Raw genomic sequence first — 288,358 nt, 5'->3', positions numbered from 1 at the left:
TTTTGAACTAGGCTCCTAAATTAGGTTCCTTAAACTGTAAGGGATACAGACTCGGTTAACATTTTTAAATACCAGCTCAAAACCTATTTATTTAACCTTGCTTTTAACCAACATCTTTTTGTCTTTTATTTTCATATTTATTATTATTTTTATTTTCATATTTGTACTCTTATCCCATTGTAAAGCACTTTGAACTATACAACGGGCGCTATAAATAACGTTATTATTATTTTTTATTAGGTTTGGTACTTACACTTAGTTAAAAGTTAAAGTCTGTCCCAAGCCTTATAGGCTCATCAGGCCGGTGCTTATGCCGGTTTCCGTGGTGTGAAGCGACTGAGAATACGAGACTCCCCCCCCCCCCCCCCACCCTGGATAGGATGCCAGTCTATCGCAAGGTTAACCCCCAGCATTTGCCAGTACCCATTTTCAGCTGGGTGGACTGGAGCAGTGTGTGGTTAAGTGCCTTGCTCAAGGACACAACACGCTGCTTCGGCTGAGGCTCGAACTCACGACCTTCAGATCACTAGTCCAACGCCCCAACCACTTGACCAGGTGCCACACACACTTACACTCAGTGGCCACTTTATTAGGCACACCTGTACACCTACTCATTAATCCAAATATCTAATCAGCCAATCATGTGACAGTAAGTCAATATATAAAAGCATGCAGAAATAGTCAAGAGCTTCACTTGGTGTTCAGACCAAATATCAGAACTGGGAAGAAATGTGATGTAGGTAACTTTAACCATGAAATTGTTGTTGGTGCTATTTGAGGCTGTATGTAGTAGTAGGGAGCCATCGATCCCGGGGGATCATGGGTTTGTGCCTCTGTGTCCTCTCCAAGGTTCAAGCCTGGACGGGAAGGTTTGGAGAACCGGCTGTTCATTCGTAAGGCCAGTGATGTTGTGGAGATGGAACTGGACTCTCTCACGGTGGTGTCTGAAAAGAGGATGCTGTCTAAGTTGCGTGCCATCTTGGACAATGTCTCCCATCCACTACATAATGTACTGGGTGGGCACAGGAGTACATTCAGCCAGAGACTCATTCCACCGAGATACAACACAGAGCGTCATAGGAAGTCATTCCTGCCTGTGGCCATCAAACTTTACAACTCCTCCCTTGGAGGGTCAGACACCCTGAGCCAATAGGCTGGTCCCGGACTTATTTCATAATTTACTGGCATAATTTACATATTACTATTTAACTATTTATGGTTTTATTACTATTTATTATTTATGGTGCAACTGTAACGAAAACCAATTTCCCCCGGGATCAATAAAGTATGACTATGACTATGACTATGGTTACCATGCAGTGGGTTCTCCCTCTCCACGTCACTGATGGAGTCCAAGGGAAGGGCAAGCGCCCATACAGTTTGGCACCAGTCTCGTTGCAGATGTTGCCAGAGTGAAGTTGTAAACAACATCAAACTGCCTTAGGGAGCCTGCTTCCGGATTTCTTCCTTAGGGTTTACTCCCCAAGCCTTTCCCATGGGTGGGTATGGCTGTTAGGCAGCGGAGGTTTAAAATCAGAGTTTTCCTTCTCCTAGGCGGGCTGTACTCCAAAATGACGAGCCCCACCTGCCCGAAGCAGCTGGTTTTGAGTCACCAGTGGTCTGCCTTTGCCCCTTCTCTCGTCAGTAGAAACAGTTCCGCTGGGCCTCATAGCTAAGCCACACGGGAAGGCCAAGATTTGGACTTGGTTGTCAGAGGCTGTTAGAGATGCACGCCATTTGGAGCACTTTATAGGTAGTGAGAGCTTATCCCCACTACTACCCCCCGGCCTTGACAACTTTAGGAAACGGGGGTGGTATGAGTATCTCAGAAACTGCTGATCTCCCTGGAATTTTCCACACGCATGGAGAATGGAGCATAAAAAAAACAAAAAAGCATTCAGTGCTGCGGGTGAAAACACCTTGTTAATGAGAGAGGTCAGAGGAGAATGGCCAGACTGGTAGAAAATGACAGGAAGGTGGCAGTAACTCAACTAACCACGCATTACAACCGTGGTGTGCAGAAGAGCATCTCTGAATGCACAACACGTCGAACTTCAAAGTGGTTGTACTACAGCAGCAGAAGACCATGAACATACACTCAGTAGACACTTTATGATGTATAGCAGATACCTAATACAATGGCCACTCTATGTTTCTGCAAATAATGGAATTAGAAATTGTATTAGTGGACAATCCCGAGTTGTAATTTCTGAGCAGTTTGGTGACAAGGCTGTTAACCTTTGTGCACAAGTTTGATTGAAGAATGAAGTGTTGGAATGCAGTTAACAATCAAAAAACTTTCTCTGAAACCTGGATTCAAAAGACAGGCAGTTTGGTAGGTTATTGAGAATTGCAAATTACTCCTTGTATTGGTAGAAAACTGTCAGTCACGGAAGTCCTGCATAGAGACTCAGGAATACCAACATATTCAGATGTAGAAGGATTCTTCATTGCTGTTTCCATAACAGTTTTGTTCTACCAGTCAGGGTTGTTAGCCCTGAACCTGGGGGTCTGGCAGACCACTCTTGGTCTGGCCTCTACCCTTTGATCTGTTTGGCATGGGTGACCCTACCAAAAGCCAAAGCATAAAGCCCTGACTCCAGCTAACATAGATCTCCAGGTCGATCAGGCATGTAGGCCTCCAAATCCAGACAGCTACTGTTGGTCCTCCTGGAAGCTACTGACATGAGGAAGGAAGCCCTGAACACAGCCAGAGATGGAGGACCTACATTGCTGCCCTAAACGCTGGTAAAAATTGGTAGAAGAATGGGGAGGGAGAGTTGATGGGGTTTGTGAAAGAGAGCAGTTTATAGGGAATGGGATTAATCTGAGAGCCAACATGAACTGATGGGCAGAATGGGCTATTTCAATGGAAATCAAGGTTGGATTATTCATTTCCACACCTGACCATGAAGGCTCAAGTGACTGGAATGTACAGGTGAGAAATCAGATGGGCTCTGATAGGAGGCAGCATTTCCTGATCACATTTGATTTTTTCTTTCCATCCAGAGATCGATGATCTACGCCATGATAAAAACAATTAGCAAAACTCTGCTGCCATGGTCCTTGTGGCATTTGACTGATTAAACAACCTACAGGCATACCTCAGCCTGTGTAATATCTGCTGTCAAAGATTATCTGAAAGTTCCCCTGCCTGCTCATATCAGCACAATCTAAATTTCACAGGGTTCTTAATATTTATTAAATATGTATGTTCCACAGGAGAAAGCCAGAACATTTACTCCAGGAAAAATATTTTTCTGATAATCATTTGGAGACTCGACAAAGATTTCTATTAATGTGTTCAGGGTGAGGATACATGCAAGAGACTGTGTGAATTGTGAACTTGCAAGACAATGTGCTGTTTATAATTTGAGTCTTTAAGTGGCTGGTGCAGACTGAAATTCCCAGACTATCTCCAACAAAGATACATTATTCCAAAGCAGTACACGTGGTTCCTCTCCCACCAGACCACTCAGGGTCTGTCTCCCTTTGTTCACCTTTTCCATCCTTCCTCCTATCCCATGTTAACAACCCCACCTGATTCCATCTGCCCACTTAGCTATTAACCTGTTTTCATCCATCTGTCCTATCCCCCTTTCCTTCTAGTTCCATATATTCATCTGCCTCCACTCATCACCCACCAGCCTCTGTCTGGTCATTCCCGCTTCCCTTCTCTCACATTTCTGCCTCTACTAATCTCAGCATCCCCTTTCCATTGAGTTCCATTTATCGCTTATCTGCCCCAACACCCTCCCCAGCCTCAATTCTATGTACCAGCCCTTTCCCCTCTCCACTCTCAGTCCTGCTGAAGGGTTCTAACTTGCAAATCAACATTTCTTTTCCCCCAACATATGCTGCTCAACCTGCTGAGGGTGCAGCCCTGTGGGTGAAAGCACCTTGTTAATGAGAGAGGTCAGAGGAGAATGGCCAGACTGGTAGAAAATGACAGGAAGGTGACAGGAGATGGAGGACCTTCATTACTGCCCTAAGTGCCGGTAAAAATTGGTAGAAGAATGGGGAGCGAGAGTTGACGGGTTTGTGAAAGAGAGTAGTTTATAGGGAATGGGATTACTCTGAGGGCCAACATGGACTGATGGGCAGAATGGGCTATTTCAATGGAAATCATGGTTGGATTATTCATTCCCACACCTGGCTGTGAAGGCTTAAGTGACTGGAATGTACAGGTGAGAAATCAGATGGGCTCTGATAGGACTGATTCCCTTTTTCATTACATCGCCCTTAACCAGTACAACATTCTCTCTCACATCCCATCAACACCCCACCTGATTTTTTCATCACTTACCTCCACTAGCAACCGATTAACCTAGCAACACGTCTTTGCGATGCTGACGGAAACTGGAGCATGCCAGGAAACCCACACGGTCACAGTGAAAGGGTGTCTCCACGGAGATAACATCAGGGGTCAGGATCAAGTCTTGCTCTCTGAAGCAGTGAGTCAGCAGCACCTCCTTCTGAACCTCTGCTCCATTGGACAAACAGCACCTCCTTCTGAACCTCTGCTCCATTGGACAAACAGCACCTCCTTCTGAGCCTCTGCTCCATTGGACAAACAGACACCAGTGAGTGGTTATTGCCCAAGAACAGAGGAAGAGACACAGAGGTGGATGAACAGCTCACAGACTTTTAATAAGAACTGTGCAGAATTAAAGGAAAAACAATAAACACTAGGCCAACAGAGCTGTTAACTAAAACTCTCAAGCTAACACCAACACTTCGGTTATGAAGCAGTAATTAAATACGAAATGAATAACACTCCTGTGCAGAGTCAATGGAAACGGTCGTCCTCTTTCATGGAACAAGGACAATGGTAAGCAGAGAGCACAGACATTGTTGTGTTTTTGGAAAAGTCTCAACAAGACTGAACTGGGAAGAAGGGGGTTAAATACCACCACAATGGAACGTGGTTGCTGAAGTTATGAACATGATTGCTGAACCTGTTCTGCAGCCAGCTGCAAGGACGCATAGAATCCGCAGTGGAGTCCATGCTTGTGACAGTGTTCCCCACCCCCAGGTGAAGCTCCCAATGGAACAGAGACTTATGCCTGCTGGATGTCCTGGATGAAAGACTTGTCCAGGGTGTCAAGGACTGAAACCCAATACCACCCCTCCCAATCCAGAGGCACTGGACCCTGATCTATACCCGGCAAGATGCCAGGAGGCATCACACAGAATAGACCAGGGACTCATCCACCAACCAGGGATGGGGAGGGGTTGCCTGGAGCGAAGGGGGAGGTAGTCACTAGCTTCAGCTGGGAAACATGGAACATTGGGTGAAACTTCATTGACGATGGTAGGTGCAATCTATATGAGAACATTGTTGATAGCCTTCTCCACTATAAATAGTTCCAACTAGCGTGGGGCCAACTTGTGGCCACCAACTTTCAAGTGAAGATTCCTAAACATCAGCCAGACTTTCTGCCCTGGCTTGAGAGGTTTCCCCTATCAGCAGAGCTGATCAGCCTGCTGGGCATGCTGTTTCTGAGCATGCAGCAGAGAAGCCCTGGCCCCTCTCCACGTGCGCTTGTAGCACTGGGCCAACTTTTTAGCTGCAGGAGCTCCCATGTCAATCTCTTGGTCATGGAAGAGTGGTGGCTGGAATCTCTTCTGGCATTCAAAGGGGAACATGCCAGTGGAAGACGACTGGAGATTATTGGGGGTAATCTCCACTCAAACTTATTGAGAGCTCCAGGACACGGGGCGAGAAGAGACAAGGCAGCACAGGGTTGTCTCCAGCTCCTGATTCACTCACTTGACTTGCTGTTAGATTGGGGGTGGAAATCTGATGAAAGGCTGGCCGTAGCTTCCACAAGAGAACAGATACAGCACATAAACTGTGGTGCTCAATCAGATAGTATGTCCTGAGGGAAGCTCTGCGGCCCGAACATCCACGGAACCACGAGGGTGGCAGGCTCATGGGCTGATGGGAGCTTCGGGAGAGCAATGAAGTGGGCAGCCTTGGAGAATCGGCCCACAACCACCAGAATGGTAGTATTTCCATCAGACGCGGTAAACCAATGATGAAATCCACCAGGAGGTGGGATCGGGGGTGGTGAAGCACAGGCAGCAGATAGAGCAGGCCTGCAGGGCACTGATGTGACATCTTGCTCTGGACACGTGGGACAGACAGAGACAAGATTGAAGACATCCTGGGACATAGATTGCCACCAAAATTGTCTCTTGGTAAATTCTAGGGTCTGCTGAATTCCTGGATGTCTAAGCAGACAGGTGGAACGACTCTTGGACATACTGTGACAGGGACAAAAGGCCGGTTGGGAGGTCCTCCACCTGGACCTGGACCCAGACCCGATTGTTGGACTGCCCTCACCTCTGCCTCTGTTTCCCAAATCAGCAGAGCAGCCATGCACAAGCAAGGAAGAATGGCTCTGGACTAGTGTTGTCCTCAGACATGTCGAACTGCCAGTAGAGAGCATTGGCCTTGGATTTCCCGCTGCTGAGATGGTAGATGAGGGTGAAATCAAGCCAAGTGAAGAAGAGAGCCTAATGGGCTTGACAGGAGCTAAGTCTCTTGGTGTCCGGAATGTGGGAGAGGTTCCTGAGATCTGTTCATACCAAAAACGGGTGCTCTGTCCCCTCCAGCCAGTAACGCCATGCTTCCAGGGCCTCTTTGACAGCCAGAGGTTCTCGGATCTTGACATTGTAGGAATACTCAGCAGGAGTCAAGTGACAGGAAAGAATGACACAGGGGTGCAGCTGGTTATCTGCAGAAGAGAGCTGAGGAAGCACAGCTCCACTGCCGATGTCTTATGCACCCACCCTGATGACAAATGGAAATCAGAGTCTGGGTGTTGCAATACCAGGCGTTGGTGAAGCGTCGCCTTAGTTCTGAGAATGCTTGGTCTGCCTCACTTGACCAAAGGAATCCTGTAGAGGCCTTCTTGATGAGTGCATTTATGGGGGCTGTAAAGTTCCACGCACTTTCGGAGGAGACAGGGTTGAATGAGAGATCCCCCATCACTGCCTTCCAGTGGGGAAAGAGTGGCGTGAGATCTCTGTGCACAATAAGCGGGACAGTCTGGATGACCTGATTGATCTGGCCGTTTGAATGGACAACTGGGCGAGGGAGTGGCGCAGAGAAAGAGTGCCTAGCGTTACCTATTACTTAGATCACCATTTGTCTGTACCATCTCTCACAACACCCAGTACACAATTCGTGGTAGAGCCTTTGCAAGTGGGAGATTCACCACATAAGCTAGTTTAAATGCACCATCACTGAACCAACCAGGCTAGGCTTGGAAGGTCAGCTCACACTGCGTAATAAAATTCCTGAAGGCTTTGGGGCCACAGTTGTATCTGCCTGTTGTAGATATACTCATTGTTGGTGGTCCAGACTTGGTTCGGGGAGTTGGGGAATTGGGGAATTGATGGCTGCTGAACAGGAGGATCAGGGAGATGCTGAGAGTGGGGCTGGTATGCTAATTACTTCTGATTTGCAGCAGCAAGAGCAGTATTGGCTGTCACCTGAGTCTGGCTGTTGGCGGTGAGTTGCCAAGCTGTTGACGTGAGAGATGACCCTTTATTCTTCCAGCTGGGATAGGATTTGCCACTCTGAAGGTAGCTGTCACACTGTTTTAAAAACATCAGCCAATTCATTTTCTACTGATTTTAGCTTCTCCTCCACAAACCGTGGTCTGGACTGGGCTTGTCATTCTGAGCATATCCATTGCACTGCTACAGTCGCTTCTCCCAATGCAGCTTCAGTTGACTGCAACTGCTCTCCTATCTGGCCAATGAATGTCAGGACCAAGATCAGCTGTTCTCGCTCTGCTGCGTCCATTTTCTTTCATTGAGACTTGCTGGTGCAAGTATGTGGTTATGGCCTGAGTGCAGAGGGGGAGACACTGAAGCGGACGAACAGTTCACTGGCTTTTAATAAAAACTGTGCAGAGTTAAAGGAAAAACAATATAAATGCTAGTCCAACAGGGACATTAACTAAAACATTCAAAGTGAAAACTGATGCCAAAACTGCAGCTAGGAAGCAGTAATTAAATAATAAATGAATACTGCTCCTATACATCATCAATCGAAATGGCAGTCTTCTTTCCTAGAACAAGGACGAAGGTAAGCAGGGAGCGGCGACATTGTTGGGCAAGTCCCAACAAGGGAGAAGAAGGGAGTTAAATACCACCACATTGAAATGTTAATCGGCTGGAATGTGCACGGTCATGAGCAGAATTGGTGAACACGTTTTGCATACAAACTCCACAGCAGCATCCATGGTTGTGACAGAAACTGGCAGAGGCTCAACAGGCAGTCAGCAGATCTTGGCATTATTGCAAGAGCAAGTGACATACAGTATACACACACAAGTCAGAAGCAGGAATAGTCCGACTGGCCCTCTGAGTCTCCTCGGTCATTCAATAGGACTGCACAGTGGTGTCAAGGTAGCACAATGGTATAACAGTGCCAGAGAGCCGGGCTCAATTCCACTGCTGTCTGTAAGGAGTTTGTACATTCTTCCCATGACTGCATGGGTTCCTTCTGCGTTCTCCAGATTACCTCCCCCTACCCAACGTTCCAAATATGTACGGCTAGTGTTAGTAAGTTGTCGGCATGCAACATTGGTGACATTTGCAGGCTGCCCCCAGCACATGCGCAGTCTGTATTGGTTATTGGTCATTGATGCAAATGACGCATTTCTCTGTATGTTTTAATGTTTCAATTAAGTGTGACAAATAAAGTTAATCTCAAAAATAGGAAAACAGATTATTATCTGAATGGTGGCCGATTAGGAAAAGGGGAGGTGCAACAAGACCTGGGTGTCATTATACACCAGTCATTGAAAGTGGGCATGCAGGTACAGCAGGCGGTGAAAAAGGCGAATGGTATGCTGGCATTTATAGCGAGAGGATTCGAGTACAGGAGCAGGGAGGTACTACTGCAATTGTACAAGGCCTTGGTGAGACCACACCTGGAGTATTGTGTGCAGTTTTGGTCCCCTAATCTGAGGAAAGCCATCCTTGCCATAGAGGGAGTACAAAGAAGGTTCACCAGATTGATTCCTGGGATGGCAGGACTTTCATATGAAGAAAGACTGGATGAACTGGGCTTGTACTCGTTGGAATTTAGAAGATTGAGGGGGGATCTTATTGAAACGTATAAGATCCTAAAGGGATTGGACAGGCTAATGCAGGAAGATTGTTCCCGATGTTGGGGAAGTCCAGAACGAGGGGTCACAGTTTGAGGATAGAGGGGAAGCCTTTTAGGACCGAGATGAGGAAAAACTTCTTCACACAGAGAGTGGTGAATCTGTGGAATTCTCTGCCACAGGAAACAGTTGAGGCCAGTTCATTGGCTATATTTAAGAGGGAGTTAGATATGCCCCTTGTGGCTACGGGGATCGGGGGGTATGGAGGGAAGGCTGGGGCGGGGTTCTGAGTTGGATGATCAGCCATGATCATAATAAATGACGGTGCAGGCTCAAAGGGCCGAATGGCCTACTCCTGCACCTATTTTCTATGTTTCTATGTTTCTATGTTTATCATTAAGACTGGCTTATCTTAATTCCTATTTCCTGCCAATCTCTGGTATCTTTTCAAAATCAGGTTTTTATCACCATCTTATATGACATGAAATTTCAGGTTTTGCAGCAGGTGTACACCCTGACTTATCAAGAACATGCAGCATCTCCATCTGCGTTAAAAATATCTGAAGACTCTGCTTCCTATGCCCTCTGTGGAAGAAATCTCCAAAGACCAGTAATTCTTTTAGAGACATAACATGTATCTATGTCCAAAATCCAGACTGCCCTCTTTCTAGGTTTTCTACAAGAGAAATATTCCTTCTCTATCCAGCCTGTTGAAACCTCCTGGATCATGTATGTTTCAGTCAAGGGTCCTCTCTCTTTTGCCTCAAGGGCAACCAACCCACTCCAGGCAAAGTTACCAATAGTGGCCGGTCTCACACTCTGCTTCCTGAGGCCCTCAGTCTGGGTTTTCAGCCATTCTTCCACATGAAATCAGGCTGAATGGGTACAGAGAAAATTTACAAAGATGCTTCAGGGCCTGGAGGACCTGAGTTATGAGAAGATTGAATAGGTTAGGACTTTATTCCTTGAAATGTAGAAGACGGAGAGGAGATTTGATAGAGGTATACAAAACTATGAGAGATATAGATAGATAAATGCGAGCAGGCTTTTTCCACTGAGGTTGGGTGGGCCTACAATTAGAGATCATGGGTTAAGAGGTAAAAGGGGAAATGTTTAAGGGGAACATGAGGGGAAACTTCTTCACTCTGAGGATTGTGAGAATGTGGAATGAGCTGCCAGTGCAAATGGTGCACGTGAGCTCGATTTCAACACAAGAGAAGTTTGTACAGGTACGTGAATGGTAGGTGTATGGAGGGCTATGGTCCAGGTGCAGGTTGATGGGAGAGGACAGTTGAAATGGTTGGGCACAGACTAGATGGGTCGAAGGGCCTATTTCTGGCCTGTACTTTTCTATGACTGTATTAACGGTTGAGGAGCAGTTCTGCTGGGCAACCATGCTCCGGTTAGACAGTGAGTTGCTAAAGCCATAGAGCTATGCAGCAGAGACATAAGCCCTTTGGCCTATCAAATCTGTGCTGACCATGAAGAATCCATTTACCCTAATCCTGTACAAAACCCAATTTATTCCCCCTACATTCTAATTAATGCATCCACAAGATCCAGCTGCTACCATTTGAGGCAATTAACACTGATCGATAAACACTGTTGGGAGCATCCAGCTGAAGCCACATGGTCTCAATGCGAACATACCAACCCCACACAGACAGCACCAGAGATCAGAATCGAAACTGAGTTTCTAGAGCAACAAGGCAATAGCTCTACTATTTGCACCACTGTGCCTTACTACCGTGTGTGGGACCTGTACATATAAATCGCTAACTTCCCCTCACAAGTAGAGTTCATGTTATTGTGTAAAAACTGTATTCACAGAACTGATGAACACAAGTCCTAGTCCTATACCCTATCATATATCTATTCCCCAACACATACAAAATGCCGGAGGAACTCAGCAACATGGGCAGCATTTATAGAGGGGAGGGTAGGGAGGGAGGGAGGGGGGAGGGAACGTTGACTACAGACCATGAGAGGCCTACGTCGGGCATTTTAATGCCTTACAAGGCGCAGATTGGAAGTCTGTGTGGGGCGCCACTCCTCGCACAGACTAGGGCAATGTCTGGTTAAGTGCCTTGCTCAAGGGCATAAACATGCTGCCACAGCTGAGGGTCGAACTAGCGACCTTGAAGTAACTAGACAAACGTCTTAACCACTTGGCCATGTGCCCATAGAGGGGAATAAACAGTCAAAGTTTTGGGTTGAGACCCTCCATCAGGACTGGAAAGAAGGGGGAAAGAAAATCCCACAAAAGGTAGTGGATCCGGCCCTATCCTTCGCAGGTAAAGCCCTCCCAACCTTTGAGCACATCTGCATGAAATACTGTCATAGGAAAGCAACATCAATCATCAGAGATCTCCACTCCGAAAATCGTGCTCTCTCCTCACTGCTGCCATCAGGTAGAAGGTACAAGAGCCTTAGGACTCACACCAGCAGGTTTAAGGACTGTTGCTACCCCTCAACCAACAGGCTCTTCAGTAAAAGAGGATAGCAACACTCACTTGCCCCATCACTGAAATGTTCCCACAACCAATGATCTCACATGGAGGACTGTTTATCTCATTATCTCATGTTCTCATTATTTATTGCTATTTATTTATATTTGCATTTGCACAGTTTGTTGATTTTCAGCATTCTGGTTGATCTTTCTTTGATCCTATTATAGTTACTATTCTATAAATTTGCTGAATATACCCACAAGAAAATAAATTTCAATTTGTGCAGCTTCAGAGCTGTGTGTCAGACATGGCTGTAAGCAGCACTGGGGCCCCACAGGGGATTGTTTTGGCTCCATTACTGTTTACACTGTATACCTCATACTTTAGGTATAATACTGAGTCATGTCATCTGCAGAAATTCTCTGATGACTCAGCAATACTTGTATGCATAAAGGGAGGACAGGGGGATGAATACAGACCCTAGTGGAGGACTTTGTCAAATGGTGCAAGCTGAATCATCTGCAGCTCAGCATCAGTAAGACAAAGGAGATGGTGATGGACTTTAGGAAGACTAAGCCTTCCCTGCCCCTTTTACTATTGATGGGGAGGATGTGGATGTGGTGAGGATCTACAAATATCTGGGGGTGCACCTGGGCGACAGACTTGATTGGAGCACCAACACAGAGGCTGTGTACAAGAAGGGGCAGAGTCACCTCTACATCCTGAGGACACTGGGGTCCTTTGGAGTAAGCAGGCCTCTCCTTCACATGTTCTACCAAGTCTGTTGTCACCAGTGCCATCTTCTATGCGGTGGTGTGCCGGGGCAATGGCAACAACATGGGTGATGCCAACAGGCTCAATAGACTGATTAGAAAGGCTGGCTCTGTTATAGAAGTCAAACTGGACACACTGGAGGCTGTGGTAGAACAAAGAACCCTACGGAAAATCATAGTAATTCTGGACAATGTTTCTCTCCCTCTGCATGCCACCTTGGCTGAACAGCAGAACACTTTTAGTAATAAAAAGGGTGCTATATGAGGTCATTCTTACCCTCGGCCATTAGGCTCAATAAATAATCAACCTATCGCCAGGGAAGTGATGACCTCTTCCTGTTAGTCTGTTTGAGGTAACTTGTTTTTCTATACTTTCTTACTTCTCTTTTAATATTTTATATCTGTGCATTTGTAATGCCACTGTGACACTAATTTCCTTTGGGATCAGTATCTATCGATCTATATATGGTGGCATGTATGTACTTTGATAATCAAATTTACTTTGAAGTTTGAATCAGAATAAAAAGTTGGGGTTGTAGGGGAGGAGTACAAGGTGGCAGGTGACAGGTGAGATGAGGTGAAGGGGAAAGTGAGACCAGGTGAAGGGGAAGGTGGGGACGGGGCTGGTGTCAAAAGTTTGCTCTTGATAGGTAGAAGAGGTAAAGGGCTGAAGAAGAAGGAATTTAATAGAAAAGCACAAGGGACCATGGAATAAAGGGAAGAAGGAGGAAACCAAAGGAGGTAATGGGCAGCTGAAGAGAATAGAAGGGCTGAAACGTTAACCGGGAAAGGGATAGAAAAAGAGAGAAGGAGATGACAGGGAAGGAATTGATGCACATGCCATCAGGTTGGAGGCTACTCAGACAGAATATGAGATGTTGCCCCTCCAACGTAGTCTTGGCCTCATCATAGCGGCAGAGGAGGCCATGGAGAGACATGTCAAAACTGGAAGGGGAAAACAAATTGAAATGGGAAGCCATTGGGAGATGCTGCCTCTTCATAGTCATAGTCATACTTTATTGATCCCGGGGGAAATTGGTTTTCGTTTCAGTTGCACCATAAATAATAAATAGTAATAGAACCATAATAGTTACCCTCTTTTGCCCCCTCACCTGGCCTGCCCTGTCACTTGTCAGTTTGTACTCGTTCTTCTACTCTCACTTCTTTATTCTGGCTTCCTTTCCAGTCCCATTGAAGAGTCTCAGACCGAAACACTGTTTATTTCACTTCCCAGATGCTGCCTGACTTGCTGAGCTCCTCCGGCATTTTGTGTGCGTTGCTCAAGATTTCCAGCATCTGCAAAATCTCTGTGGTTATCATATCTTTATTGATCAGCCTAGATCGCCACCTTAAGGAAATATTCATATAAACAGCTGTGCAAAGAATTGAATGTTCACCTAGATGTCAGTTGGCCGACGTCTCCAGGCCAGGGATGACAAGGTAAGGGGATCCTATCATGATCCTGCAACGCTTTAATATCAAGGTGCTGTAGTTGGAATGCTCATTCATAGTGCGCATGCGCTGGTCGTGCATGCAGCCTGTTACCGCCGTTCCGATCGGATTCTTACTTTTTCTCTTCTTACTTTTTATACCCAATTTCCCTCGGGATCAATAAAGTATATCTACCTATCTATCTATCTATCTCAGAAAAAATAAACAAAATAAAAATTCGCTAGATGCACCAGCAGCTCCAATCATGGAATGTTCTCTGTACCCAGGAATCCCCAACTCCTTAAAAGGAGTTCCTGATGATGTCATCAGGGCTTCAGTGGAGGTCAAAGGGTTGACATGTTTTACTGATTGTCAACAGGTTATGAACACACACACACACACACACACAACGAAACAAAAATGTACTTGTAGAAATATTGCATTTTCAATGATTATAGTACTGGATGAGGCCACTAGGCCCATATAGAACAATCCCATGCATCCCACTCCCTCATATTTCCCTGAAGCCTGCAACTTATTGTCTTTCACATGTCCATCAACTCCCTTTCCATAGTTTTGCCCCTTGCTTACACGAAGGGTGTGAAGGCGCTCAGATATGGCCCAAGTGCAGAGAGAGAGAGAGAGAGAGAGACTGACATGAGTCAACAGTTCACAGACTTTAATGCAAACTTTGCCGGACTTTAAGAGAAACGAAAACATAGACGCTAGGCCAACAGGCCAGTAACTAAAAATCTCAAACTGAAGGTAGACACCAACACAACACCTGAAAGCAATGACTAAATACTAAATGCATCTCCAGCGTAAGTCGAAATGATAGCCCTCAGACAAGGACGAAGGTAAGCAGGGGGCTTATTAATGTTACTGTGCTTTGCTCAAGTCTTGACAAGACTACAAAACAAAGAAGGGAGTTAAGTACCACAATAATGAAACAGTGGTTAGCTGGAACATGCATATTCACAAGTTCAATTGCAGAACATGCTGCACAGCCCACCTACTGGGACATGTAGACCCTTCAGGAGAGTTCGTGGTTGTGACATAGGATTAATTTGCAGTAGAAATTAACATCTAATCAGTATATTGATGACTCTTACCAATTTTTATAGGTGCACTATAGGATGCATCCTATCTGCTCTGCTGAAGACCTCAAGAAACTGTGGAGAGTTGTGAACACAGCTCAGTCCGTCACACAAAACAGACTCCCCTCCGTTGAAACTGTCTATACTCCCTGCTGCCTCAGGTCGGTAACATGATCAAAGAGCACTCTCACCCTGATCTGAGTTTGCCAATGACACTAAATTGAGTGGAAGAGCAGATCATGCAGTGTACACGGAGGGTCTGCGGAGAGATATAGATGGGTGAAGTGATTGGGCAAAGGTCTGGGAGATGGAATACAGCGTTGGTAATTGCGAGGTCATCCACTTTGGAAGGTGAAATAGCTAAATGGTGAAGGATTGCAGCCTGCCATTGTGCAGAAGGTCTCAGGAGTACTTGTGCGTGAATTGTAAAAGGTTGGTTTGCAGATGCACAGGTTATCAAGAAAGCAAATGGAATGTAAACCGTCAGTGCTAGAGAAATTGATTTTAAAAGCAAGGAGGTTACGCTGCAACTGTAAGGGGTACTGGAGTGGTTGCACCTGTAGTTCTGGCATCCCTACTTGAGGGAAAATATTCTGGCTCTGGATGAGGCTCACCCAGTTGATTCCAGAGTTGAGGGGTTAGCCTATGAGGAGTGATTCAAGATTCAATAATGTTCATTGTCATTCTTCAGTACACGAATGTGAAGAAGAACAAAAGGATTGTTATTCCAGATCTGATGCAGCATAAAAAACACACACAATAAACATAAAAAGCACCATAAATATAGCTATAAAAGCAATCCTATAAAACACAATGTACAAGTAACTATTGAGTATAGCCATATATATGCTACATTAGATAGCTTAAACAGTATACATAGATTCAAAGTACATTTATTCTCAAAGAATGTATAAATTATACAGCTTGAGATTTGTTTGCTCAAAGTGTATAATTTATACATTCTTTGACAATAAATGATTGATTGTACGGACATAAAGTGATTCTAGGTGCTGGAGTATCTCGACATTAAGTGATTCTGGCAGGACATGACAAAGAGACGAAGTGGCTCTTGGCAAGAGGAACTCTTCTAGGTAATAGCAGGGCATATGAAAGTATCGTAGGATAGTGATTGTGTCAGTGTAGGTATGAGGTGTGGAGCGTAAGGGTAACATGCCAGCACATAGTGGGGAGGAAGGGTCCTGAGGGGTTGTGGAGAGGAGTGGCTTATGTGGATGTAGTGATGGTGGGGGTGGCGGGATGGGTTAATGGGTGGAGGTGTTGATCAGCTTGGGGGAAGTAGCTGTTTTTCAGTCTGGTCGTCCTGTGTGGATGCTGTGTAGCCTTTTCTCTGATGGGACAGTAACAAACAGTTTGTAAGCAGGGTGGGCAGGATCCTTCGTGATAATACAGGCCTCTCTCTGGCACCTTTCTGTATACCTGCCACTGATGGTGGGTAAGCTGGTGCCGGTGACGTTTTGGGCAGTTTTAACAACCATTGCAGAACCTTCCTGTGTGCTGCAGTGCTGTTCCAAATACATGTTACTCAGTGTCCAAAAGACCAGCGAGCTGGTTGTTGACTTCAGGAGGAGGAAACCAGAGGTCCATGAGCTAGTTCTTCTCATGGAGGATCAGAGAAGGAGAGGGTCAACAACTTCACATTCCTTGGTGATATCACTTCAGAGGTCCTGTCCCGGGCCCAGCACGTAACTACAATTACAAAGAAAGCATGACAGTGCCCTACTTCCTTTGAGGTTTGTGAAGATTCAACATAACATCTAAAACTCTGGAAAAACTTCTGAAGATGTGTGATGGAGAATATATCGACTGGCTGCATCACAGCCTGGTTTAACGGAAAATCCTCCAAGAAGTAATGGATATGGCCCAGCCCATCGCAGGTAAAGCCCTCCCCACCACTGAGCGTTGAAGTGTTATCATAGGAAACAGCATCCATCACCACAAACCCCCGTTACCAGATCATGCACCCTTCTTGCTGCTGCCATCAGGAAGGAGATACAGGAGCCTCAGGACTCACACCAGCAGGCTCAAGAACAGGTATTACCTCTCAACTATCAGCTCTTGCCCCATAACTGAAATGTTCCCACAACCTATGGACTCACTTTCAAGGACTCTTCATCTCATGTCCTCGCTATTTGTTGCTAATTTATTTATTTTATTATTATTATTATTATTATTATTTCTTCTTTCTTTTTGCATTTGCTTGTCTTTTTCACATTGGCTGTATACCCAGTTGGTGTGGTCTTTCACTGGTTTGATAATTTATTATCAAAGCACCTGTATATCACCATATATAACCCTGAGATTCACTTCCTTGTGGGCATACTCAATAAATGAGTGCTTAAATAGTGATTTAGTGAGTATGCCTGCAAGAAAATTGAATCTCAGGGTTGTATATGGTGTTATATATGTACTTTGATAATAAATTTACTTTGAACTTTGAGCACGTGAGGATGCTCTGAACTGCGCTTCTGTTAAAGGTCATGAGCATTGTTTTACAAAGTCCAGCTCTCTTCAGCCACCTCAGAAAGGTAGAAGCATTGGTGAACTTTCATGACTGTGCAGGATGTGTTCTGGGACCATGAGAGGTTGTGCGTGAAGTGCACTCCCAGGAGTTTGAAACCGTTTGCAGTTTCCTCTGTTGTGCCACTGATGTGAAGAGGGCTATGAATGGTGCAGGTTTTCCTGAAATTGGTAACCATTTCCTTTGACATTGAGGAAGATGTTACTTGCCTGGTGCCAGGCCTTGAACTCTTCCTCATCCTCTCTGTGGGCCGCCTCATTGCTGTTGAGGATGATGGGGAAGGAGGAGCAGTTGTGCAGCCTGACTCTAAGGTCTCTTGGTTCGGAAATCCAACATCTGGTTGCACAGCGGTGTATTTGGGCTTGAGTCACCTGGGACTATACTCACTGGGATTGAGAATGAGTGGGGATCTTATGGAAACATATAGCAACAAGACAGGGATAGATTAGAAGCAGGAAAACTGTTTCCACTGTTCAGTAAAACTAGACATAGGGGATATAGCCTCAAATTTGGGGGAATAGATTTTGGATGGAGGTGAGAAGAAACCGCTTTTCCCCACAGAGTAGTGAATCTGTGGAATTCTTTGCCCAAGGAAGCAGTAGATGGTACCTCATGAAATATATTTAAGACACAGTTAGATAGATTTTTGGATAAGAGAGGAAGTAAGGGTTATGGAGACGAGGCAGGAAGGTGCCAGATCAATAGTGATCTTATTGAATAGTGGAGCAGGTGGGGTGGGCCACCTGGCCGACTCCTGCTCCTATTTCTTATGTCCTTATGAGGACATTCTCTCTTCTCTCCTCTCTCATCAGCAGAAGATACAAGTTTGAGAGCACAAACCACCAGGCTCGGGGACATTGTCTATTCCATAACACCACAAGACTATGAGAAACAGGAGTGGAATTACGCCATTTGGCCCATCAAGACTGCTTCACCATTTCATCATGGCTGACTTATTATCCCTCTCAACTCCATGCTCCTGTCTTCTCTGTCTAACCTTTGACACACCTACTAATCAAGAGCCTATTGTTACGTACCCCGTAACTGGGTTGCCAAACCAGCAGAAATGGACCACTCAGTTGGAGTCTGGATTACTGGAACTAAGAAAGTTTTATTAAAGAAATAAGCAACACAGTACTCTAATAGTAAGGATAGAAATACAACAGGTTAGCAATGAATAAACACACATGTACACAGAACTAGGATAATAGGATCAATCAAGCTCTATCACAGTCTAGGGGTAAATGACCAGTTTCAAGTGACGCAAAGTTCAGTTCAATTGAGTTCAGTTCAGTTCACAGTAATCACTGTTGTGCTGTTGGGGGCAGGGGTGGGGGGGAGAGAGAGTACGAATGAATATTCAAATCGGATTCCAAACAGACCTTCGATATTCCTCGCAGTCAGCTTTCGGGCGAGCCCTTTGTAATGCCTTCTGAGGTCACTGACTGTGACCCCTCCGTTCCAGATACGATCGTTCTTCTGCGGTGAACCCAGCACCCAGGCAAGGGTGGACACACATACCAGGTTCCCGCCGATCCGTACCTTTCTACCCTGTGCGTCTATGGCTGGTCCCACGACCAGACCTCCAAAATACTCCCACCAACTAGTGGGGGGGGGGGGGGCACACCGCTTCCAGGGTCTCGTTACCTTGTGAAGTCATGTGTGTCATGTTTTAGTGAACCTGCCCCTTTTTATCCCCCTGCTGGGGTATCGCCTGTCCATCGCACTTCAAACAGTTCAGGGTTCAAAAGGAGCCGGTCTTGACAACACTCAGACCGGTGTCTCCTTCCGTTAAACTCTCTCGTCTCTTCATTAACATTTCCAAATGCTGCTCCATTGTCTTACTTATCTCTCTCTCCTGAAGACAGGTGGCAGATCAACTGTTGATCCCACTGGTGCTAGCACAGGATAGTTAACATCTTAATCTATGTGTACTTTTGTAACCCTCTTTCGTCACACTATCTACCTCTTCTTTAAATGTACCTAATGACTTGGCCTCCACAGCCAACTGTGGCAATGGATTCTGCAGACCTATTATCCTCTGGCTGAAGAAATTCTTCCTTATCTCTGTTCTAAGGAGACCCCTTCTATTCTGAGGCTGTGTCCTCTGGTCCTAGACTCCCTCGCTGTTGGAAATCCACTCTATCTAGGTATTATAATAGTCAATAAGTTTCAGTAAGATCCTCCCTCATTCTTCTAAATTCCAATGAGGATAAGCCCAGAGCCACCCAATGCTTCTCGTAGGACAACCATTTCATTCCCAGGATCATTCTTGTGAACCTCCTCTTGTGCCTCTGCAATGCCAGATGAATGTCCTGAGCCCTGCTTGCTGTAGAGCATTGGGTTTCTAGGCTTCTTGAGCACCTGTATTTACTAACCATTATCTCAACTACAGCCATTAAGCCCTAGTGCTTTCAGTTTAACCTTATCAAGTTAATTTTGACCGGCATGCGTTTCCCGCATTCTACGATTATTTAAAGAAGACTCTTATTCAGTGCCTTAGCGGAGTCATTGTGCTGGAGTGAATAAGTTGTCTTGTGGTGTCGTCCCGTCGCTTCCCCAGAGGCTCTATTGGTGTTCCGGTCTAACCTCCTGTTTCCATCTCGTCGGGGTGGGGTGGGGTGGGGTGGGGGGGTGGTGGAATCTATCATCCTCAGCTCCTGGGTCAAGTTGTAAGCCTGCCGTCCTCTGGTCCTGGGCTCAAGTCATTGTCAGCACTTCCTGTGACCGTTCCTTCACACTTGGGTCCAGCCTGGTCCTCTGAAAGCAACACCGTGACAATAAGGGGCACAAAACTGCTCACAATACTCCAAGTGCAGTCTGACTGATGCTCTATAAAGCCTCAGCATTGCATCCTTCCTTACCACCAGCTCAGTTTGCAAGTTAACCTCTGGGGAATTCTGCATGAGAACTCCCAAGTCCCTTTGCACGTCTGATTTCTGAATTTGTTCCCCATTTAGGGAAACAGCTTTATTCCTGCGATTAAAGTGCGTGATCATACACTTCCATTCACTGTATTGCATCTGCCACTTCCTTGCCTATTCTCCTAATGTGGCTATGCCCTTCCTTATCGCTACCTGTTCCTCCATATATCTTCGTATTGTCCGCAAACTGGGTCACAAGGCCATCAATTCCGTGATCCAAATCAATAGCGTAAGATGTGAAAAGAAGCAGCCAAAAACTGAAAGAAGCAGTGCCCTATAATTGCTGCCATCTTCTTCAGTTCCCTACCCTTCTGAGCCACAGTGCCAGACTCAATGCCAGAGACCCAGCTGCTGTTACTTGCCCTCAGGTAGCACCCCCCCCCCATCAACAGTACTCAAAATGGAATACTTATTGTTGAGAGGGACGGCCACAGGAGTGCTCTCCACTATCTGGCATTCTCCCTTCCCTTTCCTGACTGTCCCCTGTAGCCTTGGGGTGACTACCTCCCTGTAGCTCCTGTCTATCACTGCTTCACTTTCCCTAACGTGCCGAAGGTCATCCAGCTGCAGCTCCAGGTCCCTAACACGGTCTCTACAGAGCTGCATCTTGATGCACCTGGCACAGACGTGGCCTCCTGGAAATCCCACATTTCACACCCAGAACGGAACCCTGGCTCTGTAGACATAACCCCTCATCTCTCTGGAGTTGAATAAGAAATAAGGAATGAACTTACCTAGCCTCCGCCTGTTCTCGCCGAAGCCTTGTTATGCCAAAGCCTTACTACTCTGACTCAAGACTACTCCGACGATAATCGCTCCCATAAATGATGTCCAAGATTGCTGAGCAATCACATTTAATTGGATTACAGAGCAACAATGCAAAGTATTCAGGGATTTTTCAGTACAATGTCAATTGTTACTGGTGCAATACCTATGTATCATCAAAGAACCCCAATATCTTGGCCACACCATCTTCTCAGTTACCATTGAGCATGAGGTACAGAAGCCTGAAATCCCAAACCATGAGGTTCAAGAAGAGCTACGTCACTTCAACCAATCAGTTCTGGAAGTCCCTCGTCACTACCTCTGTATAATAACACCATGACCACTTTGATCACTTTGCACAACAATTAACTTTTTCGTTCTAATTGTGTTCCGTCTTGAAAAAAAAATCATATAATTTATGTTTAGTTTATGTTTTGCTTGTGAATGTTGTGTCTCAACTGCTATGTGCTTGTGATACTGCTGTGATTAGGTTTTCCCTTGCAAATATAAATATGACCAAAAAAGAACTTAACTGATTTTGCTCTGCACTCCCAGTGTGGTGCAGCTCGAAGCTTAGCACATTGCGTTCTTTATGGGAGTTAGGAGATACAATATCAAAATAGCAAAATAAGAAAGCAAAAAAACTGCAGGTGCTGCAAGTCTGAAATAAAATCAGACAGTGTTGGAAATTTTCGGTACGTCACGCAACTTCCAGGCTGAGAGACACAAAAATAACTTTTCAGATCAATAGCTGTGTTTGGGCCATTTCAAAGAAAGGTCAACAGTCCAAAATATTAACAGCTTTTCTCCCAAAACATTTCCTAAACTGCTGAGTATTTCAAACATTTTATGTTTACATCTTAGGTCAAATATGAGATTGAGAATCTGGGGTCCTTCCTAAACCCATTGAAGACTCTCCTTATTTCAAACCTTGGTCATGGATGTCCCACAGTTTATCTGTTTCTCACAAAACATAAGAAAATCTTCAGATGCTGGAGTCTCATAAAAGCTGCCTGGCCTGCTATGTTCCTCCAGCATTTTGTGTGTGTTGCTTTCATCGGTTCCTACTAGTTTTAAGGTAATTAGAAAGAAGGGTAGGACTGGTCCTTGGGTTGAGATTCTAAATTAGAGAAAGGCAAATTTTGATGGCATCAGAAAAGATCCAGCAGATGTGGATTGGGGTAGGCTGTTTACTGACAAAGGAATGCTTGGAAAGTGGGAGGACTTCAAAAGTGAAATTTTGAGAACATATTTTGTATGTTACTATCAGAATAAAAGGAAAGCTAACAGGTTTAGGGAACTTTAGTTTTTGAAGGATATTGAGTCCCTGGTTAAGAAAAAGGAGGAGCATTGCAGATATAGGCAGGTAGGAACAAATGTGATACTTGAGGAGTATAGGAAATGTAAGGGAACACTTAAGAAGGAAATCAGAAAAGGTAAAAGAAGGCATGAGGGTGCACTGACAGACAAGATCAAAGCAGAATCCCAAGAACAAAAGGATAACAAGGTACAAATTTAGTCCACTTGAAGGTCAGAGTGGTTATCAATACATGGAGCCAAACAAGATGGGAAACATCTTAAATGGACTTTTTTACTTGGAAGATGGATACAAAGAATTTAGGAAGAACAGTAGTGAGGTTGTGGACAATGCTCAGGTGCTTGCTGTATTGAGACAAATTAGAGTGGATGAATCCCCAAGGCCTGACAAGGTATCCCCTCAGATCTTGTGGGAGACTAGTATAAAAATTGAAGGGTCCCTGTAGAGGAACTTAAAACGCCCTTAGCTACAGATGAGGTGCTGGAAAACTGAAAGATAATTAAAGTAATTCTGTTGTTCAAAAAAAAAACGTTGTAAGAATAAGCAGAGAAATTATAGGCCAATGAGCCTGAAGTCAGTAGTAGGTAAATTATAGGAAGATATTCTAAGGGCCTGATTAGAGATAGTTAACATGGTTTTGTGCATGGTAGGTCGGATATAACCAATCCTATATTGTTTTTCAAAGTGGTTACCAGGAAAGTTGATCAAGGAAAGGCAATGGCATTGTCTACATGGACTTTTGACAATGCCCTACATGGGAGGCTGGTTCAGTCTATTCACATTCAAAATGAAGTAGTCAATTCAATCCAACATAGGTTTCAGAGGAGAAGCCAGATCATAATAGTAAATGGTTGCCTCTTTGACTGGAATCCTGTGACTAGTGGTATGCCACAAGGATTGGGGCTGGGTCAGTTGTTGCTTGTCATCCATAACATCGATCGTCATTTATTAATGATTTGGATGATAATGTGGTGAACTGGATCAGCAAATTGATACCAAGATTTCCAAGCTGGGAAAATGGGATGAAAAATGGCGGATGGAATTTAATGCAGACAAGTGTGAGGTGTTGCACTTTGGGAGGACAAACCAGGGTAGGACTTACACAATGAATGGTAAAGCTCTAAGGGGTGTGGTAGAGCAGAGAGATCTGGGAATACTGATCCATAGTTCCTTGCAAGTGGCATCACAGGTAGATGAGGTCTTAAAGAGAACTTTTAGCACTTTAGCCTCCATAAATCATAGTACTGAGTACACAAAATGGGATGTTCTGTTGAAGTTCTATATAACATTCGGGAGGCCATATCGCAAGTGTTGTATGCAGTTTTAGCCACCTACCTGCAGGAAAGACTGAAAGAGCACAGAGAAAGTTTTGAAGGATGTTGCTGAGATTGGCAGACCTGAGTTGTAGGGAAAGGTTGAACAGGCTAGTACTTTATTCCCTGGAGCGGAGGAGAATGAGGGGAGATTTTATAGAGGTACACAAAATTGGGAGGTATAGACAGAGTTAATGCAAGCAGGCTTTTTTCCACTGAGGTTGGGTGAGACTAGAACTAGAGGTCACTGGTTAAGGATGAAAGATGAAATATTTCAAGAGAACCTGAGGAGGAACATTTTCACTCAGAGGGTGGTGCGAGTGTAAAATGAGCTTCTAACAGAACTGGTGGATGCAGTTTGATTGCAACATTTAAGAGAAGTCTGGATAAATACATGGATGGAAGGGTTTCGGAGGGCTATTGTCCAGGTGCGGGTCAATGGGAGAGGGCAAAATAACAGAACAGCACAGACTAGATGGCTGAAGGGCCAGTTTCTGTGCTGTAGTTGTCTATGAGTCTATTGTAATGTAAGGAATTACAGGCAGGGCACATCAGTAGATGACAAATGTCTAAGCTCTAAATGTCCACAGTTCAATGGTCAGTTGTGGCTGAGTGTGAAGGACTCCCTTCTCTGAGTCTGTGGGTTAAAGACCTGTTTTGGACATCTGAGCACAAGAGTCTTAACCCACACAGCAACTCTGCCATCATTCAGATGAGATGTTAACCAAAGCCCATCTACTCTTTCATTTGGGCATAGAGATCCCATAATATTACGGGAAAAGAAATAACATTATCCCTGGTATCCTGGCCTGATCCTTCAGTCAGCCTTAATGATACAGGCATTTGCTTGTAATCACACAGCTGCTCATGGGAGCTATCTGTGTGCAAATGGGCTGCTGAGTTTTCCATGTTATATCAGCGGCACTGGTTCTTCAGTATTGCACTCACTTTAAGATATTTTCCGAAGTCCTGTCCATATAAATGTAACATTTATTTATGTTTATCGCTGGAATGGAGGGACGTTGATCATGTATAGGCGGAAGTGTTTAGTTTAATTCAGCATTGTGTCCACCACAAAAATAATGGGATGAAGTGCCTGTTGCTGTGCTCTTCAGTTCTATGTTCAATGAAACTTTTAGAATTAGTTTTCAGAGTTTCACCCATTGTGGACCTCCATTTAGAAACTGTCTGGCCCTGTGCAAAGTGATCAAACCCGAAGCTCAAAGTAATTGAATTGAATTGACTATTACTTACATCCTTCGTATGCATGAGGAGTAAAGATCTTTACATTATGTCTCCATCTAAATGTGCAATTTATAGTAATTCATAATAAATAGTATGTACAACAGGACAGTCAACATAACATAGAAACACAGTTGTATCAGTGAGAAATAATCAGTCTGATGGCCTGGTGGAAGAAGCTGTCCCGGAGCCTGTTGGTCCTAGCTTTTATGCTGTGGTACCATTTCCCAGATGGTAGCTGCTGGAATAGATTGTGGTTGGGGTAACTCGTGTTACAATGATCCTTCGGGCCTTTTGTACACACCTGTCTTTGTAAATGTCCTGAATAGTGTGAAGTTCACGTCTACAGATGTACTGGGTAAATTTCCTATCAATGTACATACAGTATATGTCACTCTACCCCGCGATTCATTTCCCAGTGGGCATTCACAATAAATGCAAAGAAACACCATAGAGTCAATGAAAAACAAGACAGAAAAATAACCAAGGTATAAAAGGTACCAAAATGTGCAAATAGTCATAGTCATACTTTATTGATCCCAGGGGAAATTGGTTTTCGTTACAGTTGCACCATAAATAATAAATAGTAATAGAACCATAAATAGTTAAATAGTAATATGAAAATTATGCCAGTAAATTATGAAATAAGTCCAGGACCAGCCTATTGGCTCAGGGTGTCTGACCCTCCAATGGAGGAGTTGTAAAGTTTGATGGCCACAGGCAGGAATGACTTCCTATGACGCTCAGTGCTGCATCTCGGTGGAATGAGTCTCTGGCTGAATGTACTCCTGTGCCCACCCAGTGCATTATGTAGTGGATGGGAGACATTGATCAAGATGGCATGCAACTTGGACAGCATCCTCTTTTCAGACACCACCATCAGAGAGGCCAGTTCCATCCCCACAACATCACTGGCCTTACGAATGAGTTTATTGATTCTATTGGTGTTTGCTACCCTCAGCCTGCTGCCCCAGCACATAACAGCAAACATAATAGCACTGGCCACCACAGACTCATAGAACATACTCAGCATTGTCCGGCAGATGTTAAAGGACCTCAGTCTCCTCAGGAAATAGAGACAGCTCTGACCCTTCTTGTAGACAAACTCAGTGTATTTAGCCTCAGCCTGAATACAAAAATAAATAAGAAGAAATAAATAAGCAATAAATATTGAGAACGTGAGATGAAGAGTCTTTGAAAGTGAGTCCATAGGTTGTGAGAACAGTTCAGTGTTGGGGCGAGTGAAGTCATCCCCACTGGTTCAAGAGCCTGATGGTTGAGGAATAATAACTGATCCTGAACCTGGCTGTGTGGGTCCTGAGGCTTCTGTACCTCCTTGCCAAAGACAGTAGCGAAAAGAGAGCATGACCTGTATGGTGGGTGTCGTTAATGACGGATACTACTTTCCTGTAACAGCACACCCTGTAGATGTGGTCAAACAAGGCAAACATAGTGGGAAAATGCATTTGATTTATAACAATGGGTTCCTGAGAAGACAGAGGAGGTGGGATTGTCTCCCAACTCGTCAAGACAAGCCAAGTTTATTGTCATTTAACTATATACATGTATATAACATATATAACCATATAATGTATATAGAAATGAGGCAACATTTCTCCAAACCAGGGAGTACTCCTCCCCTAGTCCCAATTTCACAGGAGATGCAGTTAATTCCCAGAGCCAAGCCTTAGCGATAGGAGCACAGTTAAACATAAGACATTATTCAGCCTCATCCGACCTCATCCAGTATTTGGTGCCTCAGTCAAGGCTGCAGTCTCTAATCTGGTCTTGGAAAGTGCCCAGACCAGTGTCTATCCTAATTCCTCAATAGCACACCCAATTATGAACCTGCTGTTATTATTTCCTTTAAGAGCTTATTTATGATCATAAGACCATAAAACATAGGAGCAGAATTAGGCTATTTGTCTATCAAGTCTGATTTATTTTCACCTCAACCCCATTCTTCTGCCTTCTCCCCTTAAGCTTTGAAGCCTTTACCAACCAAGAACCTAACAACCGCTGCTTTAGATATACCCAATGAATGGCTTTCACAGCTGTCTGTGGCAATGAATTCCACAGATTCATCACCCTCTGGCTAAAAAAAAATCCTCCTCATCTCTGTTCGAAAGGGAGGTCCTTCTATGTCACCATTCAGGGCCCCAGACAGTCCTTCCAGGTGAGGTGACACTTCACCTGTGAGTCAGCTGGGGTGATATACTGCATCCAGTGCTCCCAATGTGGCCTTCTATATATTGGCAAAACTCGACGCAGACTGGGAGATCTTTTTGCTGAACGCCTATGCTCTGACCGCCAGAGAAAGCAGGATCTCTCAGTGGCCACGCATTCTAATTCCACGACCCATTCCCATTCTGATATGTCTATCCACGGCCTCCTCTACTGTAAAGATGAAGCCACACTCAGGTTGGAGGAACAACACCTTATATTCCGTCTGGGTAGCCTCCAACCTGATGGCATGAACATTGACTTCCGCTAATGCCCCACCTCCCCCTCGTACCCCATCCGTTATTTCTTTATATACACACATTCTTTTTCTCTCTCTCCTTTTTCTCCCTCTGTCCCTCTCACTATACCCCTTGCCCATCCTCTGGGTCTTCTCCCCCCCCTTTCCTTCTCCCCGGGCCTCCTGTCCCATGATCCTCTCATATCCCTTTTGCCAATCACCTGTCCAGCTCTTGGCTCCATCCCTCCCCCTCCTGTCTTCTCCTATCATTTTGGATCTCCCCCTCCCCCTTCCACTTTCAAATCTCTTACTAGCTCTTCTTTCAGTTAGTCCTGACGAAGGGTCTCGGCCCGAAACGTCGACTGTACCTCTTCCTAGAAATGCAGCCTGGCCTACTGCGTTCACCAGCAACTTTTATGTGTGTTGCTTGAAATTGAATTTCCTCATGTTTGCGTCTTTCTATGCTGTACCCTCTGGTCCTAGACTCCCCCATTAAAGGAAACACCCTCTCCATGTCCACTCTATCTAGTCCTTCCAATATTCAATAGGTTTCAATGAGATCCCCGACATTTTTTTAAACCCCAGAGATTACAGGCCCAGACCAATCAAACGCTACTTATACATTAACCCTTTCATTCCCTGGTTCATCCTCATGAACCTCGTCAGGACTCTCTCCAACAACAACACATCCTTTCCTAGGTAAGGGGCCTAGAACTGCTCACGGTGCTCCGTGTGTTCTGGCCAATGCTTCAGAAAGCATCAGCATGCCTTCCTCACTGCCGACTCCAGCAGCATGTTAAACTTCAGGAAATCCTACCCAAGGACTCCAAGTCCCTTTGCACCAACTGAGCTCTGAACTTTCTCCCATTTTAGAAAAGTCTGTGGCTTTATTCCTCATAGAAAGTGCATGACCATACACTTCCTTATACTGCTTTCTATCTGTCACCTCTTTGCCCTTTCTCCTCATCTGTCTAAATCCTGCACACGTGTGTAGTTGGGCTTTTCGGACTGAGACGCAAAGAACCAACTCATTCTCTCTGCGCTGGATGTTCCAGTCAATATACTGGTAAACACCAAGGATTAATTTAGTCCAGGTTATTTGGGACTCCTGCCTGCAGGAAAACCACAGCACATTTGCACCACTTAAAATCATTTTTCTCACAGGCTTACTGTACTGCTTTAATATTTGATTTTATTCATTACCTGGTGCTGTGGTTGATTCCAGGGCCACCACTTATCGCACTTCCCAGATATACCTCTATGACTGGGCAATAACTGACCTTGAATTGGTGAGGCTACTCCTTAGTGCAGTTAGGAAAGGATTTCCAGGATTTAGACCCACTGGTGAAGAACGACAGCTGGTGCTGGAGGAGGAAGCTGTAGATAGTGGTGCTCACCTACCCTGCAGGACACGCCCCCTTTGGTAAGCACGTCTGTAGCTTGGGAATTGCTGTTGGGAATACCCTGGGCATGTGAATGCAGAGCATCTGTTGAGGGTACACAATGCATCCACTCTGGAACCAGTCAGCGGTGGAGGGAATGAGTGTTTCGGGTCCCTATCAACCAGACTGTTCTGTCCTGGGTGGTGTAGAACTTGGGCAGTATAAGGTGATTGGATTTGCACTCATCGAGACAAATGCCCCCATGAACCTAGTACAGTACAGGTCAAATCTGTTGAATCACCTAGGAGGGGACTGGGTGTAGGTACTGCCTTTCAATTAAACAACAGTTTAGATTCAGTCAACTCCCCTCCACCCCACAGTCACTTACACCAAAAAAAAAGGAACACTCAATTATTTCTGTTTGTAAAAGATATGTCTTTGAGATTGGCTGATATTCTGTACCTTCATTCAATTAGGTGGTACTAACCAAAAGTAAATACTTTAATTAAAAATCCAGTGATAATTTAAATAGCAGCAACTGAATTATGCATCTCCCTTAACTTGGATCTGTAATCCAAACTGGCTGCTTCATTAAGAGTGAGCCTCAATTAACAGCTTCATTACACCAACACACACATTGATATCTACTTTAAAAATATTCTGTCACTTCCAACATGCACTAGATGGGCGTGGAATTTTCGCATCCGCAGCTGTTTGTGCTGCACGGTCCCTCTGTATGGTGTACACGGTCTCTGAAAATCGGTCTGCAGATCTGGGGTGTTGGTGTTGGATTATTATTGTGACATGTGCAGAGATACAGTGACAAAGATTTTAGTTGCATGACCAGCTGAGGCAGAATGCAACCTGGTGATGCAGCAATAAAACGGTACCCACGATCACGGGTGAGTTTCTTGGCGGCTGTCATTTGGACTGAACAGAGGCGGTGTACCCTTGTCTCGGGACTTGAGAGGCCCCACTGTGGGATCTTCCCGTGCATAAATTTGCTGCCACATGTCCGTTACAATGGCAGGTACTCATCAAAAATGCCACATCTCATTGGGACATCCTGAAAGGAATGTGAAGGACACTCTATAATTGCAAGGCCAGTAAAACTTTGGAGACCCGATGTCACTGCGTTCGGATATGGCCCAAAGCGCGGAGTGAGAGACACTGAAAGTGGGTCGATAGTTTACAGACCTTAATGCGAACAGAATTAGAGGGAAATAAAACAATAAACGCTAGGTCGAACAGGGCCGTTAATTGAAACTCTCAAATGGAAAATGAAGCCAACACTGCAGCTGAAAGGAATAACTAAATATAAAACCAATATCGCTAGCCTACAGCATCAGGTGACTCGACAGCCCAATTTTCTCAGGCAAGGCCGAAAGCAAGCTGACAGCAAAAAGTTGTGGTGCTTTGGTCAAGTCTCAACAAGCACTATGATGAAAAGAATGGAGTTAAATACCATCACAATGAAATAATAATTAGCTGGCACATGCATATTCATGAGTGGAATTACTGTATCTGCTGCGCTGCCGATTCCGTGGCTGTGTCACCCGAGATTTACATGTTGCTGCTACAGTAATTTATGTGTTGTATCCCAGAACTGCCTCTCTGTGTTGGGACAAAATCCATTCTTTGCATTCTATTGACAGGTTTGTGAAACGCTTTCTAAAACTGATTAGCACCTTTAGATGCTGGAGACCTGTTCAAGGATGCTGCTGTTCCAAAATCTGTACTAAAGCAATTAGTGAGAGAACCAGAATCAGGTTTATTATCACAGACAACATTGTGCAATACATAAAATATAATAAGGATATATAAAAATATGTAGAGCAAAAAGAGAGGCAAAAATAGTGAGGTGATCCAGAATTGGCTTGCCCACAGAAGGCAAAGAGTGGTTGTAGACAGGTCCTATTCTGCATGGAGGTTGGTGACCAGTGGTGTGCCTCAGGGATCTGTTGTGGGACCCCTTCTCTTTGTGATTTTTATAAATGACCTGGATGAGGAAGTGGAGGGATGGGTTCATAAATTTGCTGATGACACAAAGGTTGGGGGTGTTGTGGATAGCGTGGAGGGCTGTCAGAGGTTACAGCGGGACATCAATAGGATGCAAAACTGGGCTGAGAAGTGGCAGATGGAGTTCATAAGTGTGAGGTGGTTCATTTTGGTAGGTCAAATATGATGGCAGAATATAGTATTAATGATAAGACTCTTGGCAGTGTGGAGGATCAGAGGGATCTTGGGGTCCGAGTCCACAGACACTCAAAGCTGCTGCGCAGGTTGACTGTGTGGTTAAGAAGGCACACAGTGCATTGGCTTTCATCAACCATGGGATTGAGTTTAAAAGCTGTGAGGTAATGTTACAGCTGTATAAGACCTTAGTTAGACCTCACTTGGACTATTGTGTTCAGTTCTGGTCACCTCATTACAGGAAGGATGTGGATGCTATAGAGAGAGTGCAGAGGAGATTTATAAGGATGTTGTCTGGATTGGGGAGCATGCCTTATGAGAAAAGGTTGAGTGAACTTGGCCATTTCTCCTTGGAGCGATGGAGGATGAGAGGTGACCTGATAGAGGTGTATAAGATGATGAGAGGTATTGATCATGTGGATAGTCAGAGACTTTTTCCCAGAGCTGAAATGGCTAACACTAGAGGGCACAGTTTTAAGGTGCTTGGAAGTAGGTACAGAGGAGATATCAGAGGCAAGTTTTTTTACACAGAGGGTTGTGAGTGCATGGAATGGGCTGTCGGCGATGGTGACGAAGGTGGATACGATAGGGGATAGGTACATGGAGATTAGAAAAATAGAGGGCTGTGGGTAACCTAAGGTAATTTCTAAAATAAGTACATGTTTGGCACGGCATCGTGGGCTGAAGGGCCTGTATTATGCTGTAGGTTTTCTATGTATCTATTTTCATCCTATGTTCAGAAATCTGACCGTGTAAAAAAGGGCTCATTAGAGCTGTCGAAGCTGTTTCAAGAAACACCAGTGGAGCGGAGGGTGACCAGGATGGGGCTATATTCTGAGACAGGAAGATCCAAAAGTCCTGGATCTATCAGGATAGCACATTTGAGAAGTCGAGGCCGTGCAGGAGGACAGGTCTGTTTGGTATAAACTGTTGAATGGTAGTAGCATTAACAGAAACCAGATGCTATTGTCACTGAGCTGGGAATCGTTACTGTTTCTAAAAGCAAACATGTAGGATAAACACAGATGCTCAAAGATTCTCAACCAAATGTTAAAGGATGGCACAGTGCAAAGAAATTGTAATAACCAGGCTGCTCACTGAAGGGAACACACTCGTTATTCCAATATTTCCCACCGAAGAAATAAAAGCAGAAGGTCTCGTGTTAACCTGAAGGACCTCTACGTGTGATGTAATGTGGTCTGAAGAAGAGACATTTTTAATCAGAATGTGCCTTGGGATACTGTAGTTTGTCTGCAAAGGATTAGACAAAACTGAATGCTCCCACACATCAGCCTTCCCTTCTCTATGATCTTACAGAGCAGGGAAGGCACTCCAGTAATCCCCTCGATCGCCGGCAATTTAAGTTTCACGTAAATTGGCGTTACATCAGAATGCCGTGTTCACTGAAGTTCACTCCGCTCGTCCTCAGGCTGACAGCTTTCCCATCTGTCCCAGTCCCATCTGCCTGCGTTAATTCCGTATCCCTCTATGCCTAACTCACCCTGACCCATTCCCTACCTGTTCACATGTCTATAAGTGTCTCTTAAACGTCTCTGCTTCCCCCACCTCCCCTGGTAGCAATTCCAGGCACCTACCGCACTTTCAGTACAGCATGCCTCGCACATCACACTTGAACATGAAAAAGAGATTTGTATCCTTCTACTTCACTCTACTATTAACCCTTTGACATCTTCAAAAAAAAGGCTGCGTCTGTCATTGAGGACCCCACCACCCCAGACATGCCCAAGGAGCCTGAAAACACTCGTGTTTTAGGAGTACCTTTTTTTCCCCCTGTGCCATCAGATTTCTGAATGAGCAGTTAACCCGTGTACATTTCCTCACTTTTATTTAGCATTTTCTCCTCTATTTCCCACTGTTTACTTTATGTACGCATGTGTGTGTGCGCGCGCACGCTCTTCTACTGTAATTTAATTGTTTTATTGTGTATTGCTACGTACTGCTGCCGTAGAACATCGTATTTCACGACATATCCAATGACATTAAACCTTTGGCTCATATTCCGATTCCTTGCCGATAAACCGTGCTCTTAAAAAACTGTGGCTTTGGATCTTAAAAAAAATCCGTTATGTTCCTAGATAATCGAAATGACTGCCACAATTCCAGAGGTAACTACGACAATTAACATGTTCCGTTTAAAACCAATATATTGTTTAGTATATACTAAGATTTAAATCAAAATGATTTTATTTTAATGATGGATGCCTGAAAAAGGCGGCATCCATCATTATGAAGCCCCATCACCCAGGACTGTTGCCGTCCAACAACAAATTTTCACGACAAATGCCAGTGATAATAAACCTGATTCTGAATCAGTTCGTGAACAGAAGTGGGAATTTTAAACGCAACAATTCAGGTGTACTGGAGCAAAATGCAAACTGCAGAAAAGACTCGGCGGAGCAGGCAGCATCAGTGTCCAAAATGAAGGGTCTCGCCCCAAACTCCCGACTATCCACTTCCATCGGCCAATGCTGCTCGACCCGCCGAGTTCTTCGCAGTTTGACTGTTGCTCCAGATTCCTGTATTTGCAGTCCCTTGTGTCTCCAAATCAGATGCAGGTATCAAAGGGAGCACGCTATTAACCTGGGGTGTGAACTAGGTGGCTTAAGAAACAACCAAAGCGTAAATACAGTTTTCAATGTTTATTAAATTACGAAATCACCGCATCATTAACAAAATAATTGGCTCTACCGCCAGCGTCAACAATAAATAAACTGTACACTCTGTTCTTCCTGAGATTTTGTTTCAAAAGTCCTTTAAAAGTTCTCCAGCTGCTCCTGAAAATCTACCAACTTGTGTCCTTATTTATCAAGTGGCCATCAAACCAGTTCCTTAACGGGACTTTCGTCAGTCCGTACGGCCACTGAATTCACGCATCTATGAGATGCAAGTGTCCATTCCATTTCGAAACTTTATTTTAATTTCTTCTGCCCTCAAGCCGCTTCACGAAGCGAACTTTTGCAATGAAGAAAGTTCCATCCTTTCCACGCTTTGCAGAGCTTCACATGCTCGGGAGATGGTGCGCGGTGCTAAACGGCCACGGACTCCCACTCTACGAGAAGATTTTCATCGATTTCCAACCCATGCGGAACAACTGCATGAGCTTCGCTTTCCTGCGGACTCTGAGAGCCAGCAGCGCTCGGCTGATCTCCTCGCTGCTCTGGTTCGAGCAGATGATCCGCGCCCTCTCCTCCGCTTTCTTGTCCCCGGACCTCTGGAACAGCCTCTGCATCGCCGTGTGGTTGACAGAATGGAAGATGTCAGGCAGCGCTGCCTTGCGGAGGTGCGTGTCGAAGCGCTGGCCGTAAACCAGAGGGCTGACCAGCTGAGAGTAGGGTCCGCACTCCTCGGCTGAGCTCATGGTGATTTGTCTCTGAGCCAGGCCTCCCAAGGCTGCAAGTCTTCAGGAGCTGCACAGAGCCCCGTACCGCCTGGTATTTATAGGCGAAGAGAGCCTGCACGACTGATCCCAGGGCGTCCACACGGACAGCATCCGCCCAGCCCTGGCGCCTTCAAAAGCTCCACCTCTGTGTCTGTTGTACTCCCCAGACCAAACTGTACAGACGCGTGGAACATCTGCAAATGCACTTATTACAACTTCTCCCTTCCGCAGAATTAAACATTTTATTGCATGCAAGCTATTTCCCAAAATTAAAATAAAAGCCTTGCACAGCTTGTATAAATACAGACAAGCAATACTGTCGATTTTATACATTCATAGTACTGCAGAAATGTGTGTCTTATAATTCTGGACAATTTGAGGTTGATTTGATATTGTCCGACAATTTGATATTCTTGATACCTATGAGGAGGACGTTTAGAATTTGGCATCAAGATTCGCACAAGACCAGGTTCAGATGGCCTGCCTGGTGCTCTACCATCCTGTGTGCGATATTTACATGCCTGACCTAGCATGAGAAGTCAGCTCCAGCGGACTGTGCAGATGAGAGCTATGGTGACATGCAATAGCCAGGAAGGTGGGACTGCAAAGTGCTGGGCATGGCAAGGCACGGGACAGGTCATGATCATCTTCTGCGACCAAGGATGCAACCTAGTTTGTGATGCTCGCTCGTACCCCTAGACCCGGACTTCTGAGGTTGAGAGAGTGGAACCACACCAGTGTAATGGCTTTTCCGCTATAAAACCTTCCCGCACAGGTTTCCTGCCACCGGCGAACCCGATGGACAACAGCCACAAAAACTATAAAAGTACTAGCAACAATGTGCTGGAGGAACTCAATCAGTGGCAGGAAGGAAGTTCCTTCTCCTTCAGCCTTTTCCATCTATCCAACCTCCCCCCCCCCCCTCAGCTTCTTACTTCATTCCCCCTCCCTCACCAATCTGGCTGCACCTATCACCTCCTAGCTTGTACTTCTTCCCCTCCTCCCCACCGTCTTATTCTAGCTTCTTCCTCTCTCCGGCCCTGAGGAAGAATCGCAGCCCGAACTGTCAACTCTTCATTCCTCTCCGCAGATGCTGCCTGACCTGCTGAGTTCCTCCCGCATTTTGTGTGTGTTGCTCTGGATTTCCAACAGCTGCAGAATCTCTTTGCTGATGGGGAAGGGAATTGTCAATATATTCCCTCACAGGTGCTGCTTGACCCATGGAGATCCCCCCCAGCAGGTTGCTTGTTGCTGCAGATTCCTGCAGCTGTGGCCTCCTGTACTGCCCGCGAAAGCATCAATCTCGTCAGATTCACGCACCTGCTTCAGGGGAGCGAACCGTACCCTGGCTGAGTCCAGACCGCCGAGTGGGTAAGTATTGGTGCTGCTTCTTTTCACATCATACATCAACGATTTGGATGACAGAATTGATGGCTTTGTGGCCAAAATTGCAGACAGGTGGCAGGGCAGTGGTGTTGAGGAAGCAGGGAGTCTGCAGAAGGACTTAGATGTATTGAGACAATGGGCAAAGAAGTAGCAGATGGAACATAGTGCAGTGAAATGTATGGCCACATGCTTTGGTAAATGGAATAATGGCATAGGCTATTTTCAAATATCAGAGGTGCAAAGGGACTTGGGAGTCCTTGTGCAGGATTCTCTACAGGTTAACTTACAAGTTGAATCAATGAATGCTAACATTGAATTTGCCTTCATTTATAAAGGACTAGAAAATGAGAGCAGGTATGTGATGGTGAGGCTCTTAAGGCACTGATCAGATTGTACTTGGACAATTGTGAGCAGTTTTGGTCCCCTTTTCTAAGAAAAGATGTACTGACATTGGAGAAGGTTCATGATTCTGGGAATGAAGGGGTTAATGGATAAGGAGCTTTTGATGGCTCTGGGCCCGTGCTAACAGGAGTTTAGAAGAATGAGGGGGGATATCGTAGAAACCTATCGAATATTGAAAGGCCTAGATAGATTGGATGTGGAGAGGATGGTTCCTACAGTGGGTGGGTCCGGGACAAGACAGCACAGCCTCACAATATGAAAGGCGTTGGTGGAGTAGACAGCCAGTATCTTTCTTTCACCTTCATAATGTCTAATACAACCCTAATGTCTAAAACTAATTTCCCCCGGGATCAATAAAGTATGACTATGACTATGACAAGGCGAAAGGTCGAAGGAGATGAGTGAGGTAAGGTTTTTACACAGAGAATGGTGGGTACCTGAAATGCTCTACCAGGGGATGGTAGAAGAGGCAAATGTGATAGAGTCAAAGAGTCAAAGTGAAATACAGCATGGAAACAGGCCCTTCAGCCCAGCCAGTTCATGCTAACCTTGGTTTCCACTCAGCTGCTGCCAATGTCCTGTATTTAGCCCATAGAGGCATTTAAGAGGCTCTCGGATAGGCACATGAATTTGCAGAGAATGGAGGAACATGAGCACTGCATTGACAGAAAGAATTAGTTTATTTTAGGCTTACAATTACTCAATTGATTAGTTTGACACAGTATTGTGGGCAAAGGCCCTGTTCCTGTGTGTTGTATGTTCTATAAGGGCAGGATAGAAGATTTAAAATCCGAGGCAACAGATATTCTGAGAATGCATATCATCTGGAACTCTCTGGCTTAATAGTATCAAAAACAAAGTCAACAGAGCCATCAGCATCAAATTGGATCAGCCAGTGTGAGAGTCATTATCAGAACAATGAGGGGAGATCAGGGTAACAGGACTGATAGAGGTCAGCACAGACTTAATTAACCAACTAACCTCTTCTATTCCACAACAATTCTATGATTCCACCCTCAGTGGCCATTTTATTAGGTACATTCAGTGCCTAATAAAGTAGCCACTAAGTGTATATTCATTGCCTTCTGCTGCTGTAGCTCAATGTGTTGTGCATTCAGAGGTGCTCTTCTGCACACCACTGTTGTAACGCGTGGTTATTTGAGTTACTGTCGCCTTCCTGTCAGCTTGAACCAGTCTGGTCATTCTCCTCTGATCTTTGTCATTAACAAGGCATTTACACCCATAGAACTGTCTGGCACCAAAAATCATTCCATGGACAGAGTCACTTAGATCACATTTCTTCCCCATGCTGGTGTTTGATCTGAACAACAACTGAACCTCTTGACCTGCTCTGTATGCTTTAATACACCAAGTTGCTGCTATATGATAGGCTGACTGGATATTTGCATTAATGAGCAAGTGTGCAGATGTACTTAATAAAGTGGCCACTGAGTGTTTACAGTCATCTTTGATATCACAGAACTGAACAAGTATTTGAAAGCAGATTAAAATGTAAGAAGCTAATTTTGTTTCTCCTTGTGCAGACCTCTGCATCTAATCGGCTGACATTGTAATGTAGTTGCCCGGGTATATTTGCATACCTTTCCTGCGGTTTGAGCCCATTGCCTCCTTTTTGATATTTACATGATTATTAAAAATTTATTTGCTGGCTGCCTTTGGGGTTCCTTGCCAATGAAGGTTGCTTTTCTGCATTATTTCAGCAAAGAATATTAAATGATCATCTCCTTCTGAAATAATGGTTCCAGCCTTGTCTACATTCAACATCAAAGTGGTCCAGAAAATTCCCTCATGGTCACTATAGAAAAGTCTGTCTCGCTGGACTATACAATGCAAACCCCCGTCAGATATCCTTGTTTTAAAATATTTATCATATTCTGAAGCACAGGAGAAAAATGCTATCTTTTTCATTTTTGATTGCCCTTTGCTGCACTACCTTTACTGGTAGATTCTATTGGCTTTTACACCCTACCATACCCATTATTTAGGGTGCATTCTAGATGTTAGAATGAAAGTGGGAGCTACAATTCAATTTCATAACCAAAGCCCATGCGAAGTTTCCCATGACAAAGATCACAGACTCTCTCCTGAGTGGCCAAATGAGAGTCAAATAAGAATGTTTTTCTCTATCAGCAACCATTTTAAAATTCATAAATATTAAATTGCTTATTTCTCTCCCAGCTGAAAAGTGGCACAATCATAAATTAATCATTTCAAAAAGTGCATCTTTCTGCAGTTTTGCAGAAAACCAATAATAACAGTACACATCACAACACCACGTTTGATGGACCTTTGGTATCCTAATAAGTGTGGCACCTTCTCCGTGAAATACAGTTTGAAATAATAACTTTCAAGCAGGGTAAAAATAAATTGTGAAAATATGAGAGAGAAAGAAAAGCGAAGGATAAATTGGTGCTACTAATGTAAAGAACATACAGAACTGGCTCCACTTTCAGTGCAGCTTTGGCTCGAGATCATCCTCGGAGAAAATACTTTTTTGGTGTTTTACCCTATCACGTGATGATAGAGCTGCTCACTTGTATATCAGCATAGTGGGTCTCAGGGGTTCAGGAGTCAACAATTTAAGACTCGGATGAGAGGAAGGTTGTTCTCCCAGGGAGTTGTGTATGCTTAGGGTTAAATATCCCGGAGAGATGTGGAGGATGAGGCATTGAGTGGATTGAAGACTGAGGTAAGAGTTTTGATCTACAGAGGAATCAAGCAATTTGCAGAAAATTGAATAGTATTGAAGTGCTGTCTCCTGCATCTCGTTCTTATGATCTAGTTTCAAAACAAAAGTAGTAAATACAGTTAGAGACATAAAGTTATACAGTACAGAAATAGGCTCTTTGGACCAGTTCATCTGTGATGACCAAGATGTCTGTCCATGCCTTATGTGATAATTTATTGCTGATACAACAACAGCCCTCATTTCTTTGTATTTCATAAATGGTGATAAAATAACATAGAACATAGAATAGTACAGCATAGTACAGGCTCTTCGGCCCACAGTGTTGTGCTGACCCTCAAACCCTGCCTCCCATATAAGCCTCCACCTTAGATTCCTCCATATACCTGTCTAGTAGTCTCTTAAACTTCTTAAATAAGCTAATGACATTTAGGAACTTACGTCCTGCAAGGTTATGCACTGTCAGTGACCACAGCTTGCGGAAAGTTTGTTAAAAGTACACTTCAATATGTCTATTTCCTTCTCACCGTACTCTCGATGTTCAGTCAACACCATTCCCCCCTGCATCATGACCATCATGTCGCTGTACGGCCAGGCAATGTTGCTAGCTTCGTCACGAGCCAATCCTATTGTCTAAGTTCACAGTCGGCAAGGTATCAGGAAAGTTGGCACTTGTGAATTGGACTGCAGCAGTGTTAAGTCTGCCACTTAACCCCCAGGAAATATCTTTGCATCATTTGTTGATGAACAACAAAAAAATACTTCTTTATACAGTAACCATTACCACAACCTAAGTTACATGGAAGTGATGGCTTATAACAGGGCTCTGTACAATAAAGGACACTCAAGGTTTTCAGGGAAGCTATGATTTCAAATACTCACAGCAATGTTTAATTAACCTTCATCGCTGGACTTCCTGCAACGTTTGATCGGCTACTTAAGTAATAAGTGGAGATCAGTATTGCAATTGACAACATAAAGCAACTGGAAACTCAGAAACTAATTATACAGTTCTCTGGCCGCCACGTGCTGTGACCAAATACGGTGCAATGGCACGAGGTCAGATTTGAGATCGGTACCACATTTCAGTGAGCCAGAGGACTGGGATGCAGTTTGACTTGTTCTAAATGGGACTCACTCTCACCTCTGAGCAGACTAGGCCCAGGCAGAATGGATGCTTCCTATCGTGGGGGTGTAGGACAGTCTCGGAATCGAAGGACATCCCTTTAGAACAGAGATAAGGAGACATTTGTTCAGCCAGAAGGTAGTGAATCTGTGGAATTCATTGCCACAGAAGGCAGTGGGGGCCAAGTCATTGGGTATATTTAAAGCAGAGGTTGATAGTTTCTTCATTAGTAAGGTTGTCAAGAGGGAGAAGGCAGGAGAAAGAGGGTGAAAGAGAAAATAAATCATCCATGATGGATGGAATGAGAGAGCAGACTTGATAGGCTGAATGGCCTAATTCTGCTCCTGTGTGTTATGTCTTATTCAATATTCAGCAGAAATGCACCTTTTCACTGCTAATGTTTGCACATTGGCTCTGCTGTCTCGGCACTATGATGGCACAGAAGGTCTGTGGTAATTGGGGAAAGAATTCAATGTCGATAGAAGGGAAATGCCACCATTTGCTAATCTTAGCAAAGCAGGAATGATAGCATAAAAATAGCAGCAGTGTTCATGCAAACTTTTAAGAAAAATTAGTCATAGAATCTTTGCCCTCATCAAATATTGATGGCAGAATTTATAAATAAATACTGTCATTAAAGCATGGAACTGAGGCAGCATTGCAGGTCAGTGGAGGCCATTTGTCCAACAGGTCTGTGCTAGTTCTCTGAAGAACAATCAAGTCCTTCCCATTCTTCAGAGCCTTGCAAAGCTTTTACCTAAATATATTCATCTAACTCTCTTTTGAAAGCTACAATTAAAGCTCCATCTGCCACTCTTTCAGGCAGCGCATTCCAGATCATAGCTAATCGTGTCCAGTAAACAAATTGTTCTCGTCGGCTCTGGATATTTTGTCAATCATTTTAAATCTCTTATGTCTTTGATGGGAACAGCCTCTTTCTATTTATCTTGTCTAAACCCATTGTGATCCTCCTCAATCTTCTCTGCTCTCAGATGAACAAACCTGATTCTTTGTATCTTTTTAACTGAATCACTACAGCCATTGCTTGGACAATATTATTTCATAGTGTCAAGTTGAATCATAAATAGCACATTTTAGTCCCATTTTGTACTCCTAGATATTATGGAAATCCAGGTCCTTTACTCCTTCCACCACCCAGCCCTCTGGAGGCTGTGCCAATGCCCCTGATGAATATGGTCTGCAGGGCACACACAGCCCAAACACCCATGCCTCTGCCCTGTCCCAGTAAAATATCTAGACTCCCAGACCCAGAAGCACAATAATGTAAACAAAATTACAACATTACGCAAAATCTTACGCAATCTTTTCTGCAACTTCCCCGGCTAATTTTGACAGATGATCGCTCTATTAAGGGCAACACATACTCACAACCATTTTCAAAGTTCAAAATAAATGTTATTATCAAATGTCACTATATACAATATGAGATTCATTTTCTTGTGGGCATACTCAATAAATCTATAGAATAATAACCATAACAGAATCAATGAAAGACCGCCCAACTAGGGCATTCAACCAAGGCATTTCAGGAATGAAGAACCAAACAAAATGCTAGAGGAACAACGGGACATGCAGCAGTGAATTCCTCCAGCATCTGTCGTCTTTTGTGTCTCCACTTGAAGAAGGACTATCTAATAGTGGTCCAGCATGGATCACCGGATAGTGATCAGCAGCTAGAAGTATTGATTAATTTCCTCAGCTCGTTTCCAGCGCCGATTAGCACAGGGTGATTACAGGACATAACATCTTCAAGCCCTAGCTTAATGCTGTATGTGTTATGAGTTCAAAACTCACCTCAATTGCTGCGGCATTTTCATTTATTGCATCACAGGACGTGGACTTCACCTGAAATGCCAGCATTTATCGTCCATCCCTCATTGCCCTTAGACTGAGGAGGCATTTTGACACTGGTGGAGATACATCTCTACCAAAGGAATTGTAAGGTGCTCCTTCCTTCTGCTAGCCTGCAGGTCACCCTTAGGCAAGAATTTTGACAATGGTGTGGGACTTAAACTCATGTCATTGGATTAGTAGTTCAGTACTTCAGCTGTTTGACTAGTAACTTAACCATGTTCTACTTCACACCATAATGTAAATGAAATTGTAATGCAAATTCAGTTGATTAAAAAATGCAATTTGCACGTGCTCTTAGCAATATGAAATTATTTCTCTGTTTTTTAGAAACCATCTAGTTCAGTAATGTCGTAGAGTCACAGTGAGAGAAAGCAACAAAACGGGTCCTTCAGCCCACTGAGTCTGCACTGACCATCTACACTAATCTGACAATAATCTCAGTTTTTACTTTCCCCATATTTTCGCCAGCTCCCTCCGCCGTATTCTGTCACTCATCTACATACTAGGTTAGGGTGGTGTTGTAGCGTAGCAGCACTTTACGGCGCATCCAGCGTTCGATTCCTGCCACTCTCTGTAAGGAGTTTGTACGCTCACCTTATGACTGTTCTGGTTTCCCCAGGTGCTCTAGTTTCCCCCAACGTTCCAAAGATGTACGGTTAGGTCTCGTGAGTTGTGGGCATGCTATGTTGGCACCAGAGTCGTGGCAATACCTGCAGGCTGTCCAGCACGATGCTCGCTGATTTGATTTGCATTTCACTGTGTTTCAATGTACGTGTGACAAATAAGGCTAATCTTTAACTTTACATTCACTTTACCATGCCCAGTGAACCTATCAAGCTAGACAGCCTCAGGACATATGAGAAAACCAAGCACCCAGGGAAAATCCATCGGGTCATAGGGAGAACATGCAAACTCCACACAGACAGCACCTGAGGTCAGGAATGAACCTGGGCTACCTAGTCTGGTGGCCTTGCCCCTTGCCATCTGCTAACTATAAGTGCTTTCTGAAACAGCCTCTGCATGGCGATAAATGTTGGTTTTGTCAACAACATCCACAATCTATTTAGGATTCATTTGGCGGCTATGAAAGTTGTCAACGGTAGCTTCTGGATTAATTCCAATCAAATAAGTAGGACAATAATCAGAGAATCTACATAATGTCAGAGCATTGTCAGTCAATTCTACTTTTAGGAAATATGTATCAACACACTGAAGCAAAACAATGGGAGGTTAATGCTGGGTACATTACGTGCTGTAATTTTTCTTTCTATGCGTCATTTTAAAGTCACATCTTTTAAAGTCAAAGTCAAGTTTATTGTCAGATGCACACAGAGATGTGTGCACAAGCGCAATGAAAAACAAGTGCAACTGAATCATCGGCATATTTGCAAGGAAAACATAAGTGATACACATTTTCTACATGAAAAAACACTATTAGAACAATAAAAATAAATTCCATTGTAGGATAAGGTGGTCATGGTGTTGCTGTGCCAAGGGGGTGATGAAGGCTGTACAAGAACTGAGTGGCTGAAGGGAAGCAACTGTTCTTGAATCTGGGGTTATGGGACTTCAAGATTCTGCACGTCCTGCCCGGTGGTAACTGAGAAAAGTTAGCATGGCCCAGATGGTGGGGATCATTGGTGATAGATGCTGCCTTCTTTAGGAAGCACCTCATGTAGATACTATCAATGGTAGAGAGGAATATGCCAGCAATATTTTGGGCTGAATCCGCTATGGTTTGCACTTTCCAAAATTCCTGCATTTCCAGCGCCTGAATTTTTAGCCTCATGCTTCGCATATGGTGTGCCCTGAACATTCAAAGGCACCACCTGAGTTATAAAATCGCAGAAAATTTGCGCCTCTGAGATGGGTCGTTGAACTGATTCTTCCCCATGCTAGCTGCAAACATCAGAATTCGTATGCCTCAATGTGTTAAAGGTTTCTTTCTCCACTACTGCGGGTGGGTGGGGAACGAGTAGGGGGGTGGCATGGTAGTGCAGCAGTTAGTATAATGCTTTACAGCGCCACCTACAGGATTCGGAGTTCAATTCCCGCCACTATTTGTAAGGAGTTTGTACATTTTCCCAGTGACTGAGTGGGTTTCCTCTGAGTGCTCTGGTTTCCCACCATATTCCAAAGATGCAGAGTTTGGTTTAGTTGAATTATGGGCATGCTATGTTAGCACTGGAAGCATGGTGACACTTGCGGGCCACCCAGCACAAACCTCACTGATTTGATTTGACGAAAAACAGATTCATGTCACTGTATGTTTCAATGTACATGTGACAAATAGAGCTTATATATACTGTAAATCTTTAAAAACCCTTTCAGACAATCAGCTCCAGATCCTCATGGGTGAAAAATACTTCTTCATCTCCCACTCAGCAATTCTAATAATAGCATCAAATTCTTATGGGATTCTTATCAACACAAACAGTCAGCAGTTTTGGAAAATAAAACCTTTAAATAGTATAATGTTAAAAAATTGCATATTTCGAATTGCTGTCCTTGTACTAACTTCAAGATAGAATGGCTTCATATGCTATTTTTGTGAACCGAAGCCAATATCCAAAAGAGGCGCCTTAAAAGGAAATGCAAGCAACTCGAGCGCCTGTGTTTCACCCACCTTAAAGACTTCAGAACAATAGTGAACTACAGAATTCAATTAGAGGAAACAGCTGAGGGGCTGCATTTGCCAGGACTGCTTCATCTCCCGGACATTTTATATGGCCACAGAAAGGGTGTTAGAGTGCTTCTTGCAGACAAGTTGTATCTTATTTGTCATTGTTTTCACTGCAGTCACAAATATATTGTCTTGGGAGGGGAAAGAGAGAAGACTGTCACACAATCAGTTAACCTGCGATGTTAATATCCGCCATAAATATACATAATATTGTGGAAATTGAATTGCACTAATTATAATTACTTCTGCTTAATTAACTTCAGTCAAAAATTAAATAAAAGTAATCCTATTTTAAGCAAGATGCAGAATATATTTACCCTGCAGTTCAACATGCAAGTCTTTCGTAACTCACATTGAAGACATTTCTCAGACTCGGCTTGACCAAGCACAGATGAATTGTACAAAAGTTTTTTCCTCAATAGTCTCTGCTCAATCACCAAATGCTACCACCAGTAGCATCTGCTTGACGTGCTATCTCACAAAGGCAACATCTATCACCAAATATCCCTGCCACCCAAGCTATGCCATCTTGTACCTAACATCAGGGAGGAGATAGAGAAGTCTGATATCCCACACCACTGAATTCAAGAATAGTTACTTCCCTTCAGCCCTTGCATTCTTCAACAAAGCGGCACAATCCTAGTCACTACATTAGTATGGAAATACTATGACCAGGCTGAACTGCTGTGAACTTTGTTTTTAATTGTGTTGTTTTTGTATAATTTATGTTTTTCTTGAGCATGAACCAGACTATGCTCTCCTCTCACTGCTGCCATCAGGAAGAAAGTACAGGAGCCTCAGGACTCACATCACCAGGTTCAGGAACAGTTATTATCCCTCAACCATCAGGCTCTTGATAACTTCACTCACTCCATCACCGAACTGTTCCCACAACAATGAACTCACTTCCACGGACTCTTCACCTCTGTTCTCAATATTTGTTGCTTATTTATTATTATTATTATTTATTTTCCTCAGGTCAAAATGGTAAACCCCGAGGTAGGGGCATAGCCAAGCACACTCATTTGTCAATTACTAGGAACTTCCCAACTATTCTCATGGTGTTTAGTATTGTGGCTTTCTGAAGATTTACATAGAGTAGATACTGCTTAAGCTATTGTTCAGTGTGTTTGGGATGACACCAGTTGTAGATATTACTATCGGGACAATGTATACCCTGTTCATGTTCCATAGTCTTTCAATTTCCTCTTTATTTCAGCATTTTTCTGGTGTTTTTCACATTGATTTCTGTAAGTTATGTGTGTTTGGAATGGCAATATCTATTAAATAAGTTGTTCTTGGTTGCTTATCCTGTATTATTATATAGATTGCCCTATCTATAATAATTGATCGGTCAGAATATAATTTGTGGGATTCTGGTTCTGAAACTGGATCAGGCTTGTATTTATAGTAAGGAATGATTTCATTTATGATCTTGTATTTTAAAGCAAGATTTTGATGAGTGATGTTTGCCATTTGATAATGCCTAAGTACTATTATTATTATTTCTTTTTTTTTCTTTTGTATTTGCACATTTTGTCGTCTTTTGCACCTTGGCTGTTCGTCTGTTCTGCTGGGTTTAGTCCTTCATTGATTCTGTTATGGTTCTTGGATTGGCAGAGCATGCCTGAAAGAAAACAAATCTTGGCGCTGTATATGGTGATATATATGCGCTTTGATAATAAATTTACTTTGAATGTTGCTGCTTATCTGATGTCATGTCCCCATAATGCTGCCACAAGTAGGTTTTTCTTCGCACCTGTGCAAACATGTATTTTTGCAGATAACAATAAACCTGACTTTGATCTACCAGCTGCTACCTGATCACAGCTGTATTGGATTTTCCCAAATTTTGATCTATTAATTAGTTTTGGGAAATACTAGCCCCTTCAAACCAGAAGAATAAAGATCCAGGAAGAATAAAGTTGCTTTGTACAGTAATGGTTTTGTGGTGGTTATTTCTGTGAATCTTCCTCAGTCGCTCTGAGTTGGGGAGCTCATCTCTTGTTTGTGCTTGGAAGGATCTGTATGAAGCAGCAGTCTGTCCTAGAGATAGTTATTCATGACAAGGCCAACTTCCTGCCAATTACTACAACCCAAGAGTCCTCAAAACTCTTGGATTGGCCAATTGATGAGGCACCCCAAACATCTGCTGTCAAAACTGACATTTGTGAATTCACGTTCATTCATATTCAAAAGCATTTACAAATAAAAGTAGCAACTTTTGCATTTAGACTTCAAATACATGATCATAAACGATTCTTCTGGCGCCCAGTTATTTGCACTCACTTGAATGGGAACACTGTATTTTCTGTGGATTAACCCAGCACAGACTTAATGGACCAATTTCTAGAGGAGAGAAGGAGGCATCTCGTCAAATGACTGCCTTCCCAGCTCAAGGTTTTTGAAGAACACAAGAGATTCTGCAGATGCTGCAAACCTTAAGCTACACACACAAAATGCTGGAGGAATTCAGCCGGTCGGGCAGTATTAATGGACGGAATTGAGCAGTCAACATTTCAAGCCCAGATCCTTCATTAGGACGAGATCTAAGGACCCAATGAAGTGTCACAGCCTGATGTGTTATTTCCCTCCATAGCTGCTGCCTGACCTGATGAGTACCTCCTGTATTTGTACACGTTGTTCAAGAATTTTCAACCGTGACTCTGCTTTCGAGAAGAAAACGCTGGAAACACTCAGCAAGTCTGGAGGTATCTGTGGATCGAGAAGCAATGAATATTTCAGACTGGGGAAGAGAGAAGAGAAGTTAGAACCAAGGGAATATCTCTGAGAAGGTGAGACCAAATGGCAATACGGCAGTTGGAAGCATTTTATGTTTCTTTGTGTAATGGTGCTCAAGGCAAGGATATAGGACTAAGCAATGCAGTCCATACAAACAGAAAGAAAAACTAAGCCACAATCACAGATGGATGACAGATAGTAAGAAAGACCAACTTGCTGAAGAAAATCAGACCTAACACTTGCTATCTGGAACTGACAGACTCAAATAGATTTGCACACTTGGTAAATCGGTTTACTATTGTCACATGTACAGGGAATCTTTGACTGTGGACCAGAATCTGAACTTTCTTGGGTGCTCAGTATAGATCAGATCTTGTACTGAATGGTCTAGCAGATTGTTCACTCTTCCCCATAGAACAGGAGTGAAACCAGTGGGAGTCCAGGTGTGAATCAATGGCTCACAAGCTGTCTGCTTAGATCAACAGTGCTTAGTGGAAACAATTGCCATATACACTTTGATATTTTGGCAACTTCAACGTTGATAAAGATTGAGGTTCCGGAAGTTTTGCATAGTCTAACTCACTATGCAAAATTTCCTTTCAGAGATCATCCTTGAATTGTTGACAAGTCAGACATGTATCAACTCTGCATTAAAAAGATGGATGGACCCTTCTGACATGCAGCTAAACAACAGCAACAAAGATCCAAGTTCAAAGTAAATTTATTCTCGAAGTACGTATATATCACCATAAACAACCCTGAGATTCTTTTTTTTTGTAGGTATACACAATAAATCCATCGTAAAATAATAACCATACAGTGCAGTTGAAAACTCTTAGGCAGCTGAGCTATATATGTGAGCCTAGGTCTTTAGCGCGGTACAATCAATGAAAGTCCGCACCAATTGGGCATTCAATCCAGGGTCCCTCAGTGGCAGCACTAATCTGACAGGAACTGCAGCAAGCTAGGTGAGGAGGTACCAGTCCCTCAGACACAGTGTCTGTATGGAGTTCTCAGCTGATCACACCAGAGCACTGCGTGCCAGTGGTGGATGATATCTCAAGGTGCAGACTAGCAGAGACGCTGGCCTCAGACATCACAGTTGAGCCTGTATTCAGTGCGGTAATGCACAGACTATTACAGGAGCCATTTCACACCATGTTGGGCCAAACACACCAGCAAAGATGATGGCATTTATAGAGATGTGTGGATGCAAATGTGTTAACTGTACAAACATATTTGTAAATTCGGTGGTGACAGAACATTACATTATAGGTAAACTCCGAAGGGAAGGTCCTAGGTTTTGAAAGTGCTATCAATACTCAGGAGAGTTCAACGTATTTTAGTCACCGAGGTTACAAACAGGGCAGTAACTATGGAACACAAGACAGGAAATGCTTTGTGGTGCCTAGATAAGGGATTCTGTTTAGAGTCAAAAGGAAATATGGGTCTGCCAAGTTTTTTTTTTCCAAGTATTTTGGCTAACGTAGAGGTTGCCATAAAAGGTTATATCACTTTTTATATATTGACCAGTTGTAACTGACTGTGATATGTTGGCTTCAAAGGTCATAATGGTACTTAAACATCTCTTTATTCCTTCCAGCATATTTTTCAATCCTGCCTTCTCCATTAATCTCCCAACCTCCTTCAATTTCTTTGCTCCATTGTCAGCGGACAATCATTGGCATGGCCTTCAATCTGGAATATCCTCCCCTGACCTTTCTGTTTCTCTGTTTTCTGTCCTCGTTTGATCCACATTATTAATTGAGTCGATATTGAGAAGGGGTAATCCATTACAATTTGACCCACAGACCCCCTTAGCATACACTCCAGACAGGGGCAAATATCCCGACAACCGTGACAGGTGCAACACCTCTCCTGTCTCAACAGCTTTCTTTCCAAGTGGAAAGGCCCAGAAAGAGTGGATGTGGAGAGGATGTTTCCTATAGTGGGGGAGTCTAGGACCAGAGGGCAGAGCCTCAGAATAGAAAGGCATCCCTTTAAACAGAGATAAGAAGAAACTTCTTTAGCCAGTGGGTGGTAAATCTGTGGAATTTATTGCCACTTTGGCTGCGGAGGCTAAGTTATTGGGAATATTTAAAGCAGAGGTTAATAGGTTCTTGATTAGTAAGGGGATTAAAGGTTACAGAGAGAAGATAGGAGAACGGGGTTGAGAAGGTAATAAATCAGCCACGATGGAATGGCAGAGCAGCTTGATGGGCCAAAAGGCCTAATACTGCTCCTATGCCATATGGTTTTATGGTCTCATGAAAGGCAGTACTTCTCCTGTCAGTTTGTTGGGGTCATTTATGGCACCCAGTGTTTCAATGTGGTTCCTCTACATTGGTGAGACCTGACACAGCTTGGGGGACAGGATCGCTCAGTGGCCAACCATTTCTATTCGACTTTCTGCTCCCACATCAACATGTCCATCGACGGTCTCCCCTATTGCCACAATGTATGTAGAAGGAGCATCACATCATATTCCATTCAGGCGGTCGTCTCCAACCTGATGTTATGAACATTGATTACACTCTCGGGCTGCCCAGAACAAACTTCACTAATTTGATTTGACTAAACCAGAAAGTCTTCAGGATCCTGCAAAGCCGACGACTTTTTTGTCACCAGAGTCCACATCTACCTTGGGTACCTGGAATGTGAGAACCATGTCCCAGGCAGGAAAATCCACCATCATAACAAATGAGATGAAAAGGTACAATCTGCCAGTTCTTGGACTGAGTGAGACAAGATGGACATCATCTGGGGACACGCGACCGACAAACAGGATAAGTGTCATCAGACCAATGATGCACCACATACAGAGGGTGCAGCCTTCATGATGACACCAGAAGCACATAGATCCACGATCGCATGGGAAGCCATCAGGTCCAGGATCATCACTGCTAACTTTAAAACCCACCATGAGAAAATAACAGCTCCAGTTATCAAATGTTACACAATAAATGACATTAAGGAAGAAGACAAAGACGAGTTCTACAACGCAATCAGTAGAATCATCAACAGAGAGAAGGAAAGAGACTTGAGCATTGTCCTGGGATATTTTAATGTGAAAAGAGGCAGGGATAGTGCAGGATATGAACAGGTGACGGGGAGACACAGTCTCAGAGAAATGAATGAAAGTGGGGAACTTGCTGAAACTCTTGCCAACTTCAAGCTAGTTATTGAAGGAAGCTTATTCCTACATAAGTAAATACACAAGGCAACATGCATGTCACCAAACACGGTATCATAGAACTAGATCAACCATGTATGCATCGCAAAGAAGCTTCGAAGATCACTCCATGACGTACAAGTGAAACATAGTGCCAATGCAGGATCAGACCACCATCTTCTGATTGCCAAAGTACAGATGAAGCGAAAAAGACGCTTTGCTCCTCCGGATCAGCAACTGAAGTACAATGTGAGCTACCTGAAATACAGCTCAGAGGTCTGCCCTCTCACATTCCAACAGGTTCTAGGCACTTGAGGACCTTGATAGCAAAGACGAATGGGCCGCTGTCAAAGTGAAAATAAATGAGACATGTGAGGGAGTATCGGGAAGAAGGACACTTGAACATAAGGGATGAATTAAACCAGGAATGACGGAAACAATCAACAAGAGGCAAACACTAAAAGAAAAATGCGATAGAATGAGGACGAGCAACAAGAAAGCGGAGGCAGAGAGGGAATATCACAGAGTGCACAAGGAAATAAGGAGGAACATCAAGAGGGACAGGAGAGGGTACACCAATATCCTTGCATCCCAAGCAGAAGCAGCCTCTGCAAACGGGAATATGAAAAAACAATACGACGCTACCAAGAAACAAGCTGGCAAATTCAACCAGATCAACACCCAAGTGAAGGATAAAGATGGAAATGTCCAAACTGAAGGAGATGAACAGCTCCAAGGTTGGGCACAGTACTTCAATGATCTTTTGACCAAACTACCTCCGGAATCTCCTTTAATTCCAGAAGCACCATCAGACTTGGATGCCAAGTCCACCAAAGAAGGAAATCATTCAGGCAGTCAAGGGGCTAAAGTCAGGAAAAGCAGCTGGCCCAGACAGCATACCACCAGAGGCATTGAAGGCAGACCCTGAACTTTTGTTCTGCAACATCTGCGACAAAGGAGAGATGCCACAAGTGTCAAAGGAAAGTCACATAATCAAGCTTTCAAAGAAAGGTGTCCTACAAGACTGTAACAACTACAGAAGCATTTCCTTATTCTGCAAAGCTTACAACAAGCTGTTTACAGAACATTAAGGGACTAGCAAGCAGACTTTAGGAGACAAGCACAGTCCAGGTTGCTACTATAAGAATCATCATGGAACAGTCAATCAAATGGAATACTTTTCTCTACGTAAACTCCATTAACTATGACAAAGCCTTCGATACCTTAGACAGAAACACTCTATGGAAATTTATGGAACATTATGGAATATCGCAGAAATTTATCAATATCATCAGGAACTTGTACATGTCATGTAAAATCATACATGTGGGAAAACTGTCAAGAAGCTTCCATGTCAACTGTGGGGTGACACAGAGGTGCTTGATGGCTATAGACTGGACTATGAAACAGACAAGTGAAAACAAAGTTGAATCCAGTGGACTATGTGGTGGCATCTTGATAATCTAGAGTTTGCAGATGACATCGCCCTACTGTCTAGCTCTAACCAACAGATGCGATACTCTCAGCCACTAACTCCACTATGCTGGGTCTAAGGCCAAATGTAGATAAAACGAAAGTGATGAAGATGAACTGAACCAGCAATAGACCCATAGTGATGAGAGATACAACCCTGGAAGAAGTGACTCCCTTTGTCTATCTTGGAAGCATTATGAGTGTATATGGTGGAACGGATGAGGATGTCAAAGCCAGGCTCAGAAAGACCAGAGTAGTTAACAAGATCTTGAAAAAAGTGTGGACATGTAAATTCATATCAGGGAAAACCAAAATTGAAATCTTCAACTCAAGCAGTGCTCCGATATGGTTCTGAAACCTGGAGAACAACAAGGAAGACACTACAAAAACTATAGGCTTTCATCAACCAGTGCCTGAGAAGGATCCTAAACATCAGATGAACTGATGACAAATTAACTGACCAGACACCATGGGAAAACACCAACCAGGAATCCATAGAGATACATATATGCAAATGGAAATGGATGTGGATTGGCCACACGTTGAGAAAGCCAACCAGTAACATCACCAGGCAGGCAATAAAATGGAATCTCCAAGGAAGGAGGGAAAAGAGGCATCCAAAGAACATATGAAAGAGATGCACCCAGGCCAAAATTAGATGACGGAGTGGGGACACTCCAGGTCCACCCTTGAGAAATTGGCTTAGGATAGAGAATGATGGAGACAGGAGGTCACCAATGGCCTATGCTCCACTGGGAGCTAACAAGAAGAAGAATGCCATATCGAACAACACAGCAAAGAAACAAGTTTTCAGCCTACAGTTGAAGACCTTCCAGCCACTTATCATTATCCTGTAAATCTCCATCCCATTTCCACTGTCAGGTTCCAACTGAAATCATCTTGTACAACATACATTTGTATTGAACTACAAAGTGAAATACTAACCTGAAAGATGGTCCCCACAATCAATACCTTGGGGATACCATGGCCAGAAAATTAATTGGACCAACACTCATTTATTGAGCTAAAAACCAGTCATCTGCTGTCCAACCTGTAACATTGTCTCAACGCTGGACTCTTCAAAGCCTTTTTACCATTTAAAAGCTGAGTCAAGAGGGAGATGAATAATTTGTCCACTTGTCTGGACTTGTGGAGCCTAAACAACTCTCAGAAATATCAACAGCATCTTCCTTGACTGTCAACTTACTCATAATCCTAAATATTCACTTCCTTCAGCAGCTGAGAGGACAGGACAAAAGGACTCTCCCTCTTTCCTTCCCCTTCCACCTCCCTCTACCCTTCCCCATCTACCTTCCTCTTTTTCTCCAAGTCAGGCTGAATTCGCAGTTGAAAATAAATCAGTGAATTTGGTAAAATTCTAAACTTCCAACTAAATAGCAGTTTCACCCCATGGACAACAGTGACTTAAGAAAGACAGTGAAATAAGAAATGAAAGCGGCAGAAGATGCTGTGCTTGCTGCCAGAATCCACATCACGTGAAAGACTTCTGTTTTTATACTGTACATAAATCACCAAGTGTGATTTTCAGTGTCTCTCATCCATTGGAGATTTCGTTCACATCCAAGAAATTGAGAACTCACAAAGATGTCTCAAGATATTGATGTAAAACTTAAAAATTCATTGAAGGTAACTTCTAATAGTGGTAACCAATCAAAATCAGAATTGGTTTATTATTATTAACATATGTCATGAAATGCATTGTTTGGTTGCATCAGTACAGTGCAATACTTAAAATATACTATAAGTTATTATATATATATATATATAAAGTAAATGGTGCAAAGAGAGAGCAAAATTGTGAGGTTGTGTTCATGGGTTCATTCCCCATTCAAAAATCTGATAGCAGAGGGGATGAAGTTGTTCCTAAAACATTAAGTGTATGTCTTCGAGCTCCTGTACCTGTTCTCTGATGGTAGTAATAAGAAGAGGCCGTGTCCTGGGTGGCAATGCTCCTTATCGATGGATGTCACCTTTTAGTAGCAAAATGGCTACACTGGTCCAGCATCCACGAGTTTCGAATTCTACCAAGGCATGGGAAAAGTCAAGTTCAAAAATTTCAAATACATCTCAAATTTATCAAAGCAAGGCTAGGACTGGTAATGGAGTTAGTGAAGCTACTGCATTGTTTTGAATTCCCATTTAACACCATTGCTCTGCAAGGAAGAAAACCTACCATCTTGACACAATCTGGTTGAAATGTGACTCCAGTCCCAGCATTGTGATCAACTCCAAGAGTACAGTGGGAGGTAGTTCGGGAGGGTCATTAAATGCTGGTGTTGATATCAACAACGTCCCAGAGATAAACAATACCTAAACAATTTCAGGAAATGTAGAAATTAGCCCATTGTTAATTAAATGATATAGGGAAGTGTTTTGGCTCCTCCAGTGTTTATGGTTCCCCAGAATCTATGACTGGAAGCCATTCTTGCTGCTGGAATCGGTCCCGATAAATAAATGGTATTAAAAGCTTACAAATAGCTGTCAGCCACAGCATATCCTCCCACTGCTTAAAGAATAAAATATTAGTTGTGCATTATTAGGTGGAGGTTTCTTCAATGTGATAAGTGTGGCCTGCTTCAGGTCCAAGGACATGCAGCGTCTTGATATATTGTTTAGTCAATTACTTGGATTTCCAATAGCCTGCTGTTTAAAATCCAAGACAGAGAGTACTTGCATTTCAAACAGCAGGCTAGCTGAAATCCAAGTATTTTGTATGCAGAACTTGCATTTTTCAATTTCTATTTTTCACTTAGATAAGAGTTTGCATGATTGTTATTTTATAGCAAAGCAAAATAACTTTAGTCAAAAGTTAAAGGGTAGGACTAGGGGCAACCCTGGTTAGGACTTACACGGTGAATGGTAAGGCACTGCAGAATGTGGTACAACAGAGGGATCTGGGAATACAGATCAATAATTCCTTGAAAGTGGCTTCAGAGGTATATGTAGATAGGGTCGTAAAGAAAGTTTTTGGCACACAAATCAAACCTAATGGTCAAATGCCATCCATTCTATTTACCCAGGGAGTCCTCCTCCATAATCCTGACCACAGTTTATATTCCACCAGTGGCCAACAATAATCAAGTGCTCAGGATACTGCATGATGCTGTCTCCAAATAAGGAAGTCCATCCCAGTGCTTTTCAAACCATAGTCAGGGTCTTCCAACAGGCTTGTCTAAAGAAAACCCTGCCCTATTACCATCAAGACCAGAGGTCCCAGTGCACTGGACGACTGTTGTACTAAGATAAGGAATATCTATTTTCCCTTGACCAGACTGCAGTTTGGTTAATTGGATCACTTGGTTGTCCTTCCCCTATCTGCATACAGGCAGAGGCTAAAGAGCAAAGCTTCGGAGATTAGACAATGAAGAGGAGGTTGCAGGAAGCAGAGGAACGGCTACAGGATTGTTTCAAGTCATTGATCTGAATGAGTGCGCCATAGTCCGGGTATGATATCTGGAAAGCCATCTACGGGCAAAGTGGAAATTCTGAACCAAACCTGAATCAACGAAGAATGTTTGACAGTAGTGGCCGGCCTTGAATACTATCACCTCTTAGAGAGTTAAATCAAGCAACATGGGAGGTGCCAGGGCTTCACTTCCAGATGAGCTCAATGCCTTCTATGCTTGCTTTGACCATCATAACGTGGAGGAACCATTGCAATCTCCCATATCCCTTGATGATCCTATGATTTCAGTCTCTGAAGCTGTTGCACGAGTTACCTTTAGGAGGGGGAACCCATGAAAAGCATCTGGGCCAGATGGGGTACCTGGCCACGTACTAAAGCCCTGTGCTGATCAACTGGCTGGTGTGTTCACTGAGATCTTTAACCTCTCGCTTTGGCAATGTGTGGTACCCACCTGCTTCAAGCAAGCTTCAATTATGCCGGTGCCCAAGAAGAGTGTAGTGATCTGCCTCAATGACCATCACCCAGTGGCACTTACATCCACAGTGATGAAGTATTTTGAGAGGTTGGTGATGAAGCATACCAACTCCTGCCTGGGAAGCGACTAGGATCTGTTCCAATTCGCCTACCGGACCAGCAGGTCCACAGCAGGCACCATCTCATTGGCTCTTCACTCAACCCTGGAACATCTGGAGAACAAAAATGCAAACATCAGGATGCTCTTTATTAACTACAGCTCAGCACTTATCCCCTCAAAACTCATCCATAAACTCCAAGTCCTTGGCCTCAATACCTCAATTGTACAATTAGATCCCAGACTTCCTCGCTTGTACACATTAGTCAGCTGGGATTGGCAACGACATCTCCTCCGCAATCTCCATCAGTGCAGGTGTACCACAAGGCTGTGTGCTAAGCCTCCTGCTCTGCTCGCTTTACGCTGATGAATGTACAGCTAAGCACAGCTCCAATGCCATATTCAAGATTGCTGACGACACCACTGTCATGGGCTGAATCAAAGGTGGTGACGAATCAGCACATACGACGGAGGGTGAAAATCAGGCTGTGTCATAACAACAACATCTCACTTAGTATCAGCGAGACCAGGGAACTGATTATGGACTTCAGGAGAAGGAAACTAGAAGTTCACGACCCAGGCTCATCGGAGGATCAGAGGTGGAGAGGGTCAGCAACTTTAAATTCCTAAATGTTGTTATTTCATAGGGCCTGTCCTGGGCACAGCACATGAAAAACCACGGCAACACCTTTACTTCCTTAGGAGTTTACAGAGATTCAGCATGATACCGAAAACTTTGGCAAACTTCGATAGAAGTTTAGTGGATGGTATATTGACTGGCTGCATCACCGTATGAAAACACCAATATCTTTGAATGGAAAATTCTACAAAAAGTAGTGAAGAAGCCCAGTCCATCATGGATAAAGCCCTCACATCCATTGAACATATTTACATGAAACTCTGTCACAGCAACATACCATCCACCATCAGGGATGCCCCACCACCCAGGACCTGCTCTCTTCTCACTGTTGCCATCAGGAAGAATGTATAAGAGCCTCAAGACTTACTCCACTGGGTTCGGAAACAGTTACTACCCCTCAACCATCAGCCTCTTGAACAAAGCGGATAACATCACTCAACTTCACTTGCCCCATCATTGTAATGTTCCCACAACCAATGGACTCAAGAAATAGTGGATGCATTAGTGATAATTTTTCAAAACTCTTTAGATTCTGGACTAGTTCCTGAGGATTGGAGGGTGGCTAATGTAACCCCACTTTTTAAAAAAGGAGGGAGAGAGAAACCGGGGAATTATAGACCGGTTAGCCTAATGTCGGTGGTGGGGAAAATGCTAGAGTTAGTTATCAAAGGTGTGATAACAGCACATTTGGAAAGCGGTGAAATCATTGGACAAAGTCAGCATGGATTTGTGAAAGGAAAATCATGTCTGACGAATCTCATAGAATTTTTTGAGGATGTAACTAGTAGAGTGGATAGGGGAGAACCAGTGGATGTGGTATATTTGGATTTTCAGAAGGCTTTTGACAAGGTCCCACACAGGAGATTAGTATGCAAACTTAAAGCACACGGTATTGGGGGTAAGGTATTGATGTGGACAGAGAATTGGTTGGCAGACAGGAAGCAAAGAGTGGGAATAAACGGGACCTTTTCAGAATGGCAGGCAGTGACTAGTGGGGTACCGCAAGGCTCAGTGCTGGGACCCCAGGTATTTACAACATATATTAATGACTTAGATGAGGGAATTAAATGCAACATCTCCAAGTTTGCGGATGACACGAAGCTGGGCGGCAGTGTTAGCTGTGAGGAGGATGCTAAGAGGATGCAGGGTGACTTCGATAGGTTAGGTGAGTGGGCAAATTCATGGCAGATGCAATTTAATGTGGATAAATGTGAGGTTATCCACTTTGGTGGCAAAAACAGAAAAACAGATTATTATCTGAATGGTGGCCGATTAGGAAAAGGGGAGGTGCAACGAGACCTGGGTGTCATTATACACCAGTCATTGAAAGTGGGTATGCAGGTACAGCAGGTGGTGAAAAAGGCGAATCATATGCTGGCATTTATAGCGAGAGGATTCGAGTACAGGAGCAGGGAGGTACTACTGCAGTTGTACAAGGCCTTAGTGAGACCACACCTGGAGTATTGTGTGCAGTTTTGGTCCCCTAATCTGAGGAAAGACATCCTTGCCATAGAGGGAGTACAAAGAAGGTTCACCAAATTGATTCCTGGGATGGCAGGACTTTCATATGATGAAAGACTGGATCGACTAGGCTTATACTCGTTGGAATTTAGAAGATTGAGGGGGGATCTTATTGAAACGTATAAAATCCTAAAGGGATTGGACAGGCTAGATGCAGGAAGATTGTTCCCGATGTTGGGGAAGTCCAGAATGAGGAGTCAGGGTTTGAGGATAAAGGGGAAGCCTTTTCGGACTGAGATTAGGAAAAACTTCTTCACACAGAGAGTGGTGAATCTGTGGAATTCTCTGCCACAGGAAACAGTTGAGGCCAGTTCATTGGCTATATTTAAGAGGGAGTTAGATATGGCCCTTGTGGCTAAAGGGATCGGGGGTATGGAGGGAAGGCTGGTACAGGTTTCTGAGTTGGATGATCAGCCATGATCATACTGAATGGCGTTGCAGGCTTGAAGGGCCGAATGGCCTACTCCTGCAGCTATTTTCTATGTTTCTATGTTTAAGGACTCTTCATCTCATGTTCTCGATAGTTATTGCACAGTTTGTTGTCTTCTACACTCTGGCTGAAAGCACTAGTTTTGGGGCCAATCATTGATTCTGTTAAAACAACTACTGTATTCTGTGGATTTGTTAGGTATGCCCACAAGAAATTTAACCTCAGGGTGGTATATGGTGACATAAATGTACTTTGATAATAAAACTTATATTGAACTTTGAGAAGACACTGCACATTTTGAAAGGCAAGTGCAACATTCTAAACAGAAAATGAGGGAAAGTCATTTATTATTGGCACAAATATTTATTAATGAAGAATAAACAGGTGTACATTTCTTCCAAGTTGAAACCACAATATTCAGGTCCTGGTTATATGGTTCTTCTATCAAGTGCTTAGTAATCATAGTAAGATATTTGGGTCTCTTTTCTCTTGCAAAAGCAGGTTGAGATGTCTTGAAGAGTGGAAGGTTTTGAGCGACAGGGTTTTGAGACAATGTTTCTGTGTGTAGAGAACGGTGTAAGTCGGGGCCACTGATGAAAGATGGTCACCAAGAAATTTGTCTATTCCCTTGTCCATTTGTCTCTCCCCACCAATCTCCCTCCTGCAACTTATCTCTGCAAGTTGCTAAAGTGCTACACCTACCCATTCACTTCCTCCCTCACCTCCATTCAGGGCTCCAAATAGTCCATCCAGGTGAGGCAACACTTCACCTGTAATTCTGTTGGGGCCACCTACTATAGTCAGTGATCACGATGCTGCCTCCTCAACATTGAAAAGACCCGACGTAGATAGGGGGACTGTTTTGTCAATCACCTTCGTTCCATCTGTAAAAAGCAGCATTTCACGGTGCCCAATCATTTCAATTCCAATCCCCATTCCTAATCCAACATGTCAATCCATGGCCTCCTCGAATGCCATGATCAAACCACTTTCAGGATGGAACAGTAACAACTCATATTCCATCTGGGTATTCTCCACATGATGGCATGAACATCGATTTCTCTAACTTATCCTTTCCCCTTTCCTCTTTTTCAATGCATCACTCTGGTTCCCCTCTTACCTGATCGCTTCTCTTCTTCTCACCTGCTTATCACCTCCCCCTGGTGCCCCTCCTCCATCCTGTTCTCCCATAATCCACTCTCCTCCCTAATCCGATTGGTTCTTCTCCAGCCCTTTGCTTTTTGCACCTATCATCTCCCAGCTTCTTACTACACCCCCACACCCACTTGCCTGGCTTCACCTATCACCTTTGAGATTGCACAGTGTCCCTTCCCTACACCTCCTTATTCTGGCTTCTTCGCCATTCCTTTCCAGACTTGACGAAGTGTCTCAGCTCAAAATGTTGACTGTTTATTCATTTCCATAGATGCTGCCTGACCTGCTGAGTTCCTCCAGCGTTTTGTGTGTGTTGCACCTCACCTCAGAAGGTTGAAGTTTGGTATGGGCCCCCAAATTCTAAGAACTTTCTTAAAAAAAATAGGCATCTGTTAGTCTTGTGAGACCATGGATTTGCGCCTTGGAAGGTTTGCGCCTTGTCGTAAGAACTTTCTACAGGGGCACAATTGAGAGCCTCCTGACTGGCTGCATCACTGCCTGGTATGGGAACTGTACTTCCCTCAATCATAGGACTCTGCAGAGAGTGGTGTGGACAGCCCAGCACATCTGTAGATGTAAACTTCCCACTATTCAGGACATTACAAAGACAGGTGTGTATAAAGGGCCCAAAGGGTCATTGGGGACCCGAGTCACCCCAACCACAAACCCTTCCAGCTGCTACCATCCGGGAAACAGTATCGCAGCATAAAAGCCAGGACAAACAGGCTCCGGGACAGCTTCTTCCACCAGGCCATCAGACTGATTAATTTATGCTGACACAACTGTATTTCTATGTTACATTGACCATCCTGTTGTACATAAGGTACTATAATTGTACATTGCTCATTTAAACAGAGACATAACATAAAGATTTTTACTCCTCATGTATATGAAGGATGTAAGTAAGTCAATTCAATTTAATTCAATTTTGGAATAATGGAGAATCTGTTACCCCATAGAAGTTACTCCAACGGAGAACGATTGAGAAGAAAGCTAATGGTGTACTTAAAGAGAGGCTAGATAGGTGAGAGGTGTTGCAATGAATGAGGCAAACCCAAACGCAGGACACAGGCACGGAGATTGAGTTACAATGCAGTCGCGGGTGTGAGCGTTGAACGGCAAACGGGAGGGAGTGCAGGAAAGCAGGAGGCAGGCAGAACTTACCTTGACACGGAGTGTAGAAAGGAAAGCAGCAGTCAAAACTTTTCTTAGCACGGAGAGATGGAGTCACACAGGTAAACCTCGGTGCTGAAGTAAAACTTAGAATACTTATCTTGACCTGGAGAGACTGAGTTTCACAGGTAAATCTCGGTACTGAAGCAAAACTTAGAACACACAATCCTAAGCGGCCGGGAAACATTAATTACCACACTGGCAAAACCAACGATCTGGCAACTAGTGGGTGCAAAGCCAGGGTTCTTATGCTGCAAGTCTTGATGAAAATCAGGTGTGCTGCCATCAAAGGAAATTAGAAGAAAATGGGGAATTAACGGTCGGGACCATGACAAGAGGTGAATGGAGAGGCCACAGGGTCGTGGAGTAACAGCAACAGTCCTTTCTAACCATAAGTTCCATGCCAACCTTTTTGCCCATCTACACTAACATTATTTCTATACTTTCCCTATTCAAGTGCCTGTCCAGCTATCTCTTAGATATAGTGATTATATCTGATTCCACCACCTCTTTTGGCAGCGAGTTCCAGATTTCTATCACTATGTGAAAACTACCCCTCAGATCCTTTTCAGTCTTCCTCTCACCTATAACAAGTGTCCTCTTGTTTTTGATACCCCTGCCAGGAGTAGATGATTTTGACTACCTATTCTGTCTGGACCTCTTTTAATTTTATGAGCCTCTATCAGATTCCTTCACTCCAGGTAAAACGAGTCCCATAACTGAAGTCCTTCATTTCAGGCAATCTCCTGGCGAATCTCCTCTGTACCTTCTCCAGCACAGCCGCACCGTTCCTGGGGATTGGCGACCAGAATTGCACACAATATTTTAAGGGCGGTGAGATGCAGGAGAGCAAAAGATGGAAGAGTACCATCTTTGCACGGAGCAATTGGGCTGAATAGTCTGGTGTAGCTCCTCTGTCCCCTGTAACTTCTTTATGGGCAGACCCTGCTCTTTTGTCCCTGGAAAAGGACCAGTGTTGCTAATTCTCCCAAAGGAGAGGAGGATATTTCATCCACACTGGAATCCTTCAGGTACAAAGCAGCTACAAAGTGATATTGATATTAGTATTGGTGTTGGCTTATTATTGTCACCCATATGAAGTTACAGTTGAAAAGCTTGTCTTGCATTCTATTTATACAGATCAAATCATTACAGTGCATTGAGCTAATGTAAGGTAAAACAATAACAATGCAGAATAAAGTGAGAAAAGTACTGGAAGAGTACAATACAGGTCAATGATAAAGTGCAAGATCATAATGGCCAAGAATCCATTTTATCAGGTTCAGATTAAGTACCTATGTACACCAAGAAACAAAGCAACATTGCTCCAGAGAAGTTGCACAAGACAGTAAATATACCTCACACACATAACACATAAACTAATGTTACCACAAATAAATTAACAAATAATAAGGTATATTTACAACACAAGTTGAAAGCTAACTGAAAAGTGTAATGCCACTGGAGCCTCATACGTGATGAGACCCGGGTGGTGGCAGGGAGTTCAGTAGTCTTACTGCTTGGGGGAAGAAGCTGTTTCCCATCCCAACAGTTCTTGTCCTAGCGCTGTGGTATTTTCTGCCTGATAGACAACGCTCTTCATAAATACTTTATACTTTATTGTCGTCAAACAATTGGTACTAGAACATACAATCATCACAGCGATATTTGATTCTGCGCTTCACACTCCCTGGATTACAAATATTAAATATTAAAAATAGTTAAAATTAGTAAATATTAAAAATTTATATTATAAATCATAAATTGAAAATAGAAAAATGGGAAGTAAGGTAGTGCAAAAAAACCGAGAGGCAGGTCCGGATATTTCGAGGGTACGGCCCAGATCCGGGTCAGGATCCGTTCAGCAGTCTTATCGCAGTTGGAAAGAAGCTGTTCCTAAATCTGGCCGTACAAGTCTTCAAGCTCCTGAGCCTTCTCCTGGAGGGAAGAGGGACGAAAAGTGTGTTGGCTGGGTGGGTCATGTCCTTGATTATCCTGACAGCACTGCTCTGACAGCGGGCGGTATAAAGTGAGTCCACAGACGGAAGATTGGTTTGTGTGATGTGCTGCACTGTGTTCATGATCTTCTGCAGCTTCTTTCGGTCTTGGACAGGATAACTTCCATACCAGGTTGTGATGCACCTGAGAAGAATGCTTTCTACGGTGCATCTATAAAAATTAGTGAGGGTTTTAGGGGACAGGCCAAATTTCTTTAGTTTTCTCAGGAAGTAAAAGCACTGGTGGGCCTTCTTGGCAGTGAACTCTGCTTGGTTGAACCAAGTCAGGTCATTTGTGATATTGACCCCGAGGAACTTAAAACTTTTGACCTGTTCCACTTGCGCACCACCGAAGTAAATTGGGTCGTGCGGTCCGCTACTCCTTCTGAAGTCAACAACCAATTCCTTCGTCTTGCTGACATTGAGGGATAGGTTATTGTCTTCGCACCATGCCACCAGGTTCTTAATTTCCTCTCTGTACTCAAACTCATCACTACCATCTGATGGGTGGAAGAGAGGCCCCGATGATTCTCTCAGCAGTCCTTGCAATCCTCTGTAAGGACTTGTGTTCAGATGTTGATGGAGCTGGTCAGGACACTCTTGACGGTGCTCCTGGAAAAATTGGTTAGACTGACAGGGGTTTGGGGAGCCTCACTCACCTCAGTCTCCACAGTAAGTGGAGATGCTGCTGTGCTTTCTTGACCAAAGAAGTGGCATTGAAGGACCAGGTTATATGCAGTCCCAGAAATTTGGTGCTCCTAACTCTTTCCATGGTGGAGCTGTGCCTGTGCAGTGAGGAGTGGTCAGCCTACACCTCCCTAAGGTCCACAGTCATCTCTTTGGTCTTGTCCATGCTGAGACTCAAGTTGTTGCCTTGCACCATTCTATCAGCCGCTCTTCCTCCTCTTTCTAAGCCATCTCATTGTCACTGTTGATGAGGCCAACCATGGTGTGAACTGCATCTAGCACTGGAGTCATGCATCAGCAGCATGAACAGCAGTGGGCTTATCGTACAAAAGATCCATTCAAGAGTCTAATAACAGAGTATAAGCTGCCATTGAACCTGGTGGCAGATGCTTTCAGTCTTTTTTTTATTTTTTGCCTGATGAAAGAGGGGAGAAGAGAGAACGTCTGGGGTGGATGGGGTCTTTGATTATGCTGGCTGCTTTACTGAGAAGTAGAGACAGATTTCATATCCGGGAGGCTGGTTCCTGCGATGTGCTGAGCTGCGCCTTCTCTTCGGTTGAGCAATACTAACCCAGTCCCCTGGGAAGACAACATCGATGAAGCCCATGAGCGCAAGTTAACCAAGTATGCAGAGTTAAGATCAGAGTGCAGAGACAGAGGGTGGAAGGTCTCATGCTATCCATTCGAAGTAGGCTGTCGTGGGTTTACTGCGTTCACTCTCCAGAAGTGGCTGTGTGACCTTGGCTTCGCTAGAAGAGAGATTAAGTCAACCAGCAGGGCTGTAGCTGAGGCAGCAGAGAAAGGATCAGCATGGGTGTGGACCAAGTATGTCCAGAGGGGCAGATAGTCAGACAGTGTATACATATCTTGTAAAGCCTTCAGTAGTTGCATAGACACCTGAAGAGTAGACTATCTGTTGGATGGAAGTGACCAACAACTCTGATAGAGGCAGATGCCAAGTTTTTAAGCTCACCAGTGGGAGGTGGTGCTTTAGCACTGCTGGCCCACCACCTTGAAGGAGTCTTGATCATAAGCGGGCTAAAACTCCTGAAGACAGGTGGCAGATCAACTGATGATCCCACTGGTGATAGCACAGGTCAGTTAACATCTTAGTCCACGTGTATTTTGTAACTCCTTTGAAAAGTGCTTACTAAGAACCCTAGTGACAGAGTTTCTTCAGCTCTTGCTAACCCTTCGTGGTTTGGTAACAGCGGGAAGTTGCCGATCAGCCAATTATCAGTCAGAAGTCACCTGAGAAAAAGGGTTAAAAGTCTTGGAGAGAATGAAAGGTGCATTTCATTTCTGGAATGTGGAAGCCTAGTAGAACAGCAGCCAGTGACCCGGACCACTGATGCGGGGTTGTGAGTAGATCTTTAAACTTAAATTTCCCAGTATCACAGCTGGAGAACTTAAATTTATGGAACTATGTACATCTGGACTGTTAAGAAGAATACTTAGCAACAGTGACTAATGCCTTTCATGGAAAGACACTTGTTTTCCACAACCGGTCTGGTCTATATGTGACTTCATGCTGTAACAATTTAAAGTGACAAACACCTGGCAAACCATACCAGACGACGAACTTGGCTAATAAGTAGAATTCTTTATTAATCACTATCAGTGCATAGAATCAAAGTTTTTTTTAACATAGTTTCAAACCAAAGTTATTAACACTTTAGTTAAGCAACTCAATGATTAGTTTCACAAGTTCTAAACTCGTTTCTTGTATTCAGAAACTACCAACTCGAGCTGAATCTGGAGTTCAATCTTAACAATTTCCTCTCTGAGTACCTCAGGGTCCTCTTTTGTGATGGTTATTCTTTGCAGTTGTCATTACCAACTGTACCAGATGTACTTCTTGTACATCTCTTTGCATATCCGCCAGACATTGCTTTGATTTTTACATCCAATTCCACAGCTAAATCCGTCTCAGCTTTCATAATCACTTTAACCCTTTGGTTAACCATGGCTGCTTGATCATCAGTGTGTCTGTCTACATTTCTTCATATATCTATATGCAGAAGTGTAGACAAAGGTGTATTTTGTTCGTCTTGTCTCTCTCTTTTAAAATCGCAAGTCACTGCTGGATGCTGAGGATATCAAGTACTGCAGGACTATCCCATCATCCAGTTGTTCGATAGTGATGGAGTTGGACTAATTGTGTGCCACAGTTGTGTTGCTGCCCGGACTTCTTGCATATCATTGTGCCGAGACGGTGTGCAGCCCGAAAAGCAGTGCCGGTGATTTTCTTGGATGTTTTCATTGTGACCACAAGACTCCGTTGGATATTGGTAATGTTGAATACTGCACCTGGTTCACTACTGAGACCAATGGCAGAGGAGCTGCATTGCCTCAGATGTTACGTGGATAAGGCCCTCGTGCCCCGGAGTCACTTGTAGCGGGTTCCAGCGAAGAAGACACCCGAGCTGGCTGTGCACTGCTGGATTTCGTACTGGGTTGGAGGTTAGTCCCCCCATCAGTGCTGCTCTCTGTAACTCTCTCAGTACTTCCCTCTAGTGCTCACTCAGAAGAAGCACAAGCTAGACCAGGACAACTCCTGGAATTGGGCTATATTATTTTTTTCTTCTGTATGTTTTTTTTCCTGAAATTGTAACCAGGCGTACTACTTGTGCTCTGGCAGTGTGCTGTGTGCTGTTGGTAATGTGTTTTGCAATTTGGCCCCAGAGGAACACTGTTTTGTTTGGCTATATTCAAGCATGGTTGAATGATAATTAAACTTGCAGTTGTTAGCAAGCTGGAGAGACAGAGAGGATAAGAATATGGAGACACGAGAATATGAGAAACCCTCTCCATCTTGACACATGGTCATAATCTGAAGCCTCAACTACCTCCCCTCCATAGATGCTACCATAACCACTGCGTTCCTCCAGCAGTTTGATTTCTCATCATGAATATGAATATCTCTGACATTGTAAGGTGAGGGTTGCCTAGGGAATTAGCAGTACTCAAGGTCAACTGGCTGATGGGCACATGGGAACCGTGAGGGAGGGATTGTTCATAGAGAATGAGAAAACAGACAAGGAAATGCAAAACGTAGGACTCAGGGTCATGCTGTGCTGATTGGAATGAGAATAATGAGCCAATATCACACGTAGGTGTCCTGGAATAGTTCTCAAATCGACAGAGAATGTAAGTTACTGAAGTAGAATTCAATGCTGACAACAGAAGGCTGCAGCTTTCCCTGATGGAAGAGGGGGTGTGTGCTGTCCCGTAAAGATGACCCACAGAATCAGAACCAGGTTTATTATCACTGAGATATGTTGTGAAATGTATTTATTTGCAGAGCAATACATAAAAAAAATATTTAAAGTTGCGATAAGAACTATAGTGAGACCTGGTCTCCCGCTCTCGCTTGTCGCAGGGGCGATATCTCTCTCCCTAGCGAATGAGTGAGAACCTGTCCAAGGTGTCAATGTGTTGGGATGGACTGTAGCTTTTGATGAACTTAGATTATGGTCTCTTTGGGGGCTTTACTATTGCTTGCATGATGGGGGTGTGAGTTCAGAGCTTTCGCTGGAGCAAGTGGGTGGACAGGGAATGGGGGGGTTGACACTTTTGCCACTGCTTGTGCGAGGGAGAGAGGAAGGGGATTTTGGGGTTCTGACGTTTCTGTCATTCATTCTTTGGGGGTTTTCTGTTTTGTGGATGTCTGTGAGGAGCAAGAATTTCAGGTTGTACACTACATCCTTTTTCTGATATTAAGTTGAACCATTGAACCAAAAAAAAACGGCAAAAGGGGAGCAAAATAGTGAGATAGTGTTCATGGACCATTCGGAAATATGACGGCAGAGGAGAAGAAGTTGCCCTAAAACAATGAGTGTGACTTTCCAAGCTCCTGTACCTCCTCCCTAATGGCAATATTGAGAAGCGAGCATGTCCTGGATGGTGGGAGTCCTTAATGATGGAGGCCGCCCTCTTACCCACCCTCTTTTACAGATGTATTGAATGTGGAGAGGCTAGTAAATATGATGCAGCTGGCTGAGTTGACAACATGCTGCAGCCTCTTTCGATCCTGTGCGTTGAAACCTGCATACCAGACAGTAATGCAACCAATCAGGATGCTCTCCACAGTACATCTGAAGAAAATTTTCAGTCTTTGGTGACATACAAAACCCCTTCAAACTCGTAATGAAGAAGAGCGGCTGGTGTGCGTTCTCGAGGCTGCAGCAATATGTTGGGCCCAAGATAGAACCTCTGAGATGTTGACACCCTCATTATTGAAATGTAGGAGGCTGGGCACAGGTAGGTGAGATTGGCGGTGGAAAGGGAAAATTACACTCACAGGCAACTTGGAAGTTGAGGGTCACCTGAATGCAGCTGCTCCAGAGTCCTCAGCCAATCTGGGCTTGGTTTTTCCAGTCTTGAGGGGTCTGCAATGTGAACCTACAGAACGTGCTTACTTACTGGGGCTCAGAATCAGAATCAGGTTTATAACCACTGGCATATATCATGCAGTTTGTTGTTTTGCAGCAACACAGAAACATAGAAACGTAGAAAACCTACAGCACAATACAGGCCCTTCGGCCCACAAAGCTGTGCTGAACATGTCCTTACCTTAGAAATCACTTAGGGTTACCCATGGCCCTCTATTTTTCTGAGCTCCATGTACCTATCCAGGAGTCGCTTAAAGGACCCTATCGTTTCGGCATCCACCACCATTGCCAGCAGCCCATTCCACGCACTCACCACTCTCTGCGTAAAAACATTACCCCTGACATCTCCTCTGTACCTACTTCCAAGCACCTAAAAACTGTGCCCTCTTGTGCTAGTCATTTCAGCCCTGGGAAAAAGCCTCTGACTATCCACATGATCAATGCCTCTCATCATCTTGTACACCTCTATCAGGTCACCTCTCATCCTCCGTCGCTCCAAGAAGAAAAGGCCGAGTTCACTCAGCCTGTTCTCATAAGGCATGCTCCCCAAACCAGGCAACATCCTTGTAAATCTCCTCAGCGCCCTTTCTGAAAACAGGAAGATGTAAGATATAAAAAAAAAGTGTAAAAAAGGAATAGTGAGGTCATGTTCATATGTTTTTGGACTGCTCAGAGGGGAAGAAACTTCCCTAAAATTTTGAGTGTATGACTTCAGGCTCCAGTACCTCCTCCCCAATGTAATGCAATGCCTGGGAAAGCACTCAAAGTGCGAAAATGTTGCTTCAACATCCCTGCTTCCATTTTAACTTTCCATATTATTACTTCTTAACTCGCAGCTGACATGGGCCCCATTGGTATCATCATGCCAAAACTATTCTTGTGAACCAGCAAAGAATATTTCCAGTTCTCAGTCAAGAAAGCCCTTCACTGAGGACGTAGAACATAGAACAGTACAGCACAGGAACAAGCCATTCAGTCCACACTGTTGTGCTGAACCAGCTAAAGAGCAAATCAAAAACACCCAAACACTAACCCCTCCTATTTACACCATGTCCATATCCCTCCATTTTCCTGATATCCATTTGCCTATCCAAACATACCTTAAAAGCCTCCAATGTATTTGCCTCGACCACCATACCAGACAGCACATTCCAGGCATCCATGACTCTCCGAGTAAAAAAGCATAACCCTCACATCCCCCTTGAAGCTACCCCCTCTCACCTTCGATGCGTGCCCTCTGGTATTAGACATTTCAACCCTGAGAAACGGCTGGTTTGACGGGTTAATTGGCCCTTGTATGTTGCCCTGGAGTGCTGGTGAATGGTAGAAATGGGGAGGAGTGAACAGGAATGTGGCAATTAGCGTAGGAGAGTGCAAGTGGGTGGTTGATGGTCGGTACTTTTTCCACGCTTAAACGATATTTTTCCACATTTAAATACAATTTTTCTACATTTAAATACAAGTCCCTGAAATCAAACTGAGGTAATCACAATCCCAAATGGGCTTTTTAGCAGTAGTTCTAAGAATAAACATGTACAATATTGTAGTAACAACAAACCAATTAGAATGAAAAAGAGAGGAAATTTATACTTTGATTTAATCAATGTATGTTGACATGGTAATTAGAGTGAGCTTTCTGGGAAATGTCATGAAAACGTGATGAATTTCTGAAACATCTAGTTTTGGTCTTTACGCGTAAACATTCTGCCAAAAAAAGAAGTCAAAGATAATCACTAAGGGGAAATCTGCAAACATAGTTTTAACTCTCACAATCCCAATATTCATTCAGTGGCCAGTTTATTAGGAAGATGGTGTTAAGTTTACATACAGCGTCAGGAGGAGAAGATGGTGGCACGACACAGCTCGCAGCGGCCACTCCAGTGGTGATATCTGTTATTTGTCAAGTAGGGTGCCGTGCACAATCCTGATTTGATGGAGACGGACGTGAGAGCAGGGAGGAACATCTGGTGAAACTTCTGAAATGCCTGCTTTGCTGCTGCTGCTGCTGTGTGGTCCAGAATCTCTGGAGGAGAAGGCCCCGAGTCCTCAGCTTTGCTTGTTGCTTGGCGGCCGGGGTTGGGTCGAAGCGCTCGGCAGAGGATGGTGCTTGGAGAGGCTGTGTCGGAGTGGCTGGTCGGAGGCTCGAAGTTTTCGGACAGACTCAGAGTCGGCTGCATTCGGGTGCTTCCAATAGTGCTGCATCGGCAAGTTTGCGGCGCTTGGAGGTTCATGGCAGGGAGAGTTTCTCCCTTCTGCCACCTCCGTGGAATGATGAGGCTATCGGGACTTTGAGACTTTTTTTTTTACCGTGCCCATGGTCTGCTCTTTATCAAATTATAGTATTGCTTTGCACTGTTGTAACTATATGTTATAATTATGTGGTTTTGTAAGTTTTAGTCTTGTTTTGTCCTGTGTTTTTCTTGTGATATCATTCTAGAGGAACGTTGTATCATTTTTTAATGCATGCATTTCTAAGTGACAATAAATGAGGACTGAGTGTCCTCATAATCTAATCTAATCTAATCTAATCAAAAGATTCAGCATGGTGGAACTGTGTTCTGAGTTGTATATATTTTAATGCAAAGAGTATTATAGGAAAGGTGGATGAGCTTAGGGCAAGGATCAGGACTTGGAATTATCACACAGCAGCTCAATGTTCCAGGATTCCATTGCTTTAGACATGATAGAGCGGAAGGGATGGAACTACTAGTCAGTGAAAATGTAACAGCAGTGCTCAAAAAGGAGAAATTGGAGAGCTCACCTACTATGCTACGTGAGTGGAACTGAAGAATAAGAAAGGCATGACCATGTTAATGGGACTAAATTATAGACCACCCTACAGTTCACAGGATTTAGAGGAGCAAATTTGCAGAGAGTTTGCAGACTGTTGCAAGAAATATAAGTCTGCCGAAGGGTCCCAGCCAGAAACGTCGACTGTACTTTCTTCCATAGATGTTGCCTGGCCTGCTGAGTTTCTCCAGCATCTTGTGTCTGTTGCCTAGATGTCCGGCAACTGCAGATTCTTTCTTGTTTGAGGTTTCCATAATAGGTGATTTTAACTTTCCACATGCTGCCTGGGACTTCCATACTGTAAAAGGGCTGGATGGGATAGAGTTTGTCAAATGTGTTCAGGGAAGTTTCCTTCATCAGAACATAGAGGTTCCAACGATAAAGAGTGTGATACTAAATCTTCTATCATGGAATGAGACATAGAAACATATAGAGACATAGAAAACCTACAGCACAATACAGGTCCTTCGGCCCACAAAGTTGTGCTAAACATGTGCCTACTTTAGAAATTACTAGGGTTACCCATAGCCCTCTATTTTTCTAAGCTCCATGTACCTATCCAAAAGTCTCTTAAAAGACCCTATCGTATCAGCCTCCACCACCGTTGCCAGCAGCCCATTCCATGCATTCACCACTCTCTGCGTAAAAAACTTACCCCTGACATCTCCTCTGTACCTACCCCCCAGCACCTTAAACCTGTGTCCTCTTGTGGCAGCCATTTCAGCCCTGGGAAAAAGCCTCTGACTACCCACACGATCAATGCCTCTCATCACCTTATACGCCTCTATCAGGTCACCTCTCATCCTCCGTCACTCCAAGGAGAAAGGGCTGAGTTCACGCAACCTGTTTTTATAAGGCATGCTCCCAAATCCAGGCAACATCCTTGTAAATCTCCTCTGCACCCATTCTATGGTTTCCACAGCTTTCCTGTAGTGAGGTGACCAGAAATGAGGACAGTACTCCAAGTGGGGTCTGACCAGGGTCCTATATAGCTGCAACATTACCTCTTGGCTCCTAAATTCAATTCCACGGGCAGGTGGCAGAAGTTCGTGAAGGGGAACACTACATAAAATGATAATAATGCCATTAGTTTCAGAAAAATTATGGAGCAGGATGGGTCTGGTTCTCCGGTTGAGATTCTAAATTGGAGAAAGACTAATTTTGAAGGTATCAGACAGCATTGGGGAACTGTGGACTGAGACAGGCTGTTTTCTGGCAAAGGTGTATTTGCTAAGTGGGGGGCCTTCAAAAATGAAATTTTGAGAGCACAGAGTTTGTATATCTCTGTCAGAATAAAAGGCAAGGATAAAAAGGTTTATGGAACCCTGGATTCCAAGTGACAATGAGGTCCTGGTTAAGAAAAAGAAGAAAGTGCAGAGCAGATATAAGCAAGTGAATGGTGGTGCAGGCTCGAAGGGCCGAATGGCCTACTCCTGCACCTATTTTCTATGTTTCTATGTTTAAGTAGGAGCAACTGAGGTACTTGAGGAGTATAAGAAATGCAAGAGAACACTGTAAGAAGGAAATCAGGTGGGCTAAATGAAAGCATGTGGCTGTTCTAGTAGACAAGGTGAAGGCCTGACAAGGTGTTCCCTCAAAACCTGTGGGAGTCTAGTGCAGAAATTGCAGGGATCCTAGCAGAGATATTTAAAACATCCTTAGGCAGAGGTGAGGTGCCGGAAGATTGGAGGATAGCTATTGTTGTTCTGTTGTGTAAGAAAGAGTCTAAGATTAAGCCAGGAAATTATAGGCTGGTGATCCTGACTTCAGTAGTGCGTAAGTTATTGGAAGATATTCAAAGGGACCAGAAATATAAGCATTTGGATAGACAGGGAATGATTAGGGATAGTCAAAATGGCTTTGTGCAAGGTAGGTTGTGTCTAACCATTACTACAGAAATCTTGGGGGGAGTTACCAGGAAAGTTTATGAAGACAAAGCAGTTGATATTGTTTGACCAAGTGAGATGACGATGATAGGTGAGACCGGGTAGGGGAGAAGGTGAGTAGGGGGAGGATGAAGGTGATTGGTGAGATCAGGTGAGGGAGCAGGTGGGTCGGTTGGTGAAGGAGGGTGAAGGTGATGGGTGAGACCAGGTGAGGGAGCAGGTGGGTCGGAGGGTGAAGGAGGGTGAAGGTGATAGGTGAGACCAGGTGAGGGAGCAAGTGGGGTTTGTGGGTGAAGGAGGGTGAAGGTGATGGGTGAGACCAGGTGGGTCGGTGGGTGAAGGAGGGTGAAGGTGATGGGTGAGACCAGGTGAGGGAGCAGGTGGGTCGGTGGGTGGAGGAGGGTGAAGGCGATAGGTGAGACCAGGTGAGGGAGCAGGTGGGTCAGTGGGTGAAGGTGATGGGTGAGACCAGGTGAGGGAGCAGGTGGGTCAGAGGGTGAAGGAGGGTGAAGGTGATGGGTGAGACCAGGTGAGGGAGCAGGTGGGTCGGAGGGTGAAGGAGGGTGAAGGTGATAGGTGAGACCAGGTGAGGGAGCAAGTGGGGTTTGTGGGTGAAGGAGGGTGAAGGTGATGGGTGAGACCAGTTGGGTCGGTGGGTGAAGGTGATAGGTGAGACCAGGCGAAGGGGAAGTTGAGTGGGTGGAGGATGAAGGTGATAGGTGAGGCCAGGTGAGGGAGAAGATAGGTGGGTAGACGAGGATGAAGGAGATAGGTGAGAACAGGTGAGGGGGAAATGGGTAGGTGATTGAAGTCAGAAGCTGAGAGTTAATAGGTGGAAGATAGGCTGAAGAAGAGGGTTATCTGATAAAAGAGGACTGTGGACCATGGAAGAAAGGGAAGGACAAGGGGAACCAGAGAGAGAGGTGATGGACAGATATTGGTTTATTATTGTCATATGGTACATTGGCAATAATGAAGCAATACTTTTATCTGCCTTTACAGATACAGTGAAGTGCTTGTCTTGCATGCTGCTTTATACAGATTAAATTATTACACAATCCATTGAGCTAAACTAAGGTAAACCAATAACAATGCAGAATGAAGTACAAATGCTAAAGGACTTTAAGGAAGAAGTCCAATGAAGGTAAGTGATAAAGTGCAAAATCATAACAAGGTAGATTGTAAGGCCAAGAATCCATCTTATCATACTTCAAAGAAACTGATAACAGCAGGTTAGAAGCTGCTATTAAGTCTGGTATACACGCTTTGAAGCTTTTGTCTCTTCCCGAGAAGAGAGAATGCCCGGGGTGGGTGGGCTCTGTGCTTTACTGAGGCAGCAAGATATATAGAGAGAGTTTGAAGAGAGGAGGCTGGCTCCTATGATGAGGTAAGTTGTGTCCACAATTCTCTGCAGTTTCTCGTGGTCACATGCAGAGCAGTTGCCAGACCGAGCCATTAACCAAACAGAATGCTTCTCATGGTGCATCAATAAAAATTGGTAAGATCTGATGAGGCCATCCCAAATTCCTCTAGTCTCCTGAGGAAGTAGATGCATTGGTGAGCTCTCTTAGCCATGATGTCAATAAGGTAGGACCAAGACAGGATATTGGTGATGTTGCCACCTCAGAAGTTGAAGTTCTCAATCCTCTCAAAGTCAACATCGTTAACATGGACAGGATCTCATTATAACCTATCGAATGTTGAAAGGCCTAGATAGAGTGGACATGGAGAGGATGTTTCCAGAGGGCACAGCATCAGAATAGGACAGCCCTTTTCAACAGAGATAAGAAAGATTTTTTTTAGCCAGAAGGCAGTGAATGTGTGGAATTCATTGCCACAGAAGGCTGTGGAGGCCAAGTCATTGGGTATATTTAAATCTGAGGTTGATAGGTTCATATTTAGTAAAGGTATTAAAGGTTATAGGTAGAAGGCAAGAGAATAGGGTTGAGAGGGATAATAAATTATCCATCATGGAACGGCAGACCAAATTCAAATGTCTAAATGGCCTAATTCTAATCTTATGTCTTATTGTCTAAAAATACTTTGCAAGCTGGGCAACATCTGCAAAGAGCAAAACAGAGTTAATGCTTATTTCTCTTCCCATGGGGAATCCACTCAGTCTGATAATACCTCGTGAATATCTTACTTCAAATTGTTTGGAGCATTAGAGCAATTCCAGAGAGAAGAAAGTAATATGATATAAATTCTTCCAAAAAATTTTTCTTTAAATCTAATCTGGTTTATTCAATAAAGATGCTGCTTGCTTATATTTGGCACAACAGAAAGCAAGTTTGATAAAAATATACATCTTTTAATAATAAATTCAATAATATTTTAGTAGGAATGTTATGCTGTTAAGCAGAGCTTTTATTGCACATTACAGATTTGACCACTTACAAGATGACAGCAAAGTGAATGCTCAGATGATTACATTTAAAGTGGGACTTCAAAGGAATTCAAATCCTGAGATGTGTCATTTCTTAAATAAATATTTTAACTTGTACTTTAACATGGGCTGAACAAAAGTATACTTTAAAATATTTTCCTCACGCTCAATGGTTACGTGATGTTATATCATGCTTAAATTTAGAGAAGATCCATTGCTCAATTTCTGAATCTAGTCAAGACTTTCAGATATTGTGGGGACCATTTTTGAACTATTTTCAAAACCTTTAACTTGCTGTTAAAGTACAGATGGTGGCTAATAACATATTTCACTTTATGGTAAGGATTTTTTTCCTTTTTTTCTTTCTTTACCAAACAGCTTTGACCTTGGTAGTGGGTTTAGATTTTTTTTCTGTATAGTAAAATTATTACATTTCAATATTACAATTTAATTTAATTTACATGAATATAGGGTAATGTGATTGCAAGTGTGATTCTAATATAATGTATTTGGAATTATTTTGTCTTTTTTTTGATTTATAATATATATCTTCTTGTACTCTGTATTCTTTTATGTAGAAACTAATAAAAATATTGAAAAAGAAAATATTTTCCTCTTACAAATTAGTTTGTGTGTGTTGCTTTCCTACTGTATTACACTCTTCGATTAGGCTAGAATGTGCTCCTAGATGGCTGGTAGTTCTCTCAAAGTCCTAGCTAGTCTGCATTGGCTTCCTGTATCTTTTGGAATTGACTTTAGAGTTCTCTTACTTGTTTTTTAAGCTCTTAATAGTCTGGGACTGGAGTGTATCACAGAAACTTTTTTGCTTTGTAACCCTGCTTGAGCAGCTAGGTCTTCTTCTGCCTGTCTCTTAGATTTAAAAAATAATTGGCAGGTCAGTTTTATAGAACCACACTCCTAAACTGTGGAATTCAACACCTAAAACTATAAGGGATGCAGACTCAGTTGACACTTCAAAAAAAAACAGCTCAAAACCCATTTATTTAACCTAGATTTTAACCAACAGATTATCTTTTATTTTCATGTTTGCACTTTAGCCCATTGTAAAACACTTTGAACTACATCCTTTGTATGAAAAGTGCTGTATAAATAAGCTATTCTTATTATTTGTTATTATGCCTGAGTGCTCCTACTTGGAATTCGGGCACGCAGTGGAGTTATTGCACATCTAATGCTTTGGCCCATCCCTCACTCATCAATGACACTGGGATGGAGCAAGAGGTAGATGCTGAGTCAAGGGATACACTCTGTTCCAGCTTTATGACAGCCATTGTTTGAATGGGCTCATTAGTCTTTACTTGAAAGGGAAGGTTAATGCTTTATTTATCAGGGATCCGTTCAAAGCATGACTTTTTCAAACTGCAGAGGTATGAATCAAATCCCACACTGGGGATGTGTAAACACATGGGCTGCTTCCTTAGAACTATAACCTCGTGCTGCACTGTGGCACCACAGGTGGAGTCTCTGACGCAAGTCCAACCCTGACCTCTGCTCAGTCTGCGACCATTTCCATTCCCCCTCACATCCCGAAAGCATCCTCCTGTTTCGTCAGTAAATTGGTTCCTGGTAGGATCATCAAGGGAGAGGGAATGGACATGTGAGAGAGAAGAGGAGGGAGAATTAAACTCAAGGATTGTACTGGGTCTGGCAGAGACCTTCAGGGGCTGAAGGACCACAAGGAAATATTTAAATCAATGGAATAGATCAGATTTTTAATTAATTAACAGTAGCTCAATGTGCTTTTAAAATGTGTTTTATTTCATGTTTTCATTAGCTTTACTTACATTTTTTCCAGTTGTCTCTAAATGTCTCTGATCACATGCTGTCAGAGAGCCATCTGAGCCTCATGGGTGGGGCTTTATCTTCTGCCATCTGATGTCAAGTCACGGCTCAGATTCATGGAACGGCCCAGAAAGCAGTGCTGGCAGAACGCATGGAACCAGGACGGATTGCTGCAGCCCTGAGCAGTAATGCAAGGAGGCAATTGCGATGGCGCAGGACATGTGGATCGCAATTTTCCCATTGCATTTATTGGAGCGAGAATAATGCATCCATTGTGAAAGAAAAGCAACTGGGAAACTTAGAAATGATCAAAGGGCAGGAAACAGATTTAACTATCTTCAATGTCAAGACCATGAGCTTCTGAAGCAGCTGCAAGAACTAATATAGTGTTTCAGTTTAATTATTGGAAAGTTAGCCAAATTCACTGGCAGTTAGTATTTTCTAAGTACTTGATAATTCACAGTGTTTGCACCGAGCATTGCACAGCTATACCTGTAAATAACCCTTCTGAGTTACCACAACAATGGTTATCTTCAATCACTACTGTCCTCTTTCCTTGATCATCATTTCTTTAGTCGCGTCCCGTGCACTTTTCAGCAGAGACATGATTTTCGAGCCGCCAGTCCCCCGCTCTTCCAGGGACGTTGGGGCTTTCTGTAAGATATCAGGCGTGCAAGTGAGCTTGCCCTTCTTCGCTTTTGCTCCGGAGGCCGGGATTGTGATGTACCGAGTGACCACTGTGATGTGGTAGCTCCTGAGATTAACGAGGGCCTGTATGCAGTCGTTGTATCCATCTCGGAGACTGGGACTTGGGTGTAAGATGATGTACTCACGCACGGATGGGCCTGAGGCAATACCCTGGATAAATGCCTTGTGTGCCGGTGGCATGTAATCCCTCATCCGGTGGAGGAATGCAGCTGTTAATCAGAAGACAATATGTCAACCTGGATGCAATTACTCTCAATGTCACATCTAATCAAGTAACCATGCAGGCAACCAAAAACTCATGAGGTCTCTATGAGTACGTTACAAGTGATGCTATCAGCACATTAAATCATTTGACTAGTTACATTCTTATCACTTTCATCTGTCCAACACCCTACAAGACCATGTCTAAAAATCACTCTAGTCATTATCAGCAGTCCAACGGTCCTCCTGACCATTACCCATGTTCCAATGCTCTCCCCCAACCTTTACCAACAGTCCAATGCTCACCCCGAGCATTGTTGACAGTCCAACACTGGCCCCAACCTTTACCAACAGTCCAGTGCTCACCCCGAGCGTTATTGACAGTCCAACACTGGCCCCAACCTTTACCAACAGTCCAGTGCTCACCCCGGGCGTTATTGACAGTCCAACACTGGCCCCAACCTTTACCAACAGTCCAGTGCTCACCCCGGGCGTTATTGACAGTCCCACACTGGCCCCACCCTTTACCAACAGTCCAGTGCTCACCCCGGGCGTTATTGACAGTCCCACACTGGCCCCACCCTTTACCAACAGTCCAGTGCTCACCCCGGGCGTTACTGACAGTCCCACACTGGCCCCACCCTTTACCAACAGTCCAGTGCTCACCCCGGGCGTTACTGACAGTCCCACACTGGCCCCACCCTTTACCAACAGTCCAGTGCTCACCCCGGGCGTTACTGACAGTCCCACACTGGCCCCACCCTTTACCAACAGTCCAGTGCTCACCCCGGGCGTTACTGACAGTCCCACACTGGCCCCACCCTTTACCAACAGTCCAGTGCTCACCCCGGGCGTTACTGACAGTCCCACACTGGCCCCACCCTTTACCAACAGTCCAGTGCTCACCCCGGGCGTTACTGACAGTCCCACACTGGCCCCACCCTTTACCAACAGTCCAGTGCTCACCCCGGGCGTTACTGACAGTCCCACACTGGCCCCACCCTTTACCAACAGTCCAGTGCTCACCCCGGGCGTTACTGACAGTCCCACACTGGCCCCACCCTTTACCAACAGTCCAGTGCTCACCCCGGGCGTTACTGACAGTCCCACACTGGCCCCACCCTTTACCAACAGTCCAGTGCTCACCCCGGGCGTTACTGACAGTCCCACACTGGCCCCACCCTTTACCAACAGTCCAGTGCTCACCCCGGGCGTTACTGACAGTCCCACACTGGCCCCACCCTTTACCAACAGTCCAGTGCTCACCCCGGGCGTTACTGACAGTCCCACACTGGCCCCACCCTTTACCAACAGTCCAGTGCTCACCCCGGGCGTTACTGACAGTCCCACACTGGCCCCACCCTTTACCAACAGTCCAGTGCTCACCCCGGGCGTTACTGACAGTCCCACACTGGCCCCACCCTTTACCAACAGTCCAGTGCTCACCCCGGGCGTTACTGACAGTCCCACACTGGCCCCACCCTTTACCAACAGTCCAGTGCTCACCCCGGGCGTTACTGACAGTCCCACACTGGCCCCACCCTTTACCAACAGTCCAGTGCTCACCCCGGGCGTTACTGACAGTCCCACACTGGCCCCACCCTTTACCAACAGTCCAGTGCTCACCCCGGGCATTGTTGACAGTCCCACACTGGCCCCACCCTTTACCAACAGTCCAGTGCTCACCCCGGGCATTGTTGACAGTCCCACACTGGCCCCACCCTTTACCAACAGTCCAGTGCTCACCCCGGGCATTGTTGACAGTCCCACACTGGCCCCACCCTTTACCAACAGTCCAGTGCTCACCCCGGGCATTGTTGACAGTCCCACACTGGCCCCACCCTTTACCAACAGTCCAGTGCTCACCCCGGGCATTGTTGACAGTCCCACACTGGCCCCACCCTTTACCAACAGTCCAGTGCTCACCCCGGGCATTGTTGACAGTCCCACACTGGCCCCACCCTTTACCAACAGTCCAGTGCTCACCCCGGGCATTGTTGACAGTCCCACACTGGCCCCACCCTTTACCAACAGTCCAGTGCTCACCCCGGGCATTGTTGACAGTCCCACACTGGCCCCACCCTTTACCAACAGTCCAGTGCTCACCCCGGGCATTGTTGACAGTCCCACACTGGCCCCACCCTTTACCAACAGTCCAGTGCTCACCCCGGGCATTGTTGACAGTCCCACACTGGCCCCACCCTTTACCAACAGTCCAGTGCTCACCCCGGGCATTGTTGACAGTCCCACACTGGCCCCACCCTTTACCAACAGTCCAGTGCTCACCCCGGGCATTGTTGACAGTCCCACACTGGCCCCACCCTTTACCAACAGTCCAGTGCTCACCCCGGGCATTGTTGACAGTCCCACACTGGCCCCACCCTTTACCAACAGTCCAGTGCTCACCCCGGGCATTGTTGACAGTCCCACACTGGCCCCACCCTTTACCAACAGTCCAGTGCTCACCCCGGGCATTGTTGACAGTCCCACACTGGCCCCACCCTTTACCAACAGTCCAGTGCTCACCCCGGGCATTGTTGACAGTCCCACACTGGCCCCACCCTTTACCAACAGTCCAGTGCTCACCCCGGGCATTGTTGACAGTCCCACACTGGCCCCACCCTTTACCAACAGTCCAGTGCTCACCCCGGGCATTGTTGACAGTCCCACACTGGCCCCACCCTTTACCAACAGTCCAGTGCTCACCCCGAGCATTACTGACAGTCCAACACTGGCCCCACCCTTTACCAACAGTCCAGTGCTCACCCCGGGCATTGTTGACAGTCCCACACTGGCCCCACCCTTTACCAACAGTCCAGTGCTCACCCCGGGCATTACTGACAGTCCCACACTGGCCCCACCCTTTACCAACAGTCCAGTGCTCACCCCGAGCATTACTGACAGTCCAACACTGGCCCCACCCTTTACCAACAGTCCAGTGCTCACCCCGAGCATTACTGACAGTCCAACACTGGCCCCACCCTTTACCAACAGTCCAGTGCTCACCCCGAGCATTACTGACAGTCCAACACTGGCCCCAACCTTTACCAACAGTCCAGTGCTCACCCCGAGCATTACTGACAGTCCAACACTGGCCCCAACCTTTACCAACAGTCCAACAGTCCTACCAACCATTACTGACAGTCCAAGGTACCTCCCAACCATTACTGACAGTCCAATGCTTCCCTCCAACCATTATTCACAAAATGTTGGAGGAACTCAGCAGGCCAGGCAGCATCTATGAAAATAGTACAGTTGATGATTTGGGCCGAAACCCTTTGGAAGGACTGGAGAAAAAGGCTGATCTAAAAATCTACTCTTCAGCTTTTTTTCTCCAGTCCTGCCGAAGGGTTTCAACCCAAAACATTGACTATACACTTTTTCTAGACGCTGCCTGGCCTGCTGAGTCCCTGCAGCATTTTGTGTGTGTTACTTGGATTTTCAGCATCTGCAGATTTCCTCTTGCTTGTCCCCAACCATTATTGACAGTCCAGCACTCCTTTCGACCATTACCGACAGTACCACACACCTACCAACCGTTATCAACAGTCCAACACCCCCCCCCGCGACCATGACTGACATTTTAATTCACTCTCCGACCTTTAGTCCAATGAACACACTGAACATTGGCCTGTAGGTGATGTACATGGATGTTGTCCTAGAGCCTCATTTCTGCGAGAACAGCCCGCAGCAGTACCTCGCATTGCATAGTGCAGCCGCAAGCAAATGCAGTCCATCTTGCCTCACGTTAAACAAACACTGGAGGGCAGCACTGATGGGAGGGGCCAGCTTCCAACCCACTGCAGAACCCAGTGGCACACAGCCAACTCCAGCACCTTCTTCCTCAGCAGCCGTAACAGGCGACGCCAAGGCTTGAATGAGGCCTGGTCTGTGCCACAACCGAGGTTACACGACTCCTCTCCTGTTGGTCTTGCCAGTGAACCAGAATCGCAGTATTCTACAACATTTTATCAAGTCTGTTCTCCCTGTTCTCTCAGGGAGAACAATGCTCTCCCTGACCGCTATGTTGATCTAACCCTACCCAAATTCCTTCTCCCCCATCCTGAGTAATCTGCTAGAATAACCGCACCCCCCCCCAAATCATTTTGTCAATTCCACTCCTGGTCACCTGACAGACCATTCTCGCCGAGCACCTGACCAAACCGCTTTACGCTCGATTGTTTGCTCATCTCTCCCAATATTCTCTCCACTTTCCTTAAACAGACCAAGTCATCGGTAAATATCCAAAGATTTAACAAAAGTGGTCTCACACAATTTCCCACACAAACTGCTCAGAGATGAAATGCATATGAAGAAGGATAGGACTGGTCCTCGGGTTGAGATTCTAAATTGGAGAAAGGCCAATTTTGAAGGCATCAGAAATGTTTTGATAGTTGTGGATGGGAATGGGTTGTTTTCTGGCAAAGGGATGCTTGGTAAATGGGAGCCCTTCAAAGGTGAAACATTGTAGGCACAAAGTTGCCATTTTCCTGTTAAAATAAAAGGCAAGGCTAACTGGTTTAAAGAACCCTGTTTTTTTTTGAGGGATATTGAGGCCCTGGTTAGGAAAAAGGAGGTGCGTGACAGGTATAACAGCAAAAAACAAAGAACGCACTTGAAGATTATTAGAAATGCACAAGCACAGGAAATCAGGAGGGCTAAAAGAAGGCATGAGGTTTCTTTAGCGGGTAAGGTGATGTGAACCCCAAGGTATTCTACCTTAGATACTGTATATTAAAAGCAAAAGGATAGCAAGGGACAAAAATGACTATCAACGTGGTCACCTATGCATGGAGCTGAAAGAGATATGGGAAATCTTGAACAGTTTTTTTAATCTATATTTATTGAGGAGATGGAGACAGAGTCTATATAACTGAGGTATAACACTAATGAAGTCATGCACTGTATCCTGATTACAGAAGGAAAAGTGCTGCTGCCTTGAGGCAAATTATGGTGGAGAAGTCACCAGACCCTGACAAGATGTCCCCTTGGACCAAGTGGGAAGCTAGTGTAGAAGGTGTAGGAGTTCTGGAAGAGGTATTCAAAAAGTCCAAATCACATTTGAAGTGCCAGAGGACTGGAGGATAGCTAGTGTTGTTCTGTACTTCATTAAAGGCTCTAAGAATAAGTCGGGAAATTGTAGGCTGGTGAGCCTGATGCCAATAGTGGGTAAGTTGTCGAAAGGTATTCTAAGGAACAGGGTATATAGGTATTTGCATAAACAGAGTTCATTACGGATAGTCAACATGGCTTTCACATAGTAGATCATGTCTAACAAAGCCCTGCATGGGAGGCTGGTTCAGAAAGTTCCCCCTGAATGAATAAATTGGATTGAGCTCTGGCTTAGCGGGAGGAGACAGAGAGTGGTAGTAGATGGCATCAGTGCTGGGTCTGTGGTTGATTGCCATCTACATTAATGATATGGATGATGATTTAGCAAACTGGATCAGCAAATTTGCAGATAGTGCCAAGACTTGGGGTGTAGTGGGCAGTAAAGAAGGCTATCAAGGCTTGCAGCAGAATCTAGACCAGGAAGGAAAATGGGCTACAAAATGGCAGATGGAATTTAATGCAGACAAGTGTGAGGTTTTGTATTTTGGTTGAACAAGCCAGGGTAGGACCTACACAGTGTATGGTAGAGAACTGAGGAATGTGGTAGAACAAAGGGATCTGGGAATACTGATCCATAATTCTTGGAAGTAGTGACACATGTAGATAGGGTGGCAAGGACAGCTTTTGACACATTAGCCTTTATCAATCAAGGTATTGGGTACAGTAGATGGGATGTTATGTTGAAGTTATCTAATGTGTTGGTGAGGCCAACTTTCAAGTTTTCTGAGCAGTTCGGGTCACCAACTTGCCAGAAATATACCAATAATATTGAAAGTATGCAGAGAAAATTACAAGGATGTTGCTGTGCCTTGAAAACCTGAGAAATATTCTCTGGATCACAGGAGAAAGAGGGAAGATTTGATAGAGGCATACAAAATTATGAAGGGTATAGATGGGATAAATGCAAGCAGGTTTTTTTCCCTACTGAGGTTGGGTGAGACGAGAACCAGGGTTCATAGATTAAAGGGTGAAAAGTGAAATACTTAAGGGGAACCCGAGGAGGGACTTCTCCACAAAGAGGGTGATGCGAATGTGATACGAGCTACCAGTGGAAATTGTGGATACCAGCTCGATTCCAACATTTAAGAGAAATTTGGATAAGTACAGAAGTGGAAAGGATACGGAGGACTATGGGTCAAGGCAGAATAATGGACTAAATTGGCCAAAGGCATGTTTCTGTGCTGTAATGCTCTATGACACTATGTCCTCACATGATGCCTTGCAAAGGTTACGTTCTACATGTTCTACTTCTGCAACTTTCATTCTATGGAGGGGACGTGCCTGCCGGTATTCTGTGAATTATTTGGTCGCATTTGTTGCCCCAGTATGTGAAAATGTTTTGTTTTAATATTGGTTCATTCAGATGCGTATAGTGTTGTTAAGAAGGCGTATGGTGTGTTGCCCTTCACCCACCATGGGATTGAGTTCAAGAGCCGAGAGGTAATGTTGCAGCTATATAGGACCTTGAACAGACCCCATTTGGAGTACTGTGCTCAGTTCTGGTCACCTCACTACAAGAAGGATGTGGATACTATAGAGAGAGAGTGCTGAGGAGATCTATAAGGATGTTGCCTGGATTGGAGAGCATGCCTTATGAGAATAGGATGAGTGAACTTGGCCTTTTCTCCTTGGAGCAATGGAGGATGAGAAGAGGTGATGTAATAGAGGTGAATAAGATGAAGAGAGGCAATGATCCAGTGGATAGCCAGAGGCTTTTTCCCAGGGCCGAAATGGCTAACACGAGGGGGCATAGTTTTAAGGTGCTTGGAAGTAGGTACAGAGGGGAGGTCAGAGTTAGGTTTTTCACACAGAGTGTGGTGGGTGCATGGAATGCACTGCCAGCAACGGTGGTAGAGGCAAATACAATAGGGTCTTTTAAGAGACTCTCAAATAGGTACATGGAGCTTAGAAAAATAGAGGGCTACGCAGTAGGGAAATTCTAAACAGTTTCTAGAGTAGGTTCATGGTCGGCACAACATTGTGGGCCGAAGGGCCTGTAATATGCTGTAGATTTTCTATGTTTGATGTTTTATGAAACTTGACCACTACCTGAATATTTTGATGTGCCACTGTGCAAATCCATATCTGGAGAAATATCCTCCTTTCATGTACACATATATATGCTGGAAAGGAGCCAGTAACATCAGGAAGGATCCCACCCACCCTGCTCGTGGACTGTTTGTCTTACTCCCATCAGGGAGGATGGGATGCAGCATCCACACCAGGGCTCAAACAGTAAGGCTGATCAACATCTCCACCTACTAGCCCAAACCCATACAACGCCCAACCGCCATGACTTTATCATTTCCTGTCAGTGTCCTTTTGTACAGACTCTCCTGTGTCTAGCATCACTTTATAGGCATACAATCCAACTATGTATACAGTATAAGATATCTTATGTATTTATATTTATTGTGTTTCTATTATAATTGTGTTCTTTACTTTATTTTGTTTTTTTATGCTGCATTGAATCCAAAGTAACAATTATTTCTTTCTCCTTTACACTTGTGTACAGGAGTCAAGGCAGAATAACAGTTCATAACAGACTAGATTGAATCAAACAATCTTGAATCTTTGTGGATTCACTACAGTTAACCTAGTAACAATGCAATTAAACTTGAGACCATTTTCCCTGTTTATTGCAGCAGAGTGACAAATGTGAAGACAATAGACATTTCAATTCAAGTGTCCATTTCAGACGTGAACATTTCTGGAGACAAAAGAGACTGTAGATGCTACAATGTGGAGTATGAGGATCTCAGAGAGTCGGGTAGGATTGTAAAAATAGAACGATAATTAATGTTTGAGTTGAGACCCTACATCAAGACATGGAACATCAACCTTCCCTTTGTCCCTGCCAAATGCATCTCGATCTGCTGAGTTCCTTCATCAACTTGTTTTTTGCACAAAGTTCAAAGCAAAATTTATTATTTGAGTACATACATGTCACCACATACAACCCTGAGATTCTTTTCCTACGGGCATTCTTTTTCTCGACCTTTTCTCCTTGGAGCGACGGAGGATGAGAGGTGACCTGATAGAGGTGTACAAGGTGATGAGAGGCATTGATTGTGTGGATAGTCAGAGACTTTTTCCCAGGGCTGAAATAGCTAGCACGAGAAGGCATAGTTTTCAGGTGCTTGGAAGCAGGTACAGAGGAAATGTCAGGGGTAAGTTTTTTACACAGAGAGTGGTGAGTGCGTGAAATGGGCTGCCGGCAGCAGTGGTGGGGGCGGATACGATAGGGTCTTTTAAGAGACTCCTGGATAGGTACATGGAGCTTAGAAAATTAGAGGACTATGGGTAACCCTAGGTAATTTCTAAGGTAAGGACATGTTCGGCACAGCTTTGTGAGCTGAAGGGCCTGTATTGTGCTGTAGGTTTTCTATGTTTCTATGTTTCTATTCTAAACATCAGGAACTATAAACTGTAAGCAAACTGTGCAAACGCAGATATAAATAAATATCAACAAATAACAAGCATGAAATAACAATATAACAGAGTCCACAAATAAGTGTAGTTATCCTCTTTTGTTCAAGAGCCTGATGGTTGAGGGGTAGTAACTGTTCTTGAACCTGGTGGAGCGAGTCCTGAGGCTCCTGTACCTTCTACCTGATGGCAGCAGCAAGAAAAGAGCATGGCCTGCCTGGTGAGGATCTCTGGTGACAAGTGCTGCTTTTCTACAGCTTAGTGGTTGGGAGAATTTTACCAGTGATGTACTGGGCCGAATTCACTAACTTTGGCAGGATTTTCTGCTCAGTCTTTGGTGCTCCCATACCAGGTTGTAATACTGCCAGTTGGCACATTTTCCAACACACATTCTATAGAAGTTTGCCAAGGTTTTCAATGACATGCCAAACCTCCGCAGACTCCTGAGGAAGTAGAGGTGCTGTTGTGCTTTCTTTGCAATTATATTTATATGAGGGATCCAAGCCAGGTCCTCCGAGATAGTGACACCCAGGAATTTAAAGTTTCTGTCCCTCTCCACCTCTGAATCCTCCAATGGTTACTGGCTCGTGGACCTCTGGTTTCCCTCTCCTGAAGTCTACCTTTGAAACCTTTGAAACTATCAGTTCCTTGGTCTTATTGACATCGAGTGAGAAGTTATTGTTATTACACCACTTATCCTGTATGCTGATTCATTATCCCCTTTGATACAGCCCACAACCGTGGTGTCATCAGCAAACTTGTATATGGCGTTGGAGCTGTACTTAGCCGCACGGTCATAGGTGTAAAGTGAGTAGAGCAGGGGGGTTAAACTCACATCCTTGCAGTGCTCCTGTGCTGATGGAGATTATGGAGGAGATGTTTTTGCCAATCTGAACTGACTCCATGAGATTATTAGTATTTGCCACCTTCTACGTACAGTATTCCCTTGAAACTTTTCAATAATACAAACTGCTTTGGTGAGAAGAGTCCATTCTGTTTATTCCTTTTGCTGAGTTTTATTTTCAGCCGAATTTGATTTCTGTCACGAGCAGCTATGGAATATAATTTAAGTTTCCCCTTTGGGTGCAAACCATGCAGTGTTTGTGTTATTGATGGCTTGTGTCAGCTGTATTTATATAAAGCGCTTATCTTAATGAAATTTCGATGGTTTGTAATTTCTGCATTTACCTGCATACTCAGAGAGCTTGGCTTACCTGGGTCTGAAAGGCCGGCCTTGTTGTTGCTACCAGGCAGGAGGTTAGCCAGGGAGCTAATGGAAGGACATGGGCAGGCCACAATAAGGCCCACGCACAAGCCTCAGTGACAGGCAGTACAAGCCTACATAACACTCACAAAGTGCTGAAGGAACTCAGCAGGTCAGGTAGCATCTATGCAAATGATGCCGAAGAAGCATCTCGGCCGGAAATGTCAACCCTTTATTCATTTACAAAGACCTGCTCCCTGACCTGCCGAGTCCCTCCAGCATCACGTGTGTGTTGCTTTGGATTTCCAGCATCTGCGAGCTTTCTCATATTTATGATACTACAAGCTTACCCTGTCTAGCCAGTTGCCAAATCCATCAATGTTTCTAAATTCACAATTCCAGATTGTTTATTGGCATTCTGCAGGACATGAGTGTAAAGAAGAACTAAATGACTCTGGAAAAAACACAAGGAGCACAATAAAAATAAATATTAAAGCAATCCTATGTGTTGGCACATGGCCAAGTGGTTAAGGCATTTGTCTAGTGATCTGAAGGTCACTAGTTCGAGCCTTGGCTGAGGCAGTGTGTTGTGTCCTTGAGCAAGGCACTTAACCACACACTGCTCTGCGACGACACCGGTGCCAAGCTGTATTGGTCCTAGTGCCCTTCTCTTGAACAACATCGGTGGCATGGAGAGGGGAGACTTGCAGCATGGGCAACTGTCGGTCTTCCATGCAACCTTCCAAGGTGCAAATCCATGGTCTCACAAGACTAACGGACGCCTATATGTCCTATTAAACACAACGAACTTGATATACGCACATAAACTGATTGTATGTACATAAGGTGACTCTAGCTGTTGTGTTTGTAGTGATAGTGGGAGGTGCCAGGGTGGATTACTGGGTGGGGGTGTTGACGGATTGGGGAAGTAGCTGTTTTTGAGTATGGTGGGGTTGGTGTGGATGCTGCACAGCTTCTTCCCTGATGGGAATGGGACAAACAGTCCATAAACAGCGTGGGTCAGATTCTTCATGATATTGCTGGCCTGTTCCTGGCACCTTTCTGTATATACCAAATGACTCCATAATCTAAAAGTTTAATTTAAACTTTTAAGTGTAAGGTACTGCTACATAATTTAAAAACAGTAAACAAACACTTTATTTTTCCCTTCTTCCCCGACAGCCTCTTTCCCCAGTTTAGTGATTGGCCTTTGAGATCTTGTGTGATGTCAATGAGATCCTGCTTGGCTACTAGATCTATGGGACCTAGTGGCAGAGTGTAGTTGGAAGATGGATGGCTGAGAGCTCAGCCAGTCAGGTTGAGGCTTCCATCACTGGGTGGGGCTCTCTGACCTTATTGACCATTGTTCTGGGAATCCAAACCACACACACAATGCTGGAGGAACTCAGCAGGCCAGACTGAACTTTTTTCCATAGATGCTGCCTGGCATGCTGAGTTCCTCCAACATTTTGCATGTGTTGTCCAGAAAAATCATTTCTTTTTCTTTTGCATTGGCAAAGACTTCAGAAAATTACCCAGTTAAGTAATGGGTAGATAAAACGAACTATAAGACCATAAAACCATAAGATTTAGGAGTAGAAGTAGGCCATTCAGTCCATCGAGTCATTCAATCATGGGCTTATCTACTTCATCCAGTCATCCCCACTCCCCTGCTTTCACCCCATACCCTTTGATGCCCTGGCTAATCAAGAACCTATCTATTTCTGCCTTAAATACACCCAATGACTTGGCCTCCACAGCCGCTCGTGGCAACAAATTCCACAGATTTACCACCCTCTGACTTAAGTAATTTATCCACATCTCAGTTCTAAAAGGACATCCTTCAATTCCGAAGTCGTGCCTTCTTGTCCTAGAATCCCCTACCATGGGAAATAACTGCCACATCTAATTTGTACAGGCCTTTTAACATTCAGAATGTTTCTATGAGATTCTACACCCCACCCCCACCAATTCCCCTGAACTCCAGGGAATACAACCCAAGAGCTGTCAGACGTTCCTCATAAGGTAACCCTCTCATTCCTGGAATCACTCTCGTGAATCTTTCTCTGAACCCTCTCCAATGTCAGTATATCCTTTCTAAAATAAGGAATCCAAAACTGCACACAATACTCCAAGTGTGGTCCCACGAGTGCCTTATAGAGCCTCAACATCACATCCCAACTCTAGTATTCTATACCTCCAGAAATGAATGCCAACATTGCAATCGCCTTCTTCACAACCGATTCAACCTGGAGGTTAACCTTTAGGATATCTTGCACAAGGACTCCCAAATCTCTTTGCATTTCTGCATTTCAAATTCTCTCCCCATCTAAATAATAGTCTGCCCATTATTTCTTCCAGCAAAGTGCATGACCATACTATACCCATTAAGCTGGTGGATTGGGAAAATAAACTACACCTTACACGTCTTGGCTGGAAGTGTTTCACTCTGATATAAATTGAACATTGTTCTGTGTCAAAAATACAGGAACTTCTCCCAGCCTCGTATCTTTCATCTCAGTCAAACCAAGATCCTAAATACATGCAGACTAATGCTTAAAACATTGACCTGTCCTTTCTGCAACGGGGAATTAAAACCAAAATGTTCACAAATTAAAGTAGCCACTTCAGTTAGGAAGGATTTCAGTTAATGCATCAAACCGTAATGTAAAACCTGTGAGTAGGGTTGGAATTTATTATTAGAATGAGTAATATGGAAACGAGAGCAGTTTGAACATTTTGCAATTCAGTTCAACAGAACTCAAATGGATTTCGATGTACAAATGCATTTTCTCATACAACAGAAGTCAAACCTCTCCCTGTTCCTTACGCCCAGACATTAGACTGAAATGGCATGGCAGACAACGCTTACCGCTTTGCTCGTTGTGATGTACTCCCAAAAACTCATCGAAGGACTGAAGTGTAGAGCTTTGGGCAGCACTTCCCCCTGAAAATTGCCTTGGATTCTCCCACACTCCCTCATACAGCAGCCCATCCAGAACAGCTGGGTTATCCTTCCACCTGCAAGATAAAATCCAAGTGAGGTCCGGGGGCAAGTGCAGTGAAGGGAACACACGTAGCCAATGTGTACACAGCCTGCTTCCTTTTGTCAGGATAATCACTGGCATTGGATTAGAGTTTAATTAGAGTGCCTGGGAAGATATGTAGAGCCAGAACTGTATATTTTACTCCACTGCCCAACTTCAGTAATGTTGAAGGCAATAATATTCCACAGTAAATCTGGCGGTGCAGCAGTTGAATTATCAAACCACCAACTCGGAGGAATGAACTAACCATCCAGAGATTTGCAGTCATAAAGTCACCATTTATAGATTTTAAAGGTGAGATTTATTTGTCACGATTACATCAAAACATACAGACACATGCGTTGCTTTGTGTCAACGACCACCACAGGCTGAGGATTGTGCTGGGTGCAGCCGCAGCTGTCAGCATACTTCCAGTGCCAACGTAACATGCCCACAACTGAATAACCTAAACTGTACGTCTTTGGAACATGGGAGGAAACTGGAGCATCTGGAGGAAACCCATACGGTCAAGGGGAGCATTTACTAACACCTTACAGACAACGACAGGATTTGAACCTCTATCAGTGATGGCTGACGCTGTAAAGTGATTGTGCTAACAACTAGGCTACCGTACCCTATAATTGAATTTTTTTTCCACATCTTAATCGAAAAACTTCTATCTGCTCTCTTCCCAGCCTCTGCTGCTCCAGAGAAAATAACCCCTTCATTATTATGCATCCCTAATTGCCCTTGCTAGGGCATTTCAGCAACCTGCCATCCAGAGCTATATATAGACAGCACCCTGCTGCAAGATAAATGCTTTGTCTGAGAGAAATTAGTGAATGAAATGGATTCTTACATCATTAAGGTTTAAATTCAGTTTATAACTTGTATCTTGACAATATTAATGGTGACCACAAAACTACTGGGTTGCTACAAGGACCCATCTCATTCACCAACTTCTTTCAGACAAGAGCATTTAATTCGTAGTGGGGTGTTTCTTCTATTTGCCTATAACCCTGGACCACAGGTTGCCAAAATGCCCTAGGGCAAGGGTAAGAGCAAGGGCAACTAATGAAGTGGTTGTTTTCTCTGGAGCAGCACGCTGAAGGGAGATCTTAGATGCAAGAGATCCAGCAGATACTGGAAATCTAGAGCATTGCACGCAAAGTGCTGGAGGAGCTCAGCAGATCAGGCAGCATCTATGGATGGGACTAAACATTTGACGTTTTGGGTTGAGACCCTTCATCAGGACTGGAGAGGAAGGGGGAAGAAGTCAGAATAGGAAAGTGGGGGAGGGAAGGGAAACTTACAAGGTGGCAGGTGATAGGTGAAACCGTGAGGGGGGCGAGGGGTAAAGTAAAGAGCTGGGAAATTGATTGGTGAAAGAGAAGGGGGAATCTGAGAGGAGAGGACAGAAGGCCATGGAAGAAAGGGAAGAGGAAGGAGAAACCAGAGGGAGGTAAGAAGAGAAGGTGTGAGATGGATGCAAGAATGGGTAAGGGTGAGTGGGTTTAATTACTGGAAGTTCGAGAAATCGATATTCATGTCATTAGATTGGAGGCTACCCAGAGAGAATATAAGGTGTTGCTCCTCCAACCTGAGTGTGGCCTTTTCACAGCAGTAGAGGAGGCTATGGACTGTCATGTCAAAATGGGAATGGGAAGTAGAATTGAAACGGGTGGCTACCAGGAAATCTCAGTTTTTGTGGCCTGAGGGAAGATCTGACAGAGGTTTTATGAGATATGAGAGGCATAGATAGAGTAGAAAGCCAGTAGATAGAGTAGAAGACCTACCTGGGGGGAGCAACAGTGGCCACACCTCTGGCACAGAGTCTGGCCCTGTGGCTCAGGAGGGTAGGGAAAGGAAGAGGATGGCAGCTGAGATAGGGGACTCTATAGTTAGGGGGTCAGACAGGCGATTCTGTGGATGCAGGAAAGAAACATGAATGGTAGTTTGCCTCCCAGGTGCCAGGGTCCGGGATGTTTCTGATGGAGGAAGAGACAGTTGGCTCACAAATAGAGAAAGCTTGTAGACAGTGCGAGAGGGAGGATAGGTAGGTGAAAGACAAGGGATGCGCTCAGACCGCTGGTTTGAGATGTGTCTATTTTAATGCAAGGAGTATTATGAACAAAGTGGATGAGCCTAAAGCATGGATCAGTAGTTGGAACTATGATGTTGTGGCCATTACAGAGACTTGGATGGTTCAGGGGCAGGAATGGTTGTTTTGAGTGCCAGGCTTTAGATGTTTCAGAAAGGACAGAGAAGGAGGCAAAAGAGGTGGGTGTGTGGCAATGTTGATCAGAGATAGTGTCACGGCTGCAGAAAAGGAGGAAGTCATGGAGGGATTGTCTGCGGAGTCTCTGTGGGTTTAAGTTAGGACAAGGAAGGGGTCAATAACTAACTCTACTGGGTGTTTTTTTATAGACCTCCCAATAGTAACAGGGACATCGAGGAGCAGAAGGGAGACAGATTCTGGAAAGGTGTAATAATAACAGGGTTGTCATGGTGAGAGAGTTTAATTTCCCAAACTGGCATCTCCCTAGAGGAAGGGGTTTGGATGGGGTGGAGTTTGTTAGGTGTGTTCAGGAAGGTTTCTTGACACAATATGTAGATAAGCCTACAAGAGGAGAGGCTGTACTTGATCCAGTATTGGGAAATATCAGATCTCTCAGTGGGAGAGCATTTTGGAGATAGTAATCACAATTCTATCTCCTTTACCATAGCATTGGAGAGGGATAGGAACAGACAAATTAAGCGTTTAATTAGAGTAAGGGGAAACATGAGGTTATCAGGCAGGAACTTGAAAGAATAAATTGGGAACAGACATTCTCAAGGAAATGTACAGAAGAAATGTGGCAAATATTCAGGGGATATTTACATGGAGATCTGCATAGGTACGTTCCAATGAGACAGGGAAAGAATGGTAGGGTACATGAACTGAGGTGTACAAAGGCTGTTGTAAATCTAGGCAAGAAGAAAAGAAAAGCTTATGAAAGGTTCAAAAAACTAGATAATAATAAAGATCGAGAAGATTATAAGGCTAGCAGGAAGGAGTTTAAGAAAGAAATTAGGAGAGCCAGAAGGGGCCATGAGAAGGCCTTGGCAGACAGGATTAAGGAAAACCCCAAGGCATTCTATAAGTATGTGAAGAACAAGAGGATAAGATGTGAGACAATCAAGTGTGACAGTAGAAAAGTGTGTATGGAAGCGGAGGAGATAGCAGAGGTGCTTAATGAGTACTTAGCTTCAGTATTCACTACGGAAAAGGATCTTGGCGATTGTAGGGATGACTTACAGTGACTGAAAAGCTTGAGCATATAGATATTAAGAAACAGGATGTGCTGGAGGTTTTAGAAAGCATCAAGTTGGATAAGTCACTGAGACTGGATGGAATGTACTCCAGGCTACTGTGGGAAGCGAGGGAGGAGATTGCTGAGCCTCTGGCAATGATCTTTGCATCATCAATAGGGACAGGAGAGGTTGCAGAGGACTGGAGGATTGCAGATGTTGTTCCCTTATTCAAGAAAGGGAGTAGAGGTAGCTCAGGAAATTATAGACCAGTGAGTCTTACTTAAGTGGTTGGTAAGTTGATGGAAAAGATCCTGAGAGGCAGGATTTATGAGCATTTAGAGAGGCATAATATGATTAGAAATAATTGGCATGGCTTTGTCAAAGGCAGATCGTGCTTTATGAGCCTGATCAAATCTTTTGAGGATGTGACTAAACACATTGATAAAGGTAGAGCAGTAGATGTAGTGTATATGGATTTCAGCGAGGCATTTGATAAGGTACCCCATGCAAGGCTTATTGAGAAAGTAAGGAGGCATGGGATCCAAGGGGACATTGCTTTGTGGATTCAGAACTGGCTTGCCCACAGAAGGCAAAGAGTGGTTGCAGACGGGTCATATTCTGCATGGAGGTCGGTTACCAGTGGTGTGCTCAGGGATCTGTTCTGGGACCCCTACTCTTCGTGATTTTTATAAATGACCTGGATGAGGAAGTGGAGGGATGGGTTAGTAAATTTGCTGATGACACAAAGGTTGGGGGTGTTTTGGATAGTGTGGAGGGCTGTCAAAGGTTATAGAGGGACATTGATAGGATGCAAAACTGGGCTGAAAAGTGGCAGATGGAGTGTGAGGTGGTTCATTTTGGTAGGTCAAATATGATGGCAGAATATAGCATTAATGGTAAGACTCTTGGCAGTGTGGAGGATCAGAGGGATCTTGGGGTCTGAGTCCACAGGATACTCAAAGCTGCTGCGCAGGTTGACTCTGTGGTTAAGAAAGCATATACGGTGCATTGACCTTCATCAATCATGGGATTGAGTTTAGGAGCCAAGAGGAATATTGCAGCTATATAGGATCCTGGTCAGACCGCACTTGGAGTTCTGTGCTCAGTTCTGGTCGTCTCAGTACAGGAAGGATGTGGAAACCATAAAAAAGGTGCAGAGGAGATATACAAGGATGTTGCCTGGATTGGAGAGCATGCCTTATGATAATAGGCTGAGTGAACTTTGCTTTTGCTCCTTGGAGCGACGGAGGATGAGAGGTGACATGATAGAGGTGTAAAAGATGATGAGAGGCATTGATCGTGTAGATCATATAACCATATAACAATCACAGCACGGAAACAGGCCATCTCGGCCCTTCTAGTCCATGCCGAACACTTACTCTCACCTAGTCCCACCGACCTGCAATATAACCATATACGTCAGAGGCTTTTTCCCAGAGCTGAAATGGCTAGCACAAGAGGGGACAGATTTTGAGTGGTGAGTGTGTGGAATGGGCTGCCAGCGACGGTGGTGGAGGCAGAAACGATAGGGTCTTTTAAGAGACTCCTGGATAGGTACATGAAGTTTAGAAAAATGGAGGGTTATGGGTAACCCTAGGTAATTTCTGAGGTAAGGACATGGTTGGCACAGCTTTGTGGGCCGAAGGGCCTGTATTGTGCTGTAGGTTTTCTAAGTTTCTACGAAACGCCTGATACTAGACAGCATGTATTTTAGATGACGGGGGCTACGTTCAAAGGGGATGTCTGGCGCAAATTTTTTTATACACAGAGATTAGTGGGTTCCTGGTATGAGCTGTCAAAAGTGGTAGTGGAGGCAAATATATATTCAAGAGGCTCATAGATACACACATAAATATACAGGAAATGTGCTGCCAGAAGGGATTAGCTAGTTGGGCATTCATTTACTAACTGCACTAGTTTGGCACGACATTGTGCACCGTGTTCCTGTGTTGTTCTGTTCTATGATTGATGTTCCAGGTGCCCCAGCAGCCCCTGGAGGATGTACAAATTAAACACGTCCAACACAGGGAACACCACAGATCTGAGCTGACCTTCAGAAAGACAATCAAGGTGAGTTCATTTATATTTTGGGATTGACATACTGGTGGTAAACCTGCAATTGAGCACCAGGCCATTTCAGAGTCAGGCGTACTGCAGGGTGTGGAGTCACACGCAGGCCAGACCAGGTAAGGGAGATCGATTCCCTCCTCCGAACCTGAAGTGCTAATCTAACAATGTCATTACCACTGTCCCTGATTCTAGTTCACTTGAGAAGTGATAATCTAGCAATGTAATCATCACTCTTCCTGATTCTAGTTCACATAAAGATTGAATGCTACTAAATTAACTGAATTTAACTTTAGTTTAATCAAATTTAGTTAATTTGGATTTGATCTCTAGATTGTTGGTTCAAACCTCTGGATTACTAATCCACTGATTTAACTTTGTTCTTTCACTGGTTTTTGTAATACAGACCAACCACAATCTGTGAATGGTGGCAAAGATTTTCACTATTTTTCCTGTGACCACAGTTGGCGCACTCTAAGCAGCAGGGTGATTTAATGTTGGGCTGTGTGGCTGCTTTGATCAATGTGTGGTTTGGTGAAGATGTTGCCTAACACAGCATGAGGCTTTAAGAAATGTTGGAGCACTGGGAAATGAGTGCTACTACAAATGCAAACAACTGCAACTGCTGAAAATCTGAAGAGAGAGTGCTAGGAGGGCTCCAAAAGGAGAAAGAAAGGAAGTTCAGGTTTCACATCATTTGAATCACATTGCCCTGTAGCATTAATCTATTTCTCTCTCCACAGTCGCTGCCTGAACGGCTGAATATTTCCAGCAACCTTTGTATCATTACAGGGACTTTATCCAATTTCCTGGAGCCATGGAGTTATACAGCACAGAAACAGGCCCTTTAGCCCAACTCATCCATGCTGTCTTTATAACGAAGGCTAATCCCATTTGCCTTCATTAGGACAGTATCCTTCTGTGCCTTGCCTATTTATGTGTCTATCTAAATATCCCCCAAATTGTATCTGATCCCTCTACCACCTCTGCCAGTGTTTTCAGGATATCAGCTACTCGCTGTATAAAAAAATCTCCTCATATCCCCTTGAGGATTCCTTCCTTTCATATTATCCCTCTGCGCTCCTGCTTTTAATAACCCTACCATGGGGAAAAGGGTTTGGCTATCAACCCCTATGTGTGCCTCTCTTCTTCTCGTGTGCTTCTATCAGATCACCCCTTCACAGAGGGAAAACAAGCCCAGTCACTCCAATTCCTCTGATAACCAAAGTCCTCCAAATTCAGGCAACGTCCTGGTGAATCTCCTCTGCACTCTCTTCAGCACAATCACATTGTCCTTATAGTGTGACAACTAGAGCCACACACTTTATTTATTCTGCCATCTTACTGGTGGTTCGTAATATTGTGGAAGTGAAATAACAAGGCAGGGAGAATTATATTGATTCATCGGGCATACACTACATTAGGTACCTAAATAATGTGGCAAATGAGTGTATGGCAGTGGTCTTCTGTTGCCTTAGCCCATCCGCTTCAAGGTTTGACATGTTGGAGGTTCAGAAAGGATCCCCTGCACAGCACTGCTGTAACGTACAGTTATTTGAGCTACTGTCACCTTCCTGTCAACTTGAACCAGTCTGGCCATTCTCCTCTGACCTCGCTCATTAACAAGGCATCTTCACCCACAGAACTGCCGCTCACTGGATGCTTTTGTTTTCTCGCACCATTCTCTGTAAACTCCAGAGACTGTTGTGCATGAAAATCCCAGGAGATCAGCAGTTTCTGAGATACTCAAACCACCCCGTCTGGCACTAACAATCATTCCATGGTCAAAGTCACTTAGATCACATTCCTTCCCGATTCTTATGATTGGTCTGAACAGCGGCTGAACCTCTTGACCATGTCTGCATGCTTTTATGCACCTGACAGTTGCTGCCAGGTGACTGGCTGATTAGATATTTGCATCGACCAATAGTTGTATAGATGTATCTAATAAAGTGGCCACTGAGTATGTCTGCAAGACTAGTTAACCAGGCTAGTGTCATTACATAGAAAATTCTGCGGCTGTTGGATGCATTATTGCATTAAAAGTACCTTGAAGACTATGACAGCCTTAAAAATAGATGGTTATTCAAAGGAAAAGGTTTTGAGTTTAGGGGATAAAATTAACATAATACATGGGCAGCTAATTCATTGAAAGTTGTACATAATTCTACAAAATAGAAAAGTTTTAGTAGTGACTACATACCCAGACAGAAAGATGCGAATGATTCCATAAAATACAACAGGGTCGACATGCTCTGTGGAGAGAAACAGATCCTTCTTCAATTAAAGCATTGTACAGGAGAGGAAAATGGGCCAGTCCGTGAAGGTAAAATTTAGGCTGGCATCTGGCCAGTGGTCGTCAGGCACCAAGACAGATTATTTCATAATGAGTTGCAAATACGGGTACAATTACGACATTTGGAAAGCATTTGGACGGGTCTACGGGTTGGAAAGGTTTAGAGGGATAATGGGCCAAATGCAAGGAGATGGGACTAACACGGTTGGCACAGACAGGTTGGGCCGAAGGGCCTGTTTTGATAGTGAGCTCTATAACTTTACGACTAATGCATTCCTTCTGGTGAAGGTACTCTGATTACTGCATGTTCCAGTGCTGTTGGAGGGGAGTTCCAGGACTATTCCCAATATTCCTACCCATCAGCCATCCACCTTTCTGGTATTTCACACAGTTTGGTGAAGTAACACGGTTTAGTTCGTTCGGAGAAGATGCCGAGAGGGTGGTCAGTCAGCAAAGGACCCGACAGTATCAGTAAAAGTGTGCCGACACTTACCATCCATCTTCCTGAAGGCCTGGTTCATCTTTCTGATCGATGCAGCCACATCTTGCAAAGCACTTTTAATGGAATCATCCTCATGCTTCCAAACCGCTTCAGTTGCTGTGGCAATAGCCTGGCCAATGAGGAGGAGCACTTGTATTAGGTATGCAAATAAATTTCCTTTGATGTCATGGTGACATATACACATTATGATAATAAATTTACTTTGAACTTTCAACCTATCCACCTCTTTGGATGTGTGTGTGGTGTTGGGGGATAGAAATCAGTGCACCAGGAGGAATCGGGGAGAATGTCCAAGCATCACACGGACAGCACCAGGGGTTAGGATTGAATCTAGGTTTCTGTAGCAGCATTACTCTCTGAAGCAGCACTGTTCCACCCTGAATATAGCTCGCAAGCTTCTCCTCATAGCATGGGTGAGGTGAGAACTGACAATTTTAATATGCTATCCCGGCACTTTGCCATGCTTTCATTGCGTCTAATCCCTCAGACTCGGAATCATACGGTGAAATGCGTTGTTTTCCGTTAACAGCCAACACAACCTACGGGTGTGCCGGAGCAGCTCGGCAGTGTCGCCACATATTCCAGCACCAACATAGCACGTTGACAATGCTCGGCAGGACAATACAAACTACAGCAAGACAGAGCCCAACAGGCGAAAAAACAACGGCAAAACAAGTCCCTTTCTTCCCTCCCTCCCCTCCCTAACACCCACCCACCTGATGCCATTTCCATGTCTGAAACTCATCTGCCGACGTTAAATAAAGTTTCAGTTCAGGATGTAATAAACAATCTCAAAACAACATTTGATCTGTCCGGAAATGGATCTGTTCCCATCGCAATTGACAGGATGGCTGTAATAATCCTGACTGGAACTGTTAGATTGCTAGGTAATGATCGTCAATTAGTTCTTTAAGTTGAGGTGAGTCGCTTTGGGAATCCACACAATACATTTTAGGATACACAGAACAGAAAACAGCAAGCATGGCTGGGATCCCAAATACTTTCATCAGAAAACATAGAGTGCCTCCGTAATGTAGCTGTTCCGGCGTCAGAGTTTGGAGTTTAATTCTTGGTGCTGGCTGTAAAGAGCTTGTAGTTCTTCCCATGTGCGCGTGGGTACACCAGCTTCCTCGCACAGTCCAAAGACATGGTAGGTTATACTGCTCTGTCCTACGCTCTGCCCGCCAGCGAAAGCAGGATCTCCCAGTGACCACACATTTTAATTCCACATCCCAATCCCATTCTGACATGTCTATCCACGGCCTCCTCTACTGTCAAGATGAAGCCACACTCAAGTTGGAGGAACAACACCTTATATTCCGTCTGGGTAGCCTCCAACCTGATGGCATGAACATCGACTTCTCTAACTTCCGCTAATGCCCCACCTCCCCCTCGTACCCCATCCGTTATTTATTTATATACTGTACACACATTCTTTTTCTCTCTCTCCTTTTTCTCCCTCTGTCCCTCTCACTATACTCCTTGTCCATCCTCTGGGCTTCCCCTTTCCCCCTTTCTTTCTCCCTTGGCCTCCTGTCCCGTGATCCTCTCATATCCCTTTTGCTGATCAACTGTCCAGCTCTTGGCTCCATCCCTCCCCCTCCTGTCTTCTCCTATCATTTCGGATCTCCCCTCCCCCTCCCACTTTCAAATCTCTTACTAGCTCTTCTTTCAGTTAGTCCTGACGAAGGGTCTCGGCCCGAAACGTCGACTGTACCTCTTCCTAGAGATGCAAACACGAGGAAATCTGCAGATGCTGGAATTTCAAGCAACACATATCAAAGTTGCTGGTGAACGCAGCAGGCCAGGCAGCATCTCTTGGAAGAGGTACAGTCGACATTTCGGGCCGAGATCCTTCGTCAGGACTAACTGAAAAAAGAGCTCGTAAGAGATTTGAAAGTGGGAGGGGGAGGGGGAGATCCGAAATGATAGGAGAAGACAGGAGGGGGAGGGATGGAGCCAAGAGCTGGACAGTTGATTGGCAAAAGGGATATGAGAGGATCATGGGACAGGAGGCCTAGGGAGAAAGAAAAGGGGGAGGGGGGGAAAGCCCAGAGGATGGGCAAGGGGTATAGTGAGAGGGACAGAGAGAGAAAAAGGAGAGAGAGAAAAAGAATGTGTGTATATAAATAAATAACGGATGCGGTACGAAAGGGAGGTGGGGCATTAGCGGAAGTTTGAGAAGTTTCTTCCTAGAGATGCTGCCTGGCCTGCTGTGTTCACCAGCAACTTTTATGTGTGTTCCAGGTTATACTTTGGCTCGGCTAGGGTTAAATATGTGTTGCTGGGCAGCGCCCCTCGTTGGGACGAAAGGGCCTGTTCCTTGCTGTATCTCTAAATAAAATAATTAACAAGAAATGGCATCACTCAAAGTCAAAGACCAAACACCTGCATCTGCACATTTTAAGCTCTTTTAAAGGTCTTATATTTCTATTTCAGAACTAGCTAGGAATAGACTGAGCTTGGGTAAGGTACTGCGGCTCAGAACAGGGGAGCTGAAGTCCAGTCATTATATACAGTGCCTGCAGCAAGTGAAGAAGAGGACCAAGGAAAGAGATGGGGTGCTGCAACTTCAGGAAGAGAGTGCGCTCAGAGGGGAACCGGAAAGGTTCTAACAGTCATACTGAACAGTCGGTGCGAGGGCTCCCACCCTGAAGATGCAGGTTTAGCTCTAAAGCTAACTGTCGGCTGAAGTGACCTTCACACTGTAGTGAGGTGTGGCTTCTATTCATCTGAGTTCCTCCATGATGCTGTGCAGAGAAGAGGCAGCCTCCTACAAGGGGGAAACTAAGTCGAGGTGTAATGTGCAGGGAGGGGTGGGGCTGAGGGACAGTCAATAGCAGCTACATGGAGACATCAATCAAGGAGTTCGGGGCTCTGAGGGAGAAGTATAAATTTATGCAGGTCAGATGAGGAAGGCGTACCACTCTAAGGGTAAAATTAGACCTCAGAATATTGAGCTAAATGGCTCAATCTGTAAACAGCCTGTTTCCCACCGATAATAACATAAAGCTATTGTGCAGTCAGGTCATTCACCTGAGCTCGACAAGTGACTGCAATGGTTAGTTATTACTGCAAGTAAATACTATTATCAAAGTACATTATATGTCACTATATACAACCCCGAGATTCACTTTCTTGTGGGCATACTTAACAAATCTATAGAATAATAACTATAACAGTCAATAAAAGACCACCCAACTTGAGCGTTCAACCAGTGTAGAAACTGTGCAAATGCAAAAGAAGAAACATAAATAAATAAATAAATAGATAGATAGATAGATAGATAAATAGGCTATAAATATCGAGAGCATGAAATGAAGAGCCCTTGAAAGTGAGTCCTTAGGTTGTGGGAACATTTCAATGATGGGGCAAGTGAAGTTGAATGATGTTATCTCCTTTGTTCAAGAGACTGATGGTTGAGGGGTAGTAACTATTCCTAAACCTGGTGGCGTGAGTCCTGAGGCTCTTGTACCTTCTTCCTTATGGCAGCAGCGTGAAGAGAGCATGTCCTGGTTGGTGGGGATCCCTAATGATGGGTGCTGCTTTCCTGCGACAACGTTTCGTGTAGATGTGCTCAGTGGTTGGGACTTAGGCCTTACCCATGATGGATGGGCTGTATCCAGTACTTTTTGTAGGATTTTCCATTCAAGGGCGTTCGTGCTTCCACACCAGTCTGTGATCCAGCCATTCAATACACTCCCCAATACACATCTATAGAAGTTTGTCAATTTTAGGTGTCATGCCGTATCTCCTCAAACTCCAAAGGAAGTAGAGGTGCTGCCTTACTTTCTTTGTAATTTGCTGGGCCCAGGACAGGTCCTCTGAAATAATAACACCAAATTTGATGTTGTTGACCCTCTCCACCTCTGATCCTCCTATGAGGACTAGCTCATGTACCTCTGGTTTCCTTCTCCTGAAGTCTACAATCAGCTCCTTGATCTTGCTGACAGAGAGTGAGAGGCTGTTGTTATGACATCACTCAGCCAGACTTTCAACCTCCCTCCCCTATGCTGATTCATCACCACCTTTGATTCAGCCTAGGACAGTGGGATCATGAGTACATTTGAATGTGGCATTGGAGATGTGCTTAGCCACACAATCATAAGTGTAAAGTGAGCAGGGCACGGCTGCACCCGAGCTGATGGAGATCATGGAGGAGATGAGGTCAATTCAAACTGACCGGTATCTGCAAGTGAGGATATCCAAAATCCAACTACACAAGGAGTTACTGAAACCAAGAACTTGGAGCTTATTGATTAGTTTTAAGGGGACGATAGTATTGAATGCCAAGCTGTAGTCAATAAGGAGCATCCTGATGTATGCATCTTTGCTGTCCAGATGTTCCGGGATAGGGTAGCCAATGAGATAGCATCTGCTGTGGACCCGTTGCTCTGACAGGCAAATTGGAGTGGATCAAATTGCTTCTCAGGCAGGAGTTGATATAATTCATCACTGGCCTCTCAAAACACTTCATTACAGTGGCTGTAAGCACAACTGGGTGATAGACATTCAGGCAAGTCACCACACTCTTCTTGGGCACTAGTATAATTAAAACTGCTTGAACCAGGTGGGTACCACACACTGCTGAAGGGAAAGGTTAAAGATCTCAGTGAACATGAAGCAATGAACTAGATTTTAAAACTTCATAAAGACTGCGTCATTAAATAAATTGCACACAGTAGAAATAGGAGATACAGGTATTGGATTTCCTTGTTCGACTGCCTTTCTGAAAATGCGTAAATGCTGTTACCAAATGTTTGCCTTCTAAAACAGTGGACTTTGGATACGTAACAATATTAATAAAAGCAAACAATTCACTTAGATTATGCAATTCACCTTTACCCCTTCAGATATGTGACCCTTCGCATACCTTGATGCCTTGTACAGCTGCCAATTCCACCTGTAATGTTACCAGAAAGAATCCCTTCAAGCTGCTTCCTCCAGGCAATGTGAAGATTGTGTCCAAATTTCTGGAAGAAATGTATTACCATCTAGTGGTCATACAAAATACCAGCACATGTTTTTTTCTCAAAATAAACCAATTTTAGTCTGGTTACCTTCTTGAAAGCAACCTTATAGGTTAGGTGAGTGGGCAAATTCATGGCAGATGCAATTTAATGTGGATAAATGTGAAGTTATCCATTTTGGTGACAAAAACAGGAAAACAGATTATTATCTGAATGGTGGCCGATTAGGAAAAGGGGAGGTGCAACGAGACCTGGGTGTCATTATACACCAGTCATTGAAAGTGGGCATGCAGGTACAGCAGGCGGTGAAAAAGGCGAATGGTATGCTGGCATTTATAGTAAGAGGATTCGAGTACAGGAGCAGGGAGGTACTACTGCAGTTGTACAAGGTCTTGGTGAGACCACACCTGGAGTATTGTGTGCAGTTTTGGTCCCCTAATCTGAGGAAAGGCATCCTTGCCATAGAGGGAGTACAAAGAAGGTTCACCAGATTGATTCCTGGGTTGGCAGGACTTTCATATGAAGAAAGACTGGATGAACTAGGCTTATACTCGTTGGAATTTAGAAGATTGAGGGGGGATCTGATTGAAACGTATAAAATCCTAAAGGGATTGGACAGGCTAGATGCAGGAAGATTGTTCCCGATGTTGGGGAAGTCCAGAACGAGGGGTCACAGTTTGAGGATAGAGGGGAAGCCTTTTAGGACCGAGATGAGGAAAAACTTCTTCACACAGAGAGTGGTGAATCTGTGGAATTCTCTGCCACAGGAAACAGTTGAGGCCAGTTCATTGGCTATATTTAAGAGGGAGTTAGATATGGCCCTTGTGGCTAAAGGGATCAGGGGGTATGGAGGGAAGGCTGGTGCAGGGTTCTGAGTTGGATGATCAGCCATGATCATACTGAATGGCGGTGCAGGCTCAAAGGGCTGAATGGCCTACTCCTGCACCTATTTTCTATGTTTCTTACATTTGTGTGAAGAGATGGGACAATTTTCCTCGGATGAAATCACATTAACATTGACCAACAGTTTCTTACATACGAGAACACTGCAGAGCAGCTTATACAGAAGAAGCAGAGGTGCACAGCTGGAGAGACACCGTGTACTCAACGTGGCAGGAGGTCTTATGACATGAACTGAGAAGATAGTCAATGCCCTGGACTTAGTTGGAAAGCAAGAAGAAGTTTAATGACCTCAGACAAGTCATTAAGGGCAACAGGTCTGTGCCAATTCCTGGCAACCATGCCACTTACCTCAGACTCTGCTCCAAGTCAAAGTTGAGTTATTGTCATGTGCACAAATACACGTATGCACAGCTGCAATGAAAAACTTACTTGCAGGATCACAGGCACATAGTAACAGATAAGCATTATTCACAAGGGAAAACAAACATAAATTATGCACAATTCTGTACGAGAAAGAACATAAATAGAACAATAGCCCCTTTTAGTGCAAAGTGATCAAATTTGTCATTTTGTTGCTATAATGTAATTAGGGTCGTGCCGGCTGGTCCAAGAAATAACGTAACGGTTAGCGCAACGCTTCACGGTACCAGCAACTGTGGCTCAATTCCTGCCGCTGACTGCAAGGAGTTTGTATGTTCTCCCTGTGACCGCGTGGGTTTCCTCTCGCGGTCCAAAGACGTACTGGTTGGTAGGTTAATAGATCGTTGCAAGTTGTTCTGTGATTGGACTAGGGTTGAATAGGTGTGTGCCTCGAAGGGCTGGAAGGGCCAATTCCATGGCGGAGCAGACTCAATGGGCCAAATGGCCTACTTCTGCTCCTATATTTTATGGTCTTATGGTCTTGCATCTTATTTACTGACTTCTCCTGCTGAGGGAAGCATACCTTTCTTGTCCTCTTGGAATTTGAAACACCTCAATTAAATCCCACCTCATTCTGTTGCAAAGAAAGCACTAACTGGGACTTGGATTTGACATTTATATAGACTATTAATCACGCTTAGTAATGCCACATTTTTCAGGTTGGACTCGCCAGTCAGCCTTGCTCCCAAACATTTCTCATGAGTGCATTTCCCAAGCACATTAGGTGACCTTTCTCCCACTGTCACATCTCCCTTTCCCTTCTCAGACAAAATGGCTCGGGACTGGAGGCAGGAGGGCTCGATTACCAGGAGACTGTTAGGTCCCATATATCTCCCAACCCCACTCAGCAGACGGTGATGGGCATGACTGCAATGGCTGTTGCAGGGAGTAAGGCTGAAACTACCAATAACAATATCCTCTCCTCTCGTCCTCCTACCAGCCCTCAAGTTAAAACCTCTTCTGACAGAAGAGCTGAAAGTGGTGTAAATACACATCCATGTCATTCCTTTCTCCCCACACCACAATGTACGAGGATGTGAGCCGGCCAGGTTGTGGACACAGCCAGGGCAATTCAGGATGCTGGTGATCTGATCTGCTGCCTGGTGAGTGACACCACGGTGAAGCATCTGGTCATGGGTTTTGTATCTAGCACGCATTAGCTGAGGGAGGGAGTGTCCAAGGCCACAGGTCAATGGACAACTGAGTGGAGCGGGACAGGTTAAGAAGTACATGGGACATTTGCCTTCATTGGGCACAGTGCAGAGTCATACAGGAACAGAACAAAACACACAAGTTAGGCCACAGCTACAGCTCTATGACCATTCTGAGATGGCGACGGAGATGGAGAGGAGACCTATGGGAATGTTGCCAGGGCTGGTGAGTTATGGATATCAGGAGAGACTATTTAGACACAGGGTGCTTTCTTTGCAACAGAATGAGGTGGGATTTAATTGAGGTGTTTCAAATTCCAAGAGGACAAGAAAGGTATGCTTCCCTCAGCAGGAGAGGTCAGTAAATAAGACGTAAGACCATAAGAACATAAAATATAGGAGCAGAAGTAGGCCATTCGGCCCATTGAGTCTGCTTCGCCATTCAATCATGAGCTGATTGATGTAAATGGAAATGTAGTTTCTACAGGATTTAGGGTCAAAGTGTTGAGGAAAAAAGAACTAATTCGTACAGATTGTGGTCAGGGTCTGGCTCACATTTCTTGCAGAGGCAGTGGAGAAGATGCCTTCCCCACATTGACAAAGTACCTGTCCGGGGCTATTGGTCTGTCTCTACCTCCCATGGTGTGAAGCAACAGCTGCGATGGAAGCTAAACCAGAGCCCATTTTGGCCAGCAAGTACTTGCTCAGTACCTGGGCCAGTGCCATGGTGGTGCTGGTACCATTGCTGCCATGGCCCATGATCCCGGCGCTGTCTACGTGGATGAAGGGTCTCGGCCCGAGACGTCGACAGTTTGCTCTTTTCTGCAGATGCTGCCTGGCCTGCTGAGTTCCTCCAGCATTTTGTGTGTGTGTTGCTTGGATTTCCAGCATCTGCAGATTTCCTCCTGGCTGTTTATGTGGAGTTTGCAAGCTCTTCCTGTGACTGTATGGGCTTCCTCTGGGAATTCCACTCACATATCAGAGCAGGATGGTAGATTAATTGCTCACTGCAAATTGCCCCTGTCACAGATGGATGGTAAAATTTGGGGGGGGAGGGCAATTGATGAGAATTTGGGAGAATAAAATGGCAATTGTACATCAGGGCCTTTCTCCGTAGCTGTCAAATCTCTGATCCCTTGAAGCCTTAACTACCACCAACCAAAGCTGTATCGACTACAGCTGAAAATGTCTCTAATATAGTAAACATTAATGCTAAGAAGAATCAAAGGGAAACTGATGGGCATATGTGCATGAGAGAGAAAACGTTGTTAGGGATAAGGGGTAAATTAGGCCAATGGAATTGCTGCACTGGGAGCTAGCACGGACTCAGTGGCCCGAATAGCCTTCTTCCGTATAATTAGAATTATAAGTGAAGTAATATCATTGCCCTTCGACCTTACGAGGACCACTCTGTGCTTCAATTTCTCATTATCCCTGTCGAAGGACATTTTTTGACTTATTTTCACATAACCGCAGGAAAAGGCAGAAGGTTGCACACAACTCATTTGCAGACTGCATCACCCGCCCAACCTGATACAATTCTAAGTACAAAAAAAATCATAATGAGGAGAAGAACTACCAGCCTCAGTGCTTACCTTAACTCCATGCCCCTGAAAAGATTCAGCAGAAAGAAATGAACAAATAATTAGCATTTTCCACAATTCTGCATGTAAGGAAAATTAACCAGCTTCTGAGTGCACACTAATTTCACCTGAAAATCCATCATGAAAATGGTAACCACAATTAATATGTATTTCTTGTTAAAGCAATGACTGGACACTGGGTACCAGAGGAACATAGGACATGGAGTGGACAAGTTTAGCCTTGTGTTCCAGTTACTTCCTTCCCAAGCAATCTCAGTAAAACAATAAGCGGGACCAGTGAGAGCTTTGTCTTGAGATCCAGGGGATAAAACAGATGAGCTATAATGAACAGACAATGCTGCGTGCTGGCAATTTCCCTTTGTTATAACTTGTTTCGGGATGAAACATGCTGAGAATTTCCTTCACACTCGGGTAGTGGAGGGTATTAAAATGGATTACCTGCCTGTTAAAAGGGGGTCGGAAAATTCCATGATTGAATTCCATTCCAAATTCCATGAAAATTCCTTGGAGTACTGTGTGCAGTTCTGGTCGCCTCACTATAGGAAGGATGTGGAAGCATTGGAAAGGGTACAGAGGAGATTTACCAGGATGCTGCCTAGTTTACAGAGTATACATTACGATCAGAGACTAAGGGAGCGAGGGCTTTACTCTTTGGAGAGAAGGAGGATGAAAGGAGACATGATAGAGGTGTACAAGATACTAAGAGGAATAGATAGAGTGGATAGCCAGCGCCTCTTCTCCAGGGCACCACTGCTCAGTACAAGAGGACATGGCTTTAAGGTAGGGGGTGGGAAGTTCAAGGGGGATATTAGAGGAAGGTTTTTTACTCAGAGAGTGGTTGTTGCGTGGAATGCACTGCCTGAGTCAGTGGTGGAGGCAGATACACTAGTGAAGTTTAAGAGACAACTAGACAGGTATATGGAAGAATCTAAGGTGGGGGCTTATATGAGAGGCAGGGTTTGAGGGTCGGCACAACAATGTGGGCCGAAGGGCCTGTACTGTGCTGTACTATTCTATGATCACATTTCGGGTGATGCAGTGTGCAGCAGGTAGTGCTATTGCTTCTCAGTGCCAGGGACTTGGGTTTGGCCCTGACCTCGGATGGGTTCTGTGTGGAATTTGCATGTTCTTCCTGAGACCCCATGGGTTTCATCCCCTGATGCTCTGGTTTACTCCCACAACACAAAAAGTTGCAAGTTGTTAAGTTAATTGACAACTTTACGTTGCCCCTAGTGAGTGTGTGTGTTTGGGAGAACTTGTGGGGTGTCGATGCAAATGTAACAGGGAGAATAAAATAGGGCCAGGTTAGGAATAGTGTGAATGGGAGTTGAGGATCAGCATGGTCTCAGTGGGCTGAATGGCCTGTTTCTGCACAGTATATCTCTACAATCCTGTGAACTGGCATTTGGCATTGGTCTATTGTCATGTGTGCTCAGACACAGTGAAAAGCACAGGGGAACTAAGGAGGCAATAAGAGGCACTGACTTCATGAGTTAAAGAGGCCAGTTTAGTGAGCAAGGACAGTGTTTCGAATTTTGTTTGGAATGTGCTTAGTTTTTATCTTCTCTGTTAAATTCTGTACCTTCAACTTACAGTCATGAAAAGTAGTCTTTAACCTCTCAGGAACCAAAGTAACCAGCTAGAACTGATTAATTCTGATCACACAAGATGTTGATAACAGCAAAAGCAGTAACTAAAAGCACAGTGTGATTTTAGCGCGTGTCCTGTGAATGGAATGTCCACAGAGTAAGGAATTTGGTGAGCAAAGGACTGGGGAGATAAGGACCAATTAGGTCTGTTGATTAAATTAAGCATTTCAAGACATGTCTGCAAAGCTGCTAATGTGTTGCAACTGTAGTTAAGTAAAACTACAATCATCTGGCAAACCTGCGATTTAGGTCACACTGAATTAGTACATCTTCCAGAATATTAGATGTTATTTTATGTAATTTGATACTTAATTCACTTTTTTAAAAGATATTACACAGCACTGTGACACATTTGAGGCCAGTAAGTTTAAAGAGAGCACGAGAAACAGGACTCTGATAAGTCCAAAGGGTTAGTGGGAACCGAGGCCTGATGAATGAGAAAGGGAATGCAGGAACCTGGTACACAGGGAGTTAGAAGGGAATGTGGCAAACATTACCTTCGGAGTCAGATGGGGAACCACCAGGAACCCTGAGTGGTCCGATAGTGAATCAGGATCAGAATCAGGTTTATTATCACCGGCATGTGACGTGAAATTTGTTTAACTTAGCAGCAGTTCAATGCAATACATAATATAGAAGAAAATAATAATAGTGCAAGTGTCTTATTCAGTGTACTTTATACAGTATACATATATTGAATAGATTAAAAATCATGCAAAAAACAGAAACATTATATATTTAAAAAGTGAGGTAGTGTTCATGGGTTCAATGTCCATTTAGGAATCGGATGGCAGAGGGGAGGAAGCTGTTCCTGAATCGCTGAGTGTGTGCCTTCAGGCTTCTGTACCTCCTACCTGATGGTAACAGTGAAAAAAGGCATGCCCTGGGGGCTGGAGGTCCTTAATAATGGAAATAATGGAAATTACTGCTTCTTGAAGATCTCCTGGGTACTTTGTAGGCAAGCACCCAAGATGGAGCTGACTAAGTTTACAACCCTCCGCAGCTTCTTTCAGTCCTGCGCAGTAGCACCCGCCCCCATACCAAACAGTGATTCAGCCTGTCAGAATGCCCTCTATGGTACATCTATAGAAGTTTCTGAGTGTATTTGTTGACATACCAAATCTTTTCAAACTCCCAATAAAGTACAGCTGCTGTCTTGCCTTCTTTATAACTGCATTGATATGTTGGGACCAGATTAGATCCTCAGAGATCTTGATACGCAGGAACTTGAAACTGCTCATTTTCTCCACTTCTGATCCCTCTATGAGGGTTGGTATGTGTTCCTTCATCGTACCCTTCCTGAAGTCCACAATCAGCTCTTTCATCTTACTGACGTCGAGTGCCAGGTTGTTGCTGCGACACCACTCCACTAGTTGGCATATCTCACTCCTGTACACCATCTCGTCACCACCTGAGATTCTACCAACTATGGTTGCATCATCAGCAAATTTATCCATGGTATTTGAGCTATGCCTAGCCACACAGTCATGGGTATATAGAGAGTAGAGCAGCGGGCTAATCACGCACCCCTGAGGTGTGCCAGTCTTGATCATCAGCGAGGAGGAGATATTATCACCAACCCACACAGTCTGTGGTCTTCTGGTTAGGAAGCTGAGGATCCAGTTGCAGAGGGAGGTACAGAGGCCCAGGTTCTGCAACTTCATCAGAGCTTCATCTGGATCATCAGAGATTTTGTCATGCCTCGATCAGACCACCTCGGGTGCCAGGGTCCCCCAGGCTCCAATGCTCCTTCTCCTCTGATTATTAGCCGGTTGTTTTCACCTGTGTCTTGTTTTAGTTATTGGTCCACCTGTGCCTGGTTTTGTTTGTCTATTGAAGTTCCATCCAGTCTCTCATCCTGGCTCATGTTTGAGCTTACATACCCTGTGTGCAGTGATTCTTGAGTCCTGGCCTGTGTTCTCTACAAACCAATCAAAAATAAAAATTCTTTGTTCAATCCTATCCTAGTCTCTGGTCTCCTTTGTACTTGGACACAAATACATTGATTGGGTAAAGATGGAGGCTCAGCCAAGGAACTGGAGCAGCCAGGGCCCGACTTTTCTTTAAATCGGAACTACAAAGGTAACAGGGTACAGATTTCTACCCAAGCTGTATGCAACTTGGCATGGGATCAATAAAATCAGAGTTGTCAAGGGGGCAGTGAAGGCAAATAGAATAGGGGTGTTTAACAGGTTCTTGGACAGGGATGTGAATGAGCAGAGAACAGAGGAAAAGGGACAACCTTAACTGGTGTTTAATTACTAGTTTAATTAGCATAGCGCCAACATTTTGGACCAAAGAGTTTGTTCCTTTGCTCTACTGTTCTGCACTCTGTATTCTGTGACTCGTGGCTTAAATATTGATGTGGAAGTGTGTCAAATGGTTGTGACACATCTAGTGTGGTAGTGTAGTGGGTAATGCTTGTCACTCTGGTTTCCTGCTTCCATCACTGGCTAGCAGTCTCATGAAAAGGAGAGCTGAGTGTGTAAGTCTCTCCCTGCCAGTACATAGCCTCTCCAACAGCAAGCCTCACGTAGTCCCTCCTTGTTGGCGACACATGAAAACCGTACACCCTTTGGACTCAGGCTGAACTACAGAGGAGGGGATGGAAGTCTGGCCTCTGCACACGTAGCACACAGGCCCATCGGTGTGTGGACAGGCCCTGGTGCTTGTGAACCAGATCCCCAGCTATGGGTAAATAGCCCCACCGCCTTGTGGGCAGCCTTGAGAGAGAGGTGAAGGCTACGGGAGTAAACCCAGACAGCAAATCCGGAGTGGAGCCCCTAAAGCGGCTGGATGTCATTGAACATCCTCCTGGCAGATCCTGCAGCCAAGCTGGTGCCTAACGTATTGCTTCATAAGCTCTCCTTTGGACTACACTGGTGAGGCCAAGAGGAGGATCTTGACAACTGGGCATCCCCATACCTTCTGCCCAGGCTTGTGCTGTGGAGATGTCACTCCAGTGCCACACTCTGTTGTCCTTCGAGACAGAGGGATCATCGTTGCCATCATTAATGTGGGGAAAAATAGGCTGGTATTGGTTTATTATAGTCGCATGTACTGAGAAACAGTGAAAAGAATTTGTTTGCATGCTGTTACTCAGATTATAGGTACCTCAAGGTAGTAAAGCAAACAGAATGTAGAAGATGGTGTAGCGGTTACAAAGAACGTTCAGTGCATTTACACAAAGAAAGCACAAGGGCCAAGACAAGGTAGGAAGTTCACCTTTGAGCGCATGAGGCCTTTATTGAAGAGTCTGGTCTGATTTGAAAGCACAGAGGACTAGGATCAGCACTGGGGAATAATGCATCGGTTCCATAGGGACGGACTTCACTAGAATAGAACTGGGGCCTGTGCTGAGGTAGATTGAAGGCAGTTGTAACTAGGGCACGAAAGTAGATAGTGAGGAAGGCTTCTGGTGAAAAGGAATTTTGGGAGTTAATGAGGAATGACAAAGCAAGGTTGCAGTGCTGTAACTCAGCGACTGCTAATCAGAATCTACCTGGAAGGGACAGAGCAGTGTAGGAATGTACCTTCATTCAGAGTCAGAACAAGGAATACGGTACAAAGACTATTAAAGATCTTAATCTGTTACAGAACAGGTAAATTGTTAGCACAATAAGAAATGGGTGGATGCAGTCTAATAGCCATTTCAGAGATATGGTCATAACATAGCGTAGGATGAGAAGTAAAGAGTGCTAGAGGGACTTCAACCTTTAGAAGAGACAGGCAGAGTGGTAAAAGATCTGAAGCAGACATGGTGTTGAAGAATATGGGAGAAAGGCAGCAGAGAGAAAGGGCATTCACTCAGCAAATCAAGGACCGAATCAGCTTGTTTGGAAATCAAAAGAGGAAAAGGACAGAGAACAGAAGTGGGAGCTGTCTATATGACCAAAAGCTGTAGAGGTAGTGCAACTCAGGAAGATAAGATGCATGTAACGAGGATAATACACTAATCACAGGGGATTTCAATCTACAACAAACCAGAAGAACTGTAATGTCGTGAAGAATGAATAAAGAGATTGGGTAAGATTATCTTCTGAGGAACCAATTGGGAACAGGCTGATGTAGAAGTAATATGTGTAATGATAAAGGATTTGTTGACCTTCTGGTAGTTCAGCTGGCTTTGGAAATGGTAATTATATTATAAAGGTCTTAAAAAAATCTGATAGTGATTTTGACCAGTCTTAAATCTGAGTAAAACAAACAAGGCATGTGGTCTGGGTTGGTGAAGGTGGAATGGGAACCTATATGAAAGGGAATGACAGCAAAATCTCCCCTTTAGTAAATGGAACAGAAATTATAAATAATAGACAGTGTTTAGGGGGGAAATATTCAATAGTTATGGATATCAAGAGTATAGTCATATCAAGATATGATGTACATTGTATAAATATTATTTTAGAATTTTGAATGATAAATTATATTAAAATTAATTTGTATTATGATGCATAGTATGTGATATCAAAGTAAAAGTTTTATTTTATTTTTTTATTTAGAAATATGGCACAGAATATGCCATTTTCACCCAACGAGCCATGCAGCTCAGCAGATCACCAATTTAACCCTAGCCTAATCACAGGACAATTTACAATGACCAGTTCACCCACTAAACAGTAGGTTTTTGGCCTGTGGGAGGCAACCGGATCACCCAGAGGATATCCATGCACACGTGGGAAGGACATATAAACTTTCTTACAGAGGACGCCGGAATTGAACTCTAAGCTGTAATAGTGTCGCGCCAGCTGCGACACTACCGTGACACCCCAAAAAGAAACACGGTGAAAAGACTGTGAGATCTTCACAGTTCACTGAACAGCAAGGGGAATTGATATGGAAATAGAGAGGATGCAAGGGTAGTCTGACAAGAACTGTAAAAGTGTCTGTAACATTTACCTTGGATACGTAACAAGGAAACATTAGCTCGGGTTAATAAGGGCCCCTACAGACAGAGACAGGAGAAATTATGATGAAGAAAAGAAATGACAGAGAAATTAAACAGCATTTGAATTCACAGAAGAAGGCACAGTAAACCTCCCAGAAACTGAAGCATAGGCCTAGAGTGACGAAGGTGCTCAAGAAAACAGCTTAGGAAAAACACACAGTATGTTGGCATTTGTTGCAAGACAAATTCAGTTCACAGTTAGAGGCATCTTGCTCCAGTTATACTGGCCCCTGCTGAGACTTCAAATAAGGGACCTGGTGACGGTTCTTCTGGAGTATTAGTCAGGGCCTGGTCTCCTTACCTAAGGAAAGATATGCTTACAACACAGGGAGAGAAGTGGAAATTCATTTGTCCAACAGGAGAGAAAAATAATCCAAGCCTGCACTGTCTGGTCTTTAGCAGAATGGGAGGTGATATTGAAATAGACAGACTTCTCACAGGGCAGGTCCAAGGTTTCCAAGGCCTGGATTGTCTACGTCCAGGGGTCACAGGGAGAAAATGAGGGATCAGCCATTCAGTGCAGAGATGAGAAGATATGAACTAGGAAAAAGAGAATTGGAACTCTCTACCCCAGTAGGCAGTGGAATTGCTGATTATGTTCAAGGCAGATGTTGATAATTTTCTAGATATTCAGGGAATTGAGTGATACAGGGTTACTGCAGGAAAGTGACACCCAGGTAAAAGATTACCCAAGATTTAATTAATTAAATAGCAGATCAGACATGAGCGGCCAAACCTTTTCCTGCTTGTCTTATGTTCTTTGCTCCTTTGATATGCTCAGCATTACGCCAGAGATAACTGGAGTACATAGTGCAGTGTGTTTCACTTATGTGGAAACACTAAACATTACTTCTTTTAAAAAGTGGAGACGCAGGAGACTGCAGGGGCTGGAATATGGATTAACACCCCAAGAATGCTGAGGGAACTCAGTGGGTCAGGCAACTTCTATGGAAATGGACAGTCAACGTTTTGGGTCGAGAGCCTTCACCTGGACTGAAAGATAGATGGGAAATAGCCAGTGTAAAGAGTTGGAGCCAGAGCAGGCAGGGAATAGGTGAATCTGGGTAAGGAGGGTTAATAGGCAGATGGTGGAGGTGGGAATGGAAATAACAACTGAGGTTGGGAGGTGATAGGTGGATCCAGGTGAGGGGGATGATAGGCAGGTGGAGGAGGGGAGAGTGGAACTAGGGACTGTAGTTGTGGTAAACCATATTTATATGTTGTAACTGGGTTACCTGTCTGGACATGCCCCTCTGCTGACTGCCCCGTGGCTCCTCCCACAGACCCCTGAATAAAGGTGATTGCACCATTGCTCCTCCTCCTCAGTCCAGGGCAGATACTCAGCATGGTGGAGGTCCCATTTTACTGCTAATAAAAGCCTTCCAGTATTTTCTACTTCCTGCCTTTTGGAGTAATTGAAGGTGCATCAGTAGTTCAAAGGCCTTTAACCAGCCGTGAGACTCCAAGGGCCAATGGGGCTGTTTGGGGGCCGGGCCTTGGACTTGCCAGCTGAAGCTTCACCATTCCTTGGCGAGTGTTGGGCCAAGGAAGAAGCGAGGCATTGGGAGCAAGCTGCAGGTGGAGTGGGGAAACAGGCCTGCTCCTGAGGGATAAAATACCCACTTCCATCCAGTCAGGTGGTGCAAAATAAGCAACTAAAGTTGGAGGTTTGAGTATTCTCAACAGCCATTGGCTGAGAAGGACAAGGGGAGGTGGAACATTACGACAACAGTAACTACACCCACTTACCTTGCACACTTTCTCTTTATCACAATCCAGAAGAATGAGGCCAAAGTTCTTACCTGTTGGGATCCTTTTTCTTCCAATTTGATAAAACACAGTCAGCATGAACTAAGATTGGTGGCAGTCCGATGATTTCAGATACTTTGCAAAAGGGCACCACAAGGTTCTTGGGCAGCACCTGATAGAATGTACCAAGCCACAAAGAAAGCGAGAGTCAACTCATTACCATGGAGACCACACGAGCAGCCTGGATGCTGGAAACTAGAGCAACCTGCAGGAAGACCTGATTGGGTCAAACAACCTCCGTGGAGGATGCTATTTGACTCACTAGCTTCTTCCAGCTTGTTACATGTTACTCCTTTTAAGTCGACTTTCAGCTTCCAACATCCTCGGACCCAGACTCCCCAGTACACCTTCTCTTCTTTTCAGAACCTGCTTAAAACCCCACTTAGGTCACTCTTCCCAACTACTGCATCTTTCTCGCAACAAAGGTTTATATACCTTTAAAAACAGTAAGTGTAGTTTTTATAACACGTGTGATTCTGTGAGATGAGCAACAGCATTTAACATTATCATTTGCTTCATGTATGCATACGTTCTGGGGTTTTTAAGGAAAAATCCTTCATTATTAGTCATGTTCAGTTTTTCTTTTGCCAGTTGGTCTTCAACCAGCTGACGGACAAATGTTTTCAATCCTGTTCTATTTACAGAGGTAAAAATAGCCACGCAGTTTTGTAAACATAGAACAGTACAGCACAGTAAGGCCCTTTGGCCCATGAAGTTGTACCGAATTTTTAACCTATTTTATGATCAATCTAACCCTTCCCTCCTACTTGGCCTCTATTTTTCTCTCATCCATGTGCCTAATTAAGAGTTTCTTAAATGTCCCTAATTTATCTGCCTTCACCACTGCCCCTGGCAGGGCATTCTACACACCCACCTCACTCTGTGTAGAAAACCTACCCCTGACATCCCCTGATACTTTCCTCCAATCTCATTAAAATTATGTCCCCTCGCATTAGCCATTTCTATCAGGGGAATAGTCTCCGGCCATCCACTCAACCTGTCTCTTATCATCTTGTACCTGACGATGTATCACTGCAATGCAAAACAAACTTCCAATCCATTTTTACAACATTTACACAGTGCCTCAGTTCCACAAGCAGCAATAACATCGGAAGCTCCAACCGGTTGTGAAATGGTCTCAGTGCCAAGTGCTTGCAAAACAGGAGTCAATATCACAAGACGAGCTTTCAAACCTTTGCACAGTTTTTCTCTCCCTCCTGCCATACGTAGCCCATGGTAATGAAGCTCAAGGCCAGGTGCGCCAACCGCAGCTGTTTATGCCCAATGAGTAGATGTGTGTCCAGAAGCTCCATCTGCAGAAAAGATGGTATAGGAGATAGAACAGTGCAGGAAAAGGCCCTTTGGCCCATGATGTTTGTGCTGTACTGAACTAAACTACACCCCTATTCCCTGCATATTCATTTGACTATCTAATGCTCCCATTACATTCACTTCCACCATCACCCCAGCATCCCATCTACTACCCTCTGATTAAAATACGTCTTGGTATTGGAATTCACACATCTATCATTTGAGATATTTAATCCAAGGTCCCCCTCATTTGGTCCTTTGCTCTTTTTCCAGGTTGATTCTTCAGGGTGAGGCTGCTCTTAATTTCAAAGTCAAAGTCAAAGGTTTCTGCCATCGGCACCAGGCCATGTAGGCACAGGTCCAGTGAAAAACTTAGAGCAGCACCACACGCACATAGCATTAGAGACACACCACCTTCAGGAGAAGGAAAATTTAACATAAACTATACAAATGTACACATAATGGACCCTCATAATTCAGGACATGCCCTCTTCTCGCAACAAGAGAAAATCTGCAGATGCTGGCAATCCAAGGCGACACGCACAAAATGCTTGAGAAACTCAGCAGACCAGGCAGACTCTTGGCCCAAAACATCAACGTGCCCTCTTCTTATTTCTACCCACAGGGAGGAGGTACAGAAGCTTGTCGACCCACACTTATTATTTTAGGAACAGCTTCTTCCCCCCTGCCATCTTATTTCTAAACAGTCCATAAACTCATGAACACTATTCCTCTTTTTTGCACTATTTATTTGTTACATTTTTTATTGTAACTTGTAGTAATTTTTTATGTTCTTGCACTGTACTGCTGCCACAAAACAATGCATTTCACAACACATGACAGTGATAATAAACCTGATTCTGATTCTTGGGTTCAGGAATAAGATGGTTATCTATAGCCTGCACTGTCATCTCTCAGCATCCTCAGAGAGCATTGTAGAAACTAATCTGTGGGGTGTTTTTTAATTAACATTGCCTTGCCTTCTGCCTTGGTCAGTAGCCCCCTGAAGTGCTACATACATAAACTTTATTTGGCGACTTGATATAAGTACACATTTTCTTCATTAGATCAGGAATAGAGGATGAATGAAGTACCTACTTTATTCACTTCATGACGAAGTTGCTGAAGTTCAATCAACTGAGGCAAATTGTTCGCAATATCCATCCACGGCTGGTAGAATTTCGGGAGTTCATACTGCTAAGAAGAAATAAACTATTCACTCTCTGAGCCACATATAAACCGTGCAAAACTTGGGTGAGGAAACTATTTGTGATTGTAAAGCTAAATTGTATTTCCTGATGTCAAGATAAATGGAGTTTAATGTTCCAGATATTAACCTAACGTAAATAAGATTTATTAAATTCCTGTCGCATTCCCTGCATTGGAGGAGCTTTGTTTCCTGAGGAAGGCCCATTTGACTTTAACAAGTGACAACTTTCCATTTTTCTCCACTTTGTTTCTGAAAACTCAAATTCGTCCAGCAAATAAAGAATGTGATTCTGTTTCTGGGTGGTTTATACAAGATAAGAGATCAAAAACCTCAAATAGAAAGGGAAGAAAATGGAATAACACTGCTCCCCAAATTGCAACTAACAGATGCAGGAAAGGACAAGTGTGCAGTCAAATTAAAATAACTAAACATTGCTTTATGACATGCAAGTAAAAATGAGGCAACACTTTAGCACCCAGAGATTCTTATTGCAGAATATTTAGTAATGGCAGATTCAAACAAGGATAAGTGATTGCAAAAATGCTGGGGATAAAATTAAAAACAAAAGATTTGCAGCATCTTAAGTCCTGGATCTAAAGCCATGCTAATAATGAAGGATGCTTCACTCACAATTAGAGCTTCATTTAATGGTGAGAGAAGATTGGTAACTGATTCTGGGAGTGACCAGCTTGTCTCCATGCTCAGCTCCACATTAATGCAAGTTAAATCATTATTTCCCAATTTGTGGAGACAAATTCCCCTCAACTTTCCCCACGGGCTCAATCCCTGAAACTCTTTTTGAAAGACAGAAATATATTAATATTGTTCACAGGAGTTACAACTACACTCAAGGAAAGTAATGCAATAGAATTAATCATTTATACAATACCAGTAGAAAAAGTGATTACATACCAAAGGCTCTGGTAAAATAAATCCATACTCTTTGGAGACATGGAACTTGTCCATGTTTAAGTACTCTCCATCTGTTGTGTTATTCTCTCCCTTGTCCATTGCTCAACGAGAAATATTAATGATGCTAGAGTGAAATTTACTTCTCTGTCAAGGATGAACTGCAACAATTGCTTCCAAGTGTGTTTTACCTAAGGCTGAGAACTGTCATCAGGCAGAGGAGGAAAACAGATATAGTGCAAGCTGAACATTGGACTTCGGTCCCACAGCTGGTTGGTTTAAATGGGATTTTTGAGTGTCTAATTAATTTCATTGGCTATCTCAAATTTCTGAACTAGCTGGCTGGAATGTAAAATTTACTGTGAGGGTGCACCAGGGGAGACCAAGTGATGTTTACTTGTTCCAAGATAGAATAAATAATACAATTGGCAAGATAAGAAAATAGAGATAAGGTGAGTTGGGTCCAAAGAAGGTGCAAATCTGCTGCTGTATCCTGTCTGGGTGACTAGAGATGAGTAGATGAGTAAGGCAAAGGACATAAGAAAGTAGAGGCGCCGTTTCGGGCCGAGACCCTTCATCGGTCTCGGCCCGAAACGTTGACTGTACCTCTTCCTAGGGATGCTGCCTGGCCTGCTGCGTTCACCAGCAAATTTGATGTGTGTTGCTAGGATTTCCAGCATCTGCAGAACTCCTCGTGTTTACATAAGAAAGTAGAGTTGGAGGAAGCCATTTCTCAATGCCATAATGTTCAACCAGGACAATCTTGGACAATAATTCTCACATCATTTTTGTGCTGATGAAAGTATGCAAAGTTCACTTGCATTGGTCCATAAATGGTGGGGGTTGGGTTGGAGAGTGGAATTTTGCAGAGCAAGCAGAAATTTTGCTGGAGTGGACTGCCAAGTTGTGGTGACAGGTGTGGTGACAGGTCCGGTGCAGTGTCAAATTTGGGATGCACGGGAGACTAAGATGTGGTCTTTGGCGATCTCTGCTCCAGCTTTGCAAAAGCGCCAGCCTGAGACTGAGTAATCTGCCCTTTTGAATTGAAGAACACAAAGAATGCTGCCAGAGTTAGCAGCTCATGTGAAGACTCCAGGTAAAATAACAGCCCCTGCTTCTTAAATGAAAAAAGCCGCAGATGATACATATAACAAGGGATGATAATTTTTTCCAAAGATACTGCTTCCTCAGAATTATTTTGTGATTATAATAGATTGCTTGAAGCTGACTATAAATATAATTTCAGGTGACATGTACCATGTAGGAATATGAAGAAACAAAAAATTAACTTTTATTGAATATAATGCATTTAATTGGATAGTGGTGCTGACACTTTGCAATAGTTCAACAAAGCTAAAAATGTTTAGTTGATGATTTTCATTTGTACTCAGTGTCTGAGGTTTTTCACTTGTGTCCAACAATAATCAGCCAGTATTGATGGATTCCAGTTGCCCTGATACCATTTCTCCATTACTGCAATGTCCTGGTGAAACCTTTCACCATACTCATCACTGACAGTGCCGAGATTTTCAGGGAAGAAGTCTAAATGGGAATGCGGCAAAATTAATCTTTAGTGACCTGTTGCACTTCACAGTTTTGTATGCTTTAAGGCTGTCAAGGCATGTAGTTCGGTGCTCTGTAGTTCCCAAGAAAATTTTCAGCAACATCCCACTAGAAGTTCTTCGAAATGCCTGTCATTGATGACCTGTTTGATTTGCGGACGAACAAAAATGCCTTCCTTAATCACGGCATCAATTATTCTGACTTGAATTATGAATTGAAATAACAATTTTTTAAAATGGTGTGAGGGAAATTTCATGGTGATTTTCATGATTAGCAGCACGAGATCCATAAGATACACCCCAAAGTATTCAGGAAGCAAATGATTTGTTGTCCATAAATCAGCCAAACACAATGGGCTGATTGGCCTAATTCTGCCCTTTTGTCGAATGGTCTTGTGTTACAAATCTGAAATAAAAACAGACAACCATGAAAATACTCAGCAAGCAGGAAATACTCATGGTGGAGAGAGAAGCAAGGAGCTAACATTTCGGACTAAATTCCTCTCCTAAAAACACTACTTGGATCAGTTCTCATCAAAGATAATTCTCCTGAAACAGAGGTACTGATTCTCTTTCTCTGCTGTCACTGCATTTTATCTTCAATAATATCTGCAGTGTGGCCCCTTTGAAGTGATCGTAACTCCAGACTAATTCCTGCTGTAATGACAACTGATTGTTCACCATCCACCAAAGATCTCTAACAGAAGTAGTCTGCAACATGAAGGGAAAGTTTGAGTAAAGGCTGATTTTTACTTCTGCGACAACTCCACGCCGTAACCTACGCAAGTGACCTACGCGCATTGTGAGCATTTATACTTGTGCGTTGGTGTGTCTGCGTCGCTCTGCAATTCGTGCACGTCACGCATGCGCACACACACCTGCCCGTGCGCGGCTTCATGGTCATGGTAGTCTTTCTCGGGGTAAAGCAGTTTAAAGCGAACGACACACGTCAAAGTTGCTGGTGAACGCAGCAGGCCAGGCAGCATCTGTAGGAAGAGGTACAGTCGACGTTTCAGGCCGAGACCCTTCCTGACTGTACCTCTTCCTACAGATGCTGCCTGGCCTGCTGCGTTCACCAGCAACTTTGATGCGTGTTGCTTGAATTTCCAGCATCTGCAGAATTCCTGTTGTTTAAAGCCAGCGTCTTTTTTCGTAAAAGCGAAATGTGTCCTCCATAATTTCGGAGGTCTGTAAAGCTTTATGGAAAGCATTGCAGCCAGAGTTCCTTCCCTGCCCTTCAGTCAGGGAAGCTATTGCAGCGTAGGAGCAAATACGATGCTACCAAGCGGACCAATCACGGCTGTTGCGGTCTACGTTGCCGCGACGCGCAGTTACATTTTGGGAGAGGTGCGCGTCAGGTTACAGCGTAGGGTTCGCGGCGACGCTGTATCTACGGCGTCGAGTTGACACAGAAGTATAAATCAGCCTTTAGAGTGCTCCTCCTGCTTCTGTCACTAAGTTTCTTTGGGAGTTGGGAGCACCTGCCTCACCAGGCTGTGCACGGTCAGTGGACAAGGACTGTGTGAGCCAAATCCATCTGCTATGGCCCTATCTATCACCAGCTCTTTGACCACCTCAGTCCATCCCGCAGCAGAGCTGCCTGTGCTGGGAAATATGGCTCACCTCTTCCACAAGATGAAGAAAAGTCACCAGCGCCCCTTTCAGCAGAACCTCGCTAACAAACCTGCCACCCCACCAACGTTAAAAGGCATGAAACATCCTCCTGTGTCCCTGCGCTCAGTCTGTGGCCAAGCAGCTTCGACTGTGATGTAAACTTAGTCAGCTCTATCATAGGCACTAGCCTCGTAGTACCCAAGACATCTTCAAGGAGCGGTGACTCAGAAAACCAGCTTCCATCATCAAAGACCTCCAGCACTCAGGGTGTGCCATCTTCTCATTGTCACCATCAGGAAGCAGGTACAGGAGCCTGAAGGGACACACCCAGCAATTCAGGAACAGTTCCTTCCTCTCCGCTGTCCAGTTTCTAAGTGGACATTGAACACTACCTCTCTACTTATTTAAAATTTATTTTTGCACTTTTTAACTTAATTTAACTATTTAATATACATGTATACTTACTGTAATTCAGTTTTCTATATTTATCAAGCTGCCACCAAGTTAAATTTCACGACGTATGCTAGTGATATTAAACCTGATTCTGAAAGAGAAATGAGTTAATTCCATACGAGGTCACACACAAGCACATTGTGAAGAAACCAACACAAAGTCAAGTCAAGTTTACTATCATGTCCAAAAGTATGGTGAGGTAGAAATAATGTACGCTTAGCCCAGGGCTCTACACTCTCTACACCCATGTCTGTGAGTTAGGCATAGCACAAACGCCATCTATAATTTGCCAATGGCACATGTTGGCAGAATTTCGGGTGGTAATGAGGTGGCGTACAGGAGTGAAATAGATTTGCTGGTTGAGTGGTGTCACAACAGCATTCACTCAACATCCGCAAGACTAAGGAATTGATTGTAGACATTAGGAAGGATAAGTTAAGGGGATACATACCAGCTTCTTTCAAAGGGTCAGTAGTGGAAAAAGCGAGCAAACTCAAGTTCCTGGGTGTCAACATCTCTGAAGATCTAGCCTGGGCCCAATATATTGAAGCAATTACAAGAAAAGGCATGTGAGGAGCTATACTTCATTAGGGGTTTTAGGAGATTTGGTGGGTCATCAAAGACTCCTGCATATTTCTAGATACACTGTGGCAGACATAAAGCTCCAAAATGGGTAGACATATCTGCTCAACATTTCACCAGCAGCAACCTACCCATCATCAAAGACATACATACTGTGTATACAGAGAAATGCTGGAAAAAGGTCAGTAACACCATGAAGGATCCCACCCACCCTGCTCATGGACTGTTTGTCCCACTCCCATCTGGGAGGAGGCTTCACAGCATCCACGTCAGGACCACCAGACTCTAAGTCAGTTACTTTCCCCAAGCAGTAAGGCCGATCAACACTTTCACCCAATATCACCCCTGAGAACCACTACCTTATCACTTTCTGTCAGAGTCACCTTATGTACAGATACTCTTGTGCTTATGGCTATACAATCAATTATGTATGTAAGCTAGCTTAAGTATTTGTATTTATTGTGTTTTTTATTATTATGTTTTTTTATATTACTGTTTTTATTTTGTGCTGTATCAGATACAGAGTCATTCTCCTTTACACTTGTATACTAGAAATGATGTTAAATAATCTTGAGAGCATTCTAACTGGTCACGTCACTGCCCGGTATGAAGGACCCACAGTACAGGATCGGACAAAGCTGCAGAGGAGTGTAAACTCAGCTAGCGTCATCATTGGCACTGGCCTCCCCACCACTGAAGACATCTTCAAACAATGATACCTCAAAAAGGTGGCATCCATCATTAAGAACTCTCACCCCCCAGAACATGCTCTCTTCTCATTACATCCGGGATAGGGAACAGGATCCTGAAGACACACACTCAACGTTCTAGGAACAGCTTCTTCTCCTCCACCATCAGATTATGAAAGGCCCACAAACTCAAGAACAATGCCTCAATATTTTTGCTCTATTTTGCATTATTTACTTATTTTTATATATTTATTATTGTAATTCACAGTATATTGCATGCATTTCAATGTATTGTTGCCGCAAACATCAACTGTCATGACATATGACAATGATAATAAACCAGATTCTGATTCAGTCTGTGACGATCTGTCAAGGTGACATGCAATTAGAAGCTAGTCACTGTACTCCCTACGTGATCCCCTTGTCCATTTGTCCCTCCCCACTGATCTCCTTCCCGGCACTTATCCTTGCAAGTGCTACAGCTGCCCCTGCACCCCCTCCCTCACTACCATTCAGGGCCCTAAACAGACCTTCCAGCTGAGGTGACACTTCACCTGTGAGTCTGTTGGGGTCATTAACTGTGTTCGGTGCTCCCGGTGTGGCCTTCCCTCCCGTACATCGGTGGTACCCGACTTAGACTGGGAAACCACTTCACTCCATCCACCAGAACAAAGGTGTTCTCCCAGTGGCCACCCATTTTAATTCCACTTCCCTTTCCCATTCCGATGTGTCCATCCATGGCCACCTCCACTGTTGTGATGAGGCCACACTTAGGTTGGAGGACAACACCTTATATTCTGTTTGGGTAGCCGCCAACTGATTCCTCAAACTTCCTGTAATGCCCCCCCTCCCCCCCCTTTTTTCTTTCTTCCTTCCTTCGCCTTCTGTCTTTTCCACCAATCAACTTTCCAGCTGTTTGCTTCATCCTTCCCCTCCAGGTTTCACCTATCATCTTGTGTTTCTCTCTCCCCTCCCACACCCCCACCCCCACCTTTTAAATCTACTCCGCAGCTTTTATCACCAGCCCTTCCGAAGCGTTTCGGCCCAAAACATTGACTCTGTTTTCTCTCCCCATAGATGCTGCCTGACCTGCTGAGATCCTCCAGCATTTTGTGTGCATTGCTATTCACTGTACATCTCAGTATATATGATGATAATAAAACAAATACCCTATCCATACTTCTCACAGTAAGCATTGGACAGAATGTCAGCCTTTCACCTTATGGTGACCGCCTACCATCGATTCCTGTGTGTAGAAGGTTAAAATGCAAGTTTATGCACATTCCATTGCATAGAATTGAGCTAACAAAAGACGATGAGATAGATAGGATTTCTGACACATTCATCTGAAGTGCTGGTATTTCACTCTGGTCTACCTCTATATCTAGATAATCCAAAATAGGTGGATGAGGTAACCTCTCCCGACTCTGTCCTCACAACGAGCATCAAAGCTCAGAGCAGTGTTGTAATTGGATTGAAAATTTGCAGAAATAATCTTTTGTTTTAAAAGTGTACACAGATTAGGTTCAAGAGCCACACCTTGTCTGGCCCGTTTACAAGAGGGCCTTTCGGGTGTGGTGGGGAGATGAACAGCTGGTCTGAGTGCAGTCCCTAGTGGCTTCCTGGCATTGAAATCTGCAATTGACTATTGTTTCGGTCTTGAAGGAAGGCGACTCTCTGTGCTTCAGATTTCCTATGGTGGCGCCTTTCTTTGGATTTGTTCCTCCCTAGTAAAAGTAGATAAATAACTATTATACTCTGGCACCCTTGTCCTCTCTGTTTCAGTTCTGTTTTGGATACCACTAAGTGTAAATATCTAGTGCGGTAAAACTCTGACAACCCACTATCTGGATAAGCTAATGGTTCAGTCGTGCTCCCTTGCTGCTCACCACTGCTTCAGTTCCCGTACTCCCAATTAACTCATCATGATCAGGACTGCACTCACTTCAGACTGACCAGTGCTTCTCCACTCTCCCTTTAAACATACTAACTTCACCGGGAAATGTATTGCAGTATCAGGTAAGATCTTAAAAATCACCTGTGTATCCATGTTGCATTTAACAACATCCAAAAGACCACAAAACCTGCAAGTTTCAGTGAATTCCCTGCATTAGCAAAGATTCACTGTGGTAAACTCTTGGGGAAGAATGTCTGTGGATTGGGCTGAAATTTGGTGCCTGGTCAGTTTTTTTCCTCTCTCTCCACACATTGTTTATGGGATTCAGAGCTGGTGAGGTAAGAGGATGGATTCACTGGATACCCAGATCTAGACTGGTTTGTTGTCATATATGCCGGGGGTGCGTTGAAATTCCTTGCTACTGTGAAGCTCACAGAGGAATCAGTATACGCGGTAATAGTAAATAAAAGAATAAAGACAGCAACAAGCACAAGCAACAGAACTGTGCAAAGTACAGTTGTGTAGAAAGGAAAAAGTAAAAATAGCAGACGATGTAGAATTAAGGGACTGGGAATGTGGCATTAACACTGGGAAGGGGACGTGAATGGGGTGACTGGTTCAGAAGTCTGGTAACAGTGGGGATGAAGCTGCTTTGAAGTCTAAACATCTTGGTTTTCATGTTCCAACAGACAGAAGAGAGAAAACAGAACGGCCAGGGTGATACATCAAAACGATGCAATCCAAAAGCACAGCAGTGGCAAGGCTGGGATTCACAGGTTACACAGGCAAGGACCTGGAGAAGTGTAACAGTACAGCAATCAAACTTACAGGCTAAAATATTCTTATTTCTTTAAGGTCTTTCCTGTCTATATGCATCTTGGATGCATCATCAGTAGCATCATTCATGCACCACTGGCAAAGCCCAAATTAATTGTCCTTTCCTTACTGCCCTTGGGAAAGTGTTGGTGAATGTGACCCCATTCTGGTAAAGGGGAGACCCAGTGCTAATAAGGAATGAACAACATAGCTCTGAGTCAGCGTTGTGTGAAACTTGCTGGAGAGAACCTGCTGTCAGTGTGTTGCCAATGCTTCTGCTGCTCTCGAGCTCCTTAGAGGTCAAGGTTGCGGGCTTGGGGAGGAGGGGTCACTGTTGCAGTAGGCCAGACAAGTAATAGAATACTGTGACGTTTCTTCCCTGTCACTGTTTCTTGAGGATATTCTGCAGAGAACCTCCAAATTTTTGAGCGCTCCACTAAAATGCCCGCTGCTGCCCGTAAGGAGTTTGTACATTCCCCCGCTCCCCGACTGCATGGGTTTCCCCCCATGGTCCAGAGATGTACCAGTTGTAAATTGTCCCGTGATTAGGCTAGGGTTATTGGGAGATTGCTGGGTGGTGCAGCTCGAAGGTGTGGAAGGGCCTATTCCACACCATATCTCAATAAGTACGCAGTTCTTTCTGAAAAGTCTGAATGTTTTTTATCCATTTCCATCCATAGATGCTGCCTGAGTTGGCAAGTTCATCCAACTCACTGTGGGATGCAACCCATCTCTTTCCCTATTAGGTTTCCAGTGCCATTGCATTTACGAACCAGTCTTCTATCAACGAGTAGCCTGGTATCTAATTTTCTCCTAATTTACTGACCAGAGTGGATTGAGGAAGTGATGGACTGCTCTCTCTCACCATCTAAAGCATCTTCCCCTCCCTTTTTAACATTAACCCCCATGTGTGTAAAGCAGTCGTCAGCTGGTTTATTCACATGCAGAGATTTAGGACATTTAGGTTTGAAATTGAAACACATTTTATTAAGCAGTTTTTGCGCGCAGGAGTTGCACAATGTTGTAAATACTTATTGAAGATTATTCACTCTACTCAGCAGACCAATAGCTGTAGATTTCGCTGTAAATCTCTCAGTTCAAACTGAATTTATCAAGGTACATATACAGGATGACACCATATACTGTACAACGCTGAGATTCATTTTCTTGTGGGTGTAGACAGTAAATCCAAGAAACAATAGAATCACGGGAAGACCTCACCCAAAAGGATGGACAAACAATGTGCAAAAGACATCAAACTGTACAAATGCAAAAGGAAAATATAATCAAAATAAATGGGCAAAAAAATATCAAGAATATGAGGTGAACAGTCATTGAAAGTGAATCCATAGGTTATCGGAACAGCTCAGCAATGGAGTGAGTGAAATTTTCCCTCTGGATTCAAGAGCCTGATGGTTGAGGGGTAATGACTGTTCCTGAACCTGGTGGTGTGGGCCCTGACTGTTCCTTCTTCCTGATGACAGCAGTGAGAAGAGAGCACGACCTGGATGGTGGGGGTCCTTGATTATGGTTGCTGCTTTCCTGTGACAGTACTCCATGTAGATGTGCTCAGTGGTGGATAGGCTTTAGCCGTGATGGACTTGGCAGTATCCACTACTTTTAGTACGATTTTCCTTTCAAAGGCATTGGTGTTTTCATTCCAGGCTGTGATGCAGCCAGTCAATATCCTCTCCACCACACATCTATGGAAGTTTGTAAAAGTTTTATGTGCCATAGCAAATCTTCACAAACTCCTAAAGAAGTAGAGTCACTTATGTGCTTCCTTTGTAATGGTAATGGACCAAGGACAGACCCTCCGAAATGGTAACACTGAGGAGTTTAAGGTTGCTGACCCTTTGCACCCCCGATGAGAACACACCCTCGCAGATCAGTTTAAATGAATACTTCATATTAGAAAAAAAAATCATCTTTATTGCATCATTGTCCTTTGTACAGATTAAATAAAAGCCATCTGTAATTTATGTATGCATAACTTCTTTACATCTCTTAAGAAAAAATAATCAGCATCTTTGAAAATGATATACAGTAATCATTGTAAAACAAAAAGTGCAAATATTCAAGTGAAAAAGATAGAGGATATACAATGAGGGGCATCTCCGGGAGTATCTGCAGGGACCAACAAGGCTGTCTCCGAAGATTCTATAAAACACTGTGACCTGGATTCCAAGTTCCAATTCACTCCGAGGGTGTCACTTAAATTCATCTGTATAATATATATATATATATATGCATGAAATCTAAAAATAGATAATACACTTGTAAAAACACCCAAGCTTTCAGCTGCAGCATCCTGTTGTTCTCCGAAAGGTCACTGGTGGATCACACAGCCCATAGTTAAGGTACAGCCTTCGTATCCTTACTACTGATACAAAATATAACTGTTTCAGTACTCTGATGAACTTGCATGAAATTCAGATGACCCAAAGTACCCAAAAGACAAAGACCCAGAATATCTTGCCACCTTTCCAACTTCAATCTTGAACTCCCATAAGTCTGAATCTTAAAAAGTCATGCTGATGATAGCCTTTTTCTTAAAAATAGATCAACCCAATGCAATTTAGAATGTTGTTCATCTGCGAATTGAATAATCAACCAAGATTAAAAGTTTTCCTGTTCAAACTATGTTGCAGGAACCCAAAATTAGCAAAGTACTGAGCTAGTTTTCTGGACAATTTTGTCATTCTTTTACAAACTCCTAAAAATAAAAAAAAAATAGATCAGTTTCAGAACAGCAGGCCAAGTTTAATTTGTGAACAAAAGGACTCAGGGAAGTTAATTTATTATTTTTTTTAAACTACAGTAGTGTTAAAGGGTTTTAATTTACGTGGCTCAGAGCTGCACCGATATTAGTCTGGCAGTGCCTCAAGAAAGCAGCATTGATCACGAAGGATCCTCACATCCAGGACATAACCTCTTGTTACAAGAGATGGAGACAAGAACAGAAATCTAAAGACCCATTCTCAATGTATTAGGAAAAGCTTTTTACCCTCCATCAGATTTCTGAAAGGTCCACAAACCTACGAACATTACCTCATTATTCCTCCTTTGCATTATTAACGTATTGTAGAGTATATTTTATGTATTGCACTGTATTGCTGTTGCACAAGAATAAATTTCATGATATGTCATTGATGATAGTCCTGACTGCAGATACTGGAAATTTGAAGCAACACACACACACACACACACACACACACACAAAGTGTTGGAGGAACTCAGCATGTTTGGTAGCATCTATGGAGGGACGTGATTAGTTAAAGTTTCAGGTCAGTCCTCAGTAGTAATGGATTATCCCCTTCTGTTCTATTGGGCATTTGGGTATCTGATAGCTGGTGACCACTGGTGACCAGTGCGTACAAACATCAGGGTTTCTTCAAAGTAATTAAAGCGTACAACATAATCACTCCAGATAATCATGATTTTTTTTTTAAAAAAGAAGAGACACGTAAGAGGTATTCAGTTGCAACGTTCCTTCAGAGACTGGTAACCGCAGACACTCAGTTTTCTTGAGAAATAGTGAAGCACATGCACAGTGCAGGAAAATCCTGCTGATCAGTCTGGCTCAGACAGAAGTCCGTTGACACTCAGGGAGCTTGTCAGGGCAGAGTACACTGAGCACTGATCATAGGACTATCCGGACTGAGCAACTGCACTGCAAGTGTAATGACAAGCTAGACCCTCTGGGGTGGGTGGACAGGTCTTGAAGGCACAGGTCGAGCTGGTGCCGGCCTAGAATTCAATAAAAGGAAACACTTTCAGTAGAATAAAAATAAAGTTATCACAACGCTCAGATCCAGTAATGAAATAGCCCAGTAATTCAGCTTATTATCCCAGTTAACTTAACTCGGCTGGGTGGCGTTATCCTTTTGATCAAAAGCGCCCACTCTTTCACTTTTCAAAGGCAAGCTCCAGTTAAAAGCTGAGGATCACAGAAGCAATAGCTTGGAAGGAAAATGATGCTCCATTGGAAGACTCGGAATAACAAACCCCCACAAAATTTCACATAACGTCCCTAATCCGTGAATCAAGATCCCAGATGCGCATTGGAAAGGGGAGAAAGGTCGGCCATCCCCCACTTTGAGCTCGTGGTACTTTTCCTGCCTGATTCCCAAGCTATGATGGGAATTTACATGCATGATCTGATAGTAGAATGCTCATGTTTGAAGGGAATTCATGAGCCAGGTTTTGCTACACCTTTAGACAGAAGGAGCCCATTTGGCACATCAAGCCCATGCTAGCTCCTATTCATCCCACTCTCTTCAGTTCCCTCTCGCACAAGCCCTGCAATTCTCTCTTTGGTGCATTTAGCCATGAGCTTACACTGGAAACAATGTAACACTGGGTAGCAAAAGAATGAAGTAGAACCACACCAATGCATTGCAATTTTCAAAATGCACGATAAATCAGTGACACAAGAGACTGACCTTTCTCCCCCAACATATTGATGCAAACATGAAGAGAGCACAGCAGCGACTCTGCTTCATTAGGATCTGAGGAGATTTGGTGAATGCACCAAAATAAACCAAACATCTCACCTTATTCACTCCACCCATAACAACACCAGTATTTGTGCTTGCAAGTGTGCCCCCACCACAGATAGAAGTGGAGCTGGAATCAGTGGGCTTCCAGACAAATTCATATCTAACATAGAAACATAGAAAATAGGTGCAGGAGTAGGCCATTCGGCCCTTCGAGCCTGCACCGCCATTTATTATGATCATGGCTGATCATCCAACTCAGAACCCTGCACCAGCCTTCCCTCCATACCCCCTGATCCCCGTAGCCACAAGGGCCATATCTAACTCCCTCTTAAATATAGCCAATGAACTGGCCTCAACTGTTTCCTGTGGCAGAGAACTCCACAGATTCACCACTCTCCGTGTGAAGAAGTTTTTCCTAATCTCAGTCCTAAAAGGCTTCCCCTTTATCCTCAAACTGTGACCCCTCGTTCTGGACTTCCCCAACATCGAGAACAATCTTCCTGCATCTAGCCTGTCCAATCCCTTTAGGATTTTATACGTTTCAATCAGATCCCCCCTCAATCTTCTAAATTCCAACGAGTACGAGCCTAGTTCATCCAGTCTTTCTTCATATAAAAGTCCTGCCATCCCAGGAATTAACCTTTCACTATGTTTGCAGTTGAGCTTATGCATCTGCCAAGGACGTGTCTGGAGTCTCGAAAGGTCATGGGGGATACAAGTGGGGTGGCACTGTAGCATAGCCATTAGCACAACGCTACTACAGTGACCTGAGTTCAATTCCAGCCACTGTCTGTAAGAAATATCTACCTTCTTCCCGTGACCGCATGGATTTCCTCCAGGTGCTCCCGTTTCCTCCCACAATCCAGACACATACAGATAAGGCGGCTAATAGGTGACAGAGATGTAATTGGGCAGCACAGGCTCTTTGGGCTGTTGCTGCTCTGTACTTCTAAATAAAATAACTCAAGCTGATAACATACCGAACAATTTGAAAACTGAGCTCCCAGGTTTCCCCTATCCAGAGAGGTACTGGGTCACCAATGATTGCTTTGGAAGGCCCATCCTGCCCCCTTTACTCCTCTTCACAGGGCACAGCACATCAGAAGCTGTGAACTGATTCTCTGAATACAGAATGGTAATAATAACACTGGACAATAAAGATTTTGCTTCCTGAATACCTTTAGGTGTATCTTATGAACTTTGGGCTACTGATCATGAAAATCACGATGAAATTTCCCTATCACACACCATTTTTTGAAATCACTTATGTTTATTATTTCAATTCATAATTCAAGTCAATTAAAATGTTGCCTACAATGTAAGCTGGAAAGTTTCCTATCTTGTCCAGGCATGCTTGGGCATGCTTAGGTAGTGCAGCTGCTGCATGGCAGGACAGGTTTTGGTAATAATTATTGGGTCCAGGACTGTAAGGATGGAATTTGCTATCACCAGGCACAAAAATTTCGATGAAGGATTTTGATATTTGAGACAGATGCTTCCCAGAATAACTGATGCCAAGATTAAGGAAAGCATTTTTGCTGGTCCACAAATCAAACAGGTCATCAATGACAGGCAATTCGAAGAATTTCCAGTAGGACCGGAGAAAATCACATGGAAGGCACTCAAGGAAGTTGTTGAAATTTTTCTCGGCATCTACAGAGCACCAAACTACAGGCAGCTGGTTGAAAGCATGCTTCAAGCATATAAAACCATGAAGTGCAACATGTCACTAAAGATTCATTTTCTGCATTCCCATTTAGACTTCTTCCCTGCAAATCTTGGTGCTGTTAGTGACAAGCATGGTGAAAGGTTTCACCAGAACATTGTGGTCATGGAGAAAAGATACCAGGGCAATTGGAATCCATTAATGCTGGTGAATTATTGTTGGACACTTAAGCGAGAAGCCTCAGACACTAAGTAGAAATAAAAATCATTAACAAAGTATTTTTAAATTAGTTGAACTACTGCAAAGCATCAGCACCATTATGCAATTAAACACACTATATTCATTAAAAGTTAATTTGTTGTTTCTCCAGATTCCTACGTGATACAAGTAGTCTAAAATGATATTTGTGTTCATCTTCAAGCAGTCTATCATAAACAAAAAAAATTCTGAGGAAGCAACACTTTTGAAAAAATCTGCTGTCCAGTGTAATATAAACTGCAAGCCAGCATCCAGAAAATGGCTTTGCAATGTAAATCCTGCGATAACTTGTACACACAAAAAGCTTGCATCCTGCAAACGGTGAAGTATTGGAGCTCAAGTGTTGGCCTCACCAATACTTATTCCTCATCAGTAAATTATACCTGTTGTAGTCTTTTCCACCACTGCTTTGAAAAAATAGGCTACATACTTCAGACAGTGTAAAGAGGAGAAGGATTTTCTCTTTGATGGATGCTCTTCCTCAAAGGGTTGAAGCAGTAAATAGTCAGAAAACGGAAGTAGATTCACGATGAGCTAGAGAATGAAATTCAGTACAGAAACAGGCCTTCTGGCTACTTGGCTCATCATTTACACGCTGACTTTATCTGCACTAATCTCATTAGTCTGTTTCTACACCTGGCTTATTTCAGGCATCGTAATTGCACTCTATTCCACCAACTCCTCTGGCAACATGTTGCAAGCATCAACCATTTTCTGTGTAAAAACCATACAGCCCAGGTCCTGTTTAAAACCCCTTCCAACTTCAGACGAAGACCAATTAATAACCCCTCCCTTCTTATCAGGGGAAAAAAATTCCAACTATCTACCCTATCTCTGCCTCTCATTATCTTATATAATTCTATCAGGTCACCCCTCAATCTCTTCTGATGCAGGGAAAATAAGGCAGGCCTATCCAGCATCTGTCCCTTACTATAGTCCTCCAAACCTAGTGAATCTTTGCAGTCTCCCGCACAGATAGGAATTTGGACCCAAGGAGAACATAGTCCCATTTGGTATCTTGCTGTTCAGAGCTCTTTCCTTGCCAGCAATGCCCCAAGGTTGTGAAAGGTACTGAATAAATGCACGTTTCTTTGCCCCAACTTAGTCTGGTTAACCTGTCTAGTTTTCTTCACAGACCTTCCCTCACATATGCTCTGAATCTGAAAGGTGAGCGAGCTTTGGGACCCCAAACCACAGTTGTCCTGCCAGCGCAGCGGCAGGCACCAGAAACAGGACGATAGGATTACTGAAGAGACAAGCAGAGACAGAGCACAAAAAGCAGGCCAATGGCTCTCATCTGCATTTCAGATGACTTTTAATGGGGAACCTCCAAACGATACCAGCTAGCTTCCAGTCTGGCAAAACCCAGACTCTAATGAACCAGGGGTTAGAGAGAGAAAGAAGGAGAGGAAGCTGGAACTTGAAACTGACAAGTGACCAATCCTTAACACCGATGGGGGAATACGCGCATTTATAGTTAGGAAGGAACATACCTGGATGGTGTCAGCTGTGGTGGTCTGTTTACATATGTTGGCACTGTTGTCCTTGTTGGAGCAACCTATTTAAAAAAAAAAATAAAAGCATATAATTTGTAGAAACAGGACTCAAAACCTCTGTGTGCACAGAAGAATGCCTCCCAGTAATTCATCCAGTGAAGAAGCCGATGTGCTTACTCATGGCTGGAAGGCAAGTGGATATGACAATATTGTAAAGTATCTGCCCACTTTTATTTATTTTCACACAATATTCATAATGCCAAACAGATTTTCTGCAATTTCTACAACATTCGAGGAGATCTCAGGGGTGAGCTTTCCCACACAGAGGTTGACGAATCTGGCAGAGGAGGAGGAGGCTCAAGTAGAAATACAACACTCAGAGTAGGTCACAAACTTGACTCAGTTTCTTTTTGAGGAAATTAAGAAGCTGATTGATAAGAGCAGGGAGATGAATGTCGCTTACATGGATTTTAGTAAGGCTTTTGACGAGGTATTGCATGGTAGGCTCATGTATGCGATCCACACTGACTTGGTAGCAATACAGAAAGGAGCTGGAGGAACTCAGCTGGTCAGGGGAGGGAAATGGAGGATTAATGTTTTGGGTCAAGACCCTCCACCAGGGCTGGAAAGAAAGGAGGAGATAGCCAATGTAAAAAGGTAAAGGGAAACAGAGCTGGTGAGTGATAGGTGGATCCAGTTGAGGAGTGTGATAGACATACTGGGGAAGGGAGGATGAGAGTGGGAATGATGTAAAAAGCTGGGAGGTGACAGGTGGCAGTGAAAAGGGGCTGAAGATGGAATCTTATTGGAGAGGACAGTGGAGCACGTAATAAAGGGAAGGAGGCGAGAAGGGGGAACCAGTGGAAAGAGTGCATGTTGATAGGCAAAATCAAAATAGCTACGGAGGAGAGGGGGTTTTATGAGGGCTGGTGGGATGAAGACCAAAAAAAGGGGGTGGAGGGGTTGGTTATCGAAAGTTACAAGTCACTGATGACTCGGTAGTTCGGACTCAGATTGGCTTGCCACAGAAGACAGAATAGTGGCAGAAGGGTGTATTTCATGCTGGATGTCTGGAGACCTATTCTGCAGCAATCACTGCGGGGACCTCTGTGTGGCATACGTGGATGACAATGTAGATAGCTGCACTAGAAAGTTTGCAGATGACACAAGGATCGGTGGTGTTGTGGACAGTGAAGGTGGTTGTCAAAAGCCACACCAAGATGTAGATAAGTTATAGATATGGGCAGAGAAATGGCAGATAGAGTTTTATTTAGGCAAGTGGAAGATAATACATTTTGGAGGGTCAAACCCAAGGGAAAATCATACATAAAGTGGCAGGCCCTGAACAGCACTGATGTACAGAGGGATCTTTTGGTCCAGATCCATAGCCCACTGAAAGTGCCATTACAAGGACACTATTCTTTATTGGTCGGACCATTGAGTACAAGAGTCAGACTGAAGCTATATAAAACTTTGGTTAGGCTGTGCTTGCAGTATCATGTGCATATCTGATCTCTCCCTCCGCCCCATTTCAGGAAGAACGTGGAGGCTTTGGAAAGGGTACAGAAGAGGTTTACCAGGATGCTGCCTGGATTAGAGAGTCTGAGATACAGAGGTTGGACTAGCATTCTCTGTAGCATCAGAGGCCGATGGAAGTTTATAACATTGAGGAACATAGATGGGGTAGACAGTCAGAATCTCTATGCCATGGTAGAAATGCCAAGAACTGGAGGACATGCATTTAAGACAAGGGGGGCAAAGTTCAAAGGAGGAAGGTGTGCAGACAGGTTTTTTCCTCTTCCACAGTGGGTGATGGGTCCTTGGAATGGGCTCAAAGAGGAAGTGGGGGAAGCAAACACAATACTGGCAGTGACGGCAGTGATAAAGAGGCTTTGGGATTGACAGACGAGTATGCAGGGAGTGGAGGGACCACGTGTAGGCAGGAGAGATTAACTTGGCATCATGCTCAGCACAGACATGGAGTAAAAGGCCTGTTCCTGTGTGGTTCTGTTCTATATTCCTTGTTCCACAAAAAGGCACTTGAACGGAGACTCGGGGAAGAAAGGAATAGAAGGATACAGTATCATGAGTAAATGGGGATCATGGTCAGCACGGACAACTTGCAGTACATTTCCATACTCCTATTGAATCCTAAAACTGAAGATTCCTCCATTCTGTCCCACTCCTGAGTTAATTTGCAAAAATTAATGATTTACATCAGAATGAAGGTGGATATAAATTACCAATTTTGTTGGTGACCCCATAATTGGTGGCATAGTTTGGACAGTGAACAGAGTTGCTACCATGCGATGTAGATAAACTGGGAAAGTGGACAAGGGAATGGCAGGTGAAATCTAACTCAGACAAGTGCTAAGGTGAAGTTCAACCAGGCCAGAAAATACACGGTGAATCAAAGTGCCTTTAAAGAGTGAAAACCTGGAGTATTGAGTTCCCTGAAGGCAGCAACGTTGGGAGACAAGATGGTAAAGAAGACATAGCAAGCAAAGATACTGAGCTTCAGGGATGGGTCATCATGTTACACCACATTGCTTTAATCCCAACCTCCAGTGCACATTCACCCTGTGAATGAGTACATTGTACATTGCTCCTAGTGTGTAGCAGAGCTTATGATTAATCTCGAGAATTAATGCAGGGAAAATTAATGCACTGACTTGGCTTGAGACAACCACCTCTGATGTCTTAAGCCAATCAGAGAATAGATAAAAACTTTCCTCCCCGTTACCCTGCGATTTATTCTCCTTCAGTTTCTTTCATCACTTCCCCTCGAGAAGCTGGTCACCCAGCCAGGAGCACACCAGAACCTACCCTTACTGTGCACTAAACCCAGAGGAGATAAAAACATTTTATATACTGTTTTGAGCATCATCAACACATCAGTTATCTGCAGGGAGGCAGCCACTAACTTATCTTTGCAGATTAATTCAGCTATGCATCAGACAACAGCAAATCACAGTCTCATTAATTATCCACCAACAAATCACATTTAAATAGGTTTAAACAGGAAGACAACCAAGCTCAGGCGTTTATTCCCCATCAATAGTTCTAACCACACTATGCAGTACGTTGTACTCGATGAACAATGCTTAGTTCCATTGTATACAGTGTTTAGTACTTGCAGCCAGGGATAAAGGTCAGTCTCGGGCAGATTTTAGCTCCTTTAATGATCTGAAGCGCAATGGGTAACAGTTACAGTAACAGCAGGACACAATTCTTCCTGAGGTCATTACAAGTTTCCATCTTTCCAAAGGTATTTACTTCCTTTTGCCTCTAAAATGTAGCAAAATGAAGATGCTGTTACTGTGAACGTTAAACTCATGGTCAATTACTAGCTTGCAAAGTTAATTCAAAGCTGCAAAGCACACAAAAAAAATTGCAGGTGATGGAAATCTGAAATAAAAACGGAAAACACTGGATATGCTCGCCAGGCCAGGCAGAAACAGTTGTGGCGAGTGGTCACTGACCCTAAACGTCATCTCTGTTTCTCCTTGCAGAGGTGTTGCCTGTATCAAATATCTTCTGTTTTTATTTTAGATTTAAAAATTTCCTAAAAAAAACCACAAAGTTCTCCAAATTCATGTGTCTCGGCTGGAGTAGGCAGGGGCCTATGTTAACAAATTCATATTTGCATTTGATTCCAAAGTTTAGCAAGCCTGCATTGTGAACAAGTACATTCATAAAACGTTTGGATTTTTTAAAAATTAGTTTGGTCTCCACAGTGACATTGACAGCGGTCTTTTCACACCCCTTATTTAAATATAGCTCACTTATTGTGCTTTACATCAAATAAAGCTTAATTTCAGTCCAGCCGATTTTAAGGTGAATTTCTGCACAGAACAGAGGAACTTTGTGTGCTTGTATTTCATGAAATCCCCACCTTTCTCATCAAACACTTTACAAAAGCAGAGGGTCAGAAAACCAATTCTTAAGAAATTCCCAAAAGGTCTCCCTGAGGATTCATTAAGACAACTTACCTCTTGGGCTGGTATTAATTGGACCTGGTATTTTAAAAATAAAACATATTATTGCTGCATCTAAAAGATCAAAGACAGAAGTCCTAAACTACCTAATGCTCGGTGTTGGCAGGTTCCAGCTTCCACCCTCACAACTAGTAGTGGAGAACAGTCTCTGCGCAGTCATACTTGGTTAAACCATACATTTCAGAATACTGTAAGCACAAGACTTCATGGCAATAAATGAGCAGGAAGAACAGGTCAAGGATAAGAGGTTTTACTGAGTAATTCTCAAGGAACAATACAGCACAGGAACAGGCCCTTAAAGCAATTGTGCCATATTGATTTGCCAGATTTTAGAGAGGGGAGGTGTAGAGATTTAATAGCAGGTCTTTCTGGGAAAGGTTACAGGCTTCACAGAATGGCACAGTTCACAAATCAAAAGAGAGAACCTAACACCTCAGATGCTTACCAGAAAATTCCATCTTCTCGTCGAAACATTGGTCCAACTGGCACCAAAGCAAGCTTAGAGATGCCCTTCTGCATTGTCAAATGGGCACTTGCAAAGAAGGTGGGAAGCAGCAGGAGAGGAGGCCTTCAGCCTCTGCTGCTTACTCCTCCATTTAGTAAGAACACGGCTGATCTTCTAGCTCGGTGACACTTCCCTGCTCTAATTCCATATTCCTCAATTCGGTTCATAACAAAAGATCCACTGCTCTCTACCTTGAGTACACACACAGGCCAAGACTCTACTGCCCTCTGGGTTGCAGAATTTTAAAAATTCACCAATCTCTTAGTGAAGAAATTCTTCTATCTCTGTCCTGAATGGCTGACCTCTATTTTCAATCTGTGAGCCCAGGTTCTAGGCAACCCAGTTAAAGGAAACATCATCTGTGCCTTCCCCATTAAAAATTCTCTAAGTTTCTGCAAATTCACTTCTTCTTGTACTAAACCATAAAGAGCCTAAGCCCACAAAACTCCCAATGGAAGTTCCCCAACCTGAACTGTCCCTTTTCACAGATGCTGCCAGATGTGATGAGCATTTGAAAGTGCTGCAAAGTACAAACCCAGTCTGTTCTCTGTCTGAGAAGTTAAACTGATGAATCTTTACTGCACTCCCTCAAGTATATCCTTCCTTGGGGCATGACAGTATTCCAGGCGCAGTCCAGTGGGTTCCCAGATAATTGCAGTGTGTAGAGGTTTTACCTTTGTATGGGTGGCGGGGTGGATACATAAGGCACTTCTCTCCTCCACTAGCCTGCAACCTACTTAGACCCCCCCCCCCCACCGATCAGAGTCACATGAAGCCACGGGAGTAAGTGGAGAATGGTTGTATGAGCAGCTGGTGGACATCACAAGTCCTAGTTATGCGACCACTGATGCCAGGCAACCTCTGAAGTATTGACAGAGGCTGGGGTCACCCGTCTTGTAAAGACACCCAGAAGGCAGCAATGACAAACCAATTCTGTCGAAAAATTTGCCAGGAACAATCGTGGTCATGGAAAGACCATGATCGCCTACGTCATATGATACAACATATAATGAATGAACGGTTCAGATCCACTTGAACTGAAGCCAATATACTGTTTACCTTCCCAATGGCTTGCTGCTAACATTGATGTTAACTTCCAGCCATTCAAGTACAAGGATAACTAGATCTTTCTGGACACCAACAACGTTCCTGCTGGCCATTTTGAATATATGCCCCTGACTTTCCTTATCATATATTCCACCTGCTGGGTCCTAATCCACTTACCTGTATCTGCTGTGGCCCCATTCTCCTCAGAACCCAAATTGCATGGTTAGCATACTTAGATACGTTACAGTCGATCCTCTCGTCTAAGTCATCGATTCCAATTGTGAGCATTCAGAGCCCCAGCACTTGAGCCCGGTAGCACACACTGGCCACAGCCTCCCTACCCGAAAATGACCCACTTATTCTTCCCTCTGCCTTGTGTCTAAGCCAACAGTCTAAACCAACATCGGGATCCCAGTGCCTCGAGCCCTAATCAATTTGCACTAAAACAGACTTTTTTTTTGTTCCAATTGTGTTTTTTTCTCATAAAAATTGTTTACGTTTTTCTTGAGAATGCTGCTTATAGGATGCTAATTGTGATTTTGCTGCGAGTGGGTTTTTCATTGCACCTATGCATACATGTACTGGTGCAGATGGCAATAAACTCAATTTTGACCTTGGCAAGAGCCTTCTCCTCAACTCCCCTTTAACCCTTCTGTCTGCGGCCACCTCTGCTGAGGGAGAGTGCCCTGTTGCTCTTGCAACTAGGCAAAGAGACAGGTGGAAAATTCATGATAGCATGACATAGCCAAGATTTTGCTACAAAACACATGGTTTCTAAAGACAGCGTTAAAAATTATCCTTGCCGTTTCCCAACAACACCAGAACAGACGAAGAAGTGACTGCAAGGCCACTTTCACTCACCCCTTCCTTAGGCAAGTTATTCGGGGCTCTTCTTGGCCCTGCTGTGCTTTCAGACCTAAGGCAGACACATTAGGAGCAGCAAAACAACATTTTTAATTTCTAATGGTAATCCAATTTTCATAAAAATGGCGTAGTTAATCTCAACAGCTTTCAATATGCAATTATCAGAATGACAGGAAGTTGGACTGTATTTTGATACAAGAACATACACAGAGATACAACTATGTAACAAAGGTTGACTAATGTTAATTTATATAGCAACACCAGTCCATCAAAGCATTTTAAGGTGACCTACTATTGAAGTACAATATCCTTCTGATTGATTGGTGAATAAAATATGGAGAAAGATCCAAGAAACTGAGGGAAAGTGTCCATTAACCCATTTAGTTTTCTACCAATTTACAGATTACAGCACCTGGTTAATTAAGGAATATCAAGAAAATTCCCTCTTTGCTTTCAACAGGAAAATGGCCAGAACTATGTGATTTAACAACTCATCTGAAAGTTAACTCTATTGACCAGTGTAGCATCCCCGACACACAATTGTTCAATGGCTGCGTGCCAACTGGCTGCATGTGTTTCACTGCTAAGCAACAAGGCAGTCATGAACGTAGGAGAAAAATGGATTTTCCACATTGCCAAACAAAAATAAATTGAATAATCGCAGTTCAGGATGATTGAACTCTACTTGTCATCGACAGCTTTTGCAGTCAAGTCAGAAGGTCACGGGTTACAATACAACTCTGAGATATGAATCCACAACTGACAGCCCAGTGCAGAACTGAGGGGAGAGTAGCATTGCTAGACATTCATCTTCATGTGAGTGAGATATTAAACCGAAATCCTCTTTGAACTCCTAGTACCCCATCAATAAAAGCAGGTCCCATTGCCACAATAGCATTGCTGTTTATGGGATCTGACTGGGGGGATAAAATTGAAAGTCATATTTCATAGCATAGAACTGGAACTCAAAGTACCGCCATAGCCTAGAGTTCTGTATGAGAAAATATCTTCACTTTTACTGAGCTTCTACTTCAGATTAACTGAAGTTATGCATTGAAGTGAAAATTGGTAAGGAAGTTTTCAAATCAAACATAATTTATCACTTACATAGGTGCAATTCAAAATTGTAGCAATTTTAAGCACCACCTATAAACACCTTCTCTTTTACTTTGGCTTTTCAAAATTTCTTCTTGAAATAAAGAGCAAAACATTTACTTGTGCCTTCGTGTTTGAAAGAATCTTCGTTTCAGCTCATTCCTTTTGATAAACATGTACACGAGCAGAACAACTAGTGGAACCACCAGCAGAAAGAAAATCAGCAATCCATCCCGCAGCGATGTGTCCTTATCTGGAAAAGGAGAGAGAGAGAGAGAGAGAAGCATTACTCACGAGTGGAATTGGCCAGAAGCCCTTGATGAAGGCAGTAGTGCACTCAGGGACTACTGGATCCTTTAAGTGCAAACATTCAGCAATTTGGAATCATCTTGGCACAATTTGCCTTTGTAAACCAACTTGATTCTTGGATGAGCAGTCAAAGAACATAGAATAGAGCAGCATAGGAACAAGTTCTTGAGCCACAATGCCAACCATAATGCCTGCACATGCTCTACACTGTATTAGGTACACCCGCTCATTAATACAAATATCTGATCAGCCAATCATGTGGCTGCAACTCAATGCATAAAAGCATGCAGACGTGATCAAGAGGTTCAGTTGCTGTTCTGACTAAACATTAGTGATCTAAGTGACTTTGACTGTGGAATGATTGTTGGTACCATACAGGGTGGTTTGTGTATCTCAGAAACAGCTGATTTCCTGGGATTTTCACACACAGCAGTCTCTAGAGTTTACAGAGCGAATGGTGTGAGAAACAAAAAACATCCAGTGAGTGGCAGCTCTGTGGGTTAAAATGCCTTGTTAATGAGGGAGGTTCAAGCTGACAGTAGCTCAGATAAACACACATTACAACAGTGGGGTGCAGAAGAGAATCTGAACGTGCAAAATGTTGAACTTTGAAGTGAACGGGTACAGCAGCAGAAGACCATGAACATACACTCGGTGGCCAGATAATTAGGTATAAGAGACAGCTAATAAAGTCGCCACTGAATGTACACTCCTTCATTCCCTGCCTGCTCACCTGTCTGTCTAAATGCCTCTTAATCGTTACTATTGTATCTGCGTCCACCATGCCCCTAGCAACCACTTTCTGTGTTAAAAAAAATACCTTGTACATCTTTTTTAAACTTTATTCATTTCATCTTAAACCTACACTCCCTAATATTTGACATATCCAACTTAGGGAAAAAGGCTCTGACCATAAGAGGAAGCATGTGGCAGCTTTGGAGAAGGTGCAGGAGAGCTTCATCACGACGTTGCCTGGATTAGCGGGGATTAGCTATAAGGAGAGATTGGATAAACTTGTACAGTTTCCTTTGGAGCGTCGGAGGCTGAGAGGTGACCTGAGAGGAGAAAAACCCAACATGAAAAGCACTCATTCTGTCGTAATAAGAATTCCTGTAAACAGAGACGCCTTACTGACACAATCTATGTCATCTGTGGTCTCCAAGTTGTAAAATGAGAGAAATTTATGGAGGAGGCCATTTGGCCCATTCTATTCATGCTAGCCAAAGCTGCGGCCAGTTTCCAGCTCTTGTACCCAAAAAGAGCTCCTTAAATGCACTGAAGTGTTAGCCTCCACCGCCAGGGTTTGATGGTCTAGACTATCGTACTTGAATGGATCTCTATCTTCCAATTCTTCTAATCATCTCAAATGTAGGCCACCTCACCATTGACATCAGTGTGAAAGGTCCTAACCTTCTCATTGCTGACATACAGTAACATTAGAACTTTTGAGTGCCACAATAATTTACCTTTGCCCTTGTAATTCATTTCTGTGTGATCTTGTAAATCATTGTCTACCTGCACTGCACCTTCTCTGCACCAGTTACATATTATGCTGCATTTGTTATTGTTTTACCTTGCCTATTACAAGGCACTACTTAATGATTTAATTTGTACGAACAGTATGCAAGTGATGCTTGGTACATGTGACAATAAAAATCTAATTCCAGTCAGTGAGTGATCATTAGTATTAGTCTTCCCTATCGTAACAATGAGGCAAAATATGGCTTTAAACATTTGTTCAGAACAAGGCACCATTAGGATTTATCACTCATCCACAGATGACCTGTGAGTTTCCCCTCTTGAACTGCTATGGTAAAATATATCCACAATGCCTTTTGGTTGGAGTTAGGAGGATTTTAACAATAAATGAAAATCAAATAAAGAACCACAGTTACTGGAATTCTGAAAAAAACACACAAAATGTTGAAAACAGCCCAGTGAAGGGGTCTTTGACCTGAAACATCTGTTTTTGTTTCTCTCTCCCCAGATGCTCTCTGGTCTGAGTGTTTCCAGCATTTGTGTTTTTACAAGATTTGAGCTAGAATTACGATTACCACTACAGCTTTCTCTGCCTTGCATTTGCCTGGACCAGTGCAGCTCCAGAAGCACCCGAGAAGCTCAGGGCAAAGCACTCCACGTCCCATCCTGAATGCTCATTCCCGCTGCCAGCAGCACTAAACCATCCACGAAATGCACTCACATCACAGGGCAGCCCAAAACAATTCAAACCTACAACTTTCCGCCAAGATGGATGAGGGCAGCAGGTGCAGGGGAACACCACACATGCTAATTCCTCTGAAGTTATCCACCACACTGATCTTGAAACATGTCACCGTTCCTTTGCCATTGATTGGGTCTAAGTTCTGGACCCCCCCTCCCCCAAATGGCACTGTGGGAGTACTTTCACCAGAAGGATGGCAATGGCCCCAGAAGCCATCTCATCAGCACCACATAAGCGAGTCTCAAGAGCAATCAGGGATGGGCAAGAAACACTGGCCTCGCCAGGGATCCCAAGAAATGACGGTGAAAAAGAAAATAAATATAAGCAAGGTTCAGTCAAGTTTACAGTTCTTTTGATTGACATGATGGATAGCAGCTAAAGCTAACTGAACAGGCAAACCAATAGTTGTGGCCTTGAACAGAGAGTGGCAGATAGGGAAACAGAGGCCCTGGACCAATACTCACAGACTGAGAGGGTGGCAAAGTTGTTCAGCCTGTGCTCGATGGGCACCCTGGTATAACACGTCCCAGCTGGTGAGAAGAACTGGTCCCTGCAGCCACAATCCTAATATCTGGCTTCCTGATCCACCAGCCCATCACGCCTCCTGCAGATCATACCTGTTCTGCGCTGTTGTAATCAGATCATTACAGTGACAGTCGCATCCTCACAAAATAAGAGTGCTCTTATGGGGAATGTGTGATGTTCAGGAGGAAATATTACAGGCTCTAGGAGCTTAGCTCAATGAAGAACAAATGGTGATATATGTCTGTTCTGCTCTTTGGACAACTCATCTCTTTTTACTGTGTGATTCAGCACGTTCACCTTTTACTTTGAAATGAGCAGTTTCAGATCTGCATTAGGTCACCTCCTGTGCAGTCAGGAAGTAGTAAGTAGGAAAACACATTTGCTGGTAGAAGGCTAGATGTTAGGAACAAAAGTTTCTTTTTAAAGCCAACCCATTATTTCCCCAGCAGAAGTACTGCCTACACGTTGATGTTGCACTGTTTAGAAGTTAATCTAAAGGCATCAACAGGATTTTGTTGAAATGAAGTGTTACTTTTGAGTTTATTGGACACTAATCTAGATGCTGATCATTTACACATACTATTTACCTGTAGTATTTACTTGACAGAATCTTATAACATTTATCTGCCGGTAAATTAACTAAGTTCTTACTTATCTGTGTAAAGATGGAGAAGATGGCGACGTGACGCAGCGGCCACTCCATTGCATGATATCTATCAAGTAGGGTGCCGTGGGGGACATCACGTGATGACGTGAGATTGAGACGTGTAAATCCAGCTCTCCCGTAAAAAAATCAGCAAAGTACCGTTTAAACAAAGCAAAGTTAATAAATACTTTCCGAAAACTACTTATAAACTTCGCAAAATTACTTTACGATATGCCTCGTAAACCGCAACAGAAGAAGTCTGTTGTTGCGAAGTCGCCGCGAGATGGGAAGAAAAAAGGGCCTACTGCAGCGATGGAGCCTCGGATTCAGGTTGGATCTCCTTCAGAGTAAAAGAACCAGCATCATACAGGCCTATTTCTTTGTTGAACACGGATTATAAAAGAATAGCAAAAATTTTATCGAATAGATTATCTAAATATTTACCAAAATTAATACATATGGATCAAACAGGATTTATTAAAAATAGACAATTGGCAGATAATGTAACTCGGTTACTCAGTATAATTCATTTGGCACAAAAAAGGGAGGAGATGAGTATAGTAGTAGCCTTGGATGCAGAAAAAGCATTTGATAGATTGGAATGAGATTTTTTATTTAAAGTATTAGAAAAATATGGGTTAGGAACATCTTTTATAAACTGGATTAAAACTTTAAATACTAACCCTAATGCTAAAGTAGTGACAAATACTCAAATTTCAACACCATTCCAGTTAAAAAGGTCAACTAGACAAGGTTGTCCATTATCACCTGCTTTATTTGTACTGGCGATAGAGCCATTAGCAGAACTAATTAGAATTGATCCAGATATTATGGGTTTTAGAGTTAATCAGGAGGAATATAATCTTTTTGCTGATGATGTTTTGGTTTACTTAACAAACCCACAGCATTCATTACATAAATTATCTTCTAGATTGGATGAATATGGGAAAGTATCAGGGCATAAAATAAATTGGGATAAAAGTGAAATTTTACCTCTTACTAAAGGAGACTATAGCCAATGTCGATTAGCAACCTAATTTAGATGGCCGGTAAATGGCATAAAGTATTTAGGTATAAGACTTGATCATGATGTAAAGAATTTATATAAATTTAATTATTTACCACTATTGAAAAAAATTCAAGAAGATCTTGACAAATGGATGATACTACCAATAACATTAGTGGGTAGAGTCAATGTTGTAAAAATGAATATATTTCCTAGATTACAGTATTTGTTTCAAACATTACCAATACAATTGCCACAGAAATTTTTTCAAGAGTTAAATAAATCTGTGAGAAAATTTCTTTGGAAAGGTAAGATGTCAAGAATATCATTGGAAAAATTGACATGTAAATTTGAGTTAGGAGGGTCACAACTTCCAAACTTTAAGAATTATTATAAAGCAAATCAACTTAGATTTATTGCATCTTTCTTTGATGGTTGAAAACCGGTATGGATTAGAATAGAATTAGATAAGATAGGAGAAAATATACCTGAAGATTTTATATATAAATGGGAATCTAAAAGGATATGGGAAAAGAAAGAATCTCCTATATTAAAACAGTTGAATGATCTATGGAATAAGATAAATGTTGATAATGAAATAAAGTAATCTTTATTAGCAAGGAGACCTTTGTTCCAAAACAGACTTATTCCTTTTACAATGGATAATCAACTTTTATATAATTGGTACCAAAAAGGGATTAGATCCATAGGAGACTGTTATGAACGAGGTATATTGATGTCAGTTGAACAATTAGAAGGATGTGGAAGCATTGGAAAGGGTACAGAGGAGATTTACCAGGATGCTGCCTGGTTTAGAGAGTATGCATTATGATCAGAGATTAAGGGAGCTAGGGCTTTACTCTTTGGAGAGAAGGAGGATGAGAGGAGACATGATAGAGGTGTACAAGATAATAAGAGGAATAGATAGAGTGGACAGCCAGCGCCTCTTCCCCAGGGCACCGCTGCTCAATACAAGAGGACACGGCTTTAAGGTAAGGGGTGGGAAGTTCAAGGGGGATATTAGAGGAAGGTTTTTTACTCAGAGAGTGGTTGGTGCGTGGAATGCACTGCCTGAGTCAGTGGTGGAGGCAGATACACTAGTGAAGTTTAAGAGACTACTAGACAGGTATATAGAGGAATCTAAGGTGGGGGCTTATATGGGAGGCAGGGTTTGAGGGTCGGCACAACATTGTGGGCCGAAGGGCCTGTACTGTGCTGTACTGTTCTATGAACAATTAAAGAATAAATATAAAATATCAAATAACACTTTCTTTTGTTACCTTCAATTAAGGGCTTACTTAAAAGGCAAACTAAGTCAAACAATGTTTTTGCCAAAACCCAATGAAATTGAAATTTTAATTCGAAAAGGAAAAATTAAAAAAATTATTTCTTGTATGTATAATTTGATTCAAAAACAGACAATTAAACAAGGAATCCACAAGTCAAAACAAAAATGGGAAACGGATCTGAATACTAATATTGATGAAACAAATTGGTCAAGACCGTGTCTTGACAGTATGACAAATACAATAAATGTTCGACTTAGATTAGTACAATATAATTTTTACATCAATTATATATTACACCACAAAAAATAAATAGATTAAATTCAAATTTATCTGATCAATGCTCTCGGTGTAATCAAGAAATTGGCACTTTCTTACATTCTACTTGGTCTTGTTCTAAAATTCAACCTTTTTGGATAAATTTAAGAGTCTTATTGGAACAAATTACTGGAACTCAATTTCCACATAACCCTGTATTATTTCTACTAGGTGATATTGAAGGGATAAAACCGAAACTTAAACTGAATAAATATCAGAAAGAATTCATAAAAATTGCATTGGCAGTAGCCAAGAAGGCTATAGCAGTTACTTGGAAATCTGATTCGTATTTAAGTATGAATCGTTGGAACAATGAAATGGCCAGTTCTATTCCACTCGAAAAAATTACTTATAATTTAAGAGATAAATAGGAAACATTTTTGAATATTTGGCGCCCTTATTTACAAAAGATAGGATGGCATATTTAGTTGCTCCAATGATAAAGATCTTGGTCCCTTGGGGAAAGTAATAAATAAATATACTAAATTTATTTTGAATCCCATGGAGCATGTGGAAACCTTCCAATACCCAGGCGGTTTTTCTTTCTTTTCCTTCTTTCTTTCTTTTCTTTTTAGGTAGGAGTATATATCGGGGGGGAAAGGGGAGGGGGGAGGGTAGACATTATCTTTTCATGTATTCACTTTGAAAACTCAATAAAAATTATATTTAAAAAAAAAAAGTAGGATGCCGTGCACAATCCTGGTTTGATGGAGACAGACGTGAGAGCATGGAAGAACATCCGGAGAAACTTCTGAAATGCCTTCTTTGCTGCCGCTGCCACTGTGTAAGGCCCCAAGTCCTCGGCTTTGCTTGTTGCTCGGCGGGGTCGAAGCGCTCGGCAGAGATGGTGCTCGGTGTCGGAGGGCTGGTTGGAGGCTCAAGGTTTTCGGACGGACTCAGAGTCGGCTGTGGTCGGGTGCTTCCAATGCATCGGCAGTTGTCGGCACCTGGAGGTTTATGGCAGGGAGAGTTTCTCCCTTTTGCCGCCTGCTATCGGGACTATCGGCAGCAACACTCACAACACGCTGGAGGAACTCAGCAGGTCAGGCAGCATCCGTGGAAACGATCAGTTAGCGTTTCGGATCAGGAGTCGATCGGAACTTTGAGACTTTTTTTTTACCGTGCCCATGGTCTGCTCTTCATCAAATTATATTATTGTTTTGCACTGCTGTAACTATATGTGGTCTTGTCAGTGTTAGTCTTTGGTTTGTCCTTTTTTTTTTGTGATATCATTCTGGAGGAACATTGTGTCATTTCTTAATGCATGCATTTCTAAATGACAATAAACGAGGACTGAGTGTCCTCGTAATCTAATCTATATTTTCTTGTGTAAATGGAACAATGTGGTAACTGCACTGTATTTTGTTGTTTTTCAGATTCACTCCTTATTCACTATGTCATGGCATTCAGCCTACAAGAAACCCAAGGAGCTAGAATGCTATATCCTGACTCTCATGTCATTTTTGAATGAAGCTTGACTGACTGTCTAGTTGATCTTACAACACCTCAGCAAGGGCGGTACAATTTGGGTCCTGTGTAGCTTGAAGGACGGGTTTAACCAGACAAATTGAATTGTTCTAGACGAAGGAGGTTGTGGACTTCATTAACACTGCCAAAGGAGCCTTGATAAATTCCTGCTTTCATCAGACTTGCAGAGTAGACAACGTGCTGCCAGTGGCAAATGGTTATACCAAGCACCCACCAACCAATCCATTTTCTTTTTCCAAATGCTTAATTTATGTGCATTTTTTAGATTTTAATCTCTTCCAAAACACACATGAAGCTATGCAATAAAGTACAAATATTTGTAGTTTTGAGTTACCATTGTACGTTGGTCCACTGTCAATGCTCCCACCGTAGCCGGCCTTTGCACAGTCAGGGGGTGCCCAGCCTTTCTCACAGTGACAGTTCTTATTGTTATTGCACACCTGTGGACAAGGTACAAAACAACGGTCACGCACGCTGTACTTCTGCTCAGCTGGAACCATACATTAAGAGCAGATTACTGAACAGCAGCAAGGTTTTACTTAACTAAGGAGGAATGAGAAATTGCAGATGAGGAAGTTTGCAGCAAAAGGAAAAAAAAACTGCTGGATGAACTCAGCAGATCGAGCAGCATCTATGGAGGCGAAAGGGATGTGCTGACATTTTGGGTCACGACCCTGTAGTAGGACTGGGGGGTGGGGGTGGGGGGAGGCAAGGGGAAAAGTGGCCAGCATGTAGAAGTGGAAGGGAAGGGGAGGCAGGAGTTGGAAGGTAATAGGTGGGCAAATAGAACCATTGGGATGGAAAAGGTGAATAAAAGGAGGGAGAACCTGGAGGTCTGATGAGAGTGGGAAAGCATCACAGGGGCGTGGATGACCTGAAGTTGGAATACTCAGTGCTCATTTTGTTGGGTTGTCCAAGCGGAACGTGTCATTGTTCTCCTAGACCATGTTGGCCTCAGCCTGGCCATGGACAGACAGGTCAGTGTGGGAATGAGAAGGGGAGTTGAAACAGCTTGTAACCTTTAGCCTTTCACCTCCTCCCTCACCACCATTCAGCAATCTACACAGCCCATCCGAGTGCGGCAGAGATTCACGTGCACCTCCTCCAACCTGATCCAAGGCATTCTGTCCTCACCAAGTGACCTCCTCTATGTCAGTGAGATCAGACACTTGAAGACAAATGTTTTAGAAAGCACCCACGCTCTGCTTGCGATGGACATTTCAACCTTTGGGATGCACGTCACTTCCAGTCCCCTCCTCATTCCCACACCAACCTGTCTGCCCTCTGCCTTCTCCACTGGCACAGTGAGACCAAACAGAAACTGGAAAAACTCCTCATATTCCACTTGGGTACCCTATAATACCATGACCAACGAGTTTTGCAACTTCAGGAACTTCCCCCCGTCCCATACCCATCCATGCTCCTTTCCCACTCACACTATTCTACTCAGTGTCTCCATTTGTTCACCCTACCCATGCTTCCCTCCCTCACCAAGCTTCATCTCTCTCTCTCTCTACCCCCCCCCACCCCACTATCCGCTTTTCCTAGCGCCTACCAGCTCCTAACCCACTTCTGTGTAATGGGCCACCTTTCTGACGTAGCATCTCAGCCCGAAATGTGAACACGTCTCTTTTGCTGCCTCACTTGCTCAGTTCTTCCAGCCAGCTTAGTAGTTCCTCACACCTGTTGTCTGACGAAGCATTTTGTCCAGCTCCTGATAAGCACATCTGCAGTATTCACTTCAATCACTCGGGAACACGTCACACACTCTTACGGCGGGAGGAGAAGATGGCGGCACGCCTGCGTGTGCGCAGCCCTCCGGTGAAAAATGATATCGCATCTGTTAAATAGGGGCCGTGGACAATTCTGATTTGATGGAGAATGGACGTGAAAGCAGAGGAACAGCTGGAGAAATTTCTGAACCACCTGTTCGCTGCTGTCATTACTGTGTGGTCGGGAATCTTTCGGAGGGTAGGCCTCAAAATCCCCGGCTTTGCCTGCTGTTGGCGACCGAGAATGAGGTCGAATCGTTCGGACAGAGATGGCGCTCAGTACTCGGTGTCGGAGAGCTGATCAGAGCTCGAAGTTTTCGGATGACTCAGAGTCGGATTGTGGTTGGCATTGCAGGGAGAGTTTTTCTTCCTTCTCCTGTCTGCGTGAGATGTGGGACATTTGAGAAACTTTGAACTTTACTGTGCTCATGGATTTCTTCATCAAATTATGGTATTGTTACACTGTTTGTAACTATATGTTATAATTACGTGGTTTTGTCAGTTTTTTCAGTTTTGGTCTGTCCTGTGTTTTGTGGTATCACACCGGAGGAAATAATGTATCATTTCTTAATGCATGCATTACTAAATGACAATAAAAGAGGACTGTGTGTCCTCATAATCATCTGTAAAAAGATTCCCCTTCTGGATCTGTGCCCAGCTGCCTTGCATTAAAGGCCTCTTACTCAGACTTGCAAAGTCATTTTTCTTGCATTTACTCTACCAAGGCTTTTCAATGCTATTAGCCTGTTGGTTACTGCCCGTTAGACTGCTTGCATTTTGGGCAGGAATGAATATCCTCCATCTCTGGTGGTGTTCAGAGCTTCCTTCATGTCTGTGGCTTCCTCTTGTTTTTCACTACTGTTAGCTGTGCAAGTCCCAGGTGGAGGCTCAGGAATACTGTCACACTCAGATGTTAACAACAGGAATTCTGCAGATGCTGGAAATTCAAGCAACACACATCAAAATTGCTGGTGAATGCAGCAGGCCAGGCAGCATCTCTAGGAAGAGGTACAGTCAACGTTTCAGGCCGAGACCCTTCGTCAGGACTAACTGAAGGAAGAGTGAGTAAGGGATTTGAAAGTTGGAGGGGGAGGGGGAGATCCAAAATGATAGGAGAAGACAGGAGGGGGAGGGATGGAGCCAAGAGCTGGACAGGTGATTGGCAAAAGGGGATACGAGAGGATCATGGGACAGGAGGTCCAGGAAGAAAGACAAGGAGGGGGGGGGGACCCAGAGGATGGGCAAGAGGTATATTCAGAGGGACAGAGGGAGAAAAAGGAGAGTGAGAGAAAGAATGTGTGCATAAAAATAAGTAACAGATGGGGTACGAGGGGGAGGTGGGGCCTAGCGGAAGTTAGAGAAGTCGATGTTCATGCCATCAGGTTGGAGGCTACCCAGATGGAATATAAGGTGTTGTTCCTCCAACCTGAGTGTGGCTTCATCTTTACAGTAGAGGAGGCCGTGGATAGACATATCAGAATGGGAATGGGATGTGGAATTAAAATGTGTGGCCACTGGGAGATCCTGCTTTCCCTGGCAGACAGAGCGTAGATGTTCAGCAAAGTCGTCTCCCAGTCTGCGTCGGGTCTCGCCAATATATAAAAGGCCACATTGGGAGCACCAGACGCAGTATATCACCCCAGTCGACTCACAGGTGAAGTGTTGCCTCACCTGGAAGGACTGTTTGGGGCCCTGAATGGTGGTAAGGGAGGAAGTGTAAGGGCATGTGCAGCACTTGTTCCGCTTACACGGATAAGTGCCAGGAGGGAGATCAGTGGGGAGGGATGGGGGGGGACGAATGGACAAGGGAGTTGTGTAGGGAGTGATCCCTGCAGAATGCGGAGAGAGGGGGGGAGGGAAAGATGTGCTTAGTGGTGGGATCCCGTTGGAGGTGGCGGAAGTTACAGAGAATAATATGTTGGACCCGGAGGCTGGTGGGGTGGTAGGTGAGGACCAGGGCAACCCTATTCCTAGTGGGGTGGCGGGAGGATGGAGTGAGAGCAGATGTACGTGAAATGGGGGAGATGCGTTTAAGAGCAGAGTTGATAGTGGAGGAAGGGAAGCCCCTTTCTTTAAAAAATGAAGACACCTCCCTCGTCCTAGAATGAAAAGCCTCATCCTGAGAGCAGATGCGGCGGAGACGGAGGAATTGCGAGAAGGGGATGGCGTTTTTGCAAGAGACAGGGTGAGAAGAGGAATAGTCCAGATAGCTGTGAGAGTCAGTAGGCTTATAGTAGACATCAGTGGATAAGCTGTCTCCAGAGACAGAGACAGAAAGATCTAGAAAGGGGAGGGAGGTGTCGGAAATGGACCAGGTAAACTTGAGGGCAGGGTGAAAGTTGGAGGCAAAGTTAATAAAGTCAACGAGTTCTGCATGCGTGCAGGAAGCAGCGCCAATGCAGTTGTCGATGTAGCGAAGGAAAAGTGGGGGACAGATACCAGAATAGGCGCGGAACATAGATTGTTCCACAAACCCAACAAAAAGGCAACACTCAGATGTTGGAGGATTCTTCATTGCTGTTTTCATAACAATTTTGTTTTACCAGTCAGGGCTGTTAGCTCAGAGCTGAACCCCCGAACAAGGAGAACCGGTGGACTACTCTTAGCTTGGCCTCTACCCTTTGACCTGTTTGTCATGGGTGACTCTACCAGGAACCAAAGCAGAAAGCCCCGACTCCAGCCAGGTCATTGAGGCAAACAAGCTTCCAAGTCACGAAAAGATTGTCATCCTCTTGGACCCTTTTATTAGACTTTTATTCTCATGAGAGTTGCAGGCAGATACAGCACAGAAATAGGTCCTCCAGCCCACCAAGTCTGTGCTGACCATCAACCACCCACTTACTATAGAACAGTTCAGCAGAGTTCACTCCACAATGGTGTGCCAAACTAATTAAACTGGTAATTACATGCCAATTAATCCCTTCTGTCCACACAATGTCCATTATTCTCTAATTTCTGCACATACACTCACACATCTAGGAACACCTTAAATGATTTTGCCTCCGCCGCCCCTCCCCCCTCCCGGCAGCATATCCCAAGCACCCAGTGTACCCAGTACATCCCAGTGTATCATTTAGCAATTTTTCACATTCCGCACATCACCAATCTTCATATCGTCTGGAACCTAGCAACCCACCACTTTTATCTAGGTCATCTAATAACAGCAGAGGGTCCATTACAGATTCCTGTACAAAACTAGTCACGTAACTACAGCCAGAGTAAAGAAGCTCTGCTTCCTATGGACAAGTCAATTCTGAATCCAAACACTATAGATCCTGTGCATCATGATCACAATAACCTACATTCATCTGAAACCATGTGTCTCAAGAAATTCTGCTTTTGTCTGGTCTTGTTAACAGGTAACACCAACTTTATTTTAACAAAAAAGATGGTGGTGCACTCGGATGCAGTGGCCTCTCTGGGTCCAACCACCAACCAACTGTGTAATTGTTTGTCCTTAATGTCTTTTTGTACAATCACAAGATGCTTGCTGGTTATCAAGTACTACAGGCCTACCACATCAGCATGTTGCTTGATAGCGGTGGAGGTGGACTTGTTACACACGGTATTGCAGCCTGCTTAAGCCAGCAGGGGAAGAAAGCGTAAGAGGCAGTGCATGATCCAACAAACGGTGCGAGTGACTGTCTTGGGCATTTTCCTTGTGATTGCAAGACCCTGTTGGATATTGGTAATGTAGAATACTGCAAGTTCGGTTCACTGGCGAGACTGATGGCGAAGGAGCTGCATGGCCTCGGTTGTAGCGCGGACCAGGGCTTCTTGCTGTGGCGTCGCCTGTTGTGGCACCCTGGGGTGGAGATGCTGTAGGTGGTGAGGTCCATGCTGGTTTCGGGTGGGGGGGGGTGGTCTGTCCTCTCACATCAGTGCTGCCGTCAAGTGGAAGACAAGCGGCACTGTGTTTATCTGCGGCTGCACTCATGCACGATGGTCGGACTGCTATGGGTTTGTTCTTGCCGACAGCAACCCACCCACCGTCAATCTATAGGCCATGACACTCAGGGACATGGGCTAGACTATTATTTTTGTGTGACTGTATGTTTACTGCTAGCATAACTCTATACGTTATATATGCCTTGTTCTGTGTGAGACTGTTGGTACTGTGTTTTGCAGCTTGGCCCACAGGAACGCTGTTTCTTTTGGCTGTATTCATGTATGTAAACTTGAACTTGATTGGTAAACATGTATTCAGAGATCTTATCGCCTTCTCCATTCTACCTAGACTCCCTCTTTCCAAACAGTAAGCAATCTCCTTACCCTCCTTCACGTTTAAAAAAAACTTTAAAAAATGTACATCAGGATGGAAGCATTTGCATGGATGGCATGCAAACAGAAGTTTTTCCACTGTATCGCAGTACATCATCATCAGGTGCTGTGCCCAGTTTGAGCTTTGACTGCCATGGCCCACACACTCCTGTTTCGGGTCAAGTGGATCAATTCATTGGTATTCATTTCCAGTTCTCTGGCTGCTGTCTCCATCATCATTTCTCTTTGCCTTCCTCTTGCTTTCTTCCCTTCAATCTTTCCCATAATTACCATGTATTCTAACTTCTCTTCCCTAATTACATGTCCAATGAAGTTACGTTGCCTTTTCATGATTTCGTACACTATTTCTCTTTTTGTGCTTGCTCTGTTCATGACATCCTCGTTAAATATTCATTTCGTCCATGATATTCTTTGCATCCTCCTCAAAAACCACATCTCTGCTGCTTCAGTTCTTTTCCTCATGTTACTAGATATTGCCCAACATTCTGAGCCATATAACATAACAGGATAAACGTAACACTTCAGTATCTCAGTACAGGTGACAACATTGAACCAATTAACAATTACCAATAATCAGTTTTGTACCTCATCTGCCAATTATTTGTCCATTCAACAAGTTCATCAAAATCCTCCTATAATTTACTGCAACTCTCCTTGGTATCATTCCCTAAATTTGCTACCATCTCCAAATTTGGAAAGCAAACTTTTGATTTGTGAAGATCAGTGGTCTCGGCCAACACACACAGGGAGCACCACCCAACTTCTGTCACTGTAAAAAGTTTCCCTGATACTACACACTTGTTTCCGTGCTGTTTGATTCTATTTCGTGTAGATAGGCAGAAGGGGAGCAGTGGGCAGTAGGGCCATTTCTGTGGCCGATAGCTCTACGATCCCTGCCTTCTGTTTTCTGTCCAGAAGCTGGCTAGCAAATAGTCTGCAGCCTGGCCCCTGACCGCTCCCTGACACTCCATAAACCGGTACTTCACGAACTCCAGAGACCACAGAGCAGCACGCTATTGCAGCTACTTCACGGCTCGAAATCTGGTCTCAATTCCGAGCTCACGCACCCCGAGCCTGTTCTCGCTATAGCTGTGTAGATTTCCCCCTGGTGCTACGGTTTCCTCCCACATCCTAAAATCTAAGTGGGGGAGGGAGTTGATGGGAATGTGGGGAGAAAAGGTTACAGGAAATTAGGGTTGCTCTGTGAGCTGGCATGGGCTTATGGGCTAAATAGCCACCTCTTCTGTCATAAGGAAATATAGAAACATAAAACAAAAATTATTGGATTTACTTGCACAGGAGTTCTTACTTACCCCACGGCCACTGCATTTCACCTCTACATCGCAGTCATAGTTCAGGATAGCGACATTCACACACTTGAAATCCATGCAGACCTAAAGCACATCGAAATGATTATCAACACCAGAGAACATGGCTCACTTGATTTTTCCTGGGTAGTGTAAAAAAAAATAGCTACTGAAAAATCTGAAGTAAGAATGGAAAATGCTGTGAACACTCAACAGGTCAGACAACATGTGTGGAAACAGGAAATGCAGTTCATGTTGCACTCTGCCGAGCACTGATCGGAGCTGAAACCTGAAGGGATAACTCTGTTCATCTCTCTCCAGATGCTGCTCGACCTGCTGAGTGCTTCCAGGATTTTCTACACATAAACTGGATCATGTTACAGGATGAGTAGGCCTTATCTAAAACGCTTGTGGCCAAAAGGGTTTCAGGGTTTTTTTTTCAGATTTTGGGATATATAATGAGACAGCTTGGGAATGCCATCATTTCCGACTCTGAATTTATGTGCTACCAGTAAGGAGTCTTTGTCTAGGAAGAAGATGGAGGAGGAGAAGATGGCCGCATGACGCAGCGCGCAGCAGCCTCTCCGGTGAATGATATCTGTTACCTGTCAAGTAGGGTGCCGTGCACAATCCTGATTTGATGGAGATAGACGTGAGAGCACGGAGGAACATCTGGAGAAACCTCTGAAATGCCTGCTTTGCTGCTGTTGCTGCTACTGTGTGATCCGAAATCTCTGGATCAGAAGGCCCCGAGTCCTCGGCTTTGCTTGTTGCTCGGCGGCCGGGGCAGGGTCGAAGTGCTCGGCAGAGGATGGTGCTCGAGAGGCTGTATCAGAGGGGCTGGTCAAAGGCTTGAAGTTTTCGGACGGACTCAGAGTTGGCTGTGGTCAGGTGCTTCCAATGCATCGGCAGTTGTCGGCGCCTGGAGGTTTATGGCAGGGAGAGTTTCTCCCTTTTGCCGCCTGCTATTGGGGAATAACAGGAGTCGATCGGGACTTTGAGACTTTTTTTTTTACCGTGCCCATGGCCTGCTCTTTATCAAATTATGGTATTGCTTTGCACTGCTGTAACTATATGTTATAATTATGTGGTCTTGTCAGTGTTAGTCTTTGGTTTGTCCTGTTTTTTTTGTGATATCACTCTGGAGGAACATTGTATCATTTCTTAATGCATGCATTTCTAAATGACATTAAACGAGGACTAAGTGTCCTCATAATCTAATCTAATCTTACACTCGTTCATCACACATGTACCAAAAGTAAAAATTATGACATATCATTCATATCATGAAAATATAATGTGTGCAGGGTAACGAAAACAGCACAGCAGTATTGGGAGAATACCTGAATCAGTCGTTGAACAGCAACAAACAACGACTTTCAGACTCCATCTATGATTAAAAGGTTCGAGTACACTGTATTTGTATTTTTTTAAGGTATAAAAACAAGCAGCATTGTAGACATTTTCTGGTGTTACATTTTCATCAGTGACTATCTTCGCAAATTTATCTATGAATGCCTGCTGCTTCGTGATCAGCAGACGCTTTAGCTTTAAAAAATTAATGCTGTGCCTTTACTTAAATTTCTTCAACCAGCTAGCTAAGTATTCAAAATTATCTTCTATTTTCATTTCGTTGTGATAGCTCTTTGCTTGTTTGATCAGCATAACGTCAAGTGCATTTTCTCACTCACAATCACAGGATTGAGATTTTCATTTTTTGCTTTACACAGTGATTTTCATTTCCCATTAATTTCTATTCATTACATATGTCAGGTCCCTTCTCAGAATTGTCCGCGGTGCGGGCAGAGTCATGCATCGCCTTGAAAACTTCCCGGCGCCTTGTGGAATTTTTTATTTGTGACATCATGTCAGAACTCAAAAAAATTTCGGATTTCGGAGGTTTGGATTCGGGGTACTCAACCTGCATCAGAAAATACTACTCCTTTCCAAATTTGTGGCTAATACGTTTTTACTCAGTATGGTGAAATGTCAGGTTTAATTACACTAAAACTGATCTACATTCTAATTTTCTAATACAAGTGACAATCAACATTAAAGTGAGGAAGACATTTCTCATACTGATGTGCCCTTGGAAACAACCTTTCAGAATGGAGCACCAGTTGTTCAGCCACTTGTTAAGAACGTAGCCACATACAGGCCAGGTGGCAGGTATCCTCCGAAAGAAGGAAGAAAGCCTGTAATGACAGTCCTTCAATTTCCCGGTCTCTGTCACTGATTCCAGCCTTTAAACTGTGGATTTATGAAGAATGGCACGGTAGTATAGTGGTCAGCACAATGCTTTACAGCTGAAAGATCTGAGCTTTATTCCCACTGCAGTCTAAGGATTTGCACATTCTCCCAGTGACCTCATGGATTTTCCCCGGGTGCTCCGGATTCCTACCACATTCCAAAGTAGTAGGTTAGGGTTCGTGCAAGTCGTGGGCACGCTATGTTGGCGCCAGAAGAGTGGCGACACTTATGGGCTGCCCAGTGCAATCCTCACCAATTTGATTTGATGCAAACTATGCACTTCACTGTAGGTTTCAATGTGACAAATGGTTTTCATCTTTCTCCACCTCTTGTTAAATTCTCCGCCTGTTGAGGTTGCATTTGACCTTGCCATTTCTGTACAATGCCTACTCTGGCAAACTTTGTATTCCAGATTTGTTTAGTGGACTTTAAGTGATTGAAATTCCCATGGCACTTTGGTGGGATGAGGTTCACACTTCTAGGTGCTAGTCTATTTATGTAACCATAATGCAGGGTCCTGCTATTCCAGATTTTCAGGGCATAAGGTTCATTCTATTAAATCGCACGAGCTGCTTTCTTTCACTGTTCAAGAGCAGCTATTAACACAGTGTCAACAGACTACCAAGCTCCTCTTGTACAATGCAATAATAATCCTGAGTTCAGCACCCAATCACCAGTAATTCACTTGAGATAGAAAGATGACTCAACACATGCAAGGAAGTCATGTGCAATGTCAATGCTTGCATTTTTACCACGTTGTGTGTGCATTGTTGAAAATTACAGCCCTTCTGGCCACACCCAGTGCTGACGCTGGAGACAGGAGTTATAATTGCTTTCTCCCTTGGACTCAGACAGAGGAGGGGGTAGCTCTCTGTAACCTCACTCTCCTCCCCAGCATCAAAAGGTGCAACTTGCCCCCGTGCAGTCATAAGGCCATAAGATCACATGATATCGGAGCAGAATTAAGCCAATTGGCCCATCATGTCTGCTCCGCCATTTCATCACAGCTGAAGCACCCCTCCCAGTCCCAATTCTCCCTGTATCCCCCTATACCCCATCTAATCAAGAATCTATCAACATCTGCCTTAAATATACCCAATGATATGAATTCCACAGATTCAACACTTTCTGGCTAAAGAAATTCATTTCCTTTCTAAATGGACATTGCTCAATTCTGAGTCTATATCCTCCGGTCTCCCCCTCCATAGGAATCATCCCATCCACATCCGCTCTATTGAGGCCCTTTAACATTCGATGGGTTTCACTGAGATCTCCCCCCATTCTTCTGAATCCCAGTGAGCACAGGCCCAGAGCCATCAAATGCTCTTCAGGTGATAAACCTTTCAATCCCAAAATTATTTTTGTGAACCTCCTAGAACCCTCTCCAACATCACCATATCCTTTCTTGGATAAGGGGACTAAAACTGCTCACAATACTCCAAATGATGCCTCACCAGTGCCTTAATAAGCCTCAAAATTACATCTTTGTCTTTATATTCGAGTCCTCTCGAAATAGGTGCTAACATTACATTTGCCTTCCTCACCACCGATTCAACCTGCAAATTAACCTTTCGAGAATCCGTGTATGAGAACTCCCAAGTTCATTTGCACCTCAGATTTTTAAGTTTTCTCTCCATTTAGAAAATAGACCACACTTTTAATTTTCTGCTGAAGTGCATGATCGTACACTTCCCAACAATGTATTCTATCTGCCACTTCTTTGCCCATTCTCCTAATCTATCTCAGTCCTTCTGTAGCCTCTCCGATTACTCAATATTTCCTGCCCCTCTACTCATCTTCGCATCGTCCATAAACTTGGCCACAAAGCCATCAATTCCGTCATCCAAATCATTGACATGTAATGCAAGAAGAGGTCACAACGCAGTTCCCTATGGAACACCACTAGTCACCGGCAGCCAATCAGAAAAGGCTCCCTTTATTCCCACTGGCTCCTGCCAATCAGCCAATTGTCTATTCATGCTAGAATCTTTCCTGTAATACCATGGGCTCTAACCTTGTTAAGCAGCCTCACATGTGGCACCTTGTCAAAAGCCTCCTGAAAATCCAAGTAAACAACATCTGCCAATTCTCCATTGTCTATCCTGTTGTCATTTCTGTAACAGATTTGTCAGGGAAGACTTTCCCTGAAGGAAACCATGCTAACTATGGCCTATTTTATCATGTGCCACCAAATACCTTGAAACCACTTTCTTAACAATCGATTCCAATATCTTCCCAACCACTGAGGTCAGACTAATTGGCCTATCATTTCTTTCTCTGCCTCTCTCCCTTCTTGAAGAGTGAAGTGACATTTGTAATTTTCCCGTCCTCCAGAACCATGCCAACATCAACCGATTCTTGCAAGATCATTATTAATGTCTCCACAATCTCTTCAGCCACCTCTTTCAGAGCCCTGGGGTTCAGGAAACTTATCTGTCTTTAGATCTTTCCCGAGTACCTTCTCCCTAATAATGGAAACTTCATTCACATCTGTCCCCTGACACTCTCAAACTTCCGGCACATTAATAGCATCTTCCACGGTAAAGCGTGATGCAATATAATTATTCAGTTCATCTGCCATTCCCTTGTCCCTCATTACTTCCTCTCCGGCATCATTTTCCAGCAATTCAATACCCACCCTTGCATCTCTTTTACACTTCATATATCTGAAGAAACTTTTGGCATCCTCCAATATTATTGGCTCACTTACCTTCATATTCCATCTTTTCCTTCTTTATGACTTTTTAATTGCTTTTTGTTGGATTTTAAAAAAGCTTCCCAATCCTCTAACTTCCCACGAATTTTTGCTCTATTATAGGCCCTTTCTTTGGCTTTTGTGTTGGCTTTGATTTCTTTTGCCAGCCACGATTGTGTGTCCCTGCCTTTAGAATACTACTTCTTCTCAGGGATGTATTTACCCTGCGCCTTCTGAATTGCTCCCAGAGACTCCAGAGATGCCATCATCCCTGCTAGTGTTCTCTTCTGACCAGTTTTGGATAGCTGCTCTCTCACACTTCTGTAGTTCCCTTTACCCCACTGTAATACTGATACTTCTCCTTCTCAAATTGCAGGGTGAATTCTGTCATGTTATGATCACTGCCTCCCAAGGATTCCTTTACACTAAAGCTCTCTAATCAATTCCAGTTCGTTGTGCAACATCTAATTCAAAATAGCTGATCTGCTAGTATGCTTAACCACAAGCTGATCTGAAAAGCCATCTCACTGGCATTATACAAATCTCCCCTTTTGAGATCCAGCACCAACCTGATTTTCCAGAACACAAAATAATCTGCAGATGCTGGGGTCAAAGCAACACTCACAACATGCTGAAGGAACTCAGCAGGTCGGGCAGCATCCGTGGAAAAGATCGGTCGACGTTTCGGGCCGGAACCGTCCTGACGAAGGGTTCTGGCCCGAAACTTCGACCGATCTTTTCCACGGATGCTGCCCGACCTGCTGAGTTCCTCCAGCGTGTTGTGAGTGTTGCTTTAACCTGATTTTCCAAATCTACCTGAATATTGAAATCCCCCATGACTATCGTCACATTACCCTTTGGACATGCATTTTTTGTCTCCCTTTATAATTAGTAGACCACATCTTTGCTACCATTCAGAGATTTGTATATAACTCCCATGAAGGTGTTTTTCCCCTTGCAGTTTCTTAGCTCTACCCACAACAATCCTACACCTTCTGATCCTATGCCACGTCTGCTGAATGACTTGATTTCATTTTTTACCTACAGAGCCACCCCAACCTGCCTGTCCTTTCAATACAATGTGTATCCTTGGGCAGTAAGCTTCCAGCTATAATCTTCTTTCAGCCACGATTCACTGATACGCACAATGTCATAAATGCCAATCTGTAACTGGGCTACAAGTTCATCTACCTTATTCTGTATACTGCCTGCATTCAAATATCACATTCATCACCCTTTCAACTTTGTTCCCCTTTTACATTGCAACTCATCCTGTTGACTGCAATATTGCCTGATCATCAGCCTCTCCTTGCTGACAGTCCCACGATACACTGCCTGTCTGTAATCCAACTTTCCCCATCCTCAACCCTATCACTCGGGTTCCCAATCCCCAGCTGAATTAGTTTAAACCCTCTAGAAAAGCTGCCATAAGAGCATAAGACAAAGGAGCAGAATTGGGGCATTTGGCCCATCGAGTCTGCTCCACCATTTAATCGCAGCTGATTCTTTTCTCCCCTCCTCAGCCCCACAAACGTCTTGGTTGCCCTCGGGTTCAGGTGTGACCCGTCCCTTTTGGACCTTCCTCAGAGGAGATCCCAATGATCTAGAAATCTGAAGCCTTGCACCAGCTCTTCAGCTGCACATTCATCTGCCAAATCATCCTATTCTTACCCTCACCGGCAAGCAGCACAGGCAGCAATCCAGAGATCATTACCCTGGAGATTTTGTTTCTCGGCTTTCTACCTGGCTCTCTAAAATCCCTCTTCAGGACCTTCTCATCTTTCCTAACTCATTGATGCTAATACATACCAAGACTTCTGGCTGCTCACCCTCCCTCTTTAGAGTGCCATAGACCCGATCCAAGACATCCTTGACCCTGGCATCTGGGAGGCACCATACCATCCAGGTCTCTCTATCATGTCCACAGAATATCACCTCTGTTCCTCTAGCTATGGAATCTCTGTGTTCTGGACGCATTGTCATCATGGACCAAGTCCCATGCCAAAATATGATAGGATATAAACACACCCAAATTTAGAAATGTGCCGATTACTGGCCAGCCCAGCTAACAGGGTTGTTTTTCTTACAGACGTTCAAAAATTGATCTTCTCTGTACACAACTGCTCAATATTTAACCATATACACTAATACTCAATATGGTATCCGCACCTCCACAGTGTTGTATGGAATGGTGTTGAGACAGACAAGGTTGATAATAACGAACAATTACTAAAAGTGGAGCGAGAGAGAAGAATAGAACCAAATGGAAATATACATGTTTGACTTCTGAAATTAATATTATTAGAGCTCATTTATGTGTTGGGATGTCCATATGTTGTGCATTTGCAATTGAGGGATGGCCAATATCAAACAAGTTCGTGACCTTGTAGTTGTTCAAATATCCAGTGAAAAGAATGCATATCAGAGCTGCACTCTGATTCTCTGCTCTCTAGGTAGCTACCAGCATCCAAATCTCCAGTTGTAGCTTATGACCCAAAGTCCCCACCCAAGTGCAAAAATTTTACAATGCCAAAGAAAACACAACTTTTGATAAAAGGTGATCATGAGATTCTAACCGTACCTTGCCTGTGTCGCATCGGGTGCCTGGGTTTACCATGCCAGGATCAGGGACATCTGACCCCATCATAAAATCAACCCCCAAGCAGGTGGTGTCACCAATAGGTGTCAGGCTGAAGGCAGGCACAATGCCAAAAATAGGCTTCTGGTTCACATTCACACACTGCAACTTCCCACACATCGAATTCCTGGATAAACAAAAATAACGGGAGGCGTTAATGTGCAAGACGAGAACGGCATTGTGCAGAGCATGATGGAGAAAGCAGAGCAACAGGGATAGTGACACAGAGCGATTGGTTGCTGCTTCTCTTCTGCTCAAGTCTGCTGCTGGCTGATTGGTCTGAGTTGAATTTAATACCTTGCAGAGTTGGCTTTATGTTAGTTAAACTCCATACACAACACATACAGTAGGAACACAGAAGGCCTCTTAAGAACAGAGAACAGTACAGCACAAAGAAGGCTCTTCAAGCCCACCATGCTGTGCTAAATTATTTAAACACCCAATTACACGAACCCTTCTGCCTACACAATGTTCATGTCTATCCATTCTCTGATGGATTGGTGTTTCCATACCAGGCTGTGATGCAACCATGGAAACCCAATACCCAGAAACAGAAAAGGCTGGTTACAGCCAAAGCCCTCCCTACCATTGAGGGCATTTACATGGAGCACTGCCCCAAGAAAGAAGCATCCATCATCAAAGACCCTCATCATCTAGGCCATGCCCTCTTCTCTCGATTAACACCAGGCAGGAAGTACAGAAGTCTTAAGTCCCATACCATCAGGTTCAGGAGCGAGTATTACCTTATAACCATAGTGCATAAATTCATTCACCGCTCCTCTGAACCGATTCTATGAGCAACAGAGTCACTTTCAAAACTACTTGCAACTCATGTTCTCTGCATTATCTTTATTTGCATAGATTGCTTTCTTTTCCACATTGATTGCTCATCTTTCTTTATATATAGTTTTTCATAAAATTCTATTGTATTTTAGTTTCTTTCCTATACATGTCTGCAAAAAAACTGAATCTTAAGGTAGTACTGTATAGGGTAGCATATGTGTTCAAAGATTCATTTTATTAGCAAAGTATGTCTGCAGAATATAACTCTGAGATTTGTCTTCTCCAGATTGCCATGAAATATAGAAAAAACTTGGTTGCAGTTGGGAAAAAAAAGACATCAATCCCCACCCCCACCCCCGTATGAAAAAGAAAGAAACTAAAACTCACAAACCGTAAACCCTCCAACCCCTCCCTCACACAAAAACCAACAGATCACTGACCCGGAGAACGGCAGCTCGAACATCAAACCCCAAACCCCCTCCATCACAGAAAACTAACATAACTCCCACAATTTGATTTATTCATTTGATAATAAATATACTTTGAGCTACCATATTTGCCACCACTACCACCAATGGCAGCACACAGCAGGTACCCAATATTGTGTTTTAATAAAAGAGACTGCCCTGCACATCTCCTTTGAACTTGCCTTTTCTAGCTCAAATGCATTCTGTCTAGTGTTCGATATTTTGACACTAGGGAAAAAATCGTCCCATCAATGGCTCACATGCTCTTTAAAAACTTCTTTCAGATCTCCCCCCCCCCAGGGATTTGTTGCTCCATCATATCCCACAAACCAGCGCCAATCCATAAACTCATGGCAGTTTTCATAGAAATATAGAAAATAGGTGCTGGAGTAGGCCATTTGGCCCTTCGAGTATTCAGTATGATCATGGCTGATCATCCAACTCAGAACCCTGTACCAGCCTTCCCTCCATACCCCCGATCCCTTTAGCCACAAGGGCCATATCTAACTCCCTCTTAAATATAGCCAATGAACTGGCCTCAACCGTTTCCTGTGGCAGAGAATTCCACAGATTCACCACTCTCCGTGTGAAGAAGTTTTTCCTAATCTCGGTCCTAAAAGGCTTCCCCTTTATCCTCAAATTGTGACCCCTCGTTCTGGACTTCCCCAACATCGGAAACAATCTTCCTGCATCTAGCCTGTCTAATCCCTTTAGGATTTTATATGTTTCAATAAGATCCCCCCTCAATCTTCTAAATTCCAATGAGTATAAGCCTTGTCAATCCAGTCTTTCATTATATGAAAGTCCTGCCATCCCAGGAATCAATCTGGTGAACCTTCTTTGTACTCCCTCTATGGCAAGGATGGCTTTCCTCAGATTAGGGGACCAAAACTGCACACAATACTCCAGGTGTGGTCTCACCAAGGCCTTGTACAACTGCAGTAGTACCTCCCTGCTCCTGTACTCGAATCCTCTTGCTATGAATGCCAGCATACCATTCGCCCTTCTCACCACCTGCTGTACCTGCATGCCCACTTTCAGTGATTGGTGTATAATGACACCCAGGTCTCGTTGCACCTCCCCTTTTCCTAATCGGCCACCATTCAAATAATAATCTGTTTTCCTGTTTTTGCCACCAAAGTGGATAACCTCACACTTATCCACATTAAATTGCATCTGCCATGAATTTGCCCACTCACTTAACCTATCCAAGTCACCCTGCATCCTCTTAGCATCCTCCTCACAGCTAACACTGCCACCCAGCTTCGTGTCATCTGCAAACTTGGAGATGCTGCATTTAATTCCCTCATCTAAGTCATTAATATATATTGTAAACAACTGGGGTCCCAGCACTGAGCCTTGCGGTACCCCACTAGTCACTGCCTGCCATTCAGAAAAGGTCCCGTTTATTCCCACTCTTTGCTTCCTGTCTGCCAACCAATTCTCTATCCACGTCAATACCTTACCCCCAATACAGTGTGCTTTAAGTTTGCACACTAATCTCCTGTGTGGGACCTTGTCAAAGGCCTTTTGAAAATCCAAATATACCACATCCACTGGTTCTCCCCTATCCACTCTACTAGTTACATCCTCAAAAAATTCTATGAGGTTCGTCAGACATGATTTTCCTTTCACAAACCCATGCTGACTTTGTCCAATGATTTCACCACTTTCCAAATGTGCTGTTATCACATCTTTGATAACTGACTCTAGCATTTTCCCCACCACCAATGTTAGGGTAACCGGTCTATAATTCCCCGGTTTCTCTCTCCCTCCTTTTTTCAACATATTCTCCCCACAGGAGTTCCCAACTTGGGGTCCATGGACCCCTCGGTTAATGGTAAGGCTTTGTCATTTAAAAAAAAGGTTAGAAACCCCCCCGACAGTAAACCTAGAGAGACCCAAGACCACAGCAGCCTACACAGTCTTCTGCAGCAGAGATTCAAAAAATTCAGAGCTCACCAAGAGGGAAAAATTTCTCCTCAGCTGCAATTTCGCGATGATGAAAGCGACCGGCAAAGTAAAGTGATATGAAAAGACTTTCCTTAAAATAGGTGTTCACAGAACGTGGTAAAGGTCTGGATTACAGCATCACAATGGTGCCGTAGCAAATTGGCCCTTTTCTACCAAATGATCACTTAGACTTCAGCACAATCTTTTAGTTTTCTTTTTTAATTATTTTCCAGGTTCAGCTGCCCAGGCCAGCCTTTACGGCCTCAATAAGGCGGTAATGAAGCATCATGTTAAGGTGGTAATGAAGCATCATGTTAAGGTGCTGCATTCCCTGTGCAGAGGGAGCTCCCACAGTGATGTTGGGAAGGGAGTCCCAGTGCAACTGAACCACCAGTGACATATTCCCGAAATCAGGGTGTTATTGAGAGGATCAAGGGTTCTCTGGTGAGTGAGGAAACTGCAGATAGCAGCAGGTATGGTGAGCGATACCTGTCATTGTACAATTAAAAGAGCAGAATTATATTTCATTATGTACATTTACTCATCACAATCAGTCAGGTTATTACGATTAAAGTTTTATGCCGATTTCATCAATTGCCTCCCAACGCAAAATTTAACAAAATCTTGAAAACTACAAGCGGTTGCATAATGATAAACAATGACTGGACCTATCAGAACTGCTCAATAAAGATAAGCGTGCAAGCTGACGTGGACGCCTGACGTGATATCGGCTGCTTTGGAGCGGGCCAAGTTTCCACTTCAGTTGAATGATCCGAGGTCACTCACAGGCCCCTTTGACGACATTCCAGCAAAGTTCACTGGCTCACTGTAATAACTAGGGCCAACTGACTGCCCCTGCACTGCAATTTTGTCGTAACCGGAAGTGAACCTTTGCGGAAAAAGAGGCCACATTCTAAAATGGTGCTATCACATCTGTCTTTCTTTCCACAAAAACTTCCACATGTTGCCTGCTCCTGATTCTCCTGACCGGAGGGATCAGCTTTATCACACACATTTGTGGATCTGGAGTCACGTATAGACCTTTGTACTTTTGAACTAGACCAGACTAGGGAAGGTAGGCAAATCTCTTCTCTAAAGAAAAATGAACCAAATGAGTTCTCACAACAGCGTAACCATAAAACTCTTATAAGCATACTTTGCAGACCGTTTAGTGTTATTGCTATTAGTATCCTAGCACACCTCTTTAATCAAAAAGATATTGTTCACTGGAAAATGTAACCAAATAGTTGGACAGCAGTTTAATTGGAGTTGCACTGGATTGTCTCTTTCCAGCTTCATTTAATTTCTGTCGTGAGGGGATTTGAGTGAAGAATCCAGAACTCTGGCTGACAATTCATTATCTTAATAGCTATGCCATCATACTTGTCACTATCCACAGTTTTCTCAGTTACCCAAGAACTCTTTGAACCTCATCCATTTTTGTTCACCATTCAACAGTATTTTACAGATCTTTTAAAACCACACTTCAGGTTGAATAATTATTTACTTGGAATTATTTGAAGTCATGTCAAGCACTGATCCCGGGAAAAGAGTGGAAATTCAATGGGCAGACTTCAGAACCAGTCTCAAGTAAAACACCCTCTACAAAATTAACTACGAATATTTTTATGCCTTATGCTCTGCTTACTACAGTGCTGCCAATAACCATGAGAATGAAAGCCAAAGGTCAGATGATTTCATTAGAGTACAAGAGTTAGGATGACATTTTATGGCTGTAGAAGCTATAAACTCAGTCACCTTTAGAATTCACCTGCTAGAAACACGTGCAGAAGAGATTCTGTCTGAGTGACTACACTTGGAATAGCGTGCAGTTCCAGTTGCCTGGATATAGAAAGGATGCCATTACGCAAGAGGGGATGCAAAAATTTTTTAAAAAAATGATTGACAAGGATGTTACCAGGACTAAAGAGCTCAGATTTGGCTGGGACATTTTTTACTCGGAGTATCAAAGGCTGAGGGGTGACTTTATAGAGGTTTATAAACACATGAGGGGTACAGATAACATGAATGCTTACAGACTTGTTCCCAGATAGGGTAGTCTAAAATTAGAGGGCATAGGTTAAAAGTGAGAAGGGAAAGATTTAAAGGAATCTGAGGCAAATCCTTCGGAGAAGGCGGTGGCCATATGGAACAAGTTGTCAGAGTAGGTAGTGGAAATAGGTACAATTTCTGACAGGGAAAATGGAGGGATATGGGTCAAATGTAGGGAAATGGAACTAACTCAAATAAACAACTTGGTTGGCGTGGACAAGGGCCGATGGCCTGTTTCCATGCAGAATAACTATGACTCCGGTGGTGCCAACGTTAGGGCAGTGGTGGAAGGGACAGGATTAGAGTAGACAAGGAAAAGGTTTTAAGTTCTATGTTTGTGTCTGTGTGTTTAACTTTATAGAACATGTCAATGTACACATGCTAGCCCTGTGTTAACTCCATGCTAGAGCCTGGTCTCGTCTTGGATCTCCTTGGCATTGGACTCAGACCTCCCTCTATTGACCACCTTTGGTAGCTACTTAGCAGCACCCAAGCCAGGTTAAAAGAATTCACACAAGTCACCTTCCACCCTTAAGAACTAGGGTGGGGGCAAGTCAACCTCGATCCTGAGAGACTGCATCAGAAAGCGAGGAGGAGCACCTGATCTCACACTTCTTGTAGTGGACGCCACTCATGCCACAGTTTCCAAATCGGTCACCTTTAGTGTTCACTCCCTGGAAACACTGGTGTGGAGCAGACTTTGCACCTGAGGGGATAGAAATGAATACAAAGAGCCCAGTCAGATACTTCTTCCACTTGCTTCGATCAAAGCGTTAAACTCCCCTGTATTTCAACCTTGCGACACGAAACATTTTTAAGTTATCCATAAAACCATAAGATATAGGAGAATTAGGCCATTCGGCCCATTGAGTCTGCTTCGCCATTTCGTCATGGCTGATCCATTTCCCTCTCAGCCCCTGCCCTCTCCCCATATCCCTTCATGCCCTGACCAATCAAGAATCTATCCACTTCTGTCTTAAATAAACATAAAGACTTGGCCTCCACATCTACCGGTGGCAACAAATTCCACAGATTCATCACTCCTTGGCTAAAGAAATTCCTCATCTCTCTTCAAAATGGACATCCCTCTGTTCTGAAGCTGTGCGCTCTGGTCTTAGACTCTCCCACCACAGGAAACATCCTCTCCACAACCACTCTATCGAGGCCTTTCAACATTTATAGGTTTCAATGAAGTCACCCCTCATTCTTCTGAACTCCAGTGAGTAGAGGCCCAGAGCCTTCAAATCCTTCTATATAAGCCTTCCACTTCCGGAATCATTTTCTTGAACCTCCTTTGAACCCTCTCTAATGTCAACGCATCCTTTCTTAAATAAGAGTCCCAAAATGGTTCACAATACTCTAATGAGGCCTTACCAGTGATTACAAAGCTTCAACATTACATCCTTGCTTCTAGTCCCCTTGAAATGAATGCCTTCCTCACCACCGACTCAACCTGCAAATTAACCTTTTGGGAATCCTGCACAAGGACTTCCAAGTCCCCTTGCACCTCAGAATTTTCTCTCATTTAGAAAGTAGTCTATGCTTTTATTTCTTCTACCAAAGTGCATGACCATACACTTCCCAACACAGTATTCCATCTGCCACTTCTTTGCGCATTCTCCTAATCTGGCGACGTCCTTCTGTAGGCTCTCTGCTTCCTCAGAACTATCTGCCCCACCACTTATCTTCACGTCATAGACCCCTGTGGAACACCGCCGGTCACCGGAAGCCAACCAGAAAAGGTTCCCTTTATTCCTACTCTTTGCCTCCTGCCAATCAGCCAATGCTCCTGTAATACCATGCGCTCTTAACTTGTTAAACAGCCTCCCTTGCGGTCCTTGTCAAAGGCCTTCTGATAATCCATATACATAACAACCACTGATCCTCTGTCTATCCTGCTTGTTATTTCTTCAAAGAATTCCAACAGATTTGTCAGGCAAGATTTTCCCTTAAGGAAACCATGCTGACTTCAGCCTATTTTATCACGTGCCTCCAACTACCCCAAAACCACACTCTTAACAATTGACTCCAACATCTTCCCAACTGCTGAGGTCAGACTAACTGGCCTATAATTTCCTTTCTTCTGACTCGCTACCTTCTTAAAGAGTTAAGTGACATTTGCAAATTTCCAGCCCTCCACAACCATGCTAGAATCAATTCATTTGTGAAAGATCTTTACTAATGCCTCCACAATCTCTTCACCAACCTCTTTCAGAACCCTGGCTTGCAGACCATCTGTTCTAGGTGATTTATCTATTTTCAGACCTTTCAGTTTCCCGAGAACCTTCTCTCTAGTAATGGTAACTTCACACAATTCTGTCCTCTGACACTCTTAAACTTAGGGCATATTGCTAGTGACTTCCACGGTGAAGATTGGTGCAAAATACTTATACTTTATAATTGCCAAACAATTGATACTAGAACATAAATCATCACAGCAATATTTGATTCTGCGCTTGCCGCTCCCTGGAGTACAAATCAATAGTAAATATTAAAAATTTAAATTATAAATCATAAATAGAAAATAGAAAATGGAAAGTAAGGTAGTGTAAAAAAAACCAAGAGGCAGGTCCGAATATTTGGAGGGTATGGCCCAGATCACGGTCAGGATCCGGTCAGCAGTCTTATCACAGTTGTTTCATTTGTTCGCTATTTCCTCACCTCCGCTACTGCCTCTCCAACATCACTTTCCATGCAACTTGCTAAGTTAGCAGCTGCACCCTAAGTTAAGTCAATGGTTTAAGTTACAACACACATCAGATGAATGGTTGAGATCAGTGACCTATCACCAGAGCCAGGAAACAGAGAACGTGGGGGAGGGAGAGGTGGGATGAGGAATATTTGTGATGAAGTCAGGCACAAGATGTGGTAATGATTCTACTGCTTATGGATAGATCAAGTTGACAGATTAATGAGAATGGTTAATCTGTGTGAGAGACAGAGAGGGACAGACACGTATAGACAGATAGAGACAGGCAGGGTGTGCAAGACACATGCATAGACAAAGCAAGACAGATAGAGAGCACAGGCAAAATGCGCGTGACACATCCATAGACAGAGAGAGACACAGGCAGAGTGTGCGAGTCATAGAGATGTCAAATGAAAGTTTGTCTCCAGAAATGGAGACAGAGAGATCGAGAAAGGAGAGGGAGGTGTCTGAAATGGACCAAGTGAATTTAAGGCCAGGGTGGAAGTTAGAGGCAAAGTTGATGAAATTGACAAGCTCAGCATGGCTGCGTGAAGCAGCACCAACGCAGTTGTCGATGTAGAGGAGGAAGAGTTGAGGAGCGTTACCAGGGACACAGCCAACAGAAAGGCAGGCATAGCTGGGGACCACGCAGGTGCCCATGACTACCCCTTGAGTCTGGAGAAAGTCGGAGAAGCCAAAGGAAAAATAGTTGAGGTCGAGGACCAGATCTGACGGACAACGGAGGTTGGTGGTGGAAGAGAACTTGTTGGTTCTTTTATTGAGAAAGCAGAGACCTTTGAGGCCTCCTTGATGGGGGATGCAAACTCTTGCTACATAAGCTGCCCTGCTGAGTGATCCCCCATCATCCTTAAACAAATCTGGAAATGTTAACTCTCTGCATACACTGCAATGGTGAGCGACCCCACCATCGTGATGTACTGTAAACCCCCTCTCCTGTCACTGAACTCTTCCAACTGGACAACCACCATCTTGCCAGTACCTTAATGATGGTGAGGAGGCAGAAGAATTGTGGGTTAAAAAAAAAGATATATCCAAAGCTCATGGAACTTAAAAAAAAAATCACTTGCTGGATCACCTGAAATAACTCTTTTGCAATTCAGAGGAAGGTTAAATTGTGGTGATGTAGCGGTACTCACCCTGGCCAAACAGAGCCACGCACTGACTGTCATAACTCTGACACATTCCATTGTAGCAGTAGGAGGTGTTGTGTTGACAGGGGTGGCCATTCTGCACAAATACATCAGCCTGGCAGTTGTGGCTTGTTCCATTGCAGTACTCCGGTAGGTCACACTCATCTTCAGAGGCTCGGCACACAGTTCCGGCAGCCAGGAACTGCAAGGAGAGAGTGGAAAGTAAACGTCAGCTACACGGTGAAGATGTGACAAGATCAGCATCCGCAATGCAACCAGACATGCACATTGCTCCGTAACCATTCAGGACGACCACTGCAGTATTGGAGTCTCTTTCACCCTGGACCTCAGCTGCAAATGTTACCCAGACCTACTGTAATTGGAAATATTTCAAGAACAGCCATGCACAGATTCACATTCAAGTGTGACGTGACATCTAGGAGCTGGCAGCGAGCTGGAAGTAACATGCATGGCGGTCAAAACACCGAGCCTGGGTATCCATCTCCAAGCTCCCATTCAACTGAGCAAAGTGAGCTTGGACTTGACCCACTGGAGTCTGGAACCTCCCAGTGGGGTAAGGGAGGGATGGACAGGGTTGGAGATCAGACACTGCTACCCCAGGATGAGAAATCAAGAACCTCCGGCAGAGAAGGGGAAATTTCTTTACAGTAGAGGATGCTCTTTTGGAGTTCTGCTTCCAAAGGTTATTTGGGATTAACAAGTGGCCTGCAGTACAGAAGTACAGCTGGTAGTACTGCTCCCAGACTCCAGTTTAATCCTGACCTCTGGGGCCGGACACGTGGAGTTTTTGCTTTCACCCTGTAACCATGTATGAGCTACCTCCCTCACCCCAAAGTTTTCAGCTCTTTGCTTTCTGATCTCATTAATTCCCTTCCTCCATCAATCCTCTTCTAAATGTTTTGAGTTTGCCTCTCCCACCCTTTAAGCAGTGGACGGCACAGAACCTCTGACTGGGTAGAGGAAAACTTTCTCGCCTCACCTCAGTTTTGGATGTAATTTATCAAAATTAAAAAAAGCTGTTCGCCAATTCCAGCAAAGTCACGCTCCTTCATGAGCAGCACACACAAAACGCTGGAGGAACAAAGCAAGTCAGGCAGCACCAAAAAAAGGGAATAAACTGCTGGCGTTTCCAGCCGAGACCATTCATCAGCTGTCCGACAAGAATTCTCAGCCCAAAATTCAACTGTTTATTCTCTTCCACCGATGCTGTCCGACTTGCTGAGTTTCTCCAGCATTTTACACATGGTGCACAAGATTTCCAGCATCTGCAGAATCCTTTGTTGGCTCGGATGTAGCCTTAACTCAGATCACTTGGCCTTACTAACTTAAAATGGTTCCAGTTCACAGCAGATGGATTTGTGATTTCCGTAATTTATTCCCCCTGCCAAATCTTCCTGGTTTGGTTTCCCTGCGACTTACTGCCATGTCTGAACACATTCTCTTCAAAAACTACTCCACCTCTGTCCCTTTTCTCACTCTTCTCCAGACACATCCATTTCCTCCTACACCATATAACAGTTACAGCACGGAAACAGGCCATCTCGGCCCTTCTAGTCCATGCCACTTACTCTCACTTAGTCCCATCGACTTGCGCTCAGCCCATAACCCTCCATTCCTCTCCTGTCCATATACTTATCCAATCTTACTTTAAATGACAATATGGAACCTGCCTCTACCACTTCTACTGGAAGCTCGCTCCACACAGCTATCACTCTCTCAATAAAGAAGTTCCCCTCGTGTTACCTCTAAACTTTTGCCCCCTAACTCTCAACCCATGTACTCTTGTGTGACTACCCCCTACATGGAAAAAGCCTATCCATGTCAACTCTATCTATCCCCCTCGTAAGTTTAAATACCTCTATCAAGTCCCCCCTCAACCTTCTACGCTCCAAAGAATAAAGACCTAACTTCTTCAACCTTTCTCTGTAACTGAGGTGCTGAAACCCAGGTAACATTCCAGTAAATCTTCTCTGTACTCTATTTTGTTGACATCTTTCCTATAATTCGGTAACCAGAACTGTACACAATACTCCAAATTTGGCCTCACCAATGCCTTGTACAATTTTAACATTACATCCCAACTCCTAAAGGCCAGCATACCAAATGCTTTCTTCACGACCCTATCCACATGAGATTCCACCTTCAGGGAACTATGCACCATTATTCCTAGATCCCTCTGTTCTACTGCATTCTTCAATGCCCTACCATTTACCATGTACGTCCTATTTTGATTAGTCCTACCAAAATGTAGCACCTCACACTTATTAGCATTAAACTCCATCTGCCATCTTTCAGCCCACTCTTCTAACTGGCCTAAATCTCTCTGCAAGCTTTGAAAACCTACTTTTTCATTATCCACAACTCCACCTGTCTTAGTATCACCTGCATACTTACTCATCCAATTTACCACCCCATCACTCAGATCATTAATGTATATGACAAACAACACTGGACCCAGTACAGATCCCTGAAGCACACCACTAGTCACCAGCCTCCAACCTGACAAACAGTTATCCACCACTACTCTCTCGCATCTCCCATCCAGCCACTGTTGAATCCATTTTACTACTTCAATATTAATACCTAACGTCTGAACCTTCCGTGTGGAACCTTACCAAAGGCCTTACTGAAGTCCATATAGACAACATCCACCGCTTTACCCTCGTCAACTTTCCTAGAAACCTCTTCAAAAAATTCAGTAAGATTTGTCAAACATGACCTTCCACACACAAACCCATGTTGGCTGTTCCTAATCAGACCCTGTCCATCCAGATACTTATATATACCATCTCTAAGAATACTTTCCATTAATTTACACACCACTGACGTCAAACTTACAGGCCTATAATTGCTAGGTTTACTCTTAGAACCCTTTTTAAACAATGGAACAACATGAGCAATACGCCAATCCTCCGGCACCATCCCGTTTGCATCAGTCTATTTCCTTCCCCACATTCTCCCATCTGCCCATCTGCCCACTGAGTCTGCCCCTTCCCCTGTTCCCAGCTGCCTTTCCACCCCTCTTATTTGTTTCCACGGCCCACCTTCTTTTCCTATCAGCTTTCACGGTCTGCTGCCCTCTGTTGCCTCTACCTATCACCTCCCAGCCTCTATCCCTTTTACAACTCTTTCCTTCTCCATCTGGATCGATCAATTACCCCTCCTCGCCTGGATCCACCAATCACTTGCCAGCCCTTCCCCTCCCCTCTGTCAGTCCAAATGAAGGATCTCAACCTGAAAAATCGACTGTCCATTTCCCTCCACAGATGTTGCCTGGCCCACGATTTAGGATGGTTTTCTCTTTTTTTTTTCAAACCCAACCTGTTACTAGCTCCTAAACATGTGATTAATGTTTGTGTTATTATAAAATGTAACAATCTAATGGGTGAGGGGATTAATTGGTGGATGCTGAGAAGGTGTTTCCCCCGGGTAATGGAATCTAAAACGGGGGGCAGTATTACAGAGTAAGGGGACACCCATTTTAGACAGATTCATGTCATTTCCTAAAGGAGAATAAAATAACTGTTACTCTATATCCGATTACAGCGCAAAAAATCCAAAAAAAAATGCAGAGCACAATAATAATAAGCAGCATAAATATTGCATATCCATAAAGTGATGCCAGGTTGTACACAAGGTGGCAGACAGGAAATAATAAAGTAGTGGTGGAGTTAGTTGGTGGAGGTGTTGACCTGGGGTACTCCTTGGGGAAAAGTAACTTTTTCAGACTGGTGGTCCTGGCAAGGATGCTACGTAGCCTGCTTCTGGATGGGAGTGGGAGAGACCGTCTATGAGCAGGGTGGGGGCAATCCTTCATGGTGTGACTGGCACTTTTCCGAATACATGGCCTTGATGGCTGGTAAGCTGGTGCCAGTGGCATGGTGGGCAGTTCTGACTCCCTGTCGTAGAGCCTCACTGTCTGCCGCAGTGCATCATGCAGTGATGCAGTTGACCAGGGTGCTCTCTACCGTGCATCTATAGAATGACGTGAGTACGGACGAGCAAAGTCCAGCTCTCTTCGGCCTCCTCAGAAAGTAGAGGCACTGGTGAGCTTCCTTGACTGTGTAGGATGTGCTCAGGGACCAGGAGAGGTCGTGCGTGACGTGCACACCCAGGAGTTTGAAACTGCACTGCTGTGCCGCTGATGCAAAGAGCAAAGTAAGTGCTGCAAGATCTCCTGAAGTCAACAATAATTTCCTTTGTCTTTCTGACATTGAGGAAGAGGTTATTTGCCTGGCACCAAGCCTCGAGCTCTTCCTCCTCCTCTCTGTTGGCCATCTCATTGTTGGTGATGAGCCCCCCCACTGTCACGTCATCAGAAACTTGATGATGCGATTGACTCGGGTGTTCGGCCGTGTGGTCGCGTGTGAGCAGAGGGTACAGCAGTGGGCTCAGCACACAGCCCTGGGGGGCGGGGGGGGGCACCCGTGGTGAGGATGATGGGGAGGGAGGAGCTGTTGTGCATCCTGACTACCTGAGGTCTGTTGGTCAGGAAGTCCAAAACCCAATGGCACAGTGGTATATTTAGACCGAGGAGGAGGAGTTTGTTCACCAACGTCTGCGGGACAACAGTATTAACACCAAACTGAAATCCAGAAGCAACATTCTGACCTTGTTTTCTAGGCGCGTCAGGGCCGGGTGAATGACAGATGCTATGGCATCGGTTGCACGGAGATCAGCAGGGGCACAAGTCAGTAAAGGATAACTTTCCGAACTACTGGTGAACCTAAGAGGAGTAGAACTGAGTCCACCCTGATTTCCTGAACAGCAGGTCAGATCAGAGGGGACGGCTCCTGCCCCATTCTGTAGCCCGTTCTTTATCTGCAACACTTACCTTGCACTTATTGCAGCAGACCCCAGTCGCACACTCTGCTCCATACTTGAGTTTACAAGTGGACGCCTCGCAACACTGGTCATTTTTACACTCCTGCAAAAAGAATCAATCAGCCTCAGCGTGGCGACTCAACACCAGTGAACGAAAGCAATTCACTCTTCACCCACTGCCCTCTCCAGCCTTTCACGGTGTAGTCAGAGTAAATAAAACATCTGCTTCCCCACTGAACCAGACTCTCCACGACTCCAGCCCCTCGGCAAAGTCGGTGCTTCTTGGCCCACAGGTTACCGCCAAGGGCTTCAGTTTGATTGTAAATTGAAGTGTGGCTTCAGTAAAGGGGCTGTCATAGTTCATGAGCAGCTTTGATGGGCAACACATGTTGGTCTTTACAAACTATAATAAAAAAACACGTTTCACCACCAAAACACCAAATCCATCATCTCCCCCAAAGTCAATAAAATCCCAAACTGCAGAAAAGCTTGGTACCAGTATCTGTTGCCTGGTGTTTGAGAACGAGTGGTCAGTCACAGATTTTTGCTGACATAATTTGGAGGAGATGAGGAGAACTTTCTTTATCTAGAGGGTCATGGCCCTGTGGAATTCTCAACCACCACAGGGGAGGCCATGTTGCTGAATATATTAAAGGAGGTAGACAGATTTCAGGTCACAAAATGTACCAAATGGAATGGGGATAGAGGGAATGTCTTAGCAGAGTGGGCTTTAGCATGTTGCCAAAGGGTCTGAGCCCAAAATGTCGACTGTACTCTTTTCCATAGATGCTGCCTGGCCCGCTGAGGTCCTCCAGCATTTTGTGTGTGTTGCTCAGTGTACTGAATAGCCATTCCTGGTCCAGTTTTCTGCTTCCCTGTCAATATTGAGAACACTGATGGAGATGTAGGAGACTGAAGACCTTCAACTCCAATGTCCAACAGCGGCATCTTCCCCACTGCCATGAGGCTCCAAAACTGACCCACAAGACCTTAGCACCACCTCTGCCTATATTTTTTCTCTCACTCTCTGTCAATCTTGTCATTATGCTTACTCTATCTGTACACACATATAATTTTACATGAACTCCTATTTGTAATGTACTGCGCTGCTGAAGCTCCGAGCTAATTTCATGATATTTAACCCTGGTTATATTGTACATGTCCCTGATAACAATAAGCTTGAACTTAGAATATTTTGTGAACATTTATGATTTCTTAAGAAAAAAAGACATCATTTCAATACATTGCTGCCTTTGTTAATTTATGGGAGTGAATGATTACAGCTGGTTTATGGATTTTATCAGTAATAAACTCTGTTAATTTAGTTGGATTTTTTTTCCCAAAAATAACTTCTTAAAATATTCAAGAAATACAAACCAGTGTAGACTTTCTTTAGTTTCACAGCGTTGTCCACACTATTTATTCACATACTGTTAAGTATTTGCACTTGTGGTGTCTTAAGTCAATACATTCTATGTACAAGGCATGTGACCTCTTTGAACAAAACATTCTAAAGCAGTGGTCCCCAACCACCAGGCCACAAAGCATGTGCTACCGGGCCGCGAGGAAACGAAATGCGTCAACTGCTCCTTTCCTCATTCCCTGTCACGCCCACTGTTGAACGTGAATGCACACGAGGTCATTACCCACGCGAGGACATCAGTCGGTCATTAACCTACAACTACTCGATGAGTAAAAAACAAACGTCACTTGACAGTTTCTTTGGAAGAGATGGTAGGGGACATAAAAGGCCTAATGATGATGATAATGCAGAGACAGCTGAGGCCAAGACTGCAAAAAAAAAAAGAAAGCTTCCTTCAACAGAAAATACGACGAGTCGTACATAAAATATGGCTTTATTGCGACCGGTGACTCGCACGCTCCAAGCCCCCTGTGTGTGATATGTGGAGACAAGCTGTCTAATGAGGCAATGAAACCCTCAAAACTGTTTCGGAACCTTGAGTCCAAGCACCCTGCACTTAAAGACAAACCCGTTGAGTTTTTTGAGCGGAAAAAACGTGAGCAAGCGGAACAATCGCAAGTGCTGAGAGCCACTACCTCCACAAATGAGGCTGCTCTGAGAGCGTCGTACATAGTGGCTAGCCATATTGCTAAGGCTAAGAAACCTTTGACTGTTGGTGAAGAATTGATTCTGCCTGCTGCCAAGGACGTGTGCGGTGAATTGTTGGGAGAAGCGGCAGCTAACAAGATGGCACAGGTTTCTCTTTCAGCTACCACAGTTTCAAGGAGAATCGATGACATAGTGGAGGACATCGAAGCACAGCTGTTGGAACCGCTTAATGAGTCTAGTTTCACTATCCGAGTCAAAGAAGTTGCTCGTCAATGCCAGTCTAGACACTGCGTCACACACTGGGAAATGCTGGCTAGCCAAAAAATGTCACCTGATATTAACAGAGTATTGAGTGACGTTGTTGAAGTTATCAATCACATCAAAGCAAGAGCTTTGTTTGAGCAGCTTTCCAAGGAAATGGATGCAGAGCACAAACGCCTTCTCTTACACACTGAGGTCAGGTGGCTATCAAGGGAGAGAGCCCTGGCCAGGGTTTTTGATTTAAGCGAGCAGCTACAGTGATTTCTTTCAGGAAAAAAGTCACCACTTCAGTGACGAGGAATGGATAGCAAAACTCGCTTATCTGTGTGACATCTTCAACCTGCTCAATGAACTCAATTCGTCACTTCAGGGGAGAATGACAACTGTCTTCAAGTTGGCAGATGAAGTAACACACATAAAAATTGCTGGTGGATAAAGTGTCTGCTTTCAAAGCCAAACTGGAACTGTGGGGACCGTGAGTGGACGGGGGCATATTTGACATGTTCCCAGCATTAGCTGGGATTTTGGGAGAGATTGAGGCTGCACCATCTTTCTCACAGCTGGTGCACGAACACCTGTCTTCGCTGTCGACAGAATTCGAACGTTACTTCCCAACCGCAAATGACCCAAGACGTGCAAAGGAATGGGTCCGTGACCCATTTGTGAATGTCCCTGGTGATTCATCCATGTCAGCGCGGGAAGATCATCAACTCCTCGAGCTTGCAAATGACGGTGGGCTGAAAAGTATGTTTGACATAACATCTCTGCCAGCATTCTGGATCAAAGTCAAGGCTGAATATCCTGAGATGGCCACGAAAGCACTGAAAACTTTGTTTCCATTTGCAACATCGTATCTCTGCGAAGCGGAGTTTTCTGCAATGAATGCAATGAAATCTAAATTGCAGAATAGACTGGACATAAGAAACCCTCTTATGACTTATAATTGACTTACCACTATATTCATGCGTGGAAAATATGCGCTGTGTGTCATTAGATAAACCCTTTTAGAAACAAAATTGAGTGTATTAGCCACTGATAAGTGACTTATAGTTGACTTATCACCTATATTCCAGTCGTGATTAATAACCCCCCCCCCCCCCGGTCAGCTGGTCCGCAAGAATATTGTCAATATTAAACCGGTCCGTGGTGCAAAGAAGTTTGGGGACCCCTGTTCTACAGCATACAGCAGAGGTTCCCAACCTTTTTTATATCATGAACCAATACCATTAAACAAGCGATCCATGGACCCCAGGTTGGGAAATCCCACTTTACAATGTCTATGGGGTTGTTACACAGAACCTAACCCTACGTGTTTGGTAAAATCAGAATTTTGGACTGCAGCCCTTCGGTACAAAGTCTTTGCATTGGCCGCACAAAGCTTCCGTGAACCCCTCGACATCTACTTCTGCATCTCACTGCACTGGAAAACCAGCAAGTTTCAGGCAGAATAAAATGCCTCCTTCATTTCTCTGATAATTGTTCTGCAGCACTTGATATTTGTCTCGGTAAGCAGCCTTAGGCATACCATGTAGGTTAAAGAGCTCTCTGTTATGCGACTGCTTAGGACAAACCTTAATAAGGACCCTTTCATTCTTTTCCAAACCTTTGCAAACACAAAGAAAGAGGGGACAATTGTCTGAACCTTATCCCAGTGCACACAGAGAGTGACACTCCAACCGATTATGGAGGGCCCCTCTCACTGCCAGACCAGTGACCTGTTAGCAAGTTCTGGCAATGATCAATGGCTTTGACAGTTTGCTTGAGGAACTGTCCCACAGGATTCATCGTGTCTTTCTCCTACAGAGCCAACGAGATGTTCCATGCAGAACACTGTGGACAAAGGTATTTTTTCTGAAGGAACTTTTTCACAAAGGACAGGTAGTGTGACGACAGACTGAATGGAACACTGCACAGCAACGAGGGCAAGCCCTTCCTTCACAGTGCTGGGGACTGGTACAACCTCTGCACAGAGGGACACTTGGCGTGGGCATACTTTGTTCCTACGCAAAGCTTGATGCAGACACACATATAGATGGTTATCAGGACAAATGCAATGTTGGGGATGCTGATCTACCCCCACAATCACAATTCCACCCTCCAGACATGCTCTATCTTGGATTCCCCAGATGAAGCAGAAGGTGGCTGTTGTCACCATTTCCCACCCATTACTTGGAACTATACTATGGATGTCTGTGTTAACAGTTTGACCAAATTCCTGGCTCCATCCCCACACGCCATTTTGGAGAGCACGTCCATCACATACATGCTTGATATCCTACCAAAGGTCCTCCCCTGACCCAAACTAACCAGATGAGAATCCACCCCCTTCATCCTGCTTATAGGGCATGGTAGCCCCACACAGTGCAAGCTGTTAAAGATTTTCTCACTAGATACTGTGCAGGTTTGGTTGGGGTGGATTAGTCTAGTTTGATTAAATTCATTCCATGGACATGCAATACTTCCTGCTACCACACTGTGGCACACTACACCAACAGATCGCAATGCAACTGCGTGGGAGAATCAGTTCCAAGGTTGCACCTCTGAAGGAGGGAGACGACCTCTCTCCCTTTGTTCAGAGGGAGCAAAGGCTCTGCATCATCAAACAGTTTTAATGCTATTCACTATTCAACGCTGCTGCTCCAGATTATGATTCAAAGGGTGCAGATTTGCAGACCTCTCAGAAAACAGCATCTACAAACACACAGTAACATAGGTGCATGTGAAGATTTCTGCACCTCCATCCCAAAGGCTTTAACCTATTTTCCCAGTGACTTAGTAAGGTTATGAGTGCTGTGAAATGCCCGCAGTATATGAAGATGTGGTATTCATTGAGACATTGCTAAAATCCTGCATCTTCCTGAAGGACAAGTAGGACAATCTGCCTGTGGTCTTTAACCAGAATAGAACACCACTACCCCATCTCCAACCTAGGACGGCAGCTTCCAGCGATGATTTAGAAAGCCTCATTTCAGACAAAATGATGCCCGGAAGCAGCTCTCTACATGGTCTGAGTGATTCTTGACAACATGTGTAGAGGGAACAACCTGCACTGGGCCATCATAGAGTCACAGCACTACAGCACGGAAAGTGGCCTTTCAGCCCATCTACTCCATACTGAACTAATCCTCTGCCTAGTCCTCTCTACCTTTATTCTCCTGTAAATGTATGCATGAAAATGAATGTCATATGGTGACCTATACGCACCCCGATAAATTTACCTTGTCATTGTCTTCCATACGCCTCCTTCCACGTACCGACCCAAACTTCTCTTAAATCTTACAGCTGACCTCGCACCTAATACTTCTGCTGGCAGCTCACTCCACAGTCGCATCTCCCCCTGCACAAAGAATTCCCTTTCCACGTGAAGAATTCCCTCCTTCGATTCTCCTTAAGTATTTTCACCATTCACCCCAAAGCTTTGGCCCAGCCTGAAAGGAATAAAAACCCTGCAAGGATTCATTCTGTTGCTGCCCCTCAATTTTGTGCGCCTCTGTAAGATCTCCCCTCATCCTCCCGTGCTCCGGGAAATGTTGTCCTCACCTATTCCACACATCCCTGCAGTCTCTCACACCACATGCGCAGGATGGGTCAATTGGCTCCAAGGGAACAGGTATCGTTAATGACAAAGCTCTCTGGTCCCCTGACATGCAGTACTTGCTTCAGGCTCCACTGGGACAAGGAGTTTAACTCTTTCTCTTCCCCCTTCACACTAAGCACAAGCAGCAACACAGAGACTTTACACACACACACAACGGTTGATGTCTGGAAAATGCCTGCCAATGAAGGAGATAGAATCAAATACAATCAATCGGTTTAAGAGCATTTAAACAGGTAGGCAACGCACAGAAAGGGACAGAGGATCAGTGTGAATGATCAGAAAGGTCAGCAGAAGGGCCTGTTTATGTGCTGTACAACTCCAGGAGCCTATGACTCATACTTGACATAAAGGGACCATTCACACTAACGCAAACAAGACTATTTTAATTCCTGTATTCCAGCCAATATCGCAGAGTTGGTACAAGTCCAGTGACCCAGATTTGATCTTGACCTCAACATGTCTGGAGTTGGCACATTCTCCGTACAACCACGTGGATCTCCCCTGGCTCCCTCCCGCATCCCCAAGACATGTGAGTGGGTAGCTTAAACAGCCCTCAGCGCGTGGATGAGTGGTAGAACGTGAGGAGAATGTGGGAGGAACACAACGGGAATAACTCAGAATTAACTCAAATTGGAAGTCTGTTAGCGGTCAGCAGGAACTCAGTGGGCTGAACAGCCTCTCTATGACTAATTCTGTTGGTCGAGTGCCATGGTAGATTAGCGATTAGGGTGACACTATCACAGCTTGGGGGCGTTCCAGAGTTCAGAGTTCAATTCTGCCGCCATCTGTAAGCAGTCTGTATGTCCTCCCCGTGGAATACTTTGATTTTCCCACTGCACTTTGGTTTTTACCCACAGTCCAAAGACATACCCGGTAGATTAACTGGTCATGGTAAACTGTCTCGAGATCAGGTTGGGGTTAATCGGTGTTACTGGAGCAGAATGTGGACCAGCGAACCAGCATCCTGAAGGGCCAGAAGGACTTATTCCTTGCTACATCGCTAACTAAATAGATTGCTCTCCACCAGTTCGTTTGGTACAGGAATCACTTACTGTGGCTCTGATGTTCACCCTCACCAGCAAATTCAATCACTGCAACAGAACACTACACACCACCTCCTGCATTACAGGGATTGGTCTCTGATACTTTTTTTGCACCAATGTTTTGTTTGGCAGAGTCTATTTTCCCTTCAGGGTAGTAAAGCTTGCCTTGATTACATGACGCAAAGTTCAAGAGTCGGAAAATCACATTGCAGCTTTATGAGAGTCTGGTTAGTCTGTATCTGGAGAACTACAAACAACTCTCATCACTTTGTTATAGCAAGGATGTTGAGGCTTTGGAAAGAATGGAGAAAACTTTTACCAGCATGCTGCCTGGATGAGAGGGCATGAGGGATAAGGAAGGGTGGTCAAACTTGGGTTGTTTCCCCTGGAGCAGTGGAGGTTAAGGGGAGATCTGATAGAGGCCGATAAAATTATGAGAAGCAGATGAACAGCCGGTATTTTCCTCCCAGGGTCGAAATGTCTAATACTAGAGGGGCATGCATTTTAGGAGAGGACACGGGCACCAGGGTAGCTTAGCTGTTGGTGTGACTCTGTTTACGGCACTGTTCAGAGTTCAAATCTGGCGCTGCTCTGTGAGGAGCCTCTGTACGTTTCCCGTGCAGTGCAAGGATGTTCTCCGCTTCCTCACTCCGCTCAAAGATATACCGGGTCATTGTAAACCGTGCCCTGATGAGGTTGGAGTTAATCAGGTTTGTCGGGGGTTGCCGGGGAAGCGTGGCTCCAAGGTCCAGGAGGATCCACTCCGCGCTGTATCGCTAAATCAGTAAATAAAAGTTCGAAAGAGGTATGGTTGGTGCCTTGAATGTACTGCCAAGAGCGGTGGTGGAGGCCGATATGACCAAAGTGTTTAAGAGGCCCTTAGAAAGGCAGACAACGAAGGGGAACAAACCATGTGCAGGCAGAAGGGATTAGTTTAATTAGGTGTCATCAGCTCAATCAGTCAGGCACATTTTGGACCGAAGGATCTGTTCCAGTGCTGTACTGAACTGTCCATTGCCTTGTTTTATTGATATACAATTTACGTTCTCTGTGCTGTCTCCACCTACCTTCCCGTGCTGCAAGCAAGTTTTTTTTATTGTACTTGTACCTCACCGAACTTGTGCATGTGAAAATAAATTCTATTTGACTTCAGGATTTGCACGTGGACATGCCTGCACACAGAGATCACCGACTGTGGGCTGTGTCACCAGCACTGGCAGCACCAAGCTACCTGTGCCAGTTCAAATTGTACTGGGCTGATACAGGGCAGAGTGATTTGGTCAGGGTTTCCGCACGAGGCCTGTGCTCCTGCTTAACGGGCTGTGCAGTGAAGCAGGTCTCCGTTACTGCCTTTCTGAAAATGCACTTGGGTCAGAGATGGAACAATTATCAATCCTCGACCACAGGTCAGTCATTGCAGGTTTTAACCTTATACCGCACTCCCACCCAAATGGCAGTGGGAAATCTCCTACACAAGAGATTCTGCAGATGCTGGAAATCTTGTGCAACACACAAAATGCTGACGGAACTCAGCAGGTCAGGCAGCATCTATGGAGGGGGAATAAACAGCTGACGTTTCAGGCCGAGACCAGTCCTGATGAAAGATCTCGGCCTGAATGATGCTGCCTGACCTGCCAAGTTCCTCCAGTATTTTGTGGGAGTGACAAATCTCTGGCGCTTCACCTTGGCTGCACAAGAGGTGTGCAGGCGTGAGCAAAGATTAAAGAGATAAAGGCAAACTTTATTTTGTCACATGCTTATCGAAACACAGTGAAATGTGGCATTTGTGTCAAAGCCCAATACAGTCCAAGGAATTACTATCCCTGAGGAGTATGAATGTGGACTATGGGAGGAAACAAGAGCACGCAGTCAGCAGAAGAACATGCAAGCTCCTTGCAGGCAGCAGCAGGAAGTGATTCCCTATTTTATGATCACTGGTACTGTAAAGCATTACACACGCCACTTCTAGCGATTCAATCCACTGCTGTTTAAGGGCATTCATGTCAAAATAGGTGACTTGCGTTCCAATTAAACCAGTGAAGAAAGTGAGTGATTATCACTCCGTCATTAAGGCTGATTTATACTTCTGCGTCATCTCGATGCCCTAGGTGCGGTGCCTACGCGGATCCCTACGCTGTAGCCTGACATGCACCTCTCCCAAAATGTAACTGACAACGCAGAACGCAACAACTGTGATTGGTCTGCCTGGGAGCATCGTATTTCCTCCTACGCTGCAATAGCTTCCCATTGGCTGACTGAAGGGCAGGGAAGGAACTCGGGCCGCAATGCTTTCCATAAAGCTTTACGGACCTCCGAAATTATGGAGGACACAGTTCGCTTTTACAAAAAAAGACACTTGCTTTAAACTTGTTTACCCCGAAAAAGACTACCATGACCTTGAGGCCTTGCACGGGCAGGTGTGTGCGCATGCATAACGTTCCCGAATTGCAGAGCGACACAGACACACCAACGCACAAGTATAAATGCTCACAACACGCGAAGGCCACTTGCGTAGGTTACGGCGTCGAGTTGACGCACAAGTATAAATCAGCCTTTAACAGGAACTCATAGGATCACAGTTAGGGGGAAGAAAACACTGGACGGAAGAACCATTGGACCAAAGGGTCAACAATTGTGGCCCAAAGAGTCACTCTATCAATTGCCCAGGCCCATCAGTCCATAGCCGAGCAAGGTTCTCCAGCTGTGTTGAATAATGAGATGGAGGGAGATGTACACTGACCTCTGGCGATCCACAATCACATTCTTCACCGGTATCCACCAGCTTATTGCCACAGGACGGAGGACTGTACTCTTCCTCGGGACTGGGGATGTTCAGCAGGCACCAGCCTCCTTTGTTCATGATCATCGTTTCAAAGTCATCGGCACTACAACTGCTGAAGTTCACGGCGTTCCTGCAACAGCATTAGGCAGCGTGAGAACGGGAAGTCCGGCTGAAGGGCCTCCACTCAAAACGCCGACTGTCCATTTCCCTCCGCAGATGCTGTCTGGCCCACCGAGTTCCTCCGGCATCTTGTTTGTTGCTGCTCGTTCCAGCATCTGCAGCCTCTCACGTCTGCGTTTTATCAGCAGGGCTGCAGCTGATTGGCTAATTCCCCATATCATTCAATGGAAATTTTAATAAAACCACATATGTTGGAAATCTGCAGTTAAAACAGAAAATGCTGGGAACATTACACAGGTTGTGCATATCTTTGGAGGCAGAAATAGTTAACGTTTCAGAACTGAAACATTAACAATTTCTCTCTCCGCAGATGCTGTCCGACCTGCTGAATAGAGCACTTTCCGCTTTTATCCCCCGTCATTCAATGTCTGCAGTACTGCGAGTCATTGACAATGAATTATATTTGTAACTATCCTCCACTCACTGCATTTTATGGAGTAACTGCTTTTATTTCAAGAAGCAGCTTCAGCTTCCTTCTCTTTCTCTTTAAATAGACCTCTTGCCCTTCCTTTGCCAGCCCTTTGACACTTCCAGATATCATCTGCCAGCTTATGATGCCATTCCCGGTCTCCCCCTCTCTCACCTGCCTGTTGTCGCCCTTGTCTGGATCCACCTGCCAGTTCTTGCGTCACCTGTTTACCTCCCGCCTTTCAGCTCAGACAAAGGGCTGCGACCCGAAACGTCAACTGTCTGCTTCCTTCCACAGGTGCTGCCTGTGTAAATTGGGAGACCACTTCACTGAGCACCTCCATTCCACTGGGCAAAAGTCCAACTTCCCAGTGGCCAAACATTTTAATTCCAATTTCCATTCCTGTTCTGATATGTCGGTCCTTGGCTTCCTCCTGTGCTACGATGAGGCCACCCTCAGATTGGAAGAGCAACACCTGATTTTCCAACTGGGTAGCCTCCAAACTGACAGCATGAATATAAAAGTCTCCTTCCAGTAAAATCATTTCCCCTACCCCCCTCTTCTTCTATTCCCCACTCTGGCCTCTTACCTCTTCTCACTTGCCTGTCACCTCCTCCTAGGTTCCCTCCTTCCTCCCCTTCTCCCATGGTCTACTCTCATATCAGATTCCTTCTTCTCCAGCCCTTTATCTTTCCCAACCACCTGGCTTCACCTATCACCTTCCAGCTATCCTCCATCCCTTCCCTCAACCTTCATATTCTGGTGTCTTTCCCCCTCCCTTTCCAGTCCTGAAGGAGGATCTCCACTTGAAATGTCGACTGCATATTCATTTCCATAAATGCTGTCTGACTTGCTGAGTTCCTCCAGAATTTTGTGTGTGCTGCTTTGGATTTCCAGCATCGGCAGAATTTCCTGTGTTAACGTCTCTTCTTTCTGCCTAATTTGACTTTGCTGCACAATTAAGTTTACAAGAACCCAGACCAACTCCTGTCCACATCCAAACTGGGATGTGTGAGAAAAGGAGTATTTTTAATAACGTGGCACCAGGCAACGGGTTGGACGTTGGGGTGTAGCACAGGACTCCCAACAAAATCTATTCGCTGTGCAGCAAACAATTCACTCAGATGGCAGATTTTGCTTAAAGAATTTAAACTGCAGCAAAATCTCCCATTAAAAGTAGGTGATTTCTCTTTAGAGAGTACAGTGAGTGTAGGATAGTTCGATACAAATGCTGTTCATAAAATCAGTTTCTCTCTCTCCTACAGCAGACACTGACGACTGCAGGTGGGGAGAATCTGGAGCTACGAAACAATCTGCCAGAGGAGCCAGTGGATCCAGCAGCATCTTTTTTTTTGGGGGGGAGGGGGCAAAGGAATTGTCAAAATTTCAGTCCTGATGCAGGGTTTCGACCCACAATATTAATGATTCCTTTGCCTCATTACAGATGCTGGTGAAGCCATGTAGTTCCACCAGCAGACCCTTTGCAGTTCTCTTGGTCAGCAAGCATGATCAACGGGGGAATTACCCAGTCACATCCACTTTGTCTGGGAATAGTAAAATGATTCCAACCAGACTCCTCCACCCCTCCATCAAAGACAACGTGACCCAAGTGCAGCAAAGCATACAGATGCTATGCACACACTGAAGTCACCAATATCTAGAGTTGTAGGCATAGCATTGACGGTTACTTACGAGGCTTCAGAATTCATAATACAGCTCTTCGTTTCACAGACACAGTTGCGGCCATCGTCGTGGCTCATTCCCAGGTTGTGGCCCAACTCGTGAGCGACAACGGAAGCCAACTGAGGAATCCTGAAGCTATACTGTAAAAGAAACCACAATGTAATTGCTGAAAAGCCACTCTTCCAACTCCCCTCTACTAAGCAACCAGCTCCAGAAGGCAGCGACTTCAGGGTGCGATATAAACAGGGACTTCATAGTGACAGAAATCAATTCCTCAGTTCACTGGAGGGGTGGACACTGAACCAGCAGATACAGGTCCACCTATGACCCCCATCTCCAGAGGCCTTTGGTGAACTTCAACAGCAGCTTATGCCCAAGGCAAGAGGAGTGATGTTCCTCTACAAGTCCAGTGCCTACCTCGTATTTCTCTCATATTTTCTTACCTCAGTGAAAAAGGGTGTCTGCCCCATCTAGTCTACACTGGCTCCCACAGCAATCCTACTGATCCCATTCGCTCTTAATATCTCTGCAACCTACTCCCTCACATGCCCATCAACCCCGCATCAGATACCCCCATCATCCACCTGCACGCTGACAGCAGTCTTCAGTAATCAATTTACCCGCCGCCCCACGTGTTTGGGATGAGGCAAGAAACCAGTGCACTGTGGAGGGGGACCCATGCATTCATGACAAGGTACAAGCTCCACACGGGAGGGGAAGTGGGGGGGACTGAGATCGGGACAGAATCCGTAACTTTGCCACACCTAGGCAGCTGCTCTGGCTCAGGCACGATTTCGACCTGCGGGGATTGAGTTCTACTCCACGCCCGGGGCACCACCATTAGAACAGTTCCAAGATTCACTAGGTCCCCTGGTGAATAAAAGCACTGACTGAATTTTGCTTTCTTTGCTACGCTTTACTGGAGCCAATAGAAAAAATAGATTTCAAGAGTATTCACATTCCAACCGGGCAAAGTATACAGATGTGATGGGTGCTTCGAAATATGTTTTTGCAAAGATCTCCAGCAAATTCACTCTCTCCCTCACTCGGCTCTCACCCATCACCAGAACGACCGGCTGTGTCCACCTCCCAACCCCTAACCCCATCATTCCTGGGACCGTAGTCTCCACTCTACCTCTGTAACATTCCCCGATCCCAACACAACCCCGGTTCTCCTCACTGACCTGACCCACTCCTCTCATCCATCCCACCCAAGGCTAATCCCTGCTGACCATCTCTTGCCCCCACACTCGCACTGTGCCATGTGGCCTGGCCTCAGAACTGAACGGCTATTCTCTTCTGGAAAGCCCAAGCAAAGAAGCATTTGAAGCTCAGAGCACTGGACGTCCCACTGGATACACCTGCACCAATGGATTATTGTATCTGGGGCACACAAACCCCTTCTTGACCCACCAGATCCAAGTGGGACCACGGCAGGTGGTGACAGTCCTACTCACAGTTGCATACAAGCCTGGCTTTCATTTTGTACCAGAATTTTCTACCACAGAAGCAAGACCATTGGTGTTTGGAGGACCTTGCTCATTACATTACAATCACGTTAGTAATTGTGATTTCTCCATCATTAAAGCATCCTCACTTTGGATTAAATTTTTGACTCTGCAGTATAATACTTCATTCCCCCCAAGAGCATCAAAATCAACATGTAAACACAAGCCTGGACAGCCAATCCGGATGTTAATTTGAAAGAACAGGTAATGAGAAATGACTCCTTACCACATTGATCCCTCCACTGTGGCTCCCTGAGCAGACAGTGCTCACAAAGGCCATACCTGCAAATCCTCCAAATCTCTTCTTCCTGAAAGGCATCAAAATATACATTTAATGTGGAATATTTAAAGTGCATGTTTAACTGGTCTATTTAAAGTGGAAGTTGATAGTCTCCCGATCGGTCAGGACATCAAGGGAAATGGCACGTATGGGGTTGAGTGGGATCCGGGATCAGCCACGATGGAATGGCAGTACCCCAGGACTGCGGAGTGGGAGTGGAAGTGAGCAGAGCGAGGAGGTGAGTGAACATGTTGAAAAGAGCTGGATTTCACAGCTGGGTTGTTGAGCACTGAAGCGTCTTTACCCGGAAAGATTTACTAAAAACTCCCCACTGGGGAACAAGTGGCACAAACAAGCAACAGGCACGCATCTGAACCGCACAGGTAAAGTTCTTCCAGTGGCATACAGGGCAGGGAGTCGTAACACTGGAATCTGGAATTATTTTATTATAGTCACACATACCGAGATACAATCATGCCATTCAGTCAGATTATTCCACATACAAGTACATAGGGGCAGTACCAAAGGAAAACAGTGCAGGATATCGTGTTGCATTTACAAGGAAGTACAGTGCAGGTGGACAGATAAAATCCATGAGGTAGATTGGAAGATTTGACATGGAAAACCTGTCCTCAGTGCAGACAGCTGAGGCCCAACAAAGATAACTGATTGCAAACCGCCACAGGGCAACCCCACCTTCCTTCAGGAACAGCCGACTTCACATCAGAGCTCCTGGGCTTGGCTAGAAACAGCCCCTCTGGAAATGGTGAAGGTGAGCTAGTTTACAGGCAAGACTTCGTAATTATTCTCAACACTGGTGTCCAGCAAGGCTGTGTTCCCAGCCCCACCTCTACTCTACTCACTCTACCCTCGTCACAATGCACTGCCAGGTTCAGCTCTAACTTCGTCCACCACAGTGGGCTGGATCTCCAAAAGTGATGAAACACAGTACTTGGGAAGGAGATTAAAAAACCTAGTGACTGGGTATCAAGGCAACAACCTTCCTTTCAACTACCTCTACTTTCTCAGAAGGTTAATGAAATTCGGCATGTCACTAATGACCCTCACCACCTGAGAAGGCATCCTATCCAGACCATTCACAGCTCAGTATTGAACTGCTCTGCCCAAGACTGCAAGAAATTTCAGAGCCCAGTCCACCTGAAAACCAGCCTCCTGCCCAGAGACCCTGTCTACACTTCCTGCTGCCTTGGGAAAGCAACTAACATATTCAGGGCTTCTCCCAGTCCAGGTATCCTCTCCTCTCCCACCTCTTCCATCAGGCTGAAGCTTGAAAACACGTCCTACCAGGCTCAAGGACAGCTTCAATCCTGCTGTTACTAAGATTCCTGAATGGAATTATTGAACGATAAAGATGGCATCTTGATCTCTCAGCCTACCTTGCCATGACCTTGTACCTTGTTTGTCTACCTGCACAGCACAATCTCTGTAACTATGACACTATATTCTATTTGTGATTTTCCTATGTATTACTTTAACATGCTTCTGTACGGAATGATATGTCTGGATAGTATGCCAGCGGTTTCTCACTGTACCAAGGTACATGTGACAATAGTAAACCAAACTGAATCAGCTGGAAATGCCCACAGACTGGTCCGGCCTGAACTGTGAATGATCGCAATTGTTACTCACACCGGAACACGGTTTTCAAGTGCTGTCCAATTAAATTTCTAGACAATTAGAAATTGGCTGAGTTTTCATTGCGTGCAGTTTCATGCCACTACAAAAGCAAATCTTCAAAAAAAATAAAGAACAAAATCTGGGACATCATGTTGCCATTTAATAGGAGAATCAAAAGAATCGTTTCTGCACAAGAAACCATTCGCTCATTGACTCAATCTGTTCCTCAGTTCGATCCACAAAAGCTTCCACCCCCCAGTATTTGCTCAGTTTGCTTTTGAAAGTGAACCACTGCCCTTTCAGCCAGAGTGTTCCAGGTCAGATTACTGACATTGACCCTAGTTCTTGAAATCCTTCTCTTTGAACTTCGAACCATTCTGCTACAGGGAACAGTTTCCCTGTGTAGTTTGAATCCCTCCGTCAAATCACCTGTCAACTCTACCCACACCAAAGAAAAAATAAAGTTTGACTGCATTAGAGATATATATGAAAGGATCATAGAACCTTCACATTCCTGCTCCCCTCCATGTTAAACCATGGTGCCATTGAGGACATCAAGTCACAAACAGAATAATCCTCCTCAGTGACCACCACTCTCCCTCAATGGCTTCAACTTCATCCTCAGGAGACTGAAGAGATTGCAGGATCTGGAGCTTGGAGCACCAAACAATCTGCTGGAGGGTCCAGCTGCATCCGTGGAGGATTGAAGCCCTGCTGATGTAGTCTTGAAGTAGAATCTCGACCTGAAATGAAGACGATTCCTTTCCCTCCACAGATTGTGATCAACCTGCTGAGCTGCTCCAGCAGATTGTTTTCGACATCATTTAGGGCTCATGGTTGTCCCCTCACACAACACCCCACCCCCTGTTATCTCCTCACACAACTACCCCCCATCCCCCGTGGTCATCCTCTAACTAACTGCCAGGTGTCAAGCCAGAATCGTAGAGTTCCATTAGCCAAACCTACACCACAGTTAACATCAGCCACCCATTCACAATCTCATTTTATGCTCCATTCCATCAACCACTCTTTCCAGGGGCAATTTACAGCAGGCAATTGACCTACAAAGTGCTTGTCTTTGGGACAGGGGAAAGAAACCAGGGCACATAGAGCAAACCCACACAGTCACAGAGACAACGTGCGAACTCCACACAGACAGCACCAAAGCAGGGAACAGGCCCTTCCAGCCCTGAGCCGCACCACCCAGCAAACCAATCTACTTGGGGCTACTCGACCCTGGCCCAATCAGAGGACAATTCACAATGGTCAATTAACCTACTGACCAGAACATCTTTGGACCATGGGAGGAAACCAGAGCATCTGGAAGAAACCCAAGCACTCTCAGGAAGAACATACAAACTTCTTACAGACTACACCAGAACTGAACTCCAAACTCCAACACCCCAAGCCGCAATAGCTTCATGCTAACCGCTACACGACATGGGGCCTCTAACCATTAACATTTAACCCTTTAACGTTGTAAAAATGACTACTAGAAGAGCACTAACACAATCGCCAATCATCTTTAGAAGATATCACCATATCGTCTGAGAAGTGGAAAGAGAAATACACACATTTGTCAGCTCAGGACTAAATTTTCAAAGCACATGACATCAGTTTTTGTATACTTGGTGTGAACATCCAGAAGACTCACAGAATTAACTGCCCGCTATCGTGTCGTCGTCGTGGCAGCAAGTTCTTCTCTCGCCATTGCACAAACCGTCCCAGCACATCGCCCGCTCCTCCTTCTGTGCTGATTTGATTCCCATTCATCCAGATCTCCAAACCGACCAACACGATTCGAATGTTTAACATTCTGTACATCTACGGCACGATGGGGATGAAAGGGAGAAACGCACTGTTTAACTCATGATAGCTCTAATTTATTTCTGGCTGAACAGCTTCACTAAGGCACAAAGCAGCAGATTCACAGCAGAACGGGGATCTTAAATTCCTCACAGCTCCGTTTTGTATCCACATTGTGTATCATGGTTCATGAATACAATATATAGTTGAAAATTATGTTCCATTGTTTAAGAAAAGCAACAGAGATAATCTGGCAAATTATAGGCTCGGAGAGGATCATGACTGGAGAAGATTCTTAGTGTTTCAATTTATTCACATCTGGGAAAATATGGACTTATTAGGGATAGTGAAAGTGGCTTTGTGTGGCAGAGGTCAGGTCTTATAAACTTTATCTCAGTTTATTTAGATACAGCACCAAGCCGCATCACCCAGCAAACCGCCGATTTAACCTTTGTCTAATCATGGGACAATTTATAACCACCAATTATCCTACTAACCGGTAGATCTTTGAACTGTGGGAGGAAATCCACACGCACACAGGAAGGAACATAAAACTTTGCACGCAGAGGACACTGGAACTAAACTCCAAACTCCGACACCCCGAGCTATGATAGTATCGCGCTAACCACTGCCATACCATGGTGTCCTAACTTGACCAAGTTTCCTTGAGGAAATGACAAAAATCAATTGATAAGTGGATGCTGCTGACATGGACTTTATTTGGTAAAGCATTAGGCAAGGTCTCTCGTGGTAGGCTGATCCAGTAAATGAAATCTACAGTGACTGGGCAACCCTTGACAGAAATGACGTTTGTCAGTGGCAATGTAACTCAGTGACAAGTACTCACTGAGATGAGTATCAGTGTTGATACTTTAACAGCTGCCATATGCTGTACTCTAGGAGACACACTGGATGTGACCAGTCAGTGGTCAACCAACACGAGCAACAAGAGGCTGCTGCTCCTCACCAGTTCACTATTTCAATTTCCACTTTCTTACTGTCAGATCTCCCTCAAGCAGCTGTTCCCCTGGTTCCTGCTGTTATAGGGTTATGTGATAAAGTGCTTAGGACACCCATTGTGCATTGAGGAACTGGATTCAGGCCAGAAATAGCAGACATAGTGTAAGACAACTAATCAGCCCAGGGATATCATGACAAACTTCCTCGTGCAGGAAATGGTGAGAAGGTGGATCTCAATCAGTGAGACAGAAATTGCACCCATGTTTAAGTTTAGATAAGCACAGGAAGAAAACAATGCCTGGGCTGTACATGGGGGCTGAAAGGAAGGATGCTGTCCATACACACTAACATTTCACGGCACCCCAAAGCATTCAACAGTCAAAGAAAAACTTTATAAAGTTTAGTTTTGAGGAAGTCTGCTTTAGGACCAAAGCAGATTAGGAGAATGGGCAAAGAAGTTACAGATGAAATATAGGCAACACACATAAAAGTTGCTGGTGAACGCAGCAGGCCAGGCAGCATCTCTAGGAAGAGGTGCAGTCGATGTTTCAGGCCGAGACCCTTCGTCAGGACTAACCATTAACATTAACCATTAGTCCTGACGAAGGGTCTCGGCCTGAAACCTCGACTGCACCTCTTCCTAGAGATGCTGCCTGGCCTGCTGCGTTCTCCAGCAACTTTTATGTGTGTTGCTTGAATTTCCAGCATCTGCAGAATTCCTGTTGTTTGCGAGATGAAATATAGTGTAGGGAAGTATATAGTCATGCACTTTGGTAGAAGGAATAACGGAGTAGACTATTTTCTAAACGGGAAGGAAGTTCTAAAGTCAGAGGTGCAAAGGGAGTCCTCTGGCAGAACTCCCTAAAGATTAACTTGCAGGTTGAGTCGATGGTAAGGAAGGCAAAGGCAATATTAGCATTCACTTCCAGAAGACTAGAATACAAGAGCAAAGATGTAATGCTGAGGCTTTATAAGACCTTGTTCAGACCGCAATTGGAGTATTGTATGCAATCTTGGGCCCCCTATCTAAGAAAAAGATATGCTGGTATTGGAGCAAGTTCAGAGGTTATTCACAAGGATAGTTTTGGGAATAAAAGGGTTAACATTTGAGGAGCGTTTGATGGCTCTGGATTTGTACTCACTGCAGCTTAGAATGAGGGGGGCCTCATTGAAAGCTATCGAAAATTGCAATGTCTGGACAGAGTGGATGTAGGGAGGAGTGGGTGAGTCTATATCCAAAAGACACAGCTTCAGACCAGAGGAATGCTCATTTGAACAGGGATGAGGAGGAATTTCTTTTGCCAGGGAGTGGTGAATCTATGGAATTCATTGCCACAGGTGGTTGTGGGGGTCATGCCATGGAGTTTATTTAAAGCCGAGGTTAATAGGTTCCCGATTAGTCGGGACGTCAAAGGTTACGGGGAGGAAAAAACAGAATGGGGTTGAGAGGGATTATAAATCATCCATGATGAACGGTAGATCAGACTCAATGGGCTGAACGGCCTAATTCTGCTCCTGTGTCTTATGGATGCTGCCTGGATTACAGACATGTCCTATGAGGAAAGGCTCAGCAAGCTAGGGCTTTTCTCGTTACAGCGATGGAGGATGATGGGCAACTTGTAAGACATGTATAAGGAGATGAACAGCATGAACAGAGGGGACAGCCAGCACCTCTTACGCAGTGACAATGACCAGTAACAGAGGAACTCAGCAGGTCAGGCAGCATCTTTGGAATGCGATAAAGAGTTGACATTTCGGGCTGAGACCCTTAAGGTGAGCAGAGGAAAGTTTAGTGGAGATGTCAGTGAAAGTTTTTTTTTAAAACACAGAGTGTTAATGTGTCTGAAATGCACTGGTGGTAGAGGCTGATAAGATTGGAACATTTAAGAGACATTTAGATTAGCACATAGATAAAAGAAAAATGAAGGGTTATGGTCTGTGTAGGATGGAAGATTTGATTGATTGTGGAGTGTTTATAACATTGTGAGCTAAAGGGCCTGTACTATTGTATATTCTATGAAAATAACCGAAAGCACACTTACCCCATCAAGGTAATTGGCAAGCTGAACTGCCTGCTCTCTCACAGCCGTCTCATTCTGTATTTGATCAAACTGCACAAGAGGGAAATATGGTCATTAAAAGAGAACAGCACAGTTTTAAACCCTTCATTTGTCAGAATGGTTTCACACTTACCAGCTCCTTGTCCCACACGAGAAATAACTCAACGTATCGAGTCTGAGGCAGTATGGCTCGTTTGTGCTGGAAGCAACAGAGGTTATAGCATTTTTTTAAAATTTGAACACAACTCGTCTCCACTTAAATTGTGTACCTTCAATAAAAGGGAAAAATGCTGGAAACATACAGCAAGTCAGGCAGAATCCGTGGAGAGAGAAACAGGTTAACATCTCAGACTTTTCATTGGGAACTGGAGTTTGAATTGGAGGGAATGTTGGGGGGTGTTCGGAAGGATGAAAAGGAAGATTGTGATGGGATTAGGGAGGGTCAAGATAAAGAACAAAAGTACAAGCAGAAGTGGGTCATTAGGTTCCATGTCCTTACTCTGCTCGTGCAATAAGATCATGGGCAATCTTTTACCTCAGTGCCATTTTCTTACACTACTCTTTATCCCCCGATTCCCTTCATATTATCGAGTGTTGGAGCAAGACAGAAAAAGCTGCAAAAATTCAGCAAATCAGACTGCAGCTGCACAGAGAGAAAATGTATTTTATGAACTTCAAAAGTACATTTACAGAAGTATATACAAGAATGCTCTGCCAGAGGTGGTGGTGGAGGCAGATATGACAGAGGCATTTAAGAGGTTCTAAGAGAGGAGGAAGACAGACAGACATGTTTGGGGGGAAGGGATTGGTTTATTTAGGCACATCATGGGTTGAAGGGACTTTTCTTGTAGAACTCTGTTTTACATTCTAACACAAAAACCAGTGCATGGCTTTCTTAGTGTGGTTCAGCCAGTAAGTTTATTACACTACTGAGTCAGTGTGTTGGTAATATTAGCAAATTCTATGCTCAAAGAATCATTGCTGATTGGTTTCCAGTCAGTATAAGGATCCACCCGGGTCAGCATGTTAAGCTCTCATTGGGCTTGTCGCAGAGTATTTGTCCTCCTCCTTCTCCCCTTCTTCAGTCCTGCCCCACAATTTATGATCATGATTGATCTTCTATCTCAAAACGATATCACTGTTTTCTCCCCACGCCCCTCATTGCTTTACCCGACAGGAAATCTACTCACCCACCCACTCATCAACGACAACCTCCACAGTCTCTGTGACAGAGAATTCCACACCCTCAAAATGAGAAAACTTCTCCTCATCTCAGTCCTAAAGGTCTTACCCTGGATCCAGAGTTCCAGATAACCTCCAACTCCATCACAGACAAAAGCCTCCCTACCACTGAGAACACGTTCAGAAGGGAGTGTCTCAAGATGGTGGCATCCATCATTAAGGACCCTCGCAAGCTGGAACATGCCCCCTTTTCACTACAAATATCAGGGAGATGGTACAAAAGCTTGAAGACTCGCACTCAACGTTTTAGCAACAGTTTCTTCCCCTCTCCGTCAGATTTTTGAATGGTCCATTAACCCATTACCATTACCTCATTATTTCTCTTTTGCACTACTTCCCTATTTTTATTGTAACTTACAGTAATTTTTTATGTCATTTACTGTACTGCTGCTACAAAAACAACTTTCATGATATGACAGTGATAACAAACTTGACTCCCGGAACACACTATATCTTGCTTATTTAAGCTTATCACAATTTCATACATGTTCTATTCTTATCCAAAAGAATTTAAACTGCTCACAAAAGGTTGTCACCCTCTACCTCATTGGCACGTTAAGTATACTTCACGATTGTACACAATCACACTTCCTTTTCCGGTTTCTGATGTGGACAGTGTTGACAACATGGAGTTTGCAATGATTTGTCTGCAGATTTTAGAATTGGCTTATTTACATTAGTTTTATTGAAGAAATTATGCAGTGCGCACATGTTGTCGTCACCAGGCAAGAAACTGGGCAGCACAGGACTTTCGCACACACTGGTCATTACAATTTAGAGGGAATGTTGTTCCTACCCTAAAACGCACAACACACTTGACAATTCCTGCATCATGACCTGCTCATTCACTACACCAAGTTAGAGAGGGCAAAGACCGACTTACACGCAGGAAGCTCGTTACGCTGTGCCCATCACGCGGGTGCTGCTCCGTGCCACCGGAATCATACTGGGGCAAGAAACCAGTCTCATTGGTCACGCCACAAGTTAAATGTTTTTCCAACATATCCTCCACACGGTACACCAGGTGCTGGAAGGTACTGGAATTCTCCAGGGGTTCAATGACATAATGCATTCTGTCTGTGAGCAGCAGACCTCTGCGAAAACAAAGTACAATTACATTTGTGGCGGCTGAAACTTTTCATTATCTTCGCTGCGTTTGAATCTGTACTAAGTACAAGTAAACAGACAGGCACAATGATTGCACTAGATTATTGAAGGGAGGCTTCAAAGAGAGGAGTCTGCCATCAGAGAATAACTACTGTGGAAATGGCCCTTTAATTACTTGTTTGCTTCCCGTGACACTACAGCAGAGAGCGTTCCCCAGAGCTCACAGGGGGCGGGGGAGGCTGGAAGGGATTTCAGCATAATCATGCAATTTTTTCATTAAATGGAATGACTGCTGGCACTAGAGTTTGTTTCTTTAGTGTAGCAGAAGTGGGCAAACGCCAACCAGCGAGCAGAATTAACAACTTGAGAAGAGTCCATGAATACCGTACACTTTAACAGCCCTGCATTAAATAGAGGACAGAACACTGGGCCAGAATAGGCAAAGCTGCACCACACAAAAACCCAGAGAAACTGAGCAGGTCAGGTTGCATCAAGAGAGGGAAATGGACAGTTAACGTTCTGGGTGAAGTCCCTTCTTAGGGCAAAGGTACACTTCAAGGATGAGATTTCAAGGCGGTCATTTTAAATCTCTTCAAATTGTCAAAGGTGACCGCTTGTCAATAACAAAGCTGTACGAGTTCCTTCTGGGAAATCCTTTTTGGCACAGTCTACATCTGGTGCAATCCATAAGAGGTCTCGTATAAATATATAAAGGACCAAAGCTGGGCTGTAGATGGCAGAGTGAGGCTGTGATGTCAATCATACACCGCACAGGAAATTTTTGGGAATTGCTTTGCCCAGGTATTTTGATGTTGTGTTTTGACAAATACATTTCGAACAAGGCTGAACAAATTTGTAGCTGAAATGCATTTTCATCAATATTTGCATGAACTTTATAACCAACTGCAAATGCTCTGACTTCTAGAGGCAACCAGTTACAAGCAGTGACAGAACCAGGCTGACCAATAGTTCAGCTCTCTCTGGCTTTCCACGTGTGCTTATCCGAGGACAGAAATCTGAAGGGACGCAAAGGGCAGAAGCCAGTGCTTAATACCCTCACTCTGTGCCAGACTTGACTTTGAACCCAGCAGGGGAGAGACTATTCATCAAAGATGGGGCACTGTCAGCTTCACATCAGGGACACGCTGCACACAAACAGAAACCCTATTCATCGGCATAGTCTCTGATCATTTGGAAAATGGAAAAAAGAATAATGTGCAAATCATTTTAATGTTTTAAATCACAAAGAAGGTTATACTGTAATGAGGAATTTGATATGTTATGAAAGACAGTACCAAGTTTCTACAGATGTACCATGGAAACCATTCTGACTGGTTGCCTCACTGCCTGGTATAAAGGCTGCAGAGGGCTGTTGACTCAGTTGGCACACAACCATCCCCACCATCAAGGTCATCTTCAAAAGGCAGGGTCTCAAGAAGGCAACGTCCATCATTCACGACCCTCACCACCCAGGACATGCTTTCTTACCATTACTACCATCAATGAGGTAAAGGAGCATGAAGACCCACACTCAATGTTTTAGGGACAATTTACTCCCCTCTGCCATCAGATTTCTGAACAGTCAATGAACCTATGGACACTACATCGCTATTCCTTAGTATTGCAACTTGTAGTGATTTTTAAAATTTTAACATATTATTAGTTTTGTGTACTGCTGCCACAAAACTAATTTCACAACATATGTCAGTGATTTAAAAAAACAGACTAATTCTTATACTAATTTGATTTTTTTAGTTATTTAAATCTCTGAACAACTTTTAAATCTATAAAAGACATTTAAGCATCTACAAAAGCCTTCAGGGCAGCACAGAGGTGCAACTAGTAAAGCTGATGTCTGGGAGCGCCATAACCCCAGGGACTATCCACGTGAGGTCTGCACTTTGTCTCTGTGACCAGATCATTTGCCCCAGTTTCCCCCAATACCCCACAGATTTGTAGGCTGATAGACTAATTGACACCTGTAAATTCCCTAGTATTTAGGTAAGTGGTGGAACCCAGGATGTTGATGGGAACGTTGGAAGAACACGTTGGGATTATGCCAAATGGGTGCTTGTTGGTCAGCATGGATCCAAGTGGCTGAAAAGGCTGTGTCCCTGTGGATGACGCTACGACTTTGACTAACAACATTCAGTCTGACCATTCTTAAGAAAGAACCACAGGATACGGTGCACGAGCCTGCTTTGCCAGAGTCTGTCTCCCCAGGAAGATGGACAGAAAGCTGGCTCTGGCACCAGAGGCCCAATGCCATGACCTAGATCGCCCCTACTCCAGCCAGAATACCAACTGACAGCTGTGAAGCAGGCCCAAAGCTTTAAACCTCCAGCTGTCACTCACTGCCACATGTTAACTAATGAATTACCCCTGTGCAAAGACCGCTGTTACCTGCACACAAAGTGAGCAGTGTGTGCTTACCTTAGCCCATCACAGGTGCTAACAGCAACCACGGAACGTTCCATCCCTTCCACAAATCCTTGGAAATGGCAGTGGTCCTACAGTAACAAAACACAGGAAAATGTAAAAACAAAATATGCCACTCTAAAAACAAATGAAATTCAGCAGGGAAGATTTGGTGTAGTGGTAATCACCACTGGATTAGTAATAGTGACTCAGTTATACGCTGGGAACACGAGTTCGAATCCCACCAAGGCAGATGGTAAATTCAATAAAATAATATATCTGATTCACTAATGTCCTTTAGCGGAGAAATCCTGCCATCCTTACCAGGTCTGATATCAGACCCACAGCAATGTGGTTGACTCTTACAAATAAATGAATAAATTTTTTTAAAAGTACCATTTTCCAAACACCTAAATCAAAGAAAATACAAAATCAAAGCAGTAGTTGGACATTCGGCCCATCAAATTTGTTCTTCCTTGCCTTACCACTATATTTAAGAAAAGCCAACAGGTTGGAATTGTACCCAAGTCTCGAAGTAGTTTCTACTGATAAGCTACTTTAGAAGACCATGTTGTAATCTCATCACATACCTTAATGTCTGGCTGGGATGAGATGAGGTCCCCATCATCTCCGTAAGTGAACATGGTGAAGTCCTTCACAACAAAGTCTCTGAAAGAAGACAGCACCAACAATTTGAGCTTTCACTGTACAAACTGATCTCAGCTCAATTTATACATACAATTGGCATTCCCACTAACACTATCAGAAGTGCACGTTCACTGCCCATATGCACAGCCTTTTGGCTTTGACTTTTCAATCTTTATGGTTTCTGTCGAGAACCAGGACTCAGCACAGGGGCGATGCTGAGATAGTGGCCAATGATACTAGCGTTGACTGCGTGGGTGAGAGTTCAGGCTGCAGGAAGGTATGAATGGGCTTGCTGCATAGGCAAGGAGCAAATGTTGTTCAGCCCAGAGAAGTCCAAGACAACACGCTTGATAGAGAGAAACAGAAGGAGTGAGTACTCTTCCTTGGGTCTCTGAAGGCAATGGGACAGGTACGCGAGGTGGGACATGCTTTCATTGGCCTAGGGTGGAATACGAAGAGAGACTGGCCATCTCAGAAACGTGCCAAACGCTCATGAGGCCACAGCTGGAGCAAGGTAAGCAGACAAGATCAATGAAGTGACTGAGCTGGAATAGAGCTCCAATGCTGTATTTAGGTTTGCTGACAACAGCATCATTGACCAAATCAAAGGCAGTGATGAATCGGCATATAGGAGGGAGATTGAAAACCTAGTTGAGTGGTAACATAACAACAGTCTCTCACTCACCATCTCAACAAAACCATATCACTTCCATTTCACACACGTCTGTTCTCACCTCATCCTCCCGCCACCCTACCAGGGATAGGGTTCCTCTTGTCCTCACCTACCATCCCACCAGCCTCCATGTCCAGCACGTAATTTTCTGCATGTTCCGCCTTCTCCAACAGGATCCCACCACAAGCACATCTTTCCTTCCCCCACTTTCTGGTTTCCGCAGGGATTACTCCCTACGCGACTCCCTTGTCCATTCATCCCTCCCCAGTGATCTCCCTCCTGGCACTTTTCCTTGCAAGCAAAACGAGTGCTACACCTGCCCTTACACCTCCTCCCTACCATTTAGGGCCCCAAACAGGCCTTCCAGGTGAGGCAACACTTCACCTGTGAGTCTGTTGGGGTCATATACTGTGTCCAGTGCTCCCGGTGTGGCTTCCTGTATGTTGGTGAGACCCGACATGGATTGGGAGATCACTTCACCGGGCACCTATGCTCCATCCGCCAGAGAAAATGGGATCTCCCAGAGGCCACCCATTTTAATTCCACTTCCCACTCCCATTCCAATATGTCTATCCATGGCTTCCTCTATCATCACAATGAGACCGCACGCAGGTTGGAGGACAACACCTTAAGTTTTGTCTGGGTAGCCTCCAACCTGATGGCATGAACATCAATTTCTCTAACTTCCGGTAATGGTCCCCCACCACCCCCCCCACTCCACCAGTCCCCATCCCCTTTTCCCTCTCCCACCTCATCTCCTTGCCTGCCTATCACTTGCCTCTGGTGCTCCACCCCTCCACTGCCTCCTGTCCTATCTCTTTCACCAACTTCCCAGCTCCTACTTCACCCCTCCCAGTTTTACCTATCACTTTATGTTTTTCCCTTCCCTCCCCCCAGTTTTTAACTCTACTCATCTTTTTCCCCTCCAGTCCTGCTGAAGGATCTCAGCCCGAAACATCACCGTACTCGTTTCCATAGATGTTGCCTGTTCTGCTGAGTTCCTCCAGCATTTTGTGTGTGTTGCTGAGACTTCATCCCAGCATTTAAAAATTGTTTCCTCTGATAAGCTTTAAAACTTTCCTCTGACCATAAAACTGCACCCTCATGTTTTTGATATCCCTTCTTTCAGAATAAAACCTACACCTTATCTATGCCTAAACAAGGTAAAATCTGCATATGCAGGAAGTCCAAGCAGCACACACAGAACGCTGGAGGAACTCTGCAGTCCTGCTGAAGGGTCTCGGCCCGAAATGTCAACTGTACTCTTCCCCATAGATGCTGCCTGATCTGCTGAGTTCCTCCAGCATTTTGTGCATGATTTCCTTATCTACACTTTTCATCTACTCCAAGTCACCTCTCAGCCTCCTTCCCTCCTGGGACAAGGAACCCAGCCTTTCCAGTGTCTCCCCATAACTAAAATCCTCCAACACCCTGGTGAATGCCCTCTGCACTCTCTCCAGTATAGTCACATCATTCCTATAATGTCATATACTCCATAATACCCCAAGTGCAGTCTAACCAATGCTTATTTGTTGGAACACCCCAAATCTTTTATTCCATCAAGCCCTACCTATGAAGTCAGGCATGCCATTGTCTTCTTCACCATACTATCAACCTATGTTGCCACTTTCAGAGAACTAAGGACTTAATTCCTGAGACCTCACTGCTCACCAACATTCCCTTGGGCCCTGCCACTCACTTGGCCTACTCTACACTTAAATTTGCCTTCACCAAAGCACATCAACCTTTCATTTGTCAGGATTAAATTCTATCCAGTGTTCTGCCCAATTCTCCACCTGATCTATATATTGCTATAGCCTTGGATAACCTTCCTTGCCGTACACAATACCACCATTATTTGTGTCACTCACAAACTTACCCATAATGCCTCCTACCTTCACAAACAAGTCATTTTTATACACATCACAAACAGCTCAGGGTCCCAGCGCCAGTCCCTGCGGTACACCACTGGTCACAGACTTCTGCCACTACCTCCTGCCTCCTCTCACTGATCTTGTTTTAAATCCAGTGAGCCAGTTTGCTTTAGGTTCATTCGTTCAGTAGTTCCATTTAATATCAGAAAATGTACACAATATACAACCTGCAATTCTTGCCCTTCACAGACATCCATGAAAACAGAAGAGTGCCCCAAAGAACGAGTAACAGTAAAAATATTAGAACCTCAAAGCTCCGGCTACTCCCCCCTCCCACGCACAAGTGGCAGCAATGCAACAACCCTCCGCCCCCCCGGACTTACTTCAGCAAAAAAAACATCAGCACCCTTCACCCACCAAGCAACAGCAAAAACCCCCAAGAAAGACCTGATCTGCCGCACAATAAAAACTAATCGTTCACCCAACAATTCGACATATCACAGGCTTTCCCTCCCCTTAAGGGACAGAGAGGTGTCACCCTTTCTCAGTGAAAGAGTCCCAGTGTATCTGAATCTTCTGGACCAGCTGACCATGTGGGACATTGCCAAATGCCCTACTAGAGTCCTTATGATGACAACTACTGCTTTGACTTCATCGGTCTTTGTTTGGCTGGTTTCCCTGGAGTGAAGGAGATTTAACCAAAGTGAAAATAACTGAGAAGTCTGACTGAACCCATTCCTGCTGGGAACATCAAACACAGCAGCACCGTGCAGTGTTTGAGCTCTGAACTTCATGGCCACATTTCACTCATCTATTTACTTTGGAAGGAGACAGCAGTGAGTTTTATAGCAGCACCAGAAAATCATTGCCACGCACATGGGAAAAAGGGTCATCGCTGGAACAATCTGGAAACATTTCCACTCTTCCTTCAGACAGTTAATGTGAACAAAATATAGGCCAAAGGTGAAGAGGCCGCTGGATTTCCCATGATGGCTGGAGGAGGGCCAAGTTCCAGCAGCAGATGAGAGTCTCCCAGCTCGCCAGGCTCAGAAGTGGGATGTGGAGCTGAGGAACTGACACTGAAGGTGCAGCAACACCACAACATATAGACGCATGTGCCCATGCACACACTTACCCCCACATACAATGACCTATGCAAACACACACATAAACCCCTGCATATACCAACCCATGTGAACACACACACACAAGCCCCCACATACACAGATCCATGTGCACACACATGCTGACAGATACATTGGCCGACATGCACACACACCCACAGACTCACGTGCACACACAATAGGCACAAATCCAAAAATATATACTATTCCTGTTTCACTAAAATACAACACCAGCTTGCTTGCCAATGCTTAGCTTGGTGACAAAACAAACACTGAGTACAGCAAAATGTATTTTCAGATGGCCACCAACAAGAGCTTTCATTCAGCAGCGTGAATTGAGCTTTGCTGTAGTAACCAGCAGTAATATACATCAATCTGATGGAGGAACTCAGTGGGTTGAGCAGTATCTGTGGGCGGGCAGCGGGGGAGGAACTGTTGACGTTTTCAGTCGAAATCCTGGATCAGCATCTCACCCTCTCCGAATGTGCAGCCCTCCGTTCACCATGCGCCAACCACAACCTAGTCTCCAAACCCGGAGACAAAGTGCAATGCCGTTATAGTGTGGTGGACTGACCTCTACCTTGCTGAGGACAGGCAGCAACTCTCAGACAGCTCCTCTGACTTACCCCTTGAAAAGGAGCACACTGAGGACCGTCAGCCTCTCCTGCACCATCAGCAACCCCATCAACACTGGACACCTCCCGTCCACTGCCACCAAACTCATAGTTCCGCTACCCTGCACTGCTCATTTCTCCCTTATACCAAAGATCCAAAAATCTGACTGTCCGGGTAGGCCCTACTGTTTCTGCCTGCTCCCACCCCACTGAGCAAAAGTCTATTTATTTCAACTCCATATTGTCCCCTTCATTCAGCCCTTCCGTGCTCTTGATCTCCTGAACAACCTTCAGTTCCCTAGTCATGATCACCTCAGTTTCACAATGCGTGTCCAGTCCCTATACATTTCTATTCCCCATTGAGAAGGTCTCTGCTTCTTTCTCAACAACAGACCCGATCAGTTCCCCTCCACCATCACCCTCTGTTGGAACAATTTTCCATTCATTTCCTCCCAATTTCTCCGATATCAAGGTGCAGCCATGGGCCCCCTCATGGGCCCCAGCCATGCCTGCCTTTTTATTAGCTACACAGAACAGCCTCTGTTTTAAGCCTTCCCTGGTAATGCTCCCCAACTCTTTCTGTGCTACACTGACAACTGCATTGGTGCTGCTTCATGCACCCACACTGAGAACATCAACTTAATCAGCTTTGCCTCGAACTTTCATTTGGTTGACTTCTGCCATCTTTCTCCCCTTTCTCCATCACTGTCTCCATCTCTGTGGACAAACTGTCTACTGATATCTTTTATAACCTTACTGATTCTCACAATTACCTTGACCATACCTTTTCCCATGCTCTCCTGTAAAACATCATTCCCTTTTCTCATTTCCTTTGCCTCCGCCTCATCTATTCCCAGATTGAGGCATTCCTTTCCAAGACATCAGACATGTCCTCTTCCTTCATAGAACAGGGTTTCCCTTCCTCCACCATTAATGCTGCCCTCACCCACATCTGCTCCATTCTACAGACATCCGCGTTCACCCCATCTTCCTGCCGGGGTAATGCTCGTCTTCACCTATCACTTCATGAGCCTCTTCATCCAACACATCGTTCTCTGCAACTTCAGCCATCTTCAATGGGACTCTACCACCAAACCAAACACTTCTTTACTGCACCATTCCAACTCTCCACTTCCCACAGGGATTGTTCCTTCAGTGATTCACTTTTTCCATTCATCCCTCCCCACTCATCTCCCTCCTGGCACTTATTCCTGCAGGTGGCAGAAGTGCTACATCTGCAGATTCTCTCCCTCACCTCAATGCAGGACCCCAAACCGTCCTTCCAGGTGAGGCAACACTTCACCTACGAACCTGCTGTGTCCAGTACTCCTGATGCAGCCTCCTCTGCATTGGTGAGAACCGATGTAGATTGGGGAGAAACCGCTTTGTCCAGCAACTTTGCTCCATCAGCAAAAGGCAGGATTTCCTGGTGGCCATTTCAATTCCAAACCCCCCATTCTGACATGTCGGGTCAATGGCCTCCTCTTCTGCCACAATGAGGGCACTCCCAGGTTGGAGGAGCAGCATTTTATACTTCGTCCAGTTAGCCTCCAACCTGATGGCACAAAAATCTATATTCCCAACTTCTGGTAATTCTTTTCCTCCTCCACTTCCCTCTTCATTTTGCCCCCCTTACCTCTTCTCCTAACCTGCCTATCATCTCCCACAAGTACCCCTCCTCCTTCCCTTTCTCCCATGGTCCACTCTTCTTTCCTAACAGATTCCTTCTGCTCCATTCCTTCATCTTTTCCACCTATCAACTCCTAGCTTCTTGCTTCATCCCCCTACCCCACCCACCTGACCACCTATCACCTCCTAGCTTCATCCCCCTCCCCCATCCAACCACCTATCACCTCCTAGCTTGTACACCTTCCCCTCCCCCACCTTCTGATTCTGCCATCTTTCCTCTTCCTATCCAGTCCTGATGAAATCTCAGTGTGAAACAAGAACTGTTTATTCATTTCCACTGACCTGCTGAGTTGCTCCAGTGCTTTGCGTACGTTGCCGTTGTAGTCTGGCAGACTGACCTCCACCTTGCAGAGACCAGCTGACAGCTCTCAGACCCCTCCTCACACCAATCACTAGACTGTGACTTCACCAACAAAGAGCAGGCCACCATCTCCCTCACTGTCACTGACGTTATAATGGGAGATCTCCTCATCGCAATGCCCCAACCCCACACATCCTGCTTCTAAGATCCACAAACAGACGGTCCTGGTGGGTCCAGTTTTCTGCCTGCTCTTGCGCCACTGAACTTAACTGCTCATTCTGTTGTAACGCAGGCCAACAGAGCAGCCAATGCACACACAAGAGCTGCACAACAGCATCCCACAGTTGACAAGTGGCAGACTTCTTACAGAGTCATAGAGCACTGCATCACCGAAACTGGTTCTTTGACCCATCTAGTCCATGTTATTCTGCCTGGTCCCATCCACCCGCACCCCGGCCATACCATAGCCCTCTATACTCTTCACATCCGTATACTTAACAAGTTCCTCTTAAATGTGGTTGGTGATCAACCCCACATCCGCCACTTCCACTGGCAGCTCGTTCTGTACTCTCATCACCCTCCGACTGAAAAAGTTCTCTTTTAGGTTCCCCTTAAATACCTCACCGTTCACAATTAACCTACGACTTCTATTTCTAGTCTCACCCAATCTCAGAAGAAGACGACTGTTTGCATTTACCCTATATACGCCCCTCAATTTTACATACCTCTATCAAAACTCACCTCATCTTCTTCCACTCCAAAGAATAAAGACCCAACATATTCAACCTTTTCCTATAATTCAAGCCCTGGCAACAGCGTTGTAAATTTTCTTGCTGAAAATGGTGAAGACCAAATTGTTGGCCAGAGGGACTCAAATAAGCACAGATGAATGCACATTTTCCCAATGGATTGCCAAATGTGCTGTAGCACATTGAGATTATTAAAGAAATGGTGTTTGAGCTTCTGCAAAGCATTTGGCTGCATGTCCGTGGGTCCAGGCAGGATTTACCCCAGGTTACGATGGGAAGTGAGGAAAGAGACTACAGGGGTGTTGCTAGTTATCTTTGCCTCCTTACCAGTGGTACCAGGGGACTGGACGATGGCAAATGTTCTTCCACTGTTCCAGAAAGGTAAGAGGGATAATCCAGGGAATTATTGACCAGTGAGTCTTAATACAATTGGTGAGCAAACTATTGCAGGCCATTCTGCAGGCCAGAGATACAAACATTTGGAGAAGCATCGTCTTATTTGCGAGCGTCTGCATGGTTTTGTGAAGGGTAGGCCATGCCTCACAGGCCTAATCAAATACTTTGAAAAGATAACAAAATGACAAAGGTAGAGTAGTCAATGTGGTGTATATGTATTTTAGTAAGGTGTTTGAAAAGGTTCCCCATAACGGGCAGGAGGCATGGATCTATGGAAATCTGGCTGCACGGATTCAGAATTGGCAGAAGGTGGTAGCAGATGGAGAGTATTCTGCCTGGACGTCTGTGCCCAGCAGTGTTCCGCAGGAATCTGTCCTTGGACTTCTGTAGGAGGTACAGAAGCCTGAATACACACACTCAGCAATTCAGGAACAGCTTCTTCCCCTCTGCCATCTGATTCCTAAATAGACATTGAATCCTTGCACACTACCTCACATTTTTTAAATATACAGTATTTCTAGTTTTTTGCACATTTTTAAAAAATCTATTTTTTTATATATATATATATATATATATATATATATATATATATATATATATATATATATATACTGTAATTGATTTACTTGTTTACTTATTATTTTTTTATTTTATTTACTTACTTCTAGATTATGTATTGTATTAACTGCTGCTGCTAAGTTAACAAATTCACAGATACGTCATCCTCTGGCTAAAGAAACTCCTCATCTGTTCTAATTGGATGTCCCTTTAGTCTTAGGCTGTGCCCTCTGGCCCTAGACTCACCCAGTGATGTGGGAAAGCAGAATTGCTGCTTAAACCAAGGGATATTTTGGCAGATGAATCGGTGACATGGATAGAAGCTGTGCAATTTCACAGAAAGGTGGGCCAGTATTTACAGGAAAGGGTGAATAGGAACACGAAGACAAAGGTAAAACAGCATGTGCTAAAAATCTCAAATGAAGCAGAACGTGCTGGATCTATAACAGTTTTGTCCACTCACAGGCCTGCCCTGTCAGAACCCTATTGTGCTTTTCCAGCAGTCTCTCTCTTCTTTCAAAGTAACATCAGGAAAGGTAACTGCCATTACAGTGCAAAAACTCAGATCACCTGCTACAATGGCTGCCAGCCACTGCTCAGTTGCCACATCCCCTGACTGAGTTGACCAGTCTGGTCACAAAGGAACGGAAGCACCAAGGTGGAGCTGTGGAGTTCAAAGCTCCAGCTGCCCAAACTTACTATGGCAACAGAGTGCAGCCAGTAGTCCATACACTGTTACACAGCAGATTGCAACAGAAACCCCCTTAAAGCTGGAGGAAACGAACTACAACTGTGCCATTTTCCACAAGTTGTCATTGCATCCACAACCTGCTGTGCTTCCAGCTCAAGCAATTGTCGAGATGGAATCCTATAATATGGGACACATCAGGCAGCACAGTTAGTAGCAGTCCTTGCAATCCCAAACAGCCTGGTTCAATCCTATCCTCCATTGCTGGGTTTGCACCTTCTCCCCGAGACTCCAATCCAAGAGCGTGTGGTTAACTGGCCACTGAAAATCTCTCGGCATGTGGGTGAGCAGTAGAATGTGGGGGGAGTTGATGAAAATATGAAAATAAGGAGAATTAAGGATTAATGCAAGACCAGTTTAAATGGGTTGGCGATGGTCAGCACAGGCTGTGGGTTGTAGGGCCAGAATTTTTATGTGTCTTCTTATTCAATACTCAAGGAAGTTGAGGCCATGCCAAACTGTATATTATAGCGAAGAGCAGACACTGGTCCACAGTGCAGACCTCTGAAGCAAAACAATCAGAACTCTGACTCTGACAGCACCTGTTGAATGTTTGGGGTTATGCCCCTTCTAAGCAGGGCAAGTGATCCATTCAGCCATCCCAGCTTTCATCACCCCATCACTGAGCCTGAATATACAACTGGTCGTCCTCTGCCACCCCTTCCCCATCACATGGGAGTATCGCAAAAGGCAAAACTCAAGAGCAGATTAAACACCTAATTCTCCAAATTACTGAGTAGCTGTCATCAAATGAACACACTTTTGGGCATCAATCTTCACCAGAAAGAACAACATTTCCACTCCAGTTCATTGTGAACGCAGGGAGTTGTGTGCACTCTTTCCATTTTTGGTTTAAATCCACTTACAAAATGTTGACATGCTAGGGCCGTCCACATTCTCTATCGAAGTGTGACTCACTGGGTCACACACACTGTTCAATGGTGAATGTAAAATCTCATTAATGCAATTTTCAGCTTTCAGTGTAATTATACAAAGCTGAAACAAAGGACTGGCCTCAGTAATTTGTTGTTCCTCTCCACACCGTATGGCAATCTTGCTGTTTCTTTAGCATCTGTCTGCTTTTTTTAAACTGTTACGTACCCCATAACTGGGTTGCCAAACCAGCAGAAATGGACCACTTAGTTGGAGTCTGGATTACTGGAACTAAGAAAGTTTTATTAAAGAAATAAGTAACACAGTACTCTAATCATAAGGATATGAATGCAACAGATTAGCAATGATAAAACACACATGTACACAGAACTAGGATAATAGGAATCAAACAAGCTCTAGCGCAGTCTAGGGGTAAAATGATCAGTCTCAAGTGACGCAGAGTTCAGTTCAGCTTAGGACAGTTCGCAGTAATCGCTGTTGTGCTGTTGGGGAGAGAGAGAGGATGATATGCAAATCTGATTCAGACAGACCTTTGTTCTTTGCAGTTAGCTTTCGGGCGCACCCTTTTGATGTCTTCTGTGGTCACCGACTGTGACCCCTCCATTCCGGATATGACCGTTCTTCCGCGGTGAACCCGGCACCCAGACAAGGGCGGACACACACACACCAGGTTCCCGCCGATCGTACCTTTTCACCCTGTGCGTCTATGGTCGGTTCCCGTAATCAGACCTCCAAACTCCCACCAATTTGTGGGGGGCACACCGCTCTTCCAGGGTCTCGTTATCTCGTGGTGTGTGTCTTGCCTTAGTGAACCTGTTCTTTTTATCCCCTGCTGGGGTATCGCCTGTCCATCAAACTTCAAACAGTTCAGGTTCAAAGCAACCGGTCCGTCAATATTCTGAAGTGTGTTTCTTTCTCGTTAAACTCTCCCCTCTCTCATTAACATTTTGAACGCTTCTCCATTGTCTCCCTTATCTCTCTCATTAGTTATCAATCTTCTGATAACTTGGTTTGTCGTCACAAAACGAGGCCGAGTTGCTAGCTTGACGTACAGGCCTCTGTAACAGTGATCATGAAAACTGGCTGATCGATGGGGGAAAAAGAAATCTTCTTTCTTTGCCTGCTTGGCCCTGCATTTGACTCCATGAGAACCAACAAAGTTGTCTGTTAACTGTGTCCTCAGTTTAAAGCCAATTCACAGTGATCACTAGATGCCCAGCATTGATGTCTACGTCCTATAGATGGATAAATGTAGTATTACATAGATCACACTGAGCAAGGATGGTCAACTTCCATCCAGTGAATCAGATGGGTTTTTACAACTGACTGCTGTTTTTTATCACCAGCTTTTCATTACAAATTTAGCAAACTCCTTGAATTTCAATTCCCTGGCTCTGTGTTGGAATTCAACTCCCGTCTCTGACTCAACAGTCCAGAAATTCTGAAGACCAGTTGCTGCCAGAACACAATGGCCTGAAGATCCAATTTCCTTGCCTGCAAATAAACACACTGAGAAATCAAGGCTGGTCCCATGCCATCTACCTTCCCATTTTTGTTGACCCAGACCAACTGGTCACAAGTCGGGTATGGGCAAAGGCGAAGGTTTTCACTAAAGTTTGCAAAAGCTTCTATTTTAAAGTCACATTCTTTTTGCTCTTGTATTTTCATACATGAGAAAAAAAACCTATGGTGGCAATATAAAGATGGAAAATATTCAAAGACATTGCACCCCTTGTTATGACTGAAATTCTTCCACCACAGCATCTGAACAGAAACCTACTAATGGCAGGATAGAACTAGAGTTTGCTGTATTATAACTTCTTAATTATTATCCATGGCAACAGCAGTATAAGTGAGTGGTAAGATTACAGGGCTCTTCCAAAAAAAACTTTGTTGCACAATACCTTTCAGACATTGTTGAAAAAAAAACAAATGTTAAAAAACTCTTCTCAGGCTTCCAAAAGGGTACTGGTATCAATTAGGATAAGACATTAGAGTAGAAATTTGGCCATCTGGCCCATCGATTCTGCTCCTCCATTCAATCATGACTAACAATCATTTCCGACAAACTACCATCTTCATCTTGATAACAAACTGACATCTCTGATAAAGATGGCGGAGTCTGTCACCGAAACATCGGTTATAGTCGAGACCTGTACCTGGCTGGAAGCCCGAGAAGAGTTTATTTGTCACATATGTAAGGAAAGCACGAAATTTTTTTTCAGAAATAGTCATCCTGACCTCTTATTCAATTGGAAGTCTGATGGTTAGAGCACATCAGAAAAGGCTCCTCTCCAATCACAGTTCCTGCAGATATTCAATAACTAAAGAAGCTTGAACAAACTTTGCTGAAATTGTAAGACAACTGTTTAAGATTAGGCATTTCTTTTAAACCATTGTTTCCTATCTCACAGCCACAAGTTTATCTGCTGAATGTATTCCTTCTTTTCGTATGAATGGACAAGATGTGGGCAGAAAATGGACCAGGAGGCAGAGAGCAAGAGCTGCTGTCTCAAGCTCCTGAGGCCAGACTGCGATCCTCATCTCTGTTTCAAAGATTCAAAGTACATTTATTATCGAAGTATGTATACAGAATATAACTCTGAGATTTGTGAATCATCCATGAAACAAAGAAATGCCATGGAACACAAGAAACATCAAACACACATTGTGCAAAAAAAGAACAAATTGTCCAAATGGCAAAAGGCGAGTGAACAAGATGTAGAACATCATACATCAAATCAGGAGTTCAGTAGTATTCACTTTAGTTTAGTTCAGCGCCGTGTCACTAGCCAATACAGGGAATTTAAAGCTACTGACTCTGCCACCAATTTCCCAATATATACTGGCACACGTTCACCCTCCTTCCCCTCCCTGAAGTCAACAATCAGCTCTTTAGTTTTGCTGACACCGGGCAAGAGTTTGTTACTGTGGCATCACTCAACCGGCTGTCCTATCTCACATGGGTAAGCTGTCTCATAGTCAACTGTGATTTTTCCTACGACAATACTGTATTCGGTGAATTTGAAGATGGCACTGGAGCTGTGCTTAGCCATTCATGTGTATACAGAGTATAAGATGAAACAGTAGGTTTACAAAGAGATGTTAACCAGGTTAGGAAAATTATTCACAATACTTGGGCTAGGTTCAGGTGCCAGTATTTTATTTTAAACATACAAGCCGCTCTTGACAGCAGACTAACAATTACTTGTGGCAAGGTTTACCACAGTCTCTCAAGATTGTTTCTGTTTAATGAACACAAAGCTGACTTCCAAAGGATAACAGACAGCCTCATTAACATAAGAAAATTAGCCAATGTAACAAAACATAACAGTTAGATCATCAACAAAATATCCTTAGAATTTCATGCATTTCCTGACTGGCAACTCTACCAAAGTCTTCAGAGAATGGACAGCAGGACGATGAAGCTGTAATAGATTTCTAACCAGTCACAGTGCACACTATTTCCTTAAAAGCTCCAAAGTAAATTATGTTAAAGATGTTCCTGTCCGGTATTTTTAATGGGTAGAACACAAAGGAAAACAGTTTGCTTAAATTTGTCCAGCACTCTCAAAGCTCCTCGGCGTTTTGCAATGTGGTTTTGATTGACTCTGGTGTCATTTGCAGGTGACTGCAGAGGCAAGGATGGTAATGCAATGTGCATTTAGTTTTAGCACGGTGCCAGGAGCTGGGATTCTGGCCAAACAGTAGGAAAACCATTGTCCAAACAACTCTGCCTCTAATCTCTGTACAGTATCACGTGCTGGAAAAATGCACACACTAAGTACCAGAGGAAGTGTCCACCCAGAGGAAAGCATCGCTCACTCCTGGGGCAGGTTCCACGCAGCCCCTACGTGCGAAATACGTTCAGCAATGGGAGTCCCTCATCAAAGTAGTCAGCTGGGAGAAATTACAAACTCTCTCCCCCCAGTTCAGGGAATTCCACTTGCAGGTTCCCCTTCCAGCCAAGCACCATCCTGGCCCAGGAATATTCCTCCTTCATCACTGACCTCAATCCAGGAACTCCCCCCCGCAACAGAGCTGACGGAGCGTTTCCACCACATATGCTGTGGAGTTTTGCGCAGGCAGTTCACCCCTACTTTTTCCAAGGGGAGTTGGGGTACGTGCACCACACATTGGAACATCAGCACCTTCTTGCCATCTATCTATCCAGCCCACTGCTCCACAACAAAGAGAGCAGGCACAATGCAACCATGGGCTGAAGGACCCGTCCTGTTCTACAATCTATATAATAAATGATATAAAATTAAGCACCCTCCCATATCACCTTTTCTTTGGAAATTATACCTTCCCATTTGATCTCCTCTGATCTACACAACCTGACTCTGGTATTTCCCTTCCTGGAGAAACAATGGACAGGAAAAATTATGGTCCCATCAGCCCTACTCAAAAGATCAATGTAAATTTATTATCCAAGAACATATACAATCCTGAGATTAATTTTCTTGCAGGCATTCGTAGAAAATACAAAGAAGCACCACAGAATCAATGAAAGACTGTACACAAGATGGACAAACAGCGAAAGTGAATGCTAAAACTGTGCAAATACAAAAGAAAATAAATAGATAAATTAATAAATAAGCAATAAATATAAGAACATGAAACAAAGAGTCCTGGAAAGTGAGTCCATAGTTTGTGGAAAGAGTGAAGTTGTCCCCTCTGGCTCAGGAGTCTGATGGTTGAGGGGTAATAACTGTTTCTGAACATAGTGGTACAAGTCCTAAGGCTCCTGTACCTCCTTCCTGATGGCAGCAGTGAGCAGAGAACATGGACTGGATGGTAGGGGTCCTCGATAATGGATGCTGCTTCCCTGCTGCAGCACTCCATGCACATGTGCTAAATGGCAGGGGACGGCTTTACCCGTGATGGAGTTGGCGGTATCCTCTATTTTTTTGTAGCTTTTCCAGTCAAGGTCATTGGTGTTTCCATACTAGGCCAAAATGCAATCAGACAATATACTCTGAGCCACACATCGAAGAGGTTTGTCAAAAGTTTTAGATAACATGCAGAGTCTTTGCAAACTTCTAGTAGCAGAGGCACTGTGGTCCTGAAGGGGTGTGCTGAGCAGCTGTGTGGAGTTCTCCAGCATACTTTTAATCTGAGTCTCCGCCTGGAAAGGGTCCCGACCGTGTGGAAAGCATCGTGTGTGATCCCAATACCCAAGAAGGGCCAACCAAAATTCTTCAATGACTACTGTCCAGTGGCCCTGACCTCACACATCAAGAAGATCCTAGAGAGGCTGGTCCTGGCTCACCTCCGACCCCTGGTCAGATCAGCCCTTGATCCCCTGCGGTTTGCCTACCAGGAGCACATTGGAGTCACAATGCTGTCATCTGCCGGCTGAACAGAGCCTACTCCCATTTGGACAAGCAGGGCAGCATTACGAGGATCATGTATCTTGATTTTTCTAGTGCCTTCAATACCATACAGCCCTCATTGCTGGGGTAAAAGCTCCATTCAATGCAAGTTGGCACTTCCATTATATCCTGGATAATGGACAACCTGACAGGCAAACCACAGTTTGTGCAGCTTCAGAGCTGTGTGTCAGACATGGCTATAAGTAGCACTGGAGCCCCACAGGGGACTGTATTGGCTCCCTTCCTGTTTACCCTGTATACCTCAGACTTCAGACACAACACTGGTTCATGTCTTCTGTAGAAATTCTCCACTGACTCAGGAATAGTTGTGCGCATAATGGGAGGACAGAACGACTAATACAGGGCTCTGGTAAGGACTTTGTCAAATGGTGCAAGCTGAATCATCTGCAGCTCAACATCAGTAAGACAAGGGAGATGGTGATGGACTTTAAGAAGACTAGTTCTTCACTGTTCCCTGTTACTATCAATAATGAGGACATAGATGTAGTGAGGACCTACAAGTACCTGGTACACCTGGATGACAGACTTGAGTGGAGCACCAACACAGAGGCTGGGTACAAGAAGGGCCAAAATAGCCTCTATTTCCTGAGAAGACTGAGGTTCTTTAGAATATACAGGCCTCTCCTTCACGTGCTCTACCAGCCTGTTGTCACCAGTACAATCGTCTATGTGGTTGTGTGCTGGGGCAGTGGCACCAACACGTGTGATGCCAACAGGCTCAATAAACTGGTTAAGATAAAGGAGATGGTGATGGGCTTTAGGAAGACCAAGCTTACACTGCTCCGTTACCATTGATGGTGAGGACGACGATGTGGTGAGGGATCACAAGTACCTGGGTGTGCACCTGGATGACAGTCTTGAGTGCAGCACTAACACAGAGGCTGTGTACAAGAAAGGCCACAGTTGCCTCCACTTCCTGAGGAGACTGTAGTCCTTTGGAGTATGCAGGCCTCTCCTTCACATTCCTGCCCGAGGAGCAACTTGGATCTGCATGTTGTCGCCAGTAGTCTTCTCTGCGGTGGTGTGCATGCGGCTCAAAAAACTGATTAGAAAGGCTGTCTCTGTTGTAAGTACCTATAAAAAGTATTCCTCCCTCCTTAGAGGTTTTCATTGTTTTACAACATTGAATCACAGTGGATTTAATTTTTGACACTGATCAACAGAAAAAGACTCTTTCATGTCAAAGTGAAAACAGAGCTCTACAAAGTGATCTAAATTACAACTATAAAGCAGAAAATAATTGATTGTGCAAGTATTCACTCCCTTCAAGTCAGTATTTAGTAGATGCACTTCAGCAGCAATTACAGCCAATAATAATGATGTTGTCAGCAAACTTGAACATGGTGTTGAAGCTGTGCTTAGCTTCACAGTCATAAGTATAAAGCAAGAAAAGCTGAACTCAGCACACGGCCTTGTGGTGCATCTGTGCTGATGGAGATCATGGAGGGGATGCTGTTGCCAATCCAAACTGACTGTGGTCTACCTGAGGAAATCAAGGATTTAGTTGCACAAGGAGGTCTTGGAGCTTATTGATTAGTTTCAGGAGATGATGCTATCGAGGCCGAGCTGTAGTCAATGAAGAGAAACCTGATTACTACAGCTTTACTGTCCAAATGTTCCAGTGTTGAGTGAAGAGCCAATGAAAGGCATCTGCTGTTGACCTGTTGTGATGATAGGCAAATTGATACAGATCCAAGTTGCTCCTCGGGCAGGAATTGATATGTTTCATCACCAACCTCTCAAAGCACTGTATTACAATGGATGTAACTGCCACTAGGCAATAGCCATTGAGGCAGATTACCACCTTCTTCTGAGGCACCAGTGTAATTGAAACCTGCTTGAAATAGGTGGGTAAATCAGATTGCTGAAGCAAGAGGCTAAAGATCTCAGTGAACACTACAGCCAGTTGATCAGCGCAGGTATTTAGTACTTGGCCAGGTACCGCATCCGGGCAGGAGGCTTTCTGTGGGTTCACCCTCTTGGAGGACGCTCCATGTCAGCCTGAGAGACGGAAATGACTGGGTCGTCAGGGGCTGTGAGAGCTCGTGAGGGTGCCTCCACATTTTAATGGTCAAAGTGAGCACAGAAGGCACTGAGCTCAACTGGAAGCGAAACCTAGTTGTCACCTATGTCGCTTGGTTTCACTTTGTAGGAGGTGATGGCCCTTTAGCACTGCAAGAGTTGTCAAGCGTCCTTCACTGATTCAAGTTTAGTCTGGAATTGCCACTTCACACCTGAGGTGGCTTTCCAGATGTTGTACCTGGACCTCTTGTATTTTACCTGGTGGCCAGAACTGAACGCCACTGATCTGACGCTCAGCAGAGTGCGTATCTCTTGGTTCATCTATCACTTCTGATTGGGGACCATTCTGAACGATTTTGTGGGCACACACTCATCCACAACTGTTTTTATAAAGTCTGTGATAATCTATTGAGTCCAGTGCACCGACTCAAAGCAACCCCGTAGCCATTCCTCTGCCTCCTGCAATCACCTCTTTGTCGTCGTTATTTCTGGAGCCTTGCTGTTTAGCCTCTGCCTGAATGTTAGTAAGAGCACGACATCCAAATGATCAGATTTCCCAAAATGGGGTCTAGGATGGAACAGTAGGCATTCCTGTGGTCGAGTGTGTTGGAATCCCTGGCGCTACAGGTGACTAGCTGATGATAAATAGGCAGAGATTGCTTGAAACAAGCCTGACTAAAGACCCGACAATGATTTAAAAGGCGTTGGGGTAGGCTGTTTCTTGTTTGCTAATTGCTACACACAATACCTCAAGTGCTTGGTTAAAATCGGCCTTTGGCGGTATGCAAACTCAAGTCAAGAACACAGAGGAACACAGAGGATCTTCAAGACAACTCTGAAGATGCTTTGCTCGGTAGGGTTGATTCTGGCCAGCAGGGGATCTCCGACCATCATCAAGCTACCGCTCATAAAATTAAAGTAACACAAAAGAAAATTATTGCCACTTGGAATGTAAGAGCCCTATATCAAGCAGAAAGATTGGACAATGTGATAAATGAAATGGAAAGACTAAAGATTAACATCATGGGAATTAGCAAAGTTCGTTGGATAGGTGCTGGAACATGTCCGGTTAGAAATAAAACACTAGTTTATTCTTGTGGAACATCCCATACTAATGGAGTAGGAATTCTTATGGATGAAAACATGGCAAAAAGTTTTTTAGGACATTGGGCAATATCAGAAAAAGTGCTCCTTGTTAGATTCAGAGGACAACCATTTGATTTAGCAATTATACAGGTATATGCACCAACAACAGACGGAACAAATGAGGATATAAATAAATTCTATGAAGAGCTTGAACAAGCAAATAATGGATACAAATCTCAAGATATTGTTATTGTCACGGGAGATCTAAATGCTAAAGTAGGGCAAGGTGCTGATGGAAATACCATAGGAAAATTTGGACTAGGGGAAAGAAATGAAAGAGGTGAGAAATGGGTAGAGTGGTGCAAGATGAATAACCAGGTCATTATGAATACCTACTTTAAATACCATCCAAGACACTTGTGGACCTGGAAAAGTCCAGGTGATAACACTAGAAATCAAATTGCCTTTATTACTATAAACCAAAGATTTAGAAACTCAGTGACTCAATGCAAAACATATCCAGGTGCAGACTGTAATAGTGACCATAACCCAGTAGTATGTCATGTAAAAGTAAAACTTAAAAAACTAAAGAAGCGAAAACCTGAACAATCCCTTGACTACTTGCAATTAATTAAAGAAGAAAACTTAAGACAGAAGTTTACAATTGAAGTAGGGAATAGATTTCAAAGTCTAGAAATAGAGTCTGTTGAAGATGATAGCAGTCATGTAGAAATGAAATTTAACTCTCTAAAGGATGCCTTGGTAGAATCAGCAAAGTCAGTGATTCCTAAGAAAGAAAAAAGCCCAAAGAATAAATGAATGACAGATGAAATCAAAAATCTAATGGAAGAAAGGAGACAGAAGAAAGCAAATTCTATAGAATATGTCTTTAGACAAAAGAGCTTATGTCAAAAAGCCAAAGAAGAATGGTTAAACCAGGAATGAGAATCCCTATTACTGATCCAAAAAGGTTACATCAACAAATCAAGAATATCACTGGTAAAAAGCTCCTCTGTTCTTCAGGTGGATGTTTGAAAGCAAAGGACGGTACCATTATCATGGAAAAAGATGAAATTATGAACAGATGAACTGAGTATATTTGGGGATTGTTTGAAGACGACAAAGGCGAAAAACCAGAAATTAAGAAAAACATTGAAAATCCACGTATTTTAAAATTTGAAGTTCGTAATGCAATAAATAAGATGAAGAAAGGAAAGGCAGCAGGCCCTGATGAATTAGTAATAGAACAAATTATCGCCCTTGAAGATTATGGAATTGAAAAACTTACTGATTTAATCAATGACATTTATGAGACTGGAATAACACCAGAAGAGATGAAAAAAATCAGTATTTATCACTCTTCCTAGGAAAGCTGGAGCAATAGAATGTAATTTACATAGGACCATAAGTTTAATGAGTCATATCACCAAGATACTGCTAAGAATTTTGATGACAAGAGCTAAAAGTAAGATACAAGCTGAAATAGGCAAAGAACAATGTGGTTTTGTGAAAGACAAATGTACAGGAAATGCAATATTGATGTTAAGGATACTATCAGAACGAGCTATTCAAGTGCAAAAAGATTTGTTTGTTTTATCGACTACACAAAAGCATTTGATAAAGTGAAGCACAATAAGTTATTTGAAATATTACAGAAAACTCTAGATCTACATTCGAAAGACCTCTGCCTAATCAGAAACCTGTACTGGGAACAAACTGCCACTGTAAGAATAGATGGAGAAGTGAGTCAGTTTACGAAAATCAAGAGAGGCGTTAGACAAGGGTGTGTTTTCTCCCCTGGTTTATATAATAAGAACAGTGAAACAATATTACAAAAATAAGAGACATATTGGGAATCAAAGTTGGCAGTGAAAACATTAATAATTTCAGGTATGCTGATGACACTGTGTTAATTGCAAGTACGGAGGAAGAACTACAAAACTTAATTGATATAATTTTTGAAGGAAGTGCAAAAATAGGTCTACTTATCAATTGCAAGAAGACAGAATGTATGGTGGTATCCAAAAAGAAGGAGAATCCTTTCTGCAGGCTGAGAATAAATGGGGAGGACATAAAACAAGTACAGAACTTTTGCTACTTAGGAAGCTGGGTGCCATCAGATGGCAGGTGTGACTTGGACATCAAAAGAAGAATAGGGATGGCAAAAGACACCTTTACGAGAATAAAGAGTATACTGACCAATACTAAACTAGGCATGACAACCCGCCTCAGAGTACTGAAATGTTACATTTAGCCAGCTATGTTATATGGTTCAGAACGTTGGACAATATCTATTAACATGAGGAAATGAATTGTAGCAGCAGGGATGTGGTTTTTGAGGAAGATGCAAAGAATATCATGGACGAAACGAATATTTAATGAGGATGTCATGAACAGAGCAAACAGAAAAACAGAAATAATGTATGAGATCATGAAAAGGCAACGTAACTTCATTGGACACGTAATTAGGGAAGAGGAGTTAGAATGCACGGTAATTATGGGAAAGATTGAAGGGAAGAAAGCAAGAGGAAGGCAAAGACAAATGATGATAGAGACAGCAGCCAGAGAACTGGAAATGAATACCAATGAATTGATCCACTTGACCCGAAACAGGAGTGTGTGGGCCATGGCAGTCAAAGCTCAAACTGGGCATGGTGCCTGATGATGACATGAAATTAGAGGAAGCGTGTAATCCAAGTTCTAGGATAGACCTGATGGGCCAAACAGCCATTCTGAGAAGAATGCGAGTAAGCTGTTCACACAGATTACATTGCAGCTGCAGAATACAGGCAATACTAGGAATATGAAGAGAAAATACTCACTCATTTTTCGTCAGGTGAATAACATGGTCACGTCCCGCTATCTGAATGACATACGACAGCCTGCCCTGCAACGTTCCATACAAAAAAATAGAATAGTTAGCTAATTTTTTTAAAATACAAGAACAACATCAATAACTCACTGACAAAACAATAGGCTGCCTGCGTCTACATGAATAATGATTAAATAAAATGTTGATATCTTTATCTCTTCCCTCCCCTCACAATAGCTCTCATGTAGAACTCCACATTTTGGAAAAATAGGATGGAGTCTTTTAATTGGCAACTAATTTATCAAAGAAAATATTGACTTTTGTGGCCGGTACAACCAATTTGCTTATCAAAGGAAATTATAATACATAAACTTGTCACAGGCAAGTATTTATACTTTCAGTTAGTAACACCAGTGATCTAAAGTCAACAGAAATTAGTGGCAAATGATTTATTGATATGTCAGTACTTTGACCTGGTAGAGTCCAGGAAAGAGGCTACAAGGAGGGGTAGTTTTTTTTTATTGTACTGCTTTGAGCTGAATGCCTTTATGTAATTTCAGGGTCTGCCTCCCTCCCTCCTCATTGCAAAGACCAAATGCAGACATATCGGTCATCTTGCCAGTCACCAATGCACAGAGATTCTCTTTGAAATCTCCACCCCACATATACAGAGGCACTCCTGACCTCCTTGGCCACATCCCTCTCACTCTGCTGCAAAGTTATCTTAACTTCTGCTCTTAGCTTCCTGGTCGTAGCACTGTTCCAGCCACAGCCACTCTCTGAATCTTTTGGGACAGTACCTGCTGGCAATGGTACTGCTGTTCACAAGTACATCTCCTCCAGGATAGAAAAAGAGCTAAAAGGTGATAGGTGGAAACAGGTAATGATGGGCAAATGAAACCAGGTGGGGAAGAGAACAGGAAAGGTGTAACTAGGGAGAAGAGATCTCAGATGAGTGGGAGATTAAGGCAAGTGAGAGAGGATAATGAGGAAGAGAGGGATGGAAAAGGTCTACAAAGGGAGAATGGCCCTCAGCAGACTGGTGGGAGTGGGAGAGATAGCTAAAATTGGAAAACCCAGTATTGGTACCATTGGGCTGAGGGCTACCCAGGTGGATTATGGGGATCTGCTCTTGTTTGCCTTTGGGCTCACACTGGGATGGAAAAAGCTGGAGGACAGATTGGCGTGGGAGCGAGAAAGAGAGATTGAAGTGGTACAGAACAAAGAGCTCAAGATGGCCACTGAGGACAGTGTAGAGGCAGTTAGTAAATCAGTCACCTCATCTACACTTTGTCTGACTGATATAGAGGAGGTCACATCACAAGCACTGAATGCAACATTCTCAGCCTGAAACATCCACTGTTTACTCTTTTCCATAGCTGCTGCCTGGCTTGCTCATTTTGTCCAGCATTTTGTGTGTGTAGCTTTGATTTCCAGCATCTGCAGATGTTCGTTACTGAATGTAACAGAGCAGGTTGGAGAAGTTGCACATGAACCTCTTCCTCAAATGAAGGGTCATGTTACATTTCCTGAGATAGCAAGGTATGGGAAGGGAGGAGTGGGCCAGGCGTTCATAGAGTGTGGTCCCTAAAGAAAGCAGAAGGGAGGCTGGAGAAAGAGGGGGAGGTGGGACAGGTGTAGTATCCTGCTGCTGGGGAACATAGCAAAGGTTGAAAAGCTGGATGTGGAGGAAATAGTGGTCAAAGGTGAGAACTGAGGGAACTCAATCTCCTGTATGGGAAAGGTAAGGGGTGTCGGAAGAGCAGACATTCAGGAAATTGAGGAAATGTATACATTAGGATGAACAATCATTGTATGTAAATGGGGATTCTCAGGCGATTTTTCATCAACCACTTTGTTCACACAGACACATCTCACTATACCTTTAGATGTGCATATGATAAATAAAGTTCAAATCTTCAAGATACATTTATTATCAAAGTATGTACAGAGTATACAAGTTGAGATTTGTCAGCTTGCAGGCAGCCGCGAAACAAGGAACACGATAGAACCCAACACAATTAAGTCCATCAATGTGTGCTGTCTGTGTGAAGCTTGCACATTCTCTCCGAGGCTACTTCAGTCCCCTCCAATTTACTCCCACATTGCAAAGCCGTGCGGGTCACTGGTGTAATTCCCCCAATGTAAATGGCAAAGGCTCCTGAAGGGAATTGACAGTCAAATCAGTGACAAGAAGGCTGCTAGTTGAATCAGTCTGGTAGGTTAACTGGCTGCTGATTTCCAGTGGCCAACAAAGTTCAGCTGCCATAAACTACCCTAAATAAATCCTCGTCTAAAACCTCCACAATTTTTCCACTTCACTAACAAGGAGAGGGAGTAGACTATTCAGCCCCTCGAGCCTGCAAAGCCATTCAATAAGATCAGATTGCAGCCTTAATTTGGATTCCTGTTTACTGCAGTGACCTTGCAGTCCACTGCTTAAAATAATCTATCTGTCTGGCAATGCTTTAGAAACATAGAAAGCATAGAAACCCTACAGCACAATACAGGCCCTTCGGCCCACAGAGTTGTGCCTAACACGTTCCTACCTTAGAAATTACCAGGCTTACCTATAGCCCTCCATTTTACTAAGCTCCATGTACCTATCTAAAAGTCTTTTAAAAGACCCTACCATATTCACCTCCACCACTGTTGCCAGCAGCCCATTCCATGTACTTTAAAAAGATTCACACTTCTTCCACTGTTCCTTGAGCAAGGGACTTCCGAAGACATGCCGAGAAAGAAATATTTGCTTCAACTTTTTAAATGGGAAATCATTTATTTTAAACAGAAGACCCCTTAGTTCGAGATTCTCCCACCAGTGAAAACATCCTCTCCGCAACTCTTTAAGATCCTACACGTTCCAATCATTCCCTCTCACTCTTCAGAATTCCAGCAGATACAAGCATAACCTGTCCAGCTTTTCTTCATAAACCAACCCACCCTTTCCAGATATTAGTCTAGAAAACTTCACCAAACTGCTTCCAATGTATTCATATCCCAGTGTAAATTAGGAGATCAATACTGAACTACATACTCCAATACTCAATAGAACTGAGGTATAACCCCCCCCCCCCATTTGTTCTCCTCACAATAAACACCAACATTCTTTGAGCTTTCTTAGTTTTATTCCTGCAGCCTGGTCATTTTCCAATCATCCCAATGATTCAATCACATCATATAACATACTGAGTTATTGATTTTCCTGCCACAAAATTGTAAGTTGCGGACATGCCACGTGGGTGCCAGAAGCACGGTGACATTTGCGCACTGCTCCCCAGCACTTTATCCAACTATGCTGGTTGATGAGGCAAAACGTCACATTTCACTGTTAGATTTCAATATTTCGAGGTACTCGTGACAAATATTTTCCCAAGTTATACTCCTGCGTAACATCACCAGTGCAGCCAGTCAGAAAGATCCAGCAGAACAATTACTTTCCAGTGTACCTGCGATGAAGAGCTCTGACCCACGTCTCTCTTCTCTCTCTCCGACAGCTGTTGTGGGACTGTAATTTCATAGGCAGAAAGTGTTGCGGTCTGATGGGAGGTTGGATGCCAATGACCTGTTCAGAAAACAAAGAATCAGGAGTCAGAAATTCAGTATTTGCTGAAGAGTGTGAGAGAGCAGTATTACAAATGAACACCACACAGGTGTTACATTTCATAGAAGCAGAGAAAAATTACAACACAGCAAGCTGCTCAGTCACACCGGTCAAAAGAAAAGAGCTCCTCAGTCTAATCCCACCTTCCACTACTGGGTGGAGAGGTCTGTGCCCAGCTCTTGAAGTACACATCCACGTACTGCGATGAAGGCTTCTGCCCCACCACCCTTTTCAGGCAATGAACTCAAAGCTCACTATACTCTAATCCTTCATCTCTCCTCTTTGAAATTACTTTCAATCCAATTCCCTGAATTTTACCCCTCGGCTAAATAAAACATGTCCCGAGTACATACTCTCACTGAGAGCGCATCGGTTTCCTCCAGGTTTCCTGGCACACCCAAAGACCTTTGGCCTGGTGGGTTAATCTGAATTGGGTGGCCAAATTTGCCAGAGTTTATGGACATGACAGTGTAGGAACTCTTTTGAGAGCCTTTGTAGACTTTACAGACCAAGTGGCTCCCACTCGTAAGAAAACATAAGGAAAAAAAACAAGGTCATGGTTGGACGGCCTTCTTGGTAATTGTTTATCCAAGACATACTCCTACGTCACGGCAGAAGGTCTTTGGGCTAATCTCTGTACTGTTGTGATTTCTACTGCTTGCCACTTGGCATCTCCTAAGCGTTAGGAACCAGAATGAGAATCAGAATTAGGTTTAATACCACTGGCATCTGACATATGTTGTTTTGAGGCAGCAGTACTGTGCAAAATGTAATTTTTAAAAAAAACACTCCCTTTCTATTTAAAATCGAATAAGTACTGCAAAAAGAGAACAAAAAAAATAGTGAGGTAGTTTTCATAGATTCATCTGATGCAATTACAAAGGCAATTCAGAATTCTGATGCAGGAGGGGAAGAAGCGGCTCCTAAAACATTGAATGTGTGTCTTCAGGCTCCTGTACCTTCTCCTTGATGGTAGCAATGAGGAAAGGGCATGTCTTGGGTGATGGGGGTCCATAATGACAGATGCCACCATTTTGAGGCATTGCCTTTTGAAGAAGTCCTCAATGCTGGGAAGGCTGGTGCCCATGATGGAGCTGGCTGAGTTGGGAGCTTTCTGCAGCTTTTTCCAATCCCGTGCAGAAGCCTCTCCATACCAGATGTTGATACAACCAGTTAGAATGCTCTTCACTGTACATCTGTAGAAGTTTGCGAGTATTTTTGGTGACATACCAATTAAGACTGTAAGATAAAGGAGCAGAATTAGGCCATCCGGTCTATCGAGTCTGCTCTACCATTTCATCATGGCCAATCCATTTTCTTTCTCAGCCCCAATCTCCTGCCTTCTCCCCGCATCCCTTCACGCCCTGACCAGTGAAGAATCCATCGACCTCGGCCTTCAACATAACCCTAAGGGCTTGGCCTCCGCTGCCGCCCATGGTAAAGAATTCCACAGATTCACCGCTCTCTGGCTAAAGAAGTTTCTCATCACCTCTTAAAAAAGGAGGTCCCTCTACTGTGAGGCTGTGTCCTCTGGTCTTGGGCTTTCCCAACATAGGAAGCATCATATGATCACAGAGCCCTCCCACTTGTCATTCTCCCTTCTTGCCCTTTCCATTGGGCGGAAGATAAAAATAAGAAATAAGACGTCATGGGGTGGAAAGACAGCTTCTACCCCACTATTATACAATAAAGATGCGCTCTTGATCTCATAATCTACCTTGCCACGGCCCTTACACCTTAAAGTCCACCTGCAGTGTACTCTCTCTGTAATTAACACGAAACTCTACATTGTTACCGTTTATCCCTTTCTACTACCTCGATATACATATGGTTTGAAATTACCAATCTTGAGCCGCTAGCAAAACCAATTTTTGCATTGCATCTCCACACTTGTGGCAACAATAAACCAGTCACGTTGTTAACCTGAGATGCTCCACGGACTTAAGTCTTGACACCCAGTGCCAACCATTGAAGAAATAGTGAATGCGCTGGGATCGTCTTCTTTGACAGAGAGGCCGGTGGAAGAGATGTTTGCAACATAACAAGGAGGCTGCACAGAGGAAGCAGAAAGGTGCTACGGACCACAGCAGTGGACCAATAACCAGAGGCTGGGATTTACACCCAATTCTCCTCAATCTCCAAATGAAATATAGCTGCTGTCGTGCCTTCTTTGTAACTCCATCAATATGTTGGGCCCAGGATAGATCCTCAGGGATGTTGACACCTAGAAACTTAAAACTGCTTACCCTTTCCACTGCTGATCCCTCTAAGAGGACTGGTGTGTGTTCTCTGGACTTCCTCTTCCTGAAGTCTTCACTGTTATAGTTCCCAAATACTGTACTTATCTTTAAACAGACACAATGGAGTGTGACTGAGATCAATGATCTTTATTGAATTCAATCTGCAGGATGCTCTGCATCCCAGTATCCATGGTACTTCCATTTAAGTGCTGAGTGATAGGTGCAAGTCTGTAAAAATTTGAGAGTCTTTGGTGACATACCAAGTCTTCTCGAACTCCTGATGGCATATAACCACTGTCTTTGTAATTGCATCAATATTTTGGGTCCACAATAGATCTTCTGATCTTTGCATCTTTTGCATCTTCGAAGATGCAAGCACTTTACTGTGCTGTGATAGCATAATGGTTAAGATAATGGCAACAAGGTAGAAATATTGATCCGGAGGGAAGTTTAGATGCCACCAACTGAGTTGGGGATTTAAATTCAAGTTAAAAAATCTGGAATTTATAAAGTGTCCGAGTAATGGAAACTATAAAACTATGCTGTTGTGAAAAAAAAAACAACAGTAACATTCAGAAGGAAATCTGCTGTCCCTCTTCCTTACTTTACACATGCTGTAAAAACCAGCAACAGAGCTGACGCCTGACTTACAACTCTTCAGAAGCAATTAAGGATGGGCAATAAATGCTGGCAATGCAAGAGACATCTCCAGTCCATGAACACATCCAAATTAAAACAGAATGGTTATGTTACTTCAGAAAGATGTGACAAATTTTCTACCTGTTCTCTCAAAGACCTTGAGAAGCCAACCACACCAGTGTTGCCCAACAACCTAACTGGAAGATGACATCCGCTAAACAAAAACAAAACCACATGAAACTGTTCCAATATCTGTTCCAGGGTTAGTCATATAATCGATGTTGCAAAACAAATGTAGGGAAGTGTTTCTTCCAAGAAGTTTCATTAGTGATGGATTTTCATATGAAAGGCTAGAAATCAGCTCTATTCTTCTTTCAAGATGTTACTCACCTGGACAAGTGCACTGGGCCCAATTACAGGCCATTGCCTCGTCCTATCAAACGCTTCAGGTTTGTGCATGATGCCCTGAATGTCAGAAACAGATTTATTAACACTGACACACATCGTGAAGTTTGCTGTGTTTCACAGAAGTTTAGATAGGGTGTCAGACCATCCAGCAAGCTGCTCCTTTCAAGTCCTTTCAGACATACACAGCCGCCAAAAAACAAACTGCAGGAGGAAGTTAGTAAGCCAAGCAACATCTGTGGAGGCAAAGAATGGTCGACATTTCAGTGACTGAAGCAGGGCAACAAGCCAAAATGGCCATCATCACTTTGAATCCAAGGGGCTGATAGGCACAGAGCTCCTCCCACAGTCTTTAACTGTAGATTCCATCATCTGTAGTCTCTTACGCCTGCACAGCCACCAATCCTTCCATGTAATATCACATCACCGCAAACTCTACTACAGGAAATATATACTTCAAAATTCAAATTTAATTATCACATGCACATCGAAACAGTGAAATGCATCATTGCTTTCACAATCAATACATCCAAGGGTGTGCTGGGGACGGTCTGAAGGTGTTGCTACACATTCCAGCACCAACACAGCATGTGTATAATGCTCAGCATAACAACATAGAACACAAGGAACAAATCAACAACAGCAACACAAGTCCTATTCCTTTCGTTCTCTCTCACTCCTCCACATACAGGACAGGCAGTCTACGGCCTCCAGCTGACTTGGATTTGAACCCGCAGATGTTGGGCCTTCAACGACCTCGGCAGACATGCAGAGATACGGAAAGAATGTTTAGCTTACAATTCCGGACACTGGTTGGAGAACATACAGTTAGGCATGATTCCTATCAAAAGGCACAAAATACTGCCTGTAAGGAGTTTGTATGTTCTCCCCGTGACCGCAGAGGTTTCCTTCGGGTGCTCCAGTGTCCACCCACAGTCCAAAGACATACTATACAGGCTGGGAGATTAATTGGTCATTGTAAATTGTCCCATGATTAGGCTAGGGTTAAATCAGCTCGGCCAGAAGGGGCTATACCGCACTACATCTCAATAATTAAATGAATAAATACTTCCTCCTTCATTTTGGTCATAGCCATAAAACAGGCATTTGCCCATGAACTGGATCTGGCCAAGTACTTAAAACAACATGTCAAACTGCCCTGAGAACATAATGAACGTTTCAATAGAAACTCTGACAAAGTGCTAGCAACATTTGATGTTGGTTCACGAGTCACAACCTCTCTTTGTCCGTTCCTCACCCCCAGGTTGGATTTGGTAGAGTACCGAAGACTACTTCAGCAAGGAGTGAAGATTATCAGAAAGAGCAGATGAAGGATTGCTGGCCCCCAAACATCTCCCAGCACCTGTGGCATGTTTTCAGCTCATCTTCATCATCTCTACTGCATTTATTTCCCATCTCTAATTGCCCTGGAGAAGGTTGTGAGTCACGTTCTTGGACTACTGCAGTCCATCCAATGAAGCTGTTCCCGTTCTGCCGTGGGATGAAGAGCATCGGGATTGCAACCCGGTAATGACAAAGGAAGTTGATATACTGTATTTCCAAGTTTCAGTGGCAGAGGCTGGAAGTGGCAGTGTTGAGCATAGAACATAGAGCAAAACAGCACAGTACAAGCCCTTTGGCCCAACCTTTTAACCTACACCACAATCTACCTTAAACATCCTGCACATCCCATAGTCCTCCATTTTTCTTTCATCCATGTGTCTATCTAAGAGTCTATTGAATGTCTCTAATGAGCCTCTACCACCACCCGCAGTGCAGCATTCCAAGCAATGGCCACTCTTAGTGTAAAAACTTTTCCTCTGACATCTCCCCTAAACCTTCCTCCACGCACCTTAAAAGGTGAGCCATTGCCGTCCTGGGAAAAAGCCCAATCTATCTATGCCTCCCTTCTTCATTTGAGAGGCACTGTTGAAGTAACTTTTGCAATAACTAGTGTAGGTCATGCACATTGTAACAACGGAAATATTAAGGGGGTGGGAAAGCAGCCAATTAAGCAGCTGCTGTGTCCTGGATGGAGTTGAGTTTCTTAAAACCTGCACTTACCCAGGCTAAAGCTATAGAGTTATACGGCATGAAAATTGGCTCTTTGGTCCAACTCATACACACCAACCCGGGTGTCTCAGCAGGTCAGGCAGCATCTACAGAGGGAAGTGGACAGTTGACATTCTGGGCTGAGTCCCTTCATCAGGTCTTGGCCCGAAAGTCTGACAGCACATTTCCCTCCATACATGCTGCCTGACCTGAATTCTTCCAGCACTTTCTGTACATTGCTCAAGATTTCCAACATCTGGCATTGTATTCGTCACAGCTAGTCACATTACTGTGTTTGGCCCACGTCCCTCTCAGCTTTTTCCAACTACAGGCCAGTCTAAATTTAATTTAAATATTGTAAGTACACTTGCCCCTGGCAGCTTGTTCCATATACCTTCTGTACACATCCTATCTGGTCGCATACCTGACGTCATGTTCCTATGCTAAACCTATGATGTAGCCCTCACTGTCTTCATCTAATTAGAATCAGAATCAGGTTTGTTATCAGCAGCATTTTTCATAACTTTTGTTTTACAGCAGCAATAAAAAATTACATTCAGTTGCAAAAAGGTAGGTCTGAACTCCTCTGGGCTTCTCTGAGTCACAGAACAATCCTATCTCCAACAAACCAGTTCTATTATGTTGCTAATTTTATCGCACATGGTCCCTTGGGTTTCATGTGTAATAAAATAAGATTGTGAGGTGGGGGAAGAGTTTAAGGACGACATGAACAAGACCATTATGTCTTACCAGTTCATAGTACCTTCCGAGGTTCAGAAAGAAATTCTAGGTCCCAGTGAATCATTAAGACAATACCCTACCTGTCTTTCAAAACCATTTGACCTCCCACAGTGATGTGATGGTGAGAGGTGCGTTACTTTGCCCGTCCATCACCCTCCAGACTTGGACCTTGTAGTGGTGTCAGGAGATGTGTCAGTCAGCGCAGGAACACAACTTCTTACCTACTCTTCACCCTAATCACATGGCTGGCTCATTTGGGCTTCTGGTCAATGGTGACCACTTGGATGTCGGAGAGCAAATCAGTCATTGAGGCAAGAAGTCACAAAAATTAAAACAAGGCAACACAAAAAAAAAAACACAGGAGGAACTCAGTGGGTCAGACAGCACCATGGAGGAAAACAATGTTTCTGGTTGCGGTGGCCCAAAATGTCAGCCACCCATTTCGCTGCAGAGATGCTGTTTGACCTGTTGAGTTCCCCCAGCACCTTTTGTGTTGCTCCAGACTCCAGTGCTTGTACTTCCTTGTCTGTACAAACTGAAGGCTTTGTACTGTTACGTACCCCGTAACTGGGTTGTCAAACCAGCAGAAATGGAACACTCGTTGGAGTCTGGATTACTAGGAACTAATGAAGTTTTATTAAAGAAATAAGTAATACAGTACACTAACTGCAAGGATATAAATGTAACAGGTTAGCAATGATAGTACACACATATACACAGAAATAGGGTAATAGGAATCAGCCAAGTTCTATTGCAGTCTAGGGGTAAAATGATCAGTCTTAAGGTGAAGCAGAGTTCAGTTCAGTCTAGTGCAGTTTGAAGTAATCGCTGTTGTGTACCGTTGTGGGGGGAGCAGAGAGAGGAGAAGGGGAAAGGGGGAAGGGGGGAAAGGGGGGAAAGGGGGGAAAGGGGGGAAAGGGGGGGAGGGGAGGGGAGGGGGAGGGGGAGGGGGAGGGGGAGGGGGAGGGGGAGGGGGAGGGGGAGGGGGAGGGGGAGGGGGAGGGGGAGAGGGAGAGGGAGAGGGAGAGGGAGAGGGAGAGGGAGAGGGAGAGGGAGGGGGAGAGGGAGAGGGAGAGGGAGAGGGAGAGGGAGAGGGAGAGGGAGAGGGAGAGGGAGAGGGAGAGGGAGAGGGAGAGGGAGAGGGAGAGGGAGAGGGATACATATGCAGTTGGTTTCAGGCAAACTTTTCGATGCCTTCTGATCCAGCTGGGGTCACCAACTGTGACCCCTCCGTTCCGGATGCGATCGTTCTTCCGTGGTGAACCCGGCACCCAGGCAAGGGCGGACACACACCAGGTTCCCACCGATCATACCTTTACACCCTGTGAGCATCTGACCGATTCCCGCGAAGCGGTCCTCCAAACTCCCACCAACTTGTGGGGCACAATGCTCTTTCCAGGGTCTCATGGCGTGTGTCTTGTGCCTTAGCAAACCCGCTATTTTTATCCCCCTGGTGGGGTATCACCTGTCCATCAAACTTCAAACAGTTCAGGTTCAAAGCAAACTGTCTGTGGCAGACGCCAACATCTGAATTATGTGTTTCTTTCTCGTTAATCTCTCTCTTCTCTCTTATTAGCATTTTGAATGGTTCTCCATTGTCTCTCGTTATCTCTCTCATTAGCATCATCCGTTCTGCAGCTCTGCTTGACTTCACACATGACAGTACCTAAACACATGAAGCATTCAGAACCATTGGGAGCCCCAGTGGGATACCGGTGCCCTTAACGGAGACATGGTTGCAAAATGAGATTGAATGGGACATCAATAATGAAGGGCACGTGATACTCAGGAAGGGCGGGGGGTTAGGAAAAGACGGAGAAAGGACATATTAAATCAACAATGTTTGGAGTGATGAGGAAAGGTGACCAGGCTCAGGAAGCCAGGGTGTAGAAACATTTTGGGTGGAGTGTAGAAACAATAAAAGGTTGGAAGTCAATTGTGGGAGTGAGACACAGACATCATAACCACAACCATACAGTCGACAGCGTACAAAAGAAAAAGCAATCAGCATTGTTGGAGATGATTGACAGCAACGATGCGGGATGTTAGTTTACATACGGACAGGCAAAACCAGATGCAATCTTAAACAGAGATGAGGAGTTCATGGAGAGCTTTTACAACAGCTTTCTTTGAACTAGATCCAGGTATGGGCAGCAATGGATTAATTAATGACTTCATTGTGAAGGTGTCCCTGCAGAGCAGTGATCATGTTGTGATTTATTTTTATACTCAGTCCCAAGAACAATCAGTTCTACATTAGTGTTTAAAACTTAACTAAGTGCAGTTATGAGGCACCAAACAAAGGTAGCTAAAGCGAGGAGCAAATTTGCTATAGGTTTCATTTAGTCAAGATACAGTGGCAGATATTTAAGGGGATCTTTCAGAATACATGGAATAGATATATTTAGAGAGAAACAATTATTAAGGGAAGACCCACCATTTGTGGTTAACTAAAACTTTTAAAATATTATAAAGAGAACCAAAATAATTTGCAAAGATTAGGAGCAGATCAGAAGATTGAACAGAATCCAAGGCAGCAATGAATGACTGAAATATTAATAATGGAAAAATTACAGTAAAGGATAAAGCTGCACAGATACAGAAACAGCTTCTATACTGAGCTTTGATCTTACATAACACAAGTCTGTGGAATTAATACAGGTGGCCCCCGTTTTCTGAACGTTCGCTTTACAACACCTCACTGTTACGAAAGACCTACATTAGTTACCCGTTTTCACTAACAGAAAGTGTTTTCACTGTTACGGAAAAAGGCAGCGCGCACCCCAAGCAGCCAATCTCCTCCACTGGAACTGCATTCTAGCCGGCATTGCTTGATTTATTTTGTGTATCCATTAGCAAGATGAGTTCTAAGGTATCGGAACAGCCTAAAAGAGCTCGTCAGGGTGTTACACTAAGCGTTTCGATCGTGGTGAACGAAGTAAGGTCATTGTCCACGCATTGAACTTGCCTGCATCCACCATTCGCACTATTTATATGCAGAGAGAAAGAATTCTGGAAGCTGCCGATGTTACTGTTGGTTCTGCTCGAAGCAAAGCGGTCTCTCTTAGTTGGCATCCAATAATGGATAAAATGGAAGTCTATTGCTTGAGGGGATTGATGGGAGTACAAAGCGTGGTGTTCCATTAAGTTTTCTTATACTTAAGGAGAAATCAGTCGCCTTTTTAATAAGCTGAAACAGAAAGCACTAGACAATGGTGATGAAAGTGTTGCGAAAGTGGAACTTAAAGATAGTCATGGGTGGTTTTAAAAACGCAAACACGAGGAATTCTGCAAATGCTGGAAATTCAAGCAACACACATCAAAGTTGCTGGTGAACGCAGCAGGCCAGGCAGCATCCCTAGGAAGAGGTACAGTTGACGTTTCAGGCCGAGACTCTTCGTCAGGACTAACTGAAGAAAGAGCTAGTAAGAGATTTGAAAGTAGGAGGGGGAGGGGGAGATCCAAAATGATAGGAGAAGACAGGAGGGGGAGGGATGGAGCCAAGAGCTGGACAGGTGATTGGCAAAAGGGATATGAGAGGATCATGAGACAGGAGGCCTAGGGAGAAGGAAAAGGGGGGACGGTGGGGAGGGAAAAACATGGGTGGTTTGATTGGTTTCTGAGGCAAGGGCAGCTTCATAGTTTAAGCAGTGGTCCCCAACCTCCGGGCTGCGAAGAATGCAGCGGTAGCCAGAGTGCACCCAGCACATCTTCAAGAAAAAAGCCGAAATAAACAAGTTAAATTAATTAGGTGCTGCCCGACACATAAATGTCGGCCCAGATCAGAGCTGATTGCTGATTGAGCCAGGTGGTTATTCGTATAAGCAGGTGTTTAACTGTGACGAAACTGCAATTTATTGGAGTGTTCCCATACAAACGTACATTATTTCTACTTTATATAAGCTGTGTATTTTTATGTGTTATTGGTATGGTTTGGCAGCTTCATAGCTTAAAGTTTACTGGAGAGAGTGTTTCTGCCGAGAGCGCTTCTGCAGGATTTTCATTGCGCTAGACAGTGCTGCAGAAAAGTATTTCTACTTTATATAGGCTGCGTATTTATCATATCATTCCTACTTTTACTATATGTTACTGTTATTATAGGTTTTATGTTGTTTCTTGGCATGATTTTGTAGGTTATTTTTTGGGCCTGGGTACGCTCAAAAAATTTTCCCATATTAATAAATAGTAATTGCTTATTCACTTTACGACATTCCGGCTTACGAACCGTTTCATAGGAACGCTCTACCTTCGGATAGCAGGGGAAACCTGTAACGGAAAACAAGGTGGCGGTAGATTAATTAAATGGGTATTTTACATCAGACTATGGAGAATGCACACAGCATCCCAGAAAAGGCTGCAAATCAGGAATTGAAAGGAAGAGGAATTCAGGAAAATGACTGCCACGGGAGCAAATTGTTGTAGCTTCGAGCCAGCAAGGCTCCAACTTCTGAGGGACTCGGCTCGAGAATCTTAAAGCAAGTGGCCAGGAAGACTGGTGATACACTGGCTTGGAGTTTCCAAAATTCCCTAGATTTGTGGACGGCTCTATTTGATTCAAAAATAGCAAAAAGGGAAGGATAAAGAAAGCAGGAAACTACAAATCAGTTGGTTTAACAATGACATACAGAAAGCGTTAGAAGTTATTATTAGGGACATTACCAGAGCACTAAGAAAAATTCAATGTCAGTGTGATTTTTTGAAAGGGAAACTATGTAGGGTCATTCTGCCAGAGCTCTATACATTATGCATGAAGGGAAACCTGTGGTTGCATTACAGATTTCCACAAAACAACTGTAAATGATCAGTGAAAATAATTACTACTGATATAGGAATTAACATACTGGTGTGGATAGAAGGCCAACGGGAAAGAGAGAGGTGTCAAACTGGTCTTTGACTGTTCAGCAAGATGTAACAAATGGTGACCTTCAATGACCAGGGCTGGAGTCACAGCTCTAGTACAAACAGATAAGAGCACCAAAGTTAAACCTGTTGAATGGACACAAGGGGACAACAAAGGGACAGAGATGACTTAAGTGACATCCACAACAGGAGGAATGCGGGCAAGAGGTTCAACCAGCAGCAGGCTCGCCTCCAAGTTGCTCACCACTCCGACATGGAAATATAGTAACATTCCTTCACTGCCCTGGAACTGCCAACCCAATCTCCATCAGAAGGACTGAAGCAGTTCAAGAAGCTGACTAGCTATCATCTTCTCAAGACCAAGTGGGAAGGGGCAATAAGTGCTGCTGCGTTGGACAATACCTAGGTCCCAAACATTATTAAAATAAGCAAATGGGCAAAAATTTGGCAAAGGAATATAATGTGGTAAAATATGAAATTGCCTATTTTGGCTATAAAACAGTAAAGAACATACTATTTAAATGACAAGTAGGGTACCGCGCACAATTCTGATTTGATGGAGACAGACGTGAGAGTACGGAGGAACATCTGGAGAAACTTCTGAAATGCCCGCTTCGCTGCCGCTGCTACTGTGTGGTCCGGAATCTCCGGAGGAGAAGGCCCCGAATCCTCGGCTTGTTTTGGTGGCCAGGGCAAGGTCGAAGGCGCTTGGGAGGCTGTATCGGAGGGGTTGGTCGGAGGCTTGAAGTTTTCAGACAGACGGACGGACTCAGTGTCAGCTGTGGTCAGCTGCTTCCAAGGCATCGGCAAGTTGTCGGTGCCTGGAGGTTTATGGCAGGGAGTTTCTCCTTTTTGCCACCTGCTATCGGGGACTCGGGAGTCGATCGGGACTTTGAGACTTTTTTTTACAGTGCCCATGGTCCACTCTTTATCAAATTATGGTATTGCTTTGCACCGCTGTAACTATATGTTATAATTATGTGGTTCTGTCAGCATTAGTCTTTGGTTTGTCCTGTTTTTCTGTGATATCACTCTGGAGGAACATTGTATCATTTCTTAATGCATGCATGCATTCCTAAATGACAATAACGAGAACTGAGTGTTCTCATAACCTAAAGAGAACTCCAAGATCTAGGACAGATCTGGGTGTCCTTGTGCATGATTCACAAAGGTTGCTTTTCTCAGTAGGAGATTCAGCACGATAATCAGCCCTTCCGGGCCAATGAGCCCACACCGCCCAATTATACCCAAGTGACTGATTAACCTACTAACCCATGCGTCTTTGGAATGTGTGAGGAAACCGGTGTGCCCAAAGGGAACCCACGCAGTCACATGGAGAATATACAAACAAGTTCAAGTTCAGTTCAACTGTGAATACAGGCAAACCAAACAGCATTTCTCTAGGGCAGGGGTTTCCAGCCTTTTTTATGCCATGGATTCCTTACGTTAACTGAGGGGTCCGTGATCCCATTGTGGGAATCTCGCCACTCTAGGGCCAAGGTGCAAAACATAGTGCCAACAGTCGTACACAGCACAAGGCACATATAAAATAGCAGTAAACATACAGTCACACAAAACACATAATATAACCCAAAGACCCGATTGTCAGATTGATAGTGCCTGCATGCGTCTGGAAAAACAAGGCCGCAGCAGTCCACAGGCGAACGCAATCCAGTTTGGCTTCCACCGAGCAAAGCTGGAGGACAGCACGGACTCCAGCACGCCAGCCGCACCTCTGCTCTCTCCCACACCCACTTCGCCGCCTCTCCGCCAGGCGGCTGCAACAGACGACCCCGCGGCTTGACGTACAGTCCGCGCTACAACCGAGGCCACGCAGCTGCCCTGCCAGTATCGCCAATGAACTGGATCTGCAGTATTCTACGTTATCAATGCCCAGCAGGGTCTCCTGATCGCAAGGAAAACGCCCAAGACAACGGCTTCTTACACTGCTTCATGCACTGACTCTGTCACCTTCCTGCAGCAGGCAGCAACACAGTCCACACCAAGTCCAGCTCCATCATTATCAAACAACTCACTGATAGGATAGACCTGCAATATTTGATATCCCTGATAACCAGAAGAAAAGGAATTTCAGGATGTAGACTGTATACATTTCGGACATTAGTTGTACCTATTGAAAGCTATTGAAACCAGCAGTGTCCTGTGATCATAAAACGACGAACAATTACTCCTTTGGTCGGACCCAGAGTGGCTGTTACAAACACGCACATCGCCATCATAAAGGAATAATCTCCTTACAGGCAACGGCAGGTTGCTAGCATTATGCTAACCGCTATGCTGTTGTGGCGCCCTTTGTAGGTAGACACAGCAAGAACCTGGGAAAGTGAATGTGTGTTGTTTAATACAGGAGAAATAAACACAAAAGGTAGGTTCTGATTCTGATAATATAATGCACTAATGAGTCCGCAACTGAAATAGTGCATTCAATATTGGTCTCCTTAGTTCAAGAAGGGCATTAGGTCTCGGCCCAAAATGTCGACTGTACTTTTTTCCATGGTTGCTGAGTTCCTCTAGCATTGTGTATGCGTTGCTTAATATATTGCATACGATTCAGAAGGTTCACTAAGCTGGTACTTGGAAGGTTGGAGAGGCTAGGCTTGAGAGGATTTAGATTGAAGCATTCAAGATCCCAAGGAACTTGGCATGTTAGATGACAACAGGATATTTCCTCGTGTGACTTAACTGGATATGCTGGAATCTGGAGCAATAATAAAAAAAACCTGCAGGAGGACCTCTGTATTCAAGCAGCATTTGCAGTAGGGAAAGGAATCGTTGTTTCAGGTCGAAACCCTGCATCAGAACGAGAGGATCATTGTTTAAAATAACAGATGCCCCACTTCAGATGGAGATGAGGCAATTCCTCTTCTCCATGAGGATCCTCAGCCTTTGGAATTCTCTTCATTGAAGAGCAGTGGAAGCAATTCTTTTGAAGGACAGGCAGATGCTTTCTTGACCAGCAGGGGTGGTTGAGTTGGGGGGGGAGTGTTGGTGAAAGATTGCCAGGCTAGTGAGAATGTACAGTGGGCGTCACTATCAGCCATTATCTCATTGAATGGAGAAGTAGATTTAACGGGATGAATAAACTCATTTATTCTCAATTCATTATGTCAGTATGGATATTGTGGGGCCTTTATGCTGTTAAATGTCAGGGGGAAACGATCGGGCTCTCTGTTGAATATGGACAATGCTTGGCACATGTGTGGCACTAACATGTGACTGGATAATTAACATTTTACCACAAGCGTCCATTCAAAGGACTCAAAGATGAATGGGTCCCAGCAGCACAGGACCTTCCCTTCTGGCTTCTATTCTCAGCACATACAGGCTGCAGGTAAGGTGCCATTTACTACCTCGCTTACCCGACAAAGTGGAAGTGAGCACCTGGTTCTCTGTAAGGATGTCATTCAGCTCTTGGTGTGGAGCCAGACTTTTTGTACACAACCTCCAGGAGCCTATGATTGCACCAGTCTGGTACAGCAATTCAAATGTACAGGAACACAAGAAACTGCAGAGCGCACCGGACACTTCCCAACACAGCACTGGCACAACCCTCCTCAATCCCTCACCAGGGCCTTCCATCATTACTCAACCTTCCCCGCCTACTCCCCACTCGCCTGATCACCAGGCCCCACACCTCGGAACAGAGGCACCATTGCCACCTCCTGCACTCAACTGACAATCGCTATCTCGTTTGTCAGCCTCTCCCATTGATTGGCGCCCACAAACACATCTCCACAACCCTCGCTGTTGTCCCTAACAGCACCAAGCAGCACTCAGCGCCTTTCAAATACCCAACCAGCAGAAGTGGATTCCAGCAACTGATACTCCAACTCCAGGATCTTCTCCCCACCCTTCTTTACCAGTTCTAGACATGGAGATGAGTGTTGCTTTGACCCCAGCATCTGCAGATTATTTTGTGTTATGGAGATGGCCTGTTTTCCTACATGTGCGTCTCACTGGCACATCGCCCAAAGGAAAGGGCGCACCCTCATGAAATTGACTCCCGGCGCTACTGAGATTTCAAGCATCAGGCCCACATTGTGCGTGGTGGCTTGTTATTGAACCTCTGTGGGTGCCAGCTAGTATCTACGCTTGGGTTTCACTGGCCCATCTATCTCAGGTCACAGGGTCAGTCAGGCTCTCCGCAGAAGTGCTAGAACCCCTCCCCATTGTTACAGGCACTAAAGTCACACTGGGTTTAATGCTCAGCACAAGCCACCACAGCAGTGTGATACCAAGTGTTGCATACCTGGACACTCCCAGAAAATGAATCTCTTGAGTTACAAAGAAATGCTTATTGGTGGTTGGCCAGTTCCATAAGACCATAAGATGTAGGAGCAGAATTAGTCCCAACAGGCGACAGAATGTGCTCAGCAACAGGAGTAATTCCACAACACGAGACCTTCATGCCTTTGGTATTTAAATACTCATTGGGTAATGGGGACATAGGGGGGCAACATCTTTGAGCTGAGCTTCAGATTTGAAGGCAAAGATTGAGATAGTCAGGAAAAGCACAGAGGCTGAAGAAAACACAAAAAATATTGGAGGAACTCAGCAGGTCAGGCAGCATCTATGGAGAAGAATAAGCACAGTTCAGGCAGCATCTATGGAGAAGAATAAGCACAAGTCCTGATGAAGGGTCTTGGCCTGAAACGTTGACTGCTTATTCATCCTCCATAGATGCTGCCTGACCCGCTGTGTTCCTCCAACATTTTGTGTGTGGGTTACTCTGGATTTCCAGAGTAATCTCTTGCGTTAAAGTGGATGCTGGACTCTGGAGCAAGAAAAAAAAGGTCTGGTGGAGGAACTCAGCAGAAGTCAAACAGCCTCTGTGGGGGTGGGGGAGAAGGGATGATCCGATGACATTTCAGGTCAAACTCCTTTCATCAGGACTGAGATTGGAAAAGCAAGAGAGCCAGTATAAAAAAGGAGAAGGGAAGTGGCGATAGGCAAAGCAAGGGCTCCCATTCCCTACCATCCTTCTTGTGAACCTGGAACTCAAAAATTGAGAACACCAAACTCTACCTGCCAGAGATGCCACACATGGTAGAATAGCCCCGTGCCACTCACCAATTTGCCTCATGAGGAGAATGATCTGCACCAACATCTAGCGATCCCATAATCAAAAAAAAAGTAAGCACTGAAAAGATCTACAGATCCATGCAACCATGATGAACTCAGAATGTTACATCTGGGTCCTTGCATCCCTGCTGACCAATAGTAATGGCACAGAGCACTCAAACAAAAACTTTACTTACTGAGGAAGTTAATTAAATGACTCACTAAAACAGCAATAACATAAAGCTTGTATGGAGGCATACACGTCCTGCATTCTGTGTCATTGTGGTTAAATTACTGGATTACGTCACTGTAAATCCCACCAGAGCAAGTCAAGAATTTTAAGGATCATTGTAACAATTTATTTAGTTCACTGATACACTTCAGGGCAGGAAATCTGCTGTCCCAATACACAAACACGAGGAAATCTGCAATTGCTGGAATTTCAAGCAACACACATAAAAATTGCTAGTGGACGCAGCAGGCCAGGCAGCATCTATAGGAAGAGGTACAGTCGACGTTTCCGGGGTGTCCTGACGAAGGGTCTCAGCCCGAAACGTCGACTGTACCTCTTCCTATAGATGCTGCCTGGCCTGCTGCGTTCACCAGCAATTTTTATGTGTGTTGTCCCAATACACAATGGTCTATACATGACTCCAGACCGAGCAATGCAGATGACCCAATTCAAAGAAATTGGGAGACAATACATCACAACACTGCAAGTAAGATCCACATCCAGAATTGCAAAAAAAAATACTGGAAGAATAAAACCTTGATTTCTGCAGGAACATTTTGAATTTGTAGCCTTATCGTGAATTTCATGATATTTTCCGTGAGTTGGAAAACAAGCTGGGTCACATTCTTCTGCGGCTGCACTAGCACGTGAAGAGCTGCTCTTGCAGAAACGAGGCTCCAACACAAAATCCCACGCATCAGCACTCTACAGGCCATGACACTCAGGGGGTGGACTATAACGTCTTTATGACTATATATGTTTACTGCTATAGTACATATGTGTGATGCCTGTGACCGCTGGTACTGTGTGTTGCACTTTGGCCCCTGGAGGAACACTGGTTCGCTTGTCTGTATTCAAGTGTACAACAATTAAACTTGAACTGAGATTTAAAACTCTTGCAGAGTCCGCCGACATTTCTGTTGCCAGAGCAATTCGACACCTTGGTTGGGTGGAAACGATTACAAAGAATGCCTTGTAACAAAAGAACAATGGATTCCAGAGAATCAATGACATTATTCATCTGCTTTCTCCTACATATGCATTCTAAAGCTCCACAGTCTCCCCTTGTGGACTATTCCTGGGAGCGAGGGTGTACGTTTAGCTCACAGACCTCTCCCAGTGCAGCAAAAAGAAAAGTGAGCTGCTGAAGAAACTCAGCAGGTCAGGCGGCAACTGAGGGGGGAAATGGACGGTCAACGTTTCATGTTAGAACCGTTCAGCTGCTCTGAAAGTGTACAGGGGAGCTGAGCAGTGTAAATAACTGAGGGGAAAGGGTCATCCCTACACTTTATTTGTTGGAGGTTGACCCCTCTGTCGAGTACACACACAGTCACGTCTTCCAAACAGCTGCTAAACAGCAAGGGAGCTCTTTGGCACATCTAGGAGGGACAGTGACGGTGATCCGCAGTTCGCCTCCAACCTCGGGTGCCGTCTGTCCGGAGTTTGCACGTTCACCCCGTGACCACACGGGTTACCCTCCCAGGTGCGCCAATGTCCTCCCACATCCCAAGGCCATGTGGGGTCTGGAAGTTCAACGGCCACTGCAAGCTGACCCCAGTTTGTAGGTAAGTGGGCAGAATCTGTGTGTATAGGGTTGGGGGGGGACAGAGTTGATAAGAAAAGAATATGAAAAAATGGGATTACGGTAAGATTAGTGTGAATGGATGGCTGATGGACAGCAAGGATTTGAAGGGCCAAAGGGCCTGTTTCCATACTCTATCACTATGGCAGACCCATGCATCACTGAGAGCACACTGAAGAGTACAGAGCTGTCGGTACCTGCACGGAAGCATATCGAAACCAGCTGGCAGGGAGGAAAGTTGTTTTATCTTATTAAAATAATCTTTAGTAATAACAAAAAAAATTACAAGAATAAATTAGACAATGCTTCTTCATTCTTCACATTCATAGTTGATGCCTTCCATGCATTCCAAACACACCAACAGCATACACAAGGAAATCTGCAGATGCTGGAAATTCAAGCAACACGCACAAAAGATGCTGGTGGAACGCAGCAGGCCAGGCAGCATCTATAGGAAGAGGTACAGTCGACATTTCGGGCCGGGATCCTTCGTCAGGACTAACTGAAAGAAGAGATAGTAAGAGATTTGAAAGTGGGAGGGGGATGGGGGGGATTGAAATGATAGAAGAAGACAGGAGGGGGAGGGATGGAGCTAAGAGCTGGACAGTTGATTGGCAAAAGGGATACCAGGCTGGAGAAGGGAGAGGATCATGGGATGGGAGGCCTAGGGAGAAAGAAAGGGGGAGTGGGGGAAGCATCAGAGGAAGATATAGTGAGCATTGCTGCCACTAATGTGATACTCGGGGGGGGGGGGCTTACTCAGCAAACACAGCCCCTCCCTCTCCAGACAGGGAAGAAAGGGAAGAAAGTTGCCAACGGAGGCATGGATAGAGTGGACAGCCAGCACCTTTCTCCCCAGGGCAGCAACAGCCAATACCAGAGGACACCGTTTTGAAGCGAGTGGAGGGAAAGTTTAGGGGCTATGTCAGAGATAGGAGTTTTATTTATAAAACTTTTCTTGCACAGGGTGACGAGTGTCTGGAGGTGGCGGCAGAGGCTGACACATTGGGGACTCTTAGATAAATGGAAGGTTATGAGCAATGTAGGAGGGAGTGGTTATATTGATCGTGTAGATGGGTTAGATTGATCGTGTAAGTTAAAAGGTCGGCACAACTTGGCAGGCTGATGGTCCTGTACTGTTCTATGCTATATGCTCCTAATTATGTGAAGTTTGGCCAAAAGAGATGCAATTTAATGGTCAGTAACACCATACATAACCAGCACTTGAGCTCAAGTAACTCCACTCTAAAGTGCCATTCTCCCACAACACAAAAACCAGACTGTTATCTGCATGTCCTGTCTTGCGCTGACATTGTACTAAAATGCAGGAAGACAGGGTTACTTTGGCACGGTCAGCATTACGTTCAGGCACAAGCACTCTGAGGCTTCAACACAGCGACTTAACCCGATCTTCAGGGGTTTCTGGCTGGCCTCATGAAGCTGAAGTTGGCTGTTCTCAGAACAAAGGCACAAAAGTGCACTGCAGTCTGAAAGAATTTAACACCACCCTCTCTTAAAAACAAGTCAAACATATTACTTCAGCCTCTGAAAGCTCAGTACTGGTATTGTGCAGTCACATAGTGTGCTACAAATAGCTTCCATTAAGGCAATATTAACCCAGCCGAGCAGCAAGCTGTTTGCAAAACACTTGAATTATTAGATCATCAGAAGTTATTCTGGCTGCTCACCAAGGCTTCTTCGACAGCACTTCCCACAGCCATGGCCTTGTTCAAGTACAAGGACTGGGGGGCTGCAGGAGACGTATACTAAAGTCACAGGCAACTGGAGGGCTAGGCTGCAGGAGACAGATATTAAAGTCACAGGCAACTGGAGAGTTGGGCTGAAAGAACTTGATTCTACTTCCTGACCTTTTACTACACACTGCCAGCTCCCTTCCCACCATCTCCCACACACTCTTACCGGGGGCACACCTGTGCTGCATCCGGACTGCTGTCCCCACATGCTTCAAACCAACCATCTTCCCATCTAAAGAACAACAGCCCGGTGGCACTGACACACCATCAACTTGACCAACACACATCAAAAACTCCATCCCTGCCACATTGGACACTCACTCATATGCTTACTGATAGAACAGCTCTATGTGGCCCTGACGTACCCGGGAAACGAGGACACTTAACGTCAGAATGCTATTTTTGGATCTCACCTCGACATTCAACACTATTGTCCCTTGGTGAACAAACTCCTACACCTCAGTCTAAGTACACCACTGTACAGATGAGTGTTGGACTTCCTAACCAAAAGACTTCACGTAGTCAGTTCCTCCATCCCCATCATCCTCAACACAGGTGCCCCACCCCGGGGCTGTGCTGAGCCCATTGCTGTACACCCTGCTCACACATCTCTGCACAACCAAACACCCATGTAGCCACACGGTCAAGTTCACCGGTGACATGACAGTGGTGTGGCTCATCTCCAACAAGGATGAGGTGGCCTGCAGGGAGAAGGCGGAACAGCTCAAAGCCTGGTGCCAGGTACATAACCTCTTCCTTAATGTCACTGTAGCTCCCCTGGCCACCCTCAGGGTCACTCGGCTCGCTGTCGTCTAGGGAAACAGCCCTCGGCCCCGGCAAATGGGTAATTAGTTCATCTGGATACTGTGTGATGTACCCCACCCCACCCAAATAAAAGACAATACACCAGATACGATTAAATGATTTACAGTTTATAGATATTACTGGAACTATATAATTAACAGAGAATAAAATATAAAAGGAAAATAAAAGGCGCCACACTTATCAAAGTTCAATCTCTTCGTGCACAAACAGTTGGAGCTCAGGACCCTTCTTCTTCGCCCTGCGACCCCTCGGACCACCTCAACCGGCCGCCTGGGACCAACAATGGCGGTCGACCAGACGCTCCACACGAGTCCATCTCCGTCTCCTCTCCTAGCCGAACGCCCCACTCAGGGTCCGACCCCTGTTAGAGGACTCACAGCACCTGATCCGTTCTCTGTCTCCCTCTCTCTCCTGCCTTCTCCCCAAAAACCCCGCCCATACAATATCTTCAAACACACCAAAAGCATAACGACTATCGCAATTGGTTCATTCATCCTCATATCAATAGATAATACAAAACAAACTGCTAGCGGGAAGGACTTTCTCAGCGTTTAACATAACAAAGAAGCATTCCCAAGTATAACATAACAAAGAAGCCATTTTAAATTTAACATACAAAAAAAACCCGTACATCATCAAGACAAAAGAGATGGTCTTCAACTTCAGGAGAATTTACACCACTCACAGTCCCCTTTACATCGGTAGCACAACAGGGGAAAGCTTCAAAGTGCTGGGAGTACACATCCCGCACAACCTCTCATGGCGCCAGAATATTTCCTACACAATCAGGAAAGCTCACCAAAATCTCTACTTTCTGAGAAGGCTGAAGAGAGCTGGACTATGCACATCTATACTCACATCATTCTACAGATGTGCAGTAGCGAGCATCCTAACAAGCTGCATCACTGCTTGGTACGGAAAGTACGCTGGACAGGAAGCTCTACAGTGGGTAGTCAAAACTGCCCGGTGCATCACTGGCACCAACCTGCCTGCTGTCAAGGGCATATATACAAAAAGGTGCTGGTAAAGGACCAACAACATCATGAAGGGTCCCACCCGCCCTGGTTATATATTGTCTCTCCCACTCCCATCTAGAAGGAGGCTGTGTAGCATACACAGCAGGACCACCAGACTCAAAACCAGTTACTTTCCCAAACAGTAACACCTCCACCCACTAACCCACCCCTCCACACCACCAGCCATCACTACTTTATCTCTTCCTATAGCTTGTGTAGATAGGCTACATTATTTATTTATATTTATTGATGTATTTATATTTATCAAGCTTTTTATTGTCATTGTGTTCTGCATTGGATCCAGAGTAACAATTATTTAATTTCACTTTATATTGGTGTTTTGGAAATGACATTAAAGAATCTTGAATTCAGTGTCCTGTGTTTGGTGCTCATAATCAGATCTGGTCACTATCTGGCTAAGAGCGGTGGTGCAACAGCCTTGCACTCAACGTCAGTAAGACCAAGGAATTGACCGTGGATCTCGGAAGGAGAAGTCAAGGGAACACACACCAATCCTCATCCAGGGATCAGAAGTGCGAAGGGTGAGCTGTTTCATTTCTTGGGTATCAACAGCTCTGAAGATCTACTGCTGGAATTACGAAGGTGGCTCACCAGTGGTTATATTTCATTAGGAGTTTGAGGGGATTTAGTACGTCACCAGATTTCTACAGATGTTCTGTGGAAGACAGTCTAACTGGTTGCATCTCCTCCTGGTATGGAAGGACCAATGCATAGGATCAGAAAAAGCTGCAGAGGGTTGTCAACTCAACCAGCTCCATCATGGGCACTAGCCTCCTCATCAGAGGATATCTTCAAAAAGTCATGCCTCTAAAAGGCATCATTAATGACGCCCACCACCCAGGACATGCTTTCCTCTCACGACTACCAGAGGAGATAGAGAAGCCTGAAGACACACTTGACGTTTTAGGAACAGTTTCTTCCCCTCCATCAGATTTCTGAACAGACAATGAACCCATGAACCTCACACCACTCTTTTTGCATAACTTATTTAATCCTATATATTTCTTACGGAAATTTTATGTCTTGCAAAGTACTGCTACTGCAAAACAACAAATTTAAGGACATTTATCAGTGATTAGTAAACCTGATTCCACACTAAGAAACTAAACCCATGCTCCATGACCACTTTCCACCCTCCTGCCACCTTTATGCCTACTCCCACCCTCCATTTCCTGCACTTTTGCAACAAAGCCCAAGGAATGACACTTCCTCTTCCAGCTAGACACTTCACAGTTTTCCAGGCTCCACTCAAAATTCAGACGTTTCAGATCTCCATAGTTTACTGTTGAATTCCTCTGTCACTTCAGCGGTGTAAATAAAGAAACTCACATACAGCTGTTCGGGCAATGGAAAGGTACCCTCACTGAATACACAAATCACCAAAAAAATCTGAGGTGCAGGCAGAAATTTGCTCTCATGGAATTTGTATCGATTTTTTTCCCTCCTCAATTCAAATTTCCTGACACAGGCACAGATGATGTAGCTTTGTGTTATGGAAAATCCTCCTATGGACTGTTTTCTAAGAACGCAGCCCCTGCTGTACCTCAGGGGTGACCTGCTGTGCAAAAGGTTTGATTGTCAGCCTACACCAAGTTCCAAGCCTGCAGCCATCTCCATCATGGCCACCAGCCTCCCCTGCTATCAAGGATAACTTCAAAAACTGACGCTACAAAAAGGTGGCATCCATCAAGGACCTCCGCCACTTGGACATGCCCTGCTCTCATTACTACCATCAGGAAGGAGGTACAGGAGCCTTGAAGGTGTGATTGTCAGCCTGCACCAAGGTCCTTAGTAACAAGCACAGCTTTGGATATTTAATCTTTCCTGCCTACCACTGTATCACAGACCACCATGCATTCTTCTTTCTATTCTGCTCCTTAAAACGTTTTCCTCCGTCTTTTCTCAGATCTGGGAAAAGGTCATTTACCTGAAGGGTTTCAGCCCAAAACGTCAACACTATTCCTTTCCACAGATGCTGCCCGACCTGCTGAGTTCCTCCAGCACTTCGTGTGCATTCTTCTAGCACCTGCATATTCACTCGAGTTTATCACTTGAAATATTAATGTTTTCTCTCTGGATAAAAGTACGTTGGCTTTGAGCCCTTTGCTCAGTGTTAATTGCTGTATTAGTCAGCAGTTTCAAGTCTCCAGCTCGACTCACCACACAGCACTCAACACACAGAGGGACAACATGCAAATGGAAAGCATTTCCATCTCTGCAAATAGCACCAATCGGAATTCATCCAGTGCTTTAGCACATGACATTTAGAGTAAAGTGTCTATACGGTTAGCTAATGGGTTAAGAGGCAGAGGAGCTTGCAGACCGACATCACTTCCTCAAGAGAATGTGATTCAGTACAAACCAGGTGACATTCGGCAGCACAAGCGCAATGAGCAAACGTGGACAGACGTACAACGGGGAGCATCTGACTGGTTGCATCACCACCTGCTTTGGAGGCTCCAGTGCACAGAATCGAAAGAGGCTGCAGAAGTTTGTAGATTCAGCCAGTTTCAAACAGGCACAGGCCTCCCGAGAATCAGGCACATCTTCAAAAGGAGGCATCTATCATTAAAGACCCTCTCTACGCCTCATCTTCTCATTATCAGGGAGCTGGTACAGGAGCCTGAAGATCCATACTCAACGTTTTCGGAACCGCTTCTTCCTCTCTGCCATTGGATTTATGATGGCCTATGGGCCAAAACTACCTCACTACTCCTCCTTTCAATTTATACAGTACATAACCTGACATTCCTGCTCTTTGCACACACCCACGAAAACAGAGATCCCCAAAGAATGAATGACATTAAAACATTAGAACCCCAAAGACCTCTCTCCCCCTCCCACGCACAAGCAGCAGCAAAGCATCAACACTCCCACCCCTCTCCCCGTCCCTCACTTTATTTCAGCAGGAAGTATCACCCACCAAGCAATAGCAAAGCCCCTGAAGACAGACCATGATCTGCAGTCCAACAAATTTGCACTATACAGTATATTAATTTTTGTAAGAGTAATTTTATGTCTTGCAATGTATGGCTGGTGCAAATCAGCAAATTACACAACATACATCAGTGGTAATAAACCTGATTGTGATGAAATACTATGGTGTCATATTATAGGACAATAAACTGAAGCAGTTTCTGCCACCATCACTTTTTCCCCCCACCCCGCCTTTGATTTCTTTTTCCAACTGATGGAGATGGAGATTTTTCAAAACAATGTGGAAGTGGATATTTCCAACTTTCTGGGACAGAAGCAAATGAACATGCCAACTGGTGAGATAACCCTCCTCACTGCCTCCAAGGCAATAGGAGACGCTGCTCCCTCATCAAAATGCATGGACTGCGATGGCTGTAACTGACCGCTCTTGGTCCTCGCAGAGTTCAGCCACTCACAGCCTAAAGGCTGATTTATACTTCTACGTAAAATGGACGCCGTAACCTACGCAAGTGGCTGATGCGCGTTGTGAGCATTTATACTTGTGCGTTGGTGTGTCTGCGTCGCTCTGCAATTCCGGCACGTCGCGCATGTGCACACACCTGCCCGTGCAAGGCTTCATGGTCATGGTAGTCTTTCTCGGGGTAAACAAGTTTAAAGCGAGCGTCTTTTTTCGTAAAAGCGAACTGTGTCCTCCATAATTTCGGAGGTCTGTAAAGCTTTATGGAAAGCACTGCAGCCCGAGTTCCTTCCCTGCCCTTCAGTCAGTCAATGGGAAGCTATTGCAGCGTAGGAGGAAATGCGATGCTACCAAGCGGACCAATCACAGTTGCTGCGGTCTGCGTTGCCGTGATGTGTAGTTAAATTTTGGGAGAGGTGCGCGTCAGGCTACGGTGTAGGGATCTGCGTAGGGCTCACAGCTACGCCGTACCTTCGGTGTTGATTTGACGCAGAAGTATAAATCAGCCTGAAGGAACAGGAACACTAACAAGAATTCTGAGAATGAGCGCAGTGAAAGCGGAGACCGGCAGAGTGGCTCCCTGCACCCATGGGTGTCTAGGGTGTTGCATCAGCTCTGCCCGGCTCGACTGCACTTCAGCCAGTCTGATGTGGCTTAGCTTTGTTCCTTTGCATCACGTGTGTTCCCCTCAAACAAGGTGGGCTGAACAGCACCTTTCTAGCAGTCTGACTGAGTTGGTCAGCACCCACACAAACCTTGTCCCTCGTCACCCACCTTAGCCTGGGCACGGGGGCTGGCTTAGCCCTCTGACATCCAGGTCTTCAGGTCATCTCTAACGCTTCGTTTGGTCTCATATCAGACCAAGGAAGGAAGGAAGGGGAGGGAAAAAGGGAAGAAAATAACCACAGCAAGACAGAGACAGGTACTCTGTTATCAACTGGATCACGAGTATAGAGGAAATACAGTTGAAAATCATTTAGTTGAAAGTCCCTTATCATGATAATACTGACATTAACAATGCTTCCCCATAGAAATGATGGAGTTGCACGTGATATTTCTAAGTTCCGGGAATTACATAATGCAACACCGAGACCACATTGCACCACAATGGACTTTGTTTTTATTTTGTTCCAACTTTATTGTAGATGCACTTGTGCATGATAATAAACTCAATCTTTTTCTTAAACCTTTTTGATAAACCTGTTGCAAACAGCAATGTCAGCACTGCTCCAATCACAAACAAGAGAAAATCTGCCCGAAACATCGACTGTACTCCTTCTCCATGGATGCCGCCTGGCCCGCTGAGTTTCTCCTGCATTTTGTGCATGTGGGCAGCACCGCCCCACCTCAACATCCATCCACTCCCACAACTCAAACTTCACTCTATGATACAGACCTTCGTCTCTCAAAGCCTGGCCTCCCTGCAGGCTTCTCATTAATCTGATTACAGTAAATGCTAACAGCCTAGTTAATACAACTACATGCCCATACAACATGTAACGCAGGGTCTTCTATTCCTTCCTGGAGTTCAACCCGGAGAAGTGTGAGGTGGTACACTTTGGAAGGACAAACTCCAAGACAGAGTACAAAGTAAATGGCAGGATACTTGGTAGTGTGGAGGAGCAGAGGGATCTGGGGGTACATGTCCACAGATCCCTGAAAGTTGCCTCACAGGTAGATAGGGTAGTTAAGAAAGCTTATGGGGTGTTAGCTTTCATAAGTCGAGGGATAGAGTTTAAGAGTCGCGATGTAATGATGCAGCTCTATAAAACTCTGGTTAGGCCACACTTGGAGTACTGTGTCCAGTTCTGGTCGCCTCACTATAGGAAGGATGTGAAAGCATTGGAAAGGGTACAGAGGAGATTTACCAGGATGCTGCCTGGTTTAGAGAGTATGCATTATGATCAGAGATTAAGGGGCTTTACTCTTTGGAGAGAAGGAGGATGAGAGGAGACATGATAGAGGTATACAAGATATTAAGAGGAATAGATAGAGTGGACAGCCAGCGCCTCTTCCCAAGGGCACCACTGCTCAATACAAGAGGACATGGCTTTAAGGTAAGGGGTGGGAAGTTCAAGGGGGATATTAGAGGAAGGTTTTTTTACTCAGAGAGTGGTTGGTGCGTGGAATGCACTGCCTGAGTCAGTGGTGGAGGCAGATACACTAGTGAAATTTAAGAGACTACTGGATAGGTATATGGAGGAATTTAAGGTGGGGGGTTATATGGGAGGCAGGGTTTGAGGGTCGGCACAACATTGAGGGCCGAAGGGCCTGTACTGTGCTGTACTGTTCTATGTTCCTGAGAGACTGCTGACCCTCTCATTCCCGCAAGTGAAATGTGCTGCTGGTACAGTTTCCTTGAGTCACTCCCATCTGTTCACACCAAGCAAGAAGCCTGAAGGCACAGCTAAAGGGTTTTTTTTAAACCCAGGCAGTTAGGACAAAGCCAAGCAAAGTCCAAATGTCACAGCAGACATTTGAATTGTGTGTTTAGTCGGATAGCTACACCCTGCTTATCTTGATTAACTATAAATATGAATCAAAGAACAGAAGTGAAACAGGTCTTTTTGCCCACGATGTTGTACCAATCTCATTAAACTAGCAAATAAATGACTAACCAAACCAATCCCTTTCGGTTGCATGTGACTCACATCCTTCCATTCTCTGCACATTCAGTGACTATCTGAAAGCCTCAAATTCCTCTTTTGTATTTACTTCCACTACATCCAAGGCACTACTTGCAGCTTCTACAGGAAAACAGATCTATAACCACACTCTGTCCAAATATACACCACCCAACCAGTCCACTATCCTTTACGATACTGGTATTCAAGAGGCTTCTAGGTAGGGCATGTGTTCGTGCAGCAAACAGAGGGCATGGATCGTGTGCAAGCAGAGGCTCAGCACAAAGACAATGGGCCAAAGGGCCTGTTCTTGTGTTCCATGTTCCATGACCACTACAGTCTCATAGGACGAGGACACCACCACTTGGAAATCCCCCTCCAAGTCACTCGCCATCCTGACTTGGAAACATATCGCCATTTCTTCATTGTCGCTGGTTCAAAAATCATGGAATTCCCTCCCTAACAGCACTGTGGGTGTACCTACACCTCAGGGACTGCAGTGGCTCAAGGAAGCATCTTCTGAAGGGCAACTAGGGATGGGCAATAAATGCTGGCTTAGATGGCAACGCCCACATCACATAAAAATGAATAAATAAAAAACGTTCTATGTATCACTTCACCCACACTTCTGTACATGAATACCATTACACATTAATGGTGTCTTAACACACATTACCAACTGCAGCAAATTCTTGTTCGATTGCCCACTTAACAGAAGGGAGTTATACGAGTTCTTTCCCTCACACTTCACCTTAATTACACTGCTGGACGTAATCTGGTTCTCTGTCCCAGTCAGAACAGACATCAACCATATTGCCCTGAGAAATTATAACCCCAACATGTCAATGGGAAGTGAAAAAAAAATCAAACAAAAAAAATTGCAGATGTTAGAAACCCAAAATGAAAACCGAAAACATTGGAAACTCTTGAGTAGTTCTAGTAGCTTCTGATGATTAGAGGCAAAGTTAATGGACCTGAACCGTTAATGCTGCACTGACACAAACATTCCAAGTTCACCATTCAGGCATCATTCCAGTAAAGCGTCCTTGTTCCCTCAAAGCATGTAAGGCATGAAAATGCCCAACACAGGCCTCTTGTGGTCTGAGTTGACATTCCCTCTCCTCCCTCAAAAGCCTTTCCAAATTACAAAGCTCCAAATAAAACACTTAAAATGGTCAAACTCTGTAAATCAATGCATTTTGATTTTTATACTGTAAAGCTTTTGTTTAAACTTTAAAATTAACTTTGTACCTTTTTAAAGAAATAGGCTTTAAACAACATGAAGCAGTGGTGACAATTACTAATATCCTATCAATGCAATGCTCTCGCTTCCCAGCATATCATTTTCTTCACAAGACTCTCCCTACAATTAGTCTTTCTTCTCCACTTCTATTCTGCCCACCACTTTGCTGCTTTTTCTCTCACAAAGGCAAGAAGCTGTTTTTGGTCCTCAGTGGCTCCCATGTCATATTTCAGCAGTTGCTGCAAATGTCGCGTCACGCCCTTGAGTCTCACAGCCAACTAAAACTTGTGAGAAATTAAACAGAAAACACTAGAAACGGTCACCAGGTCAAGCAGCATTCAGTGGAGGGAGTAAAACAGAGTTAAGAGTGAAACTTTAACTCCGTCTCTCCTTCCCACAGTCACCTCGGATGTTGCCTGACATCAAGTCACGGATTCGCCCTGCTGGATTGTGGTGTAGAATTGTTGTTTCTCTTTTAATTTGCCTTTCTTATGCTTGTTTGTATTTTTATATAACCACCTATATACATGTAATTGTGCAGTGAGTTTTCCAGTGGTCATAATTACTTCTGTATTTTTCTGGAAATCCCTTGATCTCAGTGGTGGATGTCACATTACTTTAATCTGGCTGTTTTTTGCTTAATATTTTCAATAGGATTTCCTGTTATCAGTAATCTAGTACACGATCACACTATTCTTTCCTTGCTCTGCCCTTTGTCTTCTCCCTCTTTGTCTCTCACCCTACTTCTTCCTTTCTACCCTTTCCCTTGTAACACTAAATAAAACTTTCATAAGCAACAACTTTCAAGCAACACTCATAAAAGTTACTGGTGAATGCAACAGGCCAGGCAGCATCTCTAGGATGTTTCAGTCGATGTTTCAGGCAGAGACCCTTCGTCAGGACTAACTGAAAGAAGAGCTAGTAAGAGATTTGAAAGTGGGATGGGGAGGGGGAGATCCAAAATGATAGGAGAAGACAGGAGGGGGAGGGATGGAGCCAAGAGCTGGACAGGTGATCGGCAAAAGGGATATGAGAGGATCATGGGACAGGAGGCCTAGGGAGAAAGAAAGGGGGAGGGGGGAAGTCCAGAGGATGGGCAAGGGGTATAGTGAGAGGGACAGAGGGAGAAAAAGGAGAGTGAAAGAAAGAATATATATATAATGGATGGGGTACGAGGGCATTAACAGAAGCCAATGTTCATGCCATCAGGTTGGAGGCTACCCAGACAGAACATAAGGTGTTGTTCCTCCAAACTGAGTGTAGCTTCGTCTTGAAAGTAGAGGAGGCTGTGGATAGACATAGTCATACTTTATTGATCCCGGGGGAAATTGGTTTTCGTTACAGTTGCACCATAAATAATAAATAGTAATAGAACCATAAATAGTTAAATAGTAATATGTAAATTATTCCAGTAAATTATGAAATAAGTCCAGGACCAGCCTATCGGCTCAGGGTGTCTGACCCTCCAAGGGAGGAGTTGTAAAGTTTGATGGCCACAGGCAGGAATGACTTCCTATGACGCTCTGTGCTGCATCTCAGAGGAATGAGTCTCTGGCTGAATGTACTCCTGTGCCCACCCAGTACATTATGTAGTGGATGGGAGACATTGACCAAGATGGCATACAACTTAGACAGCATCCTCTTTTCAGACACCACAGTGAGAGAGTCCAGTTCCATCCCCACAACATCACTGGCCTTACGAATGAGCTTGTTGATTCTGCTACCCTCAGCCTGCTGTCCCAGCACACAACAGCAAACATGATAGCACTGCCCACCACAGACTCGTAGAACATCCTCAGCATCGTCCGGCAGATGTGAAAGGACCTCAGTCTCCTCAGGAAATAGAGGCGGCTCTGACCCTTCTTGTAGACAGCCTCAGTGTTCCTTGACCAGTCCAGTTTATTGTCAACTCGTATCCCCAGGTATTTGTAATCCTCCACCAAGTCCACACTGACCCCCTGGATGGAAACAGGGGTCACCGGTACCTTAGCTCTCCTCAGGTCTACCACCAGCTCTTTAGTCTTTTTCACATTAAACTGCAGATAATTCTGCTCACACCATGTGACAAAGTTTCCTACCGTAGTCCTGTACTCAGCCTCATCTCCCTTGCTGATGCATCCAACTATGGCAGAGTCATCAGAAAACTTCTGAAGATGACAAGACTCTGTGCAGTAGTTGAAGTCCGAGGTGTAAATGGTGAAGAGAAAGGGAGACAAGACAGTCCCCTGTGGAGCCCCAGTGCTGCTGATCACTCTGTCCGACACACAGTGTTGCAAGCACACGTACAAAGACATATCAGAATGGGACTGGGACTTGGAATTAAAATGTGTGGCCACTGGGAGATCCTGCTTTCTCTGGCGGATGCCTCTTTCTTAAATACTGAAGAATTTTTGGATTGTAAACACTTCAGCATCCAAGAGCTCTACTGTCCCAATCTTCAAGCACACCTTTTACTCTAACCCCGTTTCATTCCCATACAGTTTTATTTTTGGATTACTAAAACTCAGGAGACACTACATCCCACTTACAGTAATTCAGAAGCTCATCTTATTGCCCACTTTGCCGTTCCTCCCTTCTGAACAGCTATGAATATAATTTGTTCCTTGCTAGTCTTACCTCCTGTAAATGGAATTCTGAAAGTAGTGACCATCAGTGGGATGAGATTTTTTTAAATATCAGGTCATTTCATGATCAATGTTAATAATCGCATGCTCTTTAATTTATGATATTATTGTATTTAAATTCCCCAGTTGCTGAGGTAGGATTCCACCAATCCAAGCCTGTGGACACCAGCTTGGTAACATAAACAGTATGTTATTATTCCCTTGGGTATAAAGCAGGTTTCAACGCCAATTTACAGCAAGTGAAAGTTGTCTTGAACTGTAAATAGGATGGCAATCTCAGAAACACAGCAAAAACAAGGTGTGGCAAGATCTCATCCATGATTGTGACCAGCTAATCTGGCAGATTTTAAAAAGCAGAAAGATTTAAGAGGATTAATTGTGCCAGAGGATTGCAGGGAGACAGCTTAGATCTTGTTTAACATCTTCCCATCAACCCTTACCAATTTTTAACTGATGCACCATAGAAAGCCTCCTATCTGGCTGCATCATGGCTCGGTACGGCAACTGCTCAACATGTCCTGCAAAAAACCTCAGAGTTGCGGACACAGCTCAGCACATCTCAGAAACCAGCCTCCCCTCCTTGGGCTGTGCCTATGCTTCTTGCAGTCTTAGCAAAGCTCCAAAACCTGGGCCTCCGTACATCCATATGCAACTTGATCCTCAACTTCCTCACTCGGCGACCACAGCCTGACAGATTGGAAATAACAACTCCTCCTCACCGACAATCAACACTGGCACAACTCAAGGATGCATGCTTAGCCCACTGCTCTAGCCTCTCTGCACCTATGAATGAGTGGCTGAGCACAGTTCAAACGCCAACGATAAATGTGCTGATGACACAGCTATTGACGACAGAATTTCAGATGATGAGGAGGTGTACAAGAGTGAGATGGATCACCTGCATGAGTGATATCACGGCAAAACCCTTGCCCTCAACATCAGTAAAATCATGAAATTGATTGTGGACTTCAGGAAGGGCAAGTCGAGGGAACACATACAAATCGAGAGATCAGAAGTGGAAAGGGTGAGCAGTTTCAAGTTGCTGGGTGTCAAGATCTTTGAGAATCTATCCTGGGCCCAGCATTTTGATGCAATTACATAGTCGACATGACAGCAGCTATATTTAATTAGGAGATTGAGCGGAATTGGTATGTCATCAGAAACACTCTCAAATTTCTACAGATGTTCACTGCATTCTAACTGGTTCCATTGTTGTCTGGTATGGAGGGGCCTCTGCTGAGAAAATTGTAACCTCAGCCAGCTGCATCAAGGGCACTAGCCTCCACGGCATTCAGGCCACCTTCAAAAGGTGAAACTTCAAAAAAGTGGCCTACATCGTTAAGGACCCCATTCACCCAGGACATGTCCTCTTCTCACGGCGCCCATCGAGGAGGAGGTACAAGAGACTGCTCCGTGTTTCAGGAACAGCTTCTTCCCCTCCGCCATCAGATCTCTGAACAGACAATGAACCCACGAACACTTTGTCAGTATTTTTCCCTCTTTTTTGCACTACTTAGGTTTATTTTTTAATTGTACATCTTAATGAAATTTAGTTTTTATTATTATGTATCGCAATGTACTGTTGCCGCAAAGCAACAAGCTTCATGACATATGGCAGAGATTTATTAAACGGGATTCTGAAATATTTTGCTTTGTGTCAGCAATACATTGCAACACAAAATACCATAAATTACAGTTTTATATATATAGAGCTAAAAAGAGGGCAAAAAATGAAAAAAAGTGAGGTAGTGTACACAGGTTCATTGTCCATTCAGACATCTATTGGCAGTGGAGAAGATGCTGTTTCTAAAATGCTGAGTGTGTTCAAACTCCTGAACCTCCTCCTCGATGGTAGCATTCAGAGGGAATGTCATGGGTGAGGAGGGTCCTTATTAACGGATGCCATCTTTTGGAGGTGGGTTCAGCACACTTCGTTGAGGGGCATAGGTGTTGATGGTCAGTGAGGAGCAGACTATCTGACCATCTGAACTGACTGTGCTCTCGCAGTGCGAAAGTCAAGGATCCACTTGCAGATTCAGGTACAGAGACACCCAGGTTTTAGAGCCTGTTGATTAGTACTGAAGGTATGATAGTGTTGAATGCTGGTGCTAAAACCCCAGCATTTCTTCGCAGTCGGGATGACAAAGGGAGCTGGGTAAAGCCACTGTGAAACACCCGAAAGCAGGTTCACACAGAACTACAGGCAAGCAGTGTACAGCTTCAGTACCACGCACAACACTTGGAGAGGGAAAGACTGCAAAAACAATTTTAAACCAGCAAGGACCCACAAAGGAAAATAATAATGAAATTGGTTGTGGGCAGTCCAGAAGCAAACCCCTCACTCCCACCGAGCTCTGGCACCCACAGCAGCCCACACCTAATTTTAGGCTTGGCTTTATTTTTAGCCACCGTCTCCACTGGTAATTTCCCGATACATTCCAACTCTGACTGCAGATATTGAAGGCTGATTGCAGCACTGGTGTTCAGTCCCTCCAATGAGCAGCACACCCCCAACTGGGCTTACAAGCAGGCTTCACTCAGCAGTAAAAACTAACAAAGAGGCATGAGTCACCTTCGTGAGCATTCACCACTAGCTACGCAAACTGTCTGAGCTACAAGTATTTTTCATAGATATTCCAGTACACTGGCCAACTGGGGAGAAGAGGCCATGAACTGAAGACTCAAAAGTTCAAAGTAAACTTATTAATTATCAAAGTATATAACCCTGAGGTTCATTTTCTTGCGGGCATACTCAATAGACCCACGATAGAATCAATGAAAAACTGAGCATTCAACCAGTGTGCAAAAGTCAACAAACTGAGCAAATTCAAGAAGAAGAAATAATAATAATAATAAATAAATTAGCAATAAATATTGAGAATATGAGATCAGGAGTCCTTGTAAATGGGTTCATGGGTTGTGGGAACAGTTCAGTGATGGTGCAAGTAAAGTTGAGTGAAATTGTCCCCTTTGGTTCAACAGCCTGATAGTTGAGAGGTAGTAACTGTTCCTGAAGCTGGTGGTGTGGGTCCTGAGGCTCCTGTACCTCCTTCCCGACGGCAGCAGCAAGAAGAGAGCATGAGCTGGGTGGTGGGGGTCCCTGATGATGGATGCTGACAACGCTGCATTCTGATGTGCTCAATCATAGGGACAGCTTTAGCTGTGATCCACCTCAATCCTGCTCTTTTTTATCCTTCAATGAAGATATCAATGAAGGAGAAGCAACAAGTTAAAGACAACATCGGAGAACGTTGTTGCCAAAGGTTTGGGGATTTTAATATCTATCTCTCTCCCCTCTCCTATTTAACCAATGTACTGACCGGCTGTGTCACTGCCTGGCATGGGAACTGTACCACCCTCAGTCACAGGGCACTGCAGAGACTGGAGCTGGCAGTGATGTGAACTTTTCTTTATTCAGGACATTTACAGCGGCAGGTGTGTAAAAAGAGCCCAGAGGATCATCAGGGCCTCCAGCCGTCCCAACCACAAACTGTTTCAGCTGTTTCTGTCCAGCAAACGGTACAGCATCAAGACCCGGACCAACAGGCTTCTTTTACCAGGCCATCGGACTGATCAATACACACTGATCTGATTGTGTATCTGACTGTACATATTTGTATACAAAGCAGTTATGTATACAATTGCAATCCAGCTAAAGGGTCTCAGACCGAAACATCGACTGTACTTTTTTCCCATTGATGCTGCCAGGCCTGCTGAGTTCCTCCAGCATTTTGTGTGTTGCATGTACACAATTTTACTGTTTGGGCAATATCTTCCCATATTTCCCCTCTTTGTTACTTATACATTGTGACAGAAATGCAACATAAAGATTTTTACTTCCTTGGAGGTAAGAAATTAAATAAATAAATGCAATAAAATAAAATAGCCATTGTTCCCTCTAGTCTCCCACCCAGTCTCACCCTTCTCAAAGTTACCTCAGATTTCAGACTTCTCTGCTCCATTCCTGAATTTAATCATTCTATGGTTGGTAGCCAAGAACTCCAAGCTCTGGAATTCTGTTGTTTGCCTGAAAAGTTGCCCTCCAAGCCAAAAAAATAAATATCCTGATTTGGAAATGTATCGTCATTCCTTCTCAGTCACTGGGTCAAGATCTCACTACCACCTTCACAAGAACAACTAAACAGGGCAGGCAACTAAGCACTGGCTCAGCCTGCAAAGCCTCATTCTTATCACTCTGCTGTCTTTTCCTGTTCAATGGCACACCTTAAAAAACAAATGACTTGACCTAGGTTAAGGCAACCTGCCTTCATGTGTGACACAGAGCCAACTCGTTTGCTAACTCTTCTAAATATTGCCTTCTCTCCGTACCGCCTGATCCCTTTAGCCACAAGGGCCATATCTAACTCCCTCTTAAATATAGCCAATGAACTGGCCTCAACTGTTTCCTGTGGCAGAGAATTCCACAGATTCACCACTCTCTGTGTGAAGTTTTTCCTAATCTCGGTCCTAAAAGGTTTCCCCTTTATCCTGAAACTGTAACCCCTCGGTCTGGACTTCCCCAACATCGGGAACAATCTTCCTGCATCTAGCCTGTCCAATCCCTTTAGGATTTTATACGTTTCAATAAGATCCCCCCTCAGTCTTCTAAATTCCAACGAGTATAAGCCTAGTCGATCCAGTCTTTCATCATATGAAAGTCCTGCCATCCCAGGAATCAATCTGGTGAACCTTCTTTGTACTCCATCTATGGCAAGGATGTCTTTCCTCAGATTAGGAGACCAAAACTGCACACAATACTCCAGGTGTGGTCTCACCAAGGCCTTGTACAACTGCAGTAGTACCTCCCTGCTCCTGTACTCGAATCCTCTTGCTATGAATGCCAGCATACCGCTCGCCTTTTTCACCGCCTGCTGTACCTGCATGCCCACTTTCAATGACTGATGTATAATGACACCCAGGTCTCGTTGGTTGTAGGGAATTTGCAACCCGTTCCTTAGTTAGAGCCTTCAACAATTTGGGCATCGAGGGAGAGAGGAAGAGGAGAGCCATCTGCAGTACCACCGATGCGGCAGAGAGGGCCTCAAGATGGCTGTGGCTCAAAAGAGGGGAGCCATGGAGTCATAAGTAGCTAGCCATTTGGACACAAGCTGGGTTCTGATCAGCCCCAGCTGGGTCACCTGGAGGAAGTTGTATGATGTTGAAAGACCCAAAACACCCGATGATTCCAGGAACATCACTGAAGATGAGTCCAGAAGCATCAGTAGATGTATGTACACAGCAGTGTTCTAAATGCCATGCCATATATTTTTATTTAGAGATACTGCACAGTGATAGGCCCTTCTAGAAGTCCGAGAAGCCCAATTACACACATGACCAAATAACCTACTAGCCCGTACAGCATGTCTTTGGCATGTGGGAGGAAATGGAGGATTCAAAGAAAAGCCCACATTATCAAGGGAAGAATCTACAGATGGTGGAATTGAACTTGGATCGCTGATGCCATAATGGCTGTAACTTTACGGATACACTACCATATCCCACTGTCCTATAATTATATTGAGGTAATAAGAATAAAACAGAACGCAGAATATCATGTTACAGTTATGCAGAAAGTGCAGTGCAGGCAGACAAAGCATCTAGACCGAGACTTTGCAAGCCTCTGCCAGACTGCAGAGAGATCGCAAAGGCAAACTCAAACTTTACACGGGACTTGTAACGTGCTGCATCACACAGGGCTCGAGATTCACCAAGGTTTACCTGTAAGGTGCCATCAGGAATCTAACTATCACAAATCTAAGATCTTAAACAAAGGGCTGTTTCCATGCTCCAGACTAGAATGTCTACAAAGCAAATGTCAACTACTAGAACAAATGCAGCCACCTCTGATATCAACAAGCACCAAATTCAACTAAAGAAGGGATCCTGATGAAACAATTGCTGGGCAGGCATCAGGTCAAACGTGTGGCATCTACAGCAATGCAATAGATATGGACTACTACTACTACTACGTTGACTCAGGCCTAGGGGGCCGGCGTCAGGCACGATGACAGACTCTCCACTTCTCCCTCTCCCTCATCAGTGTGCTCAGTTCATCTACATTAGCCGCACCACTGTCTTCTAGGAGCGTGTTGACCATAGTCTTGGGATATGGAAACCTGATGTAAATCCAGAAATGCAAACAACAGGAATTCTGCAGATGCTGGAAATTCAAGCAACACACATCAAAGTTGCTGGTGAACGCAGCAGGCCAGGCAGCATCTCTAGGAAGGGGTACAGTCGACGTTTCAGGCCGAGACCTTTCGTCAGGAGTCCTGTACCTCTTCCTAGAGATGCTGCCTGGCCTGCTGCGTTCACCAGCAACTTTGATGTGTGTTGCGTAAATCCAGAAATACTGTCTCTCCTAAAGTGTAATTCAATCCATTATTACATACTGTGCTCCAGTTATAAAAGTAAATTTTCATGGTAGTTATACCCTTTGACAACAATAAACTTGAAACTATAAACAGAACAAAACATTCCAAATTGGCTGAAACAGCCTCACTTTCATTCCACGTGCTTACAAGCCACCCGTCTCAGAATCACAAGGTTTATTCACTGAAGTTAGATGAATGATTGAAACATGTTGGTCACGTGGACGACACTTCCTCTTGAAGAATAATCAAGTAGCGGTCACTGTTTAAAAACAAGGGGACAGATGAGTCCATTTTTTCCCTCTCACAGGGTCATGACCTTTTGGAACTCTCTTCCTCAAAGGGCAGCTTTTAAGTATTTTTAGAGTAGAAGTAGATAGGTTCTTGGTAAGCAAGGGATTTGAACGAATCCCACTAGGAGGTAGGACCATGGAGCTGAGGTAACAATCAGTCACCATCTCCAAGAATGTTGAAGGCCCTACAGCCTACTAATGCTCTGAATTCATACATTATTGCCCACAACTTGGGAAGAACAATCTGATTGTGCAATGTAGTGGCGACAATTATGTTGACAGCACATATTTTGGCTCAGGGTTCGATCACAGAAGATTGTAGGGCATGTCGCTCCGACATTTGTTTCAACAGCTAGACCACTGAGCAGGAATATGCAGGATTGGGGTCAAGAGCAGGCCAGGGAGAATTTTAATACTAGAATTGAAATGGGGAAACGCCAAATTATTATCAATAAAACAACATGAAAACTGAAGTAAACATAGAAAGTACACAAAATCCTCAGCAGGTTGGGCAGCATCTGTGGAGAGAGCAGTAAACCCAAAGCCGATGATCAACGCAATGGAAGATCACGGATGTGATAAGTCAACTCTGCCTGCTGAGTGCGTCCATAACTTCCTGATTCTAGCTGGGTTGTGAAGATATTTTGTTGGGATCCTGTCCTGTGAGGCGGCCAGTCCAAACAACATTCCAGGCTGAGTACTCTGAATCAGGTTTATTATCACCAGCATGTGACGTGGAATTTGTTAACTTAGCAGCAGCAGTTCCATGCAATACGGAAGAAAAAAAAATAGGTAAATCTTATTCAGTGTACTTTATACAGTATATGTATATTGAATAGATTAAAAATCATGCAAAAAACAGAAATACTATATATTTAAAAAAAGTGAGGTAGTGTCCAAGGGTTCAATGTCCATTTAGGAATCGGATGGCAGAGGGGAGGAAGCTGTTCCTGAATCGCTGAGTGTGTGCCTTCAAGCTTCTGTACCTCCTACCTGATGGTAACAGTGAGAAAAGGGCATGCTCTGGGTGCTGGAGGTCCTTAATAATGGACACTGCCTTTCAGAGACACTGGCCCTTGAAGATCTCCTGGGTACTTTGTAGGCTAGTACCCAAGATGGAACTGACTAAATTTACAACCATCTGCACTGCTTTCAGTCTTCTACAGTAGCCTTGCCCCCCAATACCAGACAGTGATGCAGTCTGTCAGAATGCTCTCCACAGTACATCTACAGAAGTTTTTGAGTATACTTGTTGACATGCCAAATCTCTTCAAACTCCTAATAAAGTACAGCCACTGTCTTGACTTCTTTATAACTGCATTGATATGTTGACACCCAGGAACTTGAAACTGCTCACTCTCTTCACTTCTGACCCCTCTATGAGGATTGGTATGTGTTCCTTCATCTTACCCTTCCTGAAGTCCACAATCAGCTCTTTCATCTTACTGACGTCGAGTGCCAGGTTGTTGCTGCGGCACCACTCCACTAGTTGGCATATCTCACTCCTGTACGCCCTCTCGTCACCACCTGAGATTCTACCAACAATGGTTGCATCATCAGCAAATTTATCCATGGTATTTGAGCTACGCCTAGCCACACAGTCATGGGTATATAGGGAGTAGAGCAGTGGACTAAACACACACCCCTGATGTGCACCAGTGTTGATCGTCAGCGAGGAGGCTGCTAAGGGAGTATGCACTCCAGCTCATTAATATCTTCACAAACATCTTCAACACTTCACTCATTCAGGCTGCTGGCCTCTCATGCTTCAAATCAGCCGCCATCGTCCCTGTACCAAAGAACTCTACACTTTCAGAACTAAGCGACTACCTCCCAGTGGCACTGATGCCAGTTATCATGAAGTGTTTTGAACGGTTGGTAGTGGCACACATTAAAAACGCCATTCCTGCCACACTGGACACTCCTCCATACACTTACCTACAGAATCGCTCTACGACAGGTGCCAAAGAGTCTGTCATTCACCTGGCCCTGACACACCCAGAAAACAACCGCATGTAAGTCAGAATGCTTTTTCTGGATTTCATTTCGCCATTCAACACAGACCTTGGTGAACAAACTCCTATTCCTCAGTCTAAATAGACCACCACGCATCTGGGCGTTGGACTTTCTAGCAAACAGATGTCACATAGTCACGATGCAATACTACTCCTCCCTCCCCATCCTCCTCCCCGTGGGTTCCGTCCAGGGCTGTGTGCTGAGCCCATTGCTATGATTTGGCTCACACATGACTGTATGGCAAACACCTGAGTAACCACATCATAACATTCATCGATGACACGACAATGTCATCACCAACAACGATGAGCTGACCTACAGAGAAGAGATGGAAGAGCTTGAGACCTGGTGCCACACAAATAACCTCTTCCTCAATGTCAACAAGACAAAGGAGGGGGTTATCGACTTCAGGAGAACTCACACCACTCATAACCCTCCTTACATCGGTGGCACCACAGTTTAAATCCTGGAAGTGCACTTTTCTGACAACCTCTCATGGTCCCAGAAAACATTCTACACAAACAGAAAAGCTCACCAATGCCTCTACTTTCTGAGGAGGGTGAAGAGAGCTGGACGATGCACATCTATGCTCACATTATTCTACAGATGCGCAGTAGAGAACATCCTATCATGCTACGACACTACATGGTACAAGAAACTGCACCGGATAGGAAGGCTCGACAACGGGTAGTCAAAACTGCCCAATGCATCACTGTCACCAACCTATCCGCCATCAAGAATGTATATACAGAAATGGTCAGTAACATCATGAAGGATACCACCCACCCTGCTCATGGACTGTTTGTCCCTCTCCCAGAATCACCAGCCTCAAAAACTGTTACTTTCCCCGAGGCTTATCAAAACTCCACTCATTAACCCACTACTTTATCATTTCCTGTCAGTCACCTTATGTACAGACATATGCCTATCGTCATTTTATGGACATACAATCAATCCAGGTATATAAACTTTCAGGTACCTATATCTGTTTTGTTTTTATTACTGTATCCTTTATCCTGTGCTTTTTTGTGCTGCATCGGATCAGACCCAATCAATCCATGTACACAAACAATCTTATGTATTTATATTTATTGTGCATTTTTATCATTGTGTTCTTTAGCTTACGTTTATTTTGTGCTGCATCGGATCTGGAGTAGCAATCATCTTGTTCTCCTTTACACTGACATTAAACAATCTTAAGCCTTTATTACAATGCACTCTTCACAATATATACTTGCAGTTTAGAAAATACAGGCCACATTTATAGTTTATGCTTAAATTGGCAGAGTGATACTCAAGTGCACCGAATGAATTATCTTCAGTTTCGGAGTGCTTGGTCAGAGTAGCACACGGGAAATGTGGAAAGGCATGAAGAACATCATTGGCTTCGATCAGCCTAGCTGTAGAGCCTCAAGACGCAGCTGTGAATGGGCTAATGAGTTAAACCAATTTTTCAATAGGTTTAACAATTGCCCTCCTGTTCACTCCCACCCCAACCATCAACACACCAGCCCAGGTGCCAAGGCACCCAATGCTCCCTCAGCATTAACACCTCCTCTCCTCCCTCCTTTAGTTCAACACATATCCAACACAGTCTACATACCCTCCTTCCCCTGCACCTACCATCCACATCTCCACATACCAACTGCTATCGTCCCGATCTTCACCTCTCCAGCCCTCACCTTCCACCAACTCCCCAGTCATCATGGACTCATCTTCAGTTCTGAGCAGGTGAGAAGGGCTCTGGGAAAACGCAGGCACAGCAAAGCATTGGGACCGGATGGTGCGAACCCCAAGGTCGTGAAGGAATGTGCTGAGCAGCTGTGTGCAGTTCTCCAGCACATTTTCAATATGAGTGGGTCCTGGTGACCCAGGAAGGGCTGACTGAGAATCTTCAATGACTACCGTCCAGTGGTCCTGACCTCACACATCATGAAGACCCCACCGACGCTGAGCCTGGCTCATCTCCGACTCCTGGTCAGGTCAATCCTCGATACCTTGCAGTTTGCCTAGCAGGAGCACATTGGAGTCGACAATGCTGTCATCTAACTGCTGAACAGAGCCTACTCCCACTTGGATAAGCTGGGCAGCACTGTGAGGATCATGTTTTTTGATTTCTCAAGTGCCTTCAACACCACAGCGCCCTCACTGCTGGGGGAAAAGCTCTGTTCAATGTAAATTGGCACTTCCATTGTATCCTGGATAATGGACAACCTGACTGGCAGACCACAGTTTGTGCAGCTTCAGAGCTGTGTGTCGGACATGACTATAAGCAGCACTGGGGCCCCACAGAGGACTGTATTGGCTCCCTTCCTGTTTACCCGTATACCTCAGACTTCAGATACAACACAGAGTCATGTCATCTGTAGAAATTATTTGTTGACTCAGCAATAGTTGGGTGCATAAAGGGAGGACAAGAGGATGAATACGGGGGCTTGGTGGAGGGCTTTGTCAAATGGCACAAGCTGAATCATCTGCAGCTCAGCATCAGTAAGAAAAAGGAGATGGTGATGGTCTTTAGGAAGGCTAAGCCTGCACTGCTCCCTGTTACTACTGATGACGAAGACATAGATGTGGTGAGGACCTACAAGTATCTGGGGGTACACCTGGATGACAGACTTGAGTGGAGCACCGACACAGAGGCTGTGTATAAGAAGGACCAAAATAATCTCTATTCCCTGAGAAGACTGAGGTCCTTTGGAATATGCAGGCCTCTCCTTCACGTGCTCTACCAGCCTGTTGTTGCTAGTACAATCTTCTATGTGGCGGTGTGCTGGGGCAGTGGCACCAACACGTGTGATGCCAACAGGCTCAATAAACCAATTAGAAAGGTTGGCTCTGTTACAGAGGTCAAACTGGACACACTGCATGCTGTGGTAGAACAAAATATCCTACAGAGAATCCTGGCAACTCTGGACAATGTTTCTCAGCCTCTACATGCCATCCTGGCTGAACAGAGGAGAACTTTTAGTAATAGACTCAGAGGGCTCTGCTCCAAAGAGCACCATGAGGTCATTCTTACCCTTGGCCATTGGGCTCTATAATGAGTCAACCTACAGCTGGGGAAGTAATGACCCCTCCTGTTAGACTGTTTGAGGTAACTTATTTTTATTCTTTCTTACTTCCCTTCTAATATTTGTGCACGTGTAATGCTTCTGTGACACTGTAATTTCCTTTGGGATCAATAAAGTATCTATCTATCTAGATTAACTTCTGTTGACCTGAACCAGGGTGTTTGTGTGTGTCAGGAGAGCTGAAGACTCTCAAGTGATGGCTGTGAAATTACAACTTCATATTGGGGTTAATCAAAGATGAACAGAAAAGAAAGAGGTCACTGAGCTATCAAGGAAAATTTCCACCTTGCTCTGCTGGAGTGACCATTCAAAGACAGTGTTCAGAGTAGTACCACTTCACAAACACATTACAATGACTATGGAATTGCTAAGACTCTAAAAATCCATAATATGGTCTTCATAGATACATCTTTTTTCAGCTTATACATCATAGAACCAGACTATTGGCCCATCCAGACCATGTCAGCATTTCCTCGGCTCTTCCCATTCTCTCTGAATCCATCCGTGTGACTCTATTCCCTTCGATATGCCTATCCAGCCTGCTCGTAAGTGTATCTACTCCCTCAGGTGGGAGTGAGATCTTCATTCCCTCCAGAGTCACAGAGACTGCAGGTGCTGGGATATGGAGCCACAAACCAATCTGCTGGGGGAATTCAGCAGGATGAGCAGTGTCCGTGCAGAAACAGGAACTGTCGACATTTTGGGTCAGTTCTGAAGCTAGTTTTCACCCAAAACATCAACCATCCTTTCCCTCCTACGAATGCTGCTGGACCCGCTGAATTCCTCCAGCTCTTTGAGAAAAAGGACTTCCTGCTGAAATCTCCATTCGATTTCCAGACATCGATGGCCACCACAGAGTTAACTCCCCACACCAAGTCTTACATCAGAATGATCGACGACACAAAACACTTCTCACTCCACAGATGCAGCTTCACCTGCTGCAAGTTTCTAGCACTTTCTGTTTTGATTTCAGATTTCCCACATCTGTAGATTTTTTTTGTTTTGAGTTTATTTCAGGAATGTTCTGGGTGAGAGCTTTGCTCGCCAATCTGATACACTGTATAACTGCTGAACTGTGAGGCATGTATAATATAGTAATTCCTCTCCCTCATCCCTCCCACATCCTGCCAAAAGCTTTCAATGTTTCCAAGATCTCTGCTAAGTCACCCCTTAGTCTTCCTTTCCCAAGGGAAAGGAGAACCCGTCTATTCCTCTTTCCGCGATACTCTGACCAGCTCTAAAAGCTCATTTCACTGCCTACGTAAGCCTTCAAATATTTTGCCTCTTTCAGTATCACGGAAACTTGCAAACAGTGACCTATTGCACTCAGGCAGATTCTATGAACAAACGGTCCAGTTTAGCCTTGTACCCAGTCTCATCCAGTTACCCTGTAAATTAATCTTGTCTGATACTCCTGAAAGTTTAAGGGTAAAAGAAAAACGAGACAAGAGACTCTGCAGGTGCTGGAACACGCACAAAATACGGGAGGAACTCATCAAAGTTGGGGAGCATCTGTGGAGGGGAGTAAACAGTGAATATTTCAGGCCGAGACCCTTCACCAGGATTCCTGAGGGTCAAGGTTTAAAATCCCTCTGGTACTTAAAATTGGATTCAGTCATGGTCATACAGGACAGGACCAGGCTCTTTGGCAGCCATCGCACACACTCATTTACATTAACCTCCAGCATTCTGTGTGTTGCTTTACATTGACCTTACAAAAATTCCTATTTTTTTAAATAAAACCTTTCCGCACATCCTTTAACTTCCTCCAGATTCGACCACTCACCCACGTAGGGAATTTTTTTTAACAGTGGCCAATTGACCAACCAGTCCATACACCATTGGGATGTAGAAGGAAACTAGGACACCCAGAGGAAATGGCATGGTCACAGCAAGAACCCACAATCTCCACATAGAATGGAAGCTGATTTAGTTCAACCATATCAAAAACGGATGAATCAAAACACCGTCAAAGCATCAACACCATACAGTTACACACAGAAAACACTGGAGGGACTCAGTGGGGAAAAGAATAAACGGTTGGTGCTTCAGGCCGAGACCCTTCATCCGGACTGAGAAGTAAGGGGGAACATGCCAGAATAAAGGCAGGAGGAGGGAAAGAAGCTAACTGAATGGTGATAAGTGAAGCCAGGTGGGTGGGAAAGGACAAGGATTGGAGAAGAAAGAATCTGATAGGTGAGGAGAGTGGACATAGGAGAAAGGGAAGGAGGTGGGGACCCCGGGGGCAGGTGAAAAGAAGCAAAAGGTCAGAGTGGGGAATAAGAGGGGGAGGGGGATCTGTTTACTTGAAGGAGAAATCAATATTCAAGCCACCAAGTTTGAGGGTACCCAGACAGAATATAAGGTATTGGTCCTCAGCCCCGAGGGTTGCCTCATCTTGGCATAAGAGGAATTGGAATGGGAATTAAAATGTTTGGCCACTGGGAAGCCCCACTTCTGGCAGATGGCACAGAGCTGCTTGATGAGGTGGTTCCCCCAATTTACAATGGGCCGCACCAACATAGAGAAGCACCGGACACAGTAGACAACGCCAGCAGATTCGCAAGTGGAGTGTTGCCTCACCTGGAAGGACGGTTTGGGGCCCTGAGTGGAGGTGAGGGAGCTGGCGTATGGGCAGGTGTGGCATTTGGGCTGCCTGCAGAGCTAAGTGCCAGGAGAGAGATTGGTGTGGAGGGAAGAATGAACAAGGGCCACCAGTAGCCACCCACTTCAATTCTGCTTCCCACTCCCATTCCGATATGTCCATACATGGCCTCCTCTACTGCCATGATGAGGCTAAACTCAGGTTGGAGCAGCAACACCTCATATACCGTCTAGGTAGTCTCCAGCCCCTTGGTATGAACATAGAATTCTCCAACTTCCGGTAATTCCCTCCCGCTCCCTTCCCCTATCCCTATGTCACTCTGCCCCCTCCCCCAGCTGCCTACCACCTCCTTCATGGTTCCACCTCCTTCTACTACCCATTATGTTTTCCCCTATTCCTTCTTCACCTTTCCTGCCTATCACCTCCCTGCCTCCCTTCCCCCACCTCTTTATCTTTCCCCTTACTGGTTTTTCACCTGGAACCTACCGGCCTTCTCCTTCCCACCTTCCCCCCACTTTCTTTACAGGGCCTCTGCCCCTTCCCTCTACAGTCCTGACGAAGGGTTCCAGCCCGAAACGTTGACTGATCATTTCCACGGATGCTGCCCGACCTGCTGAGTTCCTCCAGCGTGCTGTGAGTGTTGCTTTGACCCCAGCATCTGCAGATTATTTTGTATTTGTAATGGACAAGGGGATCCACTTACAGTACATTGGGTAAGGGTTTCAACTGTGGCTGAGTATTTAGCAGACTTACTGTGCATGCAGCTGAGTTCAGGTCTCACTGCAAAAACCCAAGCAGAAAATCCAGGCTAGCTGTCTACTTCATTAGTGGGGGAGCGCTGAACGTTAGAAAAGGAAGTGGATGGTTCAAGGGGCGGGAACCAACGTAAAAAAGTTTGAGTGAGAAACAGAAAGAGGGAAAGCTTTCTTTCTGAGAGCGAAACACCCTGCCTTCAGCAATCGTGACAGGGTACTAGATCAGCACTGGGCAGAGGATACGGATGACCCCCACCTAACCAAGGGTTGCGTCTGCTGGAAAATGAATATCATGAAGTCCCGTAAGCAAAGCCACATCAGCTCTGCATGTGTCAAGGAGCACGTTTTGAAGAAAACTAAATTCTGTGTTGACTTATTTACTTTTTTTTCATTCCCACATAAATTCCACTGGAATGAATTTTATTTAATATACATCAAATTTTTGGGTTGTGATTTATGAATTTTGCAAGGGCAAATTTCAGTAACCTGAACAGTGTCGCCTGTACTTTACAGAGCTGATGGAATGAACAGTGGGCTGGAGCCCAGGGATTTGCTCCACTAGGCATCAACAGATACCTGACAAGCCAGATGCCCTCCTCCTTTGCCACACAAGATGATGTGTTCTTTTCCAGATAATGCATTGCATACGTGATACTATTTCAATGAAACAGTCAGCTCACCTTGGCCAACGTTTAAACAACACATCATAAATACGGTTTATCTGACGTTTGTGGGAGCTTTCTGTACCCAAACCCACTGCCATCTATCCTGCTCTACAAAAATATCTGTTTCATTGTCTCCAGAGAAGAGAAGCTGCAATAAAAACTTACTGACAATCAGAAGTCTTTTGTACTGCTTTTTGCTTAATAAATTCATTTAAGCATTAATATTTTCCACAAATTGTTACATTCAGATTGGTGACCCTTGATGTAATCTTCGGGTAAAGCTACAGGTTTACTTTTTAAATGAACCTCATCTAAAGCAATCCTAGTTTTAGGCAGACTGTAACTTTCACAGAGCAAGAATTTAAATCTCACGCCAGTGTTGGGAGGCCCCTGAAGGAAAGCATACGTGTCCTGTTCTGCACTTAAAACAAGTAAAGCAAGCATGCTCTTGCACAGTTGCTGAAAAATCAGACACATTAAATGTAATCAAGACAATGGAAGGAATAACAGATCAGTATTAGAAAAATCAGTACAGACATACTAAAATTCAGAACTGGGACGTTTCTTTGAGACTGCATAACAAGCACTGTGCTCGACAAACAGAAGAAACTAGATCTTGCTCATTCAAATCAAACACAACTGCTTTCTGCAAATAGTTTCATGTAGTAATCAGATGGAAGTGATTATGTTATTATATTCATTCAAAATCTTGCTCCCCCACCCCACATCCTGCGTTCCTGACTGGCACGTCCTTATTTGGGCAAGAGGATGATGGGATAGACTGCATGGATTTACCCAGAAGGTCATTGCTACTCCTACCGTAGCCAGTTCAGGGGGCCTGTGCACTTGATGGACAAGTGGAGGAGCTTCACTCACACTGCGGAACTGTTCCGATGAAACTCCGGATGGCAGAAAAATTAACTCTTCGATTCTCAACCATCGCTAGATCAGCAAGAGCATCTCCAAGATAAAGTTTAATAATGCGAAATGCAGCAGTGTGGTTTGTGTCTCGGCATCAAGTGCGGGCGAGTTCCAAGCCCCACCGTATGCACAGGCATTGCCCCTCCAGAGCAGTTCTGAGGGGAGTTGCAGTTCTAACACTGCAGGTCTTTTGTCGAGAAGTTAAACTACCGATTTATTTGAGCTAAAAGAACCAACAACTCCCCCACCTCCTGGGGCAATATTTACCCCACCCTCAGTACACTAAAACAGAATTTCTGGTCACTCTCACCCTGCTGTTTTGGGAGCTTGCTGCGCATAAGTACACTCGGTTCCTACAACACCTCTAAAGTACCTCATTGGCTACAAAATACAAGCATTTAAGGGAGCTGGGTGATAATACACGAAATCCAAGACTAGTAAATGGTTTCCAAGTACGATAAGACAGTCTCTTGACCTCACAATCTACCTTGCACCATATTGTCTACCTGTACTGTGCTTTATTCCTATAACTGTTACACTTTACCCTGCATTCTGTTACTGTTTTACCTTGTATTCCCTCAATGGACAGTATGCAAGACAAGCTTCTTGCTGTAACTCGGTACTTGACAATAAACCAATTTCAATTACCTCAGACATAACACAGAAACAGGACATTCACCCATCCAGACCCTATTTTACCCAACAACACAAATCCCATTTGTTTGCATTGGGACTGCACCTTTCTATGTCACACCTAAATTCCTATCAAACTATACTTAAACGTAGTGACTCTACCCGATTCCTCCGGCAGCACATTCCAGATAACGATCACTTTTGTTCAAAAAAAACCACAACCCTTCCAATCTCATTTAATTTTTGCTTCCGTTCACCTTAAACCAAAGCCCTCTTGTGTTTGGTACCCCACACCGTGGAAAAATAATAAGTTGATTTTTTTTCTCTGTCACATGCACAAGTGCAAAAATAAACTTCACAGCAGCATCACATAAGATATAAAATATTCACTAGGAAAACAAATTATACAAGGAAGAACATAATTAGAACAACAAAAGGCTTATCCATCCTTTCTATACTTCTCTTAATACTACACGCCTCTATCAGATCTCCTGGTACACTAACTGTGAAGAATTGAAGATATTACTACGAGGTGGCCAGAGACAAATCAAGTAGGACGGATCTCCCCTTCCCTATAGGGCAGGACACTGGTGCGCCCCACACCACACTCCGATCAAAACAAGCCGGCGCTCCCAACACAAAGAGGGAAGGGTGAGTTTATAACCCACAACTTTATCCCATCGGCTGCTCGATAGGAGACAATGGCTGGGGGAGGGGGGGCTGAATTCAGGGTTCTGAGGGACAGGCGCTTGGACAGAGACTGAAGAGGGAGGGAGGGAGTCCGGTGAGGTGGTAACTCACCCGCGGCTGGTGTCAGCAAACACAGGAACGCAGTGAGTACGGAGGATCCCGCGAAACTCCGAGCCATCTTCGTGCGGGCGTCCTATGCTCAGCAGCGGTGCATTCCCCTTCGCTTAACCTCACGGCACGGGGTAGGAAAGGGCAGAGATAGCGGCGGTGTGGCCGGGACTACCGCCCTCGTAGCACCCGTAGCTCCTCGGTGACCTGCCCGCCTTCAACCTCTCTCTCCCATTGATGGGTGTCCCGGGCGGGCGCATGCTCAGCCGGCCTCGCCGCAACTGCGCATCCTCCTGCCACTGACCTAGCTGTACATTCTCCTAGCGCCTGGCGGACGGGGAACTACATTCTCCCAGCGCCTGGCGGACGGGAAGAGCGTAAGAGCAGAGGCTGAAGATAAAATTCCTTTTCTTCTTACTTGGACACTGCCACGTGTTTATTTTTTCTTGCACTTTTTTTCTATAATTCATAGATGTGTATGTCTTTGCACTGTAGCGCTGGGATTAAACAATGAATATTATCCCATGTAGCAGTGGTAATAAATCTGATTCAGATGATGCATGGACGTATAGAGCAAGGTAGCATACTTCCTTGCTGATAGTCTGTGTATTGCCGTGAGCAGACACGCCCAGGAAATAAATGCATAAAAATTCGCTTCTTGCAGCAGCAGCAGCACAGTACACTGCAAATATAATTTGCATAAACATAAATTATGCATCAGCTACACAACAAAATAAACTGGAGCAACATTGGTGCCAATTGAGTCGGGCAGAGTTCGGGATTTTTTGGGCCAGTCCAACAACCTGATGGCAGCGGGGACGAAGTTGTCGTTGAACCGGAGGGTGAGGATCGCCAGGCTGTCCTGTCTGATGGAGGTGTGACAGAGAAGTACATACAGTACTAGCAATTGAGGCAGCCCGACAGAGATGCACCAGGCTCAGTGTTGGGATGGAGGGATTGCCCAGTCATAGGCAGCTGAAGATGTTGACTCTATATTCTTTGAAAACCTAAAATAGAAACCTGCGGGTGCTGGAAATCTAAAACCAGAAAATGCCAAAATATCCTTGGGAATTTATAACAATCAAGGGTGATCTTATTAAAGTCAAGTTGAGTTTGTTGTTGTATGCACAAGAACAGGTGCAATGAGCTGCTGACTTGCAGCAGCATCACATAGCATTAGAACCACAAAATTCACAAAAAAAGCGTAAATGCAAATTATAAAAAATTATAAAAGAAAGAACACAGTTCGAGCAAAAGTCCATTGTAGTGGAAAATGGCAGGGTGTTGCCATTAAGTGATTAATGTTCAAGAACCCCATGGCTGAAGGGAAATAGCTGTTCTTGAACCTATTGGTGTGTTACTTCAGGCTTCTGTACCTGCTGCCCAATGGTAGCTGTGAGATGATGGCAGGATCCCAATAGTGGGGGTCTTTGATTATGGATGCTGCTATTCTGAAGCAGTGGTGCCTCGTGCAGATACTTTCGATGGCAAAGAAGGATGAGACCATGATGTGTTGGGCTGCATTCACTGCTCTCTGCAGCTTCTTTGTGTTCCTGCATCTACAAATTGCCATACTGGACCATGATGCAACTAGTCAGGATACTTTAAACAGTACATCTGTAGAAGCTAGAGTGCTTGGTGGCAAGCCAAACCTCCTCAACGTCCTAAGACAGCAGCGACGCCGGCACACCTTCCTTGTGTTTGCATCCACAGTATGTGCTGTGCCCACGACACTTCATCCAACATCTTAACACCAGGACTTTGAAGCTGCTAACACTTTCCACTGCTGACCTTCCAGTGTCGGCTGGAGAATGTGTGCCCGTCTTGCCCTTCCTGCAGTCAGCAGTCCGTTCTTTAGCTTTACTGGCATTGAGCAACAGATCTCAAGAATCAAGTTTGTTTAATGTGATTTCCAGTACACAAGGGTAAAGGAGGATGAAAGAATTGTTACTACGGATCCAGAGCAGCGCAAAAAAAACACACACAATCAGATAAAGAACACAGCAAGAAAAAGCACAATACAGATAAATACATAAGACAGTCCTGGTGAAGGGTTTCAGCCCAAACCGACGACTGTACTCTTTTCCATTGATGTTGCCTGATCTGCTGAGTTCCTCTAGCATTTTGTGTGTGTTTTTTGGATTTCCAGCATCTGCAGACCTTCTCCTGTTTGTGTTCTATACATAGGTCGATTGTATGTCCATAAAGTGATGCTATCGACAGAAGTGTCTGTACATGGGGTGACTCGGACAGGAAATGATAAAGCAGTGGTCGTTGGGGTTGTGGAGGGGTGGGTTAGTGGGTGGAGGTGTTGATCGGTCTTACTGCTTGGGGACAGTAACTGTTTCGGAGTCTGGTGGTCCTGTCGTGGATGCTACATAGCCTCCTCCCTGATGGGAACAGGACAAACAGTCCATGAACAGGGCGGGGTGTATCCTTCATGATGTTACTGGCCTTTTTCCGGCACCTTTCTGTTCAATATATCTTTGTAGGCTGGTGCTGGTGATGTATTAGGCAGTTTGGACTACCTGTTGAATATCCTTCCTGTTTGCCACAGTACAGCTTCCGCACCATGCAGTGATGCAGCTTGTTCGGATGCTCTCTACTGCACAACCGTAGAAGGACGTGCATCAATACGTGGACTGATGTGCATTGTCCAGCTCTCTTCAGCCTCACTAGAAAGCGGAGGTTCCTTGACTGTGTTGAGTGTGCTCTGGGGCCATGGGAGGTTGTGCGAGATGTACACTCCAGGCAGTTTGAAACCGCTCGCAGTTTCCACTGCTGTGCCGCCGATGTAAAGAGGGGTGTGAGTGTGCTGAAAGATCTCCTGACATCAATAAACATCTCCGTTGTCTTGCTGAAATGGAGGAAGAGGTTTTATTTGCCTGGCACCAGCTCCTCTCTGTAGTCTGTCTCATATTTGGTGGTGATAAGCCCCACCACTGTCGTGACATTAGCAAATTGGGGATGTGATTACTCGGTGTTTGGCCAAGCAGTCATGTGTGAGCAACATGTACAGCAATGGGCTCAGCACACAGCCCTCAGGGGCACCCATGTTGAGGATGATGGGGAGGGAGGAGCAATTGTGCATCCTGACTAACTGGGGTCTGTTGGTTAGGAAGTCTAACACCCAGTTGCACTGTGGTCTATTTAGATCAAAGAGGTTTTGATGTTTTTACATCTGGGTCCAATGTTGTTTGTAATATATATTAATGATCTGGATGATGGGGTGGTAAATTGGATTAGTAAGTACGCAGATGATACTAAGATAGGTGGTGTTGTAGATGATCAGGTAGGTTTTCAAAACTTGCAGAGAGATTCAGGACAGTTAGAAGAGCGGGCTGAAAGATGGCAGATGGAGTTTAATGCTGACAAATGTGAGGTGACGCATTTTGGTAGAACTAATTGAAATAGGACATACATGGTAAATGGTAGGGCATTAAAGAATGCTTTAGAACAGAGGGATCTAGGAATAATGGTGCATAGTTCCCTGAAGATGGTAGCTCATGTGGATAGGGTGGTGAAGAAAGCTTTTGGTTTGCTGGCCTTTATTAATCAGAGCATTGAGTATAGGAGTTGGGATGTAATGTTGAATTTGTTTAAGGCACTGGTAAGGCCAAATCTGGAGTATCGTGTAAAGTTCTGGTCACCAAATTATAGGAAAGGTGTCAATAAAATTGAGAGAGTACAGAGGAGGTTTACTAAAATGTTGCCTGGGTTTCATCTCCTAAGTTACAGAGAAAGGTTGAACAAGTTAGGTCTTTATTTTTTGGAGCGTAGAAGATTGAGGGGGGACTTGATAGAGGTGTTTAAAATTATGAGGGGGATAGATAGAGTTGACATGGTTAGACTTTTTCCATTGAGAGTGGGGAAGACTCAAACAAGAGGACATGGGTAGATTGGATTGGATAGATATTAGATTAAATTGGATAGATATATGGACAGGAAAGGAATGGAGGGTTATGGGCTGAGTGCAGGTCAGTAGGACTAGGATAGGGTAAGAGTTCAGCACGGACTAGAAGGGCCGAGATGGCCTGTTTCCGTGCTGTAATTGTTATATGGTTATATAGTAGGAGTTAGTTCACCAAGGTCTGTGTTGAATGCTGAAATGAAATTTAGAAACAACATTGATAAAAGTGTCCTTGTATTCTCGGTGTGTCAGGGCCAGATGCTTGACAAAAGCTCTGGCATCTGTGACAGAGCGATTCTATGAGTAAACATACTGGTGAGCATCCAGTGTAGCAGGAATGGTGTTTTTGATGTGTGTCATTCCTAGCCGTTCAAAGCACTTCATGATGAGTGGTGTCAGTGTCCCTGGGCGATAGATAGGTGGAGTACTGAAGATGTCCGTGAAGATGTCAGTAAGCTGGTGTGCACACTCTCTGAGTTCTCAGCCTGGGATATAGCTGCCTTATGGGCTTCACTGGCTACAGAATCCTTCGCACATCTGCTGCTGGTACAGAAAGTGGCTGCTCACCTGGGAGGGGGTGGGTAGCTTTCATGGCTGGCGTTATGATGCATGCTTCTAAGTGTGCATAAAAGTCGTTTAGAGCACCGGGGAGGGACGTGTCACCGCTGTAGCTGGCATTGCTTTCCCTTGCATAATCAGTAATGCCTTCAACGTCCAGCCACATACACTGGGGATTGTTATTGGACAGATGTTCCTGAACTTTTTTTCATGCATAGGCAGTCTTTGCCCTCTTGATGCCTAAGATGAGGTTTCTCTTGACTGCTCAGAGAGCTGTTCTTTTTCCAGACTTAAAGGCAGTGCCCTGGGCTTTCAGTAGGGAGCACACCTCTGCCTTCAGCCAGGGCTTCTAGTTGGGATGACCATTCCTGAGGTACCAACACCGTCTACATACTTACAGATGTAGCCGGTGACAGATGAGGCACATTCCTTGAGGTCTGTGTTCTGTGTTTGTGGCAGCTTCCTTGAGCATCTGCCCGTTCGTCCATTCAAAACAGCATAGAGGTTGCTTCATTAGGCCAAGCTATGGTGGTCCTTTAAAATGGATTCTCCATCTTCAGCAGTGGTCAGCATGCTGGGGTTAATTAAGAGGAGTTGATAGTATGTTGAGATATTTCCAGTTTCTTATTGGAACATGTAAAATCCAAATGGGTATTGGTTTATAATTGTCATATGCACCAAGATAGAGTGAAAAAATTGTGTTTGCATACCATCCAGACAGATGTTATACATAAACATAACATATATATTTATGCTATATTTCATTCATAAGTATGTCAAAGTGGTAGTAAGAAAAATACAGAATGCAGAATATGGTGGAGTAGTTCCAGTGAAAAATAAATAAATAAATTATAGATAATAAATGATGGGGTAGATTGGAAAATCAAGAGTTCACGATTTAATGTGTCAGAGGTCCGTTCAAGAGTTTGGTAACAGCGGGATAGGAATTGTCCTCGAGTCAGGTGGCATGCGCTCTCAAGCTTTTTATATCTTCTGCCCAGTGAGAGACTGGACAAGAGAATGTCTAGGTAGGAGGGGTCCTTGATTATGTCAGCTGTTTTTACGAAGCAATGGGAAGTACACAGTAGATGGGTCTTATGGGGTAAATATTCAGATATTTTCACTTGTGGGAGACTTGGAAGGAGAGGACATGGTTACAAGGTCGGGAGACAGTTGTTTAAGGCTACGACATGCAGAATTTTCTTCTTTACAGAGGATGGTGAATCTCTGGAATTCTCTACCCCAGAAGCTGGTGGAGATTAGATCTGTGAGGATATTAAAAGAAAAAGAAGGAAATTTTTGAAAGATGGGGAAACTGTGGGTTCAGGGGACCTGGCACAAGATTAGCCATGATCATAGTGAGTGGGAGTACAGTCTTGAGGGGCTGAGTGGCCTACACCTGCTCCTGTTTTAGAACATAGAACATAGAATAGTACAGCACAGTACAGGCCCTTTGGCCCACAATGCTGCGCCAACCCTTAACCCCTGTCTCCCATATAACCCCCCCCACCTTAAATTCCTCCATATACCTGTCCAGTAGGCTCTTAAATTTCACTAGTGTATCTGCCTCCACCACTGACTCAGGCAGTGCATTCCACACACCAACCACTCTCTGAGTAAAAATATTTCCTCTAATATCCCCCTTGAAATTCCCACCCCTTACCTTAAAGCTATGTCCTCTTGTATTGAGCAGTGGTGCCCTGGCGAAGAGGCGCTGGCTGTCCACTCTATCTATTCCTCTTAATATCTTGTACACCTCTATCATGTCTCCTCTCATCCTCCTTCTCTCCAAAGAGTAAAGCCTTAGCTCCCTTAATCTCTGATCATAATCCATACTCTCTAAACCAGGCAGCATCCTGGTAAATCTCCTCTGTACCCTTTCCAATGCTTCCACATCCTTCCTATAGTAAGGCGACCAGAAATGGACACAGTACTCCAAGTGTGGCCCAACCAGAGTTTTATAGAGCTGCATCATTACCTTGCGACTCTTAAGCTCTATCCCTCAATTTATGAAAGCTAACACCCCATAAGCTTTCTTAATTACCCTATCTACCTGCGAGCAACACACATCAAAGTTGCTGGTGAACGCAGCAGGCCAGGCAGCATCTCTAGGAAGAGGTACAGTCGGTGTTTCGGGCCAAGACCCTTCGTCAGGACTAACTGAAAGAAGAGCTAGTAAGCGATTTGGAAGTGGGAGGGGGAGGGGGAGATCCAAAATGATAGGAGAAGACAGGAGGGGGAGGGATGGAGCCAAGAGCTGGATTGGCAAAAGGGATATGAGAGGATTATGGGACAGGAGGCCCAGGGAGAAAGAAAAGGGGGAGAGGGGGAAACCCCAGAGGATGGGCAAGGGGTGTAGTGAGAGGGACAGAGGGAGAAAAAGGAGAATGAGAGAAAGAATGTGTGTATATAAATAAATAACGGATGGGGTACAAGGGGGAGGTGGGTCTTGGCCCAAAACGTCGACTGTACCTCTTCCTAGAGATGCTGCCTGGCCTGCTGCGTTCACCAGTAACTTTGATGTGTGTTGCTTGAATTTCCAGAATCTGCAGAATTCTACGTGTTTGCTATCTACCTGTGAGGCAACTTTCAGTAGTCTGTGGACATGTACCCCCAGTTCCCTCTGCCCCTCCACACTACCAAGTATCCTGCCATTTATTTTGTACTCTGCCTTGGAGTTTGTCCTTCCAAAGTGTACCACATCACACTTCTCCGGGTTGAACTCCATCTGCCACTTCTCAGCCCACTTCTGCATCCTATCAATGTCTCTCTGCAATCTTCCACCATCCTCTGCACTATCTACAACACCACCAACCTTTGTGTCGTCTGCAAACTTGCCAACCCACCCTTCTATCCCCGCATCCAGGTCGTTAATAAAAATCACGAAAAGTAGAGATCCCAGAACCGATCCTTGTGGGACACCACTAGTCACAATCCACCAATCCGAATGTACTCCCTCCACCACGACCCTCTGCCTTCTGCAGACAAGCCAATTCTGAATCCACCTGGCCAAACTTCCCTGGATCCCATGCCTTCTGACTTTCTGAATAAGCCTATCTTGTGGAACCTTGTCAAATGCCTCACTAAAATCCATGTAGATCACATCCACTGCACTACCCTCATCTATATGCCTGGTCACCTCCTCAAAGAACTCTATCAGGCTTGTTAGACATGATCTGCCCTTCACAAAGCCATGTTGACTGTCCCTGATCAGACCATGATTCTCTAAATGCCCATAGATCCTATCTCTAAGAATCTATTCCAACAGCTTTCCCAACACAGATGTAAGGCTCACTGGTCTATAATTACCCGGACTATCCCTACTACCTTTTTTGAACAAGGGGACAACATTCGCCTCCCTCCAATCCTCAGGTACCATTCCCGTGGACAACGAGGACGTAAAGATCCTAGCCAGAGGCTCAGCAATCTCTTCCCTCGCCTCGTGGAGCAGCCTGGGGAATATTCTGTCAGGCCCCGGGGACTTATCCATCCTAATATATTTTAACAACTCCAACACCTCCTCTCCCTTAGTATCAACATGCTCCAGAACACCAACCTCACTCATATTGTCCTCACCACCATCAAGTTCCCTCTCACTGGTGAATACCAAAGAGAAGTATTCATTGAGGACCTCACTCACTTCCACGGCCTCCAGGCACATCTTCCCACCCTTATCTCTAATCGGTCCTACCTTCACACCTATCATCCTTTTGTTCTTCACATAATTGAAGAATGCCTTGCGGTTTTCTTTACCCTTCTCGCCAAGGCCTTCTCATGCCCCCTCTTGCTCTCCTCAGTCCCTTCTTAAGCTCCTTTCTTGCTACCCTAGATTCCTCAATAGACCCATCTGATCCTTGCTTCCTAAACCTCATGTATGCTGCCTTCTTCCCCTGACTAGATTTTCCACCTCACTTGTCCCCCATGGTTCCTTCACCTTACCATTCTTTATCATCCTCACTGGGACAAGTTTATCCCTAACATCCTGCAAGAAATCCCTAAACATCGACCACATCATCTCAATTCACACCCGCAAGTTCTAGCCTTATAGCCTCATAATTTGCCCTTCCCCAATTAAACATTTTCTTGTCCTCTCTGATTCTATCGTTTTCCATGATAATGCTAAAGACCAGGGAGTGGTGGTCACTGTCCCCCAGATGCTCACCCACTGAAAGATCTGTGATCTGACCCGGTTTGTTACCTAATACTAGATCTAGTATGGCATTCCCCCTAGTCAGCCTGTGAACATACCGTGACAGGAATCCGTCCTGGACACACTTAACAAACTCTGCCCCGTCTAAACCCTTGGAACTAATCAGGTGCCAATCAATATTAGGGAAGTTAAAGTCACCCATGATAACAACCCTGTTATTTTTGCACCTTTCCAAAATCTGCCTCCCAATCTGCTCCTCGGTATCTCTGCTGCTACTTCATTTATTTATAAACTTCATTTATTTGAGAAGGGTAAGCAGTTGGGACTTTTCTTATCTTCTTCTGTGTTTTGAATGGCTTGATGGCACCAGCAAGCCAATATATTAGGTAGGAATTTATCCTGCATGTTAAAAGTCTAATACACTATCCAATGCTCCACTTTTGAAATTTGCGCCCAATGAAATGAAACTTTGTGTGTACCATGAAGACCAGGCCTCACAATGCAATGGAGCAGGAATCTCTCCAATTGACAGCAGTGAGAGATCTCAATGCAAAATAGAAAATGCTGGAAACGTTTGGCAGGTCAAGTAGCACCTGCAGAGAGAAAAAGAGAGTGAATAATCAGAATACTAACACATCACACGCAAAGCCTGATCTACTCTCAATTTCCCCCATTTTATTTCAGATTTGTGGCACCTACAGTATTTTGCTTAGGGCAGATTTAATCTGATTAGCAAAGGAGCCAAGA

General features: G+C 44.4%; 3 protein-coding genes across 6 annotated transcripts; all 3 read right to left on the bottom strand.

Annotated features, from left to right (window-relative positions):
- Window positions 1–33,664: 33,664 nt before the first annotated feature.
- On the bottom strand, window positions 33,665–34,474 carry LOC140201789 (transcriptional and immune response regulator-like). The gene has a single exon (XM_072266479.1). The coding sequence runs from the start codon at window positions 34,396–34,398 to the stop codon at window positions 34,090–34,092; it is 309 nt and encodes a 102-aa protein (XP_072122580.1). The 5' UTR covers window positions 34,399–34,474; the 3' UTR covers window positions 33,665–34,089.
- Window positions 34,475–74,885: 40,411 nt separating this feature from the next.
- ido1 (indoleamine 2,3-dioxygenase 1) lies at window positions 74,886–119,750 on the bottom strand. 3 transcript variants are annotated; one of them, XM_072266476.1, is made up of 10 exons: window positions 119,569–119,750; window positions 118,545–118,643; window positions 117,329–117,448; window positions 116,129–116,247; window positions 107,724–107,738; window positions 103,558–103,657; window positions 98,676–98,793; window positions 98,090–98,141; window positions 90,372–90,520; window positions 74,886–77,762 (listed from the first exon to the last, which is right to left on the bottom strand). In XM_072266476.1, exons 1-10 carry the CDS (start codon window positions 119,665–119,667, stop codon window positions 77,386–77,388), a joined length of 1,248 nt encoding a protein of 415 aa, XP_072122577.1. In that variant the 5' UTR covers window positions 119,668–119,750; the 3' UTR covers window positions 74,886–77,385. The 3 variants fall into 3 exon arrangements, with proteins under 3 accessions (XP_072122577.1, XP_072122578.1, XP_072122579.1); XM_072266477.1 differs by having other exon boundaries at window positions 118,545–118,640; XM_072266478.1 differs by lacking the exon at window positions 107,724–107,738.
- Window positions 119,751–129,089: 9,339 nt separating this feature from the next.
- On the bottom strand, window positions 129,090–279,349 carry LOC140201787 (disintegrin and metalloproteinase domain-containing protein 9-like). 2 transcript variants are annotated; one of them, XM_072266474.1, is made up of 23 exons: window positions 278,997–279,349; window positions 229,374–229,489; window positions 225,935–225,999; window positions 204,928–205,006; window positions 204,353–204,429; window positions 201,696–201,906; window positions 199,704–199,769; window positions 199,553–199,621; window positions 196,399–196,568; window positions 193,053–193,134; window positions 191,328–191,458; window positions 189,005–189,176; window positions 179,302–179,394; window positions 174,453–174,648; window positions 171,207–171,312; window positions 165,295–165,478; window positions 157,775–157,855; window positions 150,743–150,848; window positions 142,730–142,862; window positions 141,512–141,566; window positions 139,093–139,116; window positions 135,098–135,162; window positions 129,090–130,928 (listed from the first exon to the last, which is right to left on the bottom strand). In XM_072266474.1, the coding sequence occupies exons 1-23, from the start codon at window positions 279,061–279,063 to the stop codon at window positions 130,871–130,873; spliced, it is 2,406 nt and encodes an 801-aa protein (XP_072122575.1). In that variant the 5' UTR covers window positions 279,064–279,349; the 3' UTR covers window positions 129,090–130,870. The 2 variants fall into 2 exon arrangements, with proteins under 2 accessions (XP_072122575.1, XP_072122576.1); XM_072266475.1 differs by lacking the exon at window positions 139,093–139,116 and having other exon boundaries at window positions 278,997–279,347.
- Between the last annotated feature and the right edge of the window lie 9,009 nt (window positions 279,350–288,358).

This window comes from Mobula birostris, chromosome 8, assembly GCF_030028105.1.
Source record: "Mobula birostris isolate sMobBir1 chromosome 8, sMobBir1.hap1, whole genome shotgun sequence".
NCBI lineage: Eukaryota > Metazoa > Chordata > Chondrichthyes > Myliobatiformes > Myliobatidae > Mobula > Mobula birostris.
Note: the sequence above shows the minus strand (reverse complement) of the source record. Positions and strands in the feature narration are given on the sequence as shown.

Bases quoted from the DNA above. Each gene is read 5' to 3' on its own strand.
- LOC140201789 (XM_072266479.1), bottom strand. From the start codon at position 34,398: ATGAGCTCAGCCGAGGAGTGCGGACCCTACTCTCAGCTGGTCAGCCCT.
- LOC140201787 (XM_072266474.1), bottom strand. From the start codon at position 279,063: ATGGCTCGGAGTTTCGCGGGATCCTCCGTACTCACTGCGTTCCTGTGT. The intron at 191,459-193,052 runs GTAAGGAGTCAT...TTTCTTTTACAG, and splicing joins ACAGTGGAGGGATCAATGTG to TATAGCTTCAGGATTCCTCA. The intron at 179,395-189,004 runs GTCAGTGTACAT...TTCTTTTTGCAG, and splicing joins GTGATTGTGGATCGCCAGAG to GAGTGTAAAAATGACCAGTG.
- ido1 (XM_072266476.1), bottom strand. From the start codon at position 119,667: ATGGACAAGGGAGAGAATAACACAACAGATGGAGAGTACTTAAACATG. The intron at 117,449-118,544 runs GTAGGTACTTCA...TCTTTTCTGCAG, and splicing joins TTCGTCATGAAGTGAATAAA to ATGGAGCTTCTGGACACACA. The intron at 98,794-103,557 runs GTATGCGAAGGG...CTCATTGGCCAG, and splicing joins CAGCTGTACAAGGCATCAAG to GCTATTGCCACAGCAACTGA.